This window comes from Chiloscyllium plagiosum, unplaced genomic scaffold, assembly GCF_037043375.1.
Source record: "Chiloscyllium plagiosum isolate Xiang-an unplaced genomic scaffold, Cpla_swu_hap1 HiC_scaffold_10, whole genome shotgun sequence".
Taxonomy (NCBI): Eukaryota; Metazoa; Chordata; class Chondrichthyes; order Orectolobiformes; family Hemiscylliidae; genus Chiloscyllium; species Chiloscyllium plagiosum.
This window is the reverse complement of record NW_028270148.1, coordinates 48,262,820-48,551,177: the sequence shown is the minus strand read 5'-3', so window position 1 is coordinate 48,551,177 and position 288,358 is coordinate 48,262,820. Positions and strand designations below refer to the sequence as shown.

The following is a 288,358-nucleotide window of genomic DNA, read 5'->3' as shown; positions in this document are numbered from 1 at the left end:
TTACTGGTATAGATAACTTAGTGGTAGGTGTCTTTTCCCAAGGATGGGGGAGTTTCAAGGTTAGGGGACATATTTTTAGGGTGAAAGAAGACAGGTTTAAAAAAGATGAGGGGCAAATTCTTTACACAGAGGATGGTTCACGTGAGGAATGAACTTCCTGAGGAAATGGTGGATGTGGGAACAGTTACAATGTTAAAAAGGTATTTAGATAAGTAGATGAATAGGAAAAGTTTGGACGAATATTGGCCAGGAGCAGGCAGAAGGGACTAGTTTAGTTTGGGATTATATTCAGCATGGACTGGTTGGACCGAAGAGTTTGTTTTGTATGACTCTATGACCTTGGGATTACCCCAAGGATTGATCTGCAACTCTTCCTAATCTAGATTCTGTTTTTTGGCAACAATACTGATTAGTATAGGGTCAGTTTTATGGCTCTCCCTCCCTAATGGCCAACTTTGATGCCTCCCCTTCCTCTTGTGGTCTGGCTGCCTTCCCACCGTTCAGTCTTAAAGTAACTTTAACTTTTCTGCAGCTAAACATGGGGAAGATTGGACTCATCATTGTATCTTATTCCACAAACTCCATTGCTCACCACTGAAATCCTCTCTCTATCTAACCTCTGGCACGTGACAGTGTACAGCTTCCTATAACTCCTGAACTGAGCCTCTGACTCTATATCATCTCTGTCACAAAGGTGACTTCAACTTATTTGATGTCAACCACCTCCAGATTATATGCAGATTAAACCAATATCCATAGAAACCGAAAGAACTGTGAATGCTGTAAATCAGAAACAAAAACAGAAATTGCTGGAAAAACTCAGCAGGTTGCGTGACCCTTCCTCAGAAGAGTCTGCGGAAGGTTCACTTAAACTGAAACGTTAACTCGGATTTCTGTCCACAGATGCTGTCAAACCAAAATCAGTGTTTTACTTCATTTGCGCTTAATAACTTGAATGTACTGCTGGAAAGTATTCCAGCCAATATCTATAAATATTAGTTGATCCAAAACTCTGCATTGCTCCATCAAGTCTTTTTGAGGCAACACTCCTGTCCTCAACAAACAACACTGAATCATGGTACCCAAGTTTAACATGTTAATTTTGGTGTTGAACATCTTTCGATAACCTCATCTCTTCATGCCTTTGTAGAATTTAACAGCACCATAACTCACTCTGTGAATCTCCATTCACATTTTTGGGATGTGTTTTGGCAAGTGTTTTGGGATGCCTTTCCCTCTAACAGATCCCACATATATCTAGGTCATTGCTATTGTTATGATTAAATGAACGCTCCTTGTAGCCAAAAACATCAGTTCAGTTGGGAACACGAGTTTACAATTTAATTACTACACAGAAGGTATGAAAGTATCATTAAATTTGAAGTTATATTAACTAAATCTATTTAAGATTTGATTTCAAAATGGATTTGTTTGACTGAAAATTGACAAGAATAAACCGTCTTCCCTGCAGGTGTGCTCTGAGCTATTGTAATCCTTCCATTCAGGCTGAGATTGTGCAGGTCGTTAACATCGTAACGAGCTCTGGACCAACTGGCACCGATATGGAACATTGAACTTCTGATGGGAGAGATTATTTCAAACCTTTTACAGAATGAAAAGGATAAAGTACCCCAGGGAATAAGGAAGGGATCTTTTATTGTTTTAAAAGGCAGCATGTCGCAGGAGTTTATTTAAACAGAAAGCATCTGAAATGACACCTTTCTTTGAATAAGGCTTCCGTTCTTGATTACAAAACTCCATTTCACACCCAATTATTGAAGAATTCCATCTCCCTGATATTTAAATTAAAACACATATTGTTAATTTCATGTGGTAAAATCAAAGGGAAGTAATTTTAATGAATTCTGACATCAGTGTTTCAGTAAGTCAATCGTTCAATTATTCAGCACATAGGCAATTTAATCCAGTTAAAGCACCAGGCAGGCATGAAACAAGTGTTCGACTCTGTCGGGGTAAACAAATTGGCCTGGATTTGTTTCTCTTTGGGACAGAGACTCAGAGGGGTGTTATGTTTACTGGCCGTTCAGTTTATGGTGCAGTGCCAACATATTTCCAAAGTCCGGGATATTGCAAATGCAAGATGGGATTCCTGTGGCCAAGCGATCTAGCCAGTACAGTAAGGAAGCCTCAGCAGCCCTCCCCACTCACTATCACTGAAGAAATATTTAAAGGGTTTGATTTGATTTGATTTGTTGCAATCACATGTACGCATGTACAGTGAAAAGTTTTGTTTTGCGAGCAGTACAGGCAGATCATTGCAAACAAGGACAAACAGGTCATAGGGTGCTGTCTTGGATCACGGGGTAATCCGAGCGGTTCTTTTCGAACTCAGCTAAATGTCATTAAGAGAAGACTCGGCAACAGCAATTTGCTTAAATCCGAACATTTATTGAATAATAATAAAAGATGGAAAGGGAAAGAAAAATAAGGTAACGTGACCATGTATTAAGTACAGGGCGACCCCCGTATCCGCGGTTTCAGTTATCAGCGGTTTACCACAGCCTGAACATAGTATCAGGAACATTCCAGAACCAGGGACCAGGAGGCTGCCAGGAAGGTACATTTCCCATTTAAATCAATGGGTTCACACCTATCCATGGTTTCTGGCTTCTGTGGTAGTTCTTAGAACATATCTCCCACAGATACGGAGAGACAACTGTAATAAAAGAAGGTAGAAAAGGAAGGAATTGAAAGCAATAAACCTCATGCCTTCCTGCACGTCAGGGACCCTTCAGTTGACAGCTGGTCTGGAGGCTTAGGTTTCCTGGCATCGCTCACAATACCAGTCCGAGGTGAAGTCCAATGACTTGGAATGAAACTCTTTCTCTTATACAGTGCAACAAACAACCAGTACAGAAAACAGTACAAAAAGGCAACTTTGATTATGCCATATGCGGCACATACAGGAACGTTCACAGGACTCATTCTGGGTCATGCAGCTGTCAAATAGCATCAACAATATTTGCCTTTCAGCCCATCCTGTGCAGGAACTTAGAGCGAGATATACAAGGTTACGGCTGCAACAGGAGGTGCACAAAGCAAGATCAACATTATTTGAAGTTAGAGATGTCCATTCAGCAGTCTAATAACAGTAGGGAAGAAGCTGTTTTTGAACCTGTTGGTGCATGTGTTCAAGCTTCTGTATCTTCCAGATGGAAAAGATTGGAGAAGAGCAGATCAGAGTCAAACCTCCCATGCAAAGCATGGATCAAAACCCAAGCCTTCAACAGGTAAATTTTGGTTCCCTCTAGAATGATGGGAAGCTGCAACATGCCCTCTTCCTGCTTTTGTTGCTAATCAGAACATCCCAATGCCTTCCACATCAAGTTCCCAGGAGGTAATAAAGGGTCATGCCTTTGGCCCACCATGTCTATGCTGGCCAATAAACTACTCTGGTCATATTTAGCAGAACTTGGTCCATTGCCTTCTAGCTCTGGCATTTTAAGTACTTATCTGGATGCTTCTTAAATGTTGCAAAAGTATCTGTCTCCACCGTCCTCTTAGGCAGCACGATCTACCATCCTCTCGGTGAAAATATTCTTTCTCATATTTCCTCTAAACCACTTGCTCCTCTTTTCAAACCTGTGCCCTCTGCTCTTAGACATGGTTGCCATGGGGAACAGATTCTTACAATCAACTCTGTCTATACCTCTCATACTTTTGTTTACTTCAATCAGGTTCCCCCTCAAACCCCTCTGCTCCATCAAAAACAAGTATCCAGCCTACCAAGTGTCTCCTCATAACTGAACTTTTCATCCCAGGCAATGTCCTGGTGAATCTCCTCTGCACCCCCTCCAGTGCAATCAATTGCTTCTGAAAGTGTGGTGACCAGAACTGCATGCAGTATTCCATCTATTGCCTAACCAATATTTTATAAAGTTGTAACAAGACTTCCTTGCTCCCCTGTTATATACCCCATCTAATGGAGGCAAGTGTCCCATCTGCCTTTTTCACCACCATGCCTACCTGTACTGATACCTTCACGGATGTATGGACTTGTACACCAAAGTCCCTTTGTTTCTCAGTACTCCCGAGGGAGCTACCATTCATTGTATATAGTCTTTCCTTATTTGATTTTCCAATATGCATGACCTCACACTTATCAGGATTAAATTCCATCTGCCATTGCTCTGCCCAATTTACCAGCTGATCAATATCAGATTGTAGCCTAAGCCCATTCTCATTGTCAACTACATCACCAATTTGCATGCTTACCAATTATACATTTTACATTCACCTCAAGCCATTAATGTACATAGCAAACAGCAAGGGTTCCAGAACTGATTCCTGTGTCACACTACTAGTCACAGGCTTTCAACTACAAAAACAACCCAATTGAAGGATTATTGTTGAAGGACCCAGGGTTCAAAGTTTTTTTTTGTCTGTGCTTGCAAGTGTATTGGACTTAGAAAATTTTATGATCAAAGCAAAATATTAGTTAAAATAATAGTATTAAATTTCCATTTAATGTTTTGCGGCTCCCCTAGATTCTAAGCCTCTGGTTTGAAACTTATTCCAACATCAGTTTATAAATGCCAGAATAAATGTTTAGTCCTAATAATTAATTCTTTCAAAACCGAGATTTAATTTGGATGTGTAGTTGACAAAAGCTGGCCTTATGGTCACAGGAGTGGGTACAGAGTTAATTTTTCCTTCAAGCCAGAAAGAATATTTACAATCTTAAGCAATGGTGTGAGATCAGAATCCATATAGGAGGAGATAAAACATAAAAAGGGGAAGAAGACCCTGGTAGGAGTGGTCTATAGTTCGCCAACAGTAGCTATACATGGGGCAGAGAATCAGAAGATACTGAAACCGTGTAAAAAAAAGTACATTCATCATGGATGACTTCCATCTTCATGTTGATTGGGATATTCAAATTTACAGAGGTAGCCCTGAGGAAGAATTCACTGAGTGTATTCAAGGCAATTTTCCAGAACATTGGGATGTGGAACAATCAGGGGTGGGACTATTTTAAACTTGGTAATAGGTAATGAGGTAGCTTTAATAAATTATCTTAGAGTAAAAGATTCTTGAGGAAACAGTGACCATAACATTCAGTTTGAGTGGGAGAAACTGGGGTTGAAAACAACTGTGCTAAGATTAAATAAGGGTAATTACAAAGGAATGAGTGAAGAGCTTGCTGAAGCAGACTGTGAAACAGGTTTTGCAGCAAAGGCACTTCAGTAACAATGGCTGTCTTTTAAGGCAATAGTTCATGTTAACACCAAATACGGAACCCCATGAGTACGAAGGATTCTAGGAAGAGGATAAGACAATTATGGCAAATAGAATGTTCATTTTAATTTCAAAGAGAATGGAGTATAAAAGTCAGGAGCTTTGCTTAAACTATATAAGGCACTAGTCAGACCATAGGTGGAATCCTGTGAATAGATTTGGCATCCTTATCTAAGGAAAGGTATAGTGACATTGGAGGCAGTCCAGAGGATGTTCACTTGGCTGACAGAAGGTATGGAAGGACTGTCTTATGAAAAAGATTGGATTGGGCCTGTACTCATCCGGGATTAGAAGAATGAGAAGTCACCTTTTTGAAAAACAAGATTTTTTACAGGACTTGACAGGGTAGGTGCTGAGAGATGTTTCCTCTTGTGGAAGAGTATAGGACTACAGGATATAACCTAAGAGTAAGTGGTCACCCATTTAAGACATTAATGAGGAGGAATTTCTTCTCTCAAAGGATAGCGGATCTATGGATTTTTTTGCCACAGAGGTTCCTAGAGGCTGGGTGATTAACTATATTCCAGACTAAGGTAAATTTTTAATCAGTAAGGAAATTATGAGTTATGGGGAAATGGCAGGAAAGTGTTGATTATCCGATCAGTATGATCTCTTTGAATGGCTGGACAGACTATGGGCTGAATGGCCTACTTTTACTCCTCCATCTTATGTTCTTATGTGGCTCATCAACTAGGAGAAAGTGAGGACTGCAGATGCTGGAGATCAGCATCAATGAGTGTGGTGTTGGAAAAGCACAGCTGGTCAGGCAGCATCCGAGGAGCAGGAGAATTGATGTTTCAGGCATAAGCCCTTCATTAAGAATGAGGCTCATTCCTGATGATGGGCTTCTGCCCAAAACATTGATTTTCCTGTTCCTTGCATGCTGTCTGACTGGCTGTGCATTTTAGCACCACATCCTCAACTCTTATGTGATTCATGTAAAACAGACTGTGATGTAACTAATGAAATAACTAGAAATAAACGTAACATTCAGTGAGTAGAATCTGATATTGAGGCTGTAGCTCTATTTTAAGGTGTAGTCATGTATTAATATGACTAAAGAGTTGAAATTACTTTACCATTACCTCGGTCCCAATCACTGGTAGAGTAAATCAGGTAAGGACAACCAACCAGTTCAACACTATTGGGATATGACAACCAAACACTCAATTAAAGACAGACCAAACTATGGTGCAAGCTTCCACCCATGGTCAACCCATTCCAAACCACACACTGCCCAGAATTCAGCTGAACTACAGCATTTGAAGAAAGCTCTTGCCAGTAAGTCATCAAGTGTATGTTTGCAAAAAGAAACATATTACCAGACTTGCTTATTTTTAAGGACTATTTGATTAAGTCCATTAATAAGTCACAGAGATGCTTTTTCACAACACTGCCAGACAATCTGCAAATTCAAGCAGTAACAAACTAAAATGCAAATGATCACACAAATTAGAATACAAATGGTTGCAAGATAATTATGGATCAGAGAGAGTAGTGAAAGTTTTTTTGCAAATTATGGGCAAGTATAAGTGGTATGCCCTTAGGAGTCAGTTTTGGGACCATGTTTCCTCTTGATATATATCCAATTCACATTTTCAGAAATTGAAAATCACACAACACCAGGTTATAGTCCAACTGGTTTAATTGGAAGCACTATAACCTGGTGTTGTGTGATTTTTAACTTTGTGCACTCCAGTCCAACACCAGCATCTTTAAATCATTTTCAGAAGGGTTTCCAAGCTCGAAAAAGGGTGCAGAAGAAATGTATTGATGAGGAACTTCAATTATGTGAAGAGAGCCGGACGTCTCCTTAAAGCAGAAAGAGTTAAGAGAAGAGTTAATAGAGGTGTTCAAGATATTCAAGTGACAGATCGGTCAGTAACAAATTTAAGATAATTGGCAACAGACCCAGATTTGAGATTGTTGTCATGTTGGAGGGCAGGTGGAGATGGGGCAGTGGCAAGGGGATCAATTAAACTGAAACTTTTCCCATTCACCATTGAAATGGTCACTGGTTTTGCAATAAATGCAAAGTAGACTCCTATCATGTCACATAGGAAACTCTCAAGCATTTTTACTCACTCATGAGCAGGACACAGATCATAATTTACAAGGTTATTGCCAAGAGTTGTGAAGTGGAATGAGACTAGATAGCTCGCTTTCAGCTGGATCATACAGAATGAGTAAGATGACTTCCTTCTGCATTTCTATGAATCAATGAAACTTGAGAAAGATTTTAAGGTTACTTTGTCTCGCAATCAATTCACCTATGGAAAAATATCTGGCACCAATAAGTATGATCTCATCTCATTCTATGGTTTGACACAGGATAGAACAATAAATGTGGTTGACAAAGTTGACACTTATAGATTTCTGCAGCTAAAGAGATTGATAATCATGCTGTATGAACCTTCTGTGGTGGTGTTGATACATCACTTCTGTGTGGGCTGTTGTGATTTCTCATAAACCATAGGCAGGGCACGGTGTATTTCTCACTCATATCAATGTGAATACCCATTTAATTTGTAAGATGCCACATGCTTCAAAGAATTCACAAGCTTTGAATGGCTTGTACTATAAGGCACTCGAGAGTAATGTAAACACCCAAACTGCTAATTTAGCAAACCAAAATGTTGCTGTATAAGAGGCTGCATTGCTTTTTGTGGATCATTGTTTCAATGGTCTGCTGGGCTTTGATAGGGGTTTAAATTAGCCCCAGAGCCAGTTGTATGGTTAAATAAGCCGGCACTCAGAGCTGGTCATAGATAAATTCAACAGTGTGTGGATCAGTTCTGGTCATCATAAGCCAATCAAATTAAAATGGAAGAGTTTGTTACAATGATATATATTAGATTGGTCGATTGATTGCACTCATATATCAACGTAGAAATGTATCAACATTGCAATAGGGGCTCAGTGGTTAGCACTGCAGCCTCACAGTGCCAGGGGCTCGAGTTTGAGTCCACCCTCAGGTGACTCTCTGTGTGGAGTTACACATTCGCCTTGTGTCTCCATGGGTTTTCTTCCACAGTCCAAAGATGTACAGATCAGGTGGATGGGTCATGCTAAATTGCTTACGGTGTGCAGGCATGGATTAGCCATGGGAACTGCAGGGTAACAGGGATGGGGTGAGTCTGGGTGGGAATCTCTTCAGAAGGTCAGTGTGTGACTCAATGGGCCAAATGACTTGCTTCCACACTGTAGAATGTTTAACACAAAAGCCATTCAACCCAACCCATCCATGGGTTGACATTTTCTCTCCATCTTACTGTGCAGCACAGTGGCTCAGTGGTTAGCACTGCTTGCTTACAGTGCCAGTGACTTCGGGTTCAATTCTAGCCTTGGGTGACTGTCTCTGTGGAGTTTGCATGTTCTTCTTATGTCTGCATGGGTTTCCTCTGAGTGATGTGGTTTCCTCCCACAATCCAAATGATGTACAAGTTAGGTGAGTTGGCCATGCTAAATTGCCCATAGTATTCAGGAATGTGAAGGTTAGGTGCATTAGCCAGGACTAAATGTAGGGGAATGGGTTTGGATGGGATACTCTTCAGAGGGTCACTGTGGATCTGTTGGGCCTGTTTCCACACTGTAGGGATTCTAAGATCTGAGAAAATCATTCTCATCACATTTACCAATGCATGTGGGTACAGTCAGCTCAAACACAGGAGTAATATTATAATGTTATGTAGCCAATTATTTCTTTGTACTCTTGAGTAGATAATTATTCTTCTGAAACATTGCATCTGTCACCATCAGACTATTGCTCCCCAAATCTTTATAGAACCATTAATCGCTCCTACAATTGAATATCCCTCTGAAACATGATTCAAATATCACAATAATCCTCCTTGGTCAAATTGATTAGATTAGACTCTCTACAGTGTTGAAACAGACCAATTGGCCCAACAAATCCACACCAAAACTCCGAAGAGCAACCCACCCAGGCTCACTTTCCTCTGACTAATACACCTAACACTATGGGCAATTTTTAGCATGGCCAATTCACCTGACTTGCACATCTTTGGACTGTGAGAGGAAACCAGAGCACCCAGAGGAAACCCACGCAGACATGGGGAGAATGTGCAAACTCCACACAGACAATCACTGGAGGCTGGAATCGAACCCGGAAACCTGGTGCTGTGAGGCAGCACTGCTAACCACTGAGCTCCCATGCCACCAAAAATGGGGTTGCTTGTTGTTGAACTTATCTCAAATAAACAGAAGAGGACTTTATGCTAACTTTATTGAGAATCCTTCCATCTTAAAATACTTCACACACAAAACCTGACTCACAAAGATGCAGTGTTGTCAGTCTGGAATTGGCAAAAGAAAACTGTAATGGTATTTTGATCAATCAGTCCAGTATGGCATAGTTTGATTTGAGCAATAGACTTTGTGAAAAGAAAACTACTAGAAGATTTCTGCTGATTAGATGCTGTAATACAGTGATCAAACCATAGATTTTAATCTGGTCTAAGTGCAAACAAGATTTACCCTCCAGCAGCAGCATCTTTGAAAGGGCTGATAATTCCTTTAGAACATTCTGGCTATTGAGGGGGTGGGGAACAGGGTGGAATTGGATGAAATTGGTGATGAGGGTGTATATTTAATAAGGTGGAAATGTGCTGGTTGGGAATCCTGCTGCTTTCCCACCCCAGTTCCAATTAAACCGGTTGTGTGTGATGCCATCTGTATAACCTGGGTCGATGAGATTTTTAAGGACTTTTATGGGGGCCTACTATGTGTGAGCGTAGCCACCTTCTGGTCTAACGAGAAACATCTTGTAAACTAAACAAGATATTTATACTGTTCTGCAACTAGTTACAGATTATAAGAATATACTGTACATTATTCCAAAGACTGTTTAAAGGACTTAACCTTAAATTTGTTTCCCACAAGCTTCTGCATTTCTCTTCCGCCATATTGTCATGACATAATCACAATGATTGGGACTTATTGACTCAATTGAATATTAACCTACCTCCAGCTATTTTTCTGATAACATAATTGTTATACATATTATCATATGTTGCTATATATATATATGTAATTACATTTACCTCTACTCCATTTCCCACAATTCAGTCAGTTTACTAATTTAGATGATCTTGGGTTTCACTGTTCTCCTTAAAGTCTTCTGTTTGGAACTGGTAGAACAAATGGGTAGAACAAAGTCACCTTGGACTGGCTTCCTTAAAGTCTGAGGATCTCTTCTGAAATAGACAATAGTCATTTTTGATGTTTCTTTCAGGGAGGATGTTCTACTTGAATTATGCCTTCTCAGTCATCACAGCTTTGAGTTGCGATGTGAATTTATTGCACACAGGATGCAGAGAGGTGTCAGATGATTGGAAAACAGCTAATGTGGTACCATTATTCAAGAAGGGTAGAAGGAATAAACCAGGGAACTAATGGTTAATAAATCTATCATCCACTGTCAGGAAATGTTTGGAAAAATATGAATGTCAGAATGTATCTCCATTTGGAAAAACAAAGACAAAACAAGAATAGTAGGCATGGCTTTGTCAGGGGAAGATCATTTCCAACAAACTTCTTTTTTTGAGGGAGGTGACTAGATGTGTAGGTGAGAGTGGTTACTTGATATAATCTACATGGGCTTCAGTAAGAGTTTTGAGAAGGTGTCAGGTGAGAGACTGGTCAAGGAAGTGGGATCCCTTGGGAACCAGGGCAATTTGGCATATTGGATCTGCAATTGGCTTAGTAGCAGAAGTCAGAGGGTGCCAACTGAATGTTGTTTTGGTGACTGGAAGCCTGTGACTGAGTGTTGGATCCCTCACTGATTGCAGTGTGTATTAATGATTGTGGAGATCATGTTTGTCAGCAAGCACCATCTCTCTGATAGTTATGTCATTATACAGACTATCCAGCTTCTCACTGGCCAGCGGCATTCAGCTGGCTGCACTGTTGATCCCTGGGAAGGCTCACCACTGTCCAGTTAATAATATGGTGGACTTTCCCTCAAAGAGGTGACATGAGGTTCTCATCGGCTCTTCAGTTAGTGGTGAGACTCTTTTCAGCCACACAAAACACTTCCCTGTGCTGAAATTAAGTGTTGAAACAATTTTCTGAGCTCAAGAGGTTGCAAGATGCAAATTGTTTACATTTTCATTTATTTTACAATATTTCTATAAAAGAATCCTTGCAATATCTCATTGTAGATTTGAATAGCAGCATTAGAGTAGGCCTATTACTTTGGAAATGTTCATATACTTTCTAAATGCACAAGTATGCCCGTGTCATATATAAATTCATATCAGTTACAATATTAAAATAAATAACTGCGTATAAAAATGGATATGAGTTATTCGGCCAAACAGATCTGTGTTTATATTCCTCATGAACAATCAGTCTTATTGTATTTAAATACCAAGTTCCAATATATCTTTTAATTCTTCTTCCTTCATTGACCCATTCAATCTTAATCTTCATTATTGACATTGATTCTGCCTCAGCATGAACTCATAAGTGAATTCCACAGGCTCTCAATTTTCTGTATGAAAAATTACATAGAATTTACAAAATGGAAACAGGTCATTTAACCCAACAGATCTGAGACAGTTTATACACTCCACGTGAGTCACCATCCACTTTACCTTATTTCATCTGAGCAACGGTTCCTTTATTTCTTTCTTCATGTACAAATTATCAAAGCTCCCTTAAATACATTTATGCTTTCGCCTCGGACATACTGTGTATCTTCTCTTGAATTCTGATTGCAGTATATTTATAATCCCAAGCATTGGACTACAGCACAAATGGAAAGAACATCTCGACTGCTACTATATCTAACTAGATCTTAATTTTAAATCTTTATCAGATCACTTCACTATGCTTTAATAGGACAACTTTCTTGTTCTCTGTTCAGTTTGTATTGTAGACTCCTTCAAGCCTAAAGTGATCTAATATTGATTAGCATATTTGCCTTTCTGGTCTAATTAGAAGAGTCTTGTTGAGTAAATAGTATGACATTTATTACATTATTGCAACTGTTTACAGATTACATGAAATTGAACTACATTACCACAGAGACTCTTAAGAACTGACAAGCTCCACATCTGTCTTCTACATACTTGATTTTACTTTCTGACTCAGACCCCATGACAATGAAGAATTATACCTTTCAGACCATTTCAGGCATATACGTCACATTTCTCCCCAAGTCATTTTTCACACAAAGTTATTATATTTTATGTATTTGTTTAATAAACCGCTAACCCAACAACCCCACTCCTTTGATCTGGAGTTTTCACCAATCTCCCCAAAATGTATTCTCCTTTGTGGGCTTGGAATTGTGGTATTTTATTAAGTGGAAGGTAGTTGGATTGTCTTGTTGACTGTTTTTACACTTGCCTGATGTGGTACCCTTAATTGTAGTTATGAATTCTTCTTTGGAAGCTGGGGAGGTTGGATATTTTGATTGACCCTGCCCCTTCCTAACCACCTCAGCCCCTAATTGCAGACAGTTGTTGATGTTGGTTAACAATCTGACTCAATCCAATTTTGTTAGCAAAGGAAAACATTTGAGCCACAGCTTATAGTCACAACTTTCTATTTTATTTACGGTATGAAACAATATTTTTAATCTGACATAACTTACCTTGTGGGATTTTGCTTTAAGTTCTGCCATGAGCTTCTGGAGCTCAGCAAAATTTTCTATTGGCTTGTCCTTGGCCTTTTGTTGTTTAACTCTTCCACCTTTACATGAAACTGGGACCGATACATGCCTTCTCCTCAGGAAAGAGAGCTCTTGGTTGTGAACTATATGGAGGTTTTCTAGAATTTGGTGTGTCCGGTGTGAGAGAGTTGTGTGTACCTTACTGTTAATGTTAAGTGTGAAGCAGCTGGATTGTGTAGCTGAACTTCTGCCAGCTGTAAACTCACTAACTGGCAATACTGTGACACTTGCTCCTATGTTTAACATGAAATTCATGAGAAGCTCATTGACGTAAATGTAAGCTTGCCAAAAAATTTGGTTCTGGTCACAAATTTCTCCTAGGAATGAAGAGCACCTTCAATTCAACTTCTACTGGAAACAGTTGCACCTCATTTATCTGTTTGTGTAGATAGTACTTTGTCTTTTGCTTTCCTCTGCCTGAGCCCTGCTTCAGCTCATTTTCTGTGAGTGACCTACTTTCTTAGAATAAAAACCTTCAGTATTAATAGCTGGGCAGTGTCTGCATCTTTTTGCCCCATTAGCAGGACTTCTAGTGTCTGGTTTCTTTCATCACCACTACGCTGTCAAGTAACAATGTAATGTTGTTTTGCATTCCAAGAATTGAATAAATTCTGGAAATCTTCTCTGCCAAGTTTTATCTTGTCTTCTTAAGATTGATCTGTTTTGCTTCCAGATCTCTGCTTCACTCGCCACCTAATGAGTTTGCACTAAAGTTAGGATTTCTTTGGATCATATGAAAGCTGACAGTAATGCCTCCAATAATCCAGCCTCTAATGATTTCTGCTTTCAAGTCACCATAATTGTAAGACTCTACTGGACTGTAAAGGTGATGAATTAAATCATCTATGGATTCATAGAACATGGAATAATATAGCACAGGAATGGGCCCTGTGGTCCACACTATTGTGCCGAACATGATCCCCTCGGAATGCTGCACTCCTTTATTAAATCTCTCCATTTGAAGAATTTTAACATTGCCACAGGAATTCAGTATTTATTTGAACTTATCTGATGTTTCAGTTACCCCTTGGTGAGCAACAACATTATCTCTATATTCCTAATTATGTACAGGAGAGTGTTTACTTGTTCAACTTTAACTTTGTTTTCAGTTTTAAAGCTTTTCTTTCCCTCAAGCATTGACTTCTACAGGATGTCCAATTTTGAGTTCTATTTGGTCCCTCTCTGTAAGTAAGTCTTCCTGCCATTTGGCTTTCTAATGCCTTGGCTTAGTAGGGTTGTGTCTTCTTTGAAGATCTTTATTCTGCAGTAACCTCCCATGCTTCATTGCTGTCCTGTATGGTTTTCCCATTCTTCACAGCAGAATGCAGGTTTTCCTGCCCTTTGTAAGGGTAATATCCATGCTCCTTGGCAGTCACAGACGTTTTCTGTAATGGAACGTTTTTGCACGTTGGAGCCTTATTCCCCAACCTTCCCCTTGTCTCCTAAAATGTGTGAGATCAGGATCATTTGCTTCTTTAAATTTCCCTACACCTACTTATCTTAGTTGGTGATTTCCCTAGCTCTCTACTCCAATAATCAATGAGTTTTCTGTTGTAGTCCTCTTAATTTTGTGTTTCCAGATCTGCCGCATGGCATTTCGCACACTATGGCATCGATGCCTAATCAGAGTTGCAGCTTTCTTTTTTAATTACTGCCTTTTCAACGTGTATCACTGCACAAGGTTTCCCTTTTCACACAAGGTTTGGACCCTCACAATCGTCGATGTCTGGTCAGTTCAACTCAGATTCGCAACTACTTCTAAAGACTACCACCTTGCGATGTAACCTATAACTTTGCCTTCAATCTGCAGCTTCTTTCTGTTGCTGCACATTTTCTGTCTGGTCAGAAATGCTTTCTGTGTCATTCTCTGAAGATTTCTTGTGAGTTGAGCGTTGCCGCAGAGTGTATGGGTTTGTTGTCATCAGCAGTGAGTAATATGTGTTTCTCTTGAAAGTCTTCTGGGTCACCAACATGTTTTATTTCTTGTGTTCTTTTTCTCAAAGCTTTCATTGCTGAAGGGATTGAGTTTAAAAGCGGGGAGGTTATGTTGCAGCTGTATAGGGTGCTGGTGAAGCCCCATCTCACATACTGTGTGCAGTTTTGGTCTCCTTACTTGAGAAAGGATGACCTGGCACTGGAAGGGATGCACTAGGTTGATTCCGGAGTTGAGGGGGTTTGTTTTTGAGGAGAGGCTGAGCAGATTGGGATTATATTCATTGGAATTTAGAAGAATAAGGGGAGATCTAATAGAAACATATGAAATTATGAAGGGAATAGATGAGATAGAAGTGGAGAGGAAGTTTCCATTGCAGGTGAAACTAGGACAAGAGGACATAGCCTCAAAATTAGGATGAGCAGATTTCAGATGGAATTGAAGGAACTTCTTCACCCAGAGGGTTGTGAATCTATGAATTTTTCCGCCCAGTAAAGTAGTTGAGGCTTCTAAATTAAATGTTTTTAAAGCTAAGATAACTTTTTGAATAGTCAAAGAATTAAAGGTTATAGTGAGAGAGCGGGTAAGTGGAGCTGAGGCCACAAAAAGGTCAGCCATGATCTTATTGAATGGCGGAGCAGGCTCAAAGGGCCTGATGGCCTACTTCTGCTCCTCGTTGTTATGTTCTTATGTGTGAATGTTGCTTAAATTGGGAGTGTTCTAGCATGGATTAGGATATCTATCTTTCAGCTCTATCCAGAAGAATCTTGTCAGGTAAACGGTTTATTACTGTTACTGCAACAATTTAAAGATTAATTGAATATGGCCTATATTACTGAGAACATGAACATGTTTCACCCCAGGTTGGTCATCTACAATCTCCTTCTTTACTATCTGACCAAGACCATGTGACATCGTTACAAAGATTGGGTGCTTAGTGCACTCTATCAGACCTTTTCAAACCTATATATACACATTCCAATTCTAACATTTTATCTTCTACCAAGTTCTGATTTTATCTTGTCTCATCTTTTCATGGTTTCAAGTATTCTGTCAAATCACACTGCAACCTGTGGTGTTTGACTAAACAAAAACTACATTTTAAAAATCATTACTTTCATATTTGCGGTTCCTTGAACAAGGCAGTATCCTGGAGAATGTATGTTGTGTCCTTTCTAAAGTTTCAATATACTTTCTAAGGATGGACCACAATTCCATACACAGTACACAAACTGAGGCTCATTAGGACTTCATACTGATCTATAATTAGCTGTTGGTTCTTATAGTCTACACGTTTTGTGGTAAAATGAAAAATTTGTTACATGTTTTTACAGTCATACAAACTTGTGGGACTTAACTTGGGAAACTATACCAATGAAACTCTTTGCTGTTGCATAGCACTGATCCTAGTTTCATTCAAATTGCAACCTTACTTCCTATCAAAATGTGTCACTTCAATGGCCACTTTTGGGCTAATGCTCTTCTATTATCTATGCCCCTTTGCAGATTTCTTTCACCTTGGAATTTCCTCTGAGCTACTCCTGCTCCTCAGTGAAAACCATGGTACTGGATTAACAAAGTCTTAAGCAGCCCACTTATTGTTCTTTTTCAATCCCACAGTTACCTTAGTGCCAGATGCCAAAAGTGCTACTTTGATTTATTCTGGTAACATTCTATGATATGAATGGGGCCCAAGTACTTTTTTTGTAACTTGGCAGGTGGAGCATCTATTGTTGGCACTTCATTCAGTTGGTACCGCTAGGATGGAATAGATAAGTACGAATATTATTTTTATGTGGTCAAGGAGATTAGCACTGCTCTCCGATCTCACAAAGAATAGTTTAGCTGTGAATAACACAGGGCCATCCCCTTGTGAAGCCCCTGCAATGTCTTTGTTTGCCACTAGGTGGGTCATCCTTTATGTGCCCTGCTGCAACCCCCTAATCTGGTAAATTTAACAGAGGTAGATGTTTGGACTATTCCTGTCCTCTGGGTTCAGGCATCAAATAAGTTGGCATTAAAATGGACTGATTTTTTTTGCCAATGCTCCCAAACAATTCTGGCGATCAAACATCCAGGAGTCCCTCCATAATATAGATAAATGTTTGGTGCAAACTCCACCAGTACATATTGGTGTGGTTTCTGCTGATGTTGAGGTGCAGAAGCAATGGAAGATCTAAAGATACCTGAGGAGATTCATTTGTTAATAATTTAAATGGTTATACCTTTCACTTTGTGATCAACTGCAGATTTTGCCATTGCTCCTCCTGGCTTATTTCTAAAATTCCCAGAAGTCTACTTTGTTGTCATGACAATGTATTTATCTTGTAACCCAACTGGTGTGATGTGCACCAGGTAGCAGACACCCTGCACGTAGTTACTGTGGCAGTATTGAAAATTTGATGTATTTTTTTATTTGTAATATACTGATTTGACTTTAAAGTAGGAGATCCAGACATTCCAAAGTTGCAACCCATTTGACAGTTATTTTTCTACTCAATTTGTCATCATGCCTATATAAACCAAAATTTGAACACTTGTCATAGTCTCCTATTATGGCATTTTCAGGTTTAACCTGATATCCACTCCTGGGAAATATCTTGGAATGTTTTATGATTGTTAGTGGTACTTTACAAATGCAAGTTATTGTTATAACAACCTCCTCTCAACTACAGTTGGTTCTGCTAAAATGTACATTTCTTCACCGTGAATTGGCTTTAACGTGATGGAAGGATTTAGACCATTATTTGTAGAATGCAAACTTTCCTTATCTATGTTGGCAATTTCAGCCCCATTAGTTTAAATGGCACGGCTATTGCGCGATTTTCTCATAACATGAAATCACACAAGAACGGAACTGTCTCATTATTATCAGAACTAAGCATATCTGTTTTCCAGCTTTGAGTTATAAATAAAATTAGATATCTGACTCTTTATTCCTTCACACTGGTCTGTGATACATATGCCGAAAAGCTAAGACCTGAGTACACATCCCTGGGGTTCACTACATTAGATCCCATCATTCAAATTACTTTTCCTTCATCTTTTCTCTCTGTCTCCAACCTCCAAATCATTTGTTTCATTTAACCTCAAATTCCATGTGTTCTTACTTTCATAGATAACCTCTTGAACAGAACTTCTTTTAAAAACCTTTGGGAAGTCCATATAACCAACATCCTTAGAACTCTCCTGTCCGCCATGTTAGTTGCCTCCTTTAGGAATTCCCCTCAATTACACAGATATGACATCCTGCCCAAATCCATGTTGTCAACCCATACACTAGCCTGGACGTGATGAAATTCTTTCTTTCCAATGACAAGTAGTGGCCCAATGCTTGTTTTAGGATCCCTCGAGGAACTGGTGCCCATGAGACTAAAACAGATACTGAGCCTACACCTTGCCATCAACGAGAAGTAATAGGATTTGTAAAAACATCTAGTGGAGCCAGTCGGAACAGGGGTGTACCATAGCTCAAACTCTCTGGATTGCTGCTAATGGCCACAATCAACCCTCTCCTCCTGTCCTCCATCATCCCGAAGTCAAGTCAGTTCAATGCTGGCAAGGCAAGCAGTTCAAAATTTATTAATGCAGGAGCATGAGGAATTTGTGAAGGTGAAAATGCAGATAATGTCAGCTGACCTGATTATTTCAATGAGGTCTTTAAACCAAGTTTCAGGTCAGCTTTGGGCCAGCATCTATATGGTTACTTTGTTATCTGCACATTCAAAGCATACTGCAACAAATTTCTCTCACCAAAGATGAAGAAAAAAATGACGAAACAACTATAACTTACAGTCACCCAGCACCTTTATTGGGGAACATGTCTTAAAGTGCTTTACAGAAATATAACCAATATAGGCACTGAAACATAGGAAATAAGCAAAAGCTTGGTAGTGGACATTCATTTAAGAATGATCATAAAAGAGAGTTGGAGAAGCAAAGAGAATGAAGGTGTTAATTTGAGTTGGTAATCTGTCTTGCCATACATGGTTGGTGGAATTGCTGGCAGAATTCTTTTTCATTCTTAAAATGTGAGCATTATTGGCAAGGCTCACATTTATTACCCATCCCTAATGCAGGATCCAGAAAGGTCCTCAGGAATGATAGTCAGAATCAGAGTCATAGAGAGCTGAGTCGTTGAGAGGATTCTTTCATTTAATGATATTTACAATATTTAAATTAGAGGCATTGTACAACTGTCAGCAAGGCTAGGCATGGTAAACTGTTTTATTATAATCAGAGCAGTATAAGTTATAGACAACAGTGTTTTGGATTAGCAAATGTTTATATAGGGTAGAGGTTAGGGTGCTGACCAGGAAAGACTGGAAAAATGTGACCTAGATGTGACAAAGCTATAAATAAGGTTCTCATTCCAGTAACAGTAACCATATTGTACTGAGTGCCTGAGGTATTGGTCAGAAGGTCCCAATCATTTCCCCAATACTTTATATTGCTTCTCTTCTCTCTCTCCCACTTCTGTCTCTCCCATGTTTGTGAACATGTCATAATTCCAAATTTCATTGGCACTACCCCCAAAACCTAGGATAAGAACAGTTGGTGCACGGAAATGCTGCCTTTTCCAAATGTCTTCCCAATTCACATACCACCTTGACTCGTACGTGTAAATGACAGCACAGGTCGTTCTGATATAATGAGCATTTTGTCAGCACAAATTGGTTATGACATGATTGACAAATTGTGGATGTTGTTTGGATAACACAAAATTTCTACTGATCGGGTTTAGCAATTTTCTATTAGCGGTCTTCGACAGCACAATTTTCTATTAGCAATCTTCGGCAGTGCGAATTTCTAAAGCAGTTTTCCACAGCATGATTTTCTACAGCTCGGGTTGCAGAGGAACACAACTGTCATGACCGTACATTCAGATCAGACCATAAATACTGGAGCTCTTAATCTAACAGCATTGTGGGATCATGTTTAACATGCTGCAAAGATTCAAGAAGAATATCCAGCACCACCTTCTCAGGGAAATAATGAAATGGGAAATAATTGGCAGCCTTGCAGTGCTCTCCACATTCCAAGAAACAATGAACCAGAAGTTATTTTTTCAGGGTTTTAGTGAGCAAGTGCAATGAATGATGAGGATGCCTAATATTTAATCATGTGTATTGCTAGTGGTAATGTCTCTACCTGGACCGGGAGGCCTAGGTTCAAGTTCCACCCGCTCCAAGGTAGGTAATAACATCACTGAACAGGTTGATTAGAAAAATGGGTAGAATTGGTTAGAACATAGAACATAGAAGAATACAGCGCAGTACAGGCCCTTTGGCCCTCGATGTTGCGCCGATCCAAGCCCACCTAACCTATACTAACCCACTATCCTCCATATACCTATCCAATGCCCGCTTAAATGCCCATAAAGAGGGAGAGTCCACCACTGCTACTGGCAGGGCATTCCATGAACTTACGACTCGCTGAGTGAAGAACCTACCCCTAACTTCAGTCCTATATCTACCCCCCCTTAATTTAAAGCTATGCCCCCTTGTAATACCCGACTCCATACGCGGGAAAAGGTTCACACTGTCAACCCTATCTAACCCCCTAATCATCTTGTACACCTCAATCAAGTCACCCCTAAACCTTCTTTTCTCTAATGAAAACAGCCCCAAGTGTCTCAGTCTTTCCTTAGCTCAACTGATAAAATGGTTAGTGTATGTGTGTGCTTCTAAATAATACCAACATGACAGATCCAATTCATGTACCTGAGAGTGGAAGATTTTGGCAAACCAAAAACTGCCCTGGATGAAGCATCAGCAGGCAAGAGAAGCAAAGACCTACCTTTGGCCCATACCATGGCCTTTCAGTATCTGATGTAAAATAGTGTTATGAATTCTGAACATGACTTCATTAATTTCATTTTTATATATCCTCCCACCCCAATTATGCCTGCTGTCATGAATCTGGTGAGTCTGGCTAGGGTCCAATAGCTATCCTCAAATACGTCACCTAAGTAACTATTTTCCATTTTGACATTCATCTGTGTTCTATCCAAACTCTCAGCAGATATGACATCAGCCATGGCTTAGTTGTTAACAGTGTTGTGGGCTTAAGTCTCATTTAAGATTAAAGTATGAAAACCTAAGCTGTGATACTCCAGTGCAGAGCTTAAAGTAAGTTGTGCTTTTGAGAGTAGATCTTTTGAGATTATATGTCAAGCTGAGATCCTGTCAGCACTGTTCAATGAACATAAATGATTCCAAGGCAAAATTTTGAAAATGATCAACTGACTTATTGCCGCTGCCCTATCCAGTATTTATCTTGCAATCAACATCAGTAAAACACAAGATGTTTGGTTATAATCACATTGCTATTTTTGTGCAGAAGTAGGCTGTTGTATTTCCTACATTCCAACAGGGACCATAACTGAAAAGTATTTCATTGGTTGTAAATTGTTTTACCATATCCTGAGAGTGTGTGAGGTGCACAGTTTCCCTTTCAAAATAATTCTTTCCTGTGTTTCTATTCACATTTGCAAAGATCATTCCTTTCCTTGCTTATGTTCGTTATGCGTATCATGAGATGTGGTTCTTTTAAAAGTAAGGTTTTGTTCTCCTCCTATGATATTGTGCTTTGTCCATGAAGTAGCAATGAGTCATTTTGTAAATCTCAGTCTCATGCTGCGATATCAGATACCACTCTTTTCTCTTCTTTACATGCTTATTAACTTCTTTCCAAAATCAATGGATTCTAAATCGTAGGTTGGCAATACCTGCCCACTCCAACATTAATACAGCATCCATTAACTAATTGGTGGTGAGTTTGACAGTGGCCACAGAGAAATTCCATCTTTCAGGCTGCTCTATATTTTCATTTGATGAAAGCTGTTTCTATGAAGAAAAACAGAAAAGCTCTAACAAACGACTGAATAAAGTCACCTACATAAAATGCTCAAAGTAGTTCTTCACTTTTGCTGTGAAAAATGCACATGCCCTATTTCTTTATCATTTGTCTTTATTCATGCTAAATGCTTGGGAAATAAAGAGGCTCTACAGTCTTTCTAAGTGTCACTACTAGTTAATCTCTGGTGTTTTGAAGTGATGGTGTGAGTATAGTTTGGTTAAGGCTGTTTCTGTATCCATTTTGTTTCCATATCACTGTTTTTGTTCAGGTAATGGTCCTCAAGTCAACGGTTTAAGTCTCTAGAGAATAGCCAGCAGCAGCAGTTGCCGCTGCAAATATAATGTATAAAAAATAGAGGAATAGCTTCAGGGCACTGGCTAAAACTTAAAACTAAGTATTAGTACTCTTGCGCTACCTTTGTGGGTGTCTTCTTGAAACACTAGTTGACCTTGTACACAGAGGTCTACATCTCTTTTCACTCTTAACTGAAGTTAGGATTAAAGTGCAATAGTTGTCACAACTGGGCAGAAGCTTTAAACAATAGTTATGTATATTAAAAAGTCTGTTCATTTGAAGATTCAACCTTATTCAATGACTAATGCAAATAAATGTCAAAACCAGTAAAGTGTGTGCAAAGCAAACATTCTGCATTCTAACTATTGATACAATTATTTTTGGAGAAACCCTTCTTAGTGGGGGGCAGATTACATTCTGGATTGCCTCAAGTGGTAATGACACAAGAGGTTAAAAAAAAGCATAGTGCCACCTTCAAGTATTGTTGCTTAATAAAAGTTTCAGTGATGTTGTTGCTTAATAAAAGTTTCATTGATATTGAACCACACTGGGTTCATGAAATGAGTATTACCACTGTTAGTTCATTTTTACACATTGTTTTCTTAAATAATTAACCTCACTAAGTGTCACCGCCCTCTATCTGTATAAAAACCCTCAGCAGCAAAATCACTCCAATAAACTCTCTACTCTTCTGATCCTAGCCTCATGTGCATCCTCCCCTCCTATATCAGTCCACAATTAGTGCCCACGTACTTAGCTGATGCTTGAATATCCACTTCTTACCCAAGGTGAAATTCTAATAAAACCCTCCTCATCCACCAAGTTTTGTTTATGTTTCCCAACGCTTCCTTCTTTATCTGAGCATTCATTTATTTTCTATGCCTCTGTCAAGCACAGAAAGAGATCTCTTTAATATTAAGACCATAAAATGTAAGAGCGGTAGTAGGCCATTCAGCCCAGTAAGTCTGTTGTGCCATTTAATGAGATCATGGCCAATCTAATGACCCTGAGCTCAATTTTCCTGGTTTTTCTCCTTAACCCTTGATTCCCTTTCTCATTAAAAATCTATCTCAGCCTTAAGTTTGTTTAATGACCTAGCTGACAGAGCTCTGCGGTAAAGAATTCCAAAGATTCATGACCATCTGAAAGAAGAAATACCTCCTTGTCTCTGTGTTAAATGGGTGACCCTTTGTTTTGATATTACGTATTCTGGTCCTCGGCTCTCCCAGAAGAGAGAACAACCTTTCTACATCTATCCTGTTAAGGCCCCAGTGAATCTTGTATGTTTCAATTAGGTTATCCTAAATTCTTCTATATTCTAACAAGTTTAGTTTCAACCTCCTCAGCCTCTCTTCATAAAACAGTACCTCCCTATCTGGTGTCAGCCTAGTGAAGATTCTCTGGTCTGCCTCTGATGCCTCAAATATCTTTTCTTAGATAACGGGCCTAAATTGGTCAGTTTGGAGATATCAGAAAGAATAAGAGACCAATCATATTGAATGATTTTAGGCCAGGAAGGAAGAATTATTTCATTTAGTTCTGGTATATGAAGTGGACTCCATAACTGATGTGTGAGTAGAAGACAATTGAGTCTTAGTAACCATGAAATAGTTACATGAATTTTGAAAATATCAGAGGATAATGAAAAATCAGAGATGAGGATGTTGGACTACAAACTGGCAGAGTTCAGTGAGGTAAAAAGATAACTATTCCAAATTACCTGGGCCACAAAGAATAGAAATGAGTTGACTGATCAACAATGAGAAATAATTACATATGAAATAGTTAAAATGAAAAATAGATGATTTCTATGTGTTACTAAAGGGGGAGGGGGAACAAAAGATAGATATCTGTGGGTAAGTAAAGTAAGCCTGAAGCATTACTTAAAAGATAGACGTTGAAACACAACGGGTGAATTATCTACTCTCTTGAATGGCATTGGCTATTACAAGACAGTTGAGAAATTTGGTGAAAATTACAAAATTGGAATCTTGCCATCAAGACACAAAATTCTGATTTTCCCCATAAAATTCAAATGATGAGTTCAGAATCTCACTAATGAGCAACCAGTACCTTATTTCCATGCATTTGCATCTCATTATTAGCTCAACCTGCTCCATCCTATGCAGCAGCTCCCAATTCTCCTCTCCCGCTTTGAATAAAGCTAGGTGCCTCCAATTCCTGAGGGTAAAGTCAGAGCAGTTATCCCCAGCCGCAACTTATCGCTTGTTTCTCTGGGACTTCCTTCTGACTCTGTTGTCATCACAACGTTCCTATACATCTCATGGACACAGCCGACTTTGACCCTTCATCTGCATACATTGATACTGGCATACCACCAGCCACACCATACCACCATGCATATTTTTGGACCAATTCACACACCATTTTAGCCCTCAGGATATCCAAAATTCTTACATCCTAACTCACAGAAAGTCCTGTTCGTGTTTCGCCCTGTGATTGTTGATCTGTACTGACTTCCATTAAACTGCACTCCAAAATTAATATTTTCCTTCCTTATTTTAATCACTCTACCACTGGAACCATGTCTTCTTGGTCTGAAGTTCTGCAATTGCCCTCCTTAACTTTTCCAACTCTATTCCTCTCTCTCCTCCTTTCAGGTACTTCTTAGAATGACTGTTTTGACCAAGAATTTAGTTACTTCCCTTAATATCTGCTATGTCGAATTTTGTTTGATAAAGCACCAATGAAGTGGTGTTAATGAGTTTTTTTTATTGCATTCCACTAAATCTAAAAACACAAACTTCTATAACAAATGAGAATGCAGTTGTATCTGGGCAACTCAAATTAATCTCATTGTCCTATTCTTTCCCTATAATTCTAAACATTTGAAATGATACCTACTCTTCACTTGAAACTTGAAATGGGGTCTGCTTCAACTAGTCTCTGTGATAAGTTCTAATAAGTCTCTACATAAAAATGTGTTTTTTTTCTCAATCCTTTCTCTCAGAGACAATTTTAAATTAATGCCCATCCATTACTGACTTCACTGGGGGAAATAATATTTAGCTATTCACCAGATCAAATTCCTTCATAACTTTATAAAATCCTCTATTAGGTCTTTTAATATTTTTCTCCACTATTGTGTAAATAGTTTCAAACCTCTCCTCGCAGACTGATTTTTTCCAGCCTTCGGAAATGGTTAAGAAAAGATTATAAATTGGATTGGATTACCTCCTGCCTATTGAGTAGCATACCAGATTGATCAATAACTTTAGGAATAAAAAACTATATGGACCTGAAAAATAAGAGCATTAAGTAAAGTGTTTGGGTTCTCAAACCTATTGTGCCATTCAACATGATCACACCTGATCTACTGCCTCATCATTTAGAGAAATGATTTGGATGTGAACATAGGAGGTATAGTTAGTAAGTTTGCAGATGACACCAAAATTGGAGGTATAGTGGACAGTGAAGAAAGTTACCTCAGAGTACAACAGGATCTTGGCCAAATGGGCCAATGGGCTGAGGAGTTGCAGATAGAGTTTAATATAGTTAAATGTGAGGTGCTACATTTTGGAAAGGCAAATCAGAGCAGGACTTATACACTTAATGGTAAGGTCCTGGGGTGTGTTGCTGAACAAAGAGACCTTGGAGTGCAGGTTCATAATTCCCTAAAAATGGAGTCGCAAGTAGATAGGGTAGTGAAGAAGGTGTTCGGTATGCTTTCCTTTATTGGTCAGAGCACTGAGTATAGGAGTTGGGAGGTCATGTTGCGGCTGTACAGGACATTGGTTAAGGCACTTTTGGAATATTGTGCGCAATTCTGGTCTCCCTCCTATCAGAAGGATATTGTGAAACTTGAAAGGGGTCAGAAAAGATTTACAAGGATGTTGCCAGGGTTGGAGGATTTGAGCTATAGGAAGAGGTTGAATAGGCTGGGGCTGTTTTCCTTGGAGCATCGGAGGCTGAGGGGTGAACTTAAAGAGGTTTGTAAAATCATGGATAGGTTAAATAGACAAGGTCTTTTTCCTGGGGAGTTGGGGAGTCCAGAACTGGAGGGCATTGGTCGAGGGTGAGAGGGTAAAAATTTAAAAGGGACCTAAGGGGCAAACTTTTTACGCAGAGAGTGGGTGCATGTATGGAATGAGCTGCCAGAGGAAGTGGTGGAGGCTGGTACAATTACAACAGTTAAAAGACATCTGGATTGGTATATGAATAAGAAGGACTTAGAGGGATATGGGCCAAGTGCTGGCAAATGGGACTAGATTAGGCTAGGATATCTGGCCAGCATGGACGAGTTGGACCGAAGTGCCTGTTTCTGTGCTGTACATCTCTATGACTCTATGAGACCAGGTCATAATCCTAAACTGAGAGGTGGGGAAAATAGCCAAATTACAATGTAGAGTTTGTAGGGGCTAACTATCAATAGACTTTGAGGCATATATAGATGCTGGACTGAGAAATGGCAAAGCCTGCTCAGAAGAAAGAGCAGGAGAAGGCCCGAAGCAGAGTATACAATTAACAACAGAAGCAAGTCAATTGGCCACTGTAGATACAAAAAGTACTTACAGAGATAGCAAAGAATAAACAATCAACAAGCATCAAAAGAACATAGTGCACAACAAGCCACAACGAACTCCACCAATGGAACCCAATCCAATCAGGTTTAGAGCATTGTGAATGACAGCAGGAACACAAAAAAATTAGACATAGCCCTATGCAGTCTGTAGAGGTCCCAGCAGTACAGGGGCAAGATGAAATCTTCCAGAGGAACATGGCTGGCCCACAACAGGAATTTGACTTCCTTGAATATACAGTCCTGTAGGACTAATTTTGGCATGCAAAGATTAAAGTATATGGGAGTAACACTTGTTTTAAATTGGGTACTATGGAAACCTATTGATCCTTTTAGATGCTACATCATGGTTGAGGTAATCCTTGGAGCATACTCCATTTGCAGCAGAGGAAGTACAAAAATGAGAATAAGGTGTTGTTTCACTTTACTATAACTGTAAAGAGATTATGGAGAATTTCTAATTCGCATTCTTTACAAACGTTTATTAAACAGACCTATTTGGATAATGTTAGACATGCTTTGGCAAGCAGACACCAAAATTTCTTCTTTTCTATCATTGCAAGAGTGTGGGGAAGATTCTCCATTTCTCTCAAAACAAAAACAGGAACTGGCTGAAAAGGTACCAGAGGAAGTGATGGCCTTCAATGACTTGAAGTCATTCTGATCGTGGTTTATTCTTTCAGAATATGTTGACAGAGAAGGAAACAAGCACACCATTCATTTATTTAAATCTGAAACTTTGGACCTCCCTATATTAATTGGTCAGAAAATACACCAGCAACAACTGCAATCACAGTATATCCTCCCAAGAAATTTTGGGAAACATGAAAGTAACCTTCTGTTTGTTGAATCAGCAATGAAAGCAAGTGAAGCTTCAGAAATTTCTACAGCCAGTAAACTAACCACTGAATTTGTGATATCAAGAATCAAGGAGTTAGAAAGACATTTTAAATCATGAAGGAAACATAGCTCAAAGCTTTAAAACGTTTTCAAGACTATTGCTGTTTCACCCAGTCATATGCATCAAATCGTTTGCAATCATGAGGTTGACATTTTTAAATAAAAAAATGAAACCTCAGCAAAAGATGATGAAGAAAGACAACTTCAGGGAACTGTCAAGAAATTATCTAGAGAGAAAGATTCTTGCAAGCTGGAGCCTGCAAGAGAAGCCCATCAGAAAGGAAAAGAAGCACCAGTTTTTGATTTCAGCGAAGGCTAACAAGACCAGATTATTAAGCTCATGGAGGTACAAAATGCCTTCACACATATTAAAGTTGAACATTGCAATGAGCGTAAACATCAGAAGTCAGCAAGAATTACCATAGTATAACTATCTCAGCAAAGCAACTGAACTAAAAGGAGAGCTGTTATCATCAAGCCTTACAGGCTGAAAATGAGAAGCTTGCAGAAGGTTTGCAAAAATCTTACACCTAACAAATGCTTTTCACATCCAGGTCTACAACAGAAAATTATTTTGATGGAGGAAATACAAAAATGTTCAAAGTTTCATTATCAATCGTAGCAACAAAACTCTGAATGATGACCTAGTCTGTCAAAAAGAAACACTGAAGAGAGAGAGAGAGGATCTTTATTCTCTTATTAAGGAGAAAGATAATTTGGGAAGGCAGTTGACCTTTGAAAGTAGCTCTGCAGTTCAGAGAACCACTGAAGAACTTGCTTTTAGTACCAACTTGACAGTTGGTGGAACTTAAATTCAACAACCAGTAGAAATATGGAATTGAAAGATGTACTGTAGTTGCATTTAAGGAGTAGCTAGACAGCATATGAAGGGAGAAGGGCGTAGAGAGTTACAATGATACATTTGGATGAGGAAAAGTAGGTAGGAGGAAGCTTGAGGAAAACATGAATACCAGCATGGACTGGTTGGCTGAATGGCTTGTTTCTATGCTACACATTCCACATCGGATAAAGCAACACACAATTGGATGCAGCAGGAACTAACTAGAGGGGGAGAAATACCCTGTGTGTTCTAACTCTCACTGAGGAGGTGGTGCTAATCATTTTGGAAGGGCCGTTGCTGAGGCCATTGCCACCAATGAGGTTAAGGCCATCGAGGATGAACTATATGAAAATTCACTCAATTCAAGAATAATTCCTTTGGATTGAAAAACTCCTCACATCACTCTGCTATTTATGATAGGTGACAGAGGGATTGCAGGGAATTGTAGACCAGTTCATGTAACATTTGTTGCTGGGAAATTGCCAGAGTCTATTATCGGGAACAGTGTGACTGAAACATTTCAGCTGGTCAGAGACGGGGTGTGGATTTATAAAGACCAGTTCATATTGAAATTTATGAAGAGGTGATGTATAGTGGCGGACAGGGTATGTCTATGGGTATATTCCAGCAAGTATTAGATTAGGTCTCTCTGTTAGCTAACGTTGAATCTCATGAAACTTTATTGACCTGGTTAGGAAATAGGCTGAAAAAAAGACAGAGAACAAAGGAAATGGCAGAATGTGACTTGTGGTGGAATGCTGCATTGGAGCCTTCACTATTCAATGCATTTATGAACGACTTCGATGATGGGACAGAAAGTCACTTTGCTAATGACAGAACGTGAGATGGTATTGCACACAGTGTCAAAAGAAATGGGAAATTACAGTGAGACATTGAGTCTTAAGTGAACCAATGGAAACTGGGGCAAATTAATTTCAATGTTAGCAAATGCAAAGTCTCACACTTGAGAACTGTAAAGGATAGAACTGGGTATTTTCTAAACCTTGAAAATTTAACGTCCAAACAGACTTGGCAGAGATAAATCATTAACATTTCATGAACAACTTTCATCAGGGTTTATAAAATCAGAAGGGCATAGATAAGGTGAATAGCCACAGTTTTTTTTCAAGGGTAGGGAATCCAAAATTAGAGGGCATAGGTTTAAGGTGAGAAGGGAAAGATTCAAAGGGGACCTAAGGGACAATTCTTCCACACAAACGGTGGTGTGTACATAGAATGAGCTGCCAGACAAAGTGGTAGAGGTGAGTACAGTTACAAAATTTAAAAGACAGCTGGACAGGTATATGGATAGGAAAGGTTTACGGGGATGTGGGCCAAACATAAGCAAATGGGATTAGTTCAGTTTAGAGTACGTGGTCGGCATTGATGAGTTGGATGGAAGGGTCAGTTTCCGTGCTGTATGATTCTATAACTTGTATTCTATTGCATCTTTAACAAAATAAATGTCCCAAGGTGCTTTGCAAGGATATAATAGCAGAGGTGTAGAACATTTGGAGAGGGAATTCCAGAGTTTAGGACCTGGGTTACTGAAGTCATTGTCACTAATGAAAATTGTGTGCAAGAGGTCAGCATTGCAAGAGAATAATAGGTATCCTGATGGTTGTCAGGTGAAAGGAGATTACAGACATAGGGAGCAATGAGTTCATGGAGTATGGGCTTGTCAAACACATGAATGAGGGTCTCATTAGCAATTGGCTGAGACAGAGGCAGAATTAGCAACATTACAGAACTGTATTTAGACAGACTTACTAATAAGTGGTCAGATCAAGGTTTAAATCAAATTTGTGAACCAATTGAATCTTAAACAGTTGCCAAGATGCAGTTGGTAGCTAGTGAATGGAGTTTTTAGAAGGAATCAAAGATACTTGAACATTCCAAAAATATTTTAATTGTTTTTTTACAGATATAGTTTCTTAGTCTCTGTGCAGTCTTCTTTGTCAGGTTAAAATGTGCTGAATGGCCATCTGGTGAAAGGAATGTCAGAACAACTCTGGGCTGCTGCCCTCCAAAAGTTCTGTTTCCGAATATAACCTCTGCTTACGCCTGATCACAGTTACATGAATAAATAAGAAATTCATGGGGAGCTATGTTTGGAGTACTATCATAAAGTTCACAATTAACTGGCCAGTACTCCTTGTGTACTCAAACTGACTGAAGTGGTGGGGATAGTCAGCAAACAGATGGTTGGACTATTACAAGGCTGGAACACAGCTGATGAGCTTGAATAATGTCAAACACCATTTTAAAAAGAAAACAAATTATTGGTTCGATTATAAGAGGTTTAGTTATATTATAATGCACTTCTACCCATCTGCCATCTATAAATGTTGAGCTATTTATAAAGTGGGAGCACAATCAGATGTACAACAATACAAATGTAAGTGGATCAAATAAGTAACTGAAAGCCGTGTATTGTATTCTTGTCCACAGTTTAGTGTCACTCCATGTAAAGATAATTCACTTCTTATTTATTATGAACAGAAAGCATTCACAGGGATTTATGGATCATTACTGTGGAATACACTCTGGAGCATTGGATAGAACAAGACTTTCAAGCAATTTCTAGTTTTGTTGTTTATCTGTTCACTGTTTTCCCAGAGGTTTCTTCTACTCTTAATTTTGGCTGCATAATGCATCTTCGCCTAACTGAGATGACGACAATTTCCTTTGCTTCTCCCAAGATCATTCATAAGTTGGCTGCTTGGAGCTCTAGAAAAGGAAACTTTCCTCATTCACAGGATGTGGGTCTCGCTGCAAAGGGTAGCATTTTTTTGCCATCCCTCATTGTCTTTAAGAAGGTAATTTAGTAATGAACTCCACCCCCATAGTAGCAAATTTTGGTTATTAGTTTCTGTCTCTTAAATGGAAATTTCTTTTTATTTTCTCTACACGCTTAGTAAGATTGTCTCCAAATCAAGTACAATTACCTCATCAGAAATATAGGTTCGGAACCTGTTCTCAGAACTCGAAGTACCAATTCAGTCACAGGAGAAGATTTGAAATAATTCGGCAGTGAAACTGATATGAGGGTTCATAAAAGTCTTCATAAAAGTCTGAAACTCACTGCTGATAAATTGGTCCCATTGTCTGTTACAAGGATCTCGGGTGTCCCATGGATATTAAACCTGACAGAGAGAAAATTTCACTGAGAGACAAGAATAATTAGAATTTAAAAAAATCAGGTATGGAATGGATCAGTGGGAATGTGTAAGTGCATTCAAATGGGTGTGCAGTCCATTTGCACAAATGCCCAGAGTGGGATAAATATGTTGGTGAGCTATGAGGACAAGTAACTACAAGAAATTGTAATGTAGTGGCAATAAGCCTCGAAAGAGGTATTTAATATGTCAAGGTACAATTCAGGAAGATTGTCATCCTGACATCTTGAAACTTGAGGCTGATTTGATAAGATGAAAATTGAGCAAATCCAACCATTGGGTAAGCTATTGTGAGATTCTAACATTGGTGACAATAGAAAGTGAAAAGTCAAGAAAGAACAGAAACTAATTGGAAAGAAGAATGAAAATGACACCCTGAATTCCAGTAGTGAGATATGTCTGTAGCTACTTCTGGAATAAGGCTGATTATGGATAGATGAATGATAAGAAAGTGAGCAGCTAGGCTCTGGAATCTCTTCTTACTCATGGAAATGATCTGTACTCTTGGAAATACTTGGTGCTTCTTTTGCCAGAGCTAAACTTACATGTGACAATTTCTCCAGATCTAATAGATTTCACTTGCTAATGACTTAAAAAAATATATCATTTTTTTAACATGGCTCTTTGGAAGTTCAGCTGAAATTAGTAGAACATAATGACAACGCCCTTGTCCTCACCTACCAGCCCACCAGTCTCCGCATCCAACATATCATCCCTGAAACACATCCGCAAACTCCAATTAGACCCCACCAACAACAACATCTTCCCCTCCCCACCCCTCTCTGCCTTCCGCAAGGACAGTTCCCTTCACCAATCCTTGGTTTGCACCGCTCCCGCCACCAACACCCCCAAACACCATGGTACCTTCCCCTGCAACCGGAAAAAATATTAAACCTCCAGGCATACCATCCCCCCTCACCTCCATTCAGGGCCCCAAACAGTACTTTCAGGTGAGACAGAGGTTCACCTGCCTCCAACCGACTTCACTGTATCTGGTGCTCCCGATGTGGTCTTCTCTACATCAGTGAGACCAAGCGTAAACTCAGCACATTTCACCAAGCCTCTCGGCTAGATCTGCAGTCATTGCCCATTTTAATTCCCCTTCCCAGTCCCTTTTCAACATGACCATCCTTGGCTTCCTCCGTTGACACAGCAAATCGGACCGCAATTTGCAGGAACAACACCTCATCTTCCACCTTGGCAGCTTACAGCCTGGAGGACTCAACATTGAGTTCTCCAACTTCCCATTCCCCAGCTCCCTTTCCAGCTCCTCCCACTCCCTTCCATTCCTCTGATCAACCCTTCCTTCCACCTACCAACCGAATTCATTGTTCCCATTGACCAACCAGGTCATACCTTCTACCTGTGTTCACCTATCTCTACATCACCAATCTGCCCCTCTCCCCACCCAAAACTGTCTCCCATCCCCCTCTTTATCTACAGCTCCCCTGAACCCACTCCCAGTCCTGAAGAAGGGTTACATCCGAAATGTTGACTTCTTCACTTCCTGATGCTGCCTGACTTGCTGTGTTCTTCCAGCCTCCTGCCTACCTCAGATTCCAGCATATGATTATTTTGTCTCTGCTTTTCACATCATGCAGGAGAAAAAAAATGCTCCTTTGTGTAACCATAGTCAAATGAAAAGAAGAATTGGTGATGGATAAATATTTTGCATGCAATACTAACAAGGTAACTGTAATAACCCAAGAAGCCCAACAGGAAAGGAACCTCATTTATTGTTGAACACCCAAAAAATACACACTACTCATGGTGTACATTGACTAGTTCCAGCCTGGGACAGATAATTCTCCAGATTCTTGAGTCTGCTTTATAAAGCACTCAGGTGATGAGTTCCAGCTGGACAAGCCATTGCCTATTACCAAGGAAACTTGTACTCAATGTGTTCAATGAGGAGATTAATTAATGATTCCCCTTGGGCTTTGTAAGGGTATAGCTCATTCCTCAACTTCCAAGTCTGAGGGTTCCCCCTCATTCCTCTGATATAGGGGCCTTTTGCATCACTTTGCTCATTGCCCTATTCCTGTTGCTTTTCAGATGGGGTGTGGGGTGAAATCAGTAGGTAAAAGTCTCTGCAGTGAAGACCATCAAAGAGCCACTCAGTGGCAATCTCCTACTGAGCTTCTGCCACCTCTGTCTCCATCTCGGAGCCTCAGTCCTGGTAGTTCTCAGGACATACTCTTGAGTTTTTAGTGGACGGAGTTTCCTATCAGTAAGTTGGTCCATAGGATGCCAGTGGTTGCGTGCCTGTTGAAACAATTGCTTCGGTGGAGGGTTCCCACTCGCAGAGGTGCTCAATGTGTTTTTTGTAGTCTTCTCTCCAGTTTCAACTCTGTAAGACACCATCCCATTTTTTTAAGGATAACACCAGAATCCATGGAGAGCTGTCACTGAAATTCCTTACGTAGATCCTAATTCCTAGTTTAAACTTTCTGTCTGGCCTATGCTCATCATGGCCCCTGTTTTTGGCTTCATATTTTAATTCAATCTTGCTGCCCAAGTTTGGTCAAGTCAGGCTAAACCTAGTCCGAAGGCATTGGCCCACCAATAGTTCAATTAAGGGTACTCCCATCATTATATGTTGGGCTCTCCGATAATTGAAAAGGAAACATGCAAGCTTATTTTCCAAAGAACCTGCCCTTAGATTTCTCATGCTCCTGCTGAATACCTGGATCACTTGCTCAGCCAGACCGTTAGGGGATGGGTGATGGATTGCCATGCAGATGTGCCTTACCCCATTTGTCTTCATAAAAGTCTGAAACTCACTGCTGATAAATTGGTCCCATTGTCTGTTACAAGGATCTCGGGTGTCCCATGGATATTAAAAGATGGATGGAGTACTTCTCCGGTATTGTAAGAGGTACAAGAGGCACATCAATTATTTCGATCAGGATTAAGGAAGTAGAGCCCATAAACGGCCATGCTAAATCTGTACGTACTTGCACCCAGGGTAAGACTGGCCATTCCTGTGGGTGCAGTGAGTCTGCTGGAGGAGCCTTCTGGTTTTCCTGGCAGATTTTGCAATGATTGACCAGGGTTTTTGATATCCGTGTCTATGCCAGACCATCAAGCATAGATCCTTGAGAGCATTTTCATTTTAGAAATTTCTAGGTGACCATTGTGCAATTCTTGAAGTATTGGTTGTTGGCCTGGATGTGGACAACCACCCGGACTCCCCTAAAAGAATACCACGGGCATTGCTCAAGTCCTGATATTTTGAGACTTAGGGTTCTAACTTTTCCATAGGACCGTCATTGTGGTCCACCATTTAGGATGATATTATGGACTTCATCAATGTAGGGTCTTTTTGGGTTCATGCCTGGCAGAATCTAGTCCAGTGTCCATGAAGTTCAAAGTCACGAAGACTTCACCCAGCTTTAGAGGTGAAGGTGTAGCATGGTGGTTTAGTGGTTAGCACTGCTGCTTCACGGCATCAGGGACCCGGGTTCGATTCCAGCCTCAGGCGACTGTCTGTGTGGAGTTTGCACATTCTCCCCGTGTCTGAGTGGGTTTCCTCCGGATGCTCTGGTTTCCTCCCACATTCCACAGATGTGCAGGTTGGGTGAATTGGCCATGCTAAATTGCCCATAGTGTTCAGAGTGTGTAGGTTAGGTGCATTAGTCAGGGGAAATTTAGAGTAATAGGGTACAGGAATGGGCCTGGGTCGGTTACTCTTCAGAGAGGCGGTGTGGACTTGTTGGACCAAATGGCCTGTTTCCACACTGTCGAGAATCTAAGAGAGGTAGGCCGGTGGGTAGTGGCACGCAGCTCATGGCACCCACGTTGGCTTCATGTCTCACTGCACAATGTTCCAAGGTATATTCATAGGCACCAAATAGCAGTGCCCAGTATTGGATCTGACCTGATGCAATGGATGGAATCATATTGTCTTCCTTGAAGAGGCCTAGCAGAGGTTTGTAATCAGCTAGGATTGTGAAATGTCAACTATAGACATACCGGTGGAACATTTTCAACAAGAGAATCATGGCCAAACCTTCTTTCTCGATCTGGGCAATTTTCCTTTCTGCCTCTGCCAGGATCATGATGTGTACATGATTAGACGTTCTATCCCATCGTCCCAATGGTGTGACAATACCAGCCCTTCCATAGGCGGAGGCGTCGCAGGTTAAGATGAGTGGTCCCAGGGGAATAATGGGTTAATGTATTTGTTGACTGTTCTTTGACATTTATAAAGGCTTTCTGTTCTGGCATTTGGCATGACCATTTTGGTTTCTCTTTAGTAGGACATGAGGGGGTGCCAACCAGGTTGCTCGGTTGGATATGAATTTTCCATTGTAATTTATGAGATTCAGAAAAGACTTCAACTCTGTTGAGTTCCTTGGAGTCAGAACTCTTTTTATGGCCTTCACCTTCTCTTTGACAGGGTGTAATCCACCTTTGTCAACTCTGCACCTGAGGTATGTTCCCTCGTTGACCTGGAATGCAAAGTTTCCCCATTTTAGCTCAATGCCAGCTGCAGAAAATGCTACAAAACCTCCTCCAGACTCTCCAAATGTTCTTTTGCAGTAGCTCCTGAGATTAAAAGATCATCCAGATAGAACGTCACCTTGGGCACCTCTTGAAGGTTCTCCAACACCCTTTGAAAGATGGTGCAAGCCAAAGGCAAGCATGTATTATCACAGTCCTTTGGGAGTATTTAGATTGACATACTTCCTGGGTGATGACTCAGGCTCCAGGTGGAGGTAGGTGTGGCTCATATCCCATTTCAAAAATATGTTACCCCCAACTAGATTTGGATACAAGTTTTCCATGCAATACATATGGTATCTGTCTAAGCAGGAAGTTCTGTTCACCATCAGTTTATAATCCCTATAGAGACCAAGTTGTCAGTTTTAAAACTGAGACAACTAGCGTGATCCATTCAGTAAATTGCACTGTTTAGTTTATCTACATTTCCCAATTCATTTTCTACTTTGACCCATAGCGCATAGGGGACCGCCCCGTGCCTTGATTATTTAGGTTGGGCCTCTGAGTCTACGTAGATCTTGGCTCAGCATTGTTTATCTTCCTGAGACCCTATTGGAAAGTTTTAGAATACTTCTTAGTGACTGCATTTATATTGTCAGTACCCATTTTAAAGATCTGTTGTCAATCTAGGTGGATTTTCTGGATTCAGTCTCTTCCCTAAAGGTTGGGACTGCCCCTCACACCCCTGTAAAGGGGAGTGGGACTGTCTGTTGCTCATGGGTAGTTGGGGTCAGAGTGGTCCCAATAATACATAAGTGTGTGAGGCCAATCTAACCTTGATGTTCTGCAGGCTTAAAGCAAGATGCCCCATTGGAGTTTCCTGAAGGTTTTCTCCCCAACAGTAGACAGAGTGGCACCTGCGTCGCTCTCCATTTCTAGGGGGCAGCCATTTATATGAAGTTTTATCTTAATTGTGGTCACTTCAGGAGCGGTATTTAGCTGAATAACTTGCAAAGCCCTGTCTTAAGGTGGCTTTGCCTTTTGGCCTAGGTGGTACATGTTTCTCTTGGTTTGGAAGCCTTGTCTAGGAGCATTACATTTTGAGCACAATTCTGCAGCTGCTAATGGCCCATAGCACCTCTTATCAATGTTTCAGTTGATACCATAGGACTGGGAGGACATGTTGAATACTCGCTGGGCAACTCTCTCTTGACCATATAACATTGTGCCACCACCTCTTTTTGGTCTGTCCTGTTGACGGTCCATAACCAGATGGTACCTGACCATCTCAGCAGTGAGTAGTTAACTACAACAACAAGGAACAAAATGAATATTTCATTCCAAATGTTTAGGTGAAATCATGCCATATTGCTAAGTCAACTAGTCACATTTATACATTCCTTTTTCCTGTTTTAGTAATCATAAAATGTGGGATTAGGAATAGGCCATTCAGCTTTTCAAGCCTGCTCTGCCCTTCAGCAGATCATGACTGATTATCCAGTTCAGTGGCCTTTTCCTACTTTCACCCCATATCCTTGATCCCATTAATCCTAAGAAATATATCTCTTTCCTTTTTGAAAGCATTCAATGCTTTGTCCTCAACCAACTTCTGTAGTTGAGAATTCCACAGGCATAATACTCTCTGGATGAAGCAATTTCTCCTCATCTCTGCTGTAAAAGGCCTCTCCTTTATCAGATACCATTTGCCTTCTCCGCTGCATGGTGGACCTGCATGTTTATTTTCAGTGACTGGTGTACGAGGATGCCCAGGTGTCATTGCATCTCCCCCTTTTCCCAATCTACTACCATTCAGATAATAATCTGCTTGCTTGTTTTTGTGACCACAATGGATAACTTCACATTGATATCATGGTCCTGCATCTACATCTGCCATGTTTTTGCCCACTTACTTAACTTCTCCAAATCTCAATCAAGATTCTCTGCATCCTTTTCACAGCATACCTTCCAACCCAGCTTTGTGCCATCTACAAACTTTGAGATATGAGGCATAGTCATAGAATCGTAGAGAGCCCAAGATGCCTTTCAGCCCATTGTGTCTGCACTCACACAAACTACTCTAAATCTTCACTTGTCCCACTTTCCAGCACTTGGCCCACAGTCTTGAATGTTAAGATATTTAAGTCCACATTCAAATACTCTTTAAAGGTTGTCAGATTTACTGCCTCAACTACCGTCTCAAGCAATGCACATTCCCACCACTCTCTGGGAGAAAAAGATCTTCAAACCTTCTTTAAACCTCCTGCTTTTTACCTTAAAATTATGCCCCCTTATTATTGGCCCTCAACTAAGGGAACAGCTTCTTTCTAAGCGCCCTGTCCATACCCCTCATAATCTATACACCTCAGTCAGGTTCACCCCCCCTCGCAACCACCCCCCTCCCCCCCACCCCCACCCCCTCCCATTCCTTCTCTGTTTGCTAGAAAAATATACCTTTTATACCTTCTTAACCACCCTGGCCTTCTGCCTTCATGGATCTGTGCACAACTACCCCAAGATTCCTTTGTTCCCCTGAGCTTTCTAGTGTCCTGCCATTCAATGAGCACTCCCTTGTTTTGTTACGTCTTCCAAAGTGCACCACCTTACACGTTTCTGATCTATTCACCTGACCAATCCGTTTACATCTGCCTGTAACTGAAAACCTTCTTCCACACTTTCCACACTAGCCAATCTTCATGTCATCTGCAAACTTACTTACCATCACCCCACATTTTGTTTGTACCATTTATATATATCGCAAGAAGAAAGAGGCCTAGCACAGATCGCTGCTGTGCACCACTGGACACCAGCCTCCAGTCACACAAATAACCTTCTACCACTATAGTCTGTCTCTTACCACTAAGCCAATTTTGAATCTAACTTGCCAAGTTACCCTGGATTCGATATGCTTTTATCTTCTTTATCAGTCTCCAATGTGGGATCTTGTCAAAGGCTTTGCTGAAACCCATTGGTACTGTCAACTTCATTACCCTCTTCATCTAATCATTAACATATATTGTAAATAGCTGGGGTCCAATCACTGATCCCTATCATATTCCACTAATCACTGCACACAAAGCCTGTCCATTCTCATTCCATTTCATTTTTGTCAGCCAGTTCTCAACCTATTTCAGTACCTGACCTTCGACCTCATGTGCTTTTTCCCTGCTAATCTCTTCTGTGGGTCCTTATTGAAGGCCTTCTGAAAATCGAAGTGAACCATGTCCACTGGCTCCCCCTTATTCACTCTATAGTTACATCCTTAATAGATTCCAGCAGATTTGTCAAGCACAACTTCCCTTTGTAAAGTCATGCTGACTGTGTCCAATCTTGTCACTATCTTCCAAGTGCTCTGCTCCTACATCTTTTATAATTGACTGTTCGATTTTCTCCACTACCTATGTTAAGCCAACTGGTCTATAATTTACTGCTTTCTCCCACTTATCTTTTTCAATGGTGGGATTACATTAGTTACCCTCCAATCCACAGGGACTGTTCCAAAGTCAAAAGAATTTTGGAAGATGACCATTAGTACAACTGCTATTTCTAGGACCACTTCCTTAAGTATTCTGAGATGGAATTATCAGGCCCTGGGGATTTAGCTGCATTTATTTTCATTAGTTTCCCCAAAAGTGGAGGAAGACCTAAGTGGTGAAGACTGCAGATGGTCTTGCAGGATGATCTTTAGCAGGTCTGGGCCTAGAAGTTCCAACTGTAGGCATACTGGCAGGCTTTCATATAACAGACAGGCAGTGCCAGTGACAGTGTTGCGAATATGAATGCTATCTTTCTGAGAGAGGACTTGAACCAGGTTTGTGCTTCATTGTGCTTCATTCCCCAAGGCAATACCTCAGCAATTGTAGGCACCTATAACTGTATAAGGATGTTGCGCTGTAATAGTATTATGCAAACCCCTCTGCAAACTGCAATCCACAATCATAACAACATCATTCAGATATTGGATGCTGACCAGTCACATTGGTTATGAATCTGAGACAACCATCATGTCTGGATTCACAAGTGTGTGAATGGTAGTTCTAATGAAGTTCTGAAGAAAGTTCTGAAATCCTGCTGAAAAATAGTCATCCTGGACTCACAACATTAACTCTTTCTCTCTGCATAGATGCTTTGTGACCTGCTGAGTTTCTCCAGCATTCTCTGTGTTTGTTTCAGACTTCCAGCATTCACATTATTTTGTTTTTATATAAATGTGTTAATGGAATATCACATTCATACTGTTTAGGCTGGACTATAGCTTGTGTGCAAAGCCCTGTGTCAGGTTGGTGCTGGACTCCAGTGCATTGACATTGACTGCAGGATTCCTGGCAGGCCTGAAAACACAAAAAGCATTTTCTTTTGCAGGCTGCCCCCTCAAAGTGCTCATTTGAGGCCTCTGCAACAGAACGTGTATGTAACCTTAGTCTCTGGCCCAGCTGCCTTGGCAACAGCACAGTCTGTCAGGGGTGTTCACCATGTGAGGTTCCCACTTTGAATCTATCTTCACGGCTACATTAGCATGTGTACCTGAGCTGGTGATGCAAGTGTGAAACTACGAAGACAGGACACCATTTTCTTAATCGAGTAATCTTCGTAATCTATGTGTTTTTTTCTCCACTGACACCTGCTGACTTTATGCAAGGAAAAGGACATAAAGAATGTGTTAAAGGGTTTTGGAGATAGGGTGAGCTGGAATAGATGGTGGTATAACGTAAGAGGAGCACGATTAAATGATTAGCAACTTATGAATAAGAAGCCTGTGTGGATAAGAGAGAAGTGCCCTGTGAGAGGGAGGATTAGGTCTCGGGACCACGATTTTATTTTCATGGATTTAGATTTGCAGTGGGCCACAGCTTCAGCAATAGTCATCCTGACAGTGGTTGGTATCATTCCCTCTAACAGGCTTAGATTACCTCCCGTTGCTTCGGGATTTGTGCCACCTTGTCCTACAAGAGAATGAATACTATATTCAAGTTGCCATCTATTAGGCTGGCATGGCTGTCATGGTTGAAAAGCTGGCAGTATGGAAGCTGTGATGTGTGGGTGCAAAACTTGCAATGGTATTCAGTCTGGTGAGGTGAAACGTACAAATGTCAGGCACAAGTTATGATGGATTGAGATTGTTGACAGATGAGTGCGGAATTGTTTAGTGTGTAAGACAAATGGTGCAGGTGATAGGGTATTCCATTTGAAGATGCACTCACTGACCTTGACCGTTTATGTGATTTCATTTGAACTTCTTAGAGGAGTGCACTCAGATCTTCCATGCTGCCTCCTCATATTGACCTCCAGGGCCGTCTGCTTTCATTGTCTTTTGATTAAACATCTGGAGGACACTGAACTCCTCCAATCCCCACCCATGTCATAGTTACAGGACTTGTGTCCTCCTTTCCAACTCTTCCACCAAGGCATCCAATCCAGTATCTGCTAACCTTTGAGGCAGACTTTTCATTTATTGTGCCACACTTCACTTTTTCCCAGGTCAAGTTCACTTCCCACTCAACTACCAACTCCTGGTTCACTCAAACTGCAGCTCCACTATATTAGCACTAAGTGGTCACAGTTTTGGGAGTCCGACTGATGCATTTAGCCAATGCTTCTTGTTGTCAGTGTTGCTTACACAGAGGAATCTTGCAGATGAGCAGACAGCATCAAGTTAGCATGCTGTTTGCATTATACTGAACAGGCATGAGTTCACTGACCAGAACAATCCCCACACCTACTTTAGTTTCCTGTTTCTTTTCTTACCTAGAGTATTTTGCAGTTTGTTTTGAGAATGCATAAATATTAATTCTCATATATAAAGCTTTTAAAACTGAGAAATCAGCTACAGTCAATTGAAACAGTTGTACTGTGAGCTGCAGACAGTCACACTGAATGTGTTACTATGCAGAAAATTGACGGGAGAGTAGATATTCTCCAAGGTTAACAATGATGCCAATGCCTAAATCTTAAAGGAATCTGCACTGGATCAGACAGAGAAAGACATCATTTAACTGAATAAGCTGGAGTAAGTTCTTCTCAGCACAGTTATCAGCCATTGTTCTGCTTTATTCATAATGCAATGAGGCACTTACATTATAACTTTCCTCTACAATTTTACCCCAACTCTTAAAAGCTCAATGTAGTTAAATTACATTAATTCTTTATTATCTTAAAAGTCAAACTAGGGTTTGCTTACTGTACTATTATTTACTTCACAACAACTGGTGTACTTTGGAATATATTTTGAACGTGGGATTTCCAGTTGAACAAACGTTCTTTCTAAACTCTTTGGTTCAAATCAGTTTGGCTCAAAGCTGTTCTCTTGTATATTTAAACTGTCAAGAATAAATGTGTGAATAAATGTCAGATTAAATATGTAAGAGCATATCACAATGAATACCAAATATTTCATCTGTAGAATTAAAAAAATAAAGTGGGTATTTATTACTTTAATTGTCATCAATTTGTTCTTGACAAATGAGGATCATATTGTCCATGAATCTTGGTACATACTCATGCATTGGATATTTTTAAAAATGCTAATAGTTTTCATATACAGAAACAGAGGAGTCTGTGTTTTCAAGGAGAACATTGAATTCCACAACTTTTTTTAATCCTTCCCTTCCTTAAATACATAACCCTGTCAATAAAAACAAAGACTCAAAAAGACTTTTAAAATCCCTTTAATTTTCTGTAAAAAAATTTTAAGTTTCTGTATAGATTAAACACCCAATTTTCAATCATCTTATTCTTTTGATAATTGCCGTCCAATTATCTCTAATACTGAACCAATTAAAACAGATTACATCCACCCAGAGTTTTAGAACAGTTAAGATCAATCAAAAATGCCATGTATAAAGACAATATGAATTAATCTTTTCGGATTGTTTGAGACTTCAATAAAGTACTTAAGGTAAGAATAAACACCACCAGAAATGTTGTATTTAATAATGAAAGAAACAGCAATAATTCAATCATATTGAACCTCTAATGTGCAGTTAGTGTTAATTGTCATTTTGGGAACAGGTGGAAAATTGGAAGTTGTGAGTTAACTTTCTATTACACAATCTGTAGCATTTGTGTTTCTATTGGTCTGAACTCGGCCACCCGCCTTCCGGATTCCCACTAACACTATGTGCACAGTCATCCCAACCTACCCACTTGTCATGTTGTTGGGTAGTGCTCCCTCTGGTCTCAGGATTCTGAACGGCTTGACTCTAATGGCTAGGCAGCTGCTTTCCATTCATGTCTCGGCTGTTATGATCAGGAAGTCAGCAAGCAGAATGCCAATGAGGCCTGGCTGTTAAAATGTTTTATATTCCTTTTTATTTTTTCACTAAAATTAATGAAGAGAAGAAAATGCATTGTATAATAGTATGTGGAAAACTACAGCTAAGAATATCCAATTCTTGCAGACAAAGAAAAATGCATTATGACAAGTGGCCACTCAGGGGTGTGTTTGTGTGTGTAGCAAACAACTTAAAAATGAACAAAATGATTTCCTGAGTAACCAAAAATTACAACTCATCCTAAAAGCACCTCCAAGACAGTATTACCTACACCCACCCACCCTAAACCATTCTTTGTAGTAAGAGCAGGCCATAACAACTTTGATCAGCATTTCCCCAGATGCACCAGGGTCAAAGATAATCATGATTTTTATTTCAATTCTTTAGGTCTGAAGGGAGCCTTCCAAACAAAAGGATTGGCTCATTCCAGCATCAATTACCAACATCAACCTAGAACTGCACTGACTTCTAAAAGGGAGTTCAAGAGTTGACATGATAATTGATGGAAAGCTTTTAGAGCTACTAAGGGCCACATTTCCCTCAAAAAGCCCAGGAACTCCCCTTAGTAGGCTACCTTTTTGTGCAGTGGATTGGTGGAAGATTCATTGGTACTTTCCTCAGTAAAATTTACAGTCACGGAGCCATAGAGTCAAAGGTCTACAGCACAGAAAAAAGCCCTTTGGCGTGTTGAGTCTGTGTCAGGCAAAAACAAGGACCTACTTAGTAGCTATTTATTAGTAAGGCTCATGAGTTACATGAATTTAGTATATGTCCAAAATTCCAAGCTCTTCCCAGATGGATTAAAGTTCTCATCTTTCTCCAATCCAGTAACTTTAGGTCATCAATATTTTCCCCCCTAATGAAGAGTGAAACAAAACCTCACAAATCAAGCAGAAATCAGACATAAGGGTTTACGCAATGACTATTTTTGAAGCATGGAATTTCATGAGGCTGATTTGCAGTCAGTTTTAGGGTTTAGCTGCCTATCTACTTGTGTCCACCTATGCGGTCTAGGAGGATGAGGAATCCCTTGAAGTACATAAGGAAACTAGGAAAGAAAGTAAACAAGGAATTAGAAGGGCTAAAAGGGGTCTTGAAAAGTCATTAGCAAACAGGATTACGGAGAATCCCAAGGCTTTTTATACCTATACGTGGAGCCAGAAGAGATAGATGAGGTCCCAAATGAATACTTTGTGTTAGTATTCATCAATGAGAAGGAATTGATGAAAGATGATCTCAGGGAAGGGACTGTTGAGTTTCTAAGCCGAGTTGCTATTAAAAAGGAAGAGGTGTTGTGTGTCTTAAAAAGTATTTAGGTAGGTAAGTCCCCAGGTCCTGATGGGATCTATTTCCACAATATTGAGGGAGGAAAGAGTACATATTCCTGGAGCATTGACAGACATCTTTGAATCCTGTTTGGCCACAGGTGAAATCCCAAAAGATTAGAGTTTAGCCGATGTTGTCCCATTATTTAAGAAGGGTAACAGGGATAACCCTGGAAGTTACAGGCCTATGAGTCTCACATTGGTGGTAGGGAAATTATTGGAAAATATTCTCAGGGACAAGATCTATACGCATTTAGAAGCAAATGGATTTATTAACAACTTGATAAGTTTTTTGAGGAGGTGACGAAGATGATTGATGAGTGAAAAACAGCTGATGTTGTCTACATGGATTTCAGTAAAGCCTTTGACAAGGGCCATCATGGCATACTGGTACCAAAGGTGAAGTCACATGACACCAGGTGTGAAGTGGCAAGATGGATACAGAATTAGCTTACCATTGGAGACAGACGGTAGCAGTGAAACGATGCTTTTCAGAATGAAGGGTTGTGATTACTGGTGTTCCACAGGATCACTGCTGGGACCTCTGCTGTTCGTGATCTACATAAATGATTTGGAGGAAACTGTAGCTAGTCTAATTAGTAAGTTTGTGGATGATACAAAGATTGGTGGAGTTGCGGATAGTGAGGAGGATTGTCAATGGATACAGTAGGATATAGATCAGTTGGAGGCATGGGTAGCAAAATGGCAGATGGAGTTTAATCTGGACAAATGTGAGGAGATACATTTTGGAAGGTCAAGTACAGATGGAAATTATAGTGAAGGTGGAGGCACAGGTAGATAAGGTAGTTAAAAAAAAGCCTATGGTATGCTTGCCTTCATTGGCATGGGCATTGAGTATAACGATAGACAAGTTATGCTGCAGCTTCACAGAACTTTAATTAGGCCACACTTGGAATATTATGTACAGTTCTGGTAACCACACTACCAGAAGGATATGGATGCTTTGGAGAGGGTACAGACCAGGTCTATCAGGATGCTGCCTGTTATGGGAGATTTTAGTTAAAAAGAAAGGTTGGATAGACTGGGTTTATTTTCACTGGAACACTGGAGGTTAAGGGGTGACCTGATAAAGTTTATAAGATTGTGAATGGCATGGATAGAGTGGAAAGTATGAGGCTTTTTCCCAGAGTGAAGGGAGTCAAGTACTGGGGGACACTGGTTCAAGGGGTGAGGGGGCAAGTTTAAAAGAGATGTGCAAGGCAAGTTTTTCACAAGTGTGGTGAGTTTCTGGAATGCTTTGCCAGAGGAGGTAGTGAAAACAGACATGATAACAGCACTCAAAAAGCACTTGGGCGAATACATGAATAGGAAGGGCATAGAGGGATACAGATCCTGTAAATGAAGATAGTTTTAGTATGGAAGGGCAAAATGTCACGGCGCAGGCTTGGAGGGCTGAAGGGCCTGTACCTGTGCTGTACTGTTCTTTGTTCACCTCTCTTTCTCTGAGTAGCTACATAAAAAGAGGAAGTATGAGACATTGATGGAACAGTCAATGAAAACAAAACATTATTTCCAACTATCCTGAATATGACTGATCAAATTAGCTGTTCATATATCAATTCTCATTAAGTTTATCTTAGCACTCTGCCATACACTTCGCACTTAGGAACTCTGGTTCTTCCCTGCTAAGTGCTGTGTACGTTTTGGGTGACAAAACTTCTGTGATGACAGAAAAGTAGAACTTTTTACAATAATGAATAAGCCATTGCTGCTTTCTGTTTTATTCAGAATGCAGTCAAACTCAATCAGTGGGCAACTGGTAAAGTGGAATATACGAATGAAATGTCAGTGTTGGGGATGATAAATCGGTGTTGGTCAGTTAAATTACTAGCAACAACAATAAAAGATCTGACAGAGATTCTATATTTTTTTCAAGCTACAGCTAGCACCTCTTTTGTGTTTCTTTGTTTCTGAGGATATCTGTTCATTTTATACATTCACTCCATCTCAGTTGCCTAGGGCAGTACGTCATTGAGATTGAGAGACATCTCATCACCAAGGCTGCTCTGAAAATGTATCGTCAGTGGTCTGATAATGTTGCCACTGCCTGCCTGATTTTCCCATCCTCTTTTATAGGTGGCACTTGATCAGTAGTGGTGAAGGTCAATAGTTCAGGTCAGAAAGAATCTGCAAACTCCTTGCCTGGTCTCATGGAACATTGGACTCTAAGCGTTGTGTCTCTGTTTCAAAGCATAGCAGCATTTTTGACATTAAATTTAGATTGTAGTGGTACCAAAGCAAGATATTCAATCGAGATCTGAAGTTTGAACAAAATCTGGCCACAACTAATGCATTTGTGCAAATCAGTAAATTAATGGCTGTTTGGAGTCCCATTATCACAGGAGTTTAAAACCAAAACATAAAACTTAGTCATTCCAATTCTATTGAGCTCTGTGTTTCCAAAAAATACACGTTCTACAAACTCAAGCATGTAAAAGTGGAAGCTTGTTTAATATTGCTCTACCATCATCCTGAAAGGCATAATTAGAGTACACATTGGAACTGATTAAAGTTACAGAATCATTGTCTCCTTTTGCATTAACAATATATACAATATAAAATAAATACATTTACACAAATGGACATTTGTCAGAGCACACAGTATGATACACGTCACAAAAATATACAGTTGATTGTTTACAGATGTGAAGCACAAAGCTTGCCTAGACCTACAGACATGGTTTTTCACTACAGGTTAAACTTCAACTCCTGGTATTTGTAGCTTTTTTAAAACTTTTTTTCTGCTTTTAAACTTTGCATGTAAGACTGCCATAAATTGTTTGTTGGCAGGTAAACACAGATGCATAAATAATTTAAATACAACCACCAACACCCAACATTCTGTTCTATATAAGAAAAATAGCTGTTTATAATTTTTTCATATTATTTTGAAACTCGTCTGTTTTTAAAATGCAAATAGTGGAATAAATATTTGTTCTGATTGAAATGCAAGTGCAACTGTTGAAGAGTCACACAATCATATTGCCATAATTAAACAGAAAATAAAGATAATCATAAAGAAAAAAAAAATAGATACAGCTTAAAACATAGAACCTTTATTTTAACTATCTCATTTTGCTGTTCTGAGCACTGGTAAATGAGATTTTGCTGCTGGTTCTAACCATAAGCATAAACAAAATAAACCTTAAATCCTTCCCTTGCACTCCACAGAGCTAAGCTCCTGTTACTCAAAATCAGCACCTTACTCCCAGGAGTTGGATTTTTTTTAAGGGTCGTGCCAGTTTCTTAGTTCCCTATTACAGCTATAAACTTCAAGTTATTGACCACCTGAATGAGCTGCTAATGATGAATAAAGTCTAGAATCACAGTACAGCCAATTCTCTACTGAGAAACCACAATCTACTATATAGTCTCGTACGGCTAATGATACACAGTATTTATAGCACAAGGTTGATGCATACCATCAACCTTTTTGTCTTTTTCTTTTTTTTTGTTCAAAGCACACAATGTAGCAGTAGTTTGGGAAACTTGTCTGCACCAAAAACTTGTAACGACACAAAGCTGGTTTTAACAACCATTTGAGATGTTTGAACATAGCTATATTTACAGCATTTAAAAATTAGACATTTACCTATTGTTTGGAAATATTCAAATTCTTTTCTAAGATATACATTGTTATTCTACAATAAACTGTTACACAAAATATCCCTTTTTAAATTAATGATTTAAATGTGTATTGTTGGAAGAGATATTTGTTCTGATTCTTAAACTATTTGTTCTTATTATTAATAGGAGCAATCTTATCACCAGTAAGGAATAGAATACACTATCTCCTGAGGAATTTTACATCCATTACTGTCTCTAATTCTACCCTGTGTCTAATGCGTACAATCACAAGAATCTAACACCACAATAAGAACAAGACAACAGTCTTTGAATTCAACTAAAAATTAGAAGAACACAGCAAACATGAAACATTGCAAGCTGAACTACAACATTTTTTTTGTTTCCAATACATGACCTCAGGTTAGGCTCACAATCTTTGATTACATAAGTGTACACAGAAGAGGATGTCACATGGTACAACAGGGAGCAGCTATTAATACTGACATTTGAGTACTTGGTACAGGTTAGCGCCTTCATTTGTTTTAAAATGTAGCAAATGTAGCTTTTAAGGGGGAGGAAAAACATCTGATTAGATGCTAAATCAAATTTACACCTTAACAGTCATGTTTTGAATGGTTAATAAATATGCCTGTAAAGTACATTATTTTACATTAGTACCATATTTCCAAGGTATACTGGGGCAAGCTAGTGTATAATCTTGTTGCGTTGGATTCAATTGTCAGATCAACTAGCCTATTAATAACGGTGTAATCTAATTGCAATAATGAACTTGAAGCTATGTATTACCGTGTGTTAAAGAAGTTGAGGATTTTGACTGAACTGGCACTCAACATAAATTGCATCCATAAAAAGTATGCACCTTCTCATTCACTATTGCTTAAGATAAATTCACAGATTAATAAAATGGCTGTAGTGGTAAAGCTGGTACAAAAAACCCATAAACAACATCAACAACAAAGGTTTTAAAAAAAGTTTTGTTTGTTCTTCATAACTGTCCATCGTTTTTCCAGCCAGCAAATAAATGCAGTATTTTCAGTATTGCGTGACTGAGTAAAGCTCACTATTCCCTGAAATAGACATAGTTCCTAACCTAAGAAATATCTGGAAGACTTGAAAACAATTAAGGAATTAAATGGCTGTAACTGATCTAAGGTGGAAAAAATGCAATGAGAAGAAGCAGCCAATGCAACGCTGCTCCGTTGCCTAATTACAGACTGTTCATATGGAACCTAATACTGCATTCAGTCAATGCGCTGTACTGCTAGGTAAAACAGTTGTCAGTCTGAATCCTTTGTTGATGGGGATATTTCTCTTTATTATTAGTTCAATGGCATCCACATTATGGATTCCCATCCTTTGGCAGGGCTGGCTTCCTTCTCTCTCTTCATTTAGAGACCTCATTAAAAAGTTCAACAGCAAAATCTGCATGAAAAAATCCTAGAAGAATGAGAAGTTGAAAGCTGCTTCACAGTCATACTGCTAAATATCAGTGCAGTTCTTTTTTTTTCAATTAAACACTACAGTTAACTTTTGTCTGGTTCAATTCCTACGTTTCTTCCCTTTGCTGTGGCCTAACCCATTCTGTGTGGTTTCATGGGAAGGCCTAGGATCCTCTAGTCAGACCTTGGCCTCCAGCATTTCCAAGAATAGTTTGTGCATGGGAACTTTGCCTTCCAGTTTGATGTTGTAGAAATGCTGCACAGCTTTGGTAGAGGTCTGCCGGAGAAGAGGGAGAGTCATCAGTAGCTTACCAGCACGGCGTGGATCTTCCCCATGCTGCCCAGCTTCATAGTCCTGCAGGGCCTCGTGCAAGACATCTTGCAGCTTCTGAACAGCCTCAACATCTTCTATGTGCATTGAATCTATACAAGACAACGTGAAAACTCTGTTAACACCACTGCTCTTAAAGAAAGAGTACATTGTATTTTGACATTTAAATATTTTAACTTATGGTTCAAGTACTTAATGTTTCTGCATTCTTAAATTGTTGATCAGATACTTATACATAACTACAAGTTTATACAGAACACTCCAAACTTTCAAATGAAGGAAAAAAAATGGCTCTTTCACTGAAAAGGATCCAATATTGGATTGTGTTCTCTAGATTTTAGCTGCAAAACCAAAGTATTTTCCAATGTACATTTTATAATTTAAATTCCGTTAATTATCCTTGTCAGCCTCAGCCCCAAAGGACTATGCAAGAAGAAAAAGAAGAATTGCCCTATCAACTTACTTTCCTCTATCAATGATATAATGAAACTTACTGAATAGCTACAAATGGACAACAATGACAGCAATTAATACTGTAATTTATAAACAATGAGGATCTAACAGTGAAATGTTAAAATAAGTTTAACATTATGATTGAAGAGAGGAAAATAATATTCTAAATGGAACAGCTTTCAGTGAAGTGAAGCAAAACTAGCTTTTAATCTGAATATCAAGGGTACTTCCATCTGTATTAATACTTTGCTTTCATATTTCTACCGCAATGGATAATTAAGTTCTGTATTGTTTCCAATTTATTTCAGTGAGCCTGTTTTTCTCTCTTTCTTTTATTTCTGCTTGTTTTAAAGAGCATTTCACATGAATCAGCAAATCAAATGCTGCAAAATGACTTGCACTGACAAGTTCTGTTGTTAATAAAACTAGGAGTGCTTTCTACAATCTGTAGTCTCTAAAATATGAAGATTAGTATGCTTAAACTTCCTGCAATTTTTTTTTCAGATTGTGACTGTGTATGACAGCTTATTCCAACGTATTTGCTGCATTCCAGGTCAGGTCCTGTAGGTTCGTCTTGATTGTTCCTGAATTGCTGAAACCCACAATTAATCAGCTACCCCCGAATCTGAGTCCAAAACAGTTTAACCCTCACATCATGAAACCTAAATGGCATTTTGGCCTGGTATGCAAAACAGAACATGTACAAATATACATCGTATACAGACAAAATCAAATCAGAAGCTAGGTCAATGTTTCAAACCAATCTAATAAAGTAGGCAAGAAAATGTATTGGCTCTCTCAATTTACAAAGTGCAGAAACATCATGACAGCTGAAAGCTTACTGCTCCCAGAAATTCTTGTTCCCTCATACAGTGTAGTAAAGTGCCAACAACAGTTGCTGAGATAAATAGAAAAAGTGCAACTTTTTGTTGAAACAATTTCCCTCCCATCAATCTGGGAATTTGCACATCAATATATGAGATGAACTGTTAATTACAAAATCAATTAAAAAATAATTTTCAAAACAGTCACGCTTTGGTTCTCTGGGGTACAATTTGGCAGAAGGTTCATCTCGGACCCACCAAATCAAGGGCTGTCATCCGAAAATAAGCAAAAGCAATCTGGTTTTTCATTTTTCAGCGTGGCTGAGCCCAGCCTGAGATTGATCAGCACATATGGCCTCAGAAAACAAACTGTCAATACCTTGAATGCTGTAGAATTTGAACAAATGGCTGTCCTCCCATTCAGCTACTCATTGCATTCCATTTAACAGATTTTATTGACAGTTTCCTTCTTGTAATTAAAGAGAAAACTACTGGCCGGCAACCAAGATAAAGTTCAAAGATTAGGTCAAAACAAAAGAAGGCAGGGGGAAATAGAGGGACATGGCGTGATTGTCAACGGTACACAACATCAGAGCTGTTATTGACATACAGGTAGCTAACGATCAGCATGTTATTAAAGAGTGATCTATCATGAACTTTATGCAAATGTTAAAGTGCCTAAAGACCACGATAAAACATTGGGGAGAAGGCAAAGAACAACAAAGCACAAACGATTTTATTCATGATTCATTCCCAATTGCTTCTGCACTTTAAATTCAAATCTGGATAATGTACATGCTTGAAAAGTTAACCTCTTTTGTGCTGGTGCTGTTAATGCACTCATGAGAAACAAAATCTGCTTTTCAGATTTTTACATTTATTAATGAATATTCTGAAACCAAACGTCAGCTTACTGAAGACAGGTTTTACTTCTGTTAAACAAGATTGAAGCAGTGCAGTACATCTGACTTCATGAAAGTAACAACATAATTAAGTTTGCACTTCCAATTATGTAGCACCGTAATTAGTGATATCACTTTTTTGTATATCGCCAATTGCTTTCGTCCAACAATGAATACTTTGACAACAGAAGTAGAATGCACTTGAAATACTCAGACAGTCTGGCAGCATCTGTGGAGAAAGAAACAGAGTTAACATATCAAGTCTATTATGATTCTTCTTCAGAATTTTACCTCACTTCTGAAGGAGACTTATTATTTTAACTCTGTTTCCCTCTCCACAGATGCTGTCAGGCCCGCTAAGTTTCTCCTGCACCTTTGGTTCTTATTTCAGGTTCCCAGCATCCATGATGTTTTGCTTTGATTTTAAGTTTTTTTTTGCCTTATCATAAAGCATGAAGCAAGTATGAGCTTGAGACATTGGCTTTTGACTACAAAATAAGTATATGTTTAAACCAAAAAAAAACTTTCATTTTTATAGGTGACTTTGCCAACATAGAAGGAGTTAGATGGGTTTGCGGAGTAGATGAGAAAGACAATGACTTGTTGAAACTGTGTATAGTCAAGCAGATCTGCCAACCTGAATTAGCGAGCGCTATAGCTTTGAGGGTGACAAACTCTTCTTTCTCCAGCTTCATGCTCTTGTATTTCTTTACCAGCTGCAGTATGGCATTATTCAAATCAAGCAGCCCAGCTAACTTTGACTGGTCTTCATCCATGATGTAGTCTTCAGCATATACCAGCTCATCCTCAAAAGACAATGACCTGTACACAATCCCCAAGATCAGAATCTCCATCCAGGCACTCTGGAGGAGGCTCATCTGATCAGCCAGAGATAATGTGGAGAATCCTGTAAAGGGGAGGAAAAAAAAGGACATAACAACATTATAATGTCACACATTGTGGACGCATATACCCAAGATTATGAAATACAGCAAATTGCTTTCATTTCTTTGCAACTAAAACAGAAATCCACAAAAACAAATAGCTTATTTGCTTTCCATATTGCAAGGGATTTTATTTAGGATGGTGGGAAAGGGCACAGTTGTCTTTTGTAGCAGGTTTGGGGGGGGGGGGGGGGGGCGGAGGTGCATTGGGAGGCAAGGTGAGAAATCCTGAGTTAATCAAAAAAAATTCTGATGCTTGTAGAGAGAGAAGTAAATGAGCAGGGATTGCCATTTCTTTGATTAAATGCTGTAAATCATGGTTTGGCTCTAAGGAAACTTTATAGGTTTTACTACAATCTCATTTTGCAGCATGACAAACATTTCAAATTTATTTTGTTCTGTCAGTGTTATCACATATTTAATATCACATTAATATCATGAAATTTTAATATATATTGCTCAACTGTACTGCTCTGATTAATTGTTTGATGATGCAAACATGCTGGTAAGGACTTCTTATATTCTTGTAGGGCAGAGGTCATAATAGGATCATTCTATCCTACTGCACTGAACTAGCATTCTGTTTGATTGTGATTTTCTACCTATTCACTCTGTTACAAACTGGAAGCTATGGCTCTTGAACATCACTTAGATTAAACTACTGGCATAAATGCATGTGGTGGTATCATTTTTTAACCTTTATGATTCAACAGAAATGTTGATGAATAATTACTTGACAATACAAAACTGAAATATTGTTAAAAGGAGAGAAGAATTTGAAACTTCTCATTTTGCAGCAAGATGAAAAGTTTTGGTTTCTTCTCTACTTTGTGCAATGTTGAAGTTCTGATGCCATTCAAGAATTTAGGTGGATATAGAACCTAAAGTTGGCATTGAGACACAAGGGTTTTGGAATTCAATGTAAATGGGGTAATAAGTGACTGAAGCCCTCGTTTATAACTTATTTCACACTTCAAATCTATTTTACACAGAAATTTCTTTCTTTTCGATAATATATATCCGAATGCCATTGCTTTCACAATTGCTAAGAAAAAGTTAACGCTGGTGTGATAAGAGAATAGCAAATTTCTCCTGTTTTATCAGGGGAGGAGGAATTTTAAAGCATCTGTTCAGGTAAGGCTGTCACACTGAAGGCTTCGCTACATGAATCAGTTTGCTTCATCCCTGTCTAACTAGAACACTAATGACAAACAGCTCATTATATGCCTTTCAGCCTATTGTTTATACCAGCCACGGTACTAATTCATTATCTCCTCAGTATTAAGATATACATCTTATTAACTGTACAGGAATGGTTTACAGCTTTTGAGGTGGATTTTCTGGCCTGCCAATGGCATGCAACGGATTGCCAATTGGCAGAGCAGACCAAAAGCACTTAATAAAATCATCAAAGGCAATTAATGTGTGTGTGTGTGTGTATTTACACATGTGCAAGCACTCACACACATTTGAAGGGAGTGTGGAAAGGGATGGCAGGTAATAAATTATGGCAATAACTGTCAACAGCCGAAGTCATGACCAATAACAACATGATTATTGAACATATTTATTTATTTTGCTTTTTTTAAGCAACACCATTTCTAAAAAGGTCAGGTTGTCCACTCTTGACAGAAGGAGGACTACCACAGTTCACAGATTACTGTAACGCAAAGTATGTAAGATGACTCTTAAATGCAGGTTTTCTTGTATATACTTAATATGCAATTGTGTCCATCCCACTCGGTTTCAGTGATAACATACTGTACTCACAGAGGTAATCAGCCTCAATTTTTCAAATCATAAATGGATGCCTTACTTGCAGGTACTTTATAACAATGTACAAAAGATTAATCAGGTAATACAGGTTTACTTATAAAGATGCGCTGGAGTTTAAGACACACATACAGCAGACCCTGTGTGGTGAGCAACTAAGGTGGTGACACCAATGCCTGCATTAGTGGTTCACTTTTATACTTACTCTATTAATCACACTGCGCTTTTGAAGTAATATTTTGAGGGTTTACTTATATGCTGACATCGACAATAAATTGGAAGGTCCTTGAAAACTGCATAAGGATCTCCACGAACAATTAACCGAAGCTCACTGATTACAATGCAGGCAGCATGTCACATTTGTGCTGCCTAGTCATTCCAATTATTTCACTGACCAGCTAGCGCAGACCTCTGGACATGTCAGCAAGGGAGCCAATATTGTGGTTGTCTGGCGTCACTTGAAGATTGCTAGCAATGCATCAAGCTAATCTGTACTGCTGAAAAGGGTATTATGGATGGAGCAGGTTTGGGCAAGTGCAACTGTCCTATGAAACATTGACTAATGAGAGACTGCAGGCTTCAGTGTTCTTGGAGAAAGTGAGCACTGCAGATACTGGAGATCAGAGTCGAAGAGTGTGGTGCTGGAAAAGCACAGCCGGTCAGGCAGCATCCGAGGAGTGGGAGAATTGATGTTTTGGGCAAAAGCTCTTCATCAGAAGGGCTTATGATCGAAACATCAATTCTCCCGCTCCTCGGATGCTGCCTGACCGGCTGTGCTTTTCCAGCACCACACTCTTCGACTTCAGATTTCTTCGGCTCTGTACTGGAGGCCTTACTGGAGGAGATGGGATATCCTATAGCCATATGATGCCAAGTGGCCCTCCAGATACACGCTCGGGGCTTATGGGAGTAAATTGCTATGAAAGGCATCTTCAACAAACTGCTGGAGAATCTGGATGTAGTGTCACAAGAAATTCAATTACCTCACAACAGGAGTCAAGATCAGTGAATGCATCCTCAAATGGTGACTACACTTCTAGTCTAAGACCACTGAATTCACCACACTCAACAAATCAACAGTCTCACTTTACTCGGTCTCATACCTGACAATCGCAAGTTTCATCTCACTCTGTCACACACCCACTTCACTGGAGAGCAAGGTTGTACACAGATCCTACTACTGAGGACTCAGGTGAGCACTTTGTTGGGGTAGCATAAGCTCAGCTTCTCGCAAACACAGTTGTACACTGCAGTGTGTGGAAAGGGCTTGCAGGGTGTCACAGCAGTGCAGCACTCGGTTCTCCTAGAGATGACTACGATTGTTGGGTGTTGCCCTGGAGGAGTGGCAGAAGTCGCACAGAGCATAAACCTGCTGTCCTCTTTCAGGAAGGTGGCATTCATTCACTTAACCATGCCGGCCTACCACTGCTGTCACCAGTCATCCAGTCAACTTAGATTACTGCTGCCCATGCCAACATGGTACAATCCAGAGCAAAGTCTTCTAGCTGGCTGCGGTCATTTTCTAACACCATCTGCGGACCCCTGCACTGCAAGTCAGCAAAGTTTCACCAGCCACTAGGGGAGTAGTGCATAGCAGAATGAGGAGAGGCAAAGACACACAAAAGTTGGCACTATATCATTGCACAAGGATTAGTCATTGATTTTTCCATCTGCCAGTTGAGGCCAATAAGTGGTTGATATATGCTTACTGAAAGAGCTCATCCTACTGCCAATGGCATTCACGCAGTGTGTTTGCTTACCAGCTCCCAGGCAAGAGGGCAGGGTTCCCCTGCCATTACAGTCGGCAGTCCCATCCCACCCCAGGACTCTTTCCTGCCATTCATGCTTGGGTTCATCCTCAACTGGAGGCCCCGGGTGAGAGTAGCACCGAAAGCGGTCAAAGCTTCCACATGGTGAAACTGAATACAGATTCTGGTGTGTGTGGATTGCCCAAATATTGCTTAAGACTATTTTGCCCAGCTGCCACCATTTGGTTTGCTACAGTGGCTCAAATACAGATGGCAACCTATACTGATGCAGACTGAAGGTATTGACACTGCTTTCAGAAAACTATAACGTGGAGGTGTCAGTATTGGACTGGGATAGACAAAGTTAAAAATCGCACAACATCAGGTTATAGTCCAACAGATTTATTTGGAAGCACTAGCTTTCAGAGCGCTGCTCCTTCATGAGATAACTATGGAGCAGGACCATAAGACACAGAATTTATAGCAGTGACATGCAACTCAAACCTGCAACCCATCCTAAAAGATGGAAGACTTAATAGCAATCTCGGTTTGTTCAATACATCATTTGCATGACACTGTTATCTTTTGCTATAAATTTTGTGTCTTATGGTCCTTGTGAGGAATTGTCCTTGTCCAATTGTCCTAATGTCCTTACCTGGGCTGGCCTACATGTGACTCCAGAAAGGTGGCTGACTCTTAACTGCTGTCTGGGCAATGAGGGATGGGCGACATTCTTACCCGGTGAATGAATAAATAAAAACAAAACTTCTGCTCTGCCTAGTCTCAGTTCGCTCTCCTGGTCGTATTGTCTTAAGATTAGAATGCATACAATTGCATACATGCCTAGAAGCAACTGGGTTTGTACAAAAGGCTTAATGGATCACCAAATGTTATAGAAAGCATTGACCAACTTTAAGCAAAAGTCAGAATAAATCATCCACCAACTAACCTGAAACTAGTTGACAATCCCTTTAAGTAGCAATATTGGGTGTCTTTCCTGCAAACAAATGCAGGTTCCATTATGTGAAATTATGGAGGAGCTACATGGAGTTTCTTTTGTACACACAGTGTGGAAACAGGCCATTCGACCCAACAAGTCCACCCCAACCCTATCCCACCCTGAGCCATCCCCCTACCCTTTCACTGTAGCCCTACATTTCCCATGGCTAACGCATCTAACCTACACATCCCTGAAAACTATGGGAATTTTAGCATGGCCAATCTAACTAACATGCACATTTTTGGACTGTGGGAGGAAACTGGAGCACCTGGTAGAAACCCATGCAGAGACTGGGAGAACATGCAAACTCCACACAGACAGTCATCCGAGGGTAGCATCGAACCCAGGTCCCTGGTGCTGTGAGGCAGTGGTGCTATCCACTGAGCCACTGTGCCACCCCAAAATAGTGATGCTGGTGTCAAAACACCACTGCATGCTGGGTGACAGCATGACTTGCCTGCTCTGTATACATCTGGCAGCAGTTCACTACATTTATGCGGATGTCCTCAATAATGTGGCTGTCAACATCATTCACCACACAAGTGAGGATGTTGTTTTGGAATTCTCAGCACATGTGTATTCCCCAAGGAATTGGCTCAAATGATTTTGATTTTTCCTACAGTAACTTGTATCTCAAATCTGCATCATAAAGTTTTCAGAAACAATGTGACAGAAAACAATGCAAGGGTCATGACCGTTTGCTGCCATGATGCAGGCTGCCACTTTGTTTGGTAACACTGAGGTATTCACTTTTAAAATTCTGAAAGACTCCGAGAAATGTTTTACAATAGGGATACAACCTACTAGTGGGAATACTGCTTCACATCTGATTTAATGGGAAATGAAAAAGGGGCTAATTCATTGATTGTACACCCAGAGTACTCATCCCACTCACAGCAATACCAGATATGTGGTCTGGAGCACCTTTTCTGTGATGAAGCTTTTTCTCCCCTTACCTAGACAGTGCTGTTGGTAAATAATTAGATTTACACATTCCCAATCTACACACATCTTCAGTCTAATAATTAAAAGCAGGATGATTAGTTTATTGAGTGGAAGGAGGAACTTTTTTTTATTGAGGCCTATCAATGATTTTATCAGGACAGCACTTTTACGGTTGTCATGTGGGCGCAGGCATCCAATTTTTCTTATCTGACTGATTAATACAAACGCTGTTTCAGGATGCATTAATTAACAGATACAAATCTACGTTCTCATGAAGGGATCAATAAAGAGAAGAAAAGAGGCATCAAAGTGAATTTAGTGCTGATGATGGAGAAGGCACTGTATTGACATTTACGTGTGTGGAAACTCCAAAGTCTCCCCAGTTCTGCTGCAGGCCTCAGCAGCGATGCTAATGCCAGCAACGCTTGTCTAGCGCTTTTAGAAAGGTGAAGTGATGGACTTTAGTCGGCTGAATGAGTGAAAGCATCTCCGTGTCTGAAGGGCAAAATATATATGCAAGTAACAGTTTAAAAAGGCACATCTATTTAGAAGAAGAGAAACACATTTTAGTTCAATTAAATTGGCTCTGAGGTAGGATAGTGGTCCAATTCAACTAATAATTTGGAACAAGAGCACTGCTGTCTATTTATCAGCAGGCTGGCTCCTTTATGTTTCAGGCTTTTCACCGATTGATTAGAACAGCTATGAAACGTAATGTCTGTGACACAAGGTGATTAAAAGGTTTACTAGCTAGCCCCTTATATACTGTCTTTCCTCTTGCTGAACACGATGGGAGCTAAACTGGGTAGCCTCCTGAAAGCAGGTATGGGGATTGCAGTGTGTGGTAAACCCAAGCCTGTAGGCTGCACAGCAACTTTGTGTTGTTTGTTCATTTGGTGGCTACACCAGCACTAACTGTGCTGTTCTTTGGCTGGACACCCCAGCAGGCAGCCACTGTCGTGGATAATCAGCACTGCTTAAAGTTTGGCCGCAGCTCTTTAAAGCAGTGATGGGATTTGGCTGGAGCAGGCGCTAAGAAAAATGAAAACAAAATCTGACAAAGAATCAGAAATGCCACCAACAAGGGAAAGTGAAGGCTCCAAGGTTTTCAGATTGTCTTGGTGAAGGAAGTGGGTTGATGGTATTCTCATACTTACATATCCTTCTCGTAACCTACTTCTGCCTGATCCCCGAATCTCTTCTGATTTACAAAGCGCATATAATGTAAACATTCAATGCTCACTTTCTGCTACCTTGCCTGACTCTCAACTTATTTCATTCCTTTTTCTTTTCCAATACAATTTATACTTTCCAGTATCCAACACTTGCAACTTGGCCAGAAAATGGGGGACCAGCAAGAAGAAACTTGGTGATGAAGCTACGGCACTACCACTTAAATTCACACTCTGTCCCCGTGTAGATATGGACTCTGCATATACTCTAGAAGATAGATTAGAGTTGGGATCTGCATGGAGTGAGATAATGGGCATGAACGGCCTGCAGCAAGGGCAGATAAGGATTCACAATTGTACTCTTGTGGTATAGTGGTAATATCCCTACATCCGAGCTAGCAGACCTGGGTTCACTGTAATAGCATCTCTGAATAGGTTGATTGCAAAATATTTTTGCTTGCCAGTGGATGAAGTTGCAAAGAGGGAACTCAGGACTGCGATGTTCTTAGCTAAGGACTTTGATGGGGCAGAATTCAGAAGAAGGCTTGGTGTATCTGGGAAACCTGCCAGAAAGCCTGCAGCTGACATCAAGGATCTTGGCAAAGTCCTGCACTGTTTTGGCTCACAGCTTTGCACAGAGCTTGGATCTTTGCTCAGTCATGGAGTAAGTTAGAGATATAACAGGTTTTGAGCAAGTATAGTGGGAAAGAATTGGCAACAGAGGTAAAAAATGGAAGATCTGTGATAGGGTGGACCATAGGATAGATTAAATAACCAAAGGAATGATGGAGTAAAGCAAACACAGATAGCTATGGAACAGCCAAAGAAACAGAAGTCTAAAACAAGTTATAATTGAAAGTCATGGAAGTATCACCAAGAAGAGCCATCTGAAAAAAAAAGAGGGATTAATGATCCAAACCTACTGAAATCAGTTTTGGGTCTGGATGACTAAAATGACTAATTGAAAGATGATACAGTGCTCCTTAAGCTTACATTGAGCTTCATGGTGCAGAGTAGAACAGTCAGTGATTTTTTTAGAATGCAGCTGTCCTCAAGGTGTATTCCCTTTAAGAACTTCAACCTTAAGTTCCCAACACTGAACAGCTTGACTATACCTCCTTCTCAAGACTATACCAACAGATCTGTCCTGATAGCTCCACCATTTCAATCTTTTCATGTCCCAGAGAACTAAAATTTCTTCACATTCTCAACTCTATTTTTTTCTCCCCTATCCAGTCTCTCCCCACCTATTAGTGTGATGCTTACACTACTTTCCACCAATTTAGTTATTTCCAATTTCTTGAGCATTGCCATCTTTCTGTTAACATTAATGTCAAATTCCTATTTATCTTTACTCCCCGCCAGGACAACCTGAGAGCTCTCTGCTTCTTTCTTGAATATAGGCCAACCAAACGCAATCAAGCTCACCTTCCTGAGCCTGGCCAAACATGGTCTCACTCCAGTTTAACTCTACCCATTTTCTCCACATAGAAGGTACTGCTACAAGAACACATTTAGTTCCTAGCTATGTCTGTGATCTGTGGGATAAGTCAAGCATTCTATGTTCCAGTTCTGTGCAGATCTGATCCGTGACCCATTTCTCTGGTACACTAATGACTGTATCATAAGTGGTTCATGCTAATACACTGAAATGAAAAAATTGCTTCTAATTTTCCCCTTTGTCTCCTGTACATTGATCATTTATGACGCTTTACCTGATTTTCTCAACTTCTTGGTCCTCATTTCTGGGAATAGACTATTGACAAATTACAGCTATCTGCTTACACTTCCACTGACTCTGGTTCCTTCTATTTCATTCGTCCAGTTTTTCTACTTTCATCACATCTGTTTTGATGATAACATGTTTTGGGAGCAAGGAACATTTCCCTTTTTCTTCAACTGAAGATTTCCCTGTACTATAATGGACTGGATTCATTCTATTCCCCACTCATCTGTTCCTGCTGCTTCTCCACCACCACCCCCACCCCTTCCAGAATCACAATAGGACTTTCACCTTTCACCCCGTTAGCCACCACATTCAACAGATCAGGCTTCTCCACTTCACTCCCTCCAGTTTGAGAACCACAACAACAATCTTACACTCCTGCTCCCTTACAGAATTCTGAAAGGACCATTCCGTCTGCAACACACTCCTCCAATCCTCATTCAACCCTAAGCCATTTTCAACCTCAGCTCCCAGAGCCGAGGCCCCAATCTATCCATCCTAATTGGACGAATGCTCTGTAGAACTACTCTTTTCAGTCCCCAAGTGCATCCTAGGTTTCCAGCTGCCCTTCATCTTTCAATCTCTGCTTCGCTCACACTCTTAACTTTTCCATTCTTGGCCTCCTCCACTGTTTTAAAGAACCTTAACTGAAACTTGAAGATCTGCATCTCATCATTCCATTAGTCAAGTTATGGCCTTCCAGATTCAATACCAAATTCAACAATTTTAGTTCATTTTCAGATTGCAGCTTCAGGTGATGATTCTGGGATTCTTACATTTATTCTAGATCCGTCATTCCTTTCTTTACTTGACCCACTGCAATCTTGCCTTCCTTTGTGTTATCTTACCATTTATTATTTAAGATCTTCTACTTCCAGCAATCACACAATGAACTCCACTCCCTTCGACTCCGTATTTGCTAAAACCATGTTACCACTCTAATTGCAGTCATTGGCCTGAAACATTACCTTGTTTTTTTCCCTTTCACAGATGCAGTCTGACTGGCTGGGTGTTTCCAGAACTTGCCATTTTTGTGGCCCAGTGTCTGACTGCAATGCTGCAGCCTGAGCAGCAGTCAATCAATGTCCAGGAGGTGCAACAGGATCTCACAAGGTTGTGCTTTCTCCATCGTGCAAGGTCAACCATCACACCTATGGATTACATTGTGGAAAGGTTTTCGCAGCTTAGCTCTGTAGTCCAGCAATCTTTTCTCCAAAAGGTTACTGGGTTTGCTGAGATGGTCCACCAGAGGAATAGCAATGATTACACGGAACTCAAACTTGCTTGCCCCGCTCAGGAAAGTAGCAATTTATGAGCCTCCCTTCCTCACCATCGACTCTAATCGCTGACATCCATGATGAGGAGGTACAACCCAGAGCTGGAACTCTGAAACTCAGAAGTGTGCAAGGTCTTCAAGACCATCTGCAGTTTCCACGACTGAAACTTCTTCCATCAACTACGTTGCAGTCACTGGGATAGCACTGTGTAAATGTGTTGGAACAAGCAAAGGCACAAGCACAACAGGCACTGAAGGAATATACAAAGGTGACGTGTTGCCTCTTGGATGTAATAAAACATGATTTTATTTAGAAATTTACTTTGGAATGTTTATTTTGTGGTATACCTCATTGCATTGTGGCCAAACAGATTTTGTGAAAATCAGTGACAGAAGGAACACAAACCAAAGGAGGGTTGGTGACTGGGGAATCAAGGTGTGGTTAGTGATCCCACCCTTGGACAAGTTCTTCCCAGACAATCTGGGAAGAGGGGAGCTTAGGATGCCTACACTCTTGCTCCACCTTCTCTTCCTCTTATTTCTCCTCTTGCTCATTCTGCTTCTCAGATACTCACTGTGCGATTGGTGACAAGAAGCATCTTGATGGGATGCAGCATATCACCAGTTGACCAAGTACTGTTGTTGAACTGTTAACTGTGTTTCTTTGTTCTTCACTTTTTAGTAATAAGAACTGTAATGTTTAACTTTCTAACTTTGTTTTCCTTATTTTTCTGCTTTGTACCTAGGTACATTTGTACCTAAGATGGCATCATACGTGTTGACTTGTAAACTTTTCATTGTAACAATGAAGCTAATTCAATACTATAGGATTCCTCCAGATTGGTCTAGTAGTCCAAATGTTACTTTCAACATATGAATGGTCTGCTCTATCACATTTAAGTCACAGAATGGCTTTCACTGAACATATGCTGCATATGTGTGTGGTCATTGTGAAGCTGCAACCTCAACTGTGCCATTCATAATTAGACCTGGTCATCCAGCAACCAATGTTTGGTTTGCTGTAGTGACTCAATGGCAGTTGATTCAGTGGACTGGCACTGAACGAAAGAATTGTTACAGTTGCCAAGGTTCACGCATTGACCTTCAAGAATGCTGTGACTGGTCACATGAAAGCTGGACTCTGAAGGAGTGGTGTCCCCTTCTAATCCGAGTAAAGGACAGAGTTGACTTTCAGTTCCCACATAATGTAACGTGCGTGTAGACAACAGAAATCTGAACTATTGGGAAGCCTGCTACTGCAGCAACATTGCATCCTCATCTCTAGGAAGAGGGAATGAAATGTGAAATGTGGTTAGGTCTCAATAAAGTAACAGTGGATTGCAAACTGCTAAATGTTGGAAATATCTCCAACTCCAGTGTAGAAGACACAAGGAGGTTAATAGATAGGGTCATCCTCTCAGCCTCTGAAAATGTGATTCCTGCCTGTTCTGAGATTGAGACATGGGTCCAGCAAGTGGCCTATTTGAGTACATCCTTAATGAAATGCAGAAGACTCATATTGTTGCTTGCTATGGTTCAGTTGGGAGAACAGCTCCTGGAAAAACCTGGTGTTCTGCAATTTAGTGTTTTCCACCTCCTCCTTCTTCAGAAAGTTTAGCTTGCTCTGTGTTCCGTCTGCTCATTCTCCTCATTATACAGTATTGTGAGGGAATGTCAGTTAGCATATGTATGCCCATGTTAAAAAAACATGTCAGCAAAAATCCTTTAGCATCTTGCACATGACTCCCTACTGATTTCTGCAATTTAAGAGAACTGCACAGATTAAAAAAAATGGAATCCTTGCAACAGTGGGAAGAAATAATTCAGTAACTAATAAGTAGTAGATGATCACTTTAAATAATGTTGGGGGGGACGGGTGGGGGAATCTCCTTCTAGCTGTTGTATGCATGCTCAGGTCTTTCTGATTAAAAGATGGCATTGGCTGGAAAATATATACTGGGATGGCTTCTTTTGTTATCAAATCTGCATAACCTACTTATTGGTATCGTGATCAAGCTGCTCCATATACCTTTGTGAATTTTCACTAGGTATAAGTTAATGTTTGCAACACCTGGGCAAGTGTTACACAAACATCATTGAAACTGTAAAGGCATTTGTTGCACTGAAAAAATAATGCTAATGACCCAGATTACTCATTCAATGCACTCTAATTTAAATTTACCTTGAGAAGGAGAAGAGTTTGGGGATGTAAATGATGTTGATGCTCTTATACTTCACTTGGAGTTCTCAGTAATATCTATTATAACACACTCCAGTCCAAACATAAATTCCCCACCAATAAAATAACTTTTTCTTTCTGTGACCCTGATAACTTAGCAAAGTGGAGTGCAATATTAAATGGTATATATTGCAGGATGTGGGTTCTCCTCATAATCCATCACATGCACTTTCTACTCTTATAAATGAATACCATCTTCATAAAAAGTACGGTTTGCAAATTTAATTTTTTAACCGATCGCTGTGAAACCCAGCAATGCATTTCTTGCAAATGGCAAGCTTGCCAGGATAATTAGGGAGTTCTTTACTCTCCCCAAATACCTTTTCACAAAACATGTGTCAGTCTAACATACACTAATAAAGTTAATAATATTCTGGAAGTCAGTTTTGCTATATGTTTGCCTCAGAATGATCCATGTATGATGGAAGAATAAACATTTCTATTCTGAATCTCAGGGCACCAATTTTGATGGACTCCTGCATTGCACTGGTAGTTCCTGGTAATTTGATTTTTTTCATATAAAAATATCTTCAAGCACTAACACGATATCAGTATGAAGTAAGCCAGTGACGCAATATTCTAAAACTTGATGATGCTATTTTGAAGTAAATTAGTTTTCACTTCAAGAGAGCTTGATATCCAAAGAAATCCCAGAACTATAATGTTGAAGTACTTTGCTGCATAATGGCTTTTTTTTGTTGTAACTTTCCCTGTCCCCGGACCCTCCCCCCGCCCCCCCAAATTTACTATATTGGAATATGTGACATTACTGAACATACTACATCAGACCTTTACAAAACACACCAGAATAGGTGAGTAGAAGGTAGAGTAAGAGAAATAAGGTAAACCAAAATATATAACTGCATAGCATCAATTCAGCTAACCAGGCTGTATGGGTTTTATTAGCATTTTTGTTCAATCATTTTGAGCTAACTACATTTGGAAAAATCTATCATATATAATGTTCAATAATACAACAAATAAAAGAGAGAATTAAAAGTTCCCTAACATTTGTAATAAAGCAAAAGTGGAAATTGGTCACACAATGGACTGCACTATATATGAATAGGAGTTTATCTGCAATAATAATAATACATGCAAACAGATTTGGAAACATCTGTTTGAACCCTTAATCCAAGCTACACTGAGCTTTTAGCAATAAAGCATATAAGGTGAACTCCAAAGCAGTTTTATTTCTGCCAACATTCAAATATTTTTCCAATGTTCAATAAATATTGAATAATTCTGTTTCCTAAAAGCCAGTGAATATGGTGAAAAATAGACAATTTTAACGCCTAATCCCCTGAGTTTGTGTAACAGAGACATCCTGATATATAGTCTGGAGCCATTGAGCAGACTGAAGTGGTTTCAGCTTTTATCAGAGGCTGCTTTCATCTCATTGAAACAAGGGATGAAACTCTATGCGGCAACAACGCTGGATGAAAAAAAATGCATTAACACTGCCGTGTTTATCACAATCCATTTAGTAGCGTTATCATTTGCTCTCAAGGCAGACATCCCAAAGTCTATACCAGGATGGTAAGCTGCATGATTCTAATACACCTAATTAGGAATGCGCAGACTCTTAATTGCATACATTAAGACAATTCATAGCCCAGATTAATTCTAAATATACCCAAGCAGCTGTTTAAGATGCCTGGATTACAGTATGGACTGTACTTTTCCACTTAATTAGATATCAAAATTAAGCAGGAACAAGCATTTTGACATGACAGGATTGAACTGCTGCTTCATGTCCCAGAGCTGCACTTAAGTGACCACTAAACAGAGCTGCACAGATGGAGCAACATTAAATGCTGTACTGGAAAGTAATTTCAAATAATAAAATATCAATATTTACATTTTAATTACTCCTACTGAGAATCACTCTGTCATTTGACTATTGCTAGGACAGCATGGGGTAGTGAAATGACATTGGGCTTCTTACTGGGAGGACTATTTTGTTTCCATTAAGGAATGACAAGTGATCAGAGCCAACAACACCCGGATTTTTGTAAGAAATACACCATTAGTCCAAACCGGCAGCCAGCCACACAGAAATATGCAAGCAATAGCCGGCGGTGGCGAAAGCGGGTGGGGAGGTGGGGGCAGGGGGCACCTGTGCATTCTGCCAGTAATGACTTTAATGGAATCAGATAACTCTGCACTAGTGAAATGTTCTAGCTCGTTACCTCCAAACTGCGTGATTTTTCCTTCAGCCCCTGGTGCAAGCTGTTTCGGAGATGCTGACTCCTTCCTCATCATTTCTATGAAGTTACACACAACGCAATAACAGCAAGACATTAATGAATATTCCTCACCCTCCTATTTTAGTTATTAGTTAGTTTGTATTGGTTAAGCACACTAACTCATCAAAGCGTAATCCTCTCTCAACAAGATTTCTATTTTGTTGGTGTAACCCCTTAATTGTAGAATTTATCATTATGTACTCCTACAAGTATAAAAATTAAATATAAGAAATTAAACTTCAGATAGTAGAAACAATCTTTACATTATAGCTTTGTCAAAAGGTAAGCAACAGACATCACTGCAATTTATTTGTGTGCTTCTTTTGTAATAATCTAATGCCCAGGTAGTGTCTGCTAGATGCCTGCAATACCCATAGGCGTTTTGACATAATTTTTATTTAAAATATCTCAATTCTTGCAAATTTACCTGAGAAGGGAAAATGCTAAGTCATAATTAAACAGCAGAAGTATGATAGTAATTGAATCACTCTTTAAAAGAGCTGGCACAAGTAATTTGGGCTGAATGGCCTCTTTCTATATTGTTTTATAAAATATGAGCATCTGATAGATCATCCAATATGACCTGCAACTGCATCAAATTTTAGTGTTTACCCTCCACAAATGGGTATGTAAATTAACATTTTCTAATTAACCAGAGAAGAAATAATGCTACCAAATACTGACCATTTTATTCATCATCCTAATCTGCATTATCCAATCAGATCAACTGACTTCCCTCGTGTCACTGCTAGCTTTAGGCCTTACAGCATTACTTTAGGAATAAAACAGTGAATATAAACATACAGAGAAAATGCAATTCTTAACAATACTTAATCCAGCCTATACCATAACCAACTCAGTGACAATCTTTAATTTGTTCACTTTCAATTGCCTCTTATCTTGCTGATTATTACTTCGAAAAACTGGGCCTCAAATACAACTCCGCTCAACCTGCAATGCTTTTTGTTCATTAAAAAGTGAATTGCACATTCCAATGTTTTGTAGTTGTTTATTAAAATAATATTAAAAGTCTGCCATTTGTAATATTATAGAATATGAAAGCACATAACTTTTTTTAAGCAAAGTTCATTGTTGTGAATCATAGGGTTCTTTGTTTATAATATGCCCTACTTGAGAGCAAGGAAAATCAAACATTTTGATGCATCTTGTCAGTATTCCACTTTTGATACTGATAATGTTTTAGAAAGAAGCACTAAACAAGGAGTTTTTTTAAAAAATGCCCATGATTTACAAGTCACTCAATTTCTTATCAGCTACACCAAAAACACTGAATGAGGCAAATAGCAGTGCAAAATGGCAGATGTGACAAGTCTAATCTGGGGTACTATGACACTACATTTTGTACAAAATACTTCATTTATGATTGCTTGAGAGGAATTTTCCTTAGTTCAGTGCATCTTACAAATCTAGGCTCAATATATCAGATTCCCTGAACACCCGTCTCCTTCATGCTTTAAAGGAAAGCCACTTCCCCATTTCACAGACCGAGTACCTTTTAATTTCAAAAAAGCCATGGTTCAAAATCTTAATTAATTGTTTCATACTGCTTCAGGATCATTATGCAATGTAATAAAGGACATGTAATTATGAAATTTTACAGCCATTACTGAGGCTGATGGCTCGTATTTCATCATAAGCTTCACCCAATGGCTTTTAGCTACTCCAGTTTCTTTGATGAAGTACAGACAGATCTATCACCCCCAAACAATAACCAGCCCAGGCATCTATAATAGCTACCTACAGATGAAGCAATAGATAAAGATAAACTATAAATCCCTGCACAAATGCAACCACAATGCCTTGGATTGACAAAAGGAGAGGATGAGCTGTCTATGGGAGGCAGCAGCTGTGCATTAGGGCATCCCTCTCCAGCTATCTGTTAGCTGCTCAGTCGTATGTCGTGTTTTACTCTTTCTTCTTCCCTGAGCAGTCCCCAGTAGAATTGTTCTTGAAGTCTGTAGCTACTTTCAGCTAATTCAGCAATTTTTTAAAAGATTCCACAGACCGAAGTGTGTGACAGTAACAAATGTGTTGAGAGATGGGAAGCCTCTTTCACAAAATCTAACACTGCTATGAAGGAATGGGACAACTCAGTACAAACTACACTATTCCTACTGGGTTTTTTTTTTCTTCGTTTACCTAAGCCAGCAGCAAATGTACCCGGGTAAACCATTTCTACATGTACCTGCAGTAAAACTTTGGGCTTTGTGAGTTAACAGAAGTCTCACCAGTAATTATGAGCATGTGTACTTGTTAAAGGTTCTTTACTGTACATTTGTAGAATCATGTGCCTAACATAAAAAGGACTTGAAACTATGTCTATATAGGTTTACAACCATGAAAAAAGTAATCATTTACATGATGTCCCTTAGAAATAAGTTCGCTATTATTCCTCACCCAATTAGTTTTGCAGCGATGGTTTAGAATAGCCACGAATATGTGATTATTTCATTAACACATCTCACCACCTTCACACAAAAAAAAACAGTACACCAGGAAAGAGAGCAAACAAGTGAAGCATCTAATATTTATCAAATATGTGTAGCTTAAACATTGGAAATGTTGTGTAAGCAGGAATAGGCAATTAAGTAACAGCCCTTTCTAAAAGCCCATTCATAATGAAATCCAGTATGGCTGGTCAAATGATTGCAGATTATAAAATATGGATATCTCTATCTTTTATCCCAGATGGGTTTATTTCATTTTTGTTTCTGCTAACTGGAGTAATTGGTCATTGCAGCACTTTTATGGTTTACCAATGGTATTCTTCTGAGCTGGTCATGCCATAATCAAATTCTCATTAAAAAATACATTTGTAAAAGTTGATGGCAAAAGTATGGAGTCCATTTCAGGAACTAAACAGGAACTATTAAAAATCAACTGCATTTTACTAGTGTCAACAGAGGCAGAAAACATCGGTGGAATGTCCTTTGGCAAGATAAAACTGTATTGCCTGGCAAATCTAATCTTGTCTCATACAGAAGCCTATGGGTTTTTGTCACAAATGCCAGCTCCTCTTCGCCCTCACTCTTGAATCCCTGCTTAGCCTGATACATTGCTCCCATCTGCTGATGTGCAGAGGTTATAATACTTTAGTGGACTCAGACAGCTCGTATCCAATTCCATTTCCAAGGCCTGCCACCCCTGCCTGCTTATTCTCTGATGGAAAGGATGGTCCATTTGAACAGTTATTGGGGAAAGAAATGGCCATTTCATGCTTGTCTGTGAACTTTGCATGAACTGTGAGGAATAATGTACTGTGATGACAGCCAAGTTATTCCTTACAGTAAATTTGCTGTCTGGAATGAACTGAAATAGTGTTTGGTTTGTGTAATTACGTCCATCTATCTTTATATTCCAGAGGCATATCGCAAATTGAAAATACTAAAAATTGACTGTTCATTCTGATATTTAATGATTGCCAATGACACACCAATGATTTATTGGTTACTTACCGATGTGACACATTTGCATCTTATTAGAAGAAGATTACCATTCCTTGAATTCTGAACACAGCTGATCACCACTGATGGATTGATTTGATTTGCAAATGTAATCAAACTAATAAGAGGGAAAAATGTGCAATAATACCTTGTTTTTCGTCTGGCAATCATTCCCTGCCAACAGGCTGATATCCCTGACTAAGCAGCCTCAGAAAAGCATTTCTTGCTGCTACGCAGACAAAATGCGTCTCTAATGAAAATTATTTTTTTCACCCGCCACATTCTAACTATCTTGGCAAAATAGTGTCAAGCCAGCTGTGTTTGTTACCGTTTATAAAGGCCATCATCAGTAGCAAGGCTGCTCTAATTTCAGATCTGTGTTTTTATAAATAAGAGTCTTGTCGAAAAGCAACATTGAATGGTGTGAAAAAGACAGTATATCATTAGCTCCATCTGCTCGAGTTCATATCCCTATTTGCTTTTAAAAGATAAAAAATAATTGCATGTCTTAACATTAGACATTTTTTTAAAAAACTGTCTAAATAGAAATTAAAAATTTTTGCAGTACTGAAGATAAGTTCAATGGGCTCCCTATTTTATCTAATTAAAATAAACTGGTAGGCAAGGCAATACAGATTTTCATGTCGTAATATTAGTTTATTTGCAGTTTATACACTACCCTTATAAAATTAGACAAGGTCTATTCCTGCCCATAATTCATATTCTTGGGGTCTTGTATTACTAAGATTTACTTTTCCATTAGATATTGACAGTGTTATTTCTAGAGGTATCTTTATTTTTTTTGACGTGGAATAGCATGGGTATGCCAACAATATCCCTATAAATGTAGCAAACTTTTTCAGGATCCTTCTTTTCACTTTGTTCATATATCTTGGGTGCAGAAACTTGTTGGCTCGAAATAGTGCAGGACTAATGGAGTAAGGTTGGATGCAATATTAAACTAAGGCCCTGTCTGCCCACGCAGCTTCACTCAACCAACATCAAGAAAACAGATGACTTGGTTGTTATCTCATTGCGAGGTGAAAGTGAGGACTGCAAATGCTGGAGATTAGAGTCAGGAATGTAGTTATGGAAAAGCACAGCAGGTCAGGCAGCATCCGAGGAGCAGGAAAATCGACGTTTGTTACCTCATTTCTGTTAGTGGGCCTTGTTGTATGCGTATTGGCTGTCTTACTTCCTTGCATAACAATCTTCAGTATTATTATAAGGGAATTAATTAGCTGTTAGGTTCAGAAACCGGAGGTTGTGAAAGACAGCATTTAAATGCAAATGTGTGTCTGTATTTCCGATCATATCTGTTCTTTCTTAAAATCTACTCATTTATGGAGAAAGGTATGACATACAATCAGCTGTGTGCAACTAAGGAATCCTGAGATAGCAGCAGGAATGCATAACGTTGAAGAGAAAAAAAACTTGAAATCTTTGAAAACAAAAAGAAACTCTCCAACAAAGTAATTTTTTTTTCAGTGGTGTTGGTAAACTATTGCTGGGTGAATGAGGCACTGATGTTTAATTACCTGGCGTGTTATTGACTCCTATTTGCTATCATATTCACATTACGCATAAACAACTTTCAAGCTTCCAATTGAGATAATCCACGTTCCTGCAGAGATATCATTGTTAAAGTAAACATTAAGATATGCTTTAAGTGGGGTTAAATACCAGGGATACAAAATGGGGAAAAAAGATGATTGTAAAAGTGTTTGCAGCATATGAGTAGTTCCAAGACCACCATCTTTATCTTGCAGATATATCCTGATAATGGAATGAAAAATTGATCAATCTTGCATTCATGTAGCACCCTCCTGGCTTTCAGGATCTTTCAATGCCAACTTGTGGGTGTGGAATTTTCAGTGAGCTTCAATAGGGGGCTCTAGGTCTGCAGCTGCTGCCAGCATTTGGTCCCTCAGAATGAAGGGAAGACTTCCCCTGGTGGATTATTTGGGCTAAAGGTATGACCTTTCATGCTGGCAGCCCTATTAAGGGGCCAAGGTCCCTTTAACTCTGATGGCCATCACAGAAAGTCTACCTTAACTGTACTCAGCCTTTGGACACAATAGTGGTGACGGTATGGGACCTCTGCTGCCAAGAAAATGCAATGAGGTAGCATAATCGCCACTAGTTGGGGCCTTAAACATGTTCATTTGCTGCAAATTGAGCACCCCATCATAATTTCAGCCCACTCTCCGCTGACAGGAACGTACCAGAGATTTGTCTAAGTACGCTTCCCCTCTACTTTCCCAGTTTCTTGTCTCCAAGCCCACCATCCTTGAGGCTCAGAAAATTCATTGTATGGTCTCTGCTTTTCAGTAGATAGATGAGGGAGACAACATGTACGCAGAAAAACTCCACAAACGTCAACGAAGTAAGTGACCAATTTGTTTTGTTGGCGATGGTTGAAAGAGAGAGAGATCTTGTGTAGAACTCTAGGAAAATACCGCAGCTCTTCTTCAAATAAATCAATAGCACTCACCTGAGAAGGCATATGGGATTTACTGCCACATCTGAAAAGTGGCAAATTCCACAAAAGCGTTGCATTGAAATGTCAGCCAAGGTTACATGCTCAACACCTATTGAGGCTGTGAAGCATAACTTTCGTCCTCAGTGACCCAAACGAATATTACAAAGCTAATATTCGGTACCAATAACAGCCATTAATTTTAACTATTTTTAGATCTGAATGCATATCATATCATGATAACACATTCACCTGGAACCACTTATTTGCTATACAAATGGTAAATGGTCAATGACACAATATTAAATATGAAAAGTTAACATCTGTACTCAGAATGTGTAAAATCCCAATATTATTTCTAATGTATGTTAATTTTGCATAATCCATTAAATGTATAAATGCCAAACCTAGATTTCAATACGTAAATAGCTGGGAAAATGCAAGCAAAATAATCAAAATTTGCAGTTAAAACTGGACTTCTAAACAGAACAAATGAGTTAAAAGTCCAATTTAAATTTGCATTTGCCACAGTGGGTCTATGAGGAAATGATCTTGGTTGTTAAAAGAGAATTAGAGCAGTTGGTTTAAAACTGCTGACTCCCACTTATAACAAAGCAAGCTTGCCTTTAACACCTTACTATCCTCATTTGCTAGACTCTCTGGCCAGGTCAATGTGCCTTGCCAGAAATGTGCTGACTCATTTTAACACTGTTCTGAATTGGTAGTTAATCCTTTCTCATGTAGGTTAAGCAGGTGCAGATCCACCTTAGCCATGAAAAGTAGTGCATTAAAGAATATAATACTTAGTTAGTTAGCTGGATTGATCAGGTCACACATGCACTTGTACTGCTGGACTCAACTTGAACCTCATTGTGATTTCTTCACAACCCTGGAATATGAACTCTGATTTTCCCTATGTATTTATTATGAAAAGAAACTTCTCATTTGACACATAATCTTCCCAATGGTACAGCTGAAAACAGGAACTCTCTGCTTGGGAGAAATTAAGAAACAATCCCCCATACTATGCTCTGTGACAAAGCAGACTGTCACAATATAATGGAGCACCAATGTGGTGGCATCTCATTGTTTTATTAATCTCTTTTTTCGGCTCTGAAACAGTTTTGTCTACAAATCCAAGAGGAGTATGCATATTTTCACACTTGGGTTTGAGATGACTGCATTTGGGATTTTAAAAGCAGTCACAAACTAAATGGTGCTACTCAAGCTATTATTATTTTTGAAACTATTATTTTTAAAAGTGTTTATTTGCTTCCTCGATGCACAATTATTAGCAGCTTGATTTGTTTGGTTGATTTCACAGCTTGGCCACTTCTGAGATCACACATCGAGGTTTCACAGATTTAAAGAACAATGGAACTGCTGGGGGAAAAAAAGCTATAACTGGTGACAGCTGCTGCGAAATCCTTTAACAATTTAAATTTTTTTTTGAATTGGATAGCCAGATCAATTTGTGCAGGGGAATTTTTAGAAGTCTGTGGGGGTTAAAAGAAATAAATCAATGAAGAATTCTGCAGGCAAAAGCAGTCACAGGGCATAGGATAACAGTGGAATGTTTTTGGAGCAAAGAGGCAGGAGAGATAATTATTGCGCACTCAGATTTTGATACTTAGCTCAAACAGGCTTTATAACTACTTTTCATTTTCAACAAAAGACATGCTTGTTTATTTGTTTAAATTTCTAGGCAGTGGCACCATTTGTTCTAAAAGAGTTTTCCTTATGCATTTATGGAAATAGCCAATTTATGTAGTCTTGTGATGTTGGCAGCTTTTCATTAGCCATGTTACTTAATACATTGTTTGTTTTTAGTTTTAATCAACAATTACAAAATTGCTTCCATAATCAACGGGGCATTTGAGAATCAGGCTGCACTGCCCCTCCTTCAATACTCAAAAGGCCAAATAACTAAAGTAGAGAGGAAATGGTGAGTGAAACAGGCAGTTAGAAAAAGTGCATTTTGAGTGAATGTAGCAAGGAAGAGCTCTGTATAATAAACAGAGTAGCAATATCTAGAACACTTGCTAAGGAGATTCGGCTGCTTAAATTGATGAGCAGCTGATTTAGAAAGGTTTGTTTCAGCTCAGGTGATGACAAGCTCTCTGAGGAATTGAATGTGACTTTACCAGGAACACCCCAGCAGCCACAACCCTCTCCGGCAAGCCTCCATCTGCTTCAACCAATATCCAAATGAATCACTGTCTATCAGGGTCTCAGCACTGACACTCTGGATGTATTGATTAATAGTTGCCCTAAGCTCCTTTTAGCAAATCAAATTTTCACTTTTAGCAAGGATTTCGATTCTGATTTATTCAGCATAGTGAAATGTATTAAATTGACTTTGACATGCTAGAAAAACGACTGAAAAACAATGCTTTCATGTGAAGAGGAAACATATAAAAAAAATGTGTGGCAGCTTGTTTGTTCAGGTTAAGGATGTGAGCAATATTCCTTTCTTGTTTAATGGAATTTAGAGCTGTCAAAAATCCAAACTCTTTTATCTTCCTTTTGAAAGTACTGCGAGCATTTCTTTAAACAAAAATGTATGGAATGAAAGCCATAAAGAACTTTCTAACTTCTCTCCTAATTTTTTTTAAAGCACAACTATATTTAAGTAAACTTAATTAACACTTTTACAACTGTAGTGCACTCACAAACCTGTATCATTCTCTTTACTGATTACATCCATATGTGTATACAAGTATGAGAGATGATTTGAAAATTTAACTTACTCCTATCTACACAAAAATAGTGAGTGTTCTGAACTCTGGAGTTAACTGATACTCTGTAAGAAGCAATGAGAAAGACAAAGCAGAATGAAATGACCTCTCAGAAATTGCAGTAAACAGATATAGAGTAAAAACACAATGCATTGATGCACCAAACATGTATTACGTAACTAAGATTGATTTTTAAAAAATACTCCTTCCTCTAGAATGCTTGCCTGAGGACAAGTTGAGACATGTTTACATGGAGGACAATGAGTGTCATAGGGTCATAGAGATGTACAGCATGGAAACAGACCCTTCGGTCCAACCTGTCCATGCCGACCAGATATCCCAACTCAATCTAGTCCCACCTGCCAGTACCCTGCCCATATCCCTCCAAACCATTCCTATTCATGTACCCATCCAAATGGCTCTTAAATGTTGCAATTGTACCAGCCTCCACCACATCGTCTGGCAGCTCATTCCATACACGTACCACCCTCTGCTTGAAAAAGTTGCCCCTTAGATCTAGAAATTAAGGATTTTGGAATCAGACAGAGCTCTGATTTGAAGTCTGCTCTTGACTCCTCTAATTGCATTTTAGAAAATTCAGCATTAGCTATTGAAAATGGGGGCTGAAAATGTGTTGCTGGAAAAGCGCAGCAGGTCAGGCAGCATCCAGGGAACAGGAGAATCGACGTTTCGGGCATAAGCCCTTCTTCAGGAATGAGGAAAGTTTGTCCAGCAGGCTAAGATAAAAGGTAGGGAGGAGGGACTTGGGGGAGGGGCGTCGGAAATGTGATAGGTGGAAAGAGGTCAAGGTGAGGGTGATAGGTCAGACTGGGGTGGGGGCGGAGAGGTCAGGAAGAAGATTGCAGGTTAGGAAGGTGGTGCTGAATTCGATGCATTTGACTGAGACAAGGTGGGGGGAGGGGAAATGAGGAAACTGGTGAAATCCGAGTTCATCCCTTGTGGTTGGAGGGTTCCTAGGCGGAAGATGAGGCGCTCTTCCTCCAACCGTCGTTTTGTTGTGGTCTGGCGATGGAGGAGTCAAAAGACCTGCATATCCTTGGTGGAGTGGGAGGGGGAGTTGAAATATTGAGCCACAGGGTGGTTGGGTTGGTTGGTCCGGGTGTCCTAGAGGTGTTCTCTGAAACGCTCCGCAAGTAGCCGGCCTGTCTCCCCAATATAGAGGAGGCCACATCGGGTGCAGAGGATGCAATAGATGATGTGTGTGGAGGTGCAGGTGAATCTGTGGCGGATATGGAAGTTTCCTTTGGGGCCTTGGAGGGAAATAAGGGGGGAGGTGTGGGCGCAAGTCTTGCACCTCCTGCGGTTGCAGGGGAAGGTGCCGGGATTGAGGTTGGGTTGGTGGGCAGTGTGGATCTGACGAGGGAGTCACGGAGGGAGTGGTCTTTACGGAATGCTGATAGGGGAGGGGAGGGAAATATATCCTTGGTGGTGGGGTCCGTTTGGAGGTGGCAGAAATGACGGCGGATGATGCGCTGTACATGGAGATTGGTGGGGTGGTAGGTGAGGACCAGTGGGGTTCTGTCCTGGTGGCGGTTGGAGGGGCGGAACTCAAGGGCGGAGGAGCGGGAAGTGGAAGAGATGCGGTGGAGGGCATCGTCGACTACATCGGGGGGGAAATTGTGGTCCTTGAAGAAGGAGGCCATCTGGGTTGTGCGTTTTTGGAACTGGTCCTCCTGGGAGCAGATACGGCGGAGTCGAAGGAATTGGGCTATTGAAAATGGGCTTTACTGCATTGATCACATCCATAAGAGATAACTGCAAAGACATGACGGTGTCCTACTATACCTTGAATCTGATGCTTTGGTCTTCCCTTCCTTTTCATTATACTAATCCTGAACACTGCAATGAAGTTTGTATTACTGATACTCAGTACTGGTTATAGTTATCCTGCAGTTGATGCATTGGCATGATAAAGGGTCAACTAGTGAGCTCTTTATGTTTCACTGGCAATCTGTCGGAGCATGACTTTAAGAATATATCTGTGAAAGTTTGTCATCACTGCGCATTGGTGGTGTGAACAAAGAGAAACCATGAACCTGTACTCAAACAACAATACAAAATCCAACAGCATAGGATATGGTTCCATGTAACTGGGATATCAATCTCCAGTCCAGTTAAACTCTAAATTTATATTAGCAAAACTATTTTGTTCTTTTACTTTTTAGTATAGACAGAATTTGCATTCTTCCTGAGTAGTATTAACCATCCAAAATTTGACCAAAGTAGGTTATAGAGTGTAAGAACTCCTTCCTTGTAGGTGGCAAGGAGGATGGTAAAAAAGACCAATTACTTGAGCCGGTTGGCTCTGGAAAGATGCTCGCTTCCTTCATGCCACATCAATAATTAAGTTCTGGGTGATAAGGTCCATTACTGAACTTCTCCACTTGTCACCAATTAAACTCCTTAAGTTGTCAATTACCAGCCAGTTAAGAGCCTCAGTTCAAGACAGGTGAGATTACCTGAATTCCAGGCATGTGAGAGGGTTGATCTGCAGTCTGGCCTGCGGGTTGGGGCTCCATTTTCCGCAATGTAGGACTAATTGGGATAGGTGGCTTCTAAAAGTCATTCCTGCTCTTGCCTCCGACCTTACCAAGAACCCTTTTCCTGTGACCCCTGGAAAAGCACAGCAGGTCTGGCAGCACCAGAGGAGCAGGAGAATCGACGTTTTGGGCAAAAGCCCTAGCTGATACAAGGCATGACCAAACACAGAGACTTGAGGTGGAAAGGGAAAGAAGAATTAAAGGAATATAATGATCTTTGATGTCTTGAAACATCATGCAGGAAAAGTTTGGACTCAAGAAGTTTGCATTTAAAATGTATGCCTGAATTTTAAAATGGCAGCAAAACTGTCAGCTTCCACCATCATTGCTTCTGTGAAGCTTACAAGAAGCTTTCTGAGTCTGTACATGTACAGATAAATGCAGAAACCCTGGAGATTTTTCTGCTGTCATTGATTCTACACTTTGCCATAGGTTTCACTGTTGAAATCGCTGCAGATGCAAATAAATTGGCAAATACTGAATTGACAAGAACTTCCCTTCTTAATGTGCAACAACACTGTTAAAAGCCTCTGAAAATGTCACACCTTGTACATGAGGTGTAACATTTTTTTAATGCCATAACATATGGTGGCACATCTGAAGAATCTCTCTGGCCTTGGAAAACTAAATTTATATTTGTGAAATGTTAAATTATTCCATGATTTTAAAAAAAGCCTTGTAAATAAAAGGCTTTTTAAAAAGTCTGTTAATAATGTTACAGTCTGCAATGTGTATGGGCCACTCTAATTTTACTCTTGTACAATTCATAAAATTTGAAGAATAATCAGTGCATTTTACCTCATGCTTTGCTGTCTGAAGGAATTGTTCAATATGATATCTTGAGATTCCCTTCAGTCACCAGCCAATTCAAATTAATATCGGGAAAGATGAAATCTATGTGACAGAGATTGCTAGATCCTTGTGGTCAGATAACTACAAAATTCAGGCCATAAACTTTACATCTCATGGTACAGCTAAGATTAATAATGTTACTTCTGTACTTACCTTCATTTACTGTTGGTCAGATCCTTGTCAGTCTGTGACCTAGAACCAACTAAAAAACCTTCTAACAACTCAGTCACTTTAGTTTCTACTCATGCAGGGAAGAAAACTGCAGGTGAATGAGGAAGGAGAATAAGTAGTTACCTTGCAAAGGAATGATGGGCTGAATACTCACCTTCTAGTCTTACAGAATGATTTGGAATGAGCAGTGTATATTTTTCAATTCTGTAACAGTGACCATCTTTTGTCTGAAGGTAGATATATTACCATCAGTGCAGCTTTTCAAATAAAAGCTCTCGAGTTATCTGATAATATCCTTTTGCATTTGTTAAGTATTTGAAAAGGCTTGTTTTAGCATTGAGTGTGGTTATCATTAGGGGAAACAGGCTGGGAAGAATAATTGCACTTTGCAGTACAAATGAACCAAATTAAAACATACAATTAAAATTATATGATTATTGGAGCACCCTGGTAAACTACTTCATGCACTGATGATAAATGAGCTGCTTCATGTGGTTGGTTTCAATAATGTTTCAAAGCTGTTCTTTTGATGGGATCTGTAATCACATTTTAAACAACAATCTTAAACAGTGACAAAGGATACTACATAATAAGATATTTAAGTTTATCATAATTCTGAGAGGCCAGAAATGGATATCAGTGGGAATCCTACGGAAAACAGCAGCACAACCTCAATGCTTACATGAAGAAATCAGTCCGGCACCCAATTGAAACTAGGTCTTCGATTTCCTGGACAGGATGTGGCAGTTACGAGGGCGTGGTGGGGCAGTTTGAGGTTTTTGACTCAGATGGGTAGAGGGCAACAGTTCAGCTTAGAATTTGGGCCAAAATGCAGGTTTGATTCCTATTTCAGCCGGGATGAACTTGGGATCAGCCTTCCTGCCTTGTCCCTGAGATTAGAAGGCAATAGTAAATAATTGCTAGGAATACTGCTCAAAAAAAAACTTGGATGAAGCATCACCAGACAGACAATGAACCAAGGATACATATTTGGGTATAACATGCACAAATAAAGAAACCCCATCTCCAGTAAACTGGCAAACTGGAGGCGCCAAATCTAGTGAACCAATACAACACACTGGCTAGGGTGTGACCAAATCCAGCCCCTCTCTAACAAAAATATGACCTAGGGTAATTTTATAATTAGGAGGAGCACATTTACTCCTCTTGGCACAACAGAAAATTGATTAAACTCATTTTGAATGCCTTCCAATCAACCAATTGGTGTCTGTTGGTTAGACTGAGCAATATTTTCAATTTTCATGAAATATCAAGTGTTTTTTGTGCTCACCCTGCAATCCCTGGCTGACCATTTCAGAGGGCAGGTAAAAATCAACCCATTTTATTGTGGACATGGAATCACATGTGGCCAGACTGGATAAGGATGGAAGATTTCCTATCCTCAAGCACATCAGTAAACCTAATGAGTTTTATAATAATCAACAATGGTAACATTGACTGGAGCTAGTATTACATTCCAGATCTATTACCTATATTCAAATTCCACAAACAGTCTTGGTAAGATTTGAACCAGTGTCTCCAGGGTATTCTGAATTACTAGCCCAATGTTATTATCACTCTGTCACTATGTCTATAAGTCACTCATGCTCACAGCAAAACTGAACGGAGCACGTGCAGCACAAGCTTTACCCAATTTGTGCCAATCAGAAGTGCACAAAACTTGTGATTAAGCAGCCAGATTTGCCAATTCCTTTTACGGTAGTATCTGATACTAAAAGATGTGAGCTTCCAATTTTACAGTCATCTGTCTACTCATCAGAACTAACAACCTGACATCTGGTGGCACGGTGACTCTGTGGTTAGCACTGCTGCCTCACAGCGGCAAGGACCTCAGTTTGATTCCAGCCTTGGGCGACTGTCTGTGTAGAGTTTGCACGTTCTCCCCGTGTCTGCGCGGGTTTTCTCAGTGTGCTCGTTTCCTCCCACAGTCCAAAAGATGTGCAGGCCAGATGAATTGGCCGTGCTAAATTGCCCGTAGTGTTAGGTGCATTAGTCAGAGGGAAATGGGTCTGGGTGGGTTACTCTTCAGAGGGTTGGTGTGGACTTGTTGGGCCGAAGGGCCTGTTTCCACACTGTAGGGAATCCTAATAAGAAAATCCTTTCCTCAATCTTAATCCATTCTCCATAATACTGGTGCAAAGATGTTGAATTTCATTTCTTAAGTTTGTTTTTTCTCCTTAATTCGTCATTAATACATTGAATTGAGCTAAATACTTATGTGAAGTATTTAAGATATTAAAGATATTAGTGTGTAATAATTTTGAGAACACAGAATTTTTGAGTACTAAAGACTTAGAAAATACTGGTAAGAGAATGTTAGGCACTTATGGTGTGTCATGGCTGTTGAATGCAGTTTACATCAAGGGAAGTGAGATACTATCTCTTCTTATATCTCTTATATGGGGATGAAGTGTGGAGTGCTGTCATAGCAATGTCAGGTTAAGTACTTCCAGTATTTTGTTAATATAGTAACACATGAATATTCTAATTCAACACAAAGTATAACGATATATCGCACTGCCGCACTGATAATCTTTTTATCATATGTGTGAAACCTAGCTTCAATAGTCAGCCTACATTAGTCTTTGGTCCATTCTGTGAATCTCACAATAGAGCAGATGAAGCAGAGTGTGGAACTACCACAGTATCTACATAAAAGAGATTAAAGTCGACAGGATTCCATTTTACAGCTCAATCATATTGTGTAAGCATGTGCTTATCCAAGCACGTACAAAATTGAAAGAGAGAATAAAGAAGGCAGGCAGATATAGGAAGCATGAGCAATTTCAACGAATATAAAAGGCTGCTAATGGTGGGGGCCCTGTCATAGTAAAGGGCTATCAGGGAACTGCCTCTGTCTCTTGTACCCACTCATTTCACTCTAACTTGAAATGACTGAAGTCAAGTGCTGTCTAATTTCATTGTGCTCATTGTCAGATAAGGACTGTTCAAATTTCATAACGTCCCATTTTCTGTTCAGTTGCTTTATTAGCATGAGTAGCCTAATTCTATTTACAGATAAAGCCATTTTATTTTTCTTTAAATATTTGCCACTGTTGTGGACACAGCTGAGTTAAGCGCTTTGTGATAGAGAATTAATCAAAGCAATTTCTTTAGTACTCTTTCTTCACATCAGAAGAGCTGATTTTATCATAACCCAATTTCTTAATTCACAATTGCTGTTAAATAATATTTCATCAGAGGCAATGCGGCATGGACATTCATCTCTTTGCCTTGGAAACATTCAGGAATGAAACTATGTCGTTTCTCAGGCTAATCTTCAACAGTGGTTTTCTTCTTTATGTTTAGCCAGCATATGACAAAAGGCACGTGTCATCTAGAAAAGTCTCAATTGCTGACACGTCAAATTTCTAACTTCATTTAGTTTTAGGGTAAAGGATATGCTCATTAAACTGAAAGTTAACATTACCAGAGACTCAGAGAGTTTTCAGTCAAGGCACAGCAAGGGTTAATTTAATTTCCAATTCCCTGCTTCTTTAAGATGCCACAGTAACAAGCTATTAAAGAGCACAGCAGTGCAATAGCAAGAAACTTAACCTCAAACTTAACCAAAATGGCAATTTTATTTGTTAGCTTTGTTGACAAGTTGAGAGTTTGTTGCATATACAGCCGAAACGCTTGATTCGTCAATGTTTCTACATTTTGGTGAAATTTCCAAATCAGAATGATATTAGACATGTGTCCAAATGCAAGTATAACTAACTATATTATCTTCAGATAATGCCTTACTGGTTTGAGACCTTATTGCTCACATAAAAAACATGACCAGTAGTAACTACCAATCAAAAACCAAGATGAGATCAAAGGTCACATCACTACATTTCACCCTGGATTATTTCAACTAAAGGTCTTGTTTCTTTTGAACCTTGTGGAATATTTTATATTTTTGTACCATGCCACCATATCAAAAGTGCTCTAAAGTGAGTACATCAACTTGTTCTTTGACATCGAGAATAAATTGTCAATTACGCTGGAACTACAGATAGTTTGTTTTGTTCTAGAAAGTCACAGCCGTGAGAAATTAAGTTGCATCATCTTTCCTTCACTTTAACTCTAAGCAAGATATTTGATATGAATAACCACTTTCCCTGACAATTGGAGGGCTTTTCATTAAAGTGCCATATTTTTCTCCATTATGAACCAATGGTGTAATTGAAATGTTCAACTATACTTAAAACAAAACCTTGTCACTTTACGTGGAAAGGGCCATTTTTAGTGACGATGCTTTATTGATGGATATATCTTATATCACAATGCAAAGATATTTTAGTACAGCACATGTCCTTTAGTACATTTTTAAAGGATAAAATGTCACAAGGTAAGTCACAGGAAGGTTATAAAGCAAAATTTGACATTGCATCATATGAGGAAATTTAAGGTTGATGTAAATATCTTGGGCGAAAAGGTAGGGTTTACAGACTGCCTTAAAGTAGCAAAGGAAAATAAAGAGGCAAAAAAGTTCAATAAAGAAGCCCCACATCTAAGAACCTTTTGTGCTGTTTAACAGGAGTCACTAATAGAACCTCTGCTTTTCCTGGTATGTATTAACCACATAAACAAGGGTGGCTATGGTGTAATTTCAAAATTTGTAGATGACCTAAAACTTGGAAGTATGGTGAAATTTATGGCAGGTAGTTATAAGCTTCAAAATAATTTAATGCAGAAAAATGTGAAATGATCTATGTTTTGGGGAGGAATGAGAAGAAATGGAAAACAAAAGGTATCATTCTGAAGGGTTCCTTTGTAGTTCCAAACAATAGGGGGTATGCTACTGAAGCTTATGCTCTTGTGCTCATCCGGACAAATGTATAATTGTCAAAAGCAGCAACACGTTATACCACTAGTTGCAGAGCTGACTGTGAGTGGTTGAGGGTTCACATGGATAATGTGAATTCAATGTAGCCCACAGTTCTTTTTTTAATTTAAAAAAGCATGATGCCTGGACATGTCCCTTTATATTTCAGAGGACAAGTCTCTGAGCAAGTATGTAGCTTCAAGCAAGTGTAAATAATAAGCTTATATTGGTTGTTCGTATATTAATTAGATCATTTAGGGTTCTTTCATAAGTGTTGTCAAAAACCAGGATCACATCTAATTTCAAATATGATATTCTGGATTTTGTAAACACACTGTGGTTTAGTACTCTGCTGTTGTGAAAAGCCTGCCATTCTGCACAGAAAAGGGACATATCCAGGCACTGCACCTTTCTCAGATTTAACAAAAATGTGGAGGAGAACAATCACTCCGTGCTAGTAATTTAACTAATTAGATTCAACCTAACAACCAATCAACACCCATTTATCATGCCGTATAAACGTTGATCCCTTTGAAATTTGTCACTCTTGCATCTGTCTTGAAAAGTGAAAAATAAAAAGCTTTGATCGTATGTCTCTTGTTTTCCAACAGTTCAGGAGATTTAGGGAGCACACCAACTTGAGGATCTGAATTTACATAAGTCATTGGAAGGGGCATGGTAGGTTGAGAAAGCAATTGTACAGCATCTGGGATCCTGTGCTTTATAAACAAGACTGCAGAACATAGAACCAAGGGGGAATGCATAAAATATTGGTTCATCCTTAACTAATACTATAATACTATATCTGGGTTTGGCCACCACACAATAGGTGAAGGCATTAGAGGGTGTCCAGAAAACATACAAAAAATTGGTTCGAGGGATGAGAAACTTCAGTTACATGGATGGGCTGGAGATGGGTTGTTGTCCTTGACGAAGAGAATATTATGTGTAGATTTAATAAAGAACTTCAAACTGACTAGTGCTCTGGATAGAGCAGATAGAGAGAAAATATTGCTTCTTTCATAAAGTTCAAGAACCAGAAGGCACTTAGTTAATTTGAGTAGTACAAGAAGCAGCAGTGAAGAGGAAACATATACCCAGGAGTGGTCAGAATCTAAATTGCAACATCTGAGAGTGTTCTGAAGGCAGATTCAGATGTGGTTTTCAAAAAGAAGCAACAGTTACTGGAAAGAAAGGTATTCTCAGGGATATCAGGAGAAGGTAGGGGAATGGAATAAAGTTGCTTTTAAAGACAGTGGAAGCCCAGGCACCAAAAATAGCAAACTAGGTCAGCATTGTCTCCAGGGTCAGACAGAATGCAGGGCAACAGTTAACGATGTACTGCATCCTGCAAGAGTATGTGCTGGCATCTTCTGTCTGCTACCTCACATTCACTCAAACTCTATCGCTGCAGACAAACCTCACTAGCACTCATTGACTTCCAACCTCACTGTGCATGCAGCATCTCCACACATTGCCTCTCACCCAGCATTCGCCACAATCGCAAATTCTTCCTGTCCTCTGGCTAAAACGTTCTGCAATCCATACCAAACATTGGCAGCCTCAATGTAAATGGAGAGTGAGTTTGCACCGAGCAATGATGTTTTAAGGTGCACCCTGTGTAGATGCATGAGCTGGTTTGTGTCTGTGTGGGCAAAGTGACCTGGCAAAAGCATGCAGGTCATAGATGTCATTGAACCTAAATGTGAAGTCCTGAAAGGCTGAAGTGGAACTCCAAGTTCAGCCATGATCCTGGTGTGAGATTGGTTGCTTGTTGATATTGACTTTGGAGGACAAGGGATGAAGAAGGACACTGTCCAGAGAGAATTTAAGGACATGCTGATGAAAGGACATTAAAATGGAGGCCTAGAAAAGCACCCACCAGGTAACCACTCAAGTTGGGAATTGTCACCGGCTAGTTTCTCAGAAGAGGGACTATCTATAAAGTGGTTGAGTTGGGGTATTAATGAGATGCAAATGCATAGAAATATGACAGTTGCTGCTTATCACTGAGATTCTGATCTTGCATTGAAACCTTGGGGGAAAATTTGAATATTTTTTCTTAATGTCGAGAATCAGACTTTTTTCATTTTGCCCTGTTTTCCCACATTTCAAATCATTGTCCATGTGTTCAGTTGTTTCCAGCTCAAACAGAACTTAAAGTATTTGGCGACAGAGATAAAAAAAAGTATCCTATAAATGAATATCATCATTAAAATCATGAACGTGTTGACTTGTTGTGCTCATAGAGTTGAATTAGGTAATCACATAGTGAATATTGTTGAGTTTTCACCAGAAAAATAAAGCAGCTAACATCATCATTTCTGTGATACCTTGACTGTTGAAAGTTTGGCACCAAACGCAGAAGTGCAATTAGTTTCGTGACATGCTTTACAAAGAATCTTTTTGTTTTCTTTCTGTACCTGGAATATGCTTTGCCCATCCAATGATGACCACCAGTTCTCGATCAGCCAGGTCACACAGTGTAGTAAGGGCCTTGATGTCACTCTCTGGAATGGTGGGATCAGGCATGGCATAGATTTTCTCTGGCTCAGCCACAAGCAAGTGTGAGACAATCTTGTTGACTAGAATAGAAGGCACAGGCAAAAGAAAGCAAGAAACGTTTGCGTCAGTTTAGACAGCCTCATCACTCAGGGAATTGAGTAGCTGCAAGCAGTATCTCTTGGTAAATCTTATTTAATGTTGCCTTAATTAGAATCAATACAACCCAATTTTCATCAAAATGGCTTTGTTATGCACAAATAATCAATCAGGATCCAGAAAACCTCTCAGACTACATCCAAGGTACAAGACATACTGCACTTCCTAACACAAGTTGAAAATTGACCATGTATTTTATAAATGTTGCTTTTTTGGATAAGTTGCTAATTAAATAAATGAAGAAAATTAACACAACAGCTTTTCGATAATGAGTAATGATAAGCAAGTACTAAGATTCGCCAGAATAAATGGCACACAGAACAACGCATTCTTATTAAGATTCGGCTGTGTTAAGGAGGAGAAAGGATTGCTAAAAAAGAGAAATTAAGTATTTAGTAAAGCTAAATAGGCATCAAGAAATTTATGTCCTTTTAAGCTGACCTTTTTTTAATATAAGCTTTAAACACCTTACCTAGCAATTTTAACGAGGGGGCGGAATTAAACGTACGTCTCATAAATCACGAATATCAAGTTAAATATGACCACAGACATCTCCGATAGTCAGCTGTGTACAGACCTTTGTACTTTACGACCAGATGAGGTGTTTAGTCAAGTGGCTTGACAGACAGACATTACAGTTAATTGTTTGCCTGGATTAGTCTACAATAGGAAGTGATTCAAATTTTGAAAATACTACAGTGGCATAGGAAATGTACTGGGCAATATGACTTCAATATTTATTTATTGTCAGAAAGTATTTGAGAACAAGACTTTAAAAAAAATCCACTGCTGGTTCCTCTGAATTTTATATAAAATCTATGGCAACTTAAGATGATGTCACATCTCACAAAACAAGAAGTGAACACTATTCATTTGTGAGTGATCTGTCTGAAGGCAGGTCCCATGGCTCATTGATGAGTCACCCTGAGCTGTTGTTCCTTGGCAAGTTTTGCCAAGAGTGATTTCACATTGCCTTCACTCTCAGGGCAAGATAAGGAATGATAGAATTGTTACAGAACAGAAGGACGCTAGTCAGCCCATCCTGTCTGCACCACTCTCCTATGATCTTCATGATTTCAACATTCTCCTGATTCTTCTCCATTCTTGTGCACATTTTTTTTCTTTTTAAATAATGATCCAATACCCTCTTGAATATCCTAAATGACTCTGCCTCCACCAGGTTTCCTGCCAGTGCATTCCAGACCTGAACCATCCATTGCATGAAAACATTTACTTGCACATCACTGTTGTCATGTTTACAAATCACTTGAATCTGTGCCCTCTCATTCTCAATCCTTTTATGATTTTGAAAGCTTCTATCAGATCTCTTTGAGCATTCTTCTCTCCAACAAGAAGAACAGTCCCAACCTTTCCAATCTTTCCTCATAACCAAAGTTTCTCTTGTCTGGAACCATTTTTGTAAGCCTCTTCTGCCTGCTCTCCAATGTGTTCACACGCTTCCTAGAGTGTGGTGGCCAACACTGTACACAATTATTCCAAAAATTACAACTTTTCTCACAAGTCTGCTTTGTGGCGCTATGTCAAATACCTTTCAAAGTTCATGTATACTGCATCAACATTAACCTTTCTGGTATCTCTTTTAAAAGCTCCTTAATGCTATTCAAACACAATTTCCCATTTAGAAATCCATGCTGGCTTTTCACAAACAACTCAGCTTTTCCCATGAGACTATTAATTCTAATATTTCTAGAAGTTTCAGCAGCACGAAAGTTTAGCTGAGACTGTAATTGCTGGGCTTATCCTCACAGCCTTTTTGAACAAGGGCACAACGTCATCAATTCTCCATTCCTCTGAAAACCTCTCCAACTATAGGGAAAGATGAACAAATATGGCCAATGCTCTGGAAATTTCTCCTCTCTCTTCCTTCAATACCCTTGGAGATGGGCTTCATGTTTTCCTTAGCTAGAACAGGAAATTAATCTGTGCTGTTGGCATTATTCTTCATGCTAGCCATATAGCCAACTCTGCTAACCAGCTCGTTGAATATATTAACATCCATTTTCATAAATTTAGTATTGTTTACCCTAAGATCCACCATATTACATTCTTATATACTTCAATGAAGAAATCTGACAAGTAGGTTGCACACCCTTAAGTACTACAGACATCTGCTTTTTTTGAATTTTTCAGATTAACTAAATAAACCAAGTTTTGTTCCTTAAATTAAAATTAAAACTTTATAAAGAATTTATCATTTTAAACACTTAAGGCTTTTTGGAAAAAAAAATGCTAAGCATTTTCAGTTATTTGGATAGTATATATATATTAAAATTTTGATTCTGATGGACAAGACTTCATTGCAAAATATTAATATAATGTAATTTACAGAAATGTAAATGTGAAGGCAGTATTTCATGAATATGGTATATTATACCACCCTTGTAAAAGTGTGAGCTCTAGTCCAAGTAACATCTGAAATTCCATGAATTGCTTTCAGCTATACTTAATTATTTATTAGTTAATAGAAGAAATATACTGGAAAATATAAACAGCCACTGCCTTTCCATGGCTATCCACAACTATGCTCAAAAATCACACAAGACATGCAATAAAATTATAGTATCACTCTCATGGTCAAAAGAATTATTAATATGGGCCCATACATGTACGATTTTAAAGTACTTGCTAATAAAAATATAAATCCAATCAACTTAAAAGAAATAATCTAGTTATTCAATCAGTTTTGAAATGTAACATTAATGATATTTTGTACCATATTTATTTTCTGTGGTCTTTGTTAACTGTCACATAAAGACATAGGCGAGAAAGCACATTTAACATGCACTTTCTTGATGGCAAAGGCTCATCATAAAAGCTTAAAGATTTATAAAGACAATATCCAGCTTATGCAGGATTTGTAATCTTCATTCTAGTGTTTTGAATTTAACACTATGGTTAGCTTAGAAGCTCAGAGGAAACATACCACAGATATGTTTAATACTGTCAATGTTCCACATCGTTTAATAGTCCTCATTTTAAATCACAGACATGGGGCCACAAGTACAAACAAAATGACAATTTTAAAGCTATTTAGGACTTTTAGGAAATCACAAAATAAAATAAAATCTCTCTGATATGTCCAATCTATCTTTTACTAACTAAATTACAAATCAAAATAAAACAGATTTGCAGTGCATTGCTGCGAAAAGCTTTGTCTCTTTAATTGAACAGTATACAAAAAAATATATGGACAATTCAAAATATTTCCACATGGCTGTACATCATTTTTCACAAAGTACACCAGCTACCCCTGATGAAAAATAAACTCTGGCGATTTATAAAATGGAGACTGGATTAGCTTTGCCTATTATCACTCCCATCTGTTTGCAAACTCTTTGACTGGTTGTGTGTGCAGGGTGAGTATACCGAAATAGATAAGACATGTCATTGTTTCATTAGATTATAAATTAATGTGCTGAAGCTTTATATGTTAATGGACATCCTGTACAATATAATATAAATTAATTTGTTGTCCTCACATGGCTTTTTGGCTGGCTGAACCAGCTGAGGGTTCAAGTAAGGGCTGTTCTCTGCATCTATCCTGCGCTTATACTTCTGCCGTCCTCCACGTACTCTATCTAAGCGCACGCCTGGAAAAGAACAAAAATAATGTTTAATAAATACAAGAGAAATATAATTGTTCATTACCAAATCAATGGTGCACCACAGAACATAGAACAGTACAGCACAGAACAGGCCCTTCAGCCCACGATGTTGGATGATCTGAATTAATACTAGGTTAATTTTCTTAAGGGGCTCCAAAAATGACATACTATATAAAACTTTAAAAAAACACATTTTTTAGGACAAGTAACTTGACAATAAGCTAATAATTGCACGTTCATTTGTACCTGTACAATATGGGTTAAAACAGATTTTAAATTGTGTTATCAGTAAAAAGCAACATAATCAATGCATTGCTAGCAAGTTCAAAACAAATCCAACAAAGCATTTTAAAATAAAATAATGTGCATGGTATTTTATCTCTATATGCCTTCCCCTCAATTAGAAATTACTTCAAATAGTAGCCAAAGTTCTAGATAGCTCGCTTGTTTTCAGAAGAGACATACTGTAATGCATTCTATTGTGATAGTAAAAAGATTTTGGAAAGATATTCCTATGAAAAATAAGACAAGCACCTTGAAGGAAAATAAGCTTCCAATGGAACTATTTCCTAGCCAAAACATACCAATCACATACTGTCAATAAAAATATTACCAAGTTATTTGTGCTGAATCAAGAGGCAGAATTTTACATTGATAACATTTTCTATTTTAAATTACATTTTAAACAGATGCTCCATGTAATTGTGCTTATCTTGATGATCTTCACTTACTTTCTGAATAAAGTACAAACTTTTCTAATGATAGACAGTGTAAAATGCCAGAATATTTAGGGCAGATAAATAGAACTATAATTTTAAGTCAATTGTATTTGTAGCATTCTATAACTGTTTAATGAAAGATGAAATTATGGTTTATACTAAATCCAAGCAGGCTCACTGCCTTAAGGACAATCTATCCTTTTAATTTATTGACATCAAAAGAAGTCTAATTTAATTATATTAAATTTCTCCTGGGAATATGTGTCACCACGGAAACCAGCTAACAGGAAGTGTCAATGAATTTGTTTTGTTGTTGCTTTGAATATAACAGCAACTTTGAAAAATGTTGCATGGTTCAGAACTGTCTGAATTTTGCCAATCATTCACATCACCAGCATGAAATGGGCTGCCTACAAGAGCCCACAACAGGTCAGAGGTTTTAATTGAACAACATCTCTTTCTGTCGTTCCGACAAAAGGCAAGCAGGAAAAATGACTCTGGCAAGATAGCTCAGAGTCTAGCAATGTCCAATTTCTCATTAGGTCTAAGCAGCTATCTAACTGCTAATGCTGACAAGCCTTGAACCTTTTATTTTTGCTCAGAAATTACTTTGGCAGGAACAGGAATACAGCTTCATCACAGACGCCTGACTGCTGTTGCATTAACCTGAATGAGACCTCAAAGCCTGGTGATTCGGTGTGGTGGAAATGTGCCCGAATGCAACATGTACAAGGCTTTTGTTATCCTGGCAGACACTCAGAGCAAGGGGAAGGCACCACAAAGTTGTGCACATTAATAACCTGATTATTTGTCTCTGCACACATGTATCAATTGGGAAAGGCACAGAAGAAAGTAACTCATTTCCTAAACTGCAAATAAAAGACAATTACCAAGCAAGTAGGTTATTACATATGATGCTACATGTGCCAAAACTGTCACACTCAAACTTCAATGCAAGTCATATACGGAAGTCAGGAAACACCAAAATGTTTCTTCCTGAATTATCTGGCTCTCATCTTCACTGTTCTGCAATAGAAATAGATAGCACTGATCTGTTGTGCCTCAAATAGAGAAGTAGGATATGTCGAAGAATGTGAAGGTAAATTGGACATATTTGGACATATGGGGTATTGAAGTGAGAGGCACAGGAGCATTTGAACACACTTTCCATGGCATGAATCTTCTCCTGTGCAGCACCCATTAGCTCCACTGATGTTTCTTCTTCATCTGCTGAGATCGTAGGATAGCTGTAATATGTGCACTTGCAGTGTTATTGGAAATCTGAGTTACGCCTATGCAGCTGCAAGTTGCATTGTTCAGTATCCTGCCCTATAAATACTTAAGAAGCAGTGAAATTCAGTTATATAAATTTGGGATCTGATTTGGGTTCTAATACTTCATTCCTATGAACTGAAGGCTGTGCTGCTATTTTGTCCAGTGCTCGGTCAGTAAATAGTGTCTGCAGCATTTACAGACTTAGAAATATGATTGTACCTAAAACTGACTCAAGTAGGATGCAGCAGAGGAGACGAGTCCACCAGCACACCCTCAAATAAAGTGTTCTAGTCATTATAGCTATTTTGCCAAGTTGGCTCGCAATGTGGCTTTATTTTATCTTACCCTATACCCCTTTACATGACATTCTATTTAACATGGACTGTTTAGTATCTGGTGTGAAATGTCTAGGTCACAACATCTAAATTTTAACTAGAACAAAACAGAAAAACATTCAAAATCATAGTACCTGCACTGCAAAATCTTATTGTTGCTATACCACAGAAGTTATTAGCTAACGATATTTATTATCTTCATCTCACTGGAGAAATTTCATTTTAATGTTCTTTTACATACTGAAATGGAGTTTAATATTTCACGTTAAAGGATCTAAATCTAACTGGGATGCTCCTATAGGTCAAAACAAAGTTGCTTATAAATGGCAGTAGAAAGGAATGTGCCAAATGAATGACACATGACAACTGTTTAATAAAAGAACATTGGGTAAAAAAACAATAAGAAAATTCCATTTTACCATGATTCTCAGACTTATATACTTGTAAAGAGTTTATTTGTTCTGATAAAGCATCATGTGTTTCAGTACTTAGTGACATGTATGGGCAAAACATTTAGAAGGCAAATGATCAGATTCGATAACTGTTGGTCCTTTTAACACGATCACTTTAAAATTATGAGAAAGGTATGTGAAAGAATCTGTATTTGTGGGTGTCCTCAGAACTGAGTCTTTCAAAGGTTCTTGTTTAGAGTGAGATGTATTTTTGTAATACTACTGCTATATTTAGGCAATCAAGATTTTGTACACATTCCCTCCCTAAAGCATCCGCACCACTGTAGTGTCAGTCCAAGTAACATCACCAAACTAGAGCTCTGTTCAGTCACTAAAGTTCTGAGGCCTGTGATAGAGCTGTTGGGTGAAGTTAGTTCTGTGCACAACTTAAGTAGACTGATGATCACTTGAATAAGTCTGTGTTAAATCTACTGGATGAAAGAGGTGTTTCACTACTTTGATTGCAGTGACTTACTTTACGACTAATACATACTATACTGTTGTTAAAAGTAATGGTTAACTCTCTGCCCTGAGTGAAAGACATGCTTCTTTACCCATCCTTCAACTAAAACAGTATTCAATATCTTTCATTTGGGTTCATGAATCCTTCGTGATAAACTAAAATGGTGCCATGTAACCAATGCAGTCAAATGTAGTTTACATTTAGAGGCTTTTAAATTAAAATATACTACAGGAACTTTTAAGTGGGCATCTAAAGTGTATTTGTAAAGAATGTAACAGCAGAACATTTAAAATACATAATAACAGATGATGTGAGTGGCATGGTGGCTCAGTGGTTAGCACTGTTGCATCACAGCACCAGGGACCTGGGTTCAATTCCACCCTAGGATGACTATCTGTGTAGAGTTTGGACATTCTCTCTCTGTGTCTGTGTGGATTTCCTCCAGGTGCTCTGGTTTCCTCCCACAGTCCAAAGATGTGCAGGTTGGGTAGATTGGCCGTGCTAAATACAGTGTGCAGATTAGATGGATTAGCCATAAGAAATGCAAGGTGATAGGGAGTGGATCTGGTTGGATGCTCTTTAGAGGGTTGGTGTGGACTCAACAGGTGAAATGGCCAGCTTCCACACTGCAGGGATTCAATGAATGTTCTATTCTATGAATGATCAAGCAGAGTCAGCATAGCTTCACAAAAGAAAAATTATGAGTGTCAAAGTTATCAGAGTTTTTTTGAAGAGGTAGCAAGCAGGATGAACAAAAGGGAAACAAAAGGGTAACATATATGGATTTCCAGAAGGTGTTTGATAAGGTACCACAGGCTAAGCTACTTAATAAGAACAGAGTCTATGATGTTTGAGGTAGTGTATTTACATGGATAGAGACTGTCAAACTAAGATGACAGAGAGTTGGAGTAAGGGGGTTATTTTCAGGATCGCAACCTGCAACTAGTGGAGCTTCACTGAGATCAGTGTTGGTATGATCACAATCATTTACAATAAGTGTTAATGTCTCGGATGAGTTAAGTGAATGTATGAAAGTCAAATTTACAGATGACACAAAAGTAGATGGAAAGCTAATGGTGAAGACATGACGGAGAGTCTGTAGATGGATACAGATAGGTTAAGCAGGTGGGAAAAGTCCTAACAGATGGAATATAACGACATGGGAAAATGTGAGGCTCAGCACTTGGGCAGGAACATTTGAAGAGCTGAATATTACTTAAGTGGAGAAAGACTGCAGCAAGCTTCAGCACAGAGGGATTTGGGACTACTGTACATGCGCTTAAATTACAAAACAAAACTGGCATGTAGCTGGTAACAGAGAAGACAAATACATTGTTGAAACTAAACAGAGAATGCTGGAAAACCTTCCAGATCTGGTAACATCTCTGGAGAAGGATACTTTTAAAATTGAGATTGGCATTCTCTGTCTTTGTTTTGAATTTCCAGCATCTGCAGTAAATGGAACACTGACTTTTATTTCAAAATGTATGGAATATGAAAACAGGGAGTCTTGCTAAAGCTATATAGGAGCACTAGACAGATTACAGCTAGAATACTGCAAACAGTTTTGGGCCTCTAAAACATAGGAAAAATATACTAGCATTTGAGGCAGTTCAGACAAGGTTCGCTTTATTGATCTTGGTATGGCTGGTTTTCCTTCTGAGGAGAACTGAGTAAGTTTTGTTTGTACTCATTGGAGTTTAGAAGAATGAGAGGCAATCTTACTGAAACATACAAGATTCTCAGAAAATTTGGTATGGTAGTTTGTGAAATACAGTTTTGAATTAAATATAATAATGTAAAAACTTTGAGTTTGAAGGAGTTAAAGGAGTCTGTTTAGCATGGGGGTAAAGTGGCACATCAGATACAGCTCACTTTTTTAAAGTTAATAGTGCTGATCAAAATAGCCGCTATTCTATCTAACCTTGTTCTGTCACTAACACAGATCTCGTAGAGCTTTCTCAGATTTTATATATATGAAAGAAAACAGCTGAAAATAATTTTCAACTTTGACAGGTCTGAAAATGACATTTAAGGATTTTTAAAAACTAATTCTAAATAGATTGTTTTAAGCATTAATTTCAAAATTACAGAAGCATGTTCAATTAGCATCAGCTGAATTCCTGTTTGGAATGTACAAGTAAATGTGGTTAAGTGAAGAAGTTACTTCCAGAGGTGCAGATTACTGGATCTTTAACAGTCTGCTCTATGTATTGACTTGTATTGGCAAATCTTGATAAAATGAAGTTGAAATTCGCTGCTTGACGCAATAAGGCATTTGTAGAAAACAATAAATTCACAAATCACCCGGCATAAACAGGAAGGCAAGAACTGGTGTAACTGGGCTAGACCTGGCTGTACTTGCTACATCCATCAATTCAGTGAGCCTCAAAGTCAAAACTTTTTTAAAACCTACGTCAGCACATGAATTATTGTTTTAACTGGTATGAAACTTATTCCACTATAAATGTCGAAGGTTTTAGCACTTGCTCCCATTATAGCTTGCACAAAATATTTTGACTCCCGGATTTTATATAGCAGATCTCCACTTTTCACAAACAAGATGAGAAAACACAGAACATTAACAGATCAGATGAACAATAAAGGAACATGGATTGAAAATATCACTTCTTTTCACCTTTAATTAAATGCTCTCAGATCTTTTTATTAAAAGTTGTAGAGTGAAAAACCACACTTGGTTTATATTTTAAAATGATCAAGTTTACAGGAGGCACATGATCAGCAGTAAAAATTTTTACAAGGCTGGTTTTTAATTCTATGGGTCACATGGAATCCTGCAAGGCATCTACAACAATTTATAATTAACAAACATGTTTTAGTCTGTGTTCAACTAATGCCCCATTTTGCGTATTGTTTTTTGATGTAAATGGAATCAGGCAACAATAAACAAATGTATTACATTTTAATTTTCAGGTTATTCAAATAGCACAATTTAGCAAACTCAACCTCTTCTCTCTTCATTTTTCTTCCTCTCCATTCCCCAGAGGTTCAGCAATTCACTTTGGGAGAAAATCTATCGTTAACTGAAATGACTTGTTTCTATATCCTACGGCTTCGATGCAATAGCATTAGAATTACTGGATGTATGCCCTATCCCTGACTAGTCCTTATTCTACCCTTTCACCTGACATACATTCTTAGAGGACCGTAACTACATGACTGCCTGTTTGCATGAGTTTTTTTTTTCTTGCTGTGTCACAACATTTAATTTTATAACATTTTCCACTTATATATTGAATTTTTTTTTTATTTTGAATTGTACAATACATCTTTTAAAATACGGCATCCTAACAGGTGATTGAACATCTCTGTGAAATATCCATCACTCGGAAAAAATATAAAACTTCTTCCTATTTTGTTTATCCAAGTACAGGTACAATGCACTTGTTATTAAGAGATGATGCTTGATAGCATTCAGTATGCAATACTGAAATGTTTCTGACCTAATATGTTGCTATGTTGGAATGGGCTAAGTTATGATAAAGCCAACAATTTAGCTTTGACAATAAGAAGTATCCAAGAGCCCTTTTTATCTCTCACACTGTTTGAGATGAGTCTATTAAAATTTATGTTTATGTTTGACATAGATTGTGATTATAATTTTTAAATTTGGCATTGAAATTTTAAGAAATTATAAATCAATGTTTCAATGGCTAGGAAACCATCTGTAAATGATATACAGACAACAACACAAATATATCATGGACAGGAATCAACTATACAGTTTTTCAGTGAGTCAGAATAGAAAATTATTTAGATCACAATTAGTTTAAAATAAAACCTTTTCATCTTAAACCAAATATAATTATACATTTTCTACATTTTTTTTCTCTTCAGATGTCTTCGAATACACAATTTGGAAGGGTCACTGTCTTGTTGTCTTGAACTACAGTGATAATGAACTTGCCAATGTATTACCACGTGAGTCTGATCAGAGTTATGTGTTGGGTTTCAAACTTACACTGTCCACTTGAAACCCAGCAAAGTTCAAGATGACAGAATTTAGACATAGAAGCAGGGCATGCATTATATCTTACACTGCTGAGTCATCTACTAATATGTAACTATTGACACAAAAGCATAATTTTCAGTTAATAGAGAATACGATGTTTGTCTCTTTTACTGTCAAGCATTTTAAAAAAAAGTTACACATACATTTTATGTCACAATGGCAGAGCTCATTGCTACTGGGGTGAAATACCAAACTCCAAGATTAACATACTACAGCCAATAACATAAGACTGCAATTTTAATACATAGGTTTCAAAATCTTAATATGGCACTGATTTTTTTAAAATGCATAGTCTGCTGTATATTATCAGTTTTACATATGAGAGAATTCAATTTTTAAACCAGGTCAACAAAAAGTAATTTGGAAGCAACATTAGAATAAATAAAATTTGTGGTGAACAGAGTTTAAGTTAAAACAGATAGCTGCATAAGAGACACTGAAGATCTTTGTCAATCAATATAGATGCAGTGCACGTTGGAACTCTCTGAGGTAATCTCCTGCAGGGACTAAACCTTCCAAATGACTCCCTCTCATTAAAGACCAACTAAAATCTAGTTTCATGCTAGATTTGGAATCGCATAAAGCTTGATTACTGATGTAGTTTGCATTGGATCCACACCTTTCTCTCCTCACCCTATGCACATGTTACAACACTGTCCAGTCTAATAAAGACTTCTGTCACAGTAGTTGCCTTCATCTTTTGAGTCACATTCTTCTCTCCAAGTAACACTGCCAATTTCACTCACAGAAAATGAGCTCACACTTGATTTCTGTCTGCAGAAAAACTCCAAGATCCCAGTCTGGAGTAGGAACAAAAAGGAATAGACTGCAAGTCATCTATTACTTTTGTTCTACTGGGGCTAAGTTCAATACACTTGACAAAGGGTGAAGAGATTGCAACATGCAATTAACCAATGTCCATTCAACATGAAGATTAACTCAGGAGGAGGCCCAAAATCAGAAGCTAGCATCAGTTAAGACTAGCCTGCAGTACATCAAACCAATGTGCACTTCTAAAAGGGGTCATGCATCACTGAAGCACTGGTAGTTCTTCCACAACTGACTCTGATCTGGAAAATTATGAAGAACGACAGTACCTCAGAGAAAGTGGGCATAAGGACATAGAATCAGAAGAGGGCCTTTCTGCCCCAAGCTTGGGCCACCATTCAATACAATCATGGCTGATCCACTTCAGGCCTCAACAACGCTTTTGTGTCAACTATCATCATGGCCCTCAGCATCCTGTTATTAGAAAATCTATCCATCTCCTTATTAAGTACTTGCTGTGATCCAGCCTCCTCAACTCTCTATGGTAGAGAATTCCAGACATTCACTACTCTCTGGAAGAAGTAAGTCTTTGAGCTCAGTTTTAAAAGAGTCTCTTTATCCTGTAACCACGTCCTCCAGTTTGAGACTTTCACATTAGTGGAAACATCTTCTCTTCACCAAGGACATCACGTTAGCGGTTTTCCAATCTGCTGGAATCTTTCCAGAATCCAGTGAGGGTGTTAAAACCTTTTGATGTTGCCCAGGACTCTGTAGTGGAGCATGTATAAGGAAGGAAGAAGCAACCAAAAGGGCACCAGACACACACTCATGAGGCAGATAGTTAGGAAGGTGAAAGCCAAGAGCCAAATTTTGAGGATTTGAATGCATTGCCACAAGAAATTCACAATTACAAATCTGAAAGACATTTGGATAAGTACATAAATAGGAAAGGTTTAGAGGGATATGGGCCTGGAGCAGGCAGTTTAGTTTGGGATTATGTTTGGCATGGACTGGTTGGACCAAAGGGTCTGTTGCCGTATTATATGACTGTAAGTGACCAAATTCAGTGAATATATTTCAAATCTGCACCACATACCTTAGCCAGGGCTCAATTCAACAAATTTACAACCTTGTATTTGGGAATGAGCCTGGCCAGGTGACTGAAATTTCAGCTGGGGAGCATTTTGGAACAGTAATCATAATTCATTAAGGTTTAAAATAGTTATGTTTAAGGACAACACTAGTTCTCGGGTGGAAATGCTCATTTGGGTGGAGGGGGAGGCTAATTACAACATTATTAGGCAGGAACTGGAGAAATTAGATTGTGGGAGCAGCTGTTTGAGGGTAAATCCACATCTAACATTTGGGAGTCTTTTCAAGGAAGGATCGGAGTTCCAGCCCAGCATGTACCAGTGAGGATAAAAAATAAGGATGGCAGGATTTGGGAAACCCTGGACGACATGAGATATTGAAAGGCTAATCAAAAAGGAAAAGGAAGCATATGTCAGGGTTAAGAAACTGAAATCAGACAAGGCCCTTGAAGATTATAAAGAAAACAGGAAAGAAATTAAACGAGGAATTACGAGGGCTAAAAGGGCCATGAAATGTCCTTGGCAAGCAGGATTAAGGAAAATCCCAAGGCACTTCATATGTACATTAGGAGCAAGAGAGTGTAGCTAGGAAAAGTGTATGTCCACTCAACTTCAACGTAGGGAATTTACACATGGAGCCAAAGTGGATGAGGTCCTTAATAAGTACTTTGCATTGGTATTCATCAATGGTATACTGATATTCTAGGGCATGTGAATTTTGAGGAGGAAGTCTTGAAAAACATTAAGGTAGATAAGTCCCCACAGCGTGATGGAATCTATCCTAGAATACTGAGGGTGGCAAGGAAGGAGATTGCTCAAACATTGACAGAGATCTTTGGGGCAACTTTTTCACGCAGAGGGTGGTACGAGTATGGAATGAGCTGCCAGAGGATGTGGTGGAAGCTGGTACAATTGCAACATTTAAGAGGCATTTGGATGGGTATATGAATAGGAAGGGTTTGGAAGGATATGGGCCAGGTGCGGGCAGGTGGGACTTGATTGGGTTGGGATATCTGGTCGGCGTGGACGGGTTGGACCGAAGGGTCTGTTTCCGTGCTGTACATCTCTATGACTCTATGACTCTTTAACCACAAGCAAGGTTTGAGAAGACTAGAGAATAGGCAATCTTGTCCTTTGTTTAGGAAGGGCAAAAGGATAATTCAGGAAAGTATAGGCCTGTGCGCCTTACATCTGTGGTAGGGAAATTATTGGAGAAGATTCTTAGGGACAGGATTTACTCACATTTGGAAAAGAATGCTTAGTTATCATGACTTTGTGCAGGGGAGGTCCCAAATTTGATTGAGTGTTTTGAGCGAGTGACAAAGATGATTGATGAGGGTAGAGCAGCGGACACTGTCAAAGGCTTCATTCAAGTCCATGTAGACAATGTACCTCATGATAGGCCGGTCCAAAAGATAAAGTCACAAGTGATCCACAATGAGTTGGCAAGTTGAATACAAAATTGGATTGGTCATAGAAAACAGGCTAGCTGTGGAGGGGTGTATTTAGAGGATGTAACTCTGAAGATGGACAAGGGAGATCCAGTAGATGTAGTGTCCCTGGACTTTCAGAAAGCTTTTGATAAAGTCCCACAGAGGAGGTTAGTGAGCAAAATTAGGGCACATGGTATTGGGGGCAAAGTACTAACTTGGATTGAAAGTTGGTTGGCTGATAGGAAACAAAGAGTAGTGATAAACGGCTCCATTTCGGAATGGCAGGCAGTGACCAGTAGGGTACCGCAGGGATCAGTACTGGGACCGCAGCTTTTTACAATATATGTTAATGATATAGAAAATGGTATTAGCAATAACATTAGCAAATTTGTTGACGATACTAAGCTGGGTGGCAGGGTGAAATGTGATAAGGATGTTAGGAGATTACAGAGTGACCTGGACAAGTTAGGTGAGTGGTCAGATGCATGGCAGATGCAGTTTAATGTGGATAAATGTATGGTTATCCACTTTGGAGGCAAGAACAGGAAGGCAGATTACTACCTAAATGGAATCAATTTAGGTAAAGGGGCAGTACAGAGAGATCTGGGTGTTCTTGTATACCAGTCAATGAAGGTAAGCATGCAGGTACAGCAGGTAGTAAAGAAGGCTAATAGCATGCTGGCCTTCATAACAAGAAGGATTGAGTATAGAAGCAAAGAGGTTCTTCTGCAGCTGTACAGGGCCCTGGTGAGACCACACCTGGAGTATTGTGTGCAGTTCTGGTCTCCAAATTTGAGGAAAGACATTCTGGCTATTGAGGGAGTGCAGCGTAGGTTCACGAAGTCAATTCCTGGAATGGCTGGATTACCTTACACTGAAAGACTGGAGCGACTGGGCTTGTATACCCTTGAGTTTAGAAGACTGAGAGGGAATCTGATTGACACGTATAAGATTATAAAAGGATTGAACACTCTGGAGGCAGGAAACATGTTTCCACTGATGGGTGAGTGCCGAACCAGAGGACACAGTTTAAAAATACGGGGTAGACCATTTAGGACAGAGATGAGGAGAAACTTCTTCACCCACAGAGTGGTGGCTGTGTGGAATGCTCTGCCCCAGAGGGCAGTGGAGGCCCAGTCTCTGGATTCATTTAAGAAAGAGTTGGATAGAGCTCTCAAGGATGGTGGAATCAAGGGTTATGGAGATAAGGCAGGAACAGGATAATCAGGATTAAGGATGATCAGCCATGATCATATTGAATGGTGGTGCAGGCTCGAAGGGCAGAATGGCCTACTCTTGCATCTATTGTCTATTGTGTTTTTTGACTGAAGGTCTATGAGCAATAGTATTCCACAACGACCAGTGCTGGGACTTCTTGATTGTAATATATAAATGATCTGGACGAAAATGTAGGTGGGTCTGGTCAGTACCTTTGCAGATGTCATGAAAATTGGTGGATTGATGGATAGTGAGGAAGGCTGTCAAAGTATACAGGAGGATATAGGTCAGTTTCAAAATTGGGCACAGAAGTTTAATCGGGACAAGCACGAGGTGATGACTTTTGGAAGGTCAAATGCAAGAGGAAAGTATATGGTAAATGCAAGACCATTAGGAGCATTGATATATGGAAGGATCCCTGGAGTGCAAGTCCATAGCACCCTGAAAGTGACAACACAAGCAGATAAGGTGGTAAAGAAGGTGTATGACATGCTTGCCTTCATCAGTCAGGGCACTGAGTATAAAAGGTGGCAAATCATGTTGCAGTTGTAAAAAACCTCAGTTCGGTCACATTGGGAGTACTGTGCACAGTTCTGATCGCCACACTATGGGAAGGATATGGAGGCTTTGGAGTGAATGTAAATGCATTATTTTCCTTACAGCTTCAGAGGCTGAGGGGGTGACCTGATGGAAGCATGTAAAATTATGAGGGGCATGAAAGAAGTGGACAGTTGGAGTCTATTTCCCAAGGTGGAAATACTAGGCAGCATACATTCAAGGTGAGAGACAAAGGTTTAAAGAAGATGTGCAAAGCACACATTTTTTACACAGAGTGTGGTAGTACCTGGAACATGCTATCAGGAGAGGCGGTAGAAACAGAGATGATAGTAACATTTAAGAGGCATTTAGACAGACACGTGAATACACAGGGAATGGAAGGATATGGGACATGTGCAGGCAGATACAATGAGTTTAGAAGGTATCATGGTTGGTGCAGACATGATGGGTCAAATAGCCTGTTCCTGTGCTGTACTGTTCTACGTCCTGTGAAAAATCTCTATCGAATAATCTCTATAAATCAGATTCCATATTTTGGAGGGTTTTTCCTTCACTGAGAAAGATTGTTGAGGTTTCTTTGTTTTAAATCTTCCTTCTCATCTTCCTCCCGCTCCTCCTACACAAACACTCACTCTATCCAAAGGTTACTCGCTTATCGTGAGGTGGTGCAGCTTGCAGCAGATGACTACGAGTCTGAACACCCACTCTACTGAGGGCTGCAGGGCTCCTCCACAGCAGTTCAGGACTGCAAGTGTTGTTTGTGCAACTCAATGAGATAATCTATTGCATTTCATGTGACAACTTGGCCTTCGTTGTATACAAGCTATGCCTGTGGATACTCAGTACTAGTTACACCCTTTTGTACAACCGATTGCGTGGTTTGCAAAATACTGAACGGGCCTGCGCATGTCCTCCTCTTTTACCACCAATATCCAGTGTGGCTAGCTTATGACACAGCCTGATTTGACAAGGAGCTGTTGACTTAGTGAATGCTTGGCGTTTCCCCCAACTTACGGCTGAAAAGGCCTGAATATGAAAATGATTCCAACCTTCTGTGGCTAGCTTCAGGCCAGTGCCTCAGTCTCTCTCTGGCAAGTCTATACCTATTCCAGATGGGATCAACCTCATCATTTAATCTGACAATGGTGCCATTAGTCAACCAAATTGTTTTCCCTTTTCACTCAACGTAGGTAAAATGTCTAAGCTCTCAGCATAGAAATGGTTGATTTTATCCTCTACTATAAATTGCATAAAGAGCTGAATTTTCTTCTGGATGGGAGAAGACTAAGTTTTTCTTTAATTTTGAATAATACATGTGAACATGTGTGACAGATTTATTTCTGTTCAGCAGGGTAAGGGTTAGTACTTTCCAACACGCATGAAAAGATTCAATTAATACTAATGAAGAGTGCAATTATTTCAATTTATACCACTGATTAATTGTGAAGCACAATGAATATCAATGGCATAAACAAACATGACAGCCAAACCTTTAATCAAATGGATGATCATTAGTCAATTAAATTTATAATCGATTAATATATATATAGGCAGTTGATCACCTCTTCTCACCCCAATAAACAACAAGGCTGTTTTAGATTTTAGCCACAGGGACCACTTTAGCTTTCATTTTACTGGAGAAATGACCATAAAAACCCTGAATTAAATAAAATTTCACTGGTTGTGTTTTGCCTTTCTGAAAAGACATCTGAATTTCGTCATTTATTCACTGTCATTTTACAGGCCAAATTTCACGTAAATGAACAAAATAAGCACAGACAGAGGAGTTGGTCTTCTGTAGTTTAGCTCCCAACAGCAAACACATACTTAGAACGATTGCCCACATTTGGCCACAGAGTTAATTTCATCTAACTGTCCTGTGTCAAGGAGGTAAGATAGCAAATTGATAATAATCATAGGCACTTATACAATTTGATGTTTGCCAGGCAAATTCACAGACAGAGGGTATGAGAGAAGGTGGACACATGTCTACCTACATAAACACATACCTGCCAGCAAAACCAAGGAGTGGGGCGCACCTGTTACTGCCTGAGGCCCTTTATGTAGTCACTTAAGGTCTGCTTAAGTAACTTAGCCTGGAGTTACTGGGAATCTCCCAGCATTGAGTAGGTCGCTTGCCATGCAAGGAGGCTTCCTACTGAATCCTTTTGTCTTTGCCAGGAGACCCATCGAAATGCCTGATTTTGCAATGGGAGGGTCGACCGGAAGCCAGCCCCCTGCCATTGCTTTTGACTCACTTGCTGCCCACCACCCTCACCCTGCCAACATTAACCTTTCCTCAGGCTCCACAGATGTTTCTTCTTGCTGTCCTGGATGCAGGACTGTCGGCTACTGGAGGGCCAACTGCACTGGAGGGCCAACTGCTTTCAATTGACCAATAGCTCTTGGGTCAGGACTTCCATTGTACCAGGGACTTGACCAAGTGCAAGACCCATCGCTGTCCAGTTAAGTGCCTGACTAACTCATGATAGCACTGGGTCTGCGAAAGGGGAGCACATGTGGTTCCCAATGGTGAGAACGAGTCACACCGAATTAATTCTGCCTCTTTGGTGGAATTCTGCCTGAGGAAAAGATACAGTTTTCCAATGGCAGGTTAAAGTTTTGCTATTAAGTCCTCAGGACTTTCAGACATTTCTGACTGCCATAATCTGGAACCTGTTTTGTATTCATTAGCATGTCATGACTTTGTATTAAAACAATAGAGGGCACAATCCTGTGAGCCAAATATAGGAATTAAGGTTCACGAACCTAAATGTATAGAGGAGCCATGTACCTGGTGGGGTAGACTCCTTCCTCCAACCTCCTGTGACTACAAACCTCTTCAGTTACTTGGCAGTCAGGCTTGTTATTGTTAATGACTGACAGTGATCAGAATAGAGTCTGACTGGGCAAACAAGCCTGTCCAAATAAGGCAGCCACACTGATATCGCCATATAGCACAGGCCGTCTTTTGTGGCTGCTTCCTTTTCTCACACCAGACGTTACAGAACCACCATCAAACGTGTGCATTTTTCTAGTTGTGATAAATGTCAGTGACCTGATGTGTGAGCTCAAGATTAAAGTGGTACTGGAAAAGTTCATCAGGCTCATTCCTGATGAAGGGCTTTTGCGCTGTGATGTGTGAGCTGCTGAGTGTTGTACCTCCTTTATGTTTTAAGGATGAATCTTGGCAGCTATGTGAGAAGCAGTGCCATTGTGATGCCAGGAATGCAACACTGGTAGCTGCAATGAGGTGTCAGACACTGATTGCACAGCAGGCATCTGAAGGAGATGCCTGTCATCCAACCTCCAGTGTTAAGGTCCTCTGCAGTGGCGTCTCCAATGCTAGCTTATACTCACAGGAGCTCGAGGCATTCTGTAGCTAGAGTTATGCACTCTGACCTCCACCATCACCCCTGTCCAGGCTGCTTTGTCAGTCTTTTGTCACCATCCATAAGGAAAAGAACTTCCCTTCTCTCTTCAGTAGCCTTCAGGAGAACCTATAAGGAGGTACTGCTAACTCAAGCACTGCGTTTTCCCCGATATCTTGACATCTCAAGCGGTGGGTTACGATGATGAGTAGAGGTTGAGTGATGTTCCTGGCTTGCAGTGAGTCATAGAGTCATAGGCATATACAGCACTGAAACAGATCCTTTGATCCAACTTACCCTAACCTAATCTAGTCCCATTTGCCAGCAACCGGAAAATATCCCTCTAAACCCGTCCTATTCCTCTACCCATCCAGATGCCTTCTAAATTCTGTAATTGTACCAGCTTCCATCACTTCCTCTGGCAGCTCATTCCATACATGCATCACCCTCTGTGTGAAAACGTTGCCCCTTAGGTCCCTTTTATATCTTTCCCTTCTCACCCTAAATCTATGCTCGCTAGCTCTGGACTCCTCCAGGTGCCTGGTATATTTTGTGCCTGAATGATGCAGCCTGGAAGGTTCTGGCAAAAGGGGGGAGAATTTTCTGTCTGCAAAATGTGGTGTTTTTACTGCACCTGCGTATGTAATGAACGGAGTAGAATGTAATTGCGTGGGAAAATCAGAACTGCCTCCAAGTGGAAATTGCTTCTATTTTCACGCTCTCTCCTTCAACAATTAGTCTCAAAAAAAATTCTGCCCTGGTTCCTGCATAAAGTTTCTATCTGTGAAAGATCCTTTCTGTGATCTTACTTGTTTTTAATCCAACTATTTCCATCGTCAATCCTGAGTTCACACAGTGAAAACTGCCTACATAACCTCATCACTGCAGAATTATGCCTTCCTTCTTCAGTCTTGCATTTGTTCTCCCCTGAGCCAATACTGCAGATAAAGTCCGATGTTCTGACCAACTCTGCTTTGCAACCCAAACAAACGTCAATTTGCTCTTAACTATAAATAATGCCACAAAGTACATATTAACTAGAGAAAGGACAGATTTTAGGAAGTGAATCTCATCTCAGTGCTCCAATCCAATTATCTCTTGTTTCCCTGCCTCCACACCAATGCCTTCCAAACTTTGCGAGATGGACCAGTCATAAAAAAGCAATCAAGGATTTGGAGACAGGTACAAGTCTTCAATAGAAATATTGTTTAGAAACATTACAACTCAAAAATTTACAATTTTAATACTCTATAATCTTGATTTACATAAATTAATTGTTGGCCAAATGGAAAAAATAAGATGGTGTCTGTTAAAAATATTTTGAACACTTTTGTCACTTTGCTGAAGTTTTTTTCTAATTGATCATTCAGATTGCTTCTTTCCATTCCACATTAATGTGTTTTCACTGCATGTTTGTCTACCTGCCACATCATTGTGTAACTACCACTTTCCTACTATCCAGTTCGAGATAGCATATTGAGGGAAAGTTACTTTATTTTCTTTAAATTATTAAACATCTTAGAATTAGTGAGGCACGGCAACACAGTGGTTAGCACTGCTGCCTCACAGCGCCAGAGACCTGGGTTCAATTCCCGCTTCAGGTGACTGACTGTGTGGAGTTTGCACGTTCTCCCTGTGTCTGCGTGGGTTTCCTCCGGGTGCTCCGGTTTCCTCCCACAGCCCAAAGATGTGCAGGTCAGGTGAATTGGCCATGCTAAATTGCCTGTAGTATTAGGTAAGGGGTATGGGTGGTTTGCGCTTTGGCGGGTCGGTGTGGACTTGTTGGGCCGAAGGGCCTGTTTCCACACTGTAATCTAATCTAATCTAATCTAATTGAATAAATGCTACAATTCTATTTGAACACAGTAATGTCTCTCTTCTCACCAGTGACCTTTTGTTCCTCAGTCTTTACTGTAGAGTTCCCCCATGGTCACTTACCCTCTTGCCATAGCAAGATCAAACTAAAGCCATATTTAATCTAATTTCAAAACAGAAGAAATGGCTGCAAAAGGACAGATTAGAATTATGTGCTCATTGTCTCCCATTGAAGGCAACGTGAAGTTGTCTTTCGAGGTGTCTTGATAGGAGCTGACAAAATGCATCACATTCGAGGTTGGCGGAGTCAAGTGTCAGGTGGCCCTTGGGTTCTAACCTGCAACCTCTGAATTCTTATCACTACACCACTAGGTTGTTGCTGCCATTATTCTCAATATGTCTTCCCCAATCAATACTTACTAATTTTGTTATAGCAAGACTGTCCTATTAAAGTATGGATGGGTAGCAATAAAACAGAAATTATTCACTAGCAATAAATCATCCTTTAAAGCTAAATGTTAATATTCCCACTGTAGAAAATGTTATGTTTCCAATTATTCAAACAATGGATAGATGTTGCAAAGCTAAACTACTTAATATGTGAGCAGCTGGTGGAACTTCTGCCTAACTTTTTGTTTTAGTGAGGAATTGGGAGAGAAAAATGCAACTGTATAAATGTTAAGTGTCTGTGGACATAGACACCATTCTGGCTAAAGTGAATTGGATAAAAAGCTGTACAAAATGATTATCTAAAGCTTATTCTGCTGTCACTCTTCTATTTAAATAGCGCTTTTAGAATTAACATAGAAATAGCCTTTGGAATGTTAATCTTTCAATATGATTCTTTATGAACTCAACATGGATTCAAAATGCTTCTTTTCATTACTTCTGAAGCATCTCAGGAAAAAAAAAACTTCAGTTAATATTTCCTTCATGTCCATATTAGGCTTTGTCAGCCCTTGTGAGTAATTATTTGCTATTCTTGTGTATGACAAATGGAACTACAATACAGAAATTATGCTTAAAAGACAAAAAACTTCGGGTGCACACAAAATTGGTACAAGAGAGTTTGTCGATTAATGCATGCTCAGAATTCTCTTCCAGGCTAAATAATTGAGATTACAGACAGGCAGTTCTCCATATACACTAGGTACCTAAAATCTAAACAGCAACTACTGATCTGATATTGGCAGTGGCAGTCTGATTACAGTACTAGAGGGCATAACTGTCCTGCTCAGGAGATAGTCGGTTAAGCCAACAGTTTCTGTGGGTAACAGCATCACCAGTAAAATCATCAGTGAGTTTACTGCAACCTTTTCCAGACTTTAAACTGTGTGATTCAAGAGGAAAGAATACTTGGCTGCAACTGCCACCCCTGAGCAGGAAGCATGGGTGCATTAAAAAAATCCATTGCCAAAGTATGCCTTTTAAGAGTAAAATGAACTAATATTCACAGTTACCAGTATACTATTGGATTCACTGCATATTTGAACCGATTTCGGATAACTTATTTTTGACTACAAAGCCGAAAACTCTCTTGGATTAACAATAGCTCCCAAATGCTACACAATATTTTAGACCACTGGAGAGCTAACTTGGTATTCATATTGAAACCAAAGTATTGGCAATATAAGCTTATTTATTACACACAACTGTTGTGATATCACTCAATGTATCCTGTTTCCACTGTGCTTTACCACAATGACACCATCTGGTGTCTTTCTACGATGGGTGACTGCAGAGGTAATGACAGAAATTGCTATACTTAGTTGTCACCAAGTTTAACAACATGACTGCCTGTGTTTGTGTCAGCTTATTTCCTGCTACTTATACCTCGTGCATAGTAAACTAATAATGCTAACCCTTATTGCAGTTTATTTTCCAGAAAATTAACTCCAAGCTAATTAATGATTTAATCAAATTGGATCAAATTAAAAATTGTAAATTATATTTCAAAAGCCTGAAAAAATTTGACCATTTACAATGAACAAATATTCCTTTCAAACACTAAAGAATGACCATGAAGTGCTTCTGATGATAATGAAAGCTGTCTCGCCATCCTGCTTATCAAGGATTCACCAAAGAAAAAGTACACATTGTTAACATTAAATCCCTATAGGGGACCTGAAATAGCTTTCACTTAGCATTCCATTTTAATTGCTCGGCTGAAATAATTCCAATCTGTTTTTTTGGCGTGCCACTAATTAAAACTGCAAGATTACACAGAGAAAAATAAATACATCATCTCTGCTTGAAAATGAAAGTTTTCTTGAATGACAAATATTTTTAATCAGAGCCATATGCACGGGAGCTTGGAGGGCGAGCTTAATCTCAAAACCACTCCAGCAGCATAAAACAATTCAGTGAGTTATAATTAATGTCACAGTCATAACAGCAAGCTCAAGCCACTGTTTTTCTTTCTACTTAAGGAGAAATAACTAGCTGTTATCTCTGTGCCTGCAGAGCCTCCCCATTGTAGATTCAATAATACAAGAGGTTTCTTATCACCATTCGAGGTGAATGATTGTAACTGTGATATGTTTAGACAATGTGTTGTATTTAACCCAATTTACAGGTGCCCCAGCTTGGCCACAGCAGTAAACACTGGGGACTAATAGGGAATTAAACATGTACAATAGACTAACTCCATTTACTCTCAAAACTGAAATGCATTTAGTAAACTCACTTAAAGAGACAGCAGCCTCCTTCAGGGCATGTGCTGTCATTTGCTATTTTCATCATGGGGGAGGGGAAAATCTGCTTTTGGTCACATTTATCTTATCTGGTGCGGCGACTAAGTTTGTCAGTACAGCATCCAAGTGCCAGGGCTTATTTTGTTGTTCAAATTTGCCAATTCAAAATTGGCACGTTTCCTTAGTACAATTGTTCAGCCTGCCTCCTCTGCACCCCTACCCCAACCCCTCAAAAAGAAATTCACGTAACCCCACATACATCTCACTGTTTTCAGGAAATTCCTGGTGACTGAAGCAATAGTGCAAGATAAATCTAATGTGTGAAAATCCCAATGGTCTGTCCACTAGGTTTTGATTTTCAGGGGTATTAAATACTGCCTACATACGCCTTCAAAAAAGTGCTTTTTCTAACACTGCAATACCACTGAAAAGAATATACTGCCAGAGGAATCAAAGGAGACGATTTATGATTTCATTCCGATTGACGGCCGATTAAATTAAAACAGATCAGTATTGCAATTCTTGGGCAGGTGGCTCTAGCCTGGTGACAGCCTCAGAACTATTAAATTGGTGCAGAGATGGAAAGCCTTCCGCTTGCATTCACGCACTTACTGATCAAACTGTGACAAATGAGATGTTACTGCTCTTGTAAAGCAAGGCTACAATCTGTCAAACCTGAACATAATTTGTGACCCTCTGTGACATCTTTTTTCTTCTTAGTTTGAATATGGGCACAGTTGCAGAATTCCCCAATACACAGTGTGATCAGAATGCAATGTAATAAGCTAATGCAAAATGCCAACTTTAAATTCCTGTTTGAGGATATTAACAGTCTAACCAGGTTCAATAAATCGGCATTTATAAATTATTGTGTTTGTTGTACTACTCCGTTTTTTGAATTTTCTAATCACCAGTAATTCTTGTGGGAGGGCCCCTAATTTCCATTAACAGCTGTCATCATGCCATATTTGAAATAGATTTTATGTTCCTTAAATGTGTGAAAAACATTTTCCTTTTCTTAAATTATTTCCCCTCTTTTATTAACTTGGATTTTGATTTGAGTAATCTTGATGATATTACCAGCAGTACTAGTAGAATGCGGATGCAAAACAGGGTGGCTTCAAATTCTAATAACTGAATTTATCACGGCATCTAAAATAACTGTACAAGAAGAAACATCTTTCCAGGTGCAGCTAGCATAGTTTGTATGATGGATAACCTGACATGCATAGAAAGGCTTGTAGGATACTACATCCATATTTGGCAAATGATGCTGTAATGTGCACTAATCCAGTCTATCATGATGAACTTTTGAGCCAGCTTTTGAAATGCTCAGACATCAGGAGCTGTCATCAGTCTTTTGTTCTCTTCTTTATGCAATAGGGGATCTGGTCAGTACATTGAGAAGAAGCCTACACTCTGCTAACCTTGCCTATTAAAGGCAGGGTCTTAACAGCTGTCTAGAGTGCAAAGAGGTCACAAACACAGTTTGCTATGCCAACAACTACTATTCATCCCTGGTGAGACTTACGGCCAGGCTGATGTCAAGAGTGCATTGCAGGCATTTGCAGTTGTTAATGCTTTAAGAGGAAAGGAAGACTATGTTGTGCTAACAAGCTATTGTATGAAGCAATAAAGTATTGCATTTTCCTGCAGCCATCAAAATCATATTAACTCATGACCCACTTGTCTGCTCTTCAGATTTCTCAGTGTTACACTTACTAATCCTAGCTTCTTAAAAGGTTACTGAGAAACTATGCGTGGCATGTTACAGTTGAAACTGTGCAAAACTGTTGTGTACTAACAAATAATGGAAGGAGCCGCTAGTCTCTATTCAATTCTAAGAAAAATGTAAAAGAACACTTTCTTTGCATTTGCAGTTATAAAACAAAATTGAATGTGTACAAATGCATGGACATTGCGCTACTTTGGAAGAAAATTATGTCTAGATTGATGGCCGGTTTTAGTGCAATACGAGCCAAAACAGTTTATCCCTTTTTAAAGAACATTCTTTTCAGAAGTAATACGAATATTGACATCAAACTATCATACAGTGTGTTTAACCAGAGCCAATGTTAAGATTACCATTCAGAGATCACCACATTCCATTTGTGTCTTGTGACAACATTTTGACACTCGGAATGTAGAATGAGAGGTCTTAACCATAGCTTTATTTGCTTGTGTATGATTAATCTTATCTCCACACTTTAGCAACTCCCAAATATAGCCCAAATTAGACATTTAAACAGCTTGTGGGGCTTAGGTGAATATTTTAGGCAGTGATATGATTGCTTCTCTTACACTAACACTTTCTGAGTGGCTTCAGTATTCAAAATGTGTGTGTCTCTAGTGTGCTTATGTGTTTAAAGAGTACAAATACAAAATATTTAAATTAACACCCGATTGTGAACATATTAAATTTATTCTGGCTTACACTTTTGTTACAGATAATATAATTCTAGGATAGTATTCATAAATCAGAACATTTCCAAGCTCATATAATGGGTTTCAAGGAAAGACATTTGTATAATTACCGTATTTGTTGTGGTTAGTATTAATTCATATAAAATAGACAAATGATAACTGCCTGAGCCTTATGTCTAGATTTGATCATTTCAGGAAAGAAGTGTCTACATCATTGAAAATCAAATTCATTCATTAATTCAACATTTACAGTTTAACTGAATTTGCTAAAAAATTAGAATTATTGGGAAGTGAAGCACAAAATCGGTTTAAAGATGTAAATTTGGAATATTAAAGCTACTTGAGAATTCCCTCCGATGCTTCACTTGAATTTATTTTTGCATGGCAAATTAATCATTGTTAAAGTGCTTGGTTTGTTAAAATGGTAAAAATGCTGAAGGAAAAATCTATCAGCAATTACCATTTGGATATCCAAAATCATATGCACAAACTTTAAATATGTTGATAAAAACATCCAATCCAATTCCTCACTTTGCTTGTCCAAGGATAATCAGAAAATATCATTTAAAATGTTTTAGACTGTTATTGGCTAACCTTCCTCTGAAAATAAAAGTTCTTTCACTTTGGAAATTATCAATGAAAAACCACAATATATTATGCAGAAATAAATTCTACATCTTTTAACCAATATCAATGCCACCAGTCTTAAAATAAATGAAAATATTTATAGCAGGAAAGTCTCTTAAGATTAACAGAGAATAATTGTAAATATTGCTTTATTTACAATGCTATTTTGCCATGTTTGTCATGGGTTCATGAATCAGAAGCAACAATCTATATAAATGTAAGTAAACAGGGTGAATTGAAGAATATTTTGTTCATCTTTCACTAAGATGCATTCAGAATCTCATATATGTTTTATAATCAGGTGCATGCATGGTGGCTCTGGCAATTGCAAAGTTCACTTAAAACTATGATAACTGTCATACATAGTCATTCTCTCTTGTCTGTGATAGTTCCATTCAGCCTTCACCTATAACAAATGATTTCAATTACTTTAAACCAAAACAACCTGTGACTAGAAAACCAGCACTGATACTGACTTCTGATTTCTGAGGTTACTATGTTTAAAATCACGCAACACCAGGTTATAGTCCAACAGGTTTACTTTATCTTTCGGAGCGCTGCTCTTTCATCAGGTGGTTGTCTATAACATGGTGTTGTGTGATTTTTAACTTTGTACACCCCACTCCACACCGGCATCTCCAAATCATGGGGTTACTATGTTTGTTAACCAAGAGTAGGATTACTAAATCATGAATCTAAATAGCTGCAAATTTGGATGCTTATTCTGCAAAATAGTTTTCTTTGGAATAATACTTTAAAGCAAAATGAAATAAGGCATTTAAAGCAATCAATTTCAACCCTGTGCAAGTACAAAAGACAAATGGTCTAAGAATATAATCAACTTACTTCATATTTGACACAAAATATAAAAATATCTTTAGGCAGGAAAACAACACAAAGGGATTAATTCTCCATTTCTGAATTAAAATGAGGAAGTTATTTTGGAAGGCAGCCAGTCAAAAGCTGCACTGTTTTTTTTTGCTTGGGAAAGAAACTACTTGTGGAGAATATGGTGCAGCTGGAAATGACTTGTGTCCCTTGCTAGTTCCTCCCCAGAGACCCTCCAAAGGGTACGAAAATATTCACCAACACTTACCCCTTAATTGTATTCAAGCTCCCAGAAGGCAACACTTGACAAAAATCACCATTAGCTCCTGACAGTACAACATGTTCAGGAAATGCTTACCTGATCAATAGAAAATCTACGGGGACTTACTTTACAACTTTGGAATGGTTAAAAAAATTCTTCCTTTTGTCCAATATGATAAACTATGTGATATCATTTGTTGTTTTTTTTTCTTTTGTTTTTATCTACTTAAAATGCAAAAGGCCAGCCACTTGTTATTACAGAAAGCATCTGACAAATTAACAAGTAAATGTCAAAGAATGAGAACTAAAAAATTATCTTATTAAAAAACTTATTTACATTTTGATTTTGGAGTTCCATAAAGGCAAATGTGCTTTCCAATTTAATTAATGAGAACAAAAAATAGACATACACATAGTGAATAAGTGAATGGCAATGAACCAACATAAGTGAACGAGCTTAAGCATTTTAGAAAAGACCTTCCTAAAAGATGAAGTAAAGGTTGACCAGAAATATTACATCAGTTACTTCTTCATCAATTTGTAATTGGAATATCTCGATGTATTTTACTACACAAATTGGTTTAGTCAGAAGCTATTCATGGCTAGTGCCTTTTTAAATTAAAATGAGATTTTAGGGTCTCTGCTTCATGGAAATTTCTAAAGTATAGCTTTAAATGTCATTTTAGTGAAATGGAGATTGTGCTTCTGCATTACCAAACATGGCACAATGAAAAAGTAATCAAATATAGATGCATAGTTTACAATAAGCTCAACTGAGAGTGGCATTCATTCTTTAAAGTATGTTACATGAGCGACTACATTAGCTGCATTTTCAAATAAAGTATCATTACTTCTCTGCTTCACTAATGTAAGTTACATCATGCTCCAACTGATGGGAGTAATGGTCCAACACTCAAAACTAGCCTTTCAATGATCACAGTCACAAGAGTCCTGATTTTAGCCAATAGTGGAATCGGATGGGTGGAGTGCAAGATGAATATCATACCCTACTGACCTTGGCAGTGCAAGAGCTGAGTGTTTTTAAGTCGAAGGTTGCATCCACATATCACTGATCACCCTAAATGGGTGGCAAAACAGCAGCTAGTAAATGAACCAGGTTTGGAAACTTGGATACTAACAGGTCACTAACAACAAAGTAAGTAGTTGGGAGTGGGTTTCAGGTGTGTCAGAAGAGAGAGAAGTCTGAGATAAGAGAGGCCTTAACCAGTCCTGCAGATTCTAAACCTGCAATGGAAGTTTAAAATAGATTTGTTCAGGATCTGAATCCTTTTCCTCTGTTTTCACCAGATGGGAAAGCTATAACTGCTTCCACATTCAGATCAAAATTACAATTGCAATGGGGGCCGATGACATAATCAAAGACTGATCTGCATATTAATATAAGTTTCAGACAAGTGCCATTGTTACCTGATCAGAAATCAGGAATGGTGCAGAACACCACAAATAGATCACCTAGCTGATTTAACATCCTGCTTTCTCAGTTTTTGTCAGGTGGATAGGAGAAAAATCCCAATTAAAAAGCTAGCAATGTATCAATTTGCTCAAAATGTTACCTGTACCAAATCACTACGTGGGTAGGCAGTTATATTATCAGCCATTGAGTAACATGGTCTGAATCACAATAGTGATTGCCTCAATTAGCTTCAGAAATTCTAATACTGTACCTTACTGGAGATTTTACTGAAAAACAAAAAAGTAATATTGTTAAAATGCACAAGAATAATTTCTTTTTTTGTTAGTTAGTTATTGGTTATCTTTTCAGTCCAACAGCTCTATATCAATTTAGGCATTGCATAATATAAACTCCAAAAGCTAGTGACAAGACGATGATTTATGCCTCCAGCCAGGAAGATTCGTAGGGCCCACAGAGGGTAAAGTGCAAAAGGGGGAGGCTCGACAGCTGCTCTCAGTGGGCTTGCTTTGGCAGCCAGGCTGTAGTTACCTCTTGTGAAACCTGTACCTGCAGACGAGCTGATCCACAACTACTCTCCTCAACAGATGGGGTGAGGGAAGAATTGTAGACAAATACTAAAAGAACACAACCATTCTTTAATCAAATAACTGATTCAAACATGGCAAATGAACTAGCAGCCACTGTGAAAACCAGTGCTGGCATCAACATGACAAAATGAAGCAGATTCTCTTCCATGTTGCTGTCAAAAAAAAACTAAATATCAAAACAGTTCACTTCAGGCAAAAAAAAAGGAGGAGGAACCTAGCTATATGATTGCTCCCAAATGGCAATCATCTCCCCAGAGGGCACCACCAACTTCAAATATCTTCATGTTCTGCGTCCAAATTTGTGCTTCATTAGGCTACAGAGTTTTCAAGGTTTCCACTGTGGACACTCTAATTGCCTATTTGACGCAGTAATTCAAGTGTAAGGAAGGACCCCAATATCAAATTCAACCACATCACAACAAATGGGAGTGCCATATTGATATATGTGTATATGGGTGGCTGGGAGTAGAACAAAAGGCTGCTATTTGTCTGAAGGCTCATGGGGAAAGATGCCATATCAAAACCAGCACAACATCCGTCAGGCCTGTCTCTAACTTCCCTTATCAATTACTGAGCTGTCATCTGAACTCTTGCACATAAGCAAATGTTAAAACATTTAAAACAGACCTGCATAATGGATGCCGCTGTAAAGGTAGAGGAATATCTAGGCAAATGTGAAGAAACAGTAGCTACCGAAGACGTTATTATATTGCATTTATCTGAAAACAGAAGTTACTGATTAAACGATTGAAGAATTGTATATCTGAAGGAAAGGATATATTGCATTGTGGATTGAACATATTGCATAAAAACAATTACAGTTCTGAATAACAATGTCACTGAGATAATTCCACACTTGCTGGTACAACACTGGCACCATATGTGGAAGGGAGTAGCACCAACTGTACTGTGTGATTAGTTTGTCTTTAGATAGAAATGGATTTAAAAAACAAAAAGAGGAAGGGAATGTTGCAAAGACCTGATAATTTACCAACATCTAAGATAATTTTGAAAAGAAGCATATATAAAAGTAACAGAAACTCACTCTAAATTGTATCATAAAATGGGTTTTCTGGTGACTGCAGTAAGGCTATGGTGGCTATGAAGCAAATTGACAGGACCCTATTTTGGAATTAACCTTACATATAAACTGATACTTTTGAGGCTGGACCAGTACTAGATGCATTAAGGTTTACTTTTCAAGGCAGAATGGAGAAAACCTTGGTAAAGAAATCATACAACAATGACATTACAATGACAGTGTCCTTTTAGCTGTGTCAGCGTATCACAACATTTTTGTTTTGCAAATTCTTGACATTAAACATCTCAGGATACATTAATAAATTGAATTATGTTATAAAATGACCCATCTCTTATGTTCAATGTGATACCTGAAGTGGATTAGCTCAATTTCTTATTTATTTATTCTGTGAAAGATGGCCACATTTGAAAAGGTAGGTCATGTGGATTTGATTTGTGGTGGTTTTAAAATGCAGTCTAGTAGAAGGTGATAAAGGGGATTCTTTCTCTTTCAAGAGCCATTACTATTAACATTTAATTGCAAAGTACAGTGAGTGCTCCTCTTGCAGGAGTCAGGATTAGCAGTACTGTATAAAACATTGAAGCATTACCCTTCCAATTTCCACATACTGTTCATTTCAAAAATGTATTTTTTATTGAAAGGTTTTGTTCTTCCATCAGTTTCTTTGTATTTTTTGTCATCTGCTCAAGAGTGTGTGTGTGTGTGTGTGTATATATGTCAGTCAGACATCGATGTGACTGTAATAAACACAGCTTTGTGAATGATTGGTCAAGAGGTGAAATTCAGGCAGGGGGAACCTAGCCTGCATCAGTTCCACTCCTTCCCACCACAAAGTCTTTCCACCCCCATGAGCTCAGGATTGAATGTCTCATTTTCACGGGTAGTCTTCCGTCTGGTGAACTCTGCCAGGAATTAAGAAGCAAGTTGAAATAAAACTGGATTTGAACTCTCTACCTTGTAACTGGAAGAACACTGTTTGACTAGAAGCCTCTTTATTCAGTCAGATTCTATACGTAAATAAACATGTGGAGAAAAAGTCAAAAAACCAATTTTCAAAAATTTTTGCTGCTGAAATAATCAATCAGTTTAATAAAATCACTGAATCTCTATTTTGATTACAATTATTTACATTTTTCAATGTTATTTATGGTACATCACCCACAACAAATACCATTTAGTCAATTTATATTGAATACAATGAAATAAGTTTTAATGAAGAAAGATCTTTATACCAGCTGCACATATGTCAAATTACTATAAATATATATCTGGTTTATATGTTGTATTTAACTTACCTGTGCAGATTTGCAAAGACTGCATATAACACATTTAATTGCATTAAAAGGTGTCATGTTGTCTATTCAGTTGTAAGTAAAGTGATAAAACAAAATAAAATCCAAAGAAACATTACTGCATCTTACATTATACTGTAGAATCTAAAATATTTAAGTTTCTTTTCTTAATTTAGTTGGAATGCAAAACCCAATGCATGCAGAAGGAAAGGTTTAATAAAACATTTGGAAATTAAGAATATGGCATATTGCACCTTACCTTCTTTCAGCATGCCTACTTTTAGGCATTTCATGAAACGACAGGCCTGGCAAGACTTGCGTCTACGCTTTGTGATTTCACATTCATTTGTCGCTGGGCAGCTGTATTCGATGTTACCTGCAGTTACAAAAAGACAGAAAAATAAATCCAAGGAAAATTCTGATTGAGCATTCTACTTTGAGAACACAGAGCTGGGATATCTGCTGATTTCTCAAATCGGTCCCACTCTTTCTCCCTCTCTTTGCTCTTTTCCCTACCCTCCTCCCCATCCTTCTCTGGTCCTCTGTGGTTAAATACATTAGTGTCTTAATGAAAATGCATTTTGTTTATTGTCCTCTGGAGAGGAGGGTCATCACACAGAGTGCATAAATTGCTAGTGCAGACAAGGCAGGTTGGCAGTGAGTGTAATTGTAACCTTGATACTACATGTTAGCAGTACTCAGGGTCCATCACATTCCCCTAGAAACATATGCAACTCCCTGTAATTAGCACCGCATCCACCTGGGACAGCAGCTCTGATGAAATATTTCAGAGTTAATCACACTTTGTAAACACTGATTTATATTGACTACCCTTCTCTGAGCCGATGCTTCCTCATTAAATAACAGATTAGTGGAACACTAAGAGACTAAACACTGAAAACTCCTCACTCAATGTAAAACCTTGTATAAAACAACAGATCTGGGAAAGAAATCTATTCACATAAACATACTCCTTAGGAGAAAATGTTACAATTCAACTGGTATCCAGCAGATGAAAACTGTACAATTTATACAGCAGGAAATAAAAATATTAAAAAGCTTAACAATGTATACATAAATATTCTTTAAAAACAAAGGTTTTTTTGAATAGAGAGGGCCATTAATGTTACCAGCAGGAAACTGGCATATGGTCCAGAAGTTTTAGTATTTTTCTTTTAGTATAAAATATTCTTTCGCTCTCATCTATATTTGCTTAATTGAGGATATTAAGAATTAGGAAAATCTACTGGGGTCCATTTACGGAAACATTTATGGCGAGATGCAATCTGTAACTTGCTGTAAAAGTGCCTTCATAGCCACATAAATGGAAACAGCAATTGGTCTGCATAATGTAGCATATGGGGCAATGATGGTGCATCGAACAGACCAATATCACTAAGCACAGTAGACACTAATGTGGCCAGAGGTAAGAGATGCTGAGCAAAAAACAAAATTAGTGACCAAATACTGATTCCATTATAACCTAATTACCTGTAGATACTCTGAGAAATTAAATGGTGATGCACTACTATAAATGTAGTAATCTAATGAATTCAGGTATTACTGGAGAGTAAGAGCTTCGTTGCAATAGTTTTGTGCTGTGCATTGTGCTGCCACATGTATTATAAGGTCGCGTAAGCACTAAATATTGTGCAAGAATAGGAAATTCCAGCTATCTTAAATTTAACCACATGTTCAGATAAGAAATCATATTTCATGTCAAAAAAAGTTAGAATTATATGGCTGATGCTATCAAATTGATATCCGACAGATGATACAAAGAATACAAAAACTATTCAGAGCCAAGGTTCTGGTAAATTGCAAATGATATTTTTAAAATAATTCTATCTCATCATAATTTATGTGAATGCCTTATACAGAAATCAGGCAAATGAAAGGTTAGATGGAGCAGGTAACATTGTTAATCGTAAAACTTACCTGTGAGAAATATGATATGAAAAAGTATTCTTTCAAAAATTATTTTGAAGTTTCAATCTCCTAGCACCATCATTAATTATTATATGCATCATTAACTAGTCATTAATTACTGTACACACCATTAACTGCTCATTTTCATCTTAGATGATAGAAAACAATTGAGCAAGTTTTTCCACAAAGGAAGATATTTATGTAGCAATTTCAATTTTTAGTCAACAGATAGGAAAGATATATTGAAATTAGTGATAAACATTTAAATAAAAGAAGAATAAAGTTGTTCTTTTTTGCTAAGAACTGCAAAAGATTGGCTAAATTTTAGTATGGACAAATCACAGTTAAAGAACAAGAACAATGCAGAAAGTCAGTAAATATCTTTTCTTTTAAGTCTGTGTCTTTTTTCAGAAGTACAGGGAAGTAGTGACTGGATAAAGCATTTTTTTAAACATTTAAGCTGTTATTTTTCTGCTTAAATCTGATTGAAAATAATTAGCCGCTTCTGGCTAAAATCAGTGGAAATTATTAAATGGAATATTGGAGGAAGAAAGAACTCCAGCATTCCTGAGGAAACTGATCAGTTAACTAATTAGAACCTGAATAAAACAAAGTTGTTTCATTAGTGCTGAAACTAAGAGCGCACCATAGAGTCCTTGTCTAATGTGCGTCATAACTTTTTTTTTATCTTTACTCAAAAATGTAAGAACATTAGGAAAGAATCGGAAAGAAATATTACCTTGTATAGTGCGCTTGAAGAATGCTTTGCAGGCCTCACAGGAAGCAACACCATAATGATATCCTGATGCTATGTCGCCGCAGACCAAACACAATCTTTTGGGCATGGAGTTCAACATGTACTCGCACTTGGTCTGCGAGTCTTCGGCTATAGTGCTCGAACAGTCATCGTACCGTTTACGGGAGCTGCCGTTGCTGCCCAAGCTGGTCGTCGTGTAGAGTGGGGGAGAGTCCAGGCCATTCTGGTGTCCATTCATAGTGGAGCTGTAGCTCCCACTGGCGTCCGAGGAGCCACCTGGACTGTGGTGATTGATACTATCTGTCAGTGAAGCAGGGCTGGATGGCTCTGTCTTAATGTATGATGAGCAGCTCGAATCAATGTGTCGATCCTTGGCTGACATTCTGCAGAGAAGCCTGTGAAAAGCATTGAATTAAAAACAACATTCTTTAGGGGCTTTCTGATAGGCAAGGGACCAGGCATCATTCATTCGTTAGTCAATACAAGTTGTTCTACACGAACATAATCAGCATAAGGGCATGACAGAGGTTTATCAAAGCTGGAGACAGGTGGTAAACAAAACTTAAAGGTGGGGGTGGGGGAATGAGGAGGTGGGGAGAAGAAATCAGTATGAACTGCTTCCCTCCACAATATAATTTCTCTCATTCAAATTCTACGAGTCACTATGCAACAGTTAAAAATATGTGCTATCTGAATATAATCTGTTTCTGCCTTGTTGCTTCAAAGAAAAAGGCAAGATTTTAAAAGCATAGCTATGCTAGGCAAAATAGAGTTGAAGCAATTACATGGTTAAGACTTTGAGATTTAAATGAGAGTTGTCTCAAAATGCTAATGGGAAACTTGCAACAAAAAAAGTACAATGACAAAAATCCCCAAAGATTGATTGAATAATTTTTCAATTGACACAAATTAACCCCCATTTGAAAAACACAACCAAATCTCGGTGCTCGGTGCAGAGTGACATCAAATTTTGCATTGACAGCACAAAATGGAATGAAGTCAATTCTTCACCCACAAAAGGATAAGATCATAACCTCCCAAATAGCTTTTTTCTGACAGAAAAGGTTTTCTTTGTTAAATATAGTTTTTAGAATTCCATTGCTCTTGCTGCTAATGTGAATTTTAGTGCCTCTAATTTTAAATTCAACTGCAGACCAGAAAAAAACCCAGCACCTGACAACTGAATTTATAGATAGTTGCGCATGTTCCAATCCCACATTAATAGAGCCATGGAATTTCAAGGGGAGAGAGGGAGAGTGCACTAATAATTTCAAACTGAAGTCTGTGAACATAATGTATTGGAGAGGAGTAATTACAATGTAATAAGTGGAAGAGTAAGTACTCTAAATTAGAGGAATTCGCAGAGCTGTTGTAAGTCAATGCACATTCAGCTCTCTCTAATGTTGACTTGGGAAAAATTTAATCCCCACTCTTTGCCCCGAGTGGTAGTCAAGGGATGGGAGAGATATCAATTAATTACTGCTCTCATTAAAGTACTGCCTGCAAGGAAAATTTGTTGCAGGCAAGGTTTTTGACTCCTGCAGTCTTGTAAAGAATGTCCCTCTGATACCACACCAGAGCTGGACAGAAAGAACAGCTCGATGCTTTAACACCGTCTTATATGAACAAAGAGAAATCTATAACACACTATAATGTTTGAAGAAGACATCCAATAATCTGTTGAAGATAAATACAAAAAACAACTATAGAAACCTTGAATTAAATGAATGACCAAATGCAATTAACTAATTGCAAGGTGCATGATATTTTCTACTCAAAACAAGATGTGCATTTATAGCCTTATTTTCAACTTATTATTGGTTAAGGTGCAATCAGGTAACTAATAGCAAAATATGAAGTAGTGCCATTACAAGTTATTTCCTTCATTTGCTCGGTTTTCCCCAGGGTATCTACTTGCAATGAGAACATTATCTACCTCCAGGTATTGGAACTATTCTGTCTGCAAATGTGTTGAATATGTTTTCATATGTTTCAAAACAATATATTGAAAGATAAACGTGTTTAGGATAAGATTAAAATGAAAGCAAAACATAAAAATAAATAACCTCATTGGTTACATGCATATCCATTGATGAGGAGTACATTATATCACATTATCCACTGGCATCTGAAACATTTTGGATTTCCCTCTAAGTTTGATGACTCCTAAAGATTTTAACATCGATAGTGCACGGCAGGTTCTACAAGAGGCTTGAACTCTGTATTACTGATCAATTTTAAGTGATATAAGAACAAATATGTGTGACTTTGACAATTTATTGATAAGCTTCAAGTTTGACAATGGCCTAAAAACGCAGTGAATGTGCTATTTTCCTTCTGACCTGTACTGCATTAGCTTAAATGCTTGTTAATGGTTCGACATGAATATATTGCCTCAGCTAAGTGAATTTCGGGCAGGGAAAAAGAGAAAATGGTAGCACTGAGCTCTTTATGCTTCAGTGATTGTGTATGGTCATGTAGGTCCCAATGACATGGACCAAGATACCTTCCCAAGGTGGCAAGTCATCAATAAAGAAGCAAGTAAATGGAAGAAAAGAAGTCCTCCCTTTATCCTTTCTCAAAACAATATGAAGTCAATGCAGTCATACAAATGGCACTGTACTTTCCAAACTGGATGATCACTTTAAATGAGATAATGTACTGAGTTGTTAAAACTGTTAAAAATTGTCAAATTTTTAGAAAATATTTCAGCTTACATGCCAAAAGTAACTAAATAAATGATGCCTGACAAACAGAGCCGCACTTTACAAATACAGATCCTTCTGTTATAACTCGCATTTTGTCACCGTGAATTTGCTGTAATATAATTGATGAATTGGGGACGTTGTTTCTAAAGTGCAAACTTTTCAAATGTCTTTTGGTTGTAACACGATTATAGCACCAACACTTAAAACGCTGTTTCTAAAGCATGATTTTCTATAACATGAGGTTGCCTTAAAGAAGAACTGACTGTCTTTAGACTATATTTCCAAATTTATCAATATAATTTCTACTGTGAAAATTAGACAAAATGGACATGGTTGTCTCCATTTTCAATCTTCCAACACGTAAACAGACCAAAACGTACTGCTTAGCAAGTAGAAACATCCTTGCAAACCACAAACTCAAGACAATAAAGATCCCTTTTAGAATTATGTGGTTTCCTAACTGTTCCTCCTTGGATACAGGATAGTAATTAGTTTCAACAAAACACTTGTTATTTAAAATAAAATTTTAAAAGTAATAGTTGCACAAGATACTTTCAAAATAGTGACATTTACAATAGATTTTGAAAAGCACTGCATTTCATGAGACTCAACCAGATTTTGGACATGTGGCAACTTACAACTAGCAAGTTATTTTATCTGAACTGAATGTTATTTGAAGACATTCTTATGAATCAATTCCCTTCTCCATCTCATTCAAATGCATTTTTTTTCTTGCTCTGAAAAGATTCTGCAAACTGAGGGAGCAACCCTCTCTGAATTTAGATTAGCAGTTCTGAAAGTAATCACTGTAATTCTTTTGTGCTCCAGTGAAAGAATCCAGCTACAATGTTAACGTTTCTGCTTTGAAGAACACACTGTAATTCACTTTTCTGCTTGAACTAATTGTACTCTCTACACAAGGTGCCAAAATATGGATCAGTCAATAGGAAAATGGCACCAAACTGCATTCAACTTGGACAAGGGAAAGAAAGCACATCTAGCTGATACAGTGTGTCAGGAATCAACACTATAACATATGATTTGGGAAAACATGACCATTTCAGTGTGACAAGGTGTCATTATGAAATCTAAATGATACAATGGCTTGTCAACTGCCAGAGCAAACATATCATCATTGCATTAAGGCATAGTGGTGAGGAGAGAACACTTCTTTATTCCAGCAACAACAGCATTTTATAGCTGTATCTGAGATTTCTGTACGTTGGGACTAAATTCCAGAGCATCAATGAAATGAGGAGCAGGCGGTCAGAAAGGGGAACAAAATGCAATGCGCTGTTCTAAAAATGCACTCCCTTTTTTCTTAAATCATGCATGTATTTTTAAATTACTTCCACATACATTGTCAGTTGCTACAATGAAGGACAGGGAATACAATATTACTATATTAAAGTCATTGGTAGAGTGCAAAGAATGTTTTGGAATTCAAAGAGTTAAACTTGGCAAACTACAGAAATTACAGCAAGAAGAGTTAAGAGGAAAACTAGGAGCTAAATACTGCAACCACTCATCAGAATTTGACATAATGTCACACAATCCTCTTAATAGCATACCGCAGTCTTTTACTCTCCTGGCAAGAAAGTGGCTATTGAAATACAACAATAAAGCAAATGACATTTGCTATAATGCAGCCGAACACATTGTCTGAAAGAGATAAATTAGAAAGGGTCAAGTGCAGATTGGAGAATCTTGCATAATGGACAAGAAAAAATATCTCCCATCTGTAACAGGTCGAGATCTGTGATGTGTGATTCTGTTCATTGGGAATGAATGCAGTTATGGTGATAATAATCATCTTTCTTGATTCTATTTTTAAATTTCTAATTTAATTTTATTCATTCCAAATGCTGATGAAAATAGTGAAGCTCATTAATGCAATTTTTACTCTAATATTCTGTAAAATTACTCCACAACAGCAGTCTGTATGCTTTTGCTATCAAACCAATGCAGCATGTCAGACAGAAACAATGTTTGAACCATATTTTATTGTTGGATCCAAACTGCTGTCATGGTATTAATTTCACTTCTGATTAAAGAGCCCAACTGACACAAACAAATATAGTCCATATTAATATATTACTGTGTGAAAATTTTTCCACAAACTTTAATCCAGCAAACGAAAAAGACAATTAATTTAAACAGAGCTCAAGATTTCTATCCCACCTCCTTGCAAGAACAAATATAAACCAACTCAATTCGATTAAGTAACTGTTGTAAAATCCCATTGTTTATAGAATGTTAGGAATCTTAGCAGATTTATCTCTTCGCCCTGTTCACTAACTGTCCCACCTACTCAATTTCTGATGCATGTCAATTAAGCAGCATCCTACAATTGATGGAAGGATACCAATGGTCGAACCATTACAAATAAAGTTCACAAGTCTTTCTCTATTGCATCTGCCAATTTGCAGAGTGCAATCATATTCAGTTACATACAACAGAAGTGTTGTCATTTCTGTAAATACAACCTCACTTTCCTTATTTTGTTTTACAAAAACCAGTGAAGGTTAAGTCAAAATGTGCTTTATATTAAGAAAGATCAGGATCTATGATTGGAAAAGCAAAATTCACTTTTCCTTCTGCATTAATTCACCACTTTGATGCTGTTCAAACAGTAATAATCTCAGCATATTTTTCTTTTTGTAAATTTGTTGAAAACTGAAGTTAACCTTTTAATATTAAAGGACATTGGTCACGGTTTCAGAATCTCTGCACAGAGTAGAGAGAAGCCCAGATCAAATAAATCTAACCTGCCTACCTAGATTTTCTAATTATTTCAAAGAAGAAACTGAGTGCAGGAAGTAACAGTTCAAAGGTTTTCTTTATGTCCTTCAGTTCTGCAACCAAATGAAGAAATGGGAATAAAAAAGCTTTCAACAATATTGGCTACTAATGAAGTTGCTCCATAGGTCTGCATCTTCATAGCATTTGTGACATGTTGTACTGCAGCACATCAGTACCACTGATGATTCAAAAGCAGCCACCCACCATCCAGATTTACTACTATCACTTTCACTAACAAAAGCAATAAGAGGCTGGAATGCTGTGTATTTTTTCTAGGCTTTGATCATATTCCTGTTTGTGTAGTATAACCAAAATTCCACTGAGTAGAAGAGGGGGCCTGGCCAATCGGGAAACAATGGCCACTTGACCTCAAATTTGAATCTTAAAAGTGTTTATTTCAGGAAAGGAAACTGAGGAAGGTAAAGAATTAAACACAAAGAAAAGGAAAATAAAATTGAGAAGGCAGACTAGAAATGAAAATCCTGCCATGACACCAGGTTTATTTGGGACCATAACTATTAATGTTTAAATCCATGTTAGCAAACAAAGAAAACATATACTTTTATACTGGTACAAGTACTTTAACTGCTGCTATTTGTTTCTTGTACATAGATTTCAACTCTATGACAACTCCTGTGTAAGAGACTAAAAATGAAAGTGTCCCTTATATTCAGGTGTCCTCACTAAACAGATATCACTGCCAATCAAATAGTATCTCGGAAAATGGTCCCTAATAAAAACATTTTCCCATGAACTATACTGCCATTCAACTGAAATACCTCTTCTCTCACAATGTTTTTAAAAACATGCTTTTCTTTTCTCTAAAATTGACTGCTGTTGTGTAGTATAGTAGATTTGAATAAAATGAGCACACAACGTATTGCACAGTCTGGCGTAGGATTTCATTCACACTTCCACATACTTCAGAAATAAAATACACAGGATGTGTTTCACTGTGACACTCCTGCAGCCCGCAAAGAAAAACCAAGCTCTACACCTGTTCAGATTTTGTGCTAAGCATGGAGTGGCATTTCATCACAATCACTGTTTAACTGAATGTTTAGCCCTAGCATCTTGCACCATGCTGTCAGCCAGCAGCAGGGAGTCGTGAAGTTGTTGGCACATTTGATTTTACTGCCATTAAGATACCGACTTAATACACTGATTGTCCTAGGTCCCGTTTCAAATACTCCACGGTAACCACCTTCGCTTTTTTTTATGATGACACTGTGACAAGGTGATTTTATGCACTTGGATTTAGTAATAAAGATGTCAGTCAGACTAAGAACCATCAGGGCTCCTAATGAATTCATGTGGGGTAAAATCCAGGGGTCTTCTCACACATGTACATTTAGAGGGGTCACAGAGAGATGGAACAAGCGTGTAATTAAAGCCAATTTCATTAAGAGGAGAATCTGATAGGGTATAACAAGACTGTAAAAAAAAAGCCTATTTCCTGTGGCTCGAGTATGAAAGACATGTCTTTAACCAGATCAGATTCTATAAATTGGTTGTCAAGAAAGGATTGTTGAGATTTATACCCATCTATCAACCGACAGAGGTAGCTGTGGCAGGACAGGCTGCTGCGACTCCCATCTGTAAAGCATCTTAAATCTGAAGAAGGCCATCTGCTAGAACAAATGACTCAAAATCAAATTTGACTTATTGTTTACTTTTTTTAAAAAATGGAATGTTCAAATTCTAACTCAGTGGCTAGCTTTGAGAAGATTTCCAAATAAAGCCTCTTAAATCCCACCATAAAGGATCTAAAACCTCATTGCTATAAGTGGCAGAGCCACTGCATTACTTATAGCTTTAATCAGTTCAGCTCTGAGTAATTTATAATATACATTTTCAACAATATTTTACTGTAAGCTCTGAAAATAATATACATGTACATAAAATATAATATACACAGACTTTACCACTATATCTGATTTTATATCGTTTCACATCACTTTCAGTACAATGTTAATAATCCACTCAACTGGTAGCATTGTTCTCACCTTCTATTTTCTATATTGCGTCCTGTGTGCTTGAAGTGATAAAGCACACGTAGAAATAGTTTCCTCGTTTTAGCAAAGGAAAGGCTGGATTTATTTGTTAAATTTGATTGTTAAATAAAATGTGCTAGTATAACATACAGGGGTTTATTCCTCACAAAACTTTTTGGCAATTATATAAAAGTAAATAACTTAATGCATTGCTTGTAACAGCACTTATCCTCGTGGTGATAAATATTAAAATATTAGAGGTATAAAGGCAATGGTAGGAAGCAACCAGAGCAAATGTGTCAAAACACATATCTTCAAAGATAGCTGGGATGTATAGCATCTTGAGCAGAAACTTTAATTTTAATGGCACTGAAGTTTGTTTGGACTGGATTGCACGCTCCAAGTATTTTCAGTCCAAACAACAATGCTTGGTTCCACCTTTTAAGAGTGCACAATTTTGGTACAAAATTGAAATTGATTACATTTTTGCAGAAACATGCAAGGGAGTTTTCTTTTCAAGGTGCAATAATTGTGCCAAAGGATTGACAATAAATTTGCCATCTAACTCAGTCTCAGAAGGTCTACTTATGTCAATGAAGTAGATGCTGCTTAAAATATAAATTCTTCATTGGGTACTTCAATACCCCATCTCTGCATTGACCCAACAATGGTCAAGACGAAAACATACATGCACAAGGGCAATGTGGAAAACTAAGGTACAGGCTAAGTCTTAAAATAGATATTGTCATAATATTTGATCTGTCTGATTAACAGAGGATGAAACTACCATATTGTTTCTTTAGAGTCACAGAATCAGGCAGCATGGAAACAGACCTTTCGGTCCAACTAGTCCATGTCGACTGTATTCCCAAACCAAAGTAGTCCCACCTGCCTGCGTTTGGCCCATATCCCTCCAAACTTTTCTTATTCATGTGCTTATCCAAATATCTTTTAAATGTTGTGACTGTATCTCCATCCACCACTTCCTCTGGCAGTTCATTCCACACACTAAACACTGTCTGTGTAAAAACGGTGCCCCTCATGTCCTTTTTAAACCTTTCTCCTCTCATGTTAAAAGTACACCCCCTTGTTTTGAACTCCCCCACCCTAGGGAAAAAGACCCTTGCTATTCACCTTATCTATGTCCTTATAATTTTATAAACCTTTATAAGGTCACCCCTCAACTTCTCACGCTCCTGTGGAAAGAGGCCTAGCCTACCCAGCCTATCTTTATAACTCAAACCTTCCATTCCGAGCAACATCCTGGTAAATATTTTCTGAAGTCTCCCCAATTTAAAAATAGCCTTCCAATAGCAGGGTGACCAGAACTGCATACAGTATTTCAGAAGAGGCCTCACCAATGACCTGTATAATAATATTAACATGACATCCCAACTCCTATACTCAAAGGTTTGAGCAATGAAGGCAAGCGTGCTAATCGCCTTCTAACTACCTTCTCTGCATGTGACTTTTTGTCTGGATACAAATAAAAGAGCAGCTTTAATGCCAGGACAAGATGGTGGGTGTAATTTAATAATTTGGTTCCATTTATGTCGACCACTTTCAATTGCTTTATGTATAAGGGTCATATTTAGGCATTTGATTCCATTGAGAAATAAATTAATGAGCACTGCAGATTGATCACTTGACAAAAGAATGAGAAAATAAGTTCCATCTTGGGCTGCCCAAATATTTACACAAGTTTGAATTTACAATGTAAGCCATATTGTCAACATTTTTCAGGGTAGCCATAGCCTAATCCATTGACCAGAAAGTCAGGGACTGCATTTTATGATCATCAGGTCATGAATTATCTAAATTTGTGTCATTTACTCCTTTAAGGAATAAAGTCCACCAGAAGAGCTGTCAGATAATCAGATGGTTGATAACTCTTCAGTCGCAGCAGTGCCATCAGGAATTGTGATCATTGCTGGTAATGCAACTGGCCTGGAGCATCTACAAGACTGAAGGCCCCTGTGCATGAATGGTCCTGTGGAAAATGTTCGGACCATTCAGGCAGGCCCAAGAAAGTTGGGGAAGAGTGTGACAATGGTCAGTCATTAGGACAGAGCGCAAGAGTGGGATATTTCAGCAGCCTGTTTCACAAGGTGAGTTTGGGCTTCCCTGGACTATTAAATGCCTGATCAATTTGGCTCACTCCTGAGGAGGCTGCCTGAGCAAACAAGTGGCACCCCTTGTGGCCAAGTCTCCATCCATGATTGAAAAATACCAATGGCAATGGAAAGAAGTTCTAAGGTAGCCCTCAATGTGCCCGAAGATACCTCAATTGGCCCAAGGTGACTTGGGCTGCCTGCTCCCTTCCCTGACAATGACAAAACACCAGCAATGTGCAGGCAATAAGCACATCACCCCTGCCATCCCACTTAATTTTACCTTCCCAACACACACAGTCATGCTGTTCCTACCCACTTCCTGCACCCAGTAAAACCCCAGCTCATGATTCATGGTATCCCATCAGATGCTTGGCATTAAAAATGTTTCATTAAAGATATTGGAACTGTGAATGGCTTACTACAATATGTTATTAGAATGAAAAATGATGAATAAAATTGTATATATAAATATCCAACTACGTAACTTATGTAGATGCAACAGTGGAATATAGCACTCAGTGAGGAGTACATCCAATTTACAGGAAGTATCTGGATACTTTAAGTCTTATTATAAATCAATATTTCCTGCTTTACAGCATTATGATCAGACTTTTTAAAAAAATCCTTCCTTTTACACAGCACTTCCCACAAGCATAAATTCTATAACATACAAATATAAACTCAAATTCCACCAATGTTCTCCAGTGCTGCGATCTTGTAGCATGACATGCATAAAAAAGTCTTCAATTATTTAGTTTCTTCAGATTCTTCCTTTAATGAATACTTCTAAGCAGTGTGAAATATAACTTCTATAATTATGTAACATTGTTAAGATTAAGTCTTTTTCGTAGTTAATTTAATAAATTACTGTCTGATTGCAGCATTTTAAAACTGTGCCTACGAATTTAGAGTTGGTTGCTCTTTCTATACTTACACTACATGTTAACATCCTCTCTTAATTTGTTAAAATACATTAGTTATTCTATTTTGGTTTCAAAACCTCAATTACCTCAGTCCTCTAATTCCATATACCTGTCCTGAATCAGAAAGTTTGACAGACTGCTTGTGAATTTGTTCAGTATATTTTTCATTTTAAACAAGCCAACAGAGAAACTGCTAAAAAGGACAGGACAAGCAGGCTGATGAGGTTAGTGATGTTTTGTCAGGGCAAAGGGAAAGCAGGCCTACAGTGTGGAAGCAGGCCATTCACCCCACCAAGCCCACAACAACTCTCTGAAGGGCATCCCACCCAGACCAACCCCCCACCCCTATGACTCTGCATTTCCTATGGCTAATCTACCTCACCTGTACATCCCTGGACACTATAACCAATTTAGTATGGCCAAACCACCTGACCTGTACGTCTATGGACTGTGGTTTGAAAGCAGAGCATGTGGAGGAAAGCCACACAGACGTGGGAAAACATGCAAACTCCACACAGCCTGAGGCCAGAATTGGACCTGGGTCCCAGGCGCTGTGAGGCAACAGTACTAACCACCGTGCCACCCATGTGGTGGAGAAATAGAAGTTATTCAATCAGTCAATCTTCTTCAGACATCAAGAGTCTCAATAGTGACTGAAGAATTAGCAACAAGCCTGTGCTGAGTTTTCTAAGAATGTCTGCAGAAGCACATGCCAATCAGGAAGCAGTGAAGATACTGGTGGGTCTTCACCTGGACCTTAAGATCCTGAGGACAGAGGTGCCACCCAATGGGAGCTGCCGCAGCATCATTTGATGAAAGCAGTGCAAATGAGGAGCAATCCTAGAATGCCAAGGTGACAGAGGAACCAGGACAGAAGTAAGTGATGTTTCTTGGATAAGGGGAGAGAGAGGGCTGAAGCATCAGAAGAAAAGAAAGGGATTGACTGCCAGTGAGAAACCCAGTCCCTCAATCCCACCACTTCACCTAACAAGTGGATAATTTGGTCTATTGGATGTGCTACATGATGATAGACCTGTTTTCAGCTCCTAGTGCCAGTAGGATGAGGTCTTTAAGTAGTTTTTAACTGGCCATGCAAGGACTCAACTGATGGTTGAGCAGTAACCTATAGGTTCTCACAACTAAAGATAAATTCTGGTAGAGCTGAAAAAGCAGCAGTTAAAGAGTGTGCAACCAGCCTGCCTAATTAAATATCGTACCTACCTCCAACAGCAAAGATTTTGCCCCATGTTTCAAGTCAAGACCTTTAATTAGAACGTGAGGTCGCAACCTGAAGTGTTAACTCTGTTCTCTCTCCACAGTTGCTGTCAAATTCACTTTTCCTTATTAGTTTTTAGCAAATCAAAATCTTATACAAGTTTATAAATTCAAATTTACCAACCTTTCTAGCAGTTATTCAGTTACAATAATTTAGTTATCTCTTGGCAGACCCTTGCTCTGCGTAAATAATTGCCATGTTTCCCTAACTTACAAATGTTAGTTACAACAGAAACACAATCACTGGCTGTGAAGTACTTTGATCCTGAGGATTTTTCTTCTCTTCATTTAATCATGCTGATCTTCAGTTTATAATCACTTGAAATTGGTCATTTACTTGTCCTTTCTTTGAGAAGCTTAGTTAGAATAGCTTGGTAGGATAACATAGTATACTGTCTACAGTTCACATCTTCCAAATTTTGTACCACATTACAAGAAAATTGGGATCTCAATTGGACAATCCCTGAAAACCAGTGTGGAAATCATGCTACATGATTAGCCACAACTGCAGGCTGAATGCAGGCAGTACACCAACTTGGAGACCTATACTTTGAGTGACATGAAGGTTCAGCCAGTATTGCCCATGCTGTTCAATGTTTGAAAGCGATGGTAACAAAAGCTACAGCAGCTCCAACCTCTTAAAATTAACTTGTACTCTTACAGCAAGGTAAACTGTAAGTGGGGCAATGCGGGGATTTGTGACTAAAGACAATCTGACCTGGAGAGAATGTGAAATGACACAACAGGGAGGAAAGGGATCTCCAAAGTCTTCAGAGGGTGCACTGGTGGTTTTGATGGAGATGGGTGAAAAGCAGGAAAGATGTCCTGAGTGCACAAAACGCATTGTGAACAAATGGCCACAGAGGTCAATCAAGTTGTGAGGACCTGGATTCAATACTGCAAAAGGTCAAGGACCTCACAAAAGTGATCAACCAAGAATAATATTTAGTTAGGTCAGACGGGGGGGTGTAGTTTGACCTTGCTATCCTTCAGCTTCCTCCAGAATTATGTTCTAGAGTGGAAGGTACACGATTGACCTTTCATGTCAGCTGCAGGTAGGCAACCATAGCCAGCATGGAACTGAAACCATGTAGCCACCCTGCCACCTCCTGGGAATGACTGCATCCCTTGGTAAAGGCCATTTAGTGCTTGGTTGAGGTACTGGACATCAGGAAGTATGGCACTCCACTAAGTGCCACCCTGTGAACTTGTTCCCAAACCCCTTCCTGCACCTCTCTCCCTGCAATTTCCATCCTAACTAAACGTCCCCCAAGCTCCAGCCAACATCACTTGTCTGTGACCTTGGCAATTCCTGGGTCTTGGCTCTCTGTCCTTCCAGAAGCAACCATGGGCTCCCTTAGCAACTGCTCAGCACAACAGATTCTGATTGGTTAGCAGCTCTCCATTGGCAAAGTATCTTCATTCCTGGGAAAGGCCTCTTGCTGGCCTAATCACTGCCTGATCAAACTGAAATTCTGACAAAGGATCACAGGATTCGAAATGCTAACTTCTTTTTACCTCTGCACAGATGCTGCCAGACCAGCTGCGCTTTTTTTTTCTGTTTATGCTTCATGATACATCATCTAATAGCTAATGTTGCATCTCCCATTGCAGCAGATACAGCAGCTATTTGACATCTGAAGCGAAAGCTTAGGTTCTTATTATAAAAAGTCAATTTCTTGGCATGCAAGTGCAGGCTGCTGTCATCATGACTGTGAACTGGGGTTCAAGGAAGTTTGGAGGATATCACAGCCACCCAGAAATCTGTCCTCCAACAGATTAGGAAGATTATGGAGCTATCACTTCAGGACAGTGGCAGTGGCTTCATGCAGCATGAACTTTTTAGCCTCTCCCAGGATGGGAGCATTTGTCCTCCTTCCCTCCATCCCCCCCGCCACTCTGCCCATGCCCTAGTGTTGCCTTTCAATATGGCTGCCACCCAAGCAAAAATGTTCCACATCACAGCCAGAGGGCCACAGCTGCTCTAAAGCTGTCCTCTAAAGCCAACTGCTGTGGAGTCAGCAGCTTTTCAGTGGCCATGGCATAGCCACTAGGGTAGATATGTAGAAGCTACCCCACTGTAGAGGAACAGTCAAAGGCACTAGGTAAATAGAGAGGGAGGAGACTAACTGACAATTCTTTGCAATATGGCATGATTTCATTTATAAATCTGAACCGCAGTGTTCATGTTGTAATGGATTTTTCTTTTGCGATTGTGATCGAGGGGATGCTAATGATGGAGGGAATGTAAGATACGTGACTGCAGATGACTGATGAATTAGAATACTGACATCATAGTTGTAAAAGGGCAACCAAGACAGAATGATTGCCCTCTCCCTTCCTCTTTCTCTTCTTCTTTCTCCTCCACGTGTCATGCTTTTGGTCCTCAGCTGCTTGCCGTACATCTACAGGTAAGCGTAACCCACCCCATTTTGGGGGAGGTTCAGCAGCACACAGTTGACTGCCAAGATGCTGGACACCTACTCTGCCAAGTACCATAGAGTGGCACAGGTAACAGAAAGATTGTTTCAGCGTGCCAAAGGTCTGCTCCACTCTGTGGTAATGTGGCTTTCATTGCAGGTACATTACACACAGCAAACTGCCACAGAATGAAGGCATCATGATTGCTGCCAAAACACTGAGCACTGACCTGCATAATTCATTTTGTTTGGTCACACACCATCTGAGTCTTCGAGGTGATGAAATCCCTTTTAGTTCAAGTGTACAGCAAAGTTGACTTTTTGTGTTCTGAGAAAAAGTCATTAACCTTAAATATTCACTGTTTTTCACCCTTAGATTCTGACTGTCCTACTGAGTATTTCCAGCATTTTCTCTTTTTTTATTATCTCGGTGTTGATACGTGGTTCCTGCAGAACTATGTGTACACACTATGGGGAAGTGTTCACTCTTCTTGCTTACCCTTGACAAGTGAGAATGAAATATAGAGAGGTCCTTTCGAGTATAGAGGAGTCAGTGACGTCCCTTACGCAAACACAGATGGCAAACTGTGAGATATTGCAAATGTATCCAGCTCCAATGTAGTCCTTGCCCTGTTCAGCATCTGAGATCGTGACTATAGCTTGTGCCAGATTTCAGCGAGTGCACGTTATTCTTTGCTGAGGCTCAAGATACAGAATTGCCCCCCAAAGACCCTGGAAAATTAGGTGTCACTGCTCCATTCATCTCACTTCTGGTAACATACTACTCCATAATCATTTTCCAAGGATAAAAGTCAAGAACGCATGCATATCTGGGAGCAACAAGCTTGAATAGAAGCCTTGAAGTTAGAATAAGATCACCACCTGAAGAACTATTCCATTTTGAATTTTGCAACTTGCAACAACAAAAAGAACCAAACACTTTTAGACTTGCAACAATAGCTGGAAGAAACAAGCCAATAACTAACCTGTTGACCAACACTTTAAACAGTGGTGGTGAGTCATCCTTCCTGTGTCAATGTGTGTTCAGCTTTGATGGGTAAAGCTATGATGTTGGCTGTAATTTTGAACTATAAAATAGTCACGTTGGCATTAAATCAGCATTCATGTCCCTGATGTCAAGATTTACCTACTATACATACTTCAGTGGATGCCACTGCATGTGCTCTAAGGCCCTCACCAACATGGTACCAAGTGTGAATGTCTTGCCCATCAAGAATTCAGTTGCACATGTGCTGCAGGCCTATTCCTAGCACACAAAAATCAGGTGCTAATAATAAGGATTTCTCCTCTATCATCTCCTCGATAAACATGCAATATGTTTACTGCATGTATCCCACATCACACTCTCTTTCCCACATCACTGACTGTACTGGATGGCTAAATCAAGGGTTAGAAGCAATTTAGCATGGCTGAATGAAGCTTTTATGAATGGTAGTACAATTAACTTAATCGACTTGACAAAACAAGCAGTCACTGCCATATTTTGGAGCCCTTGCTAAAATTGCTAATACCTAACTCTGGTCTTATCTGAATTAAAACCAAAAGGTACATTTTGTAAAATTAAATTATGTGGGTAAAACATTTAGTGAATCTCCATCTCTTCATTAGTCAGTGCCTTTTTGTTCCTCCATCTGTGTAGCAGCAATACACTTATTACAGTTTCAGTGAATTTACAGTAACAAGACATTCCCTTGACAAATTAATCACTTCCCAAGCATTTTATCATATAAATAAAATATCACCTCTGGAGGGAAATCAGTTAAATCAGTTGATTTAACCCATCTATCAGTAAAGCCTAACGTGCTCCCATTTCTTCCAAAACAGATGGACTGTCCTTCTGAACAGGGACTATTATAATGCATTTCAGAATTGAAGGTGCATGATGTGGGTTGCTGAACATGTAGGGAATGGCAGTACATGGGAGCTGTAGTGTGTAACGTGGGGGTTACTTGATTCCACAATATATGCAGAAAGCTGCACTGATTGTAACAGAGCTATTCAGCTGGAGTGATCTTATTGGCTTGGAGGGGAGAAGCCAATCAAGAATCGCTCTTAACAGCTGATCCATGTGGCAATAAGACACCAGAACCCTTCATTGAGAATGAGCTGATGTTATTTCCATATCATGACAACTAATTGAGTTTCTGATCTGATGCACACAAAAAGTGAATCAATTCCTTTTCTTTGAGCCTAAGGTGAAAATATTCTCTTTCATGGATTGCTGGCAACTGTAGGATTATTAAAAAGTAAAATCAGAAATGATGGCTGTACAAAATAAAAATGGAATATGCTGCAGATTGACACAGTATTGCCAATACTGACAAAGATGAGATAACTTCTTTGCAGAAATGTGGATCTATGTTTTCTCCTTCAGGTACTGATGCCCTACTATGTAGTTCAAGCATTTTCAATATCTGTCCACTGGCTAAAATATATACTGCACTCCTAAGACACATTGTGCAGCGGCAATAGATTAAGACAGCTATACTGCAAATTGCTCTCGAGTGACGCTTGAACCAATCATTAACATGAACCATTGTTTTTAATTTGATCAGCTCACACACAGAACTGCTTAACAAGCAATACTCCACATTCCAAACCCAAACATGAATATTCAAAACTTGTTCAGAAGTTTAGTGATTTCTGGTTAGGTAATCTGCATACATCATTATGCAGCACATCCAATTTTCAACTAACCCTTTGATTATTTCTGAAGCTACCTGCTCCAGTTGTCTGAAAGGTTAGCAAGGTTCTGCCCTCTGCCAGAGCAGCAGCTGTGACCGTACAATTGGTTGCAGGATCCCACGGCTAAATAGGTAAATGCTAACACTTGTCAATGAGAGGACACAATTCTGCATGCAATTCAGTTACTCATTCCATAAACATATATATGGGTTAGATTTGGTTTCATTATAATGTCTTATGCAGTAGAATAACACTCCAGCACTCACTGTCCAAGGGTCACACTTGAAAAACAACCATTTGAACAAGGTTCTGAAGATTCATTGCTCCCATGGAAGTATAGCCAACAAAATATCTGTCCTGCAGCGAGGGGGAGGGAAACAAGTGGGAAATAATGAAAGAATAAGACACTGCACAAACCAGCAGGAGACACAGAAACTTACCAGAGGTGCATCCATGGAACAGCCTCAGGCCCCCACCCAGAGTCCAACCCAGTTTCAACTTGGGTATCATTCAAATTTTTATCAACAAGCTGGGGGTAATACCACTTAAGTCACAATAGCATAAAAATGATCTAGCAGCCTCTAGTGGCTAAACAATATTAGCACTGCAGCACAAATATATTTCCATTTGGTCCATCACCCAGAAATTATACACTCATTAGCCCCCACCCACCACCGTGCCCCCCCTCCCCCCAAAAAATTGATTTAGAAAAACATTGTTAGAGTGTCAAACTTCATATTAAAATTGGTTATGTGCAAACTAATTGAATCATTTTACATCTTCCGATGCAGCTGCTTGAAAGAAGCCATAGGTTTCTCAAATATGCAAATTGGAATCCTACAATCAGAATTAAAGTATGGACGTTGGAAGCTGCCAAGCAAGTTTTACTCTCTACTTTTGATTATCCAGGAGAAGCCTAAACTCTGTGCATGTATTTGGTGCAAGTCAATTTGCTTGGTCATACTCTCAGTAGATTCTAGATCCAATAGAGGCAAGTTTCAGATCTCAATGAGTTAGAATTTGTGGATTTGGAAGTATTGCAGTTAATATTACTGTGAATTCATCATATATTAAAATCCATATCTGCTTGACCAAAGTTAAATTTCCTGAAAAAAGTGATTTTACATGATATTGCTGTTCTGAGAATAAAAACTCTCTTGTCATGATTCAAAACCAAAGTTAAATCAAGAAAAGTAATTTTAACTTTACTCTGTCTCTACAAAATAAAAAATGTATTGAAAAGTTTTTCTTGTTATAATGTTCAACCAATGCACATTTTGCTGTCAGGCAGTAGCTCATGTCCTAACTGGTGAATTGAGGAATTTATTGTACTTAATTCAATGAACTGTTAAACATATAGAGTCATTCTAATCAGAAGGAATACAATTGATTCCTGACATTTAAAATGAACCTTTGCAGCACTAACAAAAGTTCAAGTGTTGCAAACACCTACCAATGTGCAACATAAACTTATGGACAGATGTTGTTGTCTTTAAACTCCTTGTTTGATTCATTTCACCTTTTTGGTGCAGTATTTTCTACTTGTTTCATTTCCATTACAAATCCCCTATCAGATTTGCAAAGAGTGCTCAGTAAGTAAATTGGTGACAGGGAACAATAAAATGTGCAGACCTGACACTCTGAAGAGTTTTGAACAAATTTGCTAACAATTAGTGTTCCTTTAACAGGCTGCTGTGCTGGAAATAAATCACATCCTTTTAATTTCCTCTTCCCTACAAAACAAAAACAAAATACCATCCAGAACTGTGACTCAATACAGGCAAAAAGATGCCCTGTAAGGATCCAGGTGAAGATAATTTGGTTGTAATCTCCTCAGTGATCTATATACTGTATCTAAATCTATATGCAAATAGAAGCTTTCAAGCATTTAACGCAATCCCCAGCATCTAGGGTGAGAGCTTTCAGTTTACATTGGCTGCTTAAATAATTTACTCTGCTTGCTTGCCTACTGGCACTGAAGTTGCTCCGGTAAAACCCACAAAGCACACTCTGAATAACCAGATGGACTAACTATGCAGCAGGTGGGACAGATGGCACATAGCCCTGTCTGACGCTGGTCGCTTCAGCGCGAACTAGCTTCCTTCCAGGTATATTAGCGTCAATCCAGCACTGTCAGAATTATGCTGCTTTTTTTGGACACTGCTATTTCATGTTGGAGACTGTGCATTGACCAAAGATCTCTGTCACTGTCCTGTTTGGTTCAGCACGGCTTAAAAATTGCTGCAAGATTAATAATTCTACTTTCTTTGGAAATGAAGTAACAGCTAACCTTAATATATATGTTCTAAGTATAAACAATCCAGTGAAATTATTTAAGATATGTATCAGAAAAACTGGAGAACATGCATGAGGCAGTCGATTGGGCACCTATCAATACATGTCTTTCATGAATTTTAGGTTATCTTTTTTATGCCCAAAATGACAAAGACTATTTGTCCATTATATGTCCTTAAATTTTTTAACCTGTCAAGATATAAATCACCTATATATTGCAATTATTCATTTTCTTTTATCAAAGAAGGGTTTGTGGGGATATGGGCCAAGTGCTGGCAAATGGGACTAGATTAATTTAGAATATCTGGTTGGCATGAACGAGTTGGACCAAAGGATCTGTTTCCATGCTGTACATCTCTGTGACTATGACTCTAAGTGTCTCATAGCATGCTCTGCATCACATTCCTAATTTTAAAAATATTTTCTTTACGTTTTCCTCAGGTCTGTACTATCTCTTTCATTAAATCTCTGCTTTATACTACTGGTCTAAACCGATGGCTGCAAAGTATAAAGTTGAGTTGGCAAAAGTCATATTGCAGGATATAAATTACTTTGTCCATACTATTACAAATTCCTGCTCCCTGTTGTGTGTTTTAACATTCATGGCGAGTGAGTTGGAGCATCGATCTTCTCATCAGATTAAAAATACCCAATGTAAAATTTAGAAGATAATTAGATCTTTCAACAGATCAACCCAGACTCACAACAATTTGGGGTGATATTGCACCCTATTCCCAGCCCAAGATTCATTTGACAGGTATTACAGTTGGGTTTGTAATTGACTCAAGTTATTCTGTACCTTTCCAGCTGACATGCAATGGAAACTGTTTCTCATCAAGGCCAGAGTGTAAAAGTATTTGCAATCCAAATCAAATAAGAGCTTGGAGCAGAACACTTTGCAAAAACAAACCAACAAAACCTTTTCGAATTCCAGTCTATATTAATTTGATAATCTAATTTTTCTTTTGTCGAAAGCTTTAATAATTTGAATAAAAATTTTAAATGCATTAATTCCTTGGCCTTTTTTTAAATTGGTAGGGAGGGGACCTTCCTAAGGCACCCTGCACTTTGTTTAGGAAACAAACCAAGCCCAGCGGAAGAACGCTTCTCGCTTTGCTTTGGTCTGTTTGGGTTGTCCACATCCTTCTGGCACAAGCCTGTTTTTGCATTGTACACACCAGCTGCTGACTAGATTTTGACCAAACTATTTTGTTTTAGGGAGTGACTCATATCATGCACACAAACAACCTGATTAGACCTAACTCAATCCGGAAGGAAAATAGGCAAAAGAAAGAAAAAAAAAGGCAATTGGGGTATGAACCGCTGTCTTCCATGAGAATGAAAGTTCCTATCTTTGGCCCCGAGTTGTTAAATTCTCACAAGCTATCAAAGCTAACTATTATCCATCTTTATCTAAGCTCTGTGTGATAAGTTTTGGTGGCATGCCACTGAAGATCAACATTATTCCGTCAAGACAAATTTGAGATACATACAAAATGCAAATCTGCAATTTATTATGCTGATTAAAAAGAATAAGGTGCTGCAATGGTTACTGCTCTTTCAAATGTGCTAACAAAATATAACTGTTTGAAGGTCTAATGTATTACATTGAAGATTATATTGTCCACCATAAAATTAAAATCTGGCTTCCTACCCACGCCTGAACTGAGGAATTAAAAAGTACTTGTCAAAAAGGTCCACAGATGAATTACAATATCCACAGGGACTATCCTGGAGTTCAGCAGCAGCAGTAAACTGAAGGATTATGGAATTAGTGCAACTTATAAGCTTTTCCACATAAAAATGGTTTAGAAACAAATCCCAATTTTTTATAAAACAGTCTTCAACTACCTGAAGTAATTTTGAAACTTTTTTTCAGTATATAAAAAACAAAACTTTGGAGCTTAGAAATGAATTCTTTTATATGCTTACTGGAACAAATTGAAAAAATAACCCTCTGAATTGCATGCTTGCCTAAAGCAGACTGAATGAAAATGAAATTGCTGTACTAAATCGACTTTGGGAAAAGGTAGTCATTTTACGCATGTCTCCTCAGTTGAATTATCCAACACTGTCACAAGGATAAAAAAAAAGTGAACACTGAGATGCCACAGCATGGCTTACTGCTGTTTGAACTGAAATCCAAAGTATGAATCATTGAGTTTCACTGATGTAAAACTTGGTATTTTATTCACACTGGGTAACAAGCTGCCTCTAGAAATGATTGCCCATACCTATTCAAAATGTATCAACATTTCAAAGCTCTCATCATTTTACAAAGTAGCTGAACAGGACAATTTATACATTCTATATTGTCTGGGTTACCAGATGTCCAATCATGATATAATAGTGTCACAAACTGAATATAACCAAATTAATAAATGCAGTCTTTGCCCAGTAAAATTGTAAAGGCTTGTTTGACTTGTGTCATTAACATAAAATATATATCAAGTTGACATTTATTTTCTGAATTCCTGAATTTTGTGTTTGAATTTTGTACAAAATTATTTGTAAAAAAATCAACGTAATGTACAAGTTAGACTAACTATAATGTATGAATGAGTAGCTCAAAACAACACTTGGATCTTTAGCAGTGCTAATGTATAAAGGCACTGTTTGAATTATCTGCATGAGAATTCAGACTGGACAAATGGACAACACTGGCATTGAGCTTCAAGTGAAGCTGGACATATAGTTGTTCTGAAATGTCTTATCTGTGTAACCTGCTGGGATTAGTTTAACACAGTAAAGCCAATTATAGCACTTGCCAGTACGCCAGCTATCTCCAACCTCCTCCCTCCCCCCATATACACACTTTTATGTCTGCAAACTGTCCTTAAGTGTGGAGTGAGCCTTTCCTCTTGTTTTCCAGAAAGAATAATAGTACAAATTAAGCCAAGTGTACGCTCTGATTCAGCAGCATGTTGAAGTAGGCAAAGACCCATTCCATTTGTGGAGCTGTGGCCACATGATTGATTGGACAGGTGTCATTCATACTAATGTTAAAACCTGACAGTGCTGATCTGTAAGGCTCTACTGACTAATACAATCTGAAGCCAATTACATCGCTCCATATGGGTACAGTAAAGAGGCCACCGCAACAAAGAGTTGCACCCTTCTCCTGCCACAACAGCTTATGCGGTCATTTAAGGAAAGGCCATTTTGTCACAAAAGAGCTAAATCTGCCTCACTGCATCACCCTTTAACATGTCTTATATCAATTTACATTTTGCTTATACTTGAGGTGACACTTGATAATGGCTGAACAGGTATTTCAATATAAACATAGAAGGGAGAGAAAGAACCATCAGGAATCAACTTTCTTTTTGCGTCACTTAAAGTCCAGGGAGGGAGAAGCAAAGGAAGAGGCAATAACTGAGCATCAAACCAGTGAGATTGTTCATGTCGGAGCTACATTATCAAACACACGTGAAGTATGATTGGGGACACAGGGGGTAAATATTTCACTGCCAGACAGTATTGAAAGCTGCAATTCATTTCTCTCTCGGTTTAGGACAATGACAATTTAATACAAGGCAAGTGAATGTAAAAGAGATAATATTGCACAAACTGCTTCACTGTAATCGGCTATTTCCTCTGGAGAGCTTAACCACTGTGACACAGAGACACATTGAGCAGATCAAAAATATATTGTTTTTCTCAGACTTTGCAATTAAAATATTATAGCTAGCCTTCTGCAGCTCTATAACGTTTACTGAATATAAAAACCTGTTAAAAATAGCTTTGGTAGGAAATGAAATCAGGAGTTGTAAAGGTTTTATTTTTACTGCAGGTTAATTACTGTAGCATAGGAGGCTCTGACAACAAAAGAGTGCAGAAAAATATATTTAAATGAATACTCTAAATAGCCGTATTCCCTGCAAATGCAAGGTTGTTACAATGTACGTCCTGCATCTTTGGAACATCTGACCTCTTGCAATATTTAAAGCTCTGTGCAAATATGCAAAATCATGCTGTTACAGCAGGAAAAAAACTCCGATATTTTGAGATGTGTAGGTATTTTCATACAGGTTTGTGACGTTCGTCTTATACCGAGCCTGTTGCTGACTTGAACAGGGGCGATCATTTAAAGAGATGAATGATACAATGAAAAGTGAAAGAACTTGAGACAAGTTGTCAGCTAACTGATATCAAGGAACAGCTTATTTCCCCCGTCCCTTTATTTTGCTGCAAGCTGCCACAGTTAAAAATCCTTTCTTAGATTCAAAAACAAAGACCATGTGTGAGACTTTCATTACACTAAACAGATCATATTTTTTAAAAATCATACAAATTAGCTTTTAGAGCAAAAAAGAAGCGTTTTTAAATATCCTTGCGTCCTTAAAAATAAGCATTCAAAATTTCTGTATAATAGATACAGAAACTACATATAGCATTTGACAATGCAGTCCTCGCCCATTCCTTTGGCTTTCTCACATCTTTGGCTAAATTACAAATAGCAGCACAATATGCAGTAACAGTAGACTGCTTCTGGGAATCTGGAGATAATTCAGAGAACATCCGTTGCACAGAGAGAGTGGGACATAATCCTGGCACAAAACATGCAAGCAAGCAGCACAGACACACAGGGACATACACATATACAGCAAACCCCTATAGCACTGCAAAGAACCCAGAATGGAAAAAAAAAAGGTACCTACTCTTCGTCGTAGTGAAGAGAAAAAGATTCAGGGAGACAAAGTTCTACCAAATCCATGTGCGCTCAGCACCATTATTCGAGCCTACACTCCTGGCAATAAATCAAAGTTCCCTGACAGAGTGGCGCAATTAACACAAATGTTCTCTGGTGACAGCCTATAGGCAAAGCCAGCTGGGACCAGGCTCGCACTCTCCTAATCAAGGTCTTAAAGTCCCGATTGTAGCTTATTAATATGAAGCAGGTCTTTACATATGCAATCCCCGACCTCACCAGTCATCGCATTGGTGGGATTGCAGCCACTCAGAGTAAAGCACTGCAGACAGGACAATTCCGACACAAGCTTAGGGAAGCAATGCAGGTACAGTAGGCGGGAAGTCTGTAAACTGGGAGGAGGGAAGCAAAATTCCACAGCCTTATACAGTGTAGCATCTGAAGCACAATTTTCTATTAGTCTGAAAACAGTGTTCAAAAAAGCTTAAAGGGACAATATCCATTTGCTTCTTTGCGAAGTTACAGTAAGCATAACTATGTTAACAGAATGCATTTTACGACAAATCTGTCACAATTATTTTATCTGTAATATTATCAATACAATTTTGTACAGTAGAAAAAATTCTCTTGATGTATATTTACAGAATGTATTACAGTAAGTCATTTTAGCATCTTTTCATGTAAAATACACAAAGGGGTGTTTTCCTCTATTTAAAGCTGAACTGTCTTTCCCAAAAGTCATATCTGTATAGCTTTGCTCAAAGCAGTTTATAGGCAAGCACAGTGCTCTATTTTTCTTAAATGATTAAAATCTATATCAAAATGCACTATAATCTGAAAGCTGCTCTTAAAGGGCTCTCTTGTCATTTTTACCTTCTCAAAATTTATACACCTATATTGTCTTATAGTTTTATATACTAACCAGCTACATTAAGTACATATTTTCAATTTCCCAATGTGGCTTTTTTTTCTTTCTCACAAAATCAGAAGAAGAAAGCTGAGGTATCACATTTGCACCTTCCTGTCCAAACTTGGAAAGTAAAGATTCACTAGAAGTATGATGGTAAATACTTCCCCTGTGCAAACACCAATGTCTTTTACTGTGTTGACATGAATTGCTTGCTACAGAGCAATACAACAATGTGGCTTGAAGCAATAGTACAAAGGCTAACCGGCGTCAAACCCATTGCAAGAACTGTTCTGAAATACAACTCCTCCAATCATGGTCTCCTTCAAGAGCTGCGAGCTCCAACAGCTGGCTGTCTCCCTGCATTCCGTTAACCCAATGTAAACCCTTTTTACTGTCCAAAAGCAAAGCTGCCTCAGAATTGCTTCTGATGTTAAATTAACCATTCTGCAAGTGCAATAGTGCTGGCAGTTGCTTTTTTGCAAGTGTTTCCTAAAGATTTCCAATCCAAGTTAAAAATATTTAACAAACAAGAATTCTGTCCAAATACAGTATAGATAATGACCAGATTCAGTTTAGTTTGCAGATTTCATCAATATACTATTTCATTGTATCTATACTGTAGAAATGAATTGTCCAAATCCATTTGCCATTCATCAAAGACCAAGTGCTTGCTCCCTAGTAATTGTTGTTACGATTCACAGATTTGTCTAACAAAATAGAAAATGTATTTGGAAACTAAACTTCTGCACTTCTTATGTTTCTAGTTTTCATGTTTTTTATCTTCCAATTTAAATTCAACTTATCCAAAATTCAAATCAAACACTGATTTAATGTCATTACTCACATACAAAAAGAATGCCATTTGAAAACGGCATTAACTGGTCAATTTGGAAGTTTCTGGCATTGTAGGCAATACAATAGTCCTTTCCCCAGATTTTCACAGCCAAGATACATAAACTCTCCTCACACTACACTTACAGTTAGTTCTTCAGGGAAAACACCACATGATTGCACCAGCTCCTTTGACTTTCAAACCACCCAAGCGAATATTTTAAACAGAAATGAGATGTTTGTTTTAGTTCCAACATATCTCTTTATAAAAAAACTTGTATGCAAACAATGACAAAACATCTTTTTTTATCCTTTCTGATTATGAACAGGAGGAGCAACCATGCACCTAGTTCCATCAATCGCACATGACCAGCCCTTGATATTGCTATATGCTATACTGACAGTACATACCGACAATCTACTTCATCTCTGATGTGCTGCTTAGAAGAAATGTTATCATGTGCAATGGCCTGGATCATGTGGTATTGACCACCCCGACACATTTCATATTTATTTGTGTCAGATTCAGCTTTTTGGTGTAACTGTGTCAACTGGCCACATCGTGTACCAACAGAACCTGCAGAATCTGCTTCGGCATAGACCCAGCCACTTTGCACTTGTCAACGTGAGAATTCTGCATCCTTTCTGAACACAAACTTTACATTAACCCAATGTTTGGCAATAAGCGCAGAGGAAAGCATAAGCAATCTGCTGTGTATTCGTATACAGAATACATTTCTTCATAAGGCCAGTGTAAACATGTCATTGTTCAATAGTGTGACATGGAAGTAGTCTCATGACCACACAATGTCTACCATGTAAAAATGCTGCATTTCATGGAGGTGGAGCTCACAAAGAGTTTTAGCAATGTCTGCACTTACTGAAACAGGGCACCCTAAAAATGTAGTATTGAACCATGCTACATATCTTTCTGACACGCTGATGAAAGTATTAACAGAAAATTTCCACCCTCCCAAACAAAATGACATTTCCATAAGTAAATTGGTGGCATTGGCTAGTATATTTGTGCCAATTATTATCAGTATCTCAGAACTGTCCAACTATTACATCCAACCAGGCAGAACACTCATTAATTGTGGGAAGTACATCACAAATTGTATAAAAATGGTATCACATTCACGAAAGCAGAATATTAATTTCTAAATTAATTCAGATTAATATCAACTGCTTCACTAATGACCAATGCACCCCTCAGCACAACTATGTTAACCCATAAAATACTGGTGCCCTTTTAAAATATTAACTTTGTGCAATACTCTTTATGCACTAATGATCTGTAAATTCAAGAATATAGAATGAAAAATGCAATAATTACCCAATTAAAAAATTTTGCTCAAATGGATGTAAGTGTTGTGCTTTGCATTGCCATGCTGTAAGGGTCACAGGTGTCTTCTTATGTGTACCACAAATGCAAAATATTCAATACAATCTTGAAAAGTAATGTTTTAACAAACTAATATTGTAAAATAGAATATGTAACCAAGTAGCAGTGAAGCAATAAGGACCTTCAAATACCGATTAATGTTTAGTGAAGCCTTTAATAAGTCAAATTTTTATTACTGAAAAACTGACAAGGAAAATATCAGCTGTTCTGCTTGTGAATGCCCGAAATAATCCAAATTCATTCCTTTTAGATCTGTTTTTAATAAATCCTTGAAAGTATGTAAAAAGATGAAGATCATAAAAACAAATTATGCAGATCAACATGAATCAAATAATTGATAAGAATGGGGGTACCTTTAGCTGCCAGGTGATAAAGTGAGTGTTCCCATGTATTTGCATCATTTTGTGGCTCACCTTTTGTCTTTATGCACATTTAACAATGTTAGACATTTTATTTTGAACAGTTTCTTACTGCCATCATTGTCAGCAGAAGTTTTAAGTATTTGGGGGTGGGAAACCACATCAAAACACAAACTATATTGACCTGATTCTAAAATCATGCTTTTCATAAGTGCTTGCTGAATGTTTTGTAATCACTGGATTGAAGGAATGTTTCTACTGATTACAGAATGTACCCAAAACATTCTTCAGATGGACTTTTGCATCACCTGCAATTTTACATTTACATCACCTTGCAATCCCAAAATCTTAATCAGAATGTTTAACAAACTTTTGTATTTAAAGCACCTGTGATTTAATAAGTTATAAATCTTTTTAATAATCGCTTTCAAGTAATTCTCATTTAATTATCCCAGGTTTCCTACAATAAACAGCCAGGCCATTTATTTTGACCAAGATGATTCTGGATTTAGTTTTATTTCACATCAGCAGTAGCAGAAGACATTTCAGGAATGTTGTATTATTTAACTGTGATCAGTAGCTTGAACACCGGTTGCTAAAATATCCAGCTATTCCATTTTTGACAATAGAGGGCAGTGATGACTCTATGCTTCCTTCCAGAAAGCACAATGAATATCTACATTGCTGTTAATCTGCAAGTACAGACTTTGCCAACATACATTTACCTTAAGAAATCAGAGGAAATAAAAGAAAGGCCACATTCAGTTCCAGAGTTTACTCTCAAAATGCACATTGTGGCCCAATTCATGAGAACAACTGATAAAATAATCTCCATGTGATCAGACAATGCAATTGTCACATTGAAAAAAGGTAGCAGGTCTCAGGCACCCTACCATTTTGATATGTTAATAGATCTTCTTGGCTTGTGAGGGTCTGCTTTTATTGCTATTAAAACTTCAACAATAAATCAAGTGATGAGTACATTCAGGAAAATAGATTCTAAATGTTCACCCCATTTAAACCCAATGATAGTACTCGTACAGTGGAAAAATAATTTACATAAGAAAGCATTCTTTACTTTGGATCTGTTTAATACTAGGATTGTTTAATGTCCCACATGGAAGGGAAGAGATTCTAGGAAGTTACTTGATATAAGCAAGTCAGTTTTGTCATTTTTATAAAAATATAACTTTTCAAACTAAACACAGTATTTCCAGGGCTCCAGTTCCAACATTGTATATGTACCATATTGGTATACATAATATCAACTTTAGCCTTTTTAAACTACCAAAGTGAATTGGGGCTTTCCATTTCATATCAGCTAATCATAAGCCATAGCTCTTTAGCCACTACAATATATTTAATCCTGCGCTTCATACGCACTCCAAATAATGCATAGCATCCGGGTAATTAAAAATGTCAATTAATTAGGAATCAAGCAGGGCCCCACCACCTTCTCTCCCAGGCCACATTTCGAAGATTACTTTATTCGTGTGTCCTTGACGTAACAGTTGCAGCAACTGAAGCTTTTGAAAGAGACATTACTTCTGACACATGGTGGAAATATATTGAAAATTATAAGTGAAAGTAGTAGTTATGGTTTATAGGGCACAGTCAAGTCTTTACCCTTCCTGATGTCCCCACCAATACTTTTCCACAAGGCTTAATCTCACCACTAACCCTACTTAAATATGCAAATTAAGAGTTCTTGCATGTTATTTCACGACTTGCGTTTATTTAATATTCATGTAACCATTGCCTAAATGGCATAATGCAAACTTCAAACACAGAAAGTCATGATTTCAAGTTACGATCTTTAAGACCACACCCAGAATGATTGCGGTGGATTCATACCTAACCAATGTCTGCAGTGTTTACATCCTACAATCCTGAATTCTTGAAAGTTCAGCAAGGATAGCACTGAGTGTATGAAAACCACTACTATGATATTTCTCGTATTAACTATAAATGTATTCATAGTGAACCCCAATCTGATTTGAAACCCATATTTGCATTTTTGTCCTACCCAAGCTTTACCAGCGTAAGTCAGGCACAAAGTACTTATACTCACATAAACAACAATCCTGAGGTTACAGGATTTGCAATTCCAAAGTTAATTACAGAATATCAGGCAGAGAAGGATCAAACTGGTGGATTTTGTTTTCCCCAGATAATCCAGAGAACTAAGGAGATGGACAATAAATGCTAGCCTTGCCAGCAATGTCCACACCTGTGTATGAATTTTTTTTAAATTCTTTAATGAAAACTTTAATGTATTCAAACTAAAAATAATACTTGAAGTATTTTATCAGTTGCAGCTAAGTGTATTACTTTTTCTGGGAAGGATGGCATGGAAACAGACCCATCTGTCCAACCTGTCCATGCTGACCAGATAACACAAATTAATCAAGTCCCATTTGGCAGTACTTGGCCCATTTCCCTCTGATCCTCCTATTCATAGATCCATCCAGATCCCTTTTAAATGTTGTAATTATACCAGCCTCCACCACTTCCTCTGGCAACTGATTCCATACACCACCCTATGCATGAAAAAGTTGCCCCTTAGGTTTGTTTTAAATCTTTTCCTCTCACCTTAAACCTGTGCCCTATACTTTGAACTCCCCCATCCCTATGAAAGACCTTGTCTATTTACCTTATCAATATTCCTTATGACAAACCTCTACAAGGTCACCCCTCAGCCTCCAATGTTCCAGGGAAAATAGCCCCAGCCTATTCAACCTCTCCCTATAGCTCAAACTCTCCCAACCCTGGCAACATCCTTGTAAATCTTTTCTGAACCCTTTCAAGTTTTATAACGTCCTTCCTTTAGCAAGGAGACCAGAATTGCACACTGTATTCCAATAATGGCCTAACCAATGTCTGTACAGCTGCAGCATCCCCACCTCTCCACCCCCCCCCTCCCAAGGTGCCCCCCCCCCCCCTCTCACTAACCACACCCCCATCAGTGGCCAGTGAAGGCAAGCATGCCAAATGACTTCTTCACTATCTTGTCTACCTGGGATTCCACTTTCAAGGAACAATGAACCTGCATTCCATGGTCTCTATGCTCAGCACCAGTCCTCAGGACCTTCCTAGTAAGTGTATAAGTCTGGAGAAACAACAGCCAGGCAGTCAATAGGAAGTGGCTACCAACCCAACCATTATATTCTATATGATAGCAAATTGCATTTCTAGACCAACCCTCATGTAGAGGCCTCGGAGCAACATCCTCACAACAAATTCTTCTGTGATCATAATAAAAACTAAATTGTACCTCTAAGCCAGCAAATATTGTAGACTCATTTAAACAGTTGGAAATTCAATATGAATCTGGCTGAATTTAAGAGAATGCAACACCACCATTCAACTGATTTAATATGCAGACTGGGAGGAGGTTGGGTGAGGGACATGCAAGGAGACATTTCTCTAAATCGGACCAGTTCAGCAATCTTAAGAGTTATCAGCAGACTGGAACAATCTGTGTATTTAAGAATTTGCACAGAGCCTGCAGTACCACTGCCCAATATCTTAACTGGAGTAGTGCTGGCGAGAGGGCTTGTTTAACCCCTATTATCTGAAAGCAGCTACACAAGGGACCACATACAGTAGCACGCGCGCGCGCGCACACACACACACACATACACAAAACCTGAGAATCCTGATGCATTACAGTATAGCACTTGCAAATAAATGTGGTCTACTGAGATATGGTCCTTCTAATCCTTATCTAAATTGCAATTAACACTTCACAGCTACAGATATCTGCGCAAAACCCAAGCTGTGTTCTGTTATTTTTTTGTTATTGGACGAAAATCAAATCAATCTTCAAACAGGATTGGAATGAAAGAGGCTGATCTCTAATTGCACGAGCAGATAACAATTTCATACTTTCTGCCCAAGTACAGCCATCAGGCTGCAGGAGGAGCAAATAAAGAAATTAACAGGAAACATTGCCATTGTATAACATTTCATTATATTCCTCATCATATGCCAGATAACAGAGGGCAAATATTTGAAAAATAAACAAACAGTCGTAATGCTGAAAGAAACAGAGCATTGTGTTTTGTGTATAGGTTTACTTTCTTCAAATAATTTGTCACCCTTGATAGTCACAAAATGAAGTCATGAGGGCTTCATAAAGGAGTGTTTATGAATTTCTTATCAAAAGCTCATGTGGCGCCATCCCAATTATCAAGTAAGAACAATCATATTAGAAAACACATCGGCTGTTTAATGTAATTTGCAATTGTTAAAAAAACAAACAGACGTACAGTAATTCCATTGCAATTAATCTCCAATCTAAACATGGCAGCGCATAGAGAGAGAATAAAATACAGTCTGTGTTAACTGATGCAGGCCTCTTAATCTACCATGACTGAATGCGCTTATCATCTCTGCTACACTTAGCTAAGTTATTTCTTTGTCCAAACATTAAGGGGAAAAAAAATCAATTCAGCTCAGGTTTTCCCACATCTTCATATCACTTCTCATCTGAACTCTATGGAGGTAGAATTTCAATTACCTTGGAGAACTCCCAACGAGCCAGGATGAACACGGTCCTCCTGGTCACAGCCAGTAATTGTAGAGGGGTCTGCATCTTACATTTGATGATATGGCTTACAAAAATAGATATTTCAGTTATTTGATAAAGGTATAAAAGTCTTCATAGGAACATTGCCATTATTTCTCTGCTCTGTCAAGCAGCACATGAACAACTAATTCTGTTACTTTGTAAATGTAATAATTAACATATTTACAATGTGAAAAAAAATGCTGACTATAATTGTAGCTGCAACAAGGTTCCCCAGGGAGGATAAATGAACTTTGAATATTCACTATTTGGTTGAAAAAATAATTAGCTTGCCATCTCATTCTCCCTTCTACCATCAGGTTGCTCTTTTTAAAAGCATTTCCCTTTAGCACAAAACATGCAAACAACATTGACTTTGCTTAAAAATTATTTCCAGGTTGTTAGTTAGGATATTAAATAGCTCCTTGCTTTTAATAGAATAAACAGCATTAAAAGAGACAGAGTGTACATTGCAGCAAGTTGTAAATATGCAGTTAGTGCATACTGTTGCTCTGTTGTTAAAGTTGTAATGGCTTATACGGCTTGTGAGGAGTTTAAATCAAATAGCTGCAAGATGGAGAAAATCCACTTTATATAGGTTTATCCTCATGCCTTCACCAAGTTACATTCCCAACTAGCCAACTGCTGCTCCATCACCCTGCCATGGCAGTTTATCACTGACACGTTCTAATAAAACTATATTTTGGCTACTAAATATTTACCATCGGTTCAATTTTAATAATTATGAGTTCCCAAACTGTCAAAATCAATCCATCAAAATGGGCTTATGGATTTCTGTAAATCAAATAACACCAATGCGAGAATGTTAGGTGTGAATCTGCAGCACTATTGGCTCATATCCCTGTTTGGATAAGCATCAACGATGCTATAAATGACTCTAGATTTGAGGCTATTCTTAGTTTACTCTTCTACTCATTTTTGCAAAGTGACACTTAGTACCAAAGTTAGTTTTAAAGTGCCATTTTCTCTTCCATGCATTTATAAATATTATCTAAGATATTCTAAAGTTTTCAATACTTCTAAAAAGTTTTTTTTTAATTTTAAACACATTCATTAATGAACGGCTCTTCTTCAGAAAATCACAAGTGTGCAAAAACCATATTGCGTCTAATATAGTGAAAAGAAAATTGCAGAATACTCCTGATGAATTGGAGAAGATGTTCCAAATCAATCTATGGTTTTAGTTACAGTGATTTCATACAAAAGCAGCATACTGCCATCCACTGGGATTAAGTGTCTCCTCTTTACTGTTAATATTGTAGGCTGAAATCTATGATGGCACACATTTTCTGCTATTTTAACTTGAACTTCAGAAATTATAGAAATAAAGTGAAACCCAATCAACATCCTACTATTATGTTTCCTAATCCGATTAGTATATAATTTCAGAATATCAAACCATTTACTAAGTAGAGCATTTCAAACTGATTTATTCTTTTCTCAATACAGAAGAGTCTCATCAATTGTCCATATATACTACTTGTGACTGAAAAACCTCAGGACACAAAAGCGCTAAACCCTTTTTCCCTTCTAGTGACAGTAGGTGTGAACTGCCCTATCGTTAACGCCATGAATATGTTAGGCAAGTGAATAGCCTTGACCCTGGAGTTAATCCTTTAATCCCTTCACATCTGTTTGGCAACACTTCTGCAACCTTCTTTTTTGAGAACTTTTTTTACATTGAAAACAGTGAACCGTCTTACATTTTTAGTTTGTTTTATAGAATTAATTTAATGTCACACATTCCACTTAATATGTTAACAGCAAATTGCACTGAATACAATAGCTACAAATACTTACTGTCAATCCAATACAGTAGTGCTTAAATATCACCAAGACGCACAAACAGACACTAATGATGAAATGTCTAAAAGCAATAGCAGTAATGGGTTAATTACAATAAGTCTTCACTATCTTTCCACAATAAAGGCCTGTTTTATCCTGCCAGTTTGGAGCAGCCAGATTTATGGAAGCACTTTATGATGATTTATTCATCCTATGTTGCACTTTCAGTCTCAAAATATATTTATAATTCAGATTGAAAATACATATGCTGTGGAATAAACAATATCACAATATATTTACGAAGCAATAACATTTCTATTTAGTGGCTATAGAGAGAGAAAGATAAAGTACTAGCTTTGTTAAAATGACAAAATGTATATTCCAAAATAACATGGATCCTTTTGCTCAAAGTTAAAAGTCTGTACCACACCCAGGTTTACAGGTAGAAAAATGACATAATTCAAATGTTCTAGCGTCAAAAAAAATGATAAAACGTCTCTATTCTTTGTTTTTCAGTTTACATAATTTGAAATGTTTGTGCAGCATGTTACCGAAGAACACTTCCAAACGTGTCATGACAAATATTGAGAAATGAATCTAGTGTTTGATGAACTTAATTCTCTCAGAATCAGACACAAACACTGCAATTGTAACAGCCTCTGGCACTAGTTCATATAAACAGTATTCACAAGGAGAATTACATGTTTGGGAGTGAGGAGAAATAAAATGCTCAGAACAAAGATTTAGTGTGAAAGGAGCGATTTTTCAGAAAGTGGACAAGTCACATCAATTGTTAGGAAACAGATTGAAAGAAGTTTACATTTATAATTTAAATTTTTATACCAAATATATATGTTAACACTATTATTAAGATTGTGCTTGTCTTTTTTATGAACTTCCTTCTTGGCTTTCTTAAAGTTCTGTTTCACTGATGTCAAAAGAGGAAGTACGTAAAAAAAAAACAAATATATTATGCATCTCTTGGTTTCTTATAAAACTGTAGGGAATCAATTTGCTATTTATAAAATTGATCAGTGGTTTGAAATAAGACAAGTTATACAGTCAAATGGAAGTTGGCAAAGGATATGCAGTGGCAGATAGAATATGAGCTGCCAATTAAGGCAAACATAGAGCAGGACAAAACAGGACTTAATGATGAAAGGAAGGAATGCAAAAGGAAAGCACAACAGTATATGTGACTTGAGTCAAATCATTTTTTTTGAAGAAATCAATTAACCTTTCAACTTCTTTGGATGTATCATATGACAATCTTCTTACTGTTGTAATGTCAAGCAATAGAAAGGGTGGTTTAAAAGAACGTTTCCTTAAGTTAGCTTGTATCAAACAGAAATCAATTTTTAGGTGCATTATTGCACTCAGTGACATTTAAACTGGTTTCAAATGGCTGCTATTCATACTGCATGTTTTCTTTTAGTCTAGAACCCATTATTACATGTTCAAAGGACTCCATGGTCTATCACTACAAATCTATGCAAACAGATGACAATCATTGATAATACAATCATACAGTCATAAAGATGTACAGTACGAAAACAGACCAATCAGTCCAAGCTGTCCATGCTAACCAGATATTCCAACCTAATCTAGTCCCATTTTCCAGCACTTGGCCTATATCCCTCTAAACCCTTCCTATTCAAATAGCCATCCAGCTGTCTTTTAAATGTTGTAATTGTACCTGCTTCCACCACTTCCTCTGGCAGCTCATTCTATACATGTACCACCCTTTGTGACCCTTTTTAAATCTTTCCCCTCTCACCCTAAACTGTGCCCTCTAGTTCTGGACTCCCCACCCCATGGAGAAGACCTTGTCTATTTATCCTATCCATGGCCCTCATGATTTTATAATGATCTGTGAGGTCACCACTCAGTCTCCACACTCCCGGGAAAACAGCCCCAGCCTAATCAGCATCTCCCTAGAGTTCAAACCCTCCAACCCTTGCAACAGCCTTGTAAATCTTTTCTGAAATCTTTCAAGTTTCACAACATCCTTCCGATAGTAGGGAGACCAGAATTGCACACAATGTTCCAAAAGTGGCCTAACCAATGTCTGTACAGCTGCAACATGACCTCCCAACTCCTATTCTCAGTTGACCATTTATCAACTGTACTTTCTTCAAGCAAGAAAATCTAAACAATGTGTGAAATTAGTTATGGTGATCTATTGCATGGACTTTAATTTTCAGCACACAACAGCAATGCTTTAATTATGAGCATCTAAAAATCGAGTGAAGACATTTAATAATATATCACATGTATTTATAGCACTGACATTTTTCTCTCAATGAAATGCCTCAGTCCTTAAGTACCATGCAGTCATTTATAATCATGTGAGTTATACAAGCACTTATTAAGATTTGGAGATGCCAGTGTTGGACTGGGGTGTACAAAGTTAAATATCACACAACACCAGGTTATAGTCCAACAGGTTTATTTGGAAGCACTATCTTTCAGAGCAGCAGCATCACTTATTAGTGATGAAACTTGTAGATTAGATTTTAAATGGCTTATGCGTATGAGCAGGCATGTTGAGAAGAATAGGTCACTTGATGTCTTTGAGCTGTAGATTGAAAGGAATGTCTCCTCTTTTAGCCGGTTGTATGAATATTCAGTAAAGGGTCTTTTCCTGGTTTCCACGGGTTGACAGAAAGAAATTGCTCATAATTCAGCACAAATTACCACCATTTTAGTTTCATTGACATCAAGCATGGGTATTAGTGAAAAGGCAAATCCACACTGGTTGATGAGCAGAACATATTTGGAGACAGGGGTAGCAAAGTAAAGATTTCATCACTCTGCAATTCAACTGAGATTTTCATGCCAATTCAAGGAACTGGGATGAATTCCATAACTGCAACCCCGTTTCCAGTGCCAGGCTGCCAGGAAACACAACTTGCCCAGTAGAAGTTTCTGCTGCACTTGAAGTTGCTTACTCAACCAGCAAACCCAAGGAGAGACCGAAGATGAGATGGCCCCTGAGTAGAACCACTGAAGGGAACACCTCAGGTGCCATTGTTTAAATGAGTTCCAATGATCTCTTCCAGGTGCTGCCAACTGACCTAAGTACATAATAATAATCCTTCCTGGGTCCTCTGAGAGAAGCTACCTGTTTCTATCTTCTCCCTGACTTACCTTACTCCACATGCTGCCAATACCTTCCATAAGCTCCTAAAAATGCCCTAAATTACTTTTCAAAAGGTTTCTGGCCTTCTGTCTCAGCTCCATGTCTGTTCCTGCCTCTTCTCACTAGGCAGGACTGTGATGGCCAGCCTTCCCAATGAAAACTCTGAAAGGTTTGACTTTGCACTGTTGGACAACGTTGTTGGAAAGATAAGGACTGATTAGGGACCGTCAATGTGGCTTTGTGCATGGCAAGTCATGTCTCATTAACTAGATAGAGTTTTTTGAAGAGGGTTGATTAGGGCAGAATGGTAGATGTTATCTAAGTGGACTTCAGCAAGGCATTCAACAAGGTTCCATAAGATTTGATCAAATAGAATCCAGGGGGAGCTAGCCAATTGAATACAAAATTGACTTGAAGGTAAGAGACAGACGATAGTGTTGTAAGGTTTCTTTTAGACTGGAGGTCTATGACCAGTGGTGTGTTGCAAGGATCATTGCTGGGTCCACTGCTTCTTGTCATTTATATAAATGATTTGGATGTGAATATAGGAGGCCTGGCTAGTAAACATGCAGATGATACCAAAATTGGTAGTACAATGGAGATTGAAGAAGATTATCTCAGAGTACAACGGGACCTTGTACTCTGATCAGATGGGTGATGGACGGAGGAGTGGTAGATGGAGTTTAATTTAGATAAATGTGAAGTGCTGCATTTTTGTAAGACAAATCAGGGCAGGACTTAGGAAGTCAATGGTCGGGCCCTGGAGAGTATTGCCAAACAAAGAGACCAAGGGGTGCAGATGCACAGTTCCTGAAAGTGGGGCGGTGAAGAAGGTGTTTGGCATTCTTGCCTTCATTGGTCAGTGCATTGAGTATAGGAGTTGGAATGTCATGTTGTGGTTGTACAGGATATTGGTTAGGCCACTTCTGGAATACTGTATTCAATTCTGGTCTCTCTCCTTTAGGAAAGATATTGTTAAACTTGAAAGGGTTCAGAAAAGACTTATAAGAATGCTGCTGGGATTGGAAGGTTTGAGCGACAGTGAGAGGCTGAATAGGCTGAGGCTGTTTTCCCTGGAGCATCGGAGGCTGAGGGGTAACCTTATAGAGGTTTATAATACCATGAGGAACATGGATAGGGTAAATAGACAAGGTTTTTTTCCCAAACTAGACGGCATAGGGTTAAAGTGAGAGGGGAAAGATTTAAAAGGGATTTGAGGGGCAACATTTTCATGCAGAGGGTGGTACGTGTATAGAATAAGCTGCCAGAGGAAGTGGTACAGGCAGGTACCATTACAACATTTAAAAGGCATCTGGATGGGGACATGATTTAGAGGGTTTAAAGGGATATCGGCCAAATGCTGGCAAATAGGATTAGATAGTTTTTGGGCATTCGATCAGCATGGATGAGTTGGACCAAAGGGTCTGTTTCCATGCTGTATAACTCTACGACTCTATGCTCAGCATATTCCACAGTGTCTTCTTCAACATATATGGGAGGTGGAATGTTTTTCTGACCAGATGTGGATTAATATCCGAGTTTTAGTTTTGATGACATTCAGGCTGAGTTTCTTGTGTACAGAACTGAAAAAAATTGAATTGGCTTGCAAATCTGGTGCACAGTGGGCATCAACATAAGACCATAAGACAGAGGAGCAGAAATTAGGCCATTCTGCCCATCGAATCTGCTCCGCCAATCATGGCTGATAGGTTTCTCAACCCCATTTTCCTGCTATCTCCCCGTAACCTTTGATCCCCTGGGCAATCAGAACTTACTTATCTCTGTTTTAAACATACTCATTGACCTGGCCTCCACAGTCTTCTGTGGCAATGAATTCCACAGATTCACCACTCTCTGGCTTCAGCCATTTATCATTATTTTCATTCTAAAGGGAGATTCTCCATTTTCCCTTTACTCTATGGCTGTGCCCTCAGTTCCTCATCTCACCTGCCAATGGAAACATGTTTCCAATGCCACCCTGTCCAGGCCATTCAGTATTCTGTAAGTTTCAATCAGAGCTTCCCTCATCCTTCTAACTTCCATTGGGTATAGTCCCAGAGTCCTCAAACGTTCCTCATATGTTAAGCTTTTCATTCCTGGGATCTACAAAGTTAAAAATCACACAACACCAGGTTATAGTCCAACAGGTTTAACTGGAAGCACTTGCGATAGGGTTAATAAACCTGCTGGACTATAACCTGGTGTTGTGTGATTTTTAACTTTGTACACTCCAGTTCAACACCGGCACCTCCAAATCATTCCTGGGAACATTCTTGTGAACATTACAGCCATACCACACTGTAGATCTGTATGTCTATAATGGTCAGTTTAGGTTTGGCACAGAAATAACTGTGATTAAAGAGTTTTCACTCTAAGTGGGTATTTAACACTGATAGCAGAGGGTAGTTGATCTTTGATGAAGTGAATAGTCACTTTCAAGCAGATTGTTAATATTATGAGGGCAATTGCATGGCCATTGGTCGCAGTCAGATTTGAAGATATTTGTTTCCAATATCCTATATATTATCATGAAATAATTGTAGGTTTGTGATGTTTTTGGACATATAAATCTTTGGAACACCACTCACAAAGACTCACAATTTATTGGTTCAAATGCTTCGCTCAGGCCGACGAATGCCATTAAGAGTTCTTAGTCAAAAACAGAAAGTGCTGGAGAAGCTTAATAATTCTGGCAGCATCTGTGGAGGGAAAAACAGAGTCAACATTGAATGCAGTGAATGAAGACCCTTCTAAAGAACGGTCACTGGACTCAAAACATTAACCTTAGTTTTTCACTTTTCTGATGCTGCAAGTCCTGCTGACCTGAGTTTTTCCAACACTTCCTGTTTTATTTCAGAGTTCCAACATTATCAGTGCTTTGTTTTTTATTAAACAGTTCTTGGTGCTGTTCCAGATATTTCTCTTGGGTCTTTATTGCTAGATGTATCTATGCCTAAAGATTCTTTAGATAAAGCACCACTGATTACTGGGAGGATTTGTTCAGCCACAGCAGTTAGTTGATTCAGGAGAATGTGTGTCAGGATTTTACTTGCAATGGTCAAGCAGGAAGGCTACCTCAGGAGGCTCCATGTTATCACTTATTTCCTTATGTGAAGATAATCACTATAACCATATTCCTGAAGTTTGGTTAGGTGAGCCAAGTTCATTTTCCTCTAAATCCATTGATGAATACATTGATGTAAACGTAAGTCAAAAGAGCTGAAGACCTCAGCTATGCTACTTTTCAGCCTTTGCTGTTTCTCATCTATTTGATGGCAATGTTACAGCTCTCCAATCAATGATGATTTATTAATGGACTCTACCACAGGGGCTAGCCTAGAAGAGTATCTGTGACACTGTAGATTCACAGTTCAAGAGTTGATGAAAATGTACATTCCAACAGTGACAAATAACACTATCATCTTTAAAATGAGAAACACCAACCTGTGAGCAGATAAATTTGTCCATTTGACTTTGATCTACAGATGGCCCCGGTGGCTTCAAAGAACCTTTGCATGTCACAATAATAATAGCATATTGTTGGATCTTTGGGAGTTCACTATCCACCACATGTCCTTTGCCTTCTGGATTTATTCTGGGAAGTCATGTATTTCAGCACCATTTTCATTGAACCATGATGGTACTTGAACCCAATGATCTGGGCACAGGAGTCTGGTAAAGCTGATTTTATTTAATTCCACCTTGTTCAGGCATTTGGGTCTCTTCAGGGTGCTCATTTAATGGTGGTAGTTATTAAGGCAGAGTCAAAATGTGTGGTGCTGGAAAGCACAGTCAGTCAGGCAGCACCCGAGGAGCAGGAGAGTCAATGTTTCAAGCATAAGCTCTTCATCAGGAATAAGGTCAAAATGTCAGCTCTCCTGCACCAAGAATGCTGCCTGACTGGCTGTGCTTTTCCAGCACCACACTTTTTGACTCTGATCTCCAGCATCTGCAGTCCTCACTTTCTCCTAGTTATTAAGGCAGCTCTTTGACAAACTCGTTACCTCATGAGTCCAATGTCTTGGAATCCCAGGATTCTTTAGCATCCCCCATGGCCACCAGCCAAAGTTAAGTACCTGACACTTAGTTCTCATCTTTCTATGTCTCGCCTCCCCCAGCACAGCTCATTCCAGCCTCATCCAGGAATTCACCTGAGGGTTGTTTCTGGCAGGCAGGTGGCCCAACATTTGCTCCTCGTAGTGAAATGAGTTACCTGTGGTGGTACAACCAGCAGCTTGCTTTTCAGTGAATAGAAGAGATGGAGGACAAGTTCCGCCATCCCTTGAACTCTATTCAGTTTACACTAGATCCACAACACCAAGACTAGACATGCAAAATAATCCAGACTAATATCTACCACTTGACATGAAAAATAGTGACTATTGCCTGCTGATACTGCAACGAGTGCCTGAGGCCTGCCTACAGCAATTAAAAAAGTTTCCCATTTAGAAAATAAATTTATCTCTTGGGCACAATAAGATTATACTGGCTGCAAATTCTTGGCTACAGTTGCTAAATTACTCCCCATGGTTTATGGAAGTGACCTCAAGTGTGTAGTAATGCCCTCACTCTTTGGCACTAGATGCTATAACTAGTTTGGCACTTCCTATAAGCTTTGGGTCAAAAGTCAATAGCCTCCCGAACTGCAGCCAATATTTGCAATGTCAGTAGAGATCTGGGCTGGGCCAAGGAGAGGTGAAACAGATTTAAAGAGTGCACAATGCACTTTTAGTATAGCAGGAGCCAGAAATTCCTTCACTTGTCAGTAATATTTAACCGGATGGGTCACAGGTCAAAAGGAAAATTATGTCATGCCATCCTAAATTTTGTCTTAAATTAAAATGCGATGTTTCATTATTTCTTAGTTTATCATTTAACTCTACTTTGGTAATTGAATGCAGCAACTGCAAAATGTATCATAAAATATAAATACTTTTAACAATTAGTTATCTCAAATGAGGCACTACTTGATTAAACATAAAATTATTTTTCACATAACACCAGGTTATGTTCCAACAGTCATGATTTGGAGATGCCGGTGTTGGACTGGGGTGTACAAAGTTAAAAATCACACAACACCAGGTTATAGTCCAACAGGTTTAATTGGAAGCACTAGCTTTCGGAGCGCCGCTCCTTCATCAGGTGGTTGTGGAGGACACAATTCTAAGGCACAGAATTTATAGCAAAAATTTACAGTGTGATGTAACTGAAATTATACACTGAAAAATACCTTGATTGTCTGTTGAGTCTTTCATCTGTTCGAATACCATGATAATTTCACTTCTTTCATGTGTAAATCACATGTGTCGCATCTGTTGTATGACACTATGATCTTTTGCTATAAATTCTGTGTCCTGTAATCCTGCTCCACTAGCTACCTGAAGAAGGAGCAGCGCTCCGAAAGCTTGGACTTCCAAATAAACCCGTTGTATTATAATCTGGTGCCGTGTGATTTTTAACTTTGTCCATCCCAATCCAACACTGGCACCTCCACATTATAAAATTATTTGCATAACAAACTATGCTTTTCTAGATCAGAACTCCAAGAGAATGGATTATGCTTCCAGAGAGGGAGACTTGAATTATAAAAAAGGATCTGAGTCTGTGTAAAATATGGATAAAGATGAGTTGAGTCAGTGATGGGTAAGTTGTCTGAGAGTTATGATTTGCATGCATTTTGAAAGTCAAGGACTGATTAGGGATAGTCAGCATGGCTTTGTGTGTGGGAAATCATGTCTCACAAACTTGATTGGGTTTTTTGAAGTGGTGATCAAGAAGATAGATGAAAGTAGAGCGTTAGACATTTTCTAAACGGACTTTAGCAAGGCCTTCGACAAGATTCCTGCCTGGTAGACTGGTTAGTAAAGTTAGATCACATGGGATCCAGGGAGAACTTGACAATTGGATACAAAATTGGCTTAACAGTAGGAGACAGAGGGAGGTGGTGGAGGGTTGTTGTTCAGATTAGAAGCCTATGATCAGCAGTGTGCCAGTAGGATTGTTGCTGGGTTCACTGTCGTTCATCATTGATGTAAACAATTTGGATGAGGATATGGGAGGAATGGTCAGCTCATTTGCGGGTAACACCAAAATTGGTGGTATAGTCAACAGTGAAGAAGTTTATTTACGATTACAAAGAGATCTTGATCAATTGGTCCAATGGGTTGGGGTTTAATTTGGATAAATGTGAGGTATTGCATTTTGATAAAATGAACAAGGGCAGGGACAATTAATGGTAAGGTCTTGGGTAGTGTTGTCGAACAGGGAGACCTAGGGGTGCAGGTTTGTAGTTCCTTGAAAGTTGTGTCGTAGGTAGACAGGGTGATGAAGAAGACATTTGGCACACTTGCCTTGACCAGTCAGAGCATTAAATTACACTTGTACAATACACTGTGTGCACCACATTTGGAGTTCTGCATTTCTGATCACCCTGCTATAGGAAGAATGTTATTGAACTGGAAAGGGTGCAAAAAAAGATTTACAAGAATGTTACTGGGACTGGAGGGTTTTAGTTAGAAGGAAAAGCTGGATAGGCTGAGACTTTTCTCCCTAGAATGTCAGAGGTTGAAGGTTGGCCTTAAAGAGCATTATAATATCATGAGGGGCTTAGGTAAGGGTAAAACTAGAAAACATAGATTTAAAGTGAAAAGGAAAAGATTTAAAAGGGATCTTAGGGGCAACGTTTTCACAGAGAGGATGGTGCACATATGGAACGAGCTGCTAGAGGAAGGGTTGGAGATGAGTACAATTACAACATTTAAAAGGCACTTGAAAAGGTGCAGGTAGAGAAAGGTTTAGAGAGATGAGGGCCAAGTGCAGGCAAATGAGTTCAGTTTAGGAAACCTGGTCAGCATGGATGAGTTGGGCCGAAGGGTCTGTTTCTGTGCTTTATGACTGTATGACTTCAAGAGAATCACTTCAGCCAACAGAACATCTGGTTTCCTTTCCCAAGATTAAAACGCTGACCAATTTTGTCACAGTTGCAAGAGTTCCTAGATCCACAATCTAATGTCGAAAGACATTGATATCGATCAACCTTCAAAAAGATGAGCATGAATCTTCACTGATTATGGGCAATACTCTGAGTTATTTTATTGCACAATATAGTAAAGTAAGTCCTCATTTAATTTGCCTTGTGTAACATCATTTTGTTTTAAGATTGACTATTTCTTTCAGGCCTTTTTTCATGGTTTCATTGCAATTTTCATTTTATCTTAGACATTATATTCATATATGCATTTGGCATTTAAATTATACATTGACTTTGGAATTGTGTGTTGATTCCGCACATTATCAATCACAAATCAGCATAATATCCGTATCACAGATACACTCTATCCCTGTTCTGATGGTGGGCAAGCAGATGACAAAGTACTGGTGTACATAGGCCACTCCTGGCACAGTTTATTTACTCTGATTCTGGGAGGAGTATGAATTGGAATCAAGAGGAGGAGGCAATTCTGACCACTCTCAATGATGGAACAGAGAACAAGAAAGGACAGAACTTATGAGTCACCAATAGAGAGGAGAAATGAAGGTGGGTGAGGCAAGGGGTGAGTGTTGGTGACTATAGGTGGTGCAGGCACTTGTTTCCCCACCCCATCCCTGCTGTCATGACTTTCATATCAGGGCCTAACCCTGGGGGTTCGGCACTATGAAAACTGCTGCTGGAAAAACTCACAGGTTCCTCCATTTCCTACTCCTTAGTTTCTCCTAACAATCAGGTACGAAGTGGAGTAAAAAAGGGAACTCTCAGGAATGAGCCAAAAGGCAAAATGCCACCAATCATTCAAAAACTACAACTTACTTCACATTTAGCTCTTCCTTCTCATTTTCACAGTTGAAACAGAAATCTAATTTGTTGGTATCATAGAATTTGTTGGGCTATGATTTCCAATTTGTGATTAAGTAAATACCATCCACATTGTGTTTCAGTAATGTTATATTGGTAGAAAGGTTACAAGGTTACAAGAAATGCCTATTTTAAAACCCACCAAATTTGATGATAGTGTTTTCTCTTAAATCAGAATGGCATTCATTTGATCGTAAGTGGCTTAATTTATTTTGCAAGTTGTCTCAACCACAAATGCACAGTGATGCTAATGCCTGATATAGATATTTTTCTAGGTAAGAAATTTCTACAGGAACCCAACCCTGGCTTTTACACTGAATCCTATTGGAAACCATGCTTCATTTAAAGTTGTTTCACTTAAAATCACCATTTTTGGGAATTCAACCACAATTGTAAGTGACGACTCTGCAAATATAGACAAGATACTGTATAGATATTCTCAAATAATTTTAAGGAACCACAATTTGAGGTAAATGTAGTGAAACCACATTGCAGGTTTAACAGCAAATTAGAAGTCATACTAACGTCCTGATTAAAAGTCCATTTTTTCTGCAACTTAGACTACAATTTTAAATAGGCATTTATCTGTAAAATATAAAGCATAGTTGCATCAGATAACAGCATGCAATGAAGGGCCAATCAACAAGATCACAAAATTAAGTTGTTTGGCAGAACATTGCAGGCAGTATTGAGGAGAGAATTCTGGAGAAAGATCAAGCAGATCTAAAGTAACCCAAATTTCCCACAACCATAACGATTGCTGCATGTGATGCTTTCTCAATTAAAAGCAACACTTACATTCTACGATTCTCTGCTAAACCTATTGAAAGGTTGTCAATTCATCATTTGCAAGTGAACAGTACAAAGCATTCAAGCAGCTACCCACTGAATAAGACTTCTACAAGAAAATACCGTTAAAGTTTCTGATGCGACTTTAAAACTCTAGCTTGTACATTTTAGATTGCTTACAGAGCTTGATTACTTGCAATGAAGCAGGGATAAGATTCCACACTGCAGCTACCTAAAGCAATTTATGAAACTGTTTTTAAGTAATAATCAGATTTGTAAGTATTTCGGTAAATCAATAGTCCAAGTATGACTAAATTCCAACAATGTTAATCCTTTTTCATGATGTTTACCATTAGTACAAAAACTCATTTATGATGCTAACCTTCTTCTGTAATTATTATAGCTTCATATAATGCAGTATTGTTAAATGTTCAGATCAAAAGAAAGAAGTTGCATTTGAATCAAAAACAGAAATATCATTTCACATGAAGTTAAAGATGCAAATTATTCTCTAAAAATTTGAGATGCAGAATTGAATTAATCACTCCATTCAAATTAACAATGTTTGCTGTACATAGGCTACACATTGTTGTGAATACTTTCATCTTATCACTGCAACTTTAACAAGGGATTGTTCTCGTTCAGTTCATTTTGTCCTTAAGGTGCTGATTTACACCCAAATACAATTTATCCTCAGTGTGTCAAACAGGTGCTTTTTCTGTACATGAAAATCTGGGAATTAATGTTATCTTGCTCTCTCTGCAATGGAAAATTTCCATTCACTAACTTACGAACAAGTACTCTGCAGTTTTGTTACATTTTAACTGGATCTTTAAACATCACTGCTTTTCAACAGTACCATAGATTTGGTTTTCAACTGGCCATGCAGCATCAGCACTCGGCAACCCAACATCGTAGAGTCATAGAACTGTCCAGCACGGAAAAGGATCATTAGGTCCAAAGCATCCATGCCGATCAGATATCCTAAATTAATCCAGTCCTAATTGCTAGCATTTGGCCCATATCCCTCTAAACCCTTCCTATTCATGTACACATCCAGACACCGTTTAAATGTTGTAATTGTACCTGCCTCAACCACTTCCTCTGGCAGCTCATTCCATACACGCACCACCCTCTGTGTGAACCCACTGCATGGATCATGTGTGCAATGTAACAGCTTCTGAGGAAACACAATAGATTGTACATGTCTTCATTGAACCATTGAGGAAAGGAAGGGGGTTGAATTCTGTTTGCTTTTAATTTCTGTATTTACAATAAATCAGTAAAAATGTGATTTCCAATGATGTAAAAAGAATATAGATTACAGGGATTCTGGTGACGAACTTCAAAACTAACAGTCAATTACATTTCTTGAGAGGGATTATCATTTAGAGTCAGCTGTTTGATTTTATTTACTTCCCTTGTATGGAATCAAAAGTTACTAAAGTTGACTGCCAGTTGGTAAATGTCTTTCTAAGACTCAAATTAGCTTGTTCCTTGCTGTCTCCATTATAGGGTGCATCTCTTCTGAAAACATATGCAAGTCAAAACCATTATTAGTCCAAACAATTTGGCTGTTTAATATAAGTATGCAAATATTGCACATTAAATACATTAACCTTGCTGCTCATTTCAGAAAGATTCTACAATATAGAATCATTGCTTCATGATTCAAACCACTAGTAACTTTAAAAGCTATCAACAAGAGTTAACAGAATTTCAAAGATTTAATGTTCAACGGTCATATTTTATAAGAATACACATCAGCACAAGAATGGCAACATAGCTCATGAAACAGATTAAAACCTGACTCTGAAGCATGTTGAAGCAAAGGATGTGAAGCCATGCCCAAGCGGTCACTGCACACTGCTGTTTGAATTTCACACCAGCTACACACACAGAGTTCATAACATCACTGGTTTTTGCTTCATAGTTTTAATGTTGGGAGAAAACAGACATACCTGCAAGTGTGCCACTGATATGAAAATTTAAATTTCTAATGAAGAATGTGCACTCAGAGCTCCTTTGTCATTGTGGTCAGCACAGGGTGTATTCGGCAGTATAATTTGTGGCTTCCAGTTGTTCAACAATAACAATGACAAGTTGCATTTATATTGTGTCTTTAATGGGGCAAAATGTCCCAAGGCACTTCACAGGTGCATCATAAATCAAAATACGACATCGAGCCACATAAGAAGGTATAAGGGCAGATAACCAAACTTGGCTGAAGTGGTTGGTTTTTTGGAGCATGCTGAAGGAGAAAAACAAAGTAGAGAAGCCGAGAGAAATTACAGAAATACGGCCCAAACAGCTGAAAGCATGACCACCCACGGTGGAGTAGTCAAAATTAGAGATATTAAAGAAGTCAACGGCAAATGACTGCTGATGTCTCAGAGGGTTTTGGAGCTGAAGATTATAGCAATTCGATGGAGAGTGGGATAGATTATGTCCCCCTTGGCCTGCACCATGACAAGAAAAATGAACAAATGTAACAAATAGAGTTGGGACAGAAGGGCTCTGAGCAGGCCATATCCACATAGGGTGTTCAGAACAGAATTCTCCCTCTCTCAACTTCAGCGAAGAACGGCATATCACTGCCTCTACTTCACCAACCAAGTGCACACTGAAGTAGGTTACCTCTTACAACCTCGGTCATAGCTTCAGGACAGAGCCAGGACGACACCGCATCAGTGGATGTGAAGGTGACCATGGTCATAAGCTGTTACACGTTAGGCTCCTTCTCGACAACAGCAGAGGGACATTTAGCTTCACCATGGCCCTCCATGATGCAGTCTGCGTTGATTGTACACACTTCACTTTGCAGGAGCTGCATGTTAACACTTAAGATGTATGACCGATTCTAACTCGCAGAAATACCTGCCAAATATGTGGTCAGAGATGCAGATCGAGGATCGGGATTCTTCAACCATGCGAGGACCCACAGAACCAATGACAAATGACATGGAATTTCCTAGTTGAACAATCATACTTATTAGCTACTGATTGCCGATGACAGGAACTGACTGCACTCCTTCCAAGTAATATGCGACCATGTAAAACGTATTATGAAAATCACTGTCTGGTATCGTGGCAGCAATCTCCATTCTATGAGAGATATTTGAACCATCAGCATTTTAAACCATCACAGCAAAGCAGAAGGTGGCCACTGGGTGGCCAAGCTTGTCCACTTAGTACCTGACTCATGACTCCAGTATGAAACCCATTGACAATGAGGCTAGTGCTTACAGTATGCTGCCACGTGTCATTACACAAACCATTAAGGCACTGAGGCAACATGCCATTGCCTGAACTACTCTGAAGAAGTCCTGCAGTATGTGCCAAAGTATTGTCTTGATTTGTAAAGGCCTGCCACAGGCTGAACAACCTTGCTATCATGAGGGCACAGACCTTGCCACCAGCAATATGATGCTAAACTGAGGAGAAGGAGCAAGAAGAGGAATGGAGGAGGCAACAAAACAGTTCCTTCCTGGTTTATAATCACTCATCCGAATACAGCACCATTGAATACAATCTCAATTCTCTATTCTAAAATAGTCTAACCTCCATCTTCCCTCCATTCCCAACCTTTGTCGTACTCTCTTCAATACAATCCTGAAATAAAGGCCAACACAAAAGAAGCATTCCAATTAATGATTTATACAAAAATAAGCTAATCAGCCTTGCACATCCCCTGTTATCTATGAGTCTTTGCCCCTGTCAGTGCTAAAGTGTGATTCTACCCCAGTGGCATGTTTGTTCAGCTATGGATACTCCAATGATGACAAAATGTAGATATGCTTGATCGCTGCCAATTAACTCCAATTCTTCCTGCTATGTGCCAAGTTGTCCAGCAAGAGAGTGTCAATGAGTGCTCAATTGTTTGGGTGATGTGACTGTCATGGTGGAATAACTCAGTGCGTAGTTAGGTATGAGCAACACATTGATTGATTGGGATGTGGTGCATTGGGTAGCATGTGAGATTATTGGGGCAGCTGATGGGTTATGGCATTTAACATTGCAGTTACTGACCTTGACCAGGCTTGTAAGGTCATTGAGGTTGCAGTATTGAATCCAGCTACATGTCTGACACTGAAACCCACAGTTATTTGTGCCTCTTGTCCACAGCAAGTTTGTCCTCAGGGCCTTGCAGCCTCCTGCACATTTCATATTCTCAGCTCGTTATTGGTCAAGGCCTGCAGTTCAGCACTGGAAAAACTTGGAGCATGCTCTCTACCATAATATGCTCCAAACACAATGTCTTTCCTGTTTGGAAGTGCAAGTTGGCTTTAAGTAGTACACCTCATCTTGAAGGCTGCATTTGTTGACACCAGCACATGTGTGCTATGCACTGCTTTCAATTGCATGTGCGCATTCAAACGTTTCGGGGGAAGTGGCCTGGAACCCAGGGAGGGGTGAGGAAGGGAAAATCAGGACAAGGAGTGGATAGGACCAGGGAGAGATGGTCAGGATCTGGGTGTGAGGTGGTGGCAGGACAGCTTCTGGGCTCTCCTTTTCCCACCTCCCACCCCACTCCTGTGCTCTCCACCCTCTGGGTGATAATTCCCCACCACCTCTCTCCCCAGGACTAAATCTCATTTCAAAAGTCTTCCCTGTGCATGCGCAGTGTTGTATTTACACATGATGTCACATGCAAATCTTATGTGATGGCATAATGGACCATGTATTGTTACTGGGAGTTGTGATTGTCAGCAAACACTGCCCATCTTTACTTGGTGCTATCTTCCCATTATCCCTCAGGTAGCGAACCACACAGCAGCACACTTAGCACTGGCTACATACACAACAAACATTTCAATAAGCAAGTAGCTCAATATTTGCTGATGCTGTTAGCAGCAGAAGCAGTGGGGACCAAATGTTTGCACACTGTGATTGCTTAACCTGGATGGTATTTATTCCTGGTGATGAGGTCTCACACAGAGTTGGCAAGAACCCCATCTCACTTCCTTCGGAGAAGTTTGTCAGGTGCACTGTCACTCAGGCACAAAGTGATCAATGGCAGGCCTGCCTTGGGATCAAGGAACCTGGCGGTGGAAATCTCATCCCTGAGAACTGCCAGCCAATCACGCAATGATAGAAGAAGCAGGGCCAGGTACCAGCAATGCTCTGACCAAAGAACCAGGATCTACAAGGGGCCTAAGATTCAGCATGGGTTGGGGTCTGCATCAGAGGTGTCTGGGAGATCGGTTGCAAGAATATGAAGGTGTTTCTCAGCATCTCTTCCTTTCCAAATGCCAGCTTCCACAGTCCGACACTGAGTGATTCCCTTGAAATCCACAAACAGACAGGACATGCTTTGCTTTCTCAGCTCACTGCATGGTGATTCATTTGCCCGCTGCTGGTTGACTGCCAGTGACAGTGAAATTAGGCTGTTAAATGGGGAGTTTTGTCCACATAAGTGTTTTAATTAGTGGTGGGGCAGTAAGGCAGGCCATGAACCTTCCCATTCAATATTTAATTGATACAGAAGCTCGAAGTTGGGAAGGGGAGTACCTCCCACTCAGCATCATCCCATCTGATTAAATGATCCTCTCAATCTGAAATCTCCGCTCCCTCCTCTGCCCCGATTTTGGAAGTTTTCAATTAAAGATGTATCTATTTCTGGATGAGTTGGCAATCAACTTATCCAAGTCGTAGTTAAGTTGCAATACAGGTCAGGTTTCATGAGATCTCCTGGACAAGTCTGACCACTTAAAGGCATCAGAATGAAATTTTCTAGATCCTGAATTGACATAGCTTGGTATCTGTGTTTTAGCTTCTTCCAGGATACTTTGTGACTCTGGAATCCAGACTAAGAGAAAATTTAATAGCAGTTTTTGACATTATGAATAGTTTGGACAGAGTAGGAGAAGACTATTTCCTCAGGTTGTCAAGTCAGCAATGAAGAGTTACAATTTGAGATGGTCACGAAGTGAGTGAAGCAAAAGACAGGGGATATGATTTGGGGATATGATTTTATTACAGTGAGACTTGTGGCAGCGTCCAATGATGTGCCATGGGGAATGGATGAGGCAGACTATTGTAACCTTTATGGAAAATGTGATTAAATATTCAAGCTTTAAGATTACGTTGGGCAACTCAAAAAAAGGAGGGGGTATTAGGATCTGTCTGAGACCACTGAAGCCCACACAGGAGAGAAATGTCTTTGTGCCAAGCTGCTTTAACAGCACTATGCTCACTTACATGAACTCTCCATGGGAAACAGCCCTAGGCCGCCCAACCAACATTATTCAGAGATATCAAGTGAAATAGCACTCTGTTAAACAAATTTCTCCCCCATAATTTCATATCAGTTCAAGTACCAAGAACCCCTAGTCTATACAGTTAAATATAAAGAAAACCTTTGTTTTTTTCACTTTAACTGTTTTCATTATTTGTGCTATAAATCATGGGACTGGCTAATGTTTTAGGGACAAACATTTGAATCCCACCATGGAACAGGTGGTGAAATGTTTAATCGATAAAAATAAAACTGGAATAAAAAGGCTAGTTGAAAGGTGACTGTGTAACCACTGTCGATTGTCATAAAAACCGGTCTGGTTCACTGCCCTTGAAGAAAGGAAAATCTGCCATTTTCACCTGGTTTGGCTGACATGTGATTCCACATCCCTAACAATGTGGTTGACTGATAACTGCCAACTGGGCAATTAGGAATGGACAGTGAATTCCAAGCCACTGACATCAACATCCCATGAACATGTTAAAAAGAAAATGGGGATTTTAACGTTGGAGATAATTTTTGTATTAAGAAATGAAGACTATGGCAATAATAAATAGCTACTACATAATCTTGTCTGGATCATAACTAAAAATGATTTCTGAACATGTTCTGTTAAATTATAACCTGCACCACAGACTGTATCAAAGTGCAAGACAATGATAATTTATTGGCCTAAAAAGTGCCATCTGCCAAATGTAATCATACTGACAAGACAGAGCTAGGCAGGGCGCAGTAGAAATAACACAAAAAACAAACTGTCAAAATAACTAGGCGGGATTGATGGAGCTTCAGCCATGTCAAAGAATACTGACCTCAGCAGTAGAACATGACTACTGCAACTAATAGGATATGAAGAATCTCTGAGGTTACCCATTGTGAAGAAAGGAAAAACAGTGTTACTGCTTTTGCTATTTAAAATAATTGAAGTGAAATAACACTGACTATTACAGTCAAAGTTGCAAGGGATCCTCGAAGGGTTTCCTTGACTTTAAAATTCAGTTCCATGGATTTATTTAAACACAATTTCTTATCCATTTCTCCACATTAATCTGACACCACTCAAGCTCATGTCAGCTGGACTGTACAACTTATGAGTGTTGGTGAGCTGTCTCCACAGCATCCAGAATGAAAGTTTCGTTATAGGTTATATGGCCCGCTTTATCTAACCTTAAAACTCCAGATACAATGTGATGTACTGTCCTCAATCTACACATGGATGAGTCATTGATTAAACAATTATTTGGTGGTGGGCTTCCCTTTTATTTCAAGTGAAGATATAGGAAGCACTACTATTATAATCAGAATGTTACAAAGTCTGGAGAAACAGAATGTACATTTTCCTGGGAATAAAATGGAGTAAATGCAAACAGATAATGTAAGATTTACCTTCTAAATGGGAGCCTATAGCAGTGTTACTATTTTACAACATTGATTCCTAATTCAGAAGTACGAGTTTAGATTTACCTGCTAAAGAGGTCTTGCCAGATACAGCAAACATTATGCAACAATATGATATAGAAATGATGTTTGTGTTTTCCTCACTTGAGGAGAATAAATTGAACATCAACTTCCTGCTCAAAGTGCATTCAAATCCAAGATTCAATTTCTCAGAGCTGACCTGTACACAGCTTTACTTAATAAGGCAAGTGTTGCCATTCCTGACCAGAACATGTTGGTTGAGTGAGATAAGTAAACCACAGACATTTACAGCACAGAATAAGGAGGTTTTAGACATCATGCCTGTGTCAAACCTTCTTTTATAGCAATCCCACTCCACCAAATCATGTCATCTTCCTTTGCACCAAAAGCGTTCATTGGTTTCTCTCCTGAAAGACTTCGGGAAACTATAATCTAATATGCCTCTCAAGAGACTGAGAGATTTGTGTCAGATACCTTATCTGATTCTATTCTCCATTGAAAGTCCATAGGATCTCAAATAAATTCGTTTTGAATTAGTCCAGGTACACTCTTGGTAAGTGTACCAGAGAATGGTGCTGATGAGGCATTGAGGAACGTTTTGCCATTAATTCTCCTCTGCTACACTGCGATAAAATGTACACATAGAACAGTATGGCAAGAAAAGAAAAAAATAAAAAGTCATGGAGTCATAGAGATATACAGCATGGAAACAAATCTTTCAGTCCAACTTATCCATGACAACCAGATATCCTAAATAAATCAAGTTCCATTTGCCAGCATTTGGTCCATATTCCTCTATACCCTTCCTACTTATATACCCATCCAGATGCCTTTTAAATGTTGTAATTGTACCAGCCTCAACTACTTCCTCTGGCAGCTCATTCCATATATGCACCACCATCTGTGTGAAAATGTTGCCCCTTAGGTCCCTTTTACATCTTTTACCTCTTACCTTAAACCTATACCTTCTAGTTTTGGACTCTCCCAACCCAGGGAAAGACCTTGTCTCTTTACCCTGTCAATGTCCCTCATGATTTTGTAAACCCCTCAGCTTCCGACACTCCAGGGAAGGTAACCTCAGTCTATTCAGCCTCGCCCTATAGCACAAACCCCTCAATCTTGGCAACATCCTTGTAAATCTTTACTGAATCCTTTCAAGTTTAACAACATCCTTTATAAAGCAGGGAGACCAGAGTTGCATGAATTGTTCCAATAGTGGCCTAACCAATGTTCTGTACAGCTGAAACATGGCCTTCCAATTCCTACACTCAATGGATTGACCAATAACAACAAGCACGCCAAATGCCTTCTTCACTATCCTTGTGGCTCCATTTTCAAGGAACATGCACTCCAAGGTCTCTTTGCTCAGCAACACTCCCCAGGACCATTAAGTGTATAAGTCCTGCCCACAAAAGTGTGCAAAAAAAAATTGAAGTTTACACCGTTCTGTGGTAGAATTGGCACATTTCAGGTCATTTAATATGCATTCTACTGATATAAATGCACAATTAAAGAGCATTTGCTAAGGGATAGGCTTGTTCTCTGTACCAGTTGGTACATCGATTGACAATGATAATTTGATAAGAGAGTATTTTTGCTTGCTACAATGGTTTTCATTAAAGATGTTCTTTCAGCAAAACTGTAATATTGCATCTGATAACAGCAGAGATTACATTTTGTGCATTAATCTAACAATGCTTCTGACTGATTCTGTTACAAATATAGGCAGCAAATCTAACTCTTAAAAGAATGTCATTACATCTGACATCACCTTTCTTACAGTATATTTAAAGGCACTGCACTATGCATCAAAGGCAGAGCTGGTTATTATTACATGCTTCTTTTGGAAGGTGAGATGCTTAACATGCTCTTCATTCTTTTTATTTAGTTGTGACTTCAGTTGGCAAATGTGTTATCATGGAACAGGCTGCTAGAATAAGCACCTCTGAAGAAATGCAGCACATGCTGAGTACTGACCTTTAAAACCACAATAAAGTTGCAGTAACCCAATCCTAGAGACCAGGTGCTCCAGATATATAAGGTTACTGCTTGGCTCTCAGCTGTTCTGAATTTACAAGGGGGCAGGAAAATGGTACTGTGTCCACAAGGGAATTGTTTTCTGCTAATCAACACAGCAACGCTTCACAGAATACAGTGTCAGGCTGCAAACGCCACTTTAGAATAAAAAAAAGCAGTCGCTTAGGCAACGAATAAAGACATCATTATGGTGACATCGTAGGACAAAGAAGTAAAATTAAATAAATCTTGAGAAAAGTGGAAAAGAATTGGAATTCAGGGTTGGCAGGACAATGCCTGCACAAGCAAATTTCAATCAAAAAAAATCTTAGATGCATAATCCCACTGGAGGCCAAAAGCTTAGAAATCACAGCGCTATTCTGACAATTTAATCATCAAATCTTTTTTCAGTGTTATTTGGAGATGTTCAGGTAACAAAGCCTAGTCAATATCTCATTCAGGTGAAGCTTCGAAAGCCTAACAAACCTGGGCTGTTGGCCAAACCTTTTGAAAGTGCAACAGTGACTGAGGCTCACTTAACTGAGCAAAGATTTGCTCTGCTCAGAGCAGGAACTTGACTACAGCAGAACCAGTACTGACAGCGAGGGTGCAGACCTGAATTCTAACAATGCTGTATCCAGTCTGTGTGCAAGCAACTGGAACTGGCACTCACACTGCATGCAAAGGGCCATAGCCTTGCTCCTCTTCAGGCTCAGCTTGTTTTGAAGGCTAACATCAAGCAATTAGTATAATTAATCTGAGACAATGAGATGTGTTACCACTTATCAAATTGATTGTTCCTCCATCAAAACAAACTGAAGAAGCTTCTTCCTGTAAGGTACTGTATAATTTCACAAGATGATTCAAATGTCATGTTGCTGCAAGCCAATTAGAAATACAGTCACTATCTGTGGAATACATGATTTAGATTGGTTTAGCCATTCTGCTTAGTACTTAATACAAGTAGTTTCATGTCTGGCAGCATAAAGGAAAACGACAAATCTGAAGCTACAATATGTTCACATACTGCAGAGTGTCTCAAACATATTTTAAACAGTACCAGTAACCAAATTAAATCTTTAATGTCAAATCTTAAATTATCAAAATACACTCAGGACACGCTCACAACATCTGGCACAGCCTCAATAGGCTGAATGACCTCCAATGTTGTAACCATTCAATGACTAACACTGAAGAAATCTGTACATTTTGCAATTCTCCACTTCACAACCTAATTCTTCTTCGCATCTAAACAAAAATGCTCATATATTCCCTATTACAATTTTTGATACTTTATTCCCCTAATTCCATAAAATATTAGAATAACATTAAATTTAACTTCTGTTCAAACAGACTTCAAACAACCTCAACTCCAAGGCACAAAAAAACTAATAAGGTTTTTTCTAGTTATATTTTCATAACTTATTCATTTAGATTCAATATGCTCAATCTACATCATATAAACTCTGAAGAGCAATGCCATCTAGATTTCACCCTCCGGTAAAAAAAATGAAATAATTTCAAACCTCACAGTGGGTTTGGAATGGATTTCTGCATACACCATATGAGGAGACACAGTCCTAAAACAAAACCAGTATGCGATATGTACTCTTCAACACTGTGGTTGAAAGGCAACGGTCTTCCTCCTACATTCTCTTAATTTTCTACTGTAAAATAGGAGAGAGAAACATACATAGACTTATCAAATTGAATTAATTCAGCCTGAATTTAATTCAATTCTCTATGAAAATGATGCTTAGAAACTAGTCTAAAGTTGGCACTTTCCTTTTCAACACTACAGCATATACTCTGAGCTCTGATGCTGTGCTCTCTGTTCACACTATAGGTGCGCGAGGTGTTAAGTTCCAGGGACTTTTTTCCTGAAAATCCAAAGGTCTGTTGATATTTAGCCGCGGAGATCAAACACCACTCATGCAGGACATAGAAAGAATATGAAAGGACATGAAGTGAACAGCCCCGGCAGACGCACTATTCAGTTGTCAGTCAGACATAGCCCACTGCCACTGCCATCACCTTTCACAAAGCTAAACATCTCTTTATGTCAGAACAAATTGGGCATTCTTCAAATCATTTTTTTTTTCTCTCCTGATGACAGAGAGGGATTCAAAGCAGGGAACAGAGTGTGGAAATGACTGTGAAAAGATAGGTCACTTCACAGGGAATCACTGGACTGTTTGTTACACTGCAGTGATATCTTGAACTGGCAATAATCAGTACTCAGCCACAGTACAAAACAGTTTACTCTGTGAGCATGGATGGTCATTTCACTGCCTAAAGGGATCATCGTTCCAACATGTGCAAAAACAAAAATAACACCCGTCTGTGAAACATTTAAGTGTCAGCAGCAGCACACTCTCATATTTTAAAGGTAAAACACTTACATCTTCAGAAGGACCAGTGTACCCTCAGAATAAAAAGGATTTGCCACTAGGGAAAAGGCAGACAATGAATCCCGGGAGGTACTTTGATTTGCTCGCCATATAGTCAGAATTCACATGTACCCGCAGCACTGATGAAAGTTCAGCCACTGTCACCAGCCTGGGTAAAATATCCACTTGCTTTAACAGACACACTTGCACCTGTGCATATGCCACAGATGTCCAATTGGTTTCCAAAGATCCAAGTCGTTCTTGCAATAAAATTGAATGTTTTGGCAACACTTCTGAAAAAGTGTCTCATATGTTTCACTTAATTCAGTCAGAGATTTTTTTTGAAGAGTATATTTATGCAGCATTGTTAATGTAATCAAATGTCCCGAGGTGCATCAATGAGCATTATAAATGGAAATATGGTAATAAACCACGTGAGGAGCTTTTAAGTCATATGACCAAAAGCTTGGTCAAAGAGATACATTTTTAAGAAGAGTCTTAGAGATGGAAAGTGAGGTGGTGATGGGGGTGACAGATAGGCAGAGGGTTCTACAATTTGGGACTTACACAATTGAAGTCACACTCAGCAATGGCTGAGCAATTAGAATTGGAGTACACAAGAAGCTAGATTATTGGAGCAGGGATATCGTGGAGGGTTGTATGGATGGAAGAGATTATGAGAAAGGGAGCTTTAAGGGTTTGGAAGGGTGTAAAAATAAGGATGAGAATGCTAAAATTAAGATGTTGGTTGACCTGGTGTCAATATGGGTTGAGAGTGTGTTGCTGGAAAAGCACAGCAGGTCAGGCAACATCCGAGGAATGCTCATTCCTGATGAAGGGCTCTTGCCTGAAACATCGATTTTCCTGCTCCTCAGATGCTGCCTGACCTGCTGTGCTTTTGCAGCACCACACTCTCGACTCTGATCTCCAGCATCTGCAGTCCTCACTTTCTCCAGAGTCAATGTGCGTCAATGATCACAGGGCTGATAGAGGTTCGGGAATGACTACATGTTAAGCCAGCAATTTTGTATCACCTCAAGGTTACAGACATTTTGCCAAATTCTCATTCAAAATCTAGTCCAGAATACAGATTATTATTTGGCCGAAAAAGCTCTCTTTAACCTGAGCTACCAGACAGAAAAACGTATAGCTTGATTCTTTTTTGACACTAATTAGAAGCAAAGTAATTATACACTAATACTGTATTAACATTTTGATTATTTTAACAGTAATTGCAAAAACATACCAAATACACATTGCCCAGCTATCTGCGAGTATATCCAAACAACAAAATCAATCGTGCTGCTCTAGGCTTTGGGAGATTGATTCCCAAAGCTCATATCCACCTGTTACCATCAAGTTTCATCAGCTCTTGGCCATGCCAGCACCAGCAGATGAGGTAAGGTGGGCCACGAGGACGAAAGGCAAAGGAGCAAAGGGCAGTTGTATTTGGTGGAACAGGGATTGGGGTGATTGTTGGGGACAAAAGAAGAGGAAGGTGGGAGATAAACTGAAGTGGGCTTTGGTTTTTTTTGAAAGAGGAAAAGATGGCAAGTAAAGAAAAATGTCGAAAGGAAAGGAGAAAAACAAATATGAAGATGAATAGAAAGAACGGTGGCTCAGTGGTTAGCACCGCTGCCTCACAGCACCAGGGATCTGGGTTTGATTCCAGCTTGGGCAACTGTCTGTGTGGAGTCTACACATTCTCCCCATGTCTGAGTGGGTTTCATCTGGGTGCTCACTGTCTAAAGATATGTAGATTAAGTGGATTGGCCATGCTAACGTGCCTGGGAGGGCAGGCTAGGTGAATTAGCCAAAGAATAGGGAAGGTCTGGTTGGGATGGTCTTCAGGAAGTTGGTGTGGACTTGATGGGCCAAATGGCCTCTTTCTGCACTGTGGGGATTCTATGATTCTACCGAAGAGAAAGGTGCAGACTTCCAGAGTCATGGGAGGGGTACAGATAGACAAACAGACACATGCACATATATATTGATAGTTCTGATGAAGAGCCACTGGGCTCAGTGTTAATTCTGCTTTCTCCCCACAGCAATTTCTGTTTTTATTTCAGATCTCCAGCATCTGCAGTTCTTTAGTTCATTTTGCATATACATACTTTTTGCAAATTATAGAGCGGGACTGACAGGAGTTTTGGATGCTTGCAACTTACTGGTACTATCCTTTCAATTATGTGAACAGACCAATAAGTTATATGTCATTAAAAGCAAGGGGTTAGCAGAGAAAACAGAAAATGAAAACAAGCTGCTAAATTATTAAAACCTAATAAATACTTACTACGAAAAATAACATACATAAGCACTGGCAATTAATGTTGTTTTGTAATTTTCAACATAGTTTGTACTTCTTGGACTGTTTACATATATCTCCCAAATGCGAAACAAATCCCACCTGCCACAGGATCTTGGGTTACTACAGTAATACTTTACATTGCTTCTACCTGGTTAATAAAAAGGAAAAATCACGAAAATCAATAATGATTTAACTTACCTTACCATCAGAACGGACTTTCAATCTGTTATTTGTAGCACACATAAAATGTATTTGAAATTAATACAGTGACAAACAAGAGTGCTTTGTAGACGCAAGCTCACCCCTATTTCATTAATAACCTTTGAAACAATTCAGTCCAGTTTATTAAAAATATATACCAACTTCAAATAATTCACTACTTTAATGAATTTGATTGGTACTTCCCCAACTCATCCAACTGACAAGAGCACTGACCAATGTGTAACTGAGCAATACAGATCAAGATGTTCTGAGTTAAGAAGTTTCAACCAGGTGTCAGAGAAGTGTTCCAATTAGCTTCAGCATCCCAGACATAAAAAGGTGAAAATTCACAGCTAGACTGCCCCACATTTATATATAATGATTCCATATGGAAAGTGCCAGTATGCAACTTCCCTCATGATTCAATATCCTAGAGACATTCACTGCCCCTGCTTACATACCAAGAATAACCACATCAACAGGAGACTATAGGCTGATGCTACACGTAAAACTGAGCCATAATACAACTTTATGCCTTCAAATAATTTGCTTACCTATAAGCTCATCAAAAGATATTTTACAGATTGATCTGAATAGTATTTGCCCTATAATCCTATTTGTCTATTTGCCTAGACTGCTTTACAATAGTGACTGATGGCAGGTACATGGCACAGGGCTCCAACGACATTTAGACTCTGCTATTTTGCCCACAAAATTCAATTGACTCTTAGGCAGGCCAGCAGCTATAATTCTTAGCAACTCCATTTTCTTTTTAAACAAGAGGTGAAGTAAATTGATTAGGGGCTCCATTTAACATCAAAAAATAGAGCTCTTGTTTGCCAATGCAGAATGACAAAAACAGCTGCCCTATGACTGGCAGCAAGGAGAGGAGTGAGGTAGTAGAAATATATGGTGAGAAGAATTTCCAATCAAACCACCTCATTCTGTCTGACATCTCAAAATATATGGTGACATCTTGTTAAAACAGTTCCAGCATATTATTTTAATCAGTCTCTGTCATTTATTTAATCATAAAATATTTCACTTTTTTACTTCAACAGATTTCCTTACATCATTTCTCAAAAAATGGCATAACTTGCTTGTGTACTAAATTTTCTTCCACTTACATAAGGCAGTAATACACTAGTGGCTCTATAGAACAAACTCTAGTTTATTTAGATTGCTGATGCCCTTTGCTCAGCTAATAAACAAAAGACCAAAAAATATTTGTGTTTTGTACTTTATTACAACAATCTGAACATTCTTTTGAGGAATAAGATCAGAACAACAAGATCAAATGAGTAGACAGCACTGAACTACGTCTGTGCCAGCCTGCTCAATAATAAGTCAATTAATTGATTAATTTTTTGTTGATTAAAATGTTCCAATCAATTATAATCAATTAATCATCAACAGACCTACTCAAGATAACCTATGGATCATGAACGCATAATAAACATGTAGAACACATATGTGAGGGAAATACAAATAAAGATATTTCAACCCATGATCACGCACATAGTTTAAAAGCAAATAAGATTAACTACATTTTTTCTAAACCACAGACAAATGGGCTTAAGAGCTCCATAAAAATCAGGAATGTGAAAACTACACAATACTTAATCATCTTTTGTGATTACCCAATAAGGATTAGCATTAAAGTAAGGCTCAATATTAAATTTCCTTCTCATATGCATTATTTACTTTTGGTAATAACTGACATCTTTAATATTGAGAAATATTGAAGTAGTATTTTAAGGAAAGTTAACAATTGCAAATTTAAGCAAAATAAAATGCCCCAGCACGCAAATAATACAATATCAAGTGCTTTACATACAGTCAAAATTACTGTCAAAGATGGAAACACTGAATTCCTTGCAGGTTTTTTTCACCATAAAGTCCCAATAAGAAGATCAGCACAATATACTGAAATAATGGAATATTCATCCTCCTAATCCATATGCAATTCTTCAGTAGCAATGAATGTGAGGCATGCCTGTATTCAGGATTTAAATAAGATGTCTTTCTAAAACATATAGTTATCATTTCTGCACCATTGCACTGAATATGACAAGGTTAGCATTTTCTCAGCTGAAATGAAGGGGCCACAAAGCATTGCTGCTTTAAACAAAAAAAAATTAAGATTTTTGTTATGTTTGTCAATGAATTCAATGTCTAAAATGACACTAGGCTTCCATCTATTTCTTTTACAATATATTGAATATCAATATCAAGTACGGATGTTTGCCAGGATACTGTACACTATTGAACTCGATCATTCACTGTACTCTTGCACCTTTAATCCTTTCTGGATGAATCAGGTCACAATCAGCTCAACAACCCCTGCAGAAAGTAATGGGAAATTCTAAAGTCCTTTAAGACTAAAATGGATCCATCAATGATTACAATATTGCAGTAAGTCTGTATACAGTATGAACACAAAATTAACTGGTCAAGTTTGAATTACTGATATTGCCCATTTACTTTATTTATAGATAAAAGTCCAAGCTGGCAGTCACTGTCACATAAGAAGCAGTGTAGAGGGTAATTGTTAGAGTGAACCACTTCAAATTTCTGCTAAATTGGGTTTCATTTTCATTTTTACTTGGTTTATACATTACATGATAACTACCGAAAAGTCGGCAATGTACATCCTTCAGGAAACAGCCATTTCTATACTACAGCCCTTTGAAATGCAAGTTTGCACAAACAATAATCACATTCTCTCCTACATACCGAATTTGTCAGGACCCTCAAAGTTGTTGATCAGCAGCTCAGCTGTCTTCTGCACAGTTTAGCTCTCCCACAGTGGAACAAATTAATAGAAAATACCAGAGTTTCTTAACCCTTCTTCACCAAAAAGGCAAACATTGATTATGTATGAGAGTTAATAACCACAAAAAAAATTCAACTGACTGAAGTATTATGTCCCTGATATCCATGAGATCAAAGAACTGTTACGGTACAGAATGAGGCCATTCAGCCTATCATGTCTGCAATAGCTCTCCAAACAAGTGTTATGACTTTGTGCCTTTCTCCTGCCTTTTCCCAACACAATTGCACATTATTTTCATTCAAATTATCATTTGCTGCCCTCCTGAATGACCGATAATGTGAATAAATGAAAATGTTTCAGAAACAAGACCACACAAAATTAATGAACAATACGTTGGATGGTAATTTGCATGATGTATTCTCGGTCTAAATATTTTAAGTTTCTTTTAAACAAAAGCTTCAAGATATATAATAAAGACTGTGTGCCGCTGATGAGAAATTCAGTTATGAAAGACCCAAATATTTTTTTTTTGAAAAGTGGGAAATGGTTTCCTGTTACACTGCTGCTTCTATTGAGACTGCATGAATTCAAAGTGGTTTTGATCAGAGAAATACTTATCTGCTGAAGAAAAAAAATGCTAATTCTATAATGACTGAAACAAAAGAAAACAAGGATGCATGCCTGAGAGATAGCCAAAGAAAATGCATCACTTAGACAAATGAACCATCAGCATTATCGATCTACCTGCGTTAGCCCCCGTCTGCATGATAAAAATTACAAACTGAAAAACTACATGTGAACAAATAGATCAAGTGCACTAGCAAGAAAATGCAAAGAATATTAGCCAAGAATAATGACTTGTACATAATAATATAGTTAATATAAATTGTTTAGAGCCCTTTGGTGCTGACAAATATAGCTGTGCTGAATTTCTGAACCATTGAAGCCACTGAGGAACAATTTTGTAGATTTCATCAACAGCTCTAATTATGTTCCTGTCAAGTCTAGAACAAAGTAATCCATAACTGGGGAGCCCATTCAGAGACAGTAACGCACAGAGGTAATTTATGCCCAAGACACAAGGCGCTTTTGTATTTAGTGTACACAACACTTTGCTAACAAGAGGATGTACAGAATTTATGAGGAAAACCACAAACAGGCAGCTCTTGATGATTTTAACAAATTAAAGAGAGTGGGAAAGCTCTAGAGTGAAAAGCAACTGTTCAACAACTGCTTTAGTCAGCTCTTGAACCACAACAACTGCCATAAATGATTCTCGCAGCTAAGACATTAATCGGAAATAAATTAACCCTATGATGGGTTATTCCTTTTCTATAGTTGTAATATTAGGTGGATTTTTCCCGTTTTCAGTTCAAGTCTTTTGATGAGTGAGACTCGTGGCACTCGATCAGCAAAGCCCCATGGCAACATTTCTCATATAACTGTCCACTCTTTGCCTTACTACACACATAAGCAGCCTTTTTAACATCCGTCTTGAAGAATCGTGTAGCAGAGGAGGCGGAAGGGCTCATCATTACTGGGACTTTGCAACATTCACGTTACTGGTGCCATATTTGAACTACTGCTCTATAGTTTTTCAAGCCCAGATGTGTCCTTCACGTTGTGGGGTTCTAGTATTACCCTCAAGGAAATGGCTCAGAATGGCAAGTTAGCTCCTTGCTTTGCTGTCAGAGACTTAAAGATGTTGGCAGGTGGCATGGTGGAAAGAAAAGCAATGTTGTACCCTGCTGAGTGGCAAAGGAGGCCATAACACCAGACACAATCAGACTGGACTGAAATTGGGGTCAGTGTATGTCCCAGTAAAACACGACATACTGCCCTCTAGGAAGGAGGTTAACAATCCTCTGCTCTCCACAAAATTAACTGCCTCCATCTTCTCTGTGCTACTTCACATTCACATTCATTCTGACTGCACGTGCCTCTCACTAAGGCCCCTGGATAACAAAGCCCATTACTGATGCATCATGTCCACTCAAGGCTCTTGCTAACCTCATCCTCCCAAACTACAAATCCTTCTTGCCCTCTGCATGTCCTACTTATTTACCTAGAAAATGTCATCACATATCCTTTTCCTGTATCGCTACTCACTCTTGTTCCATCCACTCTCATCATACTTAGTGCTTCCCTTTGTCTCATTGCAGGAAATATCCCATGTTGATGATTCCCCCATGACCATGTCTTCTGAGTATCCCAAATGATGTTCCAGTAATCCACAGACTGGTTGCTTCTGACCTGCAAGGCTGACCATGGCCAAATCCCTGAACAGGAAATAGATGAGCTCCTTGACTATCTGTGGTGGTGCATCTGATTAACTGTAATCCCCCCACCACACACACACACACACACACACACTGTTAAGAACTTTCCCTTTGATTTTCATGTATGGTGCTTGGTTGAAACATATGCTTTGTTTTTGCCAAGTAAGCAACTGACTCAGGCTGTAGGTGTGAAACTGACAAAGCTCAGAGCTGTACAGCAATATGCCCACCTCTTTTACTGTTCAGTGCTCTGAACTGTTTCATGTTGCTACCTACTACAAATCAATGCAAGCCACAGAGGCTAGCAACCTCCAAGTAAATGCAAGGTGATTGAATGCTAAGGATTAAAGCTAGGAGTCAAAAGACGTATCCTGTGCAGATGCATGAGAAATGTGCATGTCTCTGTGCACAATGCAACTTGGCAAAAGGATGTAAGTCGTAAGTATCCCTGGGCTCCAAAATGAAGCTCTGAAGGGCTAAAATGGTGTGCAAGTCAATATGAGAACCAGCATAATGATTGGTGAGGCTGCTAGTTTGCTGTCACTAACTTGCTTGGATGAAGGATGGAAGAGAACCATGGCCATGGAGCATGCAGGGACATTATGGTGAAGACAGGGTTGGATGAAGGTCCAGAAAACATGCCATGAGCACTGCCGCCAGGTTACCGCTCTAACTTGGTCAAAACAAGGACTGTAGATGCTGGAAACCAGAGTCTAGATTAGAGTAGTGCTGGAAAAGCACAGCAGGTCAGGCAGCATCCGAGGAGCAGGAAAAATCGACGTTCCGGGCAAAAGCCCTTCATCAGGAATATAGCACTCCTGATGAAGGGCTTTTGCCCGAAACGTCAATTTTCCTGCTCCTCGGATGCTGCCTGACCTGCTGTGCCTTTCCAGCACCACTCCAATCTACCGCTCTAACTTTCCTGTCAGGAATTGGCACCTGTCTTGGGAAAGGAGATAATTGGGAGCTGGACAGAAATGACAGCATTCAGGCAAATGTTACATGGAAGTCACCACTCATTAGTCAGTTTCTGAACTCACCATTTAAATCTGAAAGGGAAAATAAGAATTTTTTTCTCAAATTCAAAAACCTAATTTTTTCATTTTCAACCTATTTTGTCAACTTTCTCATCCCACATAGTTCAAGGAGAGTGGAGAATTCTGCCTTTGATACTATGTGATACTGCAATTAACAATAAGATAGAACACACTATTTTACAAACATTAAACAGCAATAATGCTCCTGGCATTGACACACAACAAAGTACATTGATATAAATATCTTCATGTTGCAAACTCATCCTAAAGTACTTCAAGGGAACATAATCAAACATTTTTTCATTGAGACACAGAGATAGGAATATTATGAAAGATGGCCAAAGGTTGGTCAACTAGGTAGGAGTTAAAGAATGACTTGCAGAAGGAGAGTAAGATGAAGAAGTTTAGAGTGTAAATTCCAAGGTTTGAGTTTAAACAGCTGAAAGTGTAGCTTCCAATGATAGACGTTATAGAGATGGACACAACCAGGATCTAAAATCTTAATGCACAGTGTACATGTTTTGGAGCATTAATCTGAATAGCATTTGTAAGGTATGACCAATGTTATTAAGTATATAGAGTCAATACCATTATGTTAATGTACATACTATTTTAGGATAGGGCAGGTAATGTTTAGTGAGACATTGCAATATTTATGGTCAATTAGGATTCCCTTGGCACGTGGGAATAGCCTGCTAGTTCAATCTGAAAATCATTAGTATAAAGCTGCTCACTTACTTCCCCAGTGAACAAGGAGTCCATGTAATGTAGTGCCTACGATGGAAGAGATTACCAATGAGTGGTGCAATGTATCCGGAAGTAATGCAAAATGCAGAATTCTGGTTATGGTGAAGAGCATGTGAATGAGTGGGGCATTCTGTACGATCAGTAAGAGAGCTAAGCAGGTAAACATATTTAGTTCGATCTGCATTCAGGGGAGAATTTGATCTGCTGTGCATTCTGTGCGTATACAGAACCTGTAATGTTGAAATGCTGTATAGGCTGAATCCATAAATCTTTGAAATGAGATACATTGAGTTTCAAATTATGTTTACTGAGTCAACCAGTGCAGCAACCCAACCTTGTCCTACAGTTTCTTTATGTTCTAAATTATCACTGCCTTGCCTCAAATGTAATGTTTTATCCCGAAAGAAAATATGTATCCAGTTCCTTTTTGAAAGTTTCCACCAATCAATCTCGGAGCAGGGACTTCTTTTAAACTTCTGATCAATGAGCAATTTTGAAACTATATCAGATTGCATTAGAATTTCAACCTATTTTTAAAATGCATTAAAAAGTTGCACCTTTTTAAAATTCTTACATGGGACGTGGGCATTGCTGGCAAGCCCAGCATTGGTGATCCATCTCTAATTGCACTTGAAATGATTGGTTTTCTCAGTTATTTCAGACGGCAGTTAACAGTCAACCACATTCTTGTGGGACGGGAACTGTGTGTAGGCCAGACCAGGTAATAAGGGCACATTTCCTTCTTTAACAGCATATGGGTAAAACAGGTGAGTTTTTGCACTAGCTTATTTTTTAAATTCCAGATTTTTGTTTTACTGAATTCAAATTTCACCTCCTGCCATAGTGAGATTTGAACCCATGTACCTATGCACTCTAAAATCCCAGGCCAAGAACATTACCACTATATCACCATTTTCATACAAAAAACAGCACTGACTTTGCTCCAATTTGCTAGACTTTTTTTCGCTCAAAATAATATTTAGCAATTTACATTGGCAAAGTCCATAGAGGAAGACAGGAGCATAGTGGTAATGCAACTAGACGAATAATTCAGAAGTCAAGGAGGCTTAATATTCTGGGGAATGGGTTTTAATCGCACCAGGCAGATGACGAAATTCAAATTCAATTTTAAAAAGTCTTGAATAAAAAGCAATATAAACCATGTAAGCACTGTTTAAAAAAACACATCTGGTTCACTAATGCCCTTTAGGAGAGAAAATCTGGCCTACAGGTGAATCCTGATCCACAGCAACGTGGTTGATTCTTAACTTTTCTCTGGCAGTTATCTAGCCAGCCCACCCTTTCCCTACAAAAATATTCTCCAGTTCACAAATAGAACATTGGGAAGTCCATCCATTATCCAGCCCCAGTACAAATTATGGGAACTTATCCTAGCTGTTGAGCTAGTTTTATTTGCTGCTTCTAATTAAGTAAGCCTTCACATGTCATATCGTATTGCATGGATTTGTGTCTCAACTACAGGAACTGAAATGAGCAGCATTTCTGTCCAGTGGATAGTTAATTAACTATGCATAAGCAAGTGGCTAAACCAATTGTGAACTGAGGCAAGCAGGAGGTCACTGACCCCACCATTACCTCATGGTGTTGAAGGTCCAAAAGTCATACTTAAAGGGCATCTGGACAGACTACCTCTTGCCACAAACCAGCAGCATCATTCTGCCTATCCGACAATATGATTTTGAATTGGAACTGATACCATATCCCACATACCTAACTCTCCAAATCCCTGGAATTTCTACCAACTTCCCTCCCACAGACTGCCAAGCCTTGATCTCCCTGGGCAGCTACCACTGGGTTCAATGCAACAGCTCATCCTTTTCCCTTATCCAAGAAAGATTTCCAGACAAGAAAAGCAGTTTCTACTGACTCCAATTCCACCAAGGAGCCAACTTTGCCTGCTAGACACACCCTTTAACCAGTCACAAATCTGCTAGTGTCTGTTTCTTGATTGCTGCAAACCTAATTGCAAAGCTACAATTTAATCTGGAGACAACTGACAGAATTTTTCATTTGTTTCCTGTGTGTGGGTTCTATCTTCTAATAGGTGGTGATCTATGCCCTGTCACCCTGACAAGCAAGGTTACATACCAATTGCTGCCAATCAGCTCATTCAGGACTGAGAGGGCAATGAGGATAAGTGTCTGACAACCCATATTGCCAGAAAATGGCAACCTTCTGGGTCTTAAAGTCCCATGCTGAAGCCTGTTCCTCAAGGAATTAAGTGTCAGTGTGTTAAATTTTATTTTTCTTCTTGCAGCAAAGAGGCGAGGTGAGAAGCTACTATAAGATGCTTACAAAGTGCCTTGTGGAAAGCAACATGGTACATAACTTTCATTATCTCACTAAAATCCAGTAAATTAAGGCAGCAAATAACTTCAAATTTGCTTCTTCATAATATTCAATCATTTCATTAATGCTTTAAACATGTAACACAAACTTAACACAATTTAGTACTTAATTCCTCAACTCAACACTTCTGCCACATTTTTCACAGTATTTCATTGCAACTTTTCTGTTTCTATGCATCTTCTCAGTTATCAATGAGCAGTCAGCTAGTTCTGCCAGTGTCACCTTACTCTCTACCATTTCTTTAAGAATTCCCTGGTGTGTGCTTCATGCTCTTGGCTATACCCAGTACCTCATTATTTTTCTACCATCCCTTCTTCTATTAGTCTCTTCATTTCAGCACATTTACTTGAAGTGTATGGCGAAGATTCATTTAGATAAGATAAATATAAATGCATGTATATGTAGCATGGCAAATTTAATCCAGAATTAATTTAAAATTCAGAATTAACTTCTTGCTGTGATGAGTCTTCTTAAATGTTCCCTAAAGACAGATAAAACCCCCTCAAAACATGTCAAAGAAATAACCTAGATCTTAACTTATTTTGAAGGCAAAATGACAGGTGCTGTGTTCCAGATGCAATTCAATTGGTCAAACTATCAGGCTGGAAGCAAAACACACTTAATTCACACACTGTAGCTAAAATATAGACAAAATGAAAGCAAAGAATTGGCTTAACTGTAACTCCACTGAAATACTTAATAACAAAATCATAAACTATTCATTAACTGTTCCAATATAGTAGCATCCCATAAGCACACCCTTGGCAAAGACAAAGTCAGTAAAATAGATTGTCTCACATGCAATTCTAGTAGCAGGGTGAGAACCCCAGCTTTTAGTTGTAACAAAGAAAAAAAAAAGAGCTTCCACATCCAGCTTCAAGACCCCAGCAACTGCAGAAAATCTTTGTTCTGTGGGAGCTTGACGTCACCCAGTCGGGCTGTTTCTATTGTTCCACCTTTAAGAAAACACCCAATGCCTCACAAACTGTTTACTTCATTGCCTCTGAGCAGACTGTTCATCACCTCTCTCTCAACCTGTCTTCATTTAAAAAAGGGCAAAATACATCTCTTAAAACCATAGCATCATCACAACAGAAATTTATACTTAGATATACGTTGACCAATGCATTTTGAGACTGAACAATACGAATGATTTGAACATTTAAGAAATTACTAGCAATAGATACAAAAGGCTTATGGACATCAACTTTTTATCTTCCTTGGTCATCCTGAGAAAAATAAGTGACTAATTAGTGATGGCAGTGATATAGAACTAAAAAAATTCAATCAGAGTTCCTGTTACTAATTTGCAGTTCCTAAGTCTTCACACGAATCAAATTTTAAAATAAAATTACTTGAATAGTGAAATAATTTAAAAAAAAATATTACTAGATGGTTTAGAACAAATAAAAGATTAATCTTATTTCTTAAAAGTGAGAAACCAAGGTAAAGGATCAGGGTTCATTGCGCTGGACACCTATAACACTGTACATAAAATAAATTGAGAATGAACAATCAGGTGAGCCCAACCTTGAGTATAAAAGCTTTTTATAATAAAGCCTATAACCAAAGGTTGTAGATGTGAGAAAGAGTGGAAGAGCTGCTGAGTGCCACACACTTGTGATCCTGTGAAAGAATGAGTAAGAATAGGTGACACCGTTATATATTAAATATTGATTTTGACATATTGGGGAATCCATGTAACTGGAAAAGTATGATGGTGAATGTGTCGTTTAGATGGAGCAAGGAAAGAAAACTCAGAGAACCACTGACTGTAGTACCACCAATAAAATAAAATAAAAATGACAGAACCCTGGGGATCTAGGACTTAATGGAAAAACAGAGGAGAAGCCATCAGCTGCTGGACAGACATGATGATTTCAAGAAAACTAGATAGCTTTAGTGGGATCTCTCACGATGCTTATTTCTTTCGAAGTGCATTGTGTCCATGCTGAAAATTTTGGAGATACTCAAAATATTGATGAATGGTTCAACAAAATATGTAAGTGTATACAAAAAGATAGTCACAGGTGATCAATTTACAGTGGTCATTTTAATAAGTGGGATTGAATGGAGTCATGCTCCATCCATCTCAGCAAAGGGAGAAGATAAATCCCTGTCCGTTTACTGTGCTGCACAAACATTTTCCTTTGATTAAACAGTAACAACTTGCCTCTAATTTCATGCCATCCTCTCAAATAAAGAGAGTAGGTAAATGGTTTCTATATGGATTAACTCAATTGTTATTAAAAGTAAAATCAGGGACAAACGTGTGGAAATAAAATCTGCTCATTCCAGAATTGAATATCAAACAAAAAATGTCATTGCCAATTTTAAAAACTGTCAACTGACTTTCATTGGCGAAATGGTTTGGTTGTCATAATTCTGAGGCGACAGGATTTTGTGTTCTCAGACTGAAGGTCAGTCAGTATTTATATTTAGGCTGTCAGGTCACTCTACTCAACTCTGTTGTAGTTTGAATTCTAGTTGACCTGTACCTTCCTTTAAAGCATATTAGTCAAATTCCTAACGAGTACGAAGTTTGGAATGGCTCGGCTGTTGCGTTCTCTTCATTAGTGATCCATGGTAGCAGAGAATGCAGGGTTAGATATAAAAAGCTGGAAGTAGCTCAGATAAAAAAAATTGAGGCCTGTTAATTATCTCATGGGAAAATCATTTGAAAAAAAAAACAGTGGACCAAGCTGCTGGCCTATCTAGAAACATATGTCCTTGTAGGGCTGGTTGAAGGATGACAGCAGAGAGCGAAGGAAGGTACTATTAAAATATTTTTATCTTTATTATTTTATATGAAAAAGGCTTTGCTGAGAGGAGGCTTAGACAAATTATTGGCCCGCTGGCTTCCTGAAACCAAATTCCAAGTAAATCAATTGTATTATATGCTGCTGATTTTTATCTGTCCTTAGGTTTTACTACTTGAGTTTAAGTGTAACAGTGGAACACACTAATACCGTGCATATTTATGAATTATTTACTGGTTCAAGATAGATCTATGTATTATTATCAATTTTTCTTTTGATAAACACCTTTGCTTGCAATGAATTTCCTTACTTATGATAAGAGAAGCTTTACATTGTTTTCGAAAGAATGTATATTTTCCCTACCAGTTTAGTTTTAATAAATAAACAATATTAGCTAGATGATAAAACCAGCAAAATAATTATTTAAATGTCAATATCTGTCTTTGGAAACAGTGGTGCCAGTTATTGAAATTTGTGGCATGTTTGCAAAGCCATTTGAGTCAAAATTTGCAGGAACTACCCAATATAGCCAGGCCGTAATCACACGGCAGGAAGCTGGCAGCAACACAACAGAACTAGCAGCAAGGCAGCAAGAGGAGAAGGGAATTCTCCTTGTTTTTAAATGGACGAGCCTGAATGAATAAAGGTGACTGCCGCTTGCAATTTCTTATTCTTTCAGCATAATCATCAATTTGCGCGTCAAGTGGGTCAGCAGATCTACAACTATCGGTGGCAGCACAGGAAGGCCAGCATGCTAACATCTCAGCTAATCTAAAACCCTTGTGTTGTTGAATCAAATTTGACAAGGCACCGGCAAAACAGAAACTATTATGCCAGGTGAGAATTGGCATTGGGTTGGTCTAGTTTGAGTGGCATTGAAAGTAGTATTTACAAATACAAGAAGAGAGCTTGCACCAAACAAACATATTTATAAATTACCTTTAAGTCATTCTCTTTGAATCACTTCAGTTTAGTAAATCTACTGCAGCTCTCTAACTAAGCTCCCACAATGTATTAAAGACAAAAGATTTTGACTTCTGCTCCTTGTATAACTGCAAGCCCATTTCATAGGTTTGTCTGCAACCAAACCTACATAATGTTTTTCTTTATTTCCACTTACTGAGAGAGCAGGCATAAAGCATATAATTATAATAATGTATTTAGTCATTAAATGCATAAATAATACATAAATGTGCCGTAATTCTTAATCCAAACAAAATACTGTGTTTCTGAATTCATTAAACAAATTGTGAGTGATTATATACCATTACTCTCAAAACACAGCTACAGCTAGATGATAAAACCAGCAAAATAATTATTTAAATGTCAAAAATTCTATATACCTTTTTAAACTAAAGAGTCAAAACATTTTTTCTTTAAATCCCAGGTATTTGGGATTATTAATGTAGTTGGTATCACTCACTCCAGTAATTTTTCAACACAAAATTCACTTACTGAGGTTAGTAATTGTCAATGTATAAGTTGTCAAGATCAGCACTTTATTTCTATATACCTTGAAAAGTAAATTTACATTTTTCCAGATGTATTCATTTTGCAGAATGTTTTTGAGAATTGTCGTGTTTCAAGAAAACATAATTTCTTCTCCTGCATTAGAATGATCATTTTTATCTTAGTTATTTTAAGTTGATTACATGGAACAGTTTCCAATATATAGAACAAATGGCACTGCAGAGTGTATGAAACATGGTCAATCACTCCACCTTTTAGAAAGACCAACTGCAGCAACTGGCTTTTATTTTGCAGCTTTAACAGCTTACTTACTGAAAACATAGATTAAAAAGGAAAAGGAAAAACAGAAGAAAGAGTAAAAGAAAGAGAAAAAGGAAAACAAGCAAGAAAGAAACAAGAAAGAAAGCAAGAAAGAAAGGTATGTAGAGAGAAAAAGGGTAAAAGAGAGGGAGATATAGAGAAAGACGGTGATAGAGAAAAGGGAACAGAGAAAGAAAGAGGAAAAAAGTGGATAGATAAATAAAGTTTGCATTTACATAGAGTGTTTTACATGAACACAGCATCTTAAACTGCTTTACAGCCAACAAAGTATTTCTAAAGTACAGTCAGTGTTGTAATTTTGGAAACACAGCAGCCAAGATGTGTACAGCAAATTCCTTCAAACAAAAATGTGATAGTGCTCAGATAATCTGCTTTTGTGACAATGATTGAGTGATAAGCATTGTCCAAGGCACTGGGGAGAACTCCCTTGCTCTTCAAAAAAGTGTCATGGGACCTACAGCCACCTGAACAGGGAAATGTGGCCACAATTTAAAGTCTCAGCCAGAATGTTCAATGGAAATATGGTGCTGATTTTATCATAATGTAGTGTCCCTTTTAAAATAAGAGCATTTAAACAGCTGGATCAAATGGCCACTCGCTGACTTAATGACAGGTAAATTAAATGATTAAAGATCATTCAATTGGTTGAAAATTATTAAACTATGATTAATCAATGAAAACCCCAGCACATTTCTACACAATAGTGCTTTAGAACTTCAGAGTGGAAAAACGAAAAAATGTGCAAAGTGACTAGATTTTAAAAAAAACATGAATTCTACTATAATCTAAATGCAAGCTCAGGAAGAACACCAAAACTTTTATTATATATTTTATATAATAAGTAAAGTTACAAGATCTTAAACAGAAAATATATATATATATTTACGTAAGTGATCAAAGAGGTGATTATTCCAGCAATACAATCAAGTGCTTGTACTTCTTCTATAAAGAAAAAGGTGAGATGATTTTTAAAACTCAAGAGCAACTCATTTCCCCTGTCCTGTTATCACATTTGCCATAACGAGAACCCATTAAGAAGAAAGGGTGGTCTAAAGCCTTAAAGATAAAACCTTCAGACACCAAGGCAGGAATATTAATTCATATGTTGAGGATTAAAATACCACACAAATATCACAACTATCCAACATGTGCACTGCCACTGACCTGACACTATGCTTTACACAGCTTGTAATTTATTAGTATTTGGTGGAAACATTTTGCAACATCTAGCAGAAACAGCCTTTCCTATTTATCAGGCTTAGAACAAATAACACTAAATCATATCATTGGATGATTATCCTGATAACTAGTTCCTTTCTTCTTCTGTTTTTACCTCATGATAATGCTGTGACTATACTCTTTGTCTTACATATGTTTCAGCTACACCTGAGGTAGAATGAGGGACGGGTAGTAAATAAACCCCACATTCATCATTTGGACACAATTGAAGCTGTCCTTAAACACAACTTGCAATCCCATGTGACTAAAAGCACATTGCCCTTGGTGCTGGTTCACAATACATACAGCAAGCCTGGTATTGTGGAAGCTCAATCAACCTTCACCAACTGGTTCCCTGTATTATTTTTTTCAAATCATTATCACAGGCGCTAATTTCAAGGGCAAAAGAGACAAGTCATATCAATTTTTTGAAAAGACTGTACATACTATAAGAGAAAGAAAATTGATAACGATTACACAGTTTATATTAAGAACAAGAAATTGTATCAACAGTGGACCATATCACCCCGAAGACTGCTTCACCATTCAATGGTGAAGATTAGCGTTGCTCTGATTTTGGCCTTACTTCCACTTTCCTGCATGTTTCCCATAAATTTGACTACTCTTTAGTTCAAGAATCTATCTAATTCAGTCTTGAAAATATTCAGCTATTCAAACTCTCTGGGGTAGAGAATGCCAAAGGCTAATTGCTTTGAGAAAAGGAATTCTTCCTCAGTTCTGTCTTAAATGGTTAACCCTTTGTACTAAATGTCCAGATTTTCTGCTCTGGGGTCAGGACATTTTAGACCTGTCAGATGTGTATGTGTCCCTGCACACAAAGTGATCTGGCAAAAGATGTGCCCGTTATGGATGTTCCTGAATGACAGAGTATTGAAGAGGAGAAGCAATGTGTGATTTGGTCTGAGAACAGACATGATGAAATGGTGAGTTGAGAGTATGTTGGTGGAAAAGCACAGCACCTCAGGATGAAGGGCTCCGGCCCGAAACATTGATTGTCCTGCTCCTCGGATGCTGGCTGACCTGCTGTGCTTTTCCACCAACACACTCTCAACTCTGATCTCCAGCATCTGTAGACCTCACTGTCTCCTCCATGATGAAATGGTGAGGCTAGTAGATTGACTATGGCAAATTGCGTAGATTAAAAGTTGGGTAGGATGGAGCAGGCAGGGGGATTGTGCAGAAGATGTAGTTCAAGATTGGCCAGGGCAAGCATTTGGTGAGCTGCAGCCACTAGGTATTCAGACTAACATGAATTTGCAGCATCTAGTTTCTCAGGAAAGGAGAGTTAGAAATGGAGTATAAATAAGGAGCATAAATGGAGTATAAATCTCATTGTTATTTCAATGAGATGTACATACAAAGAAATAAGATTGTCACCACTCAATGGTGAGAATCTAAAGTCATTATTTAAGGTTTGAGACGTAAAAAGAAATCACAAAACATTTTCTCAAAATTGAGATTCCAATTATTTTTTTCATTCTCATCATAACCAACCAAGCATATATTTAATGTAGACGTAAAGGATTTAAGACAGAATTTATTTCACCAAAAGGATGATGGGTATGGTGAACCCACTGCACGAAGGGGTGGTAGAGATAGGAAGCGTCACAACATTTATGAAGTATTTAGATGAAAACTTAAAGTGCCAGAGCCTCCAGATTACAGGCCAAGTGCTGACACATGGGACTAGAGTAGATAGATGCTTGATGACCAGCATACACACAATGGACTGAAGGTCCTCTTTCCACACTATAAAACTCTATGACTCTATGAAAATATTTTCTCACTCTTCTTGCCATTGCTCACATTACAGGAAGGAGAAATCTCCACTCAGATAGATAGTTAATTAACTATTAATTAATCGATAATATTTTTAAAAATTCATTCTGGCTGACAGTGAAAACAAAATTCTCTAATTACTTAATGCCTTCCACAAATAATAATTTAAGACAGAACTGAGGAGAGATTCTGTAGTTGTGCAGCACAATTGGCTAATTTAAAGGAGATGATTCAGTTGGGGCCTATTAAGGCTCATATCTACATTTCCTGACCCCAGAGGAGAAATTCTGGACATTTAGTACGAAGGGTCAACCAATAATCATTTTTATTTATAGCCCCACTTCTAAGAATTTTTTTAAGTGTTCAGAGCTGCCAATCCAATTGTTAAGTGACAGATGCCCCATCGTGATAAGGATGGGTTTTGGAATCAGCACAAAGTTCATAATGACAATCAATTAAATAGCAAATACTTTTTGGTTAATACACAACAGTTGTGTAAACAATTTAAAGATGAGGAGATTTAACTTGACAGTTAACTTAATATTGTGACAGCTCCTTTGATGGCTTGACGTCCCCTAAACAACATGTCAGTTCCAATCAATTTGAATGTTCCAACAAGTTCATCCTTTCTCTTTTATACATATTCATGACTGTCTTCAACAATTCTAAAGGGTGTTTTACCTCTCCCACATGGTGCTGAATCTCTCTCAAAAGTATCCCTGGACCTATTCAGAGTGATAATATTGCACAGGGCCCATCTAAAAGGGAACATTTATCTCTTCAGAAGGATACCCTCCCAAAGAACTCTGGCATCATTGGTTCTTCTCCTGAAAGATATAACGCCCACAATACATGTGTTGGATATCCCAATTATGAAAATTGACTGCTTGAAGGCAGCTATATCTAGCTGTCTTCATGCAACACGGATATGCAAAGTACAACCCATAGCGTTTTACGCCAACGCACATGGTGGGTGCAGGGTTCAGGAGTGGGATACCCAGAATCGGGCATTTTCTTACCTAAGTTTAAAACCCTCCCTGGCATCACTAAACGTGTCAGTAATCAAGCTTATTATTAAGACAGTGCATTTACATCCATGATATGAAATTTCCTCTAGCTCTTCAAAATTACAACCCAGGTAGCAAATACAGTCAGTTCAGATAAAAGGCTTGTAGTTCCATTCACATGCAATCTCACTTTATAAGAAAATCGCGCAATAGCCGTGCCATTTAAATCAGTGGGACCAGAATCACGTTAAGGCCAACACAGGTTAGGAAAGTCCGCCTTCTACAAATAATATCTAAATTCTTCAATTGCATTAAAGCCATTTTGTGTTGAAGAAACACGTTATAGCAGAACTGATTGTAGAACATTCTGGCTTAAGAGTCTAGAGCAGCTGTCAATTCAAAAATGCTCCTGTTAAAATAAACCTGGGAGCAAGATTATCCCCCACAGGCTTGAGAACATTGAGAAATGGGTGTCGGATTGAAAAAAAAGATCACATAAAATAGGAGCAGGAGCAGGCTATTCGGTCTTTTGGCTCTCGAATATCAAGGAGCAATAGAAGGCTCTCAATCTCAGAGGAAATCAGAAGAAGCAACAACTTGCAGCACTGGTGAGTGAGACACAGTGCCTCCATTTTGAGGTACCCCCTCTAACTTTCTCGAATGCAAAATGTTGACAAGAAACCTGGGACACTGTTCTGGAGGGAAAGCTCCTGCACAAGGCAGCCTACAGCTGCAAATGAAGCAGGCAAGGCCAGGTAGGCCTCTAAGCTTGCCTCGAATATTTTTTCCAAATCCCAACCCAGTCTTCCACTGTGAGGCCCCATGCTGCCAACTGATGATAAAACTTTGGATGCTGGAGATCTGAAACAAACACAGAAGTTGCTGGCAAAACTCAACAGTTTCGGCAGCCTCTCAGGGAGAAAGCAAAGTTAATGTTTCGAGTCCGGTGACTCATTATCAAAATGACTAATGGCCTTGGAAGCAAATTAGAAATGCAGATATGAGCCTTAATAGGCCCCAACTGAATCATCTCCTTTAAATTAGCCAATTGTGCTGCACAACTACAGAATCTCTACAGTGCAGAAAGAGGCCATTTGGGCCACTGAGTCTGTACTGACCCTCCAAAAAGCATCCCTCCAGACTCTGCCCCCCCCCAATCAATCTCATTTACTCTGGATAATCCACAAAGCCTGCACATCCCTGAACACTATTGGCAATTTAGCATGGTCAATCCACCTAATCTCCCACATATGAGAACTGTGGGAGGAAACCAGAGCACCGAGAGAGAACCCATGCAGACATAGGGAAAACGTGCAAACTCCACATGGACAGCTACCCAAAGCTGGAACCAAACCTGGGTCGCTGGTGCTGAGAGGCAGAAGTGCTAACCTCTGCGCCATTGTGCTGCTCAACAACCCCTTCCAGCTCCTATTCCATCTCCATCCAGGAAGATTAGGTCCAGATTGGGATGATTAGAGGAAACTGGTACATTGGCTGGCAGCATAAAATCCTGAGCTCTTCAGCCTTCATACCTACACTCCCACCCACCACCCCACTCCCCACCCCCACTAGACTCTGAAAATTCAATCTCAGCTAGGAGCGTGAATCAAAGCTAACTGGAGCAACAGTCACATACTTTATGACTAGTTTTGGTTATGGGGTTATATTAAATAACAACAGGAAATATGTTGTCCTTTAGGGTTCGATGACTTACAAATCAATATGACTTAACAAAATACCACACGCAATACCATAAATATGTCATTGCTATAAATCCACTTTCAGTACAATTTAAAAATGGATTAATAAACAATTCATCTCAAAAACTGTTGGGGCTATCTATGGCAGTTCTGTATAGCTATGGTATTAAATTAAAGAAATGAAAATTAAGTTAAACTTCCTGCACAAGATGGACACTGTCTTTTTTAATGCAGTTTTTCCAAGGATCTATGTGGATAGATTTGCAAATACCACTTATCTACATTAAGGGTCAGAATATCCATCAATTCAGCATCTGTTTTAGGCTGTCACAACAAAGTCACAGTCTTACATAATCTTAAAACCAAAATACAGATCACATTCCAGTGATCCAATTAAGATAGAAATGCTTGCAATCAGCCAGGAAGCAAGTCCTGCAACAGATTGTGAGGCTGTAACATCAATTTCTTAAGTGCATTTAAAGGATTACAATTGTTTCTTCTGGCTTGGTATAGAAACACCTACCAAGGTACTGCATACCACATTACTATAATTGGGTACCTGAACAAATGCCTCAATTTTGCAGGAGGTATAGTAAAACTGTGTCGGCAATATTTTTTTTACATTTGAACTCTATGCCCTGCTACTTCAGTTGCTTCTACATTTTTTCCTGTTTAGAATTTCTGTGGCAGCAGCATGCTGTGTAGCTGTAATGTGCACAATTGGTGGACAATAATTTCAGCTAATAAAGAACAGCTTGGGAAATAAGCCTCTTAACTTCAGTTTACATGGAACTCAGTTCCAATTCAAATCATTCATTCTGAATAACTTAAGAGTTGCAGTGTTTTACTCTGTTAAAATGCCTAAAGGCTGTCATGGTGTTTACATGAGGAGAACCTGATTTATTTTGAGGACTGATGCTCCCACTGCGTGCACACTATAGCACTTGCTATGGCATATTGAGGCATGCATTCATGTGCGGTAACAGAGTTTTTAATGAATCAAAGTCCTACAGAGTCTATGAGGAAAAGATGCCTGTTGAATAAAGGAGTGCAATCTGACCAAAAACATCTGAAACGTTCAAATGAATATCACACTATCTTTACTTCTTTGGGTTGAGACTGACATAGCTGAGACTGATGAGATGAAAATCTTCTCCCTCTGCTCACAATATTTGGCAAAGAATAGATTTAAGCAGTTTCAACTCAGCTATTAGGTTGTGAGTCCACTGTACAAAAAGGGACCTATAAGTTGTCTCTTATTCCACTTATTGATTAAAATAGGATATTTAGAAGTCACAAAGATCACTGCTAATGCTTGCTTTGAAAAAATGTACATTGCTATAGGGAAACATGTTATTCTGAGTAACTTATGTTTGTGTGTGCACGCCTGGGCAGTTTCTCAAAAGGTGTTAAACATTTTTGTGCCACCATACATATATTAAATTTAAAGAGACCATGTGTATGACTACATGGGGATTTGTGGGTTGCTACATGCCATGCAGCTTAAAGGGAATATTGTTTCTGAAAGCTATCTACAAAACAGAGGTGCCTTCAACTTTTGTCTGATCATTTAATCATGACATGGGGATGCTTGGTACAAACGCTGGTCTGGTTTTGGTTGTGCACTCCTTAGCAAACAAAATAAAGAAAAATTAATGTTGTAAGCATACATGGTGCACTATTTATTTCATTACCCAGTTATTAAACTATATTTTTAGCATTGCTCTTAAACAGGAAATATAGTGAAAGTTAAACTGTCCCACAAGATAATTTACATACATTCAGCAATTATGTTGGAATATAAGATCATTAAAGGATAAGGAAATTTTGAAATATCTTTGGAACTACACTTTTTTCAGTCATTTCTCCTGAACTAGTTTTAGGTTCTTCTGCTCCACAATCCATTCTTTAGTCTTTATCATTGCGATTGTAACTGTTCTCTTCTCTATTCCACATTTCCTTCCAGTCAGGGTCTTAAGTTACACCAAAAACCATCACTATTGCCTTTCTGCTGAAAGTAAATTTCTCTCTGGTTTCGTGTTTCTCTAGTTAGTGCACTTTGCACTCTCCCAGCACTAAGGACTTTGTTCTTGTATGAGAACTCCTTTCATAATATATTAAATGCATTCAATAGCTGATGGCGTGAGAGTAGATTTTTAACATGAGCTAAATACCTCATTTATCCACAGTGGGAAAAGGGCTCATAGTTACCTTTTCATTTTTTCATAGATAAATTATCGGTATTGCCCATGTGATGTGTGGTGGTGAGGGAAATGTTAGGGGAATGCCACAATTTTCTTGTAGCTAATCTAATAACCAGTAATACCTTACTTTAAGGATAGGTAACTCATTAATTTGACGCTATTTTTTGCACAATTCAAAACATAACCAGATGAATATCAATACAAAATGAATTTTCAAAAAAAAAAACATTATTCTGTTTTTCCTGCAATGAATTACAGAACTACATTGTCAAAGAGTCCTAGAGGGTTAAATTGGCCTTTGTCATTTAACACAAAATGGATAATAGTGAATTATCAGCTGATTTTATACCCCACCTGATATTCTTTTCAATTGATTTTGATGAAAAATGAGAATGGAAGACATGTAAAGCAGGCCGCCAATTTGTTGTTGCCTGCACTGGACTACAATGCAAGACCAATTTCACCTCATTTCAGCCTAAGATCCTGGGCGACGTCTACAAATTTGCAATGAAATTTATGAAGTGGTATTCAGAATGTGATGGGCTTATAAATTTCACACTGTTGTTTTAAAATGTAAATACCCTAACTAGAAGAGAGATGATCCCGGTGCTCAATTAGTCACATCAAGAGGTAGGATTGACAGCCTGGCTTTGGTGGAAAAGGAAACATCCATGATGGGGAATGATGCTGCATTGCCTGGAACAGCAGGCAGGCCAGCAGCTTTGATATGATGGAAAATGGTCATGCACTTAAAGTAAAGGTCCAGCACTTGACCTTTACAAGTTGTCCACAAATACAAGAAATTTTCTGATCATCTTACAATGAATGCAACAGCTTGGCATTAACTCCCATCAGATCTTTAGGATTTGGCGATTTGTCCTTTGAAAATCCTGCATTTAACAAGCTCTTAAATGAACTTAGTGGGCCATTAATTGAAACCCCCGCCAGACTTTGGAAAATTTGAAACTATCCAAGGGGCATAGGATCCTGAGATGACCTTTTTGTGGAGGTGCCAGTGTTGGATTGGAGTGAACAAAGTTAAAAATCATATTGAACAATATTTCAATGAACAATTGAACAATGTTCAATATGTTGTTTCAGTTGCATGATACTGTAATCTTTTGCTATAACTTCTGTGTCTAATGATCCTGCTCAACAGCCACTTGCTGAAGGAGCAGTGTTCCAAAAGCTAGTGCTTCCAAATAAACTTATAGGTCTATAAGCTGATGTTGTGTGAGATTACCTTTGGCACTGCAATTTTGAAATTATGTCTATATTGGATCAAGGCCCCAACGACATTTGAAAATCCAATCCCTTAAGTAGAATCCTCCCATTATTCATATTTCTGTAAGCTCTGAAAGATGCAGGTCAATTGAACTGGGCTACCAATGGCCAAGTCACATATTTTCATTAGCCTAATACCTGCTCTGAAGAGGACTAGGGGGATGGTGGTAGCATTTCTACATCTGGGCCAGAAGCTCTGGGTTTATTCCCGCTTCAGGACTTGTTGGCCATGGACGATAAATAACAAGGAGCTGTAAGGTATCGGGGATAAGTCAGAAAGTGTATTCAAGACCACAATTACATCAATGATGCTGTTATTAATTGGCCGAGCAGGCTTGATGGAGCCTACACTTGGTCTCAATTCAGGTGCTCATAATGCAGTCAATCAGGTTGACTACCAGCATTTATCCTTCCAATATGCTGACAGTAACTGGGAACTGTGAGATTTTCCCAGTCGATCATCCAGACAAAGGCAACAATGAACTAGTGCAGTATTCTGTCAAACATATTCACTGACCAAATCAATGCAAATCCATGGTCGCAACCACCCCCCTTAGGTATGGTACCTGAAAAGAAACAAAATGCTTGCTGTTGCAGTTTGGTTCAGCAAGTACTAGCTAACACCGCAATTAAATGTCAGAATTCCGAGCAACAACACTGCCTTAGACAGGATACTTTGCTTCTTTGTCTGAGGTAATGAAAGCTATCTTCAGTATATTGATTGTGGACATTATTTTTAGTCATGCAAAACTGTAAGCTGCATCTACAGCAATTCCTTTTGCTCCTGGTGTCAATGGAGGAGTCTTCTCTCTACTGCTGTCCATGTATACTATCTTAAGTAGGCCAATTTTAACTAACCCACAGACCTACATACAATCAATGTTTATTGTTTATTCGTCTAATTGCTCACAATTCCTTGAAATATCAATTTCCCTTTATATGCATGCTGCCATCAACAAAACTTATATATTATTACAACTATTGACTATTGTTTACTCAAAGCTATATTGTCTGATGATTACTTACTTCCATCAACTCACATTTCAAATACTGTATAAAATATTAAGCAACAAGCTAACATAGTCTCAAATTATAGGAACATCTGGAACAAAAAATGCATCACTTGAAAATTTAATGTCCAGCAGCAGTAATTACAAATGATCACAATGCATAAACAGCAACAGATGGAAGATACAGCTCTGAACGGTGTGTTGAGACAGGGGGAATTGCTGAATCTTCCCATATTTTGGCTACGTGTAATGGTGTTACACTTTGAAGAGCCTCACATCGTTCAAAATTCAAAGCCTCCTCCCTCACAGAACAAAGCACTTATCCTGCCCACTCTGGCTGTGGTGACTGCATGTTCATCTCTATTACGCACATGTTCTTTACAGCATGATGGAAAGCAACAGCGGACAACCTTAAAAATTGAGTCTCAGGCTTGGACTCTGCCTTGGTGAACCTTCAAATGTAAACATTCCTTTCCTCGTAGCCCTCCCCATCAACCCACAGTCTTTGTACTTCCTCAAGTCCTCATTCAGCCCATTTATCTGACCACTTTACGATCCCATCCACCCCCAGCCATGTGAGACAGCAGTACTGTGAGCCTTTTAAGTGAGAGGCCAAGTGCTACAAGGTAAGACAAAGCAGGGCAATGCAGGGATGCTGCCAGCATCCAGGTAGGCATGAAGTGAATGAACGCTAGGAGGTGGAGCAAGCAGCCCTGAGATACAGCCTGGTCCAATCTGTGAGCTGGGTGTTGCCTGTTCCTGCAGCAGCATTCCAATGAGCAGGGCCAGTGCACTGCAAAGTACATCTTTAAAGTGCAGAAGAATATTGTAAATGGATCGGAAATGTACCTCGATGATGTGGAGGGGCTGGCATTTGTCCATGGATGTGGAGTACATGTAGCCACTGCAACGTTCCCTGGGATGTTGTTTCTGGGATGTCCAATACTCAGGTCAGGAGGAGCAAGCAGTGAATGCAATCTCCAGGCACCCGTTCTGACTTTTATGCTGGGTATTCTTGGCATCTCGCTTCTATCTGGTGGGTGCATATTAATGATGTGAGATTAGGCAGTAACAAGGCTGATAATGAGCAATAATCCCCATTAATGGGCAGCATGGTGGCTCAGTGGTTAGCATGGCTACCTCACAGCGCCAGGGACCTGATTCAAGTCCAACCTCGGGCAACTGTCTGTGTGGAGTTTACAAATTCTCCCTGTGTCTGCGTGGGTTTCCTCCAGGTGGTCCCACAGTCCAAAGATGTGCAGGTTAGGTTGATTGGCCAAGCTAAATTGCCCATAGTATCCAGGGTCGTGCAGGGTAGGTGGACTGGCCATGCTAAATTGCCCATAGTGTCCAGGGTCGTGCAGGGTAGGTGGATTGGCCATGCTAAATTGCCCATAGTGTCCAGGGTCATGCAGGGTAGGTGGATTAGCCATGCTAAATTGCCCATTGTGTCCAGGATCATGCATATATGTGGACTAGCCATGCTAACTTGCCCATTGTGTCCAGGGTCGTGCAATGTAGGTGGATTGGCCATGCTAAATTGCCCATAGTGTCCAGGGTCATGCAGGGTAGGTGGATTAGCCATGCTAAATTGCCCATTGTGTCCAGGATCATGCATATATGTGGACTAGCCATGCTAACTTGCCCATTGTGCCAAGGGTCGTGCAGTGTAGGTGGATTGGCCATGCTAAATTGCCCATAGTGTCCAGGGTTATGCAGGATAGGTGGATTGGCCATGCTAAATTGCCCATTGTGTCCAGGGTTGTGCAGGCTAGGTGGATTAGCTATGGGAAATGCAGGGTTATAAGGATAGGATTGGGTAGGTGGGGTGAATCTGGTTCTGGGTGGGATCTATACAAGAGGGTCAGTATGGACTTGATGGGCCAAATGGCCTGCTTCCACACTGTAGGGATTCTATGAATAACAGGCAAATATCTCATCTCGACATCTGGGGCTTGGTTAGAAAAGGGTTCACTCACAATCTTACGCCATTCCCCAAAATATCTCACCATCTAATATACAGCCTGGGGAGATTGCACACACAGGTAATGTCATGTAAAGAATGATTCAGTTAAAAACATATTAATTTACAAAACAGGGAGTTATATTAAAATATTCTTGGCACGTAATTTCAGAAATTTATGATTTCTTTCGACAATTCAGTATCTTCTACACCAAACATGGCCCCAATAATCAGACAGACTATAATTTACTTGCATGTTTTGATATTGTGCTGAAGCATTAACAGTCCTGAAAACGAATATCTAACAAGTTACTGAATTAAAAGTATTAGGAACAAAGAAAATATTTTACTTTAGCAGATTTAAATACACTGGTTGAAGAAAAATAGTTTAAAGTACACTGCTCGTATGTACTTTCCATTGAAAATACATCTATGTAGTACTACACTGCCACTTCCACTGTGGTACATTGTTCACTGTTCATTCTTTATTTAACTTTGTGAACAAGAACACAGACAACTGACTCCAGAGTCTTTGGTCTTATCAAATCCAACTGGTCATGTGCACTTAACAGAAAAACATGCACGTAACGTCAAAACATGCTCAAAAGTGTTATCGCTAAATATTAAAGAATTATTTCAAGTTCTGATAGCATTCACAGTCTTAGTGCTATTAAAATGGTTATCAAATATGTAAATAATTTTTCCTATGCTCTTATCTAAAATAAACTGTTTAAAAATATACGTTGAGAACAGATCAAAAGAATGCACTTAGTTATTCACTATTGTTATTGTTATCACTGGAATGTTACTTTTTAATTTAAAGATCAAAAAGGTTCTCTTATGGATAAAGGGAAAAAGTGATTAAAAGAAAAGTTCCAATCTTATTGGAAAATCAAAAGACTGAGAAACATGAAAGAATGAATAATAAAACGTTTTGAGATAGTTTCACTTTGCTTACACCTTTACAATTCAGTGCATTATTTTCCTTCCTGAGTGAAACTGGAGAGAATGGAACTGCCTACTTTCTTGGTGTTATAAAATAGGCCCAATCACAGAAAATGGTCCACCTTTTCTGATACAGTAGCTACAAAATATAGATGCTATGTCTGACCAGAAGGTCAATCAGTAAAACACTAAATTCAGCCAATTCAACTACAAACACCTTATGCGTTTTGTGTCATATTAGCAGCTGGTTTGGAGGATATGAGAACACGAGTTGAAACTTGTTTTACACAGTTTTCTTTAAAAATGAATTGTGTAGGCTGTCATAAACCATGAGGAAGAGAGGTATGTTAGTGAAACTCCAAGGAGTATCAACAGCAAGCTTACACTGAATAAAGAAAACATTGAAAATAATACCAAGAGACCCAGACCAGGATTTTAACCCCTCCCCTCACTTCACCTCCACCCCCTGACTCACTGCAAAGTAATGTTAGGAGTCTTTAAAAGTTTAAAAATCGAACTACTGGCTTCAACCCGCAGCATTTCCAGCCACCATGATTGTTATGGTGACAATTCAAGCTATCAATAAGGGTCACACTAAAAGTAGGAGGGGGCCTACTTAGTTCAGAGTCACCGTTCCTTTGGACAGATAGTGAATCTGGATAAGTGCAGAGCGGGATATGAGGAATATATTTAAATTATTTTCCACCAGGAAAACTGACTGCGCCTCTCAGTCACTCGAGTTTAGGTGCATCTTTGGACATTGTGCATCATTCCCACTACCCTTTCAAATTAAGGCCTTTGTTCCAACAAATTTGCATTGCTTCACTTTTTTTTATTCTGGATAATTTGAAGGGAGAATGCTTAGCCTGTGTCCATTGCATTCAACAATGTGCCATCACCTTTTGTTCACTTACTTTTAAATAAATTTGCAGTAGGTTAGAAATGGAGTTACAGTCCAATGAGGCATTCTGATGCCAAGAAAGATAAGTGAATCAGGCTAAAGGGAAATTTGACTGAGGGAGGCCAGCAAATAAGAAGGTGAGTACGTCCTGATCTGACAGGCAGAGACCTGCAGTGACCTGAGAAATGTCTTGGAATAGTTTTTTGGGGGTAGCCAGTAGAGGTGCCTTTAAGGATCCTTAATGCCCACTGTCCATATGTCCCTGATAAATGTGATCAGCACTCTAACTGTAGCATAGGACCCCAATTGCTATAATCAAGAGGCATACCATCCAAGCCTTGCCAAATTGAAACCAGCCCCTGCCTCAAAAAAGTTGCAATCAAGTTTGAAAGCATACTGCAGTGATTCTGTTGAACCATTTGTTAAGGTAATCCTTTGGAAGTTATCTACACTTAAACAGTAAATCTATCCTGTTTAAAAAGAATAGCTAACCCCAAAACATTACAATCAACTTCAGTACAATAAAACAAACTGTGAGCAGGAATGTAGGAACGGCACAGAGAAATCTTGCATTAAATTGGTACAAAACTGGTTCTTCCCAGTAATCCTACATCTGTTGACCCTTCCCATCTCAGCCAGGTCATCTGAAGGAGGCATTCCTCCAGATCGAACACAGAAAAGCAATGGAAATGAGGGCAAGTCTGTCCACCCTGATGTTCTACATGTATATCGTTTTAGCTAGTTTAACAATTATAGCCGCACAGCATTGAAAAAAATCTCTTGGACTGCAGCTTTTTTTTGTTTCTTTTCATAATGCTGGAAAGATTTTCTTGATTCCATATCAACAGTGTCAAAATTAAGTCTAGGCACAGCTCTTTCATTTTCAGTATCATCATCAAATAAACATTGACTGTGGTAAATTATTTGTTAGCTGGAAAAATATTTAAGAGTCTGCATTATTGTTTGAAATGCAGGATTGTGTGGACATCTTCACTTCTTTGATTTCAAATTAAAACAAGTGGTTGCTACTGAATTAACTCTAATCCAACAAGTTTGCATTCTTTTCTGTCAAAGTCAGTTGACATTATTGATGTGATAACAAAACTAACAGTGAACATGCTTTGTTAATTTTGCAGCATTTGAATAAGTTTTAAATGTCAGCTGAAAAAATGCACAAGACATGATGCTGCATTCCAGTCTTCACAAAATATTGTGTCATATTTCACAAATCCCAACATGTCAATTACTAATATTAAAACAATCAATAGCCACAGCCTGAAAAAATGTACAGAAATAATATCAGTACTTTAATCAGAGTGACCAAATTTATCATAAAGTTCAGTCACTACTTCCACCTGAGCCCACAAAATAAAATGATATCCTTAACAGTAACTATGCAGCATCATTTATATTCTCTCACTAAAAAAAACTGAGTAACATAAAGACTTTCATCTTTGTGCAATGCCAAAGGTTATCATCTTAAAGCATGTGATACACATTGGCATTTAATGCTGAATTTTCTAGCCTTGCCCAGGATAGAGACAAGGGGGCAGAACCCCAACATACTGCCAGCAGACAAGCTGCCAGAATCCAGACCTTGCTCCTGGCACGGCCATTTTATGCTTAGGGGGATTCAGCGCAGGCCAGACTAGTATCTGTTCCATGATCCAGGCAACTTCCTTAAGGGACTTATTCATGGCACTTTAAAGGAGGTCATGTGAAATTTTACACTCAACCTCCAGTTTGCCAAGGCAACACGGGAGGGTTTAACTGCCTGGATCCCATGCCATGCCAGGAAGCCAGTATTGTAGGCAGGCCTTCACATCTTCCCTGCCCTCCTGGTGTGGACACAGCAAAAGGCTGCTCTGTAAAAAGAATAGAAGTAAAGACTTACATTTACATAGCATTTTTCACAATCACTGGACGCATCAAGGTGCTTTACAGCAAATGAAATACTTACATTTGAACTGACGTTACTGTAGCAATGCAGGAAACACAGCACCCAATTAGCACACAGCAAATCCCTGCAAACTGCAATGTGATAATGACCAAGCAATCTGTCTTTATGATCCTGATCAAGGATAAATATTGGATAGGGCACTGAGGAGAACTCCCTTGTCCATCTTCAAAATAGCACCATAAGATATTTTACATCCATTTGAACAGGCAGATAGGGCCTCAGGAACACCTCATCTGAGAGATGGCATGTCTGGCAATGCAATACTTCCTCAGCACTGCACGCCAGTGCCAGCCTTTCCTCTCCAGCCCCGGACAGGGAATTGAAACATGTACCTTGCAACTCAGAAGCAAGAGTGTGACTAAATGAGCCACGGATTTCCTGGTCAAATTCCCATGACTGTGAACCCTGGGGACATGTTCAAGATCACAGAACATTTGTGACTCCTGTTTCCTTCCCCGAATGTCAAAATTCCACCCTCAGTCTCTTTCTATCTCCATCCCTCTCTCGTACACACATACATCGGTAGATACACAGAGACTTTGGAGTTTCCTAAACAACACCAATTCTTTACTTGTGAGCAGTGCATGCACAGAGGGTAGAGATAATGACGTAGATTATGACCTTTCTGCCATTGACCGTTGGACTAGCTTTGCATGGCCCCAGTGAATTGTACATTGTAAACATACAACATGTTCCACCTCACCCCTCAAACTGCAGAGCTGAGCAGGCCAGCAGCATGTGGGTTTGATAATGAAGGGTGGGAGAGCTGATCATGGGAGATATGGGATAAGTGAGTAAGGAGGCAGCAATCCAAAGTACTGCAGCGGAGTCGGGGTTGTCTCCACCTGGTTTCACAAAAAATAAATGAGAAAAGATTTGTTGAAATTGCTATCTAGACATGTACAGGGGACATAACTTACGTATTAAAAGTGTCTACCTCTACAACAGGCAGATGTGCCTGTCATCCATCATAAGGCCTCTTCCAAGATGTTAGCAGTCATCATAAAGGAGACAGTAAGTGATTTGATGCCACTTTTGCATTGCTAGCTTGATTCCACCTGTCGGCTACCTTAAAATCAGGCATAGTCAGCATTTTCTACATTGATTGTCAAAACTATTACAGATCATTCACTTAGTTAATGGGAAAGAATAATGAGTGTGTATTTAACCCAATAGAAATTAGTTTTTTTCTCTTTTTTTCCTCGGAGTCCTCCAACCTTCTTCAGTTACAAACTTCCTCAGTTTGATCTCTCTGTTCTGCACACTGGTTACAATGCAGGGATTGGTCGATCTGATCCCAGAGCACTGTAGATGTTGTTCTGAGCTAGCCACCAGGGGGTGCAGAAGTGTTCTAGTCTGGCTCACACTTCTCCCTTCCTGTAGGCTGGTGCCTGGCATCCACCGAACCCAACATTTGGGAAGGATTTGTAAATGCAATCCCATCAGCCACCACTCTGTGGCATAACACATTGCCAGTGAAAATTGGCCACTTATTTCCTAAGTGGCGATAAAACAATTAGTTGCAAGTAGCACATGCGTCTTTCATAGAGGAATTATGTTTTATATTTCATATACAAATTCATTTTTAGAAGACAGAAGGAATTTAACTTTTCCTTCCTCAACAAAGGAAAGTTTTTTTACAAAAACTGACACCTAGTTCAGGTTCTCTCCAAACCAAAGAGAATGGACAGAAAATCACTTTCTGGGCACTGTACTCTCCTCATCTGCTAGAACACATAAAAGTCTGACAAGAGAGCGAGTTTGACTCATTTACTGGCTTCACTTCCATCGTCCTGATACAATCATCCTTCTTCTGAATGCTCGGCCAAGATTCAGATCTTGGAAGATAGAGTCGGATAGGGGAGTGGATAGGGGAACAACTGCAAGTGCTAACTTCAAGTATTGCATAATTCCTTCTTAAAAAGAATTAGGGTCATTTTTTATCATCATCATCCAAGACACTTTGTATCATTTTCCAAATTCACCATACACAAACAGCCACTGCAAACAGAAAAAAATTGATGAAAGGACACGTTTAAAGTAATATGCTACTCGATGCTGTATTTCAATAGCACACACTTTAATGCAGCTTCAAACTTTCATAGAATTTACATGGTTTATCAAATTCATTGGACTTGGACAGGCAAAAATGTGGCGTCACTGTCTTCCTTCAGGACCCTAAATGAGGAAATTTAATTGACCTGCTTTCTGTCTAATTTTTGTAACTAACATCATGGCTGTTCCAACTGGTTACTAGCAGTTCATCTCCTGGTGGAGAGGAAATGCAAGAATTCAGTTATAGTCTGCACTTCCTTTCAGCATTGTCTACTTTGCCAGTACCATGGGCTCCAGTACTTTTTTTCAACTCATTCACTAGCTCAGCCATCCCTAATTGCCCAGAGAGCAGTTAAGAGTCAACCACATTGCTGTGGGTCTGGAGTCACACATAGATAAGAATGGCCAATTGCTTCCCGAAACAGCTTTAGTTAACCAGGTGGGTTTTACTGACAACTGACAATGAGGTCACAGTCATCGTTTAGACTCTTAATTCCAGATTTTTATTGAGTTTAAATCCCACCATCTGCTGTGGCGGGATTTGAACCCTAGTCCCCAGAATATTACCTGGGTCTCTGGATTAACAGTCCAGTGATAATATCATAAGGCCGTTGCCTCCCATTTGAACTTGAACATGAAGAATGTACTCCAAAAGGGTGCTGCAATGATTTTCAGTCCGAAGTATGTAAGTCCTTGTGGAAAAGAACAATAAGTCAATGGACATCTTATTATTGAATGATAGGAGGTGGTCAGCAAGGTAAATAGTCAGACCAGTGTCTGAAAAGATGTTTTCCTTCTTGTTTAAGCAAGTTGCAGGGAGTTGGAGGAAGCCAGGGCCTGAAAGGATCTGGTCTCTGAAAAGATAAACACTTCATTTCAAGGGCTAGGTTGCAGTTGTGAAATTTCTAACAATTTCCATGGAGGCTCAGAAGCTGAGTTCAGACACTTTCAGGCTGTAGCTTTCTTCAATCCCTTATAGCTTGCTGAAGGAAGAAGGAAAGCACAGGTATGGAGTTCCAAACTGCTACAACACTTCAATACTCTGTATGCTCATCTCATGTTCCAGCCAAGTGTTAAACCACTGGCTACAAATAGATGGCTGCTGTGTATCCAATGTGGGTGCTCGAGATAGCCATCCATTGTAAGTGATCTTAAGGAACTCAGACAGGTAAACACTCAAAGCACAATTCATTTGGTGGTAATAGCATCACCCTCTCAGGAGTAGGCACGTGTTGTAATTTTTTCTCAATTTACCACCTCTTGATACCAGGCTTATTGTTGGTGTCAAAAAAGTAGCTGAACTAAACTGTTCTGGCAGCTGAGAAGATGCTGCAGTCTGCAACCAAACACTCCTGGGCCTGAGCTCCTCAAGGTCACCCATGATATCCATCCCAAGCATCCTCAGTGGAAATACAACAGACTTGCATCTCTCAACCTGTAGATAGTAGGCTAACACTTTGCTAAGTACAAGATGAGTAAGAATAGTACTTCAGGCTAGAACTCAGGGTGACACTTAGATTTTGTATGTATATTCCGCCAATTTGGCATTACAGATCATTGAATTTCCTGTTTTGTAAAGCTTCATTGTTTATTGACTAGATTATGTGATGTGTGTAAAATACCAATGGTGATGGTTAAGTTGTGATCATTCATCTGGAGAATGGAAGGACTGGGTCTGATGGTAGGAGGGGCTGTTGGTATGAATAGGGGCAGGGTAGGGGTGGGATGATTGCTTTTCTGAATTATCTGCTGGTATACAGTTCTAGTGCTGACAGGATTAGTGCCTTTGCTCTTCCTCAGCACCTTATGACACTACTTTTAGCTATACCTCTACTCCTTCAGCCCAGTTTTCTGCCCCTTTTCAAGACCTAAAGCATACAGTGTACCTATGCAGTGTATAACATTCTTCAGCAATTTCAAAACTACATGCAGGCTGCTTTCATGCTGAACATCCAAGGTTTTGGGATGTTGATTTGTGCCAACCTCAGATACAGGCATGGCTCCAGTGATAGAGTCATAATCACAGCTCTGTGGTCTGTGATAGATTCCTGAAAGCTCTCCTGAACCATGGATCACAGCATATTATTCTTTACAAAAGCAGTCCACTAATCACCCAAGACAGCAACTGCAGTGAGGATCTATTGGGAGCTGATGCAGGATGAATGCTCCACACACACACACACACACACACACACAAGCTAGGCCAACATTATGTGCTACACAGCCAATGAACGGACATCCCTCTCGTTCATGCATTCTCCAAGCTCCTGAGGACCGAGCTTGGCATTAAAAGCTGCACCAGGTGTGGAGAAGCCCAGAATCCTGATCTCCTACTTTGCTGTTTCCACAATGAAGGAACTGTACTAATTACTTTGACAAAGTGTGTCTACTACTTGCCACCACCCATCATATCCCTGTGGTGTAAAAACTCTTGGTCCACATTCATCATCTGAGCGTCAGGCTTTGAAATGTGTGACCCTGTGCTGCAGTCCAGCTGGTGCTGTGACGTAAAAATTATCACTTGTTCAAACGTCCCCTCTGGCGGAAAGATGGTTTGGTCCTGTGAATGCATTTGGAATAAGGACTCCTTTGACCTCCTTCACTCACTTCTCTTTATGGCCCTCTTGTTGTGAGAGGATATTAGGGAACAAGGGCCAGGATAGAACTTTTCTCTCAGTTCCAAAAATCAACTTCCCGATACAACCAGGAATACGTATAAAAAGCCCACTATCATTTTAAATAATCACGTACTCAGTTAAGTTCAATTGCAATGTCTTTAATCCACATCAGGACAGGTGTGCCTCTTGATTGTCATCATCAAGCATTCACAGGCAGGTTTTATAATAGACAAATTCAACACTGAGGAACTTGAGAATGATAGAAAAGCCTTGAAACTGACCCATATTTATATCAGGTATCCAACTAATTTACTCTGGTTCCCAAACTACTAAAATGTGTCTGACTTAAAATGATGTCAAAAGCACTATTTGTGAACAACAGTCCAAGTTGCAAACCTATGCAAATCTAGAAACTTTGAATGGGATTTTCATATCCTCAGCTGTGTCAAAATGGAACTGGTCAGGTTTAAAACTGGCAGGTAGGAAGAGATTCTGGGATTCCCTCCCCCTTTCCCAGCAACTGATTAGTGGGCATTGAAACTGAGCCATGTATTCAAATAGGGTACCACTGTACAACCTGCCTACAAAGGCTCTAGAGATGAATGCAGCAAAATCTTTGAAATAGGATGAACAGATGGACATCTTCTGGACTCTTTCAGAGACACACATGTTTGACTTGTCAAACAAAGAATTTAGACAAATGGGGGTTTGAACCTTAGATTAGCATGGTAGCTCAGTGATTATCACTGCGGCATCACAGCACCAGTGACCCAAGTTCAATCCCAGCGTTGGGTGACCATCTGTGTGGAGTTTGGATGCTCTCCTCCATGTCTCTGTGGGTTACCACTGAGTGCTCTTCCTCGCAGAGTCCAAAGATGTGCAGATTGATTGGGATTGGCTATGGTGAAGCTGTCCGTCGCATTCAGGGATGTGTAGGGCTAGGTGGACTAGCATGGTAAATGTGGGGTTGCGGGTATACTGTATGGGTCTGGTTCATTGGAAGGTGAGTGCTGACGATGGGCTGAATTTTATGATTTTGGTGGAGCAGAAATGAGGAGTGAGAGCTATCAGTCATCTACGAAACTGAGAAGATGTTTCAGAGAACACAGGCAGCCTCAGCAAGCACTCACATTGCTACCTTGTTCCTCCATCAACAGATGGTGTCCCTGTCTCCAGCACAACCTTGCCACTGCACACAACAAAAATTCCATTGGAGGGTACTACCAGGTTGGGAGAGAATTGCAAGTTAAGAAGCGAACTGACTCATGATTTCCCCCTCTGAATTAAAATCCAGCCCTTAGTATTCATTTTCCGTGGAAAAGGTGGGTAGCTGCAAGATGCAGGCGGCCTGCAGTATGATCCCAATATTACCCATGCATAGTTTTTATTACACATTAAGAAGACATGTCAGCAGAAACTAGTCGTGCACTTCGCTTCATATTAAGATGAAGCACATCATTCACCAAAACCTCAAAACCAGGTGCTTGCCCATGTAGCAAGGAAATACTGTCCATAGGCAGTCAGAAGTAAAAAAAAATCAAGATTTTGGAATGAACCGAAAATACATGATATTTACGCATACTCAATAAAATGACCTCGACTGGACTTACATCATTGGGGGTTTTGGATAGGTTAGAAAATCGGAGCTAGAAGAGAGGTCATATATTTTGTACTTAGAAATTGCTAACATAGGATGTCAGCATGGTAAAATGGCCATTCGAATACTGTAACTAAAACTTAATTGACAGCATTATTTAATATAAATGCAATCCCAGAGATTTTTACCAAAGCTGAAAGTAAACAAGAAAAGATGCATTCTTTCATAAATCAATTTGCAAGGCAAATTGAGAAAATTAACCCAGCAAAATCAAATAAAGCCAAAATCAAAAATTATACCTTCCTCATATCTTCCACACTTTAAGCTCAACAGTAAATTTCTTTATTAGTCAATGTGGATAAAAGCTATAATAATATCCAAAATTTACCTGTAGTGAGGGACACCTGCTACTGGCTGCAGCCATTATGAATAGTTTTTTTTGTCAAGGCTTATTTTAAAGAATTATTGAGAGAACTCTGCTTTAATAAGATGAACGCTTGGTCAATAAGAACTGAATCAGTCAATCTCAGCTGAGATTCTTTCTGTGATGTCTCAGAAAATGTGGGGCAGTTGAGAAGTATAATACCAATGTGCAATAAAATGCTTTTTGTTTTTCCAATTCTTTCACTATCAGTAAATACCTGCTTAACTTGCACGTTTTAGGTGTCTGCAGAACATCAAATGACTTTATCCAACAACTTTAGGAATCATAGTATAACTGTCAAATAAATATGAAACATTGTTAAACTGTTTATCATTGATAGAAGGCATATGTGTATCAGTAGGCTTTTCAAAAGGAAAACTAAGAGAAACAATGCCAACTTTCTCTGAAGGATTATATGTGAGAAAATGCTCCAGAGATACAGAACAATGCTTTCAATACGACTGAAGAAAATACAATTAAAAATAAATTCAGGGCAATTTACCAGGCAAACCAAATGCATATTCTGTTGGGAAGCATTTTGGAACAAGCGTCAAGAGGGCAGCTGTTAAACATTGTCTGGCACTTTTGTCTTCCATACCATTTTTGTTCACACAATGCGAGATAGTTGTTTGTTTACTGTACATGACATTTCTTGGCCAGAAACTTCAGCGCCAGGAGATGGTCATGCTATAATTTATCGCAAAGCCACTATAAACTTGTGTAAATGTCCACATTTTTCTTTCAACTAAAAACAATAAGCCACAACTTAGCTCTGTGATAAAATTACTTTAACATTCAGTATTGATAGTTTTGCTTAAAAATATATAAAACATCAGACAAAAGTGCAAACAGAATGTTTCTATTATACTGCTTAGCATTTAGATATTTGAATATGCTATTTAATCTTCTTCATGAAATATATAAATATACAAAGTATTCACAAAGGTATCTTGCTCAGGCCTTTGTTCATCGCAAAATGATGGAATTGCTGGGGGCACTGTATAGTTTTAATAGAGAATACCATCGCTATGACTCCCTCCCTGTTTCCCTGTTGTGCTTTTAATGTATAGTCTCTTTATGGTATGGCAGCCACAAAGACTGGCTGCCCAGAAGAGACCACTTTGCAGTTAAACACTGTAGATAGTCACAAAGATGTTAATTTCATGCAACTCACAACCAGCAGTCCATTTAAAGCACAACTGATCCTTACTCTAGGTTGAATATATGAAGCAAATGCAAGTAAAACTAATTTAACCTTTGAAAACTTATCTCCAGGGGGGAAAACAGTCAAAATCCCTTTATAAGATTTTTAAGCACTGCAATTATTGATGAGTACTATATTACTTCAATTTTCTCTGATCAGAAAAGCAAAACCACCAGAGACTGGAGCAGCTGTCAAGTCATTTTCCGACTGGAATGAAGTAGTTTACAGTAGGTTTGTGTTGGTCTCCGAAGACCCAGTTAAGAAGCCTTTTTAAACTGCCTTAAAAAAGCCAACTCATACATTAATCAACTTCAGCCTCTGCCCATACTTGCTGCAATACATCAATTACTATACTTTTCTAATAAATTCCCGTTGACGGTGACTGCCTTATTAAAGCCTACTAAAACGATACAATATAAGTAAAAGGCTATTAATAGTACCTATCGTTGCAGCTATCGCCTTACAAAGAATTACTGCACAATCTGCTAACAGAATTCATACTGCATTACAATTAACATCAGTAAAGCTAATTCTAACAACATCCAGCTTGCTAATTTTATACACTAATAATAAAAGACATTGCTATGCAAGATCAGCCTCTTTTATCATGCTTCCATGGCTCACCAGAGATCTCCTGCCATTGTTCACATGAAAGACAATTATACCAAAGAACATCAAACCCAAAAATGACAATCTGCTAACCAGCACTGGGTATTGCTAGATTCATTTCTCCATTTTCTGAACCAATAGACAACAATTCTCGGTGGACACGAGAGGGGGCGGGGGTGGAGAACAAGGAGAGAAGTGCCCTGCACTGATTTATGCTTCTCTCTTCTGCATTCATCAACTGACTGCTGCCATTTTCCGATCAACATTTTTATAGCCTGAGGTTCAAATGCTGGACACGTTTGAAGAAATGCACCAATAATGATGGCCATATATTTCCATATTTAAAAACAATGCTGCATGTTTGGAAAATGAACTGCAGCATGCCACAGGGGAGTCAGTGTTGCAACAGGTTGCATACTAAAACTCAGTCCTGACAGCCGTAGCAATGCAGGTTTCCGCTACCCCAAAACAAAATGTATGCTTCAAGTTTACACAGCTGTAATGGGCCAGTGATCCCTTTTTGTGTCTACTTAAGAGAGCACATGCTGACCAGTTTGCTTTCAGAGATGTAATCAGGTCAACAAATAGACCTAAGATGGATAGCATGCAAGAACTTAAATTATACAAAGTATTTGCAAGCTGAGAGCAATACATTACATTGCCCATCACTTTCTTCTGCTCCTATCAACAAATAGCACTGGAAATAAAAGATAGCTGGATCAGCAGCAGGTACCTGCAAACTTCATGCTTTACAGAAAATACTTTAAATTTACACGGCACAGCATAATAAAAGTCTAAGGTCTTCCAGTTTCTTTTTTAGTGTAGTTTCTGTGACTTAAATCTCGCTTTACAGAAGTACCATATTGTTAGCTCATCATCTTCCTCATGCTTTGTCAGAAATTATTGATAAGTAACTGAAGATTGACTTTTTGTGTCTACTTTGTATTATCTTACTAATCATCAGATACTGAATCTGCTCTGCCACCTGATTAAGGCGTCTACTGCATAACACCCCTTTAGAGGGATGGGTAACAATCATAGTATTTCTCATCAAGATGTTACAGTGCTTGGATAATATAAGCATTCTATGTCATCTTGATAACCTGTTTGGATTTTTTAAAAATTATAACATTTAGAACATTCCATGATTAAACAAATTCAAAAAAAACTATTTTCAGCATCTTGTTAAACTCCACAGTAATTACTATAATTCCAACTGCCTTACCTATTCTACTTCTACCTACTCAGAAACAGACAGAAATAAATTTCTGCAGAAGAGCTTTAAAATAGACAGACTACTATATTATAACATTGATCTATAGCAAATGTTTTTGTTGACTCAATCTATCTTCACTTTGATGCTTTTGGTAAGACTTTATTTAATCTTCATTACCAGTGTTAGCATTCTGTGTTAAATTCGGAGGTTGTAAACTATAAAGGTCAATTATTGAAACATCTCAGAGAATGAAACCCAATCATTTTGCAATTTCTTTTAGCTTAATACAAGTTAACATAGTCATGAACTCTCAGATATCTGCATAGCTAAGATTTGTGTTTGATTTATTAAACTGATGTAAGTAATCTTGAGTATAACCTAATTGTTTACAAGGGAACTGTTTGGAAATATCTTGTTGCTGATTTCTGATGATGGGTGGGTGGAAAATGCAGGAATAAAAGAAGCGATGACTTTCTATAATCCTCCAGTGTATCCCCAGGTAAAAGTGAATAAGGAGTGACACAGACATATCGGCAGGCTACACCATACTGTCTTCATAAAGAACTGCTTGACATGCAGCAGTGATTTGTGCAAAAAGAAAATTATTTATGGTAATACGGAAGAATTGCTATAACCATTTCCTTTGTACCAATCTGGAATTCTCAATGACCAGAATGTCTTATAAATCGTACAGTATATCAGAATAACCAGTGCTGACAAAACGTCAAGCAAAATTTTGGAATACAACAGGATAGATTTATGAACTTAAAAATATTTTGAGAAACTGTACAGAATTATTGAAGATTAAATGCATGGCCAATTCTGTGAATACATTTTGACAGCTCTGATGTAAAGCTTAGAAACAATACTCTAATATTCGCACAATGTTCATTTTACCTGCTATATATTTCTATCTTTAACAGGATATGAAACCTAATGCTGATGCTGAATACGCGGATGCTAGATGCTGCTTCTCATGTGCTACTTACAGCCTACACAAGAACCAGTGAGCTCTTTATTTTGGTTCCTTTCACTGCAGCATTAAATGTTTCCTCTTCCCTAAAGCAACTGCTTATAAACCTCTAGGGAATCTCAATTTCATTTTTCGAAATATGAACTAGTGGTATTCTAATTTCTCTCCTCACTATGCAGTCATGGCCTTTACTTTAATACAAAAATAACCTTTATGATAAAAAACAACTTAACATCTCGATAGACAAAACCTGATTTGCATTGGATTCAGTTCTGGATCTTAAACAACTAATATGCTGAAGAAGAGCTTTTGAAGACGTTTCCTTTCACCCCAATAATCCAAGCCCAGAAAAAAAGGAAAAGTACATGACTCTTGATTTATCAAACCATCTGCTATCAAATTAATTTTTTTCTGCACAAGCCTAAATGTATTACTTTTGATACAAGCCAAAGCAATATTCGGGATATATGTTTGTGCACAAAATTAGGTTGTACGGACTTCAGTTAATTACAGTACCACAGAAAAAAAATGAAATCCATCACCATTTAGCACAGTGTAACATACAGAGAAAATGGAAACTGGAATGACAGGATGAAATGATTAATACATTCTTTTGAATATAATTAAAATAAAAACATCTAAATGATCATTGTCGGCTTTCAAGGTTCTGAGACATTGAACTTGTACAGTTAGCCTACGTTTTTCTTATACTGATGAATGTTTGAATTTGATAGTACAGTTACATTTCTTTTAATTTTTAATGCATTTTTCTTCTGGTAAATTAAACCGTATCTTCCATCTCCCTGGCCTCAGCAAACCTGCTGCTGGGAGGATGATTGGCCTGTTTCTTGTTGAGCCTCTGGTCTTCCTAACTGGTCACCGGAAAGCACTGGGGGAATCAACAGATTTGACTTTTTCTTCGTTCTAAGTGAAAAGGCAACATTATGTTTATTGTCCATCTTTAGCTGCCTTGAACAGATGACAATGAACATTCTCCTTGAGCAATTGCAGACTTTCTGGCAATCGTTCTACTAGTAGGATACGATACAGGGAATTCCAAGTCATTACCATAAAGACAACGAACAATGAGATACATATAAATCAGGAAATGTGTGATTTAGAAAAGAATTTGAAGGTGGCAGTGTTTTCACAACATTACTGCTATTGTCCTTTGCAGCAGTAGAGGTCACAGGAGAAGATAGCACTGTTGAAGTCTCCTCCACTTTTCTCTCTATCCCTATACATTATCTATACAATGACTATACTGCCTATGCTGCTAAAATTGGGAAATCAACATTTCAGGTGGAACGTGGAGTGTGCCTAGTCTTCATTTTGTCATAAACTCAAAATAAACAAAACCTTTGCACCAAGTTTTTAAGTTGAATCCAAATGTAATTTATTTGCACATAAATGAAAATCTAAAACCCCAAGTAGCACAGGATAGTGAGCTGCTATGTGTGAACTATTCATTCATAGACATAGGACAATGTTGAATGGCAGGGCATGACCATTACTTGATTCATAGTGTTAAAAATCACACAACAGGTTATCGTTCAATAGATTTATTTGGAAGTACAAGCTTTCGGAGCTACCTGACAAAGGAGCAGCATTCCGAAAGCTTTTACTTCCAAATATACCTAAAAATCACACAACACCAGGTTATAGTCCAACAGGTTTAATTGGAAGCACGAGCTTTCAGAGCGCTGCTCCTTCATAAGTTTGTGGACTCCACAACCACCTGATGAAGGAGCAGTGCTCTGAAAGCTACTGCTTCCAATTAAACCTGTTGGACTATAACCTGGTGTTGTGTGATTTTTAACTTTGTACACCCCAGTCCAACACCGGCATCTCCAAATAAACCTGTTGGACTGTAACCTGGTGTTGTGTGACTTTTAAGTTTGTCCATCCCAGTCCAACACCGGCTCCTCCATAAATTGATTCGTAATGTAAGTTATCCAAATACTTCAAGATTGAGAAACTCCAGTGAGGGAGTTCTCATTTGCATCAATCTCAATTATGGTTGAACAGTGGTGAAATAGGCAAACATGTACATTTGTGGCATGGCAAAGTAGCACAGGGAGACAAAATACTAATGCCCAGAGCAACTGAGTGACAAATGTGCGCTCAATTTTGCCTGCTGATTTCCCAGTTTGGATAGAGACAAACACAAAAACTGCAGATGCTGGAATCCAAAGTAGACAGGCAGGAAGCTAGAAGAACACAGCAAGCCAGGCAGCATCTGGAGGTGGAGAAGTCAACGTTTCAGGTGTAACCCTTCTTAATTGACATTGATGCAAATGAGAATTCCCTTACTGGAGTTACTCAATCTTGAAGTATTTGGATAACTTACATTATGAATCAAAATGTGGAGGAGCTGGTGTTGGACTGGGGTGGATAGTTAAATATCACACAACACCAGGTTAAAGTCCAACAGGTTTATTTGGAAATAAAAGCTTTCAGAGTGCCGTTCCTTTATCGGGTCGCTCCGAAATTTTGTACTTCCAAATAAACCTATTGAACGATAACCTGTTGTATGATTTTTAACATTACGAATCAAGTAATGGTCATGCCCTGCCATTCAACATTGCCCTACGTCGACAAATGAATAGTTCACATATAGCTGCTCACTATCCTGTGCTACTTGGAGTTTTAGATTTTCATTTCTGTGCAAATAAATTACTTTTAGACTAGTCTTAAAAACTCAGTGCAAAGGGTTCATATATTTTGAATTTATGACAAAATGAAGATTAGGAATGTTCCACAAAGGGAAGATGATCACTTTCTCCAGTACCCAACTAGGTGATGAGAAAACAAATCCCAAGTAAATCACAAAGCTAAATAGCCAAAAAGCCAAACAGCCCATTCCAGAAAGAAATATGCAAGGATATAACTTCAGTTATGGATTAAGTTTGGTGAATTAACTCATTCAAGCCACAAGAGATGCTGTGTTCTTACCAAGAATGCACAGAAAATAAATCAGTTCACACCACTATAAGGAAGAATTGAGAACTCAGGAAAAGTAAGAGAGAATCTAGAGATTCAGGGAAAATCTCATCAACTAAAGAGCAGGTGATGTACATGCCATCTCAGCTTTGGAAGTTGTATAGCCCATGAGACCAGAAAGGAAAAGGAGAAAAATCAAAACAATCAAATGTTCCTACCCAAGGGAGAAACACATTAAAAGAAAGAAGTTGTGCTTATATAGCATCATTCATGACCTCAGGATATCCCAAAGCACTTCATGACCAATGATGTACTTTTGAAGTATAGACATCATGGTATTGTGCAAACACAAGCTCTTATTTCCAATTTTTTGTCAGTAGCAGGTGATGGATTTAAAACCAGACACAGATCTTTAAACTCAGGAGACACACACTTTCCTTATTGTTTGAATGTTGTTGCTGTGCCAATGAATTAATTCCCTTCCAAATATTTCTCAGTTTTGTTTTGAAGTATCTAAGAATAAAATTCTTGTTTTATTGTTAAGACTGCAATGATTAAGCTTGCTGAATGCTGGTCTCAAAATATAAGAAAATATTCATTTTGATATTTTTGTGCTTCACATTTCTAGGTCTGAGAAACTGCTGTGGGAACCAAAATTGCTCTACACAGCATAATCATAAGTTTTGATACAAATGCAGTGAAAAAGGAAAGGGTATAACCTAAGTAATGTAAAAGATATCCCTTCCTATTTAATTCTTAACCTAACTTATTAACCTATTCGCTCCTACAAATCCAGCCTCTTTTATCAGTTCTACTGTTTGATACTCATAACCCCTCTTTTTGAGATCCCCCTTTGGTGCTACTATCTTTGATAATAGTCCAGTCACAAACACTTTACCCAATTCACTGTTGCCAATGCTTTGTCGCTTTTTCCAGTTTCCGAGAGATTCATTTACACATATGAGAATCTTGGAACATCTCCGTCCTCCAACTGAAAGACACGGAGGAGGTGACAGAGGAATAAGCGTTCAGAGAACTCAAATAAATGAAAAAGACTGGAAAACAGAAATACAAAGAAATAATCCACAGGAAAGAGAAGCAAGTAAAAACATTTCCAAGTATTACATAAAAGAAAAAAATAAATAATTTTATGTTCAAAGATGCAAATATATGTATATTTTAAAAGGTATTAAATATTAAGAATCAGATTTGACTGCACCAATGGTTTGAGTAAATGGTAATAACTCATTTTGTTTTAAAATTAGATTTCTCACAGACATTGACAAAAAGACAGCACTTTTCCTGCCAAAGATGGTATGCAGGACCCAAATGTGGAAATCCTGTCCTCATTTCCGACAGAACTCATTTTCACTGGTAGGGAGAAGAGGCCCAGGAATGTATCAGAGAGTTAGGAAACGAGGATCACCATGACATTGGAACCCAATACTGTGGGAGGATTCATATGTGCTCTTGAAGAGCAGATTATGTCTGTGGAACTGTCAAGCCTTGTTATTGAAATTCCCAGCTCTAATGTTATATAAACAATCTGCATGCAACAGTCAGTGTTTTAAATAGTCAAACTTATGAAGATAGTTAAATTCACAACTCTTGAAAAATGAAAAAATGCTTGTCTGAATCAGAAAAGTTTAAAATGATTCTACAAGTAAATATGCTAACTATTTGTTGAGATTTTCCCAAGGGTTATCACTACGTTATCATTATTGTTTAGCTGCTTTCCATAAACCTTATTACCTCAGCATGGAATCCTAAATTTAAGGATGAAAAATCTTTAATGTAGGGTCATGAATTCAAGTACTTACGATTTTAAAAGGGATTAAATAATTGAGGGAACTCAAATGCTTTGAATTGGCTTTGATGATTTTTTTTTATGTAGTAACACTATAATATAGTTAGAACGTTATTTTGTTTAATCCCAAAATGGTTCCTAGGGTCTTTTTAATGTTGAGTGAATTGACATGGATTATGTTTGTATAAAGGATGGGTTGGCATAAGTTGGCATGAAAGCTAGAAGCCATATGAGTGGGTTAGAAGAGGCGTTAGCATGAAGGATGTGAAGCATGATGATATAAGAAGTGATTGGATTTGAATGTGCTGATGTCAGTGGGATACGTGGACTGGGTGGGAATGTGAGGGGTAAAGTTAAAGAGCGTAATATTCGATAAATTAACTGTGACAAAGTCCCAGGGATCTGAGATTGGCCTTTTAAACAGCTTGCCTCAGCACCTGTAGCCATCTCCATTCTGCATTCAGGGTATTGGGTCCTCCACTCTATCCTTGACATATTCCGCACCCCCTGGCAACTCCAACAACCTCATAATTGGTGGAAAGACCCAGGTTTGATATGTGGACGTGGAAATTGAGATACAATTAATTCAGCTCGGTCATTTCCGCTGTACAGAACATGCAAACTCTGCAATCTGTTCATTTGCTTGGCACTAGTGTGTACACTGCACTAACTGTGCTGCTAAGTGGATGCACATCTAAGTGGAGGGAGCAATGTTGCTCAAGGCTAGGACTACTTAAAACCAGATTGCCCTCCTTAAGGTGAAGGTGAGTTATTACTGGGAGAGTATGTCCAGGCATACTCCAAGGTTCTCTGAGAGAGAGAGAGATGTTATAATTACAGAGAAAAACTTTGACGGCCTTGGGAGCAGACAGCTGGATGAAGTGTAGCAAAAAAGTTTGATGATCTCACAAAAATGGTCAAAGTCAATGAATGTACCTTTGAATATATCATATCCTTATCAATGAATCACTATCTACTCGTATTTCTCTATTCACCACTGCTGCTTGTCCCACGGCTAAGAGATTGCTTCACCCCATCCTCATACGATTAGCACTGCTCTTAGAGTGACACTCACAGCCTGCACACACTGCCAGCTATACAACAATCAGGGACATATAAACCAAACACATTTCACCAAACTGACTGGCATACTTTCCTTTCTTTTGCACAACCAGATGGCACACAATTATAGCCTGCTACACCTCAGTAGTGAGGGACAGGCAGGGTTGCACGTCCTCACCCCCTTGATGGAGACAGTGCTGGCCATCATTGGAGCAGATTAGACTGAAGCTTTGGCTAAAGTGGGACTGAAAGTATGGAAGATGTAAGTACCTATCCAAATCTTCGCACATTCCACTTATAGTCACTGCTGACATTTTTGTAGTTATAAGCTGCAAACAGTCTAAGGCATTATTCTCATGCTTTTCTCTCACCACAATCCTGCCCTTTTCCCTTTCATCTTTCAGTTATCCAAGAAACTCTGCCTGGCCAGAAAGTGATTCAGGAGCAGTAAGTGCAACACCAGAAAGAGACTAATGAAGGAACATCACTTAGAGTCACAGAGATGTACAGCACGGAAACAGACCAGTCGGTCAAACTCATCCATACTGACCAGATAGCTTAACCTAACCTAGTCCCATTTGCCAGCACTTGGCCCATGCCCCTCTGAAGTCGAGAATGTGGTGCTAGAAAAGCACAGCTGATCAGGCAGCATCCAAGGAGCAGGAGAATCGATGTTTTTGGCATAAGCTCTTCAGCACCAATGAGGCCCATACCCCTGTAAACCCTTCCTATTCATATACCCATCCAGATGCCTTTTAAATGTTGTAATTGTACCAGCCTCCACCACTTCCTTTGGCAGCTCATTCCATACACGCACCACCCTCTGTGTGAAAACGTTGCACCTTATGTCCCTTTCAAATCTTTCCCCTCTCACCTTAAACCTATGTCGTCCAGTTCTGGATTCCTCCACCCCAGGGAAAAGAACTTGTTTATTTACCCTATCCATGCCCATCATGATTTTTTAAACCTTTATAAGGTCACCACTCAGCCTCCAATACTCCAGAGAAAACAGCCCTAGCCTATTCAGCTTCTCCCTATAGCTCAAATCCTCCAATCCTGGCAACAACCTTGTAAATTTTTTCTGAACCTTTTCAAGTTTCATATCATCCTTCCAATACGAGGGAGACCAGAATTGCACACATTGCTCAGCTATCGATGCTGCATGTACCTTAAGGACTAGAGGTGAGATCCAAATGTGGAGAGATCAGGTACGTGTGGCCTTCAGTTAATGCAAGGGTAAAAGATTAGCCTGAGTGTCAGCTTGCCAGAGGCAAGGTCACATAGGACTTCGGCTCGAGAGTGTTCGGATGAAGTATTTGGTCGTGTAGCTGCAGAAAAAAAGGCATGCACAATGTAAAGCTTGATGGATCGGCAGAAAGTCAGTGGTCAATGTCAAGGAGAATGGAGGAGTCCAGGCACAGGGTTTTTGCAGAGTTTGTAATCCATCCTTTTTAGTGTGTAAGTGGTGACCAACTCCATGAGCACACTTGTGGACCAAACAATGCTGGAGCGACTGATGGCTGATGTCTCAACTTTCACTGCAGCACAAATCGAACCCGTCCAATGTATGCGTGCCACAGTGGAAGCTCAAACCATGATTGTGCAAGCGCAGCTTGGTGTCATGCAAGCTCAGGTAGCTGTCATCATGACTGGGTAGCAGTGTTCACAGGCACTGTCAGGATCTCGGAGAAGCCCAAGAATTTATCCTCCAACATATTGTTAGGATTACTGAGGTGCCTCTGAGAGGGAGAGGCAGTGATGCTGTGGGGAAACCTGTCTTCCCAGCAAAGTGACAAGCTCTCTCCATCATGTTCTTTTTAGATAGAAAGAATGCTACCTACTGACCCCTCCACCTGCTCAGCATCAGTGGCCTCTCTTGTACAACAATGCATAATGCACAGAGGGATGTTGGAGAGGTCATTTGCTGCAGCATGCAAGGAGTCCAAAGTGAAAAATATTATGGTCACAGTCATCTACACAGCCACTAGCAATGCTACGTTCAACCTGCTCTGAAGCTGAGGGTTTCCTTGTGACAAGTGGTAGACTTCAGTGGGTGCCTTCTTACTGAAACAGAGACATTGAATATGCTGTTCCTCATTGATGTTAAGAATTGCACCCTAAAGGCTCCGCAGAGATATAACCTCCTGCTGATAGCACTTCTCCCTTTTGTCCTACTCACTTTCCACAGCTTCTCCTCTTTTGAATCACTTCTGCTCATTCTCCCTGTGATGTAACCTAAAAGGAACAGAAAATGCTCTATTCTCATGACTAATGGCCTGAGTAGAACTGTTGAAATCAGGCTCAAGGCCTCCAATTGATGCCACAGCACTCTCTGTAAGCTTAAGTAGAGTATGATGAAGGGCTTATGCCTGAAACATTGATTCTCCTGCTCCTCGGATGTTGCCTGCCCTGCTGTGCTTTTCCAGCACCACACTTTTCATTGATCTCCAGCATCTGCATTCCTCACTTTCTTCTATAAAGTTTAATGCATCTGTGCTCACTGAGCATTAGCCAGTAGAAATTAATCAGCAACTAAACTGATGGCTCCTTTAAACAGCACTGGTGGGGAATCATTCCTGCTACTGAACACATGCACGGCCACGCGAGGTTAAAAGAGAATATTAGGTCGGATGTTTGGGTTGAAAATGGCACTGATAGAGTTAAGTCAGCTAACTGATGTCACAATATGCCTATTTTATTTACTTGAGGGACTCTCAGTACCCACACTATTGAACTACACAGAATGCTGTTCAGTATGGCCCACAAAACATAGGCACCAAGTGTTATGTCCTTTTTTTGGTGATAAACCCATTTTCAGCTGTCCACACAAACTATATGCAAAAAAAAAATTAAAGCAAAGAAAATTATGTACTTAAACATGGCCCAATTGCTCTATGTTCCAATTCACCAGTAAGTTTAAATGGAAACTGGAGGAAAAGCTTCAATTCAGAAAATTGGTGCAATCTTGATCACAATTTGTGCCCTGATTGTTAAATTAGCACAAATGAAAATTTTAAAAAGTGCAAATGTTTCCGCAAAGTTGTGGGGGAAAAGTTTTAATGGACTAAATCAAAGTGTCTCCGCCCATGTTACTTAGTCATAGAGATGTACAGCATAGAAACAGACCCTTCGGTCCAACCCATCCATGCCGACCAGATATCCAAACCCAACCTGCCAGCACCCAGCCCATATCACTCCAAACCCTTCCTATTCATATACCCATCCAAATGCCTCTTAAATGTTGCAATTGTGTCAGCCTCCACCACATCCTCTGGCAGCTCATTCCATACATGTACCACCCTCTGTGTGAAAAAGTTGCCCCTTAGGTCTCTTTTATATCTTTCCCCTCTCACCCTAAATCTGTGCCCTCTAGTTCTGGACTCCCCGACCCCAGGGAAAAGACTTTGTCTATTTATCCTATCCATGCCCCTCATAATTTTGTAAATCTCTATAAGGTCACCCCTCAGCCTCCGATGCTCCAGGGAAAATAGCCCCAGCCTGTTCAGCCTCTCCCTGTAGCTCAGATCCTCCAACCCTGGCAACATCCTTGTAAATCTTTTCTGAACCCTTTCAAGTTTCACAACATCTTTCTGATAGGAAGGAGACCAGAATTGCACGCAATATTCCAACAGTGGCCTAACCAATGTCCTGTATAGCTGCAACATGACCTCCCAACTCCTGTACTCAATACTCTGACCCATAAAGGAAAGCATACCAAACACATTCTTTACTATCCTATCTACCTGCGACTCCACTTTCAAGGAGCTATGAACCTGCATTCCAAGGTCTCTTTGTTCAGCAACACTCCCTAGGACCTTACCATTAAGTGTATAAGTCCTGCTAAGATTTGCTTTCCCAAAATGCAGCACCTCGCATTTATCTGAATTAAACTCCATCTGCCACTTCACAGCCCATTGGCCCATCTGGTCCAGATCCTGTTGTAATCTGAGGTAAGGATTAGGCCTCCATCCATTAGTATGGATTAAAATTTTAACTTATGGTGTCGCATCAGGGTTAGAGTTAGTTCATGTTCGGTAACCCATTGCTTTAGCCTTCCATTATACACAGAAATAATGGAATTTTCAAAGAGCCATTCCTGCTCCGCCATCATAACTTTGTCAAATGAATGGCAGAAACCCCTCTGTGAATGAGACTGCAAAGATCAAAGTTATTGGAAAACATTCAAGCTACTATTTGCCATTTCTGGTTATCAGTCATATTGGAAAACCAACACAAACCATCACTCCATTAGAATGTGCACGAGTATCTGAAAAGTCATGAATTGCAGGTACCGGTGTTGGGTGGGGTGTACAAGGTTTAAAATCACACAACACCAGGTTTTAGTCCAACAGGTTTATTTGGAAGCACTAGCTTTTGGAGCGCTGCTCCTTCATCCACAACCACCTGATGAAGGAGCAGCACTCAGAAAGCTAGTGCTTCCAAATAAATCTGTTGGTCTATAACCTGGGTATGGTGTAATTTTTATCTGAAAAGTAACAGCCAAGATTCATAGTTTGAGCACAGACCAATCAATGCTCAAAACTGCAGCCACAATTATTCAACTGATTATTCCAGTCTCAGCATACTCATCACCAAAAAACAAAGATAAGGTGCTTATTTAGAAATATAGAAAAACAAATCCAAGGTGAGATCATATGTTCCTGAGCTGCTCCTTGTCACAGTGGTAAAAAAAACTGTTCCACAGTCAAACAGCAACTACAAGCAGGAAGCTGATGTCTTCTCAAACTTTTACCGCAGTTGGAACAATTTGCCCAACATACAAAATGATTGTTATCCTGATTGCTTCCCTGTCTGGGTATATGTGGCATTGACCTAAAATTTTGCTTTAGCATCATAGGTAGAGGCCAACAGCTTAGGGAAGTGACACTCAGTTTATTATAGAGCTTTATGTGAGAATCAGGATGATCTTTGTTACCAAGTAGCTATGTACCTGTTTAGATAGTGGTCATCTTTCATAAAAGTATATATAAATGCTCATACTTGCTAAACTCAAGAATAGTGAAAAACCTGTTACTGAAACATAATTTAATGGTTAAAGATCCTATTAATTAAACAGTCATTAACATTTCATGAAAAAATGAATGCCTATTATAAATTCTATATTCATAAGACATGGACTGGACTTGTGATATCAATGGAAAAGTAACACCTCTAGTAATAATGCACAAGGTCTCAGTCTGAACATTTACCAAATCTCATCAATTAAGAGTTCTTTGAACATGTGTTCCAGTCGGCTGCAGAAGACAGTTACTTTAAAGGCAGGTTTATATTGCGACTTGGTTATTTGGTGACGTGAAAGTGACAGCAAAGTTATCAAATTAACGAACTCTGAATGTGAAAAGAAATGTAGAATTTGATCTCCTCCAGGAAACTGTCTTTCACCAGCTTGATCTGTCACATTGTACAGTACAGTTCCAAATATTATGATCACACCTTGTTGTGAGCTAGAAAGCCAGTTTCAGAGTACGTTCCTAATCTCAACCAACAGCAGTATAACATCTTTTTTACACTGTGTACCGATGAATCCCATTTTGAATCAAACAGAATGAATTTAGAATAGCCAAATCCATGGAGTACATGGCCATTGCCACTTCAGACTGTATCCTGTCCAAACTGTAGTGTTAGAACTGGATGTGACAACTCTTGTGTTCAAGCTAGATCTCTAGGTTTCTTCACTCTTCTTATCACAATCTAAACAACAACTTGTACATATGTAGCATCTTTAACATAATTAAACATACCAAAGCACTTCTCTGGCATATTATTGAGCAAAGTTTGACACTGAGGCACATTAGTAGGGCATATGACCAAATAGCTAGGCTTGAGAAACATTTCTTTGTAAAAATTGAGCCTTTATTTCCCTTTAACTTCCCTCCCATCCACCCCAAGTTCGTTTTGGCCTCATCATGTCCATGAGAGTTATATCTTGTATGCACTTGACCCCATTCACAATTAATTTCTGTTTCTGATGCCGATGTCTGACATTAAAAATAGTTTCACTTCCTCAGGCCTCTTCTATTTCAAGACTGCCAACATCACTTCTTGCCTCAAAATACAGCTTGATACTTTCTATCTTTATAAGCTATTGATATTCAAATTCCCTTTCCACTTCCTTTCCATCTGTATTCTCCCATCTTCCCTGAAATTAAATTTCAATTTCTCCAATCAGAGTTCCGAGCCTTGCCAAGCAGTGAAAGGCTTGTCTCAACCTCATTTGCACCTGATATCCTCATCTAAGTCTTTGCCAGCTCCAGATTCAACTGTTTTAATGTGTCCATTCCTTGCCTTCCATTGTACTCCCTTTGAAAACTTCAATTCGCTCAAACGTCTGTTGCCAGAATTGTATCCCACACCAAGTCCCGCTTACCCATCAGCTTTATCTTCACTGACCTAAAAATGGTTTCCAGTTATCCCATGTCACAATAATTTCCCCCAAGATAAACAAAAAGCAACAGCTACTTTCCAGAAGTGCGGCAGAAACAATGTCAATTTGGATAATGAAAGCAGATAGTGCAAGGAATTCTCTGCGTTTGACCTCTGTAAACCTCTCATGGTCAGTAACTGAAATTGAACTGTACCCAGTTTGAAACAAATTTTACCATACAATATACATTTTGACCTAAATTGTTCTTATTATGATAGGCAACCTGCATGCCATTCTATGTAATATTGCACATTGTCATCACCTCTTATGGGCACAATGTTTTTTCCCTTTCACTAAAGCAGCACACAAATTATGTTTTGCAACTAAAGCTCAAATAATTAAATAATTGTAATACTCGTTAATATCAAAGTAAAAATGCTTAACAAATTCTAAAAAAATCAGATTTTCAGTGATATAGATAAATATTGTACCTGATAATGTCAGTATTGGCAGATTATAAAACATATCAACGAAGCAATTAAATCTGTTGAGAATAATATTAAAGCAACTGCAGATGGAGAGGTGGGAGTAAAAAAGGACATCCAGTTTTTATTTAAATCTTCCCTCCCCAATGATAAAGAAACAACTCCTAGCAAAAGCTCTGACTGAATGGAAAACCAGAAATAGAGCTGATCAATACTTTTGACTGTGAAAGCAATTGTGTTCTCAGGGGTAGTGCGCATTGTATTTCTAAGTGCCTATGTGATATGATCCTTGGCCACTGTGAATGGAATGGAAACAGAATGCCATCTGAGGGAGATGCAAGTGCTAATGTGGTGAGGTAATGTGGTAAAGAATAGAATTCAACAAGGAAAGCAATACTGCAGAGCTCAAAATAAGATACTGGTCCTTCTAAAATCTTAAAATATATATTTAGCTTACTACCTTCACCAAATGAAGTAATATTTGGGCTACTTGTTCCTCATAGGAAAGAAAATATAATATTACATCTTAATCTTTAATTACTTAATGAAGATGAAGAACCACACAGTTGCAAAGGGAAAAAGAACAAACAAATTACTGATTAAAACATGGCAACGTTTATCTATATTAAGCCTTTCAACTATTCACTTTACGATTTGTTTATTTAATTGGCCTGGAACTATTCCTAAACGCATTCCTGGCGCAAGTTTCATGGTTGATCACTGAAATGTAGCATCATCATCATGCTAGAGTGCACTATGGCCATATCACTCAAGCTGATAATGAGCACCTTAGGGATGAAAATGGCTATAATACCCAAACACAACCATGTTTTCACCATTATCAACTTGATCATTTTAATCTGTATAAAGGGGAACATTTTTTTAACATTTAGTGCTTACATATTCTCAGTTGTTCTGCTTGGAAGAATAATGCTGCAATTTCTGAAATAATCATCACCTCCATTCATTTAGATTGGAATACAGTCACTGGACCCCATCTTCCCACAGGCCAATAAATATAATCAAATGTTGAAACATTTGGTACAATAGTTAGTTGATTTCCAATAGTTAAATAATTAAGTCTCCAAATTTTAGATTGCCACTAAACTTTCAAAAGATGACTAGATATATACTTAAAAAGGAAAGGTTTAGAGATGTATCATGAAAAAGCAAGACAGTGAGGCTAATTGGTAGCTCTTTCAAAGACCTACACATACCCATCTCCTTCTGAGATTCTACAAAATACTGATACAATTGGCACTAATACAAAAATCAGGACATATATCCTTTCTATGTTTTCAAACTGTCATTAAATTGTCATAATGATTTTAAGAACTTAAAAACTCTCCTTCAGTTGAACTCCCAAATTATGACTCAGTAGCTGAACATTAACATTTATTTACAATTATAAACTTGCTTAAGGTAATACAAGCATGAAGCATATAAATATTAACTGTGGGTAAAATGATACCTTTGAACTAATATGATAAATCTCTAATAAATCCCCAGCTTTATTGATAGGATGATAGAATGAATAAAATGCATTGAACAATGTTGTCTCACAGACATTGGCTATATTATTTTGGTTGCAATCTAATTCCCTTCCATATTTATGTGCTTTGGTGCAACCAGACGAGACTTCATGTTTAAGTGGAAATGTGTGTCTCATTTCACATAGTCATGCACACACATGTATTCACAATCACATTGATCATATTCATGTCATTAGACACATTTCAAATATATTTCATGAATATGTGCTGGCTACAAAAGTTATACTAGAATTATCTACTTTCCTGCTAAGGCTCCCATTGTTAAAAACATGAAAGTTCTGCTGGGGCTGAATAAGCACGATAAATTTGAATTTTGCAATTCCAGATCAGGAATTTCATACCAACTTTCCAACACTGCAAGCATTAAATATACCTAAAATTTGTGCTGTAACAGGAGCATTTATCGCTTCGATATCATTCACCTATTTTAAGTACTCAAGTGATGCAACACCTGTAGTGACAGCCTTGTAACTTATATTTCTATGAGAAAACAATGCCATTCAAAATTATAAAATCAGTTTCTCAGATGATGAGATTAGTAACACTTGGCAAGTGATGCAAAAGCCATACTATATCGCATTACTTCTGCACTTATTCTATTCATTGACCCAGGCTGGTGCGTGGACATCAGGAATAGAATCTCCTGCTCCCACTGGTGCCGGGCCTAGCCATAGGAAGGTATTTAATTAGGCGGATGGTGGTGTACCTGTATCCTACTACCTTCTTGCCTCTGCCAAAATTTGATTCAGGACAGGAGGCCCATTGTTGACCTTCTGACTCTGCCACCATCTAAAGCCCTTAATTACCAACTAATCATCACTGAAAGGTTGAATTCCAGGGTTTTCGAGTTAACTCAGCTGAAGATGGGCCTGTCACTATGCTGCATGAATGGTGGCTAAGACCAGGGCCAGTTTGTCACCTCCAGTGTGCAGAGTTGCATTGGCCTCTCCAGCAAGAGAACTCAGGACACTTCAGGAAACTGTGTTCCACTGAAAGCCATCCTCCTTGCCCTTGACCGTTCTGCCCTCCTTTCCACACAAACTCTGATCTTGCAAAATTCTGCCCCCCTCTTCCCCCCACTCACTCCCACTTGTTATGGGTCAGTCTGCAATCCTGGGATTTTGATGGTTGTATTCCCAGCAGCAACCACAGCAGCCCCCTAACTTCCATGATGATGCGGAGCCAGCCTCCAACGGCCAGGAGCTCCCAGTAGTTGAGGCTTCCATCTTTGGCACCTTGATTCCTGGAGAAGGCCTGCAGGTTGCCTTGGCAGTTCTGAGTGACAATTGACTTGATGTGACTTCCTGTAAAGAAGAAGCGTGCGTCTCTCACTTGCCTTCCAACCATCAGATGAGACACTTGAATAAGATTCTGCCTTAGCAACGCATAGGATCAAGGCTCATCATCACTGCACTCCTCCCCATGTTCATACTTACAATCTAGATACATACTTAAAAAAATGACCAGTAATTACACAAGCTACTAGACCTCGCAATGGAACTCAAACAGATTCAACCCTGGCAGAAGAGTACAGTATAAGAGAATTGATCATTGGCAATAGGAGGAAATAAAAATCGAACACAGGACAAAATACTCTCCCCTTTGAAAATGAAGATCTTGAATTAGAATTTAAAAGCAAAGATTTAGTATGTTTTTCTTACCCACATTATTAGTTTCTTTTTATGGACCAATGAAATAATATTTTCTGGACTCTGCATAATGCAGACACAGAATGATAGCTGTCAAAAATAGTTTGTACACTTCCAAAATATACAAATATAGTAAATATAACATAGCCCACAAACGTACATCTTTAACTTTTAAAGAATCCCAATGTCACTTTTTGTTGCAATATTCTATGAAGTTTTGGGTTAAAGTTCTGTGGAGGCTAAGTGGAATTAATTAATGTAGTCAGACTATATTTGCCGCATCTAGTCCATATAAATTCACACATACTCCGAGATCTTGAAACTAGTCAACCAGTCAGAAAGGCACTGACGTTAATTAGTTATGAAGTGAGGAATGAGCAGGCATTAGTACTGAGACTAATCAATGGGAAAATCAGTCGAAGCAGGCAGACTAATGAACTGCTATGCATCTGTTTATTTTTAGATGGTTTGAGCACTTTTCACATTTAAAATAAATATAATGCAGTTTACTTACTGCTAACAATTCTAGCACTGGATTTGTTTCACGACTTCCAACAAAGGAAAGCAAGTTGCATTTATTTCAGAATGGTGTACTGCAGCACAACATTTTGAAGCTCCCATCACTTTTACAGAAATTTGAATATCAAATTAAATCCAGTGCATGGACATGCCTACCAGAACATAAGCAGCTATGTGCCTGCCAAAACATATACTCAAAACACTCAGTTTCCTGCTGTAGTTATTAGCGATCCCTGATACATGAAAAATAATTGTACATAATGCAAAGCCCCATTTTCTCAAGGTACAGTTGAATTATAATATACATTAATTCCTCTATTCAAGCTACTATTGCATAAACTGAAAAGACTGAATTAATTTTGAATGCGCTGAAAATTAAGTTCCAGGTGTTTACATCTTAAACTGCGCAAGTGCTCCATGCCTTAAAAGCCCTACTAAATAAACCCAAGCAAGACGTTTAAACCAGATTTTCAAACTACGAATTGCACTCAATGAATGTGTATCGGATTGGTTAATAGTTTATTTTCCCTCTGTGCAAAGTGCAATGGAATATCTTCCACTACTAAAATGTAATTATCATGGCTGAGGTTAAAAGAAATAAAAAAAACCTCATATGCAAGAAAGTCAAAACCAATATTTATTTCTTTGGAAATATCCCTTGAATTCACTGAAGTAAAACATGCTTATTTTGTTGTGTTTATTTGCTTATTATAGAAATGCCACTTTGGGACTGTGAAAGCCAATCCTGGCAATTTTTGCAAGTCTTACATTTTCATGGTTGCTTAGAGCCGTTAAATGTGAAAGCATTTGCAATAAGAGATTTCATGGCCCTAAATTACACTAAATTATGGGCAAATCAAAATAAAAAGATTTACAGTAATCAGCCATACAATTTGGTTCTTAACAGACCTCAATGTATACCTCAACAGCTCTAGGGTCGTCTTACTGTTTTTAAATAAACTATAACTGCCTTAAAGCATCTTCTCCTCCATGTCATATACTTTAAAATATATTCACAGTGATTCTCATTGTTAAAAAAAACAATGATAGCTGTAGTGGATTAAAAATACAAATCTCATTTTTCCCTTTGTGTTGTGTTATCTCCACCTCAATTCCCTACACTCTTGGCCCACAAATCTTACAAGCGTAATTTTAACAGGTCTCCTGAATTTCAACTTGCAAAGAGAGTGTTGCTGAGCCAACCCTGAAATGTACCAATGTCTGTTGTCTAATGTTTGTAAGACAAGCATTGGAACATAATGAAGTTAAGTGTTTTTAGGAAAAATAATATCCATTTTATTACTTCAAAGGAAAGTTCAGATAAAATTGGCCGGTGATTGATCAACCTATTGGAACCATCAATTTTTCCCTGCTAATCAGGCAGAGATCAGAATATTTTTCATGATTCACTCAGTGGTCCTTGCATATACTCTCTTCATTTCTTGAGATGGACAATAGGTGGAAATAACAATAGGTTGAAAATTCCAAGAGTTGTTGATCGAGGATGGTAATTCTTGTTATTGACCCCGATAAAGTTTGTGTAATTAAGAAGAAGTTACTCAATCACAATATATAAAAATGGCCACTTCCAACATTAGGAATGCAGTTTGGCAAAGGATGCAGAGACTACACTCTCTGGGTATGGGAGGGTAAAACAGCTGGGGCTTGTCTGGAAAAACATTCGACCTCCTGCCAGCTTCCTCTGAAACGGAGAGCTGAATTTTGGCATATTTCAACAAAGCATCAGTTTCCCTCCCAATTAACATCCCAAATATACCTCATTAACTAACTACGCCTCAAAGGCACCCTTCTCGTCCAATGCTAGCCAGATTCCACCATCTCACTGTACCCAGAAAAAATTACCACTGCCAGGATATCCTGGAATTGACTAGCATTCTTCGCGCCCAGGCCAATGTGCACCATGCTATGCACAGTCAGTCTGAAGTTGCCCTTGATGGTTCCTGATATTTTCCCTCAAATGTGGCAAATAAGCAGAAATTGGCCCCAAGCTTGCAGGATGGGCATCTGCAGGTCCTGGTAGACATGATGGTGCAGAGAGCAGAATATCATCTTATCCCAGGACCGGTATATGATGCATTACCATCAGACCCTGACAGCTTGGTCCAAGATTGTCATCTGGTCATTGCAGTCTCAACCATCTAAAGGAATGCCTGGCAGTGAAGGAAAATGGTCAAAGACTTTCTGCGCTGGGTCAGTAACTGCCATCATCATCTCTCTGATATTTCACAGTCACTCCGTCTCTGCTCCTGCACCCATTTCCCAAGCTAATTCAGATTCTACCCCTCTCATTAATTCATGCAACATTTGCCCGCACTGCCTTTCACCTATCCAAAACCCATCTCCCCATTTAGCCTCTGTGCCCTATGCACTGCCTACACCCCCTCTCAGAAAATCTCACCATCTTTTCCAGATCTGCACCAGCATTAACAACTGTGACAGCTACTTCTATCAGCCTTAAAACCTCTCATTGTAGGAGAAGGCAATCACAATAGGGCAGAAAAAGCCAATTATGGTTGGGAACTGCCTGAAAACCAGCTTCTCATTCACTGCAAGGAGAGAAACCGGACTCTGATCACTCATACAGTTGACTGACAGTGTTCAAGCCACTGGGCCGATATCATAGGCTATCCTTCTCAGGGTGTGTCAGAACCTCCTGACTAAAACATGTCTTGAGTGAGGACTTCTGACGACGATGACAAATTTCCAGACTTTGTGTGTGCACTCAAATACAAGGAGATACAGAAGTACTATGAGTCTGGTAGCTCCAGCTGATGGGATATATCCCAAAACTGCAGGACAAGGAAAGACAAGTCAGAGATACTGTCAGTGTCCAGATTGGGTGATAGTGTGTACAGCTAAGCGATGTTTACAATTGTGCCCTTTTGTTTTGTAGCCTCTCCTTAATCTTCTCACTAAAACATATCACTTTACATTTCTCTGCAACAATTTCCATCTGCAATTTATCCACACATTCCAAACTATTTATGTCCATGTGTATTTTAATTGTATTCCACATAATTATATATCACGAAAGTGGGTAGCACTTTATTTTACAGAAGTAGATTTTCAAACTGCTGTCTATTTATTTAAAATTTCTAAGAACAAACATAACATGAACCAGTCGACCCTTCTTTTATTTTAGTAAAGCCACACGATAAACTCTTGTCTCTGAATAGTTATTTAGAAGTTTATATTATCTTTTAACAAATCTCTCCTGAAAATACCATTTTATTCTGCGCACACATTAAAAAAATCCTGCAGTGATTTCAATTTTCTAATGAAAGATCATCGACTTGAGAGGTAGGGCAAAATCTTTTGAGATGTCTTCTGGGTGAAGAAACCCATGCTACCACTTCCAAGAAAGGCCCTTTGAGCCATAAGGCCACCAGTCGGCTGACACCCCAAATCAGCATTCCAGGGAAAGAGGTCCCAATTAACAAGAGCTGCCGGACAATTAGAGGCCCCCGTAGATGCGGCTACGAGTACTCCCAGAGTCTGAGGACCAAGGACAAAGGTAAGTAATGGGGGTTGTTTGGGTCAAAAGCAAGGTCTGAGGGTTGGCTCCCAGTGGAGAACATCCAAGCCAATGTCCAGTCCCTTTGATTGTGGGACAACCGCCCACCAAGGTTGCCTGCACTGTGGCAGATGTCATGCATTCTGCATAGCAACAGGCTGATTGAAGCTGGGTTAACATCACTGGTGACAGGCTAAGGCCCTCAAGAGCTCATTATCTGATCTTAGAAAGTGTAAATGGGAAGCAGGACAGAGAGGATGGCTTTTAGCATGCCCATCCAGAATTTTATTCTGCTAGAGGCAGGAAGGTAGTGAGGTTCACCACCATCCCACCAAGTTGCGTGTTCTTCCCACCTCCAAGCTACCCACTAACAGGGAGCAGAAGATTCCACCTTTTAGATTTGTTTTTCTCCAGAGATGCTGCCTGACCTGCAAAGTATTTCCAGTACTTTTATTTTTATTTTCAACCTGGCACCTTTCAATTCTCCTCACCTTGTCGTTTGGGTCAGCAGACTTATTTGTGCGGTTGTCATATTTGTCAACTGGCAAATAGGATCAGGTTGCTTCTGATTAAGCCCATATTAGCCCAGTCATCTCAAAAGCAATCATATGAAAACCATATAACCATATATTCACTAACAATGCCAGCAAATTGGAGTGTTTGCACATACTACAGTAAAAGATGGAAAACCAGAAGCTGTTGTCAATATTACTTTCATTCCTCAACAGACTGTGAAAATGCAGTCTTTGCTGATCAAAACTGGTATGAGACCACTGTAGTGGCATGCTCTTAATATAAATGCACTCACTCGAAAAACAGAAAAAAAGATATGGGATTCTACAAGATGGAGGAACTGACAGTTGAAATGGCTTTGTGATGATTACTGTAGAACAACATCTTTGCCCTGAAATATTTAATTTATAAGTGTGTAGTCTTATTCCCTCTGAAGATAGTTAGTGTTACAGATTATTTTAGAGAAATTAAGATGATATTTTTCCATACAGTCTCTATTTTGACACTTATATCATTCCTTAATACCATGTATATGCTCATACTTTTATGTTATTTTCTGCACAATTAACTAAACATAATTTATATTTATTTGTTACTTCATGCTTTGCTATCTATATAGTTCAGTAAAGATTCTTCAATCTAATTTGTTGATGCAACTTCCGGATACATTACCTGCTCATGTAACTGCTATCCTGTAAGTGGTGGCAAATTTAAGCAGATAGTTAATGACCCCAAGTCTTACTGACAAACCGAATCCTAATCAAAAGAAAATGGTACATAAGGTGAATAGCTCACAAAAACATCTAGGTCAATATTTCTATCAGACCTTTCACACCTCTCCCTAAACTCATCTGACTGCCAACTTTACCATCTTTCCCGATCACTTGCTTTTCTCTAAGTCAGTCCTACTTCACTTTCCCTCTTCTAATCATCCTCCACCAAATCACTCCACTTTCCCGAATGTCCACTCCTCTTTTCTGTATCATGTTAAATCCAGTGGCAACACTGCAGCTTATCGGCAAGCCCCCTGAGAATATCCAGCTAATGTCTGCAGCTCACAGGTCTGTTGTGTTTGAGGACAGAGTCCATGTTGTGTGGGCCTTAGGCCTTGCTGTTTGGGCAGAGGTCTCTCAATAAGATGTATATTAGCAGGCCAAATCCAAGGGTGTAGTCTCCATGGAGTAGCTTACTGGTCTCTGAAGTAAACCTTGTTAGCCTACACCCAATTAGTACTGGATTTGTCCTATTTACAAGAGGAAGGAAAAGTAGATTGATATTTTATAAGATAAAAAAAAGTGTTTGTTTAATGCTTAATCTTTCTAAGAACATCTGAAGAATCGGACATCAAATCAACTATTCTTTCGTCGTGCCATCACTGTTATGTATTTTCTATCCAATAAAAGTACTTCAATGGTTTTAAAGCACTTTGGGACATACTGAAGTCAAGAAAGGCTTCACACAAAATGGGATATTTTGTTTTTGTAGGTAATTGAAGCGACCAATGCATGCATAGCAAGACCCTACAAATAGTAAATTACATGCATGACTCATTCATCTATTTTTTTTTTGAGGGGTGAATGCTGGCCTGAATGCCAGAAAAACCACCTGCTCCCCTGAAAATACTGCCATGGGATCTATTTAATACATCAGCATCATCAGTACAGGCAAACAAGATTCACTTTACTGATTCATGTGAAGAACGACATCTTCGACAATGAAGAACACCCTCATTCTGTAGGAATTAAACCAATGGCCTTTTTGACAGAGAGGCAGGTGCTACAACAAACTGAGGCAAGCTGAAAAAGTAAGAAGGGAGAAAAAGAGGAAACGTCGTTGAATATCTAGTGCTATGCAGACTTACAATGACTATGATGTTAACATTTACACTCGACTGGCTTATGGCCCATGTTCTCCTGGCTTTTCAAAATAAATTTTGCACTAAGTATAGCTAAAACATTCCATCAGCGTAACTTTCCATTCCGTTTAAGACTTTACTGCTTACAGCTCCCCTGTTGAGCAATGCTGGAAACAAGGAAGGGCTTTGCTAATCATAACAACTAACAAAAACACAAAAATAATGTGACTGTGAAATAGTTCACTGTTCTAATATCAGCATTCCAGATTCTCCCTTTTAGCTCATTCACCCCATTTTTTTCTGGACACATGCTCTTTGGAAATTTTCACTGTGCAAATTAAATGAGTGCACTGTGATGACGTTAACACACAGAAGCAATGACTTATGACTTTTCCTCTAACATTTGTGCAATAAAAGCCAAACTCTGCTGGATTCAAGCTTTCTTTATCCCTAAAGGAGAAAATCTGCACTGTTATTTAGGATGAACACTGCATGCAACAGCAAGAGCTAAACATGCTCAGCTGCTGACTACAGTAAGCAGCTTGCCAGCAGATGCAGAGACAGATTTCCATTTGTTGACCAGTGCCTAAATGTTTATGTTACGTTAAACATAGTTGCACAGCATAATGTACCATATATCACTTAATATTACTGCTCAAGGTGTGAGGTATAGCATGTGGAATACTTTGATAAAGATGTCACTTATATGCAAATGTTATCACTATTATAATCACAGACATAACTGACATATACGGAAATCCAAATGTTTACTGTGCCTCTCTATTTTTGTGCATTCTACGAACGTGAGCAAAAACACAGCTTTTTCTTGGGATACATCAAATGCTACATGATCATCAAAGATGTGAAAACATCTGAGATAAAGACTAATGGAAACCCAGAAAAAAATTGCAAGGTTATAATTGAATTGAGGGGTTCAGGTGACACCAACCACAGTAGAGGACCCCTTGACTCGTTTGCAACGGTCTTCTGAACTTCAAGATTAAATTACAGCTTTGAACTCACTCTAGGTATCTATTATTTTTCAAAGCATATGCCACTTCATTTCTTTGTGTGTGCACTTCTGTAGATCACTTTTCAATAGTGTTTTATAAAGAGCATCCAATATCAAGAATTTCTGGTCTTGGTGCAGAATAATATTCAGAAATGAGTATTATTGTCCTGCATTTTAATCCAATTTTGATTGTGAAAAAATACCACAAATGGTCTAGACTACCAGCTCACTGAAAATTATGGCAACACTGATATTAAACGTAACTTGAATCATGTGAGAATCTGGCTCCAAAATAATTTAAAGTGCTAACTTGTTAATAATACTGAAAATGTGTACTACATACTTTTCCTTGTACTAATACCTGAATTTTGCAATATAATCCAAAAGTCCACCATATAATGCCACTTAACTTTAAATCTCAAAAATACTTAGCGATAATGTAAATAACCAAACATCATAGATTTCCGTTACACTATCATTGACATACTCATTATTACAGATTGCAACAGCGATTTTGCCAATATAAATGTGCAGTTTAATTCAGTTCTCTCAGTTCAACAGTCATAATAACTCACTAAGCCAGTACGCCAAATTTGGTTCTCAGCACTCATCTACCTGAAACAAATATTTTCTTGTCAGTTTCAATCAGAATTATTAAATTTAATCCCTCTGCCACAAGAGATATTAATCTTTCTTATAAATTTTTCCAATTGTCCCAAATTTTCTTTTTGTTTGCATATTGTTTACCAATGTACTTTTACTTCTTATCAAGTTCATTAAACCCCAGTTTTAATTCTCAAGATTATATAGCCATGATAACTGAGTAAAGTTACAAAAAAGCTCTGAATAGTAGTCTTCCATTTTCTACATTTTGGAGAATACTCCCTCACAAATTTGACTCTTTCATCAAGAGAAGCATTCTGTACTGGTATTCACCTTGGCATTATCTTCCACATGTCTGTTTCATTTGTGTGTATTTAGTGACGGACCCTACTGAATCTTTTATCTTGAATCCCTCTGGCAAATTCTTTTGAACAACATTTCTCCAATGCCAACGGGGACAGGTGGATCACATTCTCGCATTCCCCTACCAATGGCCTCTTTAATAAGCTATTAAGTGGCACAAGTCAGCAGCCCGGTGAGCTCACTTCTTCCAGGGTCCCCTTTTCCATGTAGGGTAATGGAAAACTTACATGTTAGGAGGGTGAAACTGACTCTGCATGGTTCCACTTGATGGTGCTGCATACTTGTGCTCTCACATACAAAACCATCAAGATTCAATTGTTTCTCTAAACTTTAAAAAAGATTTGAAACTCCAGCATGATTTCAAACTAGCAAGACAACAACCACTAGTTTCCATTTGGCAGAAACAGTGAATTACCAGAGACTACGCAATGTGCAGAAACATGCTACTTTCATTTTCTTTCTGTGCAATTTTGACTTGAGCCTAGCATTAAGAGAGTAGTAATGGCTATGAAACAGGATTGAGAGCTTTGTGGCTGACTAACAAAGCTATGGCCTGTGCCATTTTGAAAGTATTCAGCTCCCAAATCGCCTGTCTTAGACTGCATACACCCTTCAAAATGTAAACTGGGGTCCGAGGACATGGATTACCAAATAAAGTAACACTGCGCACATTCTCATTGGATCCACCTGAGTTAGGGCCATAAAAAGTCAAACAAAAGGTAAGCTGAAAACAACTTTTGTGAAGCAGGAGCACTGTTCTGAGTTTCTCAACACTAACCGAGACACCGTCAACCTTGCACACCACACCTCCCCCTATAAGTGGAACCATCCTTCACATTTAACTCATGTTTGGCAGGGATGGCCCAATGTTATCCTGCCTTTATTCAGCGAGTTACCCATTTGGCACCCCTACAGCTTGGCAGCCAGAGACAAATGAAGCCAGGACCTTAGAATCTTGGCTGTCTCAGCGCCGTGGGCGGGCAACTAGCCAACTCACTCTGTTGGTTAGGCAGCCAGAAGTCAAATTCAACCTCCTCTTGCTGTCTTCTCAGTAGAGAAAGGGAAAATTATTATTCAAGTAGTCAGAAAAAAGCCAGGTCACTCTCATTCATCCCAAGTATGAAATTGACAGAAGCCTGGCAATATATCACCTTCAAACTCTTTCATCCAGAGTACTGGCTTGGGGGCCGGATGGAGGAGAGTGAGAAACAAAGTCAAAGGGCATGAGCGGAAATTTTTATAATTTTATCCTCTCAAATTTAATGTGAAAGAAGCTTAATTTTGTTTTGTACTGAAATAGCTGCTTCCTCTGCTGTTTTCTGTCAGCATAGTTTCTTTCTCTGTTGCAGAAAAATAGCAATGTGCAAAACAGTACAAAGTCAATCTATTCTGGCAAATAATTAAAAGCCTCCCTTTCAGAGACATGAAGGAGAATTCCACCTTGATTTGGCTCAGAGCCATGGAAAATTTCAGGCAGGCAGCAACAGTAAAGGCAGAACACTGAACAACCTCAGAGCAAGCTCCAGACTATATTAAGAAAATGTAAACCAATTTGTGCACCCTGCATTCAGTATTCTGACACTCTTTATCGAAAACCATTTTAGCAGCACCTGACAGAAACAGGGAGGTTCCTGTTCCTTGCTGGATGGTTTTGTGCCATCTAAAAGCAAATTGAAAAAGCAGCAGCTATGCACCTGTTCACCTGCTGGTGCAAAGGAAAACCCATTACAAGCTGACGAAAGATGAAACTAAAATGCATTTCAGCAAGTCACTCCAGCATCAGTGATTAATCTCAACACACCCACTGTCTGATGTGCATTGGCTCTATAATTAATAACTTCTTAAAGGATGCTAGCTAGGCAGCAATCGTAAGCAAACTGTGGACAATCATCCCATGTGGCCTAAACAATAGTCACAGATTGTAAATGGTTAAGAAAATTAGAAGAGGAATATATAAATTTTTAAGCCTTTTTTTAAAAATAAAAACTGCGTCCTGTCTTTCTCTTTTCTTTTGGGTTCCTTTTCCTTAACTGTTCTCCCTTCTCTTTCTCTGCCATCCCATATAGAATCAGAATCCAACTTGTCCATGCCGATCAGATGTCCTAGCTATATATCAACTACCTGCCAAGAAATCAAGCAATTAAATCTTTCCCACTGCAACATTTATGCTGTGGCAGAAAAGGTGAATGAGGGAGTGTTCTAGGTTTATGTGGTGGCAGGAAAAAAAACACATTCTCCTCATACAGGAAAAATCTTTAGCATCTGATCCAAAATGGAGCAAGAAAAATTGAGAGTTTGTCAGGCGATGAAGCAGCAACATCACTCCCTGGCCTGATACCTATGTATTGTGTCACTACATTTCAGTGGTTGTTTTATAGCTGGAATAGTATAGTGATAATTAAGCCAAGAAAAAGGGCATTAAAATATAATTCTACCACAGGATTTCAAAGCACAAACTCTACATGTTTTCTAGCTTGTTTCTGCAAAGGCTGGCATTTTTATTTTCCATAAAATGCACAGCAAATCAATACATCTATATCAATATCATTAAATATAGCTTTGGTTGAATCCAGAGGAAAGCTGATTGACAGAAAATGACAACACCAGGGATTGGTCCTTCCTGCCCAGTTCAGGCCAAGTGAATGACAGAAAGTATTGGTTCGGACATTTTGAACCATTCCTGGATCCAGGGGAGAAAATCGTTAAACAAATTCTCAGGCAAAGTGGGATAAACATGGCTTCTGGTAACCAACATGCAATATACAGTGAGGGAGACATTACAACCGTCTGGGGTGGCAGCCTGAAAGCAATAATAGTGTAGCCAGAGATACCTCCAAGTGGCCTGACCATCTACTGACCAAAGGCAGTGAGCCAACTTAGATGATTAAAGGTTCAATGGTGGGCCCTCTTTCCAAGCTGTCGGTGTTTCACCAACAACAGGGCAGCCATACACCCTATAGGGAGAAGCACTGAGCTGGAAACATTGAGGCAAAGCTCCCTGCAGCATTCCAGGGGAAGCCATCAGAGACAGAAGCTCCAAAACCCAGGGAGAAGGTCAAAGGGTCGACACGGCAAAGTTTCCCCTCTGAACGGCGTGCCTGGTCTGTCTGCCCCTACTAATGGAACAGAGTCTTTACTGCTCTCCCTGCAGCCTTGGCGGTAGCCATCTCTCTCTCAGAGGCTCTGTGATTAGGATGGAAGCTTGAAGAGCTGCCTATTGTCCTTACTGGAAATTTAGAAGTGCCACCAAAAAGGTGGCCACTATGGTCCCACTGCCCACCAGTGTAGGCATGGAACCTGCACATGATTCCAACTTCATGATTACCTTACGTCAAGCAAATCCTGACTACGTCTCATTTCTATTATTTGAAATAAAATGTAACAAGAGAGTACTTTTTTTTAAATCATGCAGTAATTTGACATGGAAAGTAACTATATCTTACGTCGTTAAATCTTTTTACAATTATTTAGCACTTTCAATAACTATTCATTTTGTAGTACATGAAAAGAAAAGCATGGATAAAGAAAAGGTTTTTTAAATTTATTAAACACATTTTTTCACTGCCTCACTAGAATCTGACTTACCATGGGTTCGACCATTCAGTCCAAAAGCATGGCCCCGGGTTTCCAGCCATTTAATTCTGCGCCTCACTCCCACTCTGACTTATCTGTCCTTGGCCTCCTACACTCTTCCAATGAAGCTCATCGTTCGCTTGGCAGTACAGAACTTGAATGTTGCTGAAAAGAGAGACATGTTGCCGAAGCTTTTCGTCTTGCACTGATCAGGACAAACGCAAGAATGCCAAATTTCAAATGATCATAACAATTCAAAACACTGGACTCAAGGGTGCTGATTGGTTGGCAAATAAACTCTGATTGACTATGGCACTGTGATGGACTACAGGAAACTATCACGTTGCCAAGCTCCCTTGAAATTCATTCAAAGGGTTACAAAATTTGAACAGCAACTTTAGTTTACAGAGATCAGATCAGTGCATTCAAATGTATCTTGCTCCTAATAAGACTATGTGATAAGTATGTAAGTTAGCTCACTGATCTTGAAGGTTTGCTTTGAGACATTTCGTCACCATACTAGGTAACATCATCAGTGACAGTCTCTGGTGAAGCGCTGGTGGTATGTCCTGCCTCTCTATTTATAGGTCTTAGTTTCTTAAAGTGGGTGATGTCATTTCTGGTTCCTTTTTTTCAAGAGAAGGTAGGTAGAGAGGCGGGACATACCAGCAGCACTTCACCAGACACTCTCACTGATGATGTCACCTAGTACGGTGACGAAATGTCTGAAAACAAACCTTCAAGCTCAGCAAGCTAACTTACATACTTATCATCAACCTGAGCCTCAAATCTTCCCAAAAATCGCTAAGCCTATGTGAGTCACATTACTAGTTTAACTAATTATATTGCATTGGTTGTTAGTACAGTTAACAGCACCCTCAGCTTGTTCAGCAAGTGCTACCCAACTGAGGAATTACATCTAACAGTAGATATTTTGCTCTGGGTTTTGCAAGTGTACACTGGTGAGTATAGTCTGTACTCTGCCTATAATAAAGAACAGAACAGGTTATTTGAGTCAATCAGCCAATTGGTGGGATATGTGGCTCACGGGGGCATCAACATCTTTTAGTTGGTTAGCAATCTTAGAACCTTTTGGATTTCAAAAAAATTCAGATCACAACTGATGTACCCTTTTTGTTGTTTTTGAACAGCAGCTGTTGTAATGATTCTGCGTTTTCTTCCGAATGCCTCCTCTGTACACTTTTTAGTTCTTTACTTGCCCCTCTAACAAGTCCTTTGGCCTTGTGCCATCCTCCTGTTTATCATCTGATCATCTTGTTCTCTATCCTATCCTAAACCTTCCCTTTTGTTCACACTGTCATTCCCCAAAGCCTGCAACCTCTCTTACTGTGCCTTTTCATCTGCGTCAGATCCATTCAATCGGTAAATATTTCTGGTTGGAACGAAAGGCTACCAATTGGCAGCATTAAATGTCCTTCTCTCTACAAAGATGTTGTCTGATCTGCTGAGAGTTACCAGCATTTTTTGCTCTGATTTCATATGTATAGTATGTGCAGTATTTTTCCTTGATCACTGAAAATAGAAAGATTAGAACAGGTGCAGGCCTTTCAGTCATGCAACTGTTTCACTTCGACCTTAACTACATTTACCTGTCTTTATTTCATACGTTTTCGCACTCAAACCCAACAGAAATCTATTTTGACTGTCTCTACTGACGGAGCATTCAAAGCCTTTTGGGAAGAGATCCAGCTATTTACTTCACTTTATATGAAAAACAGCTTTCAGATTTCACCACAAAACTCTTCTCTCTCATTTTAAGATCATACCACGTGTTGTGGAATACCCAAGCAGAGGAAGTTATTTCTGTATATCTACCCAATTTAATGTTATTATTTTGAAGAAAATCCAAGGCTTGCCACTACAAGAGGGGGAAAAAATACATTAAAAGAAACAGGGTTAGTATGAATACAAAATATAAATGTTTGCATCATTTATATCCAGCACTACCTGAACAGATCTAAACTGTAGTCTAGTTTATTTGAACTGTTTAGCATTGGATGTTAAACCAAGCTCCCCAGATGTACTTTTACTTAGCCGCACTCTGATATCTACTTGAGAACTATGCATACCACTATGTTGTCAATACCTAGATTTTAATATTAATTTAGCAACATCTACTGTGAGCATCTAGTTATTCTTCATTTTTTCTTTATTGGGGTAAATTAATTACAATATTATTTCTCCCATTAACTTTTGTTTCTGTCCTTTAGTTCCCTCCTCAAGTATGCTACACCTATTCTGTCCTTTAAATTCAATGGTGGGGTAATGCATCTCACTGATGCTTCCACAACTACCATTGATTCTCTTCTCCATTCAATCCATTAGGCAAAGTAAACAGTAAAAAAGCCCTTTGATAACAATTTCATTCCAGCACTTGGATAAGGACAATATGATTGAAGTCAGTTATTATCAGAGAGCTACAAATTCACACAAATGTCTTTTGTCCATAATTTCTAATGAGAAGAAAGATTTTGTGGCAAACTGAGTGGTTAAGTTAGCTATCATGTGTTTTGACAAAAGAAAGCGAATGCATGACAAACATTTAGAGTAGCTAAATGGACGGTAAATGGATCAGTAATTAAAGGAATAATTTCTCCTTGTTGGATTATAGTTATTTAAAGCATAAAATTAATTTTCCACATCAACGGTAAGATTAAAAGTTAAAAAATACTTCACATACAATGTAACTGAAGATGAAGTAATAACTTCTGCAACATACAAAGATGCCATAATGCTCAAATGATTATTGCTGATGTATTAACTGTCACTCACAGTTAATCAAATCACCTCCTACTGCCTCAACTTCACCATTACTTATTTACTGTTGCAAAGTAAAATTAAATGCAACAATTTAGCTATTAGAAGTAAAAAATATTAAATCTATTTCCAAAGGATGACAATATATTAAAATCAACAAATCTGATATTTGTTCCCTGGTGCTGTCCTTAAAAGCAAAGACTGAGACTGTGAAGCAGCAGTTTAAGCTGTATATATTATAGGAAGTGTAGCCAACAAACTTCGCTTTAGTGTATTCAAGGAATGTGCAGCCTTTGGGTTTCGGCTATTGGTGAAGAAATCTACATTTCCAATTTCTGCATGTTTGAATCACTCAATCCCTTCGCAACACTAGCATGGGGGTAAGATGTGGATTTTGATTCTCAAAAATAAGGAAAATTATTTGGTCAGGCAGGACGAAAGAATGTTAAGAAAAACCTAAACCAAACCTTCCAGTTCTAGTAAGAGAGGTGGGAAGGACAGGGGTTGCTCTGGGACGGAAATCACTCAGTTAAATGCATGCCTCATATTTGTTTTCTGTGTTCCAAATAGACCACCTTTAAAGGGAGGCACGGACTGCCAAATCACACAGATAAATTGACATGTCTAGTATAGAACTAGAGATTTGCTGTAAAAGCAGACATGCTGTTGAAACTTTTGATCTTCCATTCATCAGGACAAAATCACAAGAATACCAAACTTTAAAGGGACGACTTTTACTGCCTGAGTTGAAGTTGAACAAAGGCTTGAGACAACAGTTTCCTGGTGCATTGCCATGGCAATACCTCAATCAGCATACTCCGGCCAACCAATCAGCTCCCTTTTCCCAATTGGTTGTGTAGCAAATCTGTTCAAAGGGATTCAAAGTAACAAGCTTCAACAACATCTCTCTTTTTTCAGCTGATACCAGCAATACAGATAAATCCTTTTCCAGTACTTTTTTTGTTGGTCAAAACAAGCAGAATTGAAAAATCTTAATATTGAAAACTAATGTGCCCAGCCCAGATATTGTGCATATTAAGTTCATTCACTCAGTTTGACCCAGTCACCCTGAAGAAGGGCTCATGCCCGAAACGTCGATTCTCCTGCTCCTTGGATGCTGCCTGACCTGCTGCGCTTTTCCAGCAACACATTTTCAGCTCTGATCTCCAGCATCTGCAGTCCTTACTTTCTCCCAGTCACCCTCAGTCTCATGTATTTATTCCACTAGATATCTGAGCATCTACCTACAGTCTTCTGCAAGGAAGAGGCTGTCCCAAAGGTAACTGCTACCTTTGCTACTTGTGCCAGACAGATTGGTCTCGTCTCCTGCCCAATAAGGACACTAACTTTCAAAAATCACATTGCATACATGATATGCATGAAGCAGTGGTTTGGAATTAGGAATGTGTCTGGGTTTCAGGTTCCTGAACCCCCTTTGAAAATCTGGCCTATGATTAAGCCCAACTCCAGGGACTTGAGCACATAACATAGGCCTAACACTTTGTGTAGGACTGAGGGACTGCTGTCCTCGCTGTCAAATCTATAAACTAAAGACATAGCTGCATATCCAACTGGATTAAAAAATATTTTGTTTTATTAATTTATGGGATGTGGGCATTGCTGGTTGGCCAGCATTTACCGCCAAACCTAGTTGCTCGAGGAGGTGATGGTTAGCTGCCTTCTTGAACCGCTGCAGTCCACCTGCTCTGGGTTGACCCACAATGCCATTGGGGAGGGAATTCCTTCCCTCAAGTAATGTTTGAAGAAGAGCAGGATATATTTTTGAAAATGCTTAATTCTTCAATCAACAGCCACAAAGTAGACGAATAGGTCATTTACCTCATTACTGCTTGTGTGAAACATGACTGTGCGCAAATTGGCAGCTCCATTAACCTGAAATAAAAACACTTCAAATGCAATTTATTGGTTCTGAAGTGTTTTGGGGACCCTGAAGGTGTCAAATTTAAGATCTTTCTTTCTTCAACAGTAAGTTCTCTAGGCTCTCAACAGTAGTTCAACTCATAGCATCACAGATTTCTGAATCCATCATTTACTCTGAAATGTACTTTACAAAAAAGCCAAATTTATTTCTGCAAAAAAGCTTGTTATTCGCAAACTACTTTGAAGTGGGAGTTTCAAGGAGGTTATTTAACTAAGCCAATAAACAGGGTTTCATCTTTTTCAATAATTACAAATGATTGCAATCATTAGTCATTTTAACATGTGATCTCAAAACTAGTGGTTAAAGAAGGCAAAAAAATACAAAATAACTTTGCATATACACTGTAAATGTGATAAAGATTATTATCTTATCAGGACATGTCAGATTAATTTGCATGCTATAATCTAGGGTAGAGGTCTATTCAATCTAACTATTGAAAATGTAAAATACAAGCTAACTTCATTTAAAAATATCTAATCCTGTTCAAGTGCTAAAGTTTTAGTTTTGAAACCTCATATCAAATGAATAGAGTGTAAAAGCAAACTTGTGGTTTCACCTGATATGCATTAAACAGCACTGCATCATTTACATTTGTTTTAGTTTTGAAATTTAAATACAGTACCATTTCAGCCCATTTAAATCAGAATATAAAATTGTTGAGCTTCACTGGCTTTTAAATTCCAAATCACAGGAGATAAGAGGTATCATCTGTCGTGGCGCCCTAGCACACAACACTGATATTCATTCATGCAGGACAAGACTATTGTGCCCATTAAACTATAAACAGCAAAAGTAAACACTTCAAGATTCAGCTGAAAACCAGCATTATTTCCCAATCACAGAGGCATCAGACTCATGGTAAGATAAGCAAGGAGAGAAACAATTCAGTATAAAAGATTAAGGAAACGCAATAGTGATTTTCAACATTACAAAAAGGTTTTGAGAAGGTGAACAATGTTGGATTGTTTCCAGTGGCTAGTGAATTGGTAACAAAGGGTCACAGACAGAAGATTATCATTAGAAGAATGTAGGAGAAAGTTAATAGAGATTTTGTTCACAAGAATATCTTTAAAATATTGAAGTCCTTACCACAAACTACAATTAAGGCAGTGAGTGCTGCAACATTTTAAAGAAACTGGATAAGTATTTGAAATGAAATGTAAAAGAATTTGGAAAAAGGAGAGGAAGTAAGGTTAATGTAGATAAATAGAGCTGAAGCCTTAGCATCAGAAATGATGGGCCAAATGACCTTCTGCTATAATTTCTGTGATCCTAAATAGGTAATCTCCGTTGAAATATTGTTCAAATCTAAAAGAAATATCTGACTCAAATTTATTGGATATGAACTATTATATTTATTTTGCTAGTTGAGATTTGCATAAATTGTAGTCCCTATTTATCTGTAAGTTTGTTCATTGCTTTAGGAAGGGGAAAATTATAGCCTAATCTTTCCCTTCTCTAAATTCAATTATTACTTGTATAATAATCACTATAAAAATGCAAGAGCAGAGCTGGTCAATAATCAAATTAGTCATTTTTATTGATGGCCCCAAACAAATTCCAGGCTAAGAGGGTAATCTACTGCTCTGTCAATTTGTACTATTAAGATGAGATTTGTTGCTACACATTCATTTAGGAAGTAGCAATTACTACCCGACACCCCCTCCAAATGTATGGCAGGTGGCCTTTGGTAAAGAAATTTACGACAAGTCCAATTATGTCAGGGGATTAACAAAATACAGAACGTTATACATCCTATGCATAATATACAAACTACAGGCAAAGGAACCTGACTTCAAAAAGCAAAATGTGGCAGATGTTGGATATCTGAAACAAAATCAGAAAATGTGAAAAACATACAGTAGGTCTATCAGCACCTGTGGAGATGACAGGAAATTTACTTTCCAGTTCTGTGCTTTATGACTCTATAACTCGAACAATAAATATAGACAGTTCCTCAGACCTTGATGTTGCATAAGCAGCTTTAAAGGTAATGTCCCATTAAGAGCTCAACATGCAAATGAGCCAAGTACCCAGATGTTATCACATGACTACAGTCAAGGCACAGCTGTATCTGGGAAATACTCTATACAGTTTACGCTAGTTTAACTGCAAGTAAACCCACAAGAGATCTTCAAGTAAATGCCTACAGGTCATTTTGCTGTAATGCACATTTTATTAATGTGAATTCGCTGTAACACAATTGATGAATTGGGGACACTGTTTCTATAGTGCAAACTTTTAATGCATGGATTGATTATAACACAATTCCTGTCCCATTAGTTTAAACCATGCTACTATTACATGAGTTTCTTATGACACGGGGTTGCACGGGAATGGAACTACCACATTACGACAAATCCGACTGTACTGTGTAAATTATTTACGTTATGTTTAGGTAAAACAAAAATATTATTACACTCAATTCCAATGAAAGGTCTGCACCTGAACCATCTCTCTTCTCTCTTTCAAAAATCTTTCAACTGATCTCATGTCTTTGTCTGCAGCACTTCTTGATCATATAAATTAATTTGTTGATTGCTAGAAGCATTTGCAGAATTTCTGCTAATGTGAAAATGATGACATGGCACAACAAAGCGATTTTGGGCAGGGTTGATTGAGTGATTGATTGATTTATTGTCACTTATCATTGAGTCACAGAGATGTACAGTACGAAAACAAACCCATCAGTCCAACTTGTCCATGCCGACCAGATATCCTAACCTAATCTACTCCCATTTGCCAGCACTTTGTCCATATCCTTCTAAACCTTTCCTATTCATGTACCCATCCAAATGCCTTTTAAATGTTGTAATTGTGCTAGCCTCCACCACTTCCTCTAGGAGCTCATTCCATACACACACCACCCACTGCATGAAAAAGTTGCCCCTTAGGTTCCTTTTAAATCTTTCCCCTCTCACCCTAAACCTATGCCCTCTAGTTCTGGACTCCCCCACCCCAGTGAAAAGACCTTGTGTATTTACCCTATCCATGCCCCTTGTGATTTTAGATTAGATTAGATTACTTCCAGCGTGGAAACAGGCCCTTCAGCCCAACAACTCCACACCGATCCGCCGAAGCGCAACCCACCCAGACCCATTCCCCTACATTTACCCCTTCACCTAACCCTACGGGCAATTTAGCATGGCCAATTCACCTAACCTGCACATTTTTGTTGGACTGTGAGAGGAAACCGGAGCACCCGGAGGAAACCCACGCAGACACGGGGAGAACGTGCAAACTCCACACCTGTGCAGTCAGTCACCTGTGGTGGGAATTGAACCTGGGTCTCTGGCGCTGTGAGGCAGCAGTGCTAACCACTGTGCCATCATGCTATGAGATCACCCCTCAGCCTCCAATGCTTCAGGGAAAACAGACCAAATCTGTACTGAAATACAGTGAAAAGCTTTATTTATGAGCAGTACAGGCAGATCATAGTAAACAAGGATGTGCAGAACAAAAGAATGAGAGAGAGGCATACGGTAACATCACACTGGGCGTACAAGAGAGATCAATGTTAGCATGATCAGCATTGTTGGAGGCTAGAGAGTCTATTCAATAGTCTAATAATGACCAGGAAGAAGCTGTCTCTGAACCTACTGGTACATGTGGTCACAGGCTTCTGTATCTTCTATCTGATGGAAGAGATTATAGGAGATCATTACTGGGGAGCGAAGGGTCTTTGATCATGTTGGCAGTCTTTCCGTGAGCTACGTAAATAGAGTCCATGGACAGAAGGATGGAGAGATCCTTTGTCCATCCGACTTATCACACAAACCATCCAATGTGTTCCTGTCTGTATTTCCAAAGTTAACTGTGCAGAGCTGTGCAGTCTTCTCACTCAAACATGGTTATTCACAGCCTGCTGTATTTCTATCACTCCCTTACTACAACTTAAAAATGTCTATATTTCTGTTAGCATCCTTCACATGACTTCTTAAAGTCTATATCTGACAGAAAAAATATCTGCTGGATCCAAATTCTCCATGAGCATATTTCTTTTTTACAAAGCTCTTTCAAATACCTCTCCTTTCCTGAGAGGAAGGTTTTGAACTAGACATTCTTTCCTCTGAACTCAACCCTCTGTAACCAGGAATTAACCTTTTAACCCTCTTCTGAACCCCATCAATAATTCATCTGGATACCCAGATCATAAGCAAACACTGCATAGATGCAGCTTCACCAAAGCCTCAAATAACTTCAACATTACTGCTTTGCACTTTTAAGTCACATTTTTGACAGGCATGCTAACGTCTGATTTGTTTTCTTCAAAACACTCAGTTCTGATATATGGCAATAGTCCTGTTCTCGTGAAATTTACCATTATAAGAAAATCGTGCAAGACCCATGCTACTTAAACTAATGGGGCCAGAATCGTGTTTTAGACAATACAGGTAACGAAAGTTTGCATTCTACAAATAACGGTCTAAATTCTTCAATCACGCTAAAGCCAATCGCACTGAAGAAACACGCATTATAGCAGAACTGATTGTACATGCAAAAGCCAAGATATGTTTTCTGTGTTGTAGCTTCAAGTAAATCCCCATTTGATTAATAAAGGTTTTTGACTTAAAATTGGTTATGTTGAATTCTATAGGCCAGGTCTCTACTTACTGAGTTCACCTTTGAATTAGTACATTTTGATTAATGTCAACACCGCTGTACTCAATTCAGTGTTACCTGAAAAATAAAGGTTCCTTGCAGAATATTCTGTCTGAGAGTTTTATAGGACTTTGAAAATTGAAACTACAAAACAACAGTTGTGAATTTCAACAAGCGATTAGGATAACTGAGGCCTTTCATGAGTACCGTTGACTTTTGTCATCGAACATGCAGCCACTTTATGAAACATTGCGACATAGAAACATTTGAAGTGGAAAGGAATATACATTCTGTATCTATCTTTCCAATTACCCTGACAGTTGTATCCAATGTGTTTCTGTTCAAGATATTTGTCCAACTTACATTAATTCACGGGATGTGCGTATTGCTGGCAAGGCCAACATTTATTACATATCCCTATTGTCCTTGAGAGGGTTGGACAAAGTTAAAAATCACACAATACCAGGTTACGGTCCAACAGGTTTGTTTGGAAGCACTAGCTTTCAGAGTGCCGCACCTTCATCAGGTGGTTGTCCTTGAGAGGGTAATAGTTAGACATCTTGAACTGCATCAGTCCATTTGGCGTGACATTCAACATGCAGTTACAGAGATGTCCTCGAAGATTTGAACGGTTTACTTATAACCCCCATTCATAAGCCAATCCAACATTGTCCAACCTTCTTGCTAAAATACTACTTCAGCATCTCTCTCCCAACTCTAGCACATTTCAAAATTCTGTTGCCTCATTCCAATGTTCACTAGTTTGCTAACCAACACTCAAATTAATCCAACAAACTGGTCATAGATGATCACTGGCTTATGATTCCATACAGATTCTCTTTTTGTCAGACCTTTCAAATCATTGCTATGCTAACCCACGACACAATCTTGGAGACATTCCTGAAGAAGGGCTTATGCCCGAAACGTCGATTCTCCTGTTCCCTGGATGCTGCCTGACCTGCTGCGCTTTTCCAGCAACACATTTTCAGCGACATTCCTGACAACAGAGCTAAGACTCACCGGTTTGCATTTGAAGACATTTTGGCACTGTTTGGTTTTTAAAAAATAAAATTATGGGCCAAATGGAATTTGAAAAAAAACTCCAAGTCCTAAAATTTCAATTTTCCTGACATGCATTTACAATTTTAATGATACGTGTCAAAAATGTATAGCTTGAAATGTTATGCACAAAGATTTATCCACAGTGCTATAAAGAACAGTTTTTCATATATACATAAATTTCAGTTAATGTTAATCTTCTGTAAAATCAGTTTCTAAAACTTGCTGCCACAATCTTTACTGATCATATGGGGTCTGGGTAGAGAAGTGTCTGACTCAAATATTTTTGGAAAGTTAACCTGCATGTGAAGATCTATGATGAGTCTTTTTAAAATGAATGCTCATGTTATGTATTTTTCAATTGGGAAAAATAATGTAAAAAATACTTAATTCTCGGGCGGCACAGTGGCTCAGTCGTTAGCATTGCTGTCTCACAGCACTGGGGATCCAGGTTCGATTCCAGCCCTGAGGGACTGTCTGTGTGGAGTTTGCACGTTCGCCCTGTGTCTGCATGGGTTTCCTCCCACAATCCAAAGATGTGCAGGTTCGGTGAACTGGCCATGCTAAATTGCCCATAGTGTTCAGGGATGTGTAGGTTAGGTGCATTAGTCAGGGATAATGTGGAAATATAGGGTAGGGGAATGCGTCTGGGTGGGCTCCACTTCAGAGGGCCAGTATGGAGTTGTTGGGCCAAAGAGCCAAAGGGCCAAAAGTTTCCACACTGTAGGGATTCTATGATTCTCAAAACGATGTATGCTTCATGTTGAAAATTGTATATTTTAATTTGTTTTTCTCCATTGTTAATGGCTGATAGAGTTGGATATTTATATTCCAATATATGGAAGATTTGGGGTCAGATGTTGTGGTTATAATGATGGAAGAACTGTCATCAGTGTCAAAACTCTGTAAAACGGACAGCAATTCTGTTATGCACACATGCATGGTTAAATGCAGAAGTTTAAACGTTGCTGTCAGGAATACCCTGCTCCTCCACAGGATACTTACAGTCTTTGCAGATGCAAACATCATAGAAATTAGTGATTTATGTGACCTTCAACTTTTAATGCTGTTTTCTCACTGTAAACAAGAATTAAAAGTGCTGTGCCTTGTTGAATGAGGTGTAATTGAGTTTTTAATGTTGTTCAAAATTGTAACTACTGAACAAACTTTCACCTTGAAAACCTAGTTTGAAAAATCTGGAGGGTCGTTCACTCTATAATAAAAAATTCACAGATTCTTAAAGTGACGAAAATAAGTATTTATATCTTTTACAAATTTTATGATATTTCAGCTTGTGCCTCAACCCCAGTGGTTATTTTGGTCATTCTAAATTGGCTAAAAATTGAATGATGAACAGTGCTTTTGCTTATGGGCTTGATGTCTGTGTGGAGATTATACAATTTTTAAAAAAATTACTACTCAGGATACAGGCATCGCAGGCTGGACCAGGAACTACTGCCAATTCCCAATTGCCCTTGAGAAGGTGGTGGTGAGTTACCTTCCTGAATCATTGCAGTCTATATAGAGTAGGTGCACACACAGTGCTATTAGGGATGGAGTTCCAAGGTTTTGATTTGATTAGGTGCTCAGGCTGCTCAACGACTTTATTGTTCCCTGAATCAAGAATCCCCTACAGCTAGCATCAGAATAAAATTGACATCAAAAACTGGAAAGGAGACTTGCTAGATGTTTGTGAGTAACTTTTTTGGAATTTAGTGGAAAGTGCTATTCTTTCTCCACTGACTGCAAAATCCGAACTATGACATTCCTCACTTACCAGATTCAGTGAACAGGTACCAGTAAATTGTTATGCATCATAGCGTTCAGATATTTGTCAATCTCAAATGATAAGAATGGCGTCCGAATATCCCAGTAGCCACAAGTAAGCTTTATGACAAAATTTGTAGAATAAAATTATTGTAATGCATTATTTTTTGCACAGTTTAGTAATTAGTGACAAAATTTAATAATGTGCGCTGTCTAGTATCAATTAGCGATTTGTGTCTGTCATACAGTTGAACTGCTGAATACCACCTTTGGTGAAAATATCTAAATAGTTAAAATACTGCATTATTGCAAAAAGATAGTTTACCTGGAGGAGAACTTACTAACTACAATACTCCTACTCTAGGCCAGAAGGTTCGGATTCAGGTCCTACCACAGAAATCGATGGCCATAGAAGGTGTGTCCTGACATGACAAAAAAAGTTGATTATCAATCTGCAAATCCATCTGATATGCTGAAGGCAGGTCGCGAGAGTGGGAGAGTCTCCTGGTCAGCTAGGAATGTGTGGTAGCTGCAATATACAACCTCTTCCAACTTAAAAGACTTCATGGGCAGATTCTTGCCATAAGCAAATGTCATCCTGGTTCAAGGGACTGACATATGCACACACATGCACACACATACATGCATGTGCGCACACACATATACTCACAGCTATTTTGATACAACTGAAATAGATGGTCAATTTTCTTACCAATGTAATTTATATATTACATTTAGAAACTTAAAATAACATGGCTTTCTGGAATGCCACAGTTCGCGAGTTTGTGATACCAGATTCTTCACTGTATTCTTAATATTCAGCACGTAAATGGCAAGATATAATGGTTATTTGAAACTAAATTTTGTAGAATTAGTATATATGGCATCTGGTTAATTTTAAATATGTATCATTTGGAATGCATTGTGACTCTTAGGCTGCCATCACATTAAATTTTCCATATTATTACCCTTACTTTAAACTTGTTTTCTCCTCAGTACAACTTAACCTTCCTGCTACAGTGCAGGTATGTTTTTCAAGGACATGCCAACAAATGTGGCCAAGGGTCTCTCAAGTCTCTGGCCTTATCACAGAAATAATTTCATTGAGATGCACAAGAATGACATGGAGTATCATCGTCCCTGATTTGCATTATCTCCACCCCACCAATTTCACTATGGAACAGCATTGCAACACCACTTTTACAGACAACAACTGGATTACAGGTAAATAAGGGAGATCTTTTACCCTGATGCTCCGGTTATCGAGTCTATGCACTTCAGTTTCTTTCAGTGTTACTATTTGCTTCAAAATGTTAGGCACCATGCTCATTTTTGTTCCTTATTCTTTTTTTTTTACATAGGGTGCAAACTGCAACAAAAAGTTTAGACTGTTTAATTTTCCATTAATACATTGGCTGGCCTGACAATAAAAGTATCCCTATTAACTACTGTGATGTAATCATTATTTTCCACAATTAAGTTGGGTAATAGCCATTCAGACTTGTATACGATTCAGCATTTCTTCAGAGAATTGCAATGCTTCATATTTATTACAAATTTATTGCTTCCTTGATTGATTCACTGATTGATTCAGAGTTCAAAGCAACTTTGGTGAAAACATGGAAAGCTTCTTAACATCTTCTGTTATATAAGACTCAAGTTTTTATATTTTCATTTGATTCAGACGTTTGTCCCTCTGACCTTGGATATTCAACTATGTGTGCTGTTTCCATGCTTGGCAGGCACCCAGCTAAAAGAACAAAAGTCAGTTGCATAGATACACAAACTATATAGCTCTGAGCGCAAAGCCAAATACATAAAGAACAACAAGCGCATTCACGGACAAGCCAAAAGTTACTTCTGTTCTTTGAATGAACAAATAGTGATGGGTCCCTACCCCCACCCCTCCCAAGCTATAGCATAAATGCTGTCCCCTCCACACTTCACATCAGCTCCAATGAACAGTCAGCTAGAAACATTAGTTTGCTCTCTCTCCATGGACCTGTCTGACCCACTCTGATCTCGAGCATTTGTTGTTTTTCAGTTATAGATTCCAACATCAGCAGTAATTTATTCCTAAAATATCATATGGTTTTATTTTAATTATATATTTTCCAAACAGGTAGTAGTCCTTTTGAGCTAAGATACTAGGGCTGCTAGCAATCAGGGCTTGAACTAACAATCACAACTTTCCTTGGACTGTGAACCAAGACAACAAAAGTCATACAACTTTTATCAACAGACAGGTGATTAAACTTTTGTTGTAACTCACCAGCAACTCAGGTTATTCTTTACACTATGTAACACGCTGTTCAAAACAATTCCAAAGGTAAAGGACAATTAAGTTGATAGGAATATTCGACTCAATGTTAAAAGGGCATTACATCAGTCACTGAAAAGTTATAAGTTTTCTTTCAGAGTGGATTACTGAAAAATAAGCAAAGCCATGTGTAGTGGAGAATAATGGTTACCAAAGAATGATTACAAAGCAGTAATTTAATAGAGGGGTTCAGGTGATGTCATAAGCCACAAGAGCAAACCTTGAGTGGTTTAGAACTGTCATCTAAACCCTGAGATTAGGTTACTGCCTTGTAATCACTACTAGGTATCTGTTATTTTTAATAATACATACAGTAAATTGTAAGGGTTAGTTTTATCCCATTTTGGGTTTGTTTTTCTGCTGACTCTAACTTTCAGTATGGATATGCCAACTGGCCAAGCACTCAGGATCATTGATTTGTGATGACGATCACATTGAAACATTAAAGACTGTGAAGTCATTACTGCGCATTTCATTGAAAAAAAATCACATTTTTCAGAAACTTCTACGGTTGGTATGTAGTGGAAGTGGTTATGGAGAACTATTATTTTTGTATTATAAGCAGAAACCTGCCTACGTCAGCCAAACTAAAAGGACAACAGGCTCTTTAATGGCAGTTTTGGTAGCAACGACAATATGTCAAATGTACATCCTCTAAAATGGAAAGCTCTGCATAAAGATCCAATGACAGCAATCCCACCCACGTTTCAGGAATGCAGAAGCTACATATTTACTTAATCAGTCACTATTTTCAGATTTCTTCTGAGCTGGCTTAGGCTGAGAGACATCAATTATTTAAAGGAAGTAACATGATGCTTCCTCTGTTAAGTCAAGTCTGCAAGCAGACCCCAAGAGAGAATAAAAAATGAATTAGCTAGAATTTATTATTGAGCTTGATGCAAACAGAGATTCAGCCATCATATCTGCACCAACTTTCCACACACCTTCAAGCATGCTGCTGGTTTTCCCAACAAAATAATGCTGCTACAGCAGGTACCTTTCAGCAGGAGAGGTGGTCTCTTTGAAAACTGCTGCACAGACACAGTATATGTCCAGTGACTGCCCTGATTCACTCACACGCACACACATACACACACTGTATTCAATACACGTAACAATTATTCATCCACCTCGTTTTCACTAAAGGCATGGCAATGCAATTTTATCGTTATAATCAAGACCATATGACAAAAGCAGAGGCCATTAGGGACCAATTTCAAATGTTCTTTGCAAGACAATGATTTTCAGATTGCACTTACATATGCTGAACATTTAAGTTGCTTCATTGCACCTGCGCTTTCCTCCACTTGCACCCTCCCCATCCCAAAGAAAGATTTTTCTGACCAAGTGAAGAAAAGTTTCAAAGCCTGACTGAATGTTAATATTTTTTTTCTCTCCATTTAATTGAAATCTGCTTTAAATCTTGTTCAGTACTTACCCCCTTGAACCTCCAGGTGCCAGAGGGCTTGTTACTTGTGAATTATTTAACAATCATATTTGCGGTAGGAAATTGATTTTTGAGTAAATCCATATTGATTGAGTTATGCGAGACTAATGATTTGAAGTAAAATGTTGCTGTTAACTTCTAGGGAGGGAGAAAGAGAATGTTTTCTGCATCAAATTTTCACTTGAAAGGGACGCTGGCACCCTGCTTTCACCCTGTCATAGCCTGTGATGACTAACTGTCTGCCAACCATGACCAAGCGATTAAAGCAGACAGCATCTGTGTATCTTCGCAGTAATAGGAGCCCGCTTTCTATTTTCCATGCATTGAAACTTGAGCAGTCTATTAGCTCCTGCATTTTTAGTTTGATGAATTTATTACTCACCTTTTTTTATCAAAAGCAAAGCAAAAGCAGACTCCTTCTAATTTCAATTTTTTTCCTTCTCCAGATAGATTACAAATCTTTTGGGTGAATCCTCATTAATCTGAAGGGTACCTTGCAGTGCACTAGAAATATCCTTTCTGGCTCCAACAACTGTTACTGCCATGCCCTTTCAACGTGTCTTTTTTTCTGAGCCTTACATCGATGTCCCCCATCTTATTGTGCATGAGACCCCCACTAAGATAGCAGACACTCGACCTGTTGCCAAGTGTCAAGCACTGGCAATCAAACTGATGAGTTCTCACTCTTCACCTCCATTTGCTTTGTTGGTTTGTCTCTGTCCAGTCCCTCCTCCCAAAGTTTCAGTCACTCAACAGGTGTGCAGTGTGAATGCAAAACCAAGTTATAGCTCTCCTGAATGCATTCCTTAGACACAATAATCTGTCAGTGGAGTTCTTTCTAATCTCAGGTATGTTTATTTACTTTCTGGAGTTGCAGTTACTGTTCACTCAGGATTCAGAATTACTGGTGTATTGGTTTTCAGGTCAGAAATATCCAAGATTATGGGAAGATCATGTAGCCTAATAAAAGGTAAAAAATATTTTCTTTTAAGTTATCCAACAAACCTTCGATTTGAGAGAAAGAGGGCATGGTAACTATGAAAATATAGCAAAAAAATCTAAATTATTTAGCTTTCTGGCTTGGTTAGTAAGGTCAAATGCACCACTGGGCAGACATTGAACAATGCAGGATTGCAACATCCCAAGCTCAGTCCCTGATCCATGCTGAGTTCAATGATCTCAGATGGAATAGTGATAGGATACTGCAATCAACCTCAAGATCTCTAGACCAAGGAAGAGGAAAAGAACAGAGGGAAGTAAAATTGTCAGGGTTACAGCACAATAGTGACCGGGTGATGGAAAGTGTATCTGCAGATATCAAGAGCTGAGTGGTTCTATACCATTCAGAGTGAGACAACCTGCCGATACTCACGGTTTAAGCTTCCACATGTAGAATGGGCTCTTGGGCGAAGATAGGGAGGGCTGCCGACACTTGTGGAACTTCACCCCAGCGTCTTCAGTGAGGGAAAAAAGGGGGAGAAAAGATCACGTTTTAAATGTGAATTTTTTTTTGCCTAAACAAATAGTTAACAGGTGCTCACCAATCTTTAACAGAAAGGAGCTATACTCTAAATACATTGCCCTCCATTCAAGTAATCACACTGATTTCAACTCTTTCTCTGGTCGTTTGAGATTAGAAAAAACCCATTAGTTCCTTCACTTACCCTCCCTCTTACAGTTTGATAGTTCAACATGTGGGCTTGATTTTATAGAAGTATCGAGGGTCTCCCTGATGGCTGAAGAGTTGAAGAGAGATCTTTTGTTGCATCCTCTGTGACGGTACATTTGCATTGAAGGCTACTCAGTCACTTAAATAGCCAGTGCAGGTCTTTCCAGGGATGAAAAGATCCCAGGGTGGAAATGCTGCCTATTGAGAGCTGCTGACCAAATAGAGATCGGCAACTCCTTTGAATACTGGGAGGCGACGGCTGCTGCAGGAACAACACTGAATGAAGGTCCAGGGTTGAAAAGTGATCCATGCCACAACTAAGTAATGGGCAGGGTGAGTTTTGCAGAGTGGGGATCATGGGAAGAGGGGTGTGGATGTATCTGCAGCAAGAACAGAGGATGTGGTTCTCAGTGGATTTCCCACTTTGAGATGACATGTCCCTTTATCAGGCACTGAGTACCTTTCAACACAAGGCTAGCCCAACCCTACTCTAGGAAACAAGTACACTGCAGAGTTTTACCTGGTGGCATGCTACATGTCAGCCTGCCTACCCACCACTAAGTTTATACCTGCAACAAACTGACGAGGTTCTTAAATGACCATTTAAGAACCTCATCAGTCCGACCAGGGAACATTTCTGCCCCTGATTTAATTCTGGCGGTGATGGGGTTAAAGCATGTGACCATTCCATCTAACTGAATATCCTTCCAAACCCCTAACATACCATGAGAGAGGTTGTAAAATTTCACCCTAAGACCCTTTGCTTTCACCAAATCTCTCAACATAAGACTTTGTTGATCCATCAGAGGAAGAAAAGACTAACAAGGGAAATCAAACTAAACACAACTGGTGGCTGGTTACAAACCCACTACAACCCTAGCTGCCTAAACATTTGATCAGGAAATAATGCATGATGCAGGGGGAGAAGGATACAGAAGGAAGTCATTTCAAGATGCGAGAACAAAATTAATTGAAATCTATTATATGCAATATCAACAAAAGAAAATGCATTGCCAGTTTAATAATAAATAATTTTGACTGAAGTTTCCAGTTCAGAAGTCTTGCTACTCCAAAAACAGCACCCTCACACGCCTTTTTTAACCACTATTACAACACGATGTTCAGCCAAATCAATTGGACAAATATGAGTTGATAAAAAATTATGTTGTGCATCTGAATTCAAAATAATATGGGCCAAATTAATTTATTTGATAGATGGTTGAACATCTATATTGGAACTGATGTCATCCTCTCTTGCAGGTCTCCACTGATCTTGGTAACGGAGGTGCAGCTGAATTTCCCGGAATGAACTCAGCGGAAAAGGGGCAGTACCACCCTTGGATTGACCCCCAACCCCAATACAAATTAACTGCAATCACCAACTCAACGGGCGAGCATAATCAAACCAGAGCCTCAGTCCTTCATCAAACCACTTTGCCCACCATAGCATCCCAAACTGTTCAAGGTTGCATCAAGCATTCTTTTATATGTTACACATTAAAGAAAGTAATGACTGGCAGGCAGGATTAAGATGGTAATTAAATTGTGCAGGGGGGGGAAGAGGGGCTGTGGGAGGGGGAATCTGCGAATGTTCGGAAGCCACTTAGTACCTTCAATTTATGACATCATCAGAGCCACTCGATTGAATTACTGCCTTGTAATTCACTGCCAGCCATCTATTATCCTATATTAATGCCCTTAAGGGTAATTTGAATACTCTGATGGAATATTTATCAAGACCTGGGGCTTGATTCTAATCATGGCACAAGTAAAAAGATTGGGTGCATCTCATTAAAGTCTATCCAATATAAATTAGCTGTACGTAGATTAGTAAGCAATTTGTATCTTTACACATCTGACTTTGAATCGTGTAGCTGCAAAACACATACAAAATGTGGGGAGTAACTCCAACTACACTGTTATTACACAACTGTGTTTTTGTTTTGCTTTTGCTGAAGACAATAACATGGGTTTATCACAAGGGAAATATCAAAATATATATTGTATAAACATTTTCAGTACAGACTAAAGCAAAGCTTTCGAGAAGGAATAAATGCACTGAAACTGTCTTTGGATTTCAGTAAAAACTTCATTTTTTCAAAACTCTCCCAGTGCAAATTGTGTAACCTGCTCTGTTATAACACAACATGATTTTCAGCCAAAATACAACACTTGCAAATTTTTCTTACTGAGGTGGTTTTTCAGCTTTCAGAATGCAAAATTCCTAATTTTGTAACTGTGCAGAATTTAAGAAGCTGCAACACTGTCTGATATGAGCAGAGGTTGTTTCAGCTCACATCTATAAATACCACAGAACAGAACATGGTTCATCCTTAGCTTGTTGAAGTACTTGTCCAGAAAAATTCATGAAAGATTTTAAATGGGGAAAAATAAAGGAATTCGGTAAACATTTCCTTACAAAAAAAATCATAAACCAAATTCCAAGTCAGATAATATGATTTTTATGTGCAACTGATTTGTACTCAGAAACAGAACCTGCAGTTCAGTGACAAGTGGCCACTTAAATAACATTCTAGAACTAGACAAGTAAAATCGGTGACTTCCAACAGTACATATTGTGGTCAGGCAGAACTGACTGGAAACCATATGAGAATTTGCATCTGTAGGGTTTATGTATGCCCATCTATTTTTTCAGATTAAATTAGAATTGTACATAAAATATGCACAAATATTTTGCTTCCATCTCAAGGAGGGAGATCTATGACCTAGCATTCAACACGATTAGAAATTAGACCAGGTAAAAACAATGACTGCAGATGCTGGAAACCAGATTAATGGTGCTGGAAGAGCACAGCAGACCAGCCTGCCCTCTTCTTGTATTTCTAAGGCAATGGGTTGGTATATTAGTGATACAAAAAAAGAGCTTGGTATAGGGCAGTGATTTAAATGTTGGTGTCACAAGATAAAGCACCCTTTCAACATTATTGTATTTACATTTTTGTGCCATTCAGCTTAATTCTGGCACATGAAAACCACATTTACAGATTATTCAAAATGTCCCCCAAGCACCTAAAATAAATAAAACCTCATAGAGCACCAATGTAAAAAATGCTAGATATAGAACTGAATAAAATGCTAGTTTAAAAATACTTTTAAATTCTTTATTCATTCAAAACATGAAGCTGGTTTAATGATATGTTAATACAAATAAACATGGCAACATGAAACTGATGTAGATATTGCTTTGAGTGGGCATTTGGAGGCAGAATGGACATTGCTATCAGAATGCTGGCTAATCACTTGCCTACAAGGTCGACCTCAAACAACTGGACCTCATCAATTATGACAGGCACATTGCCAACAAAAGTCACATTATTAATGGGAATCTTGCCAGATGGGGGTGCCTGTTTTGCACATTCCTGATGCTATTTGAAGGCAAGCTGAACCTCGTAATGGGAGGTGCACTCTGGATGCAGGCAACTCTCTGTGGGTAATGCCAGGTCAAGGAAAAGCCACTAGGCCTGCTCCATTTTTCATTCAGACCCCTATTTTGAGGTCTTGGCAGAAACTGTCAGCTGAAGGTGGGGCCTCTTCAATCCACTGGGCAACTGCTGAGCTAGCTGCAAGGGCTCAAGTGGGGAAAGGTGGCATTGTGCAAAGAATATGACAAAGACCTGCCCCATGGCAAAGTGTGGATCTTCGGTAGGTCTAAATGACGTGGGTTATGCTGAGATGCAGAGCAAAATCAGATGAAAACTCCAGCAATGCCCATCTTGATATCAGGAACATCTCACACCACCTTTTATGCTTTTCACAAGTAGACATGGGAGTTTCTTGCTTGGCAGCACAAGTTGCCAATTAATGCTTGGTAAATACATTTTTAACAGCACAACTTGCTTCAATAATATTCAGCTTTGCTACCTTGGCAAATGCGCCAACAGGTTAAAGGAGAGAAAAAGATAGACACCAGACCGGGTACCTGGTGGATATAGTTCACCATTTTTTTCATATGACCGCTATGTTGGACAATGGGCAGCAACATTTCAGACCATGCCCCATGGGCACCAGCCACATACACTCCACATCTGAGATGTGCCAGCCTCTAAGAACCTTCATGGCACATTTATGATCCACTACATAATGTTTCTACACATCGAAGCTACATTATTATAATGCTGCTGCAAGGACACTATGCACTCAAAGATTCTCACACAGCCCAGGGACTGGACCAGGATGCACCTCTGGGTTCTTCATTTGCAGTCATAGTTAGCGTTCCCTCTAAGCCTAACTGTATAGTCACATCATTCCTGTCTTGCATTGCTATGCTTTTTTGCATGAAGCCACTCAGCCAGAGATACGAAGCTCATTTTAATTGGTTCTTGCGCTTGCTATTTAGCTCGGACACAGAGCCAAAAGCTTGTCATGGGTGTCAACAGTCCTCGGTTAGTTCAAGAGGAATAGCCTTCATACAGGGTATCCTGGCATAGTAAGTCAAGGGCAGCCTCCAACACCAGTCCAGCAGCCTAGAAACAGTCAGTCAGTCAGTCAGTCAGCCACTCAGCGTAGTCAGATTAAGGATGTTCTCCACATACGGGCTGAGAAGCAGAATGAGAGACATACCATCACCCATCTTGTCTCTTTCTGCTCTTTTCAGGACTGTTCTACATCTGGAATGAGAGAGACAAATCTTACAAGTGATTAAAATAACTGGCACATCTGTTTCTTTTGGTGCAGGTGAGGAGGTGCCATGAACAAATGAGCTGTAGCACAGAGTTACAGCAGTCAGGGGTTGGGGTGGGTGACAGTGTGAGAGATGTTGTAATAAGTAGAGAGGTAGAGAATATGTCTTGGTGGGAAGTGAGTGCAGTAGTAGGGATGGATTGAGTGTGAAGTATCGGAGAGCAGGTAGCAGTACTTCCTCTGGCAGAATAGTGAAGGTAATTGCAGTGTTGAGCATTCCTCAGGAAGCTAAGAATGCATTAACCTGGGTGGCAATCTCAGACCAGGCACGTATGGTCTAGTATCCTGACTTCCACTCCCCTGATCAAGGGGCACCTCTGCACCAGCCCATCCAAAGGATCTCCATGTCCCTGCCTGCACTGTGGGGCAATGGTTCCCCCCTGTCTGCCACATACAGAGTAAACATTAGGAAATATTAGGAATGCAGGGCAGTTCTGGATTGACAGGGGCGTGTCTGTCTGCATAACGCACTTTTATAGATGGAATGGAAGCAAGGAATACCTGTGAAATCTGTGGTGCCAAACTGTTCTAGAAACAGTGCATGCTAAGATGGAGCCAGAATTGGATGTGAGAAACATCAGGGGCTGTGGTTTTAATTAATGTGTCATATTTGGTAAAATATACCGAGAAAGCTCACTCGGCCTTGCAGTGAAAAACCTTCCAAAAAACACTATAGAACACAGATTTAGCCAAAAAAACAAACAGTAGGATTCAGCTAAGGAGGCTTGCCCTAGTTCTCCTTGTCCATGAACTTCTGCCTGCATTTAATCAATGATCAGCCTAGCACCATCTATTACCATAGTTCTCACCATCCATCCCTCAATTGTTATTACTCTCCTACAATTGCTGCAACACACTTTATTCTGCTGTTGTCAGTTCTACTGCAATGCAGTGGAGCTGCCACTACACAATTGTTCGTTTTACCTTGACACACCTCTGCCATCTTGTACATACAAATATATATTCTACCCTGACTTGCACATCCTCAAAGCTTCTCGTTGTTCTAACATGACACCACTTTCTTCTTTGAATCCATGTGCTTGTCTCCACTTGAAGAGCAGGTTATGGGCATCATGGGAAGAGGGCATCTTAGAAGCTTGACCTCTAGTGATGCTGAAGGACTTTCAGCCATCACTCTGTCCTTCTCTTCTCATTTAAATCCCACCTTATTACTTGGTGCATGAGAGGTTGCAACTTCTTTTCAAAAGCCATGCAACTGTCCTTGTCAATAAATGTAACTTTTCTCCTTTTCTTATATTTCAGATCTTAGCGATACATATATCTTTCAGGGAAAAGAATAACAGGCTGGCAGCATACCAGAACAGAAAACATAACAGCCATTGTATGGCTGAAGTATCAACTCAAACCCTGTCACTGTGCATTTTTAAGGAGTGTCCGCATTTGGAGATTCGTCCAGCGTGGGTATGTAGGAGCAAGGGCAGAGGGACAGAATGCAGAGTGTGTTATCAGCTCTATGATCATTGCAGGATACCCTCACAGATGGATTAATTGATAACAGCTCTGATTCATTCGATAGAAGCACAAATATTTACCCTTTTGACTTTGGCTGAGCTATTTTCCAGCTTGCAAAGATCAAAAGTGAGCATGAGTAGGATCTCAGACAATCTCACAGTATACGTATGGATCTCTCTTGGTGTGCAGAGCAAAGAAAGGTCAATGATGAGGGCATTTTCTAGTTCCCAGGTCACTCTATTTCCAGTACTGACAACCAGCGGAATCAGATCACCCTGGCCAAAGCAACTCCTCCAACAGTTGGTAATGAGTTCAACATTCAGAGTCTCTTGAGAGTGCTACCACAGCCATCTCAAGTGCTAGCGGCAATAACATTCCATGTTCCAAGCTCTAGTCACTCAGATACAACATTCCAGGAGTACTAGAATTGGTCATGTGCCACCAACACAAGGCAAGCACTATGGATTGCACATAGCTGATTTACAGTAAGACAGGAATCAAGTAAATATTTGTCAAATCAAAAAAGAAGTGTGATAAAATTAAATAATTGTTTTTGGTATAACTGATTGTCTTCATAATCGTATAGACGCAGGTGGAACTTGGAAGTTTGCAGACTGAGAGCTGTAATATGGTGGATCTGAGGACTGGATCAAATGGATGAAGAGACTTTTAGTGTTAGGGAGGGAGGGACTAATTAAGAGAATCATGTCTGTGTAGCAACTCTCATAGCTTACTGTTGGGCCACGTGCACCTTCTTTCTTCAGTTCCTTCTTCATCTTCCTGTTCCACTTCTTCCTCCTCAGGAATCTTCAAAGTAATTTCCCTTTTAATAGCTTGATTGAGAAGCACAGAGCATTTAAGAAACTGGAGACACACTCAAGACTAGCCTGATGAACCTCTTACAATTTGTCAAGAACGTGAAATTGTTGCTTCAGGATGCCAATGGATTGCTTGATGACAACACATGATAATGAATGACTATCATTATTTCTGAGCTCTACGTTTATGTCAGGGTTACTGAAAGGATGCATAAGCTAGATATGGAGATTTAACATTAGATTGTATGAAAGTACAATGTCATTGTAGTTATGTATCTGGATTCATAATCCAAAAATATAAATTCAAATCTGACCATAACATCTCTAAATGAAGTTAAATAAACCTGGAATAAATAGCTAATATCAGTGATGATGACCATGAACATATTACATTGTTTCAAAAGCTAATGTTCTTTAGGGAAGGAGATTTGTCGTCCTTTTCCATTCTGGTCCAGAACCACAGCAATGTAGTTGGCTCTTACCTGCTCTTTGAAGTAACACAGCAAGCCACTGATTGAATTCAAGAAACAGCTTCACCTCCAACTTCTTTCCTTGACTCGCAGCCCTGCTCCACACCAATGCCAGGTGCTATAGAGAGGACATGGAGAACAGGCACAGTATGAAAGCATTCTGACCGTAGCCGGGATACCAGACACAAGCCTCATGTGGTCACAAACAAGCTCCACACTGAGCGAACTGAAGCTTTTTCTGTTCAAAAATAAATCTGCTTCAAGAAGGAGAGCATGCAGGGCTACATGCATGTGGGTGACAATGTCCTCCATCCGTGGGAATATAAAAATGTGAGAAAATCCAATGCTCTTACTTTCCGAATAGCAGACTCTGCACACACAGTATGTCAGTTATGTGCCACATCACATGCACACAGCAAACTAACTGATGTTGCTGTTGTCCTCACAAGCACTTTGATAGAAGCCAGAAACATAAATATTCAGAGCTACTCTGACAGTCACTGGACAGTGCATGCTCAGTGTGAGGGCCCAATAGGTAACAATGACCTATGAATGTTTCCCTGTGGAAAAATAGCCATGTCACGAATAACTGTTATGGTTTTCCTCTGTACAGTTTTTTAAACTGTTTAAAGTAGCTGAAAAAAGAAGCTTTGCTATCGTGTATTTGTATGTCTCCCTTTTTAGGTTCAGAGGATAACAGCACTAGAGCAGACATTAAGCCACTTACTGAACTGCAATGCACAATGAATTTTTCCTTGATCCCAAAGCAATCAACTGCTTTTGTTCCCTTGGAACAGTGCATATTCTGACTGCCCACTGCCCAGTAAATGGCCAAGCATGACAGAGCATTTAAAGAGGGTTAAACAGGTACCAGCATGACAAAAACCAGAATTAGTTAGTGTAGATGGCAAACTCAGCAATTTAACATTCACATTTCCTGCCAAATGTTTCAAATGAAACAGGCCACTGTGAAGTCAAGTTTGCAGTAATTCCATTCTACAAGCAGAAATTATTCTTCTAACATCTTGAAGCAAATCTATATATTTGGCTTTTGTCAACGTTTGTAATTTATCTAAGCTTAGAATTTGCTTTTACAAACAGTGTCACTAAATGTGGCACACTTTAGCCATTCAAAAATATCTGTATTTGGGATTTGTAAGATATTTAATAACTCAATAAATATAGAATTTATTTTTCTCAAAATTGTTTTTGCACAATGTATAAAATAGTTTAAAATAGTACTCTGATAATTTTTAGCTTCATAACATTATACAGATTGCTACCTTAACCATTAACTGTTCTCAAAATATCAGTATTCAAAGAATCTATATAAGTGGCCATGTTTATAAATTGTGAACTTAGTTGTGCAGGCCACACTTCACCCTCTTGACTAACAGTGAGCACAAGTCAGTACACGTAATACAGAATTTACAGGGACCCACATCATGCATATTCCAGATACTTATATTCATTATTATGCTGATTGGATTAAAACAACTTGCAACAGTTTGCGTTGAGTCAGATTTTGCTGAATGGATTCTACCAACCTTCCAAATCCAAAATTTCAAAATACCAGAGAACGTTTCTTTATACAGTGCAGCCAATGCTAAAGACAATATCAGTATTTCAATTTCAGAGAAAGTGGACAATGTCAGCAGTAGTAGGGAAGAAGTGGAAGTCATGATTGAGGTTTGGGCAGCAGAGAGACAGAGGTACTTGGGATTGTTCAGCAAATGCTGCCCAATTGTGGAATCAGATGTAATTGCAGATGTTTCCTTTGGAATTTGCAAATGCAAGCTTGATGAGTACAATCTATAGTCTTCCTATAATGAGCTACCAAGGGAACATGCTGTTAATTTAATAAGCCAATCACTGGGATATGCATCTTACCTACATGGCATTGCACTGGCACAGAAACCTAAACTTGACATTGCTCTTGTGTGTAGGCAAAATGTCTTTATGGACGGGATGCTACTCTTTTTCAAACTACATGGGAACTTAAGAAGCCTGTAGTTCCTTGTTGATTTACTCATGGGAATACCTCAGCCAAAGTCAACTTGTCAACAAATCCATATCTTGTCTCTTGTCATGTGAATTGATCTGATCATTTGAAATTTGGCATAATTGCATTTGTTGCAATGAACACAAAGACAAAATACTTTAGTATATTACTATATCTCTCTTTCCATACCTATAAGACAATCTTAACCATGATCTTGGGTTCATGTTAGTTAAATGTGACCACCCCCCACACTGTTCAGTATCTGTAAAGTCTTCCTTACTGTTCTGTTTTGAGACCATGACCTTGAAAAATTGTTATGATCTCTCTATCTTAATTAGTTTGTACAGTTTTTGATTACTTATTACTTTGGTTAGACCCTCAGCAGACGAATCTTCTACCGATCATATTATTCCAGTCAGATAAAAAAACAAAAGAACTGCGGATGCTGTAAATTGGGAGCAAGGGGAGCAGTTGTTGTGGGTGTTCAGAGGGTCTGGTGGCATCTGTGAAGAAAAATCAGAGTTAACATTTTGGAACCTGTGACCCATCCTCTGTTTTTTCTTCACACATGCTGGCGGACCTGTTGGGCTTTTCCAGCAGTTTCCATTTGTGTTCCATGTTATTCCAGTCATTTGGTTTGTCTCCAGCACCATCTCATTTTTATTTTTTTGTAATTAACTCTCTGCCTCATTTAATCGGATTTTAGGTCATCTCTTCAGTTGTTACTCAGCTATTGATACTTTTCTTACACTGTCTAACATTCTTATTATTTGACACTCCACTCACATCATTTGTATGATCTTTTGATCTCTCTGCCCTTGATTTCTCAGCCTGTAAATTCTGTATCTGTGTATTTCCCTCTCACTTCACCTGATGCTCTGAAATCTTGTGATTTCAAATAAACCTGTTGGAATATAACCTGGTGTTGTGTGATTTCCAGCAATATTCAAACTCAGTTATGTACTTCAAATGTCATAATATGCATGTAGGTTTCACTACATTAAAAAAGTGTAGCCTTGACAAGATGACTAGAAAATAACAGCTGAGATTGAACAGGAAAGCTGCTTTACTATGCAGTGTAGGACATAAACTTAAAGTTGTGGTTCTCCATGTGGCGCGATCCCACCATCAGCTGAAGTGTCTGAATAAACATTACACTAAGGCAAGATACACAAGACAGAAACAGAAAAAGAAAGCTGGAAATCAAAGTTCATGCAAACTTCGCGCAAATTTTGTTCATTTACTTTTGCTAGGAGTGACATTAATTCATTCTTTGTTTAGCACTATAGGCAAATGACAGTTATGATTCATCTGTTCTCTTCAAGTAGAAGAATTATGTGCCATAGAGAGAATGCGCTTAAGAATAAAAAAAGCAGAAAAATATTTGAGAAATCGCTTAAATTCCGCAGAAGAAAATGTCAGCATCTTCAACTTCTAAAGTAACCAAATGCACTTTCTCAATAATGTTGTACATGCTGTAGTATTTCCCGTAACACAATTGAATAAAGTATAGCTTAGGTAGACTGCCTAAATATATTGCTTTCTTTGCCAGCAATAACCTGGGTGACAAGCATCTACTGAGCAAAACGAAATAAGCAGGGCAACTGCCAAAAATGTATCAGAAAAGGTCAGAGAAACTAAAACCTATCTGGAAACAACGCACAAACCCAGAGATATGCATCTTAAATCATGCTAAATTACATGCTTCATGCTGGTGACTCGGTCATGGGAAATTATCAAGCTACGTGATGTCTCATTTGTTTTTAAACAGATCATGGTAAATTACTGAAGGGAAATTCAAATATTTTCTTTTTATCTAAGCATTGTTCTATGCTATTTTTGTTTAAATACTTCTGGAAAAGTGATCTACATGTCACTTTTTTTTATGTAATTGTGTTACATAAGTAAACCATAAAGCAATATGCAATGCATTCATTGCAGTCTGATTTGGATTACTATAAATATGTTTGCCCTTTACACTGAGCCTGCCTGAGGGATTAGTAAACCCCCAAAAGTTCAGTTGAATATTATCCGAATGTACATCTCTGCTTGAATAAAGTAGCTATGCAGCCTGCAGTGGAATGTGATTGCTTCTGCCGCATTGATAATTATTCCAAATATTAATTTCTTATTCTAAGATTCTAAATCTGACAGAGACTGGTTGGGCTAAATGGCCTGTTTCCATGTCGTAACTTCTATTTACTTTGATGGATTGTAACTACTATGTATCAAATTTTAGTTTCCATAGAGTCACTCCTGTTGAGCCTAATTTAGCAATACTGACGCTAAAACATCAATGATCTGATTTCTGAAATGGCATATCTTTTCTTTGTCTATTAATTTAGAATATTTAAGATTAATTTTCACTAAATTAGCATCCACACAAGCTCTAATTAAGAAAACAAATAAAAACTTGCAACAGGTCACTGAATGAATGTAGACTGCTGAGATTTTTTTTCCCCAATATTACCGTCGCTGCGTATTCACACCTCATACAAAATCACAACTTGAAAACTGATGGCATAATATTCACTACTGGTCTGAAATCACCTTAAATAGATATTTATATTGACTGCTAACCTCTACCAATACTACTTACTGTTTCTATTAACTACAAGCTATGTCTGTTTACCAGTTATTTGTATTTAAGTGACAACAGTGTTACAAAGAACTTGCACTTGCAAGTTTTACTCTTTAATCCTAAATCCAACATCTAGTCTATCATTTTTAATTGAGGCAAGCAGCAAAACATAATCAGTACCACTCCTTAGACTGCCTAACATGACAGTGAAGAACCAGTCACCGACTGCCCATTTTCATTCCAATTCCCATCTGATGCGACCCAGGGGTAAAACTCACTGTCCATGCAGAGTCCAAGTATCAACATCCTTTTAAATTGGAATTCAGCAGTAGTCTCTTGTGACAGATTGTTGCACTTCAGAAAAGCAAACACTAAGCTAATATACACCATCAGTAATTAGTGAAACAAATGCAATTTCAAACATTCACCACAAATGTAACCAACGCACACAGCGTTCTTACTTCAGTGAGATTTCCGTATATAACTGCACCAATATACCAACTAGTTTTCAAGAAAAATAATTCAAAGTTCATTTGCCATTTCTAACAAAGTAGTATAAAGTTTTGCACAGTCCTTACTATGTTTAGAGAGAATACTGTAGTATCAACCAATGCTGCCATTGAGGGTCAAGACCCATTACAGATGATTGAGCAGGACAGGAGATTAAGAACACGATCTTTTTGCTTCTTGGGCATGAATTTGAAATAAGTCCAAAGAGGTGAGGCAGATGACCTGCTTAATAACTCGGAAAAGCCCCAAGTGAAATGGATTTGAACTGTCGCAAATATGAGTCAAACATAAAACTATCCATAATGTGGCATTGAATTTTCCATCCACTCAAAGGCAAAAGAACGCCTGATGTGAGAAATGGAGATGTTGAGTCTGCGCAAAAAGCACACATACTTCCAAATCCAAAATAAAGAATATGCCATTCCGCATATCATTCCAACTTGATCTAATCGTGATTTACTGAAAATTGAGGGATGCAGAATAATGAAATTCATAACTGACTCATCTGCTTATACAGGCTTCCTTCTGACAGCTATGAAAAGCCCTGACATTGGAATTGTTGCTAAATTAGTTAATTCCACATTCTACTAAAAAAAGAACTATAAAGTATCAAACAGCCTTCCATGAGAGAACAAAGCCGAGCACATGGGAACTGGAATATAAAGTGCAGTACACCTTTTTAGTTTCTGGACTGTTTGTTTTTCTTCATGGAAGAACGGGATGGTGTTATGGAACCTTTCTTATCATGGACTTCATTATCTAGGAATCCAGCACCAAAACAGATCAATATAGCATGTTATTACATCAATTTTCAGAGTTGCTGACATTTAACCAAAGCTCACATCCATAAAAAAAGTAAAGTTGCACTGTGATGCTAAGCACAAATAAATATTTCAGAACCCATCTTTGTAAAAACTACAACTAGGAATAACAGAAGTTGAGACAGCAGCCAATACAGTAATTATACATTTGCTTTCTTGAGGCAACTGATAAAAATCCATCAAGATCTTTGTCATCCTACAAAATCAGGAAGACTTGCTCTCAACGCACAACTTAGAGACAGCCATTTTAATTGCTAGATTGTACTGCGGTGTATAGTCTAACAACTATGGTATTAGACTTAGGACACATACTTTTCAGTCAAACAAAATGCAGGAGCAATAAAATTATAAAATTATATCACAACAACAAAGATGTTATTTTTGTTATTTTTTATCTCTTTGTGGCATTTTAAAATCAATTTGTCCCAATGTGTATGTCATTTGTATGTTTTTCTCTAAAATTTTGTTCGACGATTGAAAGATCCCAAGCATCAAACTCCAAACCGTGACCCCAAAAGAAAAACCAGAACATTCTGTAGAGTCACGGAATGTGAATCTTAAAAACAATGCATTGACCCCAGTTTGTAGCCTCACATTTAATCATGAACCTAAAATTTAACTAGAGCATCTGACCATAAAACCAAAGATAACAATTCAAACCCTTAAAATCTAACCTGAGTTACAACTCAATTACTTCAAAAAGCCTGAGGCAAACATGTTCAGTCTAATGAAGTCAAGATTTCCCAGCTGCTAGGGTGGAGTATAGGGGGAGAAACATTAGAAATGCATTACCTGATAAGTGAATGCAAAACACGCACCACCAATCGGCGCAATTTGTAAGCAATTTTATTTTTCCAAATAAAACAATATCCCTTTGAAACCCATCTTGGTTACAAAGTATCTTCATTTGCAAATGGATTTACTTCACCTGGCAGGCATCAGCTTAGCTGCCAAGTAAGCAAAGTGTCCTCTAGCCTTCAACAGATAATGCACACCATTGTCTAAACTTCATGTCAAACCATCTAATCCAGTTGCTAAATTAAGGGACATCAAATGGTTTTCCATGTTCAATTATTCATCACCTACATTTATGTTTAAAATTCCGAACACTTGTTTTTCAAAAAAGCGTGAAGTACACCTAACATGCCAACAAATATTTTGCACACCTTACAAAATGTCATATCATAAGCTTAATGGTGGTACTAATGAATAGTGACATCAGTATTCATGCAAAAAGTCTTAATAAGATATAGAAATCAGAAAATTGAGAAGTTAAGGAATTAATGAGTTTATATTTTCATCTGCTACATGGTCTCATTATCAAAAATTGATATATACTCTGCAACCAAGATCACAATTCTAATACTTGAATTTTCTAAACCCATGTACGTTTTGAATGACATTTTGTGTGATTTATTTTGAGTGGCATTTTATGCAGGAAACACTGTGATAGGTTACTTGCGTGTTATAATTTTGAATTAATATTAGTTTTGAATTTGCACAATATATCTAATACCACAACAGTTACTGTGTTACAATAAATAGTTCAAACATTATTTTATACCCAACAGTGTTTTGACTGTTCTGGGTCTTTTCCATTGGAAGGTTCACAAAAATGAATTCAATAGATTTTGTTCTAAGCTCTGGAAGCTATGGTTACCATTTCACAATCACTAGTTAAACCAAGTGCAGATTTTGGATCCAAAGCAAGAATTACTCAGAAAGCACAACGGATCTACCAACCTGCGTTGCCAAGGAGAGGGCATTCGATCAGCTGACTGCTGGCATTGTATGTTATTAATTATAGGCCAAGCTTAAGATTTGTACTGAGATATGTTGCCAGTGTTTTAACCCTCTATATAGACACTATTCCAAACATTGACAAATAGGAATATAACATAGTAACTAGGTTAACCAAGTAGATGCTCCACTAATAAGTAAAAGCAATGAGGTGATCATTAAACATGCCATGGTAATACCATCAACTCTATTTCAATTAAACAAGTAGGTAGAATGAATATGCAGATCAATGTGTGCTAATTGTCTTATTATTCTCACACATGCAAAGAATACACAAAAATAGTTATAAAACGATTTAAGTAAATAACACTGCAACAATTTCCCTGACAACATTAACTTCCATTCCCACAAACAGAAGATGGTCCCGAGCTATGTTGTTACATGAGATGACAGTAAGGAGAAATATATATGATTGAAAGACTATTTTTGTCTATTTGAAGTGTTCTACCGTGAAACTTACCAGTGCTGGATCGTCTCAGTGACGGGATTAACAGCGAGAGTGCTGGCTGGCAATACCTTTGAATCAAAGGGCAATTAAGCTAACCCTAACCAAAATATTCCTGCAACTTGCTTAGAGTTTTAACACACTTTAAAAAAGCATACAGGACATACATATATGAAAAGGCGAAAATGAGGAACAGGACGAGTCTCAAATGGCGAAGAAGGATCTTGATTTTAAATAGGGTAGAAGTACCACCAGCAGGATAACGTGGGTAAGCCTTGATTTGCAGGATCTGACTGTCAGAGGCTCTGCGTCACTATAAACACTAAAAAGCAATGATATCAAATTTCAAGAGTGCCAGGACAGAGGGTTTAAGTGGAGGGCGAGTTCAACAACTTGCATGTGATCGTACCAAATCAAGAAACTGATTTCAACGTAAACAAGAAACTTGACCGTTTTTGAAGTGTGTGTATTGTTTTAACTTATAGCTTTAACATTGCATCACACAGGTTGATGGGCCTGCACCCCAGATATGTATTCTTCAAAGGTGTGTTAATAAATAATTAAACAATCTGGCAATGGCATGCATCGCCTGCAATTATTGCAGCAGTTCAGTCTGGGTGAAATCTACAATCAATCTTCTACGTGGACACTGCATTAGGAGCTTGCATTGTGTATTGTCTGGTGCAACGTCCTGGGAAGCAATGGGCCTCCAATATAACAGGAGCGTATACTCCTCACTGACAACAACTTGGCTAAATCCACTCGCAATCTGCACTGGTGTGGGTCTTGCTACAGCTTACAAGTTACACATTGCCGGTTTAGGGCCGCACGTTAACCTGCGCGGTTGAATTTCCTTCGGCTGCCGCCGCTTCACTGCCACTAAATCTCTTGGATTACAGCAGGATATCGTGTTGTTTCTCGCTGAGGTACTGCGGCAGCCGGCCCAGCATTCAATGTGACTTTCTCCCTCTCATACAGACTCTCTCTCTCTCACAAACACACACACACAGGCACATACACTTGTCTTTCTTTTTTTCAGTGCACATCTTCCTGACACACCATGTATATATCCTTCTCTCTCTCTCACACACACACACACACACACAAACTGTATATGGTCAGGAACTAACGATCTTCAGCACGTAACGTGCTTCCTACCACCAACCCCATGTGGTCACAACAAAACTGAACCAAGCAAGCAAAAAAAATGCAACTGACGCGCCAGGATCTCCAGGCCTACAGTGGATCAGCTGTCAAACCTATCATCTATTTCCAGGACAAGACCTGCAAATGATCATTCTACATCATCGCCTCCCCCCTCCCCCTTGTTGCAGCGACCGAGGCTGCTCTCGGAAAGAATAGCAGGAACTTTAAAAGCTGAGGTCGCTGTACAGTTGCAACCTTCTGCAAGGGTAACCCTCAGCTCAATATCAGCCGCTTCACAGGCGCTTTAATAAAATCGCAATCGGAGACTGTCAGAAAAAGCTGCACGTTTTAGCAAATATGTGATTGATTTACGATTACCTTGGACAACCTCCCTATCAGATCGAGAGCTGCTGCCGGGGGTTATGTGGTAGTTTAAAGTAAATGGAAGCCGGCTACTTTCGCTTTAATGTCCACGGGGTTCGGAAGCGCTGCAAACCCTCTTTACAACACACACGCCTCCCTTTCCTGGGAACCGGTAACTCTCGGAGTCTAAAGGGGGGGGAGGGGGGGTGCTGTGAAACTGAGGGCGGGGGCCGGCGGCTCTCGATTTGCCGGCCAGCGGGGGTCGGGATTTCTGCGGGGCCTCGGCGCCTGTGTCATTTAAAGCGGTGATATTGTGCTTTGTGGGTGGAAAGAGCGGTGTAGCAGGGCGGCCATGTGATCGTCACACACCCGCTCGGCAATGCGCCCGTCCGTACTCAGCGTGACCCAGAGCGTCATCCCCGGCTTGTTTTATCAATGACAAGTTGCAACAGACGGGACCAAATTCACAATCTCCCGGCACTGGCGGTGCTCCAGGGGTGATAACAAAACGTGCACTTGCAGCGTTTTTTTTTCCCGTCTTTATTTTTATAAACAACAACAAAAAAAGAAACCATGATTAATCCAGAAGCGGTTCGCCGATCAAAATGTCAATTTATTTTTAGGTTTCTAAAAAAACAAACATAAAATACAACTCACCTACATATTGGTTGACAGAATTCTCACTTCATCTGGTATCTAATGTCCAGGTACACTGGCAGCTTGTTTTTTTGTTTTGACGAAGGACAAATCCCGATGTTGCGATTGAGCGTGTGTTGTGTGTGTGTGTTTAAACCGGGAATGCCATTTGCGTGAACAATGATAGATGCTGAGTATCAGAAAGCTGATCTTAGGAAGAAAGGGATGTTATCAAAATGATCTTAGAAGGGCGTCAATCCGTCATGCGTTATTTAGCAGAGCTATCCCTCTTATCAGTGACTTATCAGCGACGGTGTGGTTCAGTTTACTCTCATGCCCATGTTTATTTTGTATTAACCAGGACCGGCGCATCCGAAATAGCGGCAAACGCCGGTTAAAGTAGCCCACGGGAGCAGTCCGTGTGATCACTGAAGTCGCGTCTAAAACTAAGTTTGAACGCGTTAGGTATTGTTTTGTGCGGTCCGGGTAAGAGTAGTTTGTGACCTGGCTTTGAGTAGTTTTCAAACCAGTTACCGTTTTAACTTTCCGGGGTAGCAATCATTGCCCCCAAAAAAGCAATTCACCGTAAAAAAAAGAGACAGTCAGACATCGCGACCATTAGTTACTGGTCTCTAACTTGTCACGACGATCTAACCTACATTGCTCTCTTTGGAACTCCGAACTTTGGAAATAATTGAGGGACTCAATTTAGAATTTGGAGATGTTTGTTAGATGAGACGGGTAATGAAACATGTGAATTGAATTCACTTTTGCAGTTTACAAATGCGAGAACAGTGGTTGCAGACTGCGTTGAAGCAGCAAGAAACGTCTTACATTGCTGTTCGATAGTCCCTCAGTAGCATAAGTTGAATTCCTGCAGTTGATTTAGTACATCGAAATCAGCTTTACACAATAGATAGATTTGTTTGTCACGTAGCAATCTGTAACCACTGTCTGTGCACACTGTCCATTGTGATGGCGACAAATATTTAATTTATAAAACTGCAAATTCCCACCCCAATCTGTTTCTTTGCAAATTTCATTCTGAAGGATGGCTTCTCTCACAATACTCACAACAGTTTTACGGCCTTTACTGAACGAGGAATAAAAAAAAATGAATATTGAGTAATTCCACTGCAATTTCACAAAACAACAACCTTCATCATATCCCATCTAGAGAGCACGGCGGAAAGTACAGAGACATTTAACATGCCTTCCATCTATAAAAGATGCATTATCTTGCTTCCTCCAAGTGAAAAATTGCTAGGTGACACATTTATCAAAGCAGTAAGACACAGGAATAGATTCGCTACATATTGAGCTTTAAGGCGCATCTACAAAAATGCAAGAAAATAGCTACACCATACACATATTGTGAAAGGCATATGGAACAATGTGATATTTGGAGCCCAGATATAATGATTTAGGTACTCACATGGTTAGTGGCTGCAGTGAGATTGAGTTAATCACAGCTTGGGACCTTCCTCCTGGACTCAGCAATAGCAAATGGCCAAATAGCTGCACTCAACCTGACCACTTAACAACTTCAGGACAGACAGAGAGGGGGAGATCACTATTACCATCCCATGTTCTGTAGCCTATAAATAGCCAACTTTTTGATTGATACAAGGAACAAATGAGAGAAGAATGCGTAATTTTGCGCATGAGCCCCCCCCCCCCCCCAAGTAGAAGAGAGAGAATGTGCGAAGATAGATAGGAGTGTGTATGTGTTGGGGGGTGGGGGTGAGGGAAGAGAAAGCGGGAGAGAGAGCCCCAGGCAGATCCACGCAGCAAACCTGTAGGGCGAAGGATTTGCTATTTATCTCAGAGCGCCAGCCCGTTACACCTGAGGAGAGAGTATCCCCAACTGTAATGATAGGAAAATTGACAGAAATCTGTGCATGTTTTCAGCATTTAAAACTTACGGTAGGAATGTGCACATTGCTATCTTTTGATCTGTTGGAAAGAAAAAAAAATCCATCTCCCGTTTTGGGATAGGTGTTGTTATCAAGAGAAAAATGACTGATTCCGGTATCTTTTCTCTGCGTCTTCTTTTGCAAGATTAAGGCTTAAGAGCAATTGCCTATTCTCGTATTACAATACCGCAGCTCACTTATTTAAATAGTTTAAATGTCTGTTACCCATAGAACTAATTAATTTTACTTTGAAATAAACGTCTTGCGCCTTATTGGTCTTTTGCGGATTAGTTTGACTCATTTTCTTGTGCATATTGCTCTAACTGTTTAGATGATGTGATGTTCGGCGGTCTGCCTTGCGTACGACTACTCATGAATTAGCGATGTGATTTGAATGCTGGAGTTAGGAAAAGGCAAATTCTGGTCTTCTGGCGCACTGCTCTGCGCTCTCGCCGACATTTAATCGGCCTCTCTGTTTTACACATATACTGTGCGTTTTTGTTTTTATTTTAATGTTGCTTGTGGCATCAATGCTACATTCCAAAGACGACTTGCAGATTCACATGAAGCATCCGCCTGTTTCTATATGGAGAATTACAGGTTATTTCCTTCCTCTTTCGACTCAAAAAGCTTTCCAGGCGTTTTAAAGGGGTGATGTGACTGGAAATCAGCCTTTGATTTATGCCCATCAGTC

At 38.9% G+C, this 288,358-nt stretch overlaps 1 protein-coding gene and 1 long non-coding RNA gene across 12 annotated transcripts; one reads left to right on the top strand and one right to left on the bottom strand.

Annotated features, from left to right (window-relative positions):
- Nucleotides 1-48,713: 48,713 nt before the first annotated feature.
- esrrga (estrogen-related receptor gamma a) lies at nt 48,714-287,280 on the bottom strand. 11 transcript variants are annotated; one of them, XM_087991322.1, is made up of 11 exons: nt 283,619-283,898; nt 275,457-275,562; nt 267,686-267,767; nt 206,926-207,109; nt 168,613-168,702; nt 121,953-122,365; nt 119,544-119,660; nt 90,439-90,549; nt 86,701-86,862; nt 52,741-53,010; nt 48,714-50,016 (listed from the first exon to the last, which is right to left on the bottom strand). In XM_087991322.1, exons 4-11 carry the CDS (start codon nt 207,096-207,098, stop codon nt 49,772-49,774), a joined length of 1,581 nt encoding a protein of 526 aa, XP_087847448.1. In that variant the 5' UTR covers nt 207,099-207,109; nt 267,686-267,767; nt 275,457-275,562; nt 283,619-283,898; the 3' UTR covers nt 48,714-49,771. The 11 variants fall into 11 exon arrangements, with proteins under 11 accessions (XP_087847448.1, XP_087847449.1, XP_087847451.1 ...); XM_087991323.1 differs by lacking the exons at nt 168,613-168,702; nt 206,926-207,109 and having other exon boundaries at nt 283,619-283,894; XM_087991325.1 differs by lacking the exons at nt 168,613-168,702; nt 206,926-207,109; nt 275,457-275,562; nt 283,619-283,898 and adding an exon at nt 287,184-287,258.
- LOC148148953 (uncharacterized) lies at nt 194,783-227,334 on the top strand. Its single transcript, XR_015758433.1, has 4 exons — nt 194,783-194,899; nt 222,492-222,574; nt 226,421-226,586; nt 226,750-227,334. It is a non-coding gene; the product is annotated as an uncharacterized LOC148148953 (long non-coding RNA).
- Nucleotides 287,281-288,358: the final 1,078 nt, after the last annotated feature.

Excerpts from the sequence above, each read along its gene's own strand:
- esrrga (XM_087991322.1), bottom strand. The coding sequence starts at position 207,098 with ATGCCAAGAATACCCAGCATAAAAGTCAGAACGGGTGCCTGGAGATTG. Across the intron at positions 53,011-86,700 it reads ATGGGCAAAGCATATTCCAG|GATTCTCCACATTATCTCTG; the intron begins GTACAGAAAGAA and ends TCCCCTTTACAG. Across the intron at positions 50,017-52,740 it reads TATAGCGCTCGCTAATTCAG|ATTCAATGCACATAGAAGAT; the intron begins GTTGGCAGATCT and ends TGTCTTGTATAG.